Source organism: Toxotes jaculatrix, chromosome 11, assembly GCF_017976425.1.
Source record: "Toxotes jaculatrix isolate fToxJac2 chromosome 11, fToxJac2.pri, whole genome shotgun sequence".
In the NCBI taxonomy this organism is placed as follows: Eukaryota; Metazoa; Chordata; class Actinopteri; family Toxotidae; genus Toxotes; species Toxotes jaculatrix.
The window spans coordinates 21,729,259-22,017,616 of record NC_054404.1 but is presented as its reverse complement, the minus strand read 5'-3'; the positions used below and the strand labels follow the sequence as shown (position 1 = coordinate 22,017,616).

Genomic DNA, 288,358 nt, shown 5'->3' with positions numbered 1-288,358 from the left:
GCCGCAGCTCACTTCACCACCGGTCCTCCCAGTGGTGCGTACGGTAGCTGCCAGTCTGCAGCCCAGTGTGCCTCCAGGAGACGAATTAGTCCAGAAACACAAACCAAAATGACCGGCAAAGCTTCGCCTGTTGGAACAAAGAAACATATGATGTGCCAAAGTTGTAGAAAATGAAGGGAGGAGGGGGGGGTTAAAAAGCGTAGCCTCAGCAACTCCACTTTTTTTTGTCGTAGGCATTAATTTGTTCTCGAGAACAACAAACGATTCTCACATGCTCTTGTGAGAATCTTTTTTTTTTCTTTTATCAGCCTCTCAGACATTAATTATATATTTATATATAGAATATGCAAAAAGAGCTGAGGAATGTTGGGAAAGGCAAACTGATTAAAAATTAAACAATGCAGAAAATCACTCTGTTACCTAAAGGGATCCTACAGTACATCTCTCTAGTTTTTTTTTTTTTTTTTTTTTTTATCTTTATCTTTATTCCCTCTCCCTTGCCGCTTTCATTTTTTTTTTCTTCTTTTTTTTGGTTGGAGATTTCTTTAAAGCTGTCTGCTCCGCAGGCACGCATGCTTCCCAGCCCACAGACAGCGGCAGAGTGTGTGTTCTGCATATGCCTGTCCTCCCTCTGTGTGTGTGCACGCGTGTGTGTGTGTGTGTGTGTGTGTGTGTGTGTGTGTGTGTGCGTGCAGCATCCAGGCTATTTGTCATGGCGTAGGCTGTTTGCTGGGTCAGTCCAGATAAACTATTGTGTCAGTGTAACGGGGCTCTGCCGCTGACCAGAGCGCCTGCAATATGCAAAGACTTTGAATTATTTCTCTGCCCCGTGGCTCCCCCGCCGAACACCATGCAAAAAAGTAAAGGGAAGAAGATGAGGGGGGCAGGAAGGGAGGGAGGGGATGAGAGAACACGACTGGGAATAAGGAGGGACAGAAAGAAAAAAAAGAGTGAGATATTGGAGGCCAGTGAAAAAAGAGAAGAAAAGAAAAAGAGGATTTGAGAATTGTTTAGAAGGAGGGAGTTACCAGCTAGCAGAGGAGGAGGAGAAGAGCAAAAAACATTTACATGGGGTAAAAGATTAAAAAAAAAAAAAAAAAGAAAAAGAAAAATGATGGTGGGGGCCAGTTTGTGCCAGTGTTTGCCCTCAGGGAAAGCATTAGCCAGCCTTTGAAGGAAGACAGAGAGGCCTAAGACTAACACTCACAAGGTCACAGGTTCACTGGTCACACTGATTGCTCTGAACATGTGTGTATGTGTGTGTGTGATCATGGGCAAATGTGTGTGCGTACTTATTGATGATCTAAAGCACTTGGTAGAACATCAAAGTCCAGAGGCATGAAAAAAAACATGCTGGCACAAGATGCATTTGACCACTTTTGATCAGAAATGAGAATTTTTAACTTCAGAATGTTGATGAGCAAAATATTACAATCTGAAATTGACGTAAAAGAGCAGCGTATGATACATCATATGCACTGAATCATGTGCAAACCCTTCACCATCAGCTACTGATGCCTGAATATATCACTTACCAACTTTCCCAGTGTTGTTTACCATTAACTGCTCTGTTATTTATGTACACTCCTGATTCTGATGTTTCCAAATGCACTTGAAGACAGTGACTGGTTTGTCTAATGGGGTGTGGAGGCGAGTGCACGTGTTAATGTGTGCTGTTACGTAGTGTACTGGTGTTTAATGTGGGGAATCTAAACACATTTTAACTACAATAGCACTATGCATTGCAATACTGTTTGCAATAAATAAAACAGCCGATAATAAGATGACAGATGTTTTTCCCTCCACCTGTTTTTATAAGTATTCTCAATTTACATGAGTGGAAAAAACCAGACATTTTAAAAAGAAAAAAAATTAAATTAAATCCTGCATAGCTGAGGTAGAAAAGTTGGTGTGTTGATAAAAGCAAAATGCAGACTTTTCTTCTGCAAACAGACTTTCTGAATAAATCATGATGTACGTAAAGCATGTAACTTAAACATCCGCTGACGCCTCCACTGAGAAAACTAATAATAGCAGTAAATAAAAGCATCACATCTGTGAGGACCATTAAGGACCTTCCTCAAATTAATACATGAAATAAAATGATATATTACCATCACATTTTTGATCACTTTCTACAGTATCTACAGATGGCATTAGTCAGGGATTCACTCAGCTCACAAATATCAGTCAGCTCATATTTTGTTGAAGGAAATTCTGGCTGCAAGTTTTTGCAAATTTGGGTAAAATAATGGATAAAAAAAACAACGTTGACTTGATCAGTTTCATTATTCCCATGTGAAAGTCCTGTGTCCATCTATCCCAACCTCCTCCTCTGTTGCTGTATATGCTGTGTCACCTAGCTTCCTCCTTTACTCCCATCATAATTACAGCCACCTAACGACAAAATGTAATGATGGGTTGTAAAAAGATGCTTGTACAGACAACCTGTGGTCTCGTTTATGACAGGAGGACAGTCTCATTGAATGAGATGGTTGTGAAGTCCCTGCTCCTGTAATATCAGTTACCTATTAATGTTAAACTGAAAATAACATTTCTGAAACAGAACACTGTTAAAAGTTTCCATAGGGACTGTTTCTTCAGAAGATAACCTCATCTCTTTTATATAGCACACCACTTTTTTGTGTCATTTCTGCACATTTTCAGCTTTTTGAGCAACATTTAATTCCCGCTTTTTTATGTGGAGGCAGGAATCTCCAAAACAAATATTAGAAAAATAAATAAAACTAAAACTATCAGCATGGCTAAAAGAAACTAGAGGGAAAGGAGAAAATAAATTGTTTTGTAATTTGCATAAACTCACCCTTTAATCTAAGTTTTAAGAGTTTTTCTAAATGCTGTTTTAGAAAGTCATGGGGAAATAGTGACAACTTTAATTTTGTTGTCATGAGATTGTCTAAAGATGGTGAACATACTGTAACAGAATCAGCTCCAACCAAAATGTCAGTACTGGCCTTCAAAAACCCACATTAGTCATAGGAAAACTGGCAATTTACCCCAAAGTTGCTGTAACTTTGTAATCAGAATGACCTTGAAGGCACGCCTATACCCCCACCCCTCCATCAAAACACCCACAGTAACCTAAACGCACGCATACACAGCCGTACAGATGCTAGCGATCATTAAGGTCCTCTGTTTTGTCAAATCTCAGATTCGGCCTTTTTGCCTCTAGCTGACAAGTGTATGAGGGGAGATTTTTTTTCCCTTCATTTTTGGCAAAGGATCAGACAAGCTGCACAGTGGCATATTAAAATGTCAGCTTAAAATGAAAATAAACAACTTAGGGGTGGAAAAAGGTTTTTGCGATACTGTTAATATCACATCCACCCCCGGACAGACTTGGTAAGGCCCTGGGGCAGAGTGGAGATTGACAGGTGGGGAGGCTGGATCTCACAGCCGCAGGGGGGTTTCCCTGTTTGAACGGGAGGAGCTTTAGGTCTTAGTTTGAAAATCTAAGAATAAACAACGATAAGGCTCAAACTTCATTCTGGTGCACACACACACACACACACACACACACACACACACACACACACACACACACACACACACACACACACATATATATATATACACACACATACACACACACACTATGTGCTATAGCAAGAAAGTGTGTGAACAGTGTGAAAGAGAAGCAGTATTACTACAAAAAAACATGCTTTAAAATGGAGGGAAAGCCAAACAATTAAATCTTAGACTGTCCTATGAAGAAAGTGTTTGTTTGGGGGTGGAAAGCTTGTGCAGCAGCACTGGTTGTGCAGTAAAATGTCCGCTGTGACGAATTTATCATTGTACGTAACATTATTAGACGATTAATACTGATACGTTGACACTGCTTTCAGTCAGAAAGGTTCAGAGGAATTGGTTTTAACCTTTAACAATGTGTTGTGTGCTTTTTTTCTTGATGTAAAATCTTAATCTGAAAGGTAGTCAGTATCTATGCCTGCCACTGGGTCAGAAAGCAGGAAAAAAAATGCAGCACCACCATATTTCTTTTTTCAGACTTCCCTCTAACTTTCTTTTTCTTTTTTTTTTTTGGAAAAGAGTGACTAACCAGTTGGGTTTAGTTGCTACATTATTGTTCTTTATGTTAGAATGCTGTCAATGCACTTCCTGCAGCTGCTTCACAGTAAAAGCCTTGAAGCAGGAGAACTGATTGAGGTTTTTACGGTGAAGCCGCTGCAGGAATTGTTTAATTATGATTAAAGGGTGGAGCTCAGTGTTGTGGAGGTCTGCTACAGTTGGTCTGAATCCGTATGTTGAACAGTGAGGTGAAGAGCTGTAGGCAGCTTCACATTTCCAGCAAATGAATTATAATCAAGGTCAGCAAGACTTTTCTTTGCCAGCACTTCATCACATCCATTCACTGTACATCAAGCCTCAGGAGCGCCCCTTGATGTGCCTGTTTTTGGTTGTGATTTGACTAATTTGTTTAAAAATGGCCACTTTCTGCTTAATCACTGCTTTTCATCATAACAAAAATCACAAGTTCAAATATAGACTCACTTCCTGGGGCCTTGGCAGACTAAGGACTAAATGATGACTTTTATTGACAAAAGCACTTTAATCACCTCCATACATCCACGCATCTTACCAAAATACTCCCCTCTGTAACATCCCCCCCTTTCCTCATCTCCAAATTCGGCAGGCTAACCTATTAATGCACGTGGTGCCTGTTCGCTCTACCCTGCGTGTATCCTTTCTTCCTATTGTATAAAAATATGATTAACTAAAAAAAGACATCATTTGTTTGGCTTGGTGCGGTCCCTGAGCGTGTTGTTTTGGCCCCATGTACAACACGGAGAGTGTTTGTTGGCGTTAACTAGCACACGTGTCGAAAATAAACACCTCGCTCGACAACGCTCCATTAATAACACGCCTTCGCTTTGTTGCCCGCTTGTTTCTGCTGCTGCTGCGTTTTGTTACTTTGCTGTCTTACTTTCCCTGTCTTTTGTAGTGCCGGTGTGTATGTGTACAGTACCTTGTGTGTGTGTGTGTGTGTACAGTAGCTTGTGCGAGTGTGTGTGTGTGTACAGTATGCTTTGGTGTCTGTCTGTGCTGTACCTTGTTTGTAGTATGAATATAGAGAGGAAAACTGATAGGACTGCACAAAAACATGCACAATAATCAGGAGATGATCAGATTGTACGCTTGAACTGTGGAAAAGAATGACGATGTGTGTGACTTCTAGCCTTTTCCTGTCCGTACCTGAGCATCATGGACCTCCGTGCTTTCTGTACACAGGAGTCATGAATATGTATGTATGTGTGGGAAACAGAACTAGGCGGCAGCTGTGAAGTCCATCAAATCCAACAACAAGAGGCACCCAGGATAGTCCTTTCCTTGCGGGAAGTGTACGGTAAACCTGGCATCTTTGCACGTGCAAACGGTAAAATGTGTTTGTGTGACTGTGTAGGTGTGTGTTTGCGTCCATGTTAACCATAGCCAGGCTATTTTGGGTGGCTGACATTCAGGAAAAACTTCCAGAGTGTCACAAGAAACAAATAACCCTTGCAAACTCACCGCCCCCCTGTGAACAACAGAGACAAAAAAAAAAAAAGAATATGAATATGCAAATATATCACAGAGAAGTCAGGGCTTGTTTGAAGAACTGCTGCTTTTGTTTCTAGCAATTAATAGCACAAACAACTGCTCTGTGTCTCTCTCTGTCTTTCTGTCTGTCTGTCTCTTTCCTTCTGTCTGTTTGTCTTTCTCACTTGGTCTATAAATATGGTTAGCAGAGTGGATACAGCTCTCTCCTCACCCAGCTCCCTGGATGGATTGAGATTAGCAATGGAAATGGAAAATACATAATGCAATAATAATAATGCTAGTCAGATGGATGGATTTGGAATAACCAACAATTCAAAAGTAAAAGAAAAAAAATGACATGATCAGCTTCTGAATTGTTAATAACTCCTGTGCCTCCAAAGATGATCTCTTTCAAAGTTTTTGAGTAAAGAAACTTTTTCTTTTACTGTTTAGTACAAGTCAGTTAGAGCTGAGAGAGCAGACAAGTCTTCTTTCCTTCCGAATGGAGACAACATGAATACACCCTCTCTGCCCAAACGATATTCTAGTGTTAGGTCGAAACTTCACAACTTGAGCGATACATTAAAAAAAGTGTTTTGGCTCTTTAATCGCATTGATATATCGAATAAACCACTATTCCAAAAACTCTTAGATAAATAAATATAAGTAAACATGTATGACTTTACCTGAAACTATGTAGATATTTACTTGTTTTCATCTAAAAGCAGTATTTAGGGTCTATTGTTAAACTTTAAACTCCTGTGACTGTTCTGCCATGCTGCATATCACTGCTCACACTCCACACCCAAAGAATTTTCCCCCAGGAAGGACTAAGCCCCCGAGGAATATTTCTGAGTTGTACTGTAATTTTTGGCATCAGAATTGGAGTTCATGTGATGCCACTGGCATGCAAGCTAAAAAAAAAAAAAAAGCCATGAATAGTTTTTATTTATCCCTTAACTTCACACAAAGTGCAATGAACAAAAAAATCTAAATCAAAACAATATTTGGTGTGACCACGCTTTGACTTTAAAACGGCACCAGTTCTCTTTGGTACACTTTACGCACAGTTTTTCAAGATGGTTGGCAGGTAGGTAGGTCCAAGCATTTTAGAGAACTTGCCATAAGTTCTTCTGAGGATAAAGGCTGTCCCTGTCTCTGAGGATCACCAAAGTGATTACATTTCATCTTGAGGGGGACACCGATATCTGTACTGAATTTCATGGTCATCCCTCCTCTAGTTGTTGAGACAGCTCAGTCGAAACCAAAAATTTAGACCCCCAATTATTGTAATGACCAGTCATCATCAAATGTATATGAATTTACATACTGTGTTCTGTCTGAATTAACACTGTGATTTACTGCTAATGACTAAAATGTGTTCAAACTAATGACATTAATTATATTTTAGAGAGGGTACATTTGCATACTAGGTCAGTGAAACGATTCGAGCAGACATGAATAGATGCTAAATTTACTCTAGCAGCACAATTTTGGGCAAAGATGTGTCTGTGTGAATTGAAAATGTTTGAACTGGAGTTTAAAATTTCTTCATAACATTATTCCAGTAACTAGCTGCAGCTCATGTACAGTTGGCTGCTTGTGGCAAATAAACCCAAGACTGCACAAACAGTCCAGTGGTCAAATGTGCATGAGTAAAGTGAGCTAAAAGGTCTCTCTGCTCTCAGTCTAACTGTACCTTATCACCATTGTTTAATCAAAATTCAAACTTCAGCACCAGAGGGGTGTTGTTTGTGATCTTGGCCTTAAAAAAAAAAGGAAAAAAAGAAAAACTGTTTAGACACCTCAATCTTCTGTCCTCGTATTTTGATAAACAGCAGAGTGTGGTGAGGACATGCCCTGTCACATTTCATGAGAAGCTGAGTGCTGAGAGAACAGGGCATCTCTCTGCCCTGCACAGGCTACTCCTCAAATATTAATAATGATAATGAGCAAAGGGCTGACCAGGCCTGGGGCCCTCAACTAGCATCCCCTTATTAGAATAACCCCTGCAACTCTCTGTGTCTCACACACACACACACACACACACACACACACACACACAATGCACTCATGTGACTCTGGACATGAACACGGGCATATGACAGGCAATATGCACATACTGTATACGCAAACACAAAGCCAACAAAGACATATTATTCAGAAGATGGCTAATGTGAAAGCATACAAACACACACACACATACACACACAAATTGGACAGACATGCAAATGGACACCCAGTGGGACTGAGAAGAGGATTCCCCTCTGGCCAGAAAGCCCATACTCTCCATCACCCCCACACCCTCCTGACCCATGTCACACACAATCAGCCTCCCAGTCCAACACACACACACTTCAAGTCTCTCCCTGTCTGTTTCCACCACACCATATTACCCTTCTGCACACACTATCTGCATCTCTCCCACATATCCAGACACACACACACACACACTGAGACATGGCGGGTGCCCTGCCTCACCCCTGGACCCCGTCGGTCATTAGTATGGAGGCCTGTCTGTGTTTGTTTGGCTTCTAATGGACCATTTAAATGCAGAATATTCACAGCAGACAGGGCCATCCTCGGGGACAGAGCGCACAGAGGCCTGAATATGCTTCGGCTCCATTATCCTGGAGGAAGTTATCCTTATTATCATCACACAATGCCACACTGACTGGCAATGAGTTTGTGTGCTCTGGCCGTCAGCTCACTCCCTCCGCTCTTCATGTACTGCTAAGAATGGATGGTTCCAGTTATGACCATTATTATCCATAACATATGTAATGAGAGTATGTATTTTATTAAAGGATCAGTATGTAGGATTTAGGGGCATCTATTGGCAGAAATTTAATATTACGTTGATAATTATGTTTTCATGAGTGTATAATCACCTCAAAGTACAAATTGTCGTGTATTTGTTAGCTTGGAATGAGGTACAGTATTTTCTGTCAGTAAAATCTGCTTCTGTCTCAAAACAGTTTTGTTATTATTTTAAAGGACAATTACATGTGTTTTACCAGATGGGTCTTTTTTTTTGTAGATTTGAACCATCATTCTGACCACTTACACTTTATATACCTTATTAGTTGAGTTCTGGAGATTTACTCAGATTTTTTGCAGCTATAAATTGCTCCCCCATTTTCTCTCTGACAATAGTGCCCAAAGCAAACTCAGAAGATTTGATTGAGCACAAAAGCGGAGGCAATTCACAATAAAGGGAAAGTATTACGGTATGTACAATATTATCCTTCTGGGTTTTGATTGTACTGGTATATTTTGAATATAGCCTTCAAAATGGTCTTCAAATATCCATATCATTCAAATCCAAAGCCTGCATACTGCTTTTATGAGTCTGATGCAGAACATGAAGTCTGGCATGGTTATTTAACTCTGCTCTCCAATGGTGGTGTCATTTGTATTAGTATTAGTGGATGTTACGAAGTGTTACGAGGCGTCGGAGTGAGACTAGGACTTACTGTCCAGTCAACGTCTCTCATAGCAGAATCTCTGTCTTTCTCTCTGTCCTTCTTCATGGGTAATCTTATAAAATTGAGAGGGACTTTGGCAGGAGGCCGAGCAGAGTGCCATCCTCTGCCGCCGGCTGTAGATTAGCATAATATTTCAGAGTTTAACGTGTGTGCCTGTAAACTGTGTGTGTGTGTGTTTCTGTGTGATGCATGCCAGTATGTGTGCTAAGTGCAAATTTACACATAGGTATGCATGTACACGGCAGACTTTTTGATCCATGTTTTTTTAAGCTAATTTGTGTTTGTGTGTCTGTGTGTGTCTGTGTGTGTGTACTTCTATTTCTTTTTTTTGAGAGGATCTGTTTGAGTTATGGGGTAAGGGCATTTTGGTTGGTCCTAACTCACACTCACACTTTCAAAGGGCTGTTTGAGGGTTAAGGTTTGGTTTTAGAGTTCAGTATGAATTAGGGTTAGGGTGAGGGGGGTTGGGGTTTGGCATTTCATTGGGATGGTAAGGGGCTAGAGATTGCATTGTGTCAAGGAGTGTCCTCACAAAGATAGAAGTATAAGTTTGTGTGTGTGTGTAAGTGAGGTGTTGAAGTGTGCAAATATGTATGTGATTGTACATTTTCCTGTAAGTGTATGTACGTGCATGTGTGTGTGTAGTATGTATGCTCAGTGCTCTCTGGGGAGCGGTGGTGGTGGTAGAGGAGGAGGGCTGGAGGGAGGCTGCTGGCCCAGCGGGAGGCTCCAGATGTGGGGCTACTGAGCTGACAGGCTTGGGCCCCTCTGGGCGTATGTGTGCCAACCACAACCTCTCTCGCTTTGCAGCAGCCCCTTCTGCGGTCTGGTTATGGTGTGTGGAGAGAGAGAGAGAGACTTTTGGTTATGAAAAATTAGAAAAATAAAAAGGAGAAAAAACAAAGAGGGAAGGTTGTAGAGAAGGCAAGCAGAGAGAGTGAGAGAGAGAGTGGTGGTTTTAACAAACAGAGGCTTCTCTCAAGGCTGATATCTGTTGCTTTGGAACAGTGTAATGCCGACATTAGAGAATTACAGTTGGAAAGTTTACATCGCTTTACTTTCAGTAATCCAGAAGGAGTTGATGCAGATAGATTACACATTTCCATCACTCAGCATGTCTTTGTTAAAGCTGCCCCCGAACAACTCCAAAGCCTCCAAACCCAGATGTTTACATGCTCTATGTACACTGACCTGGTGCTTTGTTAGGAACACCTGTACACCTGCTAATCAATGCAAATATTCGATCAGCAAAATCATATGGCAGCAGTGCATAGAATCATGCAGGTACAGGTCAGGAGCTTCAGTTAATGTTCACATCAAACATCAGAGTCACAACAGAGTTTATACAGAATGGAGCCAATAACAAAAAGGCATCCAGTGAAGTATCAGCTCTGAGGACAGAAACAGCTTGTTGAGGAGAAAGGTCAGAGGTCGGAGGTCAGACTGGTTGAAGCTGACAGAAAGGCTACGCTAACTCAGATAACCACTCTGTACAACTGTGGTGAACAGAGAAGCTTCTCAGGATGAACAATACGTCCAACCTTGAGGAGGATGGACTACAACAGCAGAGAACAGGTCAGGTTCCAGTCCTGTCAGAGGCCTTCCCAGTCTGCAGACCAGTACAGGAGATTTGCAGCTTGAATGTGTAGCTGACAAATCTGCAGAAAGGATGTGATGAATCACAACAACATGGAGCAGAATCTCAGAGGAAGGTTTCCAACATCTTGTGGAATCAGTGAGACCAAAGGGAGGAAGTACCCAGTATTAGTGTGGTGTTTAGTGTGATAAAAAAGCTTGGCGGGAGTGTATTCAAACAAATACCTCAACATTTTTGGAAATTTGCTTTCTGTCTGCAAGTTATTTTAGAAGGTTGACATCGCCCTTATTTCTGTGTATAAAGTAGGAGCTAGTGCCAGGAGGCAATTAGGCTAACTATAGTTTAGCATAAAAGCTGGAAGCTTGGAGAAATGTGATGTAAAAACGACAATTTGTGGTTTTACGAAGAGTCACATCCTGGAACTATTTCTTGGCAAACAACCAGCCAAAAAATACAGTCAGAAGCAGTGATCTCTAAAAGTCTTGTTGTTACTGAGAGGTTAACAAGCAGCGGAAACACTAAGTGCTCTGTGGACAGTTGTACATTTCCCTTTGTGTTTTGATTTATTAAGATACAACAAATTAAAGGTATTGGTGGGCAGATTTTTTTTTTTTTTTGGAAGGCAGCCTAACCCTCCAAGTGAATATAACCCAAGTGATTCTTACTGTAAATATAGGCTCACTGGTATGTGAGTAAGACAACTGCCCAGAAGGAGTATTCCTCTTCGTTCTAGCTGCTTCCCCACACCTCAAACTCTTGCACAAAGCTAGCAGGTCCCTGACGAGTCTCTCCACTGAGAACACAGAGAACATTATGTCAGCCCTCTTACCCAGCTTCTGGTATTTGTGTTGAATGTCGAAGTAAAAGAGCATTCGTAACTGTAATTACTGAAGTAAAAAAATTTTATCCCTTACACTATTCATTACTGTAAAAAGTAATCACACACAACGCTGACCAGCACACAAGTTCAGTGACAGTGTTTGAAATGAGCTCCCTTGCACACACACTGACAGCAAATTTGTTTAGACCAATTCATTTTCCCCTTGCACAGTTTTTCGAACAGTCCAGTGTTTTTCTACAAAGAATATTTCAGTTAAAGGCTGTTTTTTCTGAATCAAGGCCAGTAATGGACTGTAATCCCAGCGTTGGCTGAGAGAATCTGAGTCAGAAAAGTTAATAAATACTGCAATCCTTAAATGGTGCCCTTGAGCAAGGTACTAAAACCCCAAACCCCTCCAAATGAACTGCGCCGTCATCACCATTAGAATCTGTGGCTTTACTGGGCAGATGTGAACTTTCAGCGCGTCCAAGAATGTGAAATATAACAAGGCAGTGTCGAAGAACATCCAGATCACAGTGCTTATTTGAATTTTCCTGGAAAAAAAAAAAAGGTTACACACATTAACAAAGTGATTCAGGGACTGAAGCCTCCATAGAAGCAGTGGTGGGCTGTCTTACTGAATCAGTAGCAGAGTGAGCTGCTGAACACAGAGCGTTTCTTTAAAACTTTTTTTTTTTTTAACAGTAATAGCCCCTCATAATCTTCTGTAGGAAAGCACGCTCACAAACCCATGTGCAAAAGATTGCTCCCAGACACACTAGTACAGATGTATACAGTTTATAGGCCTATGTGTTCACACAAACACACTGATACAACTGCTGTAAAACACACACAGTATTGTGTGCTGTGCGTTGTGTACAGTGCTGTGTCGAGCCTGCAGCAGTTCTTCCAGTGAATGTTATCTGCTTTTATCTGTATGTGTGACTGCCCTGGTAACACTGGGCCTGCTCCATATGCCTTATCACTGGGACATGCAGCAACCCCCCGGACACACACACACACAGACACACACACATACATGCACAGACATATATGCACACATACACAGGCAAAGTCAGGAGTAGAAAGCTTGCAAGCTATCAGGGAAATGATCACCTTGAGTTTACATAATCAGGAAGGTAAAGCACTGAAGATGGTGTCTTGACTGTAAAGGTTAGCAGCTCTTCACTTCTGTTGGCCACAGCTCCAGGAAGGAAAAAGGCCCATATCACACTTCTTGTTGGCAGTGGTCATGTCTGAGTGCATCTTGCAAAGAAACAAAGAGCTCCCCTGCAACACTATCAGCCATGCAGTGGGAAGTGAAAAGGTGGGTGAACTGTGCCCTCCAGGTGGTGATCATCACAAGAAAGATAACAACATAAGGAAAATCAATTATGTTTTCAGGCCATAGACTGCACACATTTGCCAAGGCTGCACAATCTTCTGAAGGTGGTATCAAAAGACAGCCATTAATAATTCTGGGTCAACATCTGTATGTAGTTCTGCATCAAAATAAATATATTGATAGGCAATTATGAGATATTTGCTTGATTTTCTTTATGGAAGATAAGTGCAGGAGTTCATTACATATTGTAATAGCAAAAAAAAAAAACATTGTGGGAAAAATTATCTGGCAAAGTCAATTCATGTGATTTATCTGTTAAAGAGTCAGTTCATGTGATTTATCTGTTAAAGAGTCAGTTCACCCAAATCACCAAACCTCCATTTTAATGGGGTGGACAATGAGAGGGAGGCAGAAATTTAAAAACTGACCCTTTAACACATTTTTTAAAAAATAACCTGAGAACAAGCAACCCAACAAATGACACAACACACAACACAAGTAGCTGCGTACTTTGTTACCCCTGGTGTGCTTGGAGGTGGGCGGGGTTGGGGGGGCAGCGCCTGGGGCCATATGGCAGAGACACAGACATTTACATAATGTCGTATTTTATTTAATTAGCCATTCTAAATGCAATCAAAAGCTGATGAGTGGCTCTGAGCTGCCTTGCTGATTGGCAACATGATAGCGCTCTGACCCCAAACACAGCCGCGCCGCATCCCAATGATGCAATATTGAAACCATCCCAGTGCACCTACAACCCAATTCACAACTCCAAGTGTGTGTGTATGTGAGAGAGAGAGAGAGACAGACAGAGAGGAGAGTGGGTGTGGGTTCACTGTTTTGTTATTGTGCATGCATGAGACAGGGAAGTAACTTCATCATTTAGTAATTGAAACGGGGTGAGAGGGAAAAGCACTTCTGGTAAAGTGAGAGAGAAAGAAAGAAAGAAAAAGAAGATGAAAATTAAGGACAGAAAGGAAGGAAGGAGGGACAGCTGTGACAGAAAGAGTGGGTCAGCCTGTGTATATCACATGGTTTGGGTTATATTTGGGGCATTTGGCTGGTGTGATGATCCAGGCGTGTGTGTGTGTGTGTGTGTTTCTGAGAAACAGGAACTAGACCGATAGACCAGTCCTTTAGGACCACCCTGCTCAGCCAAGTGTCAAACACACACCCACACACACACATTGTAACTGCCATCCCAGAGGACAGAAGCGTTGGTGGGTAAAGGGACCAGGTCCCCTTGAACAGGAAGGAAGGATGCAAGACCTAACGCCACTGTGAACACACACACACACACACACTCAAGAATGACTGCACAAGCTTGAATGCACATGCATAAACTTATCAAAGCACACACAATACAAGCAGGTGTTCATGCAGACATCCACACACATGCACTCAGTCACACGCACACATAGCAGTGCTCTCAGCAGCAAGTCAAATAAACAGTTTGAGCAGGAAGGTCAGGTACTGCATGGTTTAACAGGGCCAAAGTGTTTTAAAGAGGCTGCTGAAAGGTGCTCGATGTGGAATGGGCTTTTTTCTCTGGGAATAAATCACTCTTTGTAGTCCTCAGCTCATAGAACCACCGTGTTAAAAGCAAAGTTACTACAATATATGCTATGAGACCTGATGTAGTCATGGCTGTACATCTGCACATTGTCCACACCTGATAGAGCTGATAGTACGTTTGAGCATTTAAAGTGATTGCTTCTGTTCATTTTTGTATTTGTTTGTATTTTTTGTTTCCCCTTTCCCTCCTGTATCAGTGCAGCAGTGCTCAAACTCCCAGCTGACAGACATGGATGTTAATTTTGGACCATTCATTAGCACATTTTCTCTTTTTTGATCTCTTTTTTCCTCACTGACGTAGACAAATGAATTGTGTCTTGCTTATCTTCATGTGATAGTTGTTCAGCTGTGGCTGCAGAAACCACCCAAACACACACACACACAGTACAAGCATCTGTCTTTCATCCTCACTTCTGCGAACTGCATTATCAGTAAAACCATGTTAAACCCTAGCTGCTGTACGTTGTGTATTGATGACCAAAACACACTGACGCATATGACCTCAGGGTTAACCTCACCCTCCAGGTCTTCTGCACTGTACTGCTGCACAAGGGGAACACTGTTTAAGTACTGATTGCAATTAGGCTCACACGCAATATGTATACGCATAGAAATCCATTTTATGGTGAAATACGTAGATAACAAAATAAAATTACTAAAATGGATTCTGTGTTTCCCCCAAGATCTGCTCCTCAGATTTTGAACGTCTGTGAAAAACACTAAAACTCTGTGGAGACTCTCCAGAAACCAGACAGATGAAATAGGTTTAGGTATTTCAGCACCTTCAGTGAAGATGTTTTCACACAGTCGACATTGTAGCTATATAGTTCCTGTTTCATGCCATTCCAGTGTTTTTTTTTTTTCATGTTTGCTTTTATTGGACAAAATGGCTTAATGAAGTGTGAAAATGTCCCTGATTTAAACCAGCTCATAGGTGGAACTGGCTTGGAAAAGGTCAAACAAACAAACAGTCTTAGAAAAAGATATTGTGGACACTTGTGGCCTCAGATACTTGTTGTGATTGACCTTCATTGCAATTTAAGGGGTTTCTAGGCAGTCCCCATTTAATTGAGAAGTTATGTAATTTAACTATGTTTGAATTCATTCCCTTTGAAACACTATAACAAAGTCTCTTTGAAGTGTCATTGAATGTTTGTGTGTTTCTCCCAAGGATGTTGGCACTGTAAACTTTCATAAGCTTAAGTCCACATGTCTCTTATTCTGGCCAGCTGGGAATGTATATGCTAGCGTGTATGCATGCTAACATTTGATAATCAGCACTAAAGACAAAGTGAAGCTGGGGCTGATGCGTATCTCGTTTTGCACGTATTTGGTCATAAGCCAAAGTATCGGAGAAATTAAAGTTTTAATGTGATGATGGTGCTAGATGAAAGATAAAAGAGTTAAAGGATAACCAAAGTTATTACACCTCTTCCTGAGGGACACACAGATGTCTGTACTGAATTTAATGGCAATCCATCCTGTAGTTGTTGAGAAATTTCACTCAAAACCACAAATGTGAACCTCATGGTAGTGCAGGAGGAAGAGTGAAGGGATCACCAAAGACAGCAGGTTTCATCCCCCCAGAACCACCACCGTCTGTACACAATTTCATGGCAATCTATTCTATAATTGTTCAGATATTTCAGGCTGGACCACAATGGTGGACCATCTGACCAAATGGCAAACACTGCCCTACCCAGAGCCATGTCTCAAGCAAACTACTTACTCAGATGTTTAAGAGTTCAAGTTGTTATCTGTGACCGTTACCAATTAATTGTTCTAAAATCAAAATGACACCAGAGAAAAGGTCATAAAACTCAGAAAGGTTTAAACCCCCTCGAGCATGAATGTGGTCAGCAAATTTCCTACCAACTCTCAATTTAGATCATGTGCTTGTATTTTGACGTGAAGAATGCACCTTTGCATCCAAACTGAAAGGGTTCATCCTCTTAGGAACATTTATGCTAGCAAATTATATAGCAGCCATCCCATTTCATTTTGGTACTTCATTTATATAGGTGGAAGATTTGCCTGATGCTAGTGCTGTAGAAAAAGGTCAGAAGGTGATCAAAGACATATAGGTCATCCTCCAGGGATCGCGAGTATGCACAGCAAATTTCATGGAAGTTCAACCATCAGCTTTGAAAATATCTTGTAATGGATAAAAGTGTTGGCAAGGGGAAACTATGACCCAATGGTGATGCAAGGAAAAAGGTCAATGTGTCATGAAAAACATTAAAAGTCATCCTCTGGGAATCACGAATATCCGCATAAAACAAAAATAGGCCAGTACTTGTCCAGATAGAATACCGGCAACTATCACCTTCCTTAGACCCCACTACCAGTGGGGTGAAACTGAATTAGCGCTCCCTGTCAGAGCATAACTTAATAGATGACACATAGTACAATAACATTACACTCTACTGGTGTGTTGGGTTTAAGTGTCTCTCTAACAGACATGCTCCTTTTCACCTTTTGTTTTCTGTCACACAGAGGCTAACGCACACAAACACACAGACACAGTCTTTAAAGGTTCTGGTAGACCCTTCTATTGTTTGCAGAACCAGCAGGGCCCTTGTCATTGTGTTTGGGGAAAAGGAGGGGGGAAGGGGGGTGAGATGGGGGGGGGGGGGGGGGGGGGGGTCTGTCTGGTTAGGAATTGATTCAGTCTGGGTCTGAGACAGGGGTGGAAGGTCGTAGCCTTGACGGTGACCCTCCAGCCGAGACAGTGAATGTGTGAGTGAATCTGCGCGTGTACAGTTTTTCTAATCGTTTCAAAGGATGTGCAGATAGATGATTTCACATGCACGCTGCATAAATGCTGCTTGTGATATTTGCATTCATACACTTTTTTTTTTTCTTTTTGTATGTAGGTTTGTGTGTCCAGGTTGTGTGTGTGTGTGTTAGTCCCATGATGAGAAGTGTCTAATTAGAACCAGGAGGAAGCGCAGGAGGAGGTGCAGGGTCAGTCCAAAAGTAGAGAGGAGATCGATCAGGAAGGATACCCCCCACTGCCGCCGCCACCATGCCCGTCACCTGCTACAGATAACACACACGAACAGATACACTCTTCATCCTATACTCCCGCACCGCAAAATACACACACATCGAATTTCACACACATACTTTTAATACAGCTCGTCAAATGGACAAATTTTGCTCCTTTTATACATAGAAAGTCCACAGACACACACAGGTACACACACACACACACACACAAACCCAGTCTGTGTCACTGTTTACTGCACTATTTCTGGCAATACCTAAGGTTACTCAGGATTGACACGTGATAGACAAGCGCATTAAAAAGTAAATGAATACAAAAGAGATGTAGGCACACAGTGAAGGACAAACACTGTGCAAAATGACCTCAGCGTACACACACACATGCATGCACACACAAACACACTCCAATCTAAATTACGGGTGCAAATTGGGTGAAGGGGGAGGCGCAGAAGGGGGTTGGAGGCAACTGAAATGGAAGAGCCGGACTGATCAATACTGCTGGAGATTTTCCTCCCTCCACTCTCCTCTCAATTGTCATGCTCCCTCCAAGCAATTAAAGACTCTCTGTCTCTCCTGTTCGCTCTGCCACAGCTCTCCTTCTCTTCCTCTTTCTTTCATTCACCTCATCCCTGTATTTTGTAGCAGTGTCCAGCTTTCTCCCCCGTCACTTGTGTCTCTCACATTGCCCTCAGTTTGTCCACGCATGTCTCTGAAAATCTCTCTTGCCCTTCCCCATCCCTTCATCAGCACACAGACATATCTCTCACAAGCATTGGATTGCACTGTGAGCACGCTGGCAGTAGTTCACAAAACAACTGAAAAGTTTCACTACAGTTTTAAAGTTGATGAACTTTGTCTTCTTTACTCAAGTAATTTCCTTTCAAGTGCATTTCTCTAACAGTCGAAACTGTATGTATTGCCTGAGTTGTAACACCACATGTATCTTGTTCCTAAGTAGGTTAAAACAAGCCTTAAAAAAGAGTTTGCGGGTCCTGACCCAGTCCTGTGTGCTACTGTATTTACCCAACACCTGCACTTAACAGCACCTATAAGTTAGAAGAAAAAAATAGTGACCAGACCATGTGACCAGCCCCTGAAAAATGGCTGTTGAAAGAGAGAGCAGGAAACGTTAGGTCTGGACAAATGTGGGTTTTAGAAAATAAGAAAATTTGGCTGTGTACATGTGTGCAGTAAAGTGTGTTCATACAGTAAGTGTTGTTGTGGATGATCAAATCATGAAATTGAGGAGGCAGCACTGATGTAATGACTGAGAGCTTTAAAGGTCCAGTAGACTGTGTTGTCTTAAGGCAAACGTGTCTGTAGCTGTTCTGAACAGCAACACTCGAAGGATAGAAACCCTCTGACTGCATGATTGTACTAATGGGGTAGAGGTGCACACTTTCAGAGAGTCTCCTCTCAAAGGCATTACTGCTGTTGGACTAAGTTCTACACTAAAAAAGTCAAAGCAGTTGATGTGTGAGGGATGAAAATGGAGAGCTCCACACATCTGTACAATCACTATGTAAGATGGGTGTGACTTTTTTATGTTTTCTTGAAGTTATAAAAATTTGCAACAATGCCCGTTCTAAACTCGTGAAGGTTCAGGGAGCAGTTCACATGCTGATGTCTGACAAGCTCTTTGTTTGAAGCACGGTGAGGCCCTTGTTCTTCTTTGAAAGAACTATTTTGGCGAAGAAAATGCAAAATTTAGACTGTTGCTTACACACAAGAGCAGATAATGGAAGTTAGATGTCTGCAAACTGAGCTTTCAGAAGGTAAAGCAGTTTTAAAGTTTGCTTAATGGCACTTACTGGGACTCATGGATGCAGGATGTATAATGCAAAACAGATTTAAAAGTGTGCTTTATGTATATAGGTGTAACAGTCAGAGCTGATGGAGAAGAGACAGGCAACATAAAAAAATATGATAAATCACAACCTGTTGTGTTTACCATCGTGGTCTTGTGACCGATGGATTTGCTCCATGAACACCAACTACAGAGTTTTCACTCTTATTGTGAAGATCCCCATTTTGCTTTGAGCACCACACACCAGGCTGTAGTTGGGCTCTGATCAGCTGCTCTGCCAGTTACCCACGTATCCATTTGAGCTCAGCTAAACTGCTCCATGAATGGAGTAAATGAGAAATGTGTGGAAAGATTTGTGTGGATGTGTGTGAATGTGTGTGTGTCACAGGAGGAGACAGATTTTTGTGTTCACACACACACGTGTATGTATATCGTAAGTGTTGTGTGTGTGTGTGTGTGTGTGTATATAGGTGTGTGTGCCTCTTCCATCTGTGACCTTGCTGTGAAACAGGAGATACTGCCCATCAGGTGTGCGCGAGACACACAAACACATTTCCACGCAAACACCCACATGTCCTCAGCCTCCCACACACATGCACACACAGCAGGTGGTCACAAACAGAAGCATACAGATGCTGGGTCAGGCTGTACACAACAGGTCAGTGTTGGCTTTGTGTAACTCAGCATGGTACCGACAAAGATTAGCGCCAGTGTGTTGAGGTAACACTGTGTTGAGGTAACACTTAATTACTCATTGACCTTAAGACCTTGACCTTAATTACTCATTGACCTTAAGACCCACAGACACACACATCAAAGCCAAAGGACACACTAGATTAAGAAGGGAATAAATGTGGATGTTACTGTTTGGCTAAAATATATATATATATATTTATTTTTATTTTTTTTTCAACTGACTAATTATTTCACTTATAAATCTGTAACATCAGTGAAGCTAAACATACTTTTTCTTTAAAGTAACAGTGGTTGTACTGACAGTATCATTAGTAGTAACAGTGTTGCAGTAGTAGTGATAATAGTAACAATAGTGATGTTGTGAAATAGGTGTATTCGTAATAATACTAGTATCAGCAGTAGTGCTACATTTTTGTTGTTATGGGTGGATTGAAGTATCTTCCCATTCTTTATCCCAGCAGAAGAGTCTCTCAGCGTCACTCGGGCTCCCTTAGGTGTTCGGGGTGGGGGCGCAATGTCACTAAGAGAGAGAGAGAGAATTGCATTGTGGTACTCTGAGTGTGACGCTTTGCCTTCACAGACAAATCGATTAGAGACAGTTCAGCACCATGGATGCTTGAGGCGTTTCACATAAAGAAAGAAAGGGAGAGGGAGAGAAGGAGGGAGGGAGGAGGGGAGGGGAGAAGAGAAGGGGGGAAGATTGCGGAAGCTGGCCCCTCTCCCAGCTCATTTTAAGGGACGAGAGCACTGGAAAAACGCATGCAGACTTGCAGACTGGATGCTCGCACACTTGGACAGCAATGCGTTGTCTATTGTTTTGCCTCCAAATTAATGCTGCTTACGATGTGACATGACATGGTGACATCAGTGTTATTCACAAAGTGATGTACTGCTCACTCAATGTGAAACATCAGCTGGTGTTACTCAGGTTTCCATAGGAAGAAGCTTTGGGATTTTCAACTCTATCTGATATTTAAAGGCAGTTAGGAAATAACATTATGACAGCTACTGACTGAGTGCACATTATGGTTTTCTGCACCATGTTGCTAAATAGATATCAGGTTTCACTACAGAGTCAGATCCCTGCTCGTGTCACTTTGCATTACAGCATTTACAGCATCCTCAGCTATTATTCAAGATCAAGAGCGTTCAGTCTCAACTTTTAAGCAAAGCATGGACACGAAATTTCTAAAGATGCCTATTTTGCATCAATCACCTCACCTAAGCTGTGGATATTTATTGCATGTAAGAAAAACTCTGATAGATTTGGCTGTAAAATCTAAAGGGAGTCACGTCCCTTTACTAAAAACACTCCATATCTTGGATCTGCATTGCATTATGGTCTTCTGAGGCAGCTGCTGTTAGGTGCTGTAATCAATCACAATCTGTCACTGCAGCACCAGGTTGTAGAAATTCTACATATTTATCATTACATTTAGTTTACAATTTACCAGCATTACACAGAGATACTATGTGTTGCAATTATGTATACGTGGATGATAAAGTACAGTATTTCATTTTCAGAAAGTACGTCACAATTTGCACCGTCATGAAAATCATGCCAGCAAAAATGTTACATGAAGAATATTACAAATGGCATTTTTTTATTTATGAACTTTGTCAGCTCTCTGCTCTGCTGCTGTGGCCTAAGTTTATACACTTTGATGATCCTCTGACAAACCTGGCTGCCTGCAGAGTTTCTTCAGTCAGTGATTGGTTGATAGTACTTCCTCCAAAACAAGATGTCTCTGGACAATAAACATTCTTAGTTATGAAAAGAAAAAAAAAATTCAAAGTTATATCTCACAACATTTGCACAAAGAACCAGAGTACCTATAGGAATCAGTGGGAGCAAGGGAGTGTTTTGTAGTGAATTGACTTTCATTTTTTTTAAAGACATTTGTTTTTTTTTATATTCTGAAATTTAATGAATGAATTCATTTTTCTGTTTTCTCCATCTTGCCTGCCCACACACACACACACACACACACACACACAGATACACACCTCCCCTTTGCCCCCGTCTGGGCAGAAAGGTCAGTGTGTGTCTGGGAAATCTGTACCGGGATCCCCGATCCCCTTAACTCATTGAATGTCACTTGTATTCAGACCAGACGCACATAGAGACACATATATGTGTCACCTACACTTCTGTACACGCACTTAAAGATCTCGGACACACAGCACATTTCATCTTGTGGAATGAAAAATGGCCTTGCAGTCCCATGTGCAAATTAAAGGACAACACATTTTCAAATGAAGTCATCAACCTGCTCTATAAAAAGCCTGAATTCAGACAACTATAATGAAAGATATTAGTACATGATGTTGATATTGAAGCCAGACACTGTGAGGTTCTGATGAATGGCGGCACGCCTGTCAACTCATTTCAAATCAATATAATTGGCATGGGAGGTGAGAAACTTCTGTTGCCAAGGTGATGTACAGGATGTACAGTACAACTAAGGTAGAAGAGTAATGATAATGGCAGGTAAGTTAGTAATTAGGCTGAAACATCAGCAACAATAATAAGATAACACCTTTTCATCTCAATTAATTATAAATTCCTGCCTTTATATATAAATGTAGAGAGAGGTGGCATGAGTATCACTGTAGCTCCATGTATTACACTGCATTAATATTCACTATGCCTGCATGTAGCTCATGCAATAATGTAAAATGGTTACAAAATTAAGAACATGTAGTCATAGAAACTAAGTGTCCTCCTGCATTGTAATGTATGCACGCTCCAGTCTCCCTCCTGTAAAGAGTCCTTGATTTAGCTGATTGCAGACCAGAGGCCAGAGCTATGCTAGTTGATTATGATAATAGCGGACTGTGTTAACAAGGGGCCAGATCTAAAGTCAGAGACGGAACTGTGGTTATCCAAAAACTGACCCCAGTTTAGCACAGCTATGGAATCAAGGTCTTTTTCTTGCCAGACTTTCTCTCTTTCTGTCTGTTCGTCCTCTGCTCTTCATTTGGCTCCAGCTGTGAGTGAAACAGGAAAACAACTGAAGTCAGTAGATCCTCAGTAGATCACTGCTATTTCAGCATGTTATTTTTTTAAGGGTTATAAAAGAGTTTTCTGAAGGTACAGGAACTTTAACCTGTATGTATTGTATTTATGTATGTAATATTTGGGTGTGTCAGTGTGTGTGTGAATACATGCTGTGTGTGCTTTTACTAAACTTTCCATGAACATTAACTTTTGGACAAACTTTTAAATAAGCAGTACAGTCATTTCTGTATATTCATTTTATAAGAAATCCACCAAATATGTCCAATTTATATCCACTGTTAGCTGTCTGCACACACTAAGCACATTTCCTCAAATCACAGGGATTTTGAATAACACCAACGATAGTTCTTCCATGGTCCAAAGCTTCTTGAGTCTCAGCTTGTGTTTTTTCATCTGAGTTTTCAAAGCAGTTTCAGTCTGGCTTGATAATTAGTTTGAGAGGCCAATTTGTTTCACATTTATTCAGCCTGACATCCAGCATTTTGTTGCTTTTTGTTGGGGGGATAGTTTTTTGTTTTGTTTTGCCCAGGAGTACGTGATGTATCTGTTCTGCCGACATCACTTTAAGTTAACAGAGATGCTGCAGTGGTGGTTTATAGGATCAGTTAATATTACTACAATATATGTACTTTCAAGTGCTATCTTTTTTCTGTAAGGACTTATAACTGGTACAACAGCATCAATATCTCATCTATGGTTGTTGCTATATGCTGCACATGCACATTAATGTTTCTTCTGCTGGCCACGCCTATAGACTTAATAATGGAATGATATCACGCATAAAAAATAGCTTTCCCAGGCTGGTATAGCTTTTCAAATATAAAACCTACATAGTTTAAAAGTTCAGAATACAAAGAGTAGTAATTGTCTGCCTTGTCTGCAGTTCCCAGTGTCCTACGTTTTACAGATGTCTCTTTTGATCTATGAAAAGAGACATCACAGGCTGACCATCCTTCGATGGTCAAAACTAAGCCCCATATATAGCCACAAAAACCGATAAGCGGGTTCCAGGCACACTGACATTTGAAAGTAGATTCCTAAATAAATAAAACAATATCATCCACAGAATAGAGTTTAAAAAAGAATTTAGCTTGTGCAGTTTGGAAGTAAACTTCTTGAAGATGTCTGCCAAGTTTGGTGTCTGTAGGTCTTATGGTTTCTGAGATCCAGACAGATAATAATAATAATAATAATAATAATAATAGTAATATTGTGATACAATAGGCATGATTGTGTGTGTGCTGTGTTGTGGTTCTATCTGCTCTATAACCTACACATACTGGGCGCTCTGACAGCATCAAACATCCCAAAGCAGAGAGGTAGAGGCTCAAATGATAATCCATCTTTTACTTATTTATTTATATGTTTTACCTTAAATCACTGTCACACACATACATGAGTACTCACACAGACCATAACACTCTACTGTCTGGGGATTATTCGAATAATTATGAATAATACATGAGTGTCTCCCCTCCCCCTGGCTCCCACCACTGCCTCTTATTGGCTTTGGCACACCGCCACTCATTCACCAGTGCCTGCCGGTCTGTCTGTCTATATAGCTGAAGGACCTCGACACAAGACGCACCCCCAACAATCAGACCTCATTTTCCCTCATAAAAAGAAGATCAGCGCAGGCCCATGACCACAGCAATCACATTAGCAAAGCCCTTTCTTATGGAAACAGGCCAGGTTTAGGGAGAAGGGTGAAATGTGGGGGAGTGGTCAGTCACTGAAACAGAAAGTTTTTGTTCCTAGATTCTGGGTTGAGTTCATATGGATTTTTCAAGGCTACTATTCATAATAATATCTTTCTTTTGCAACGGATATTAGCCAGTATTCTGTGCCAGGTTGTATTTCATTTGAAACTTAGGGTCTGATTTGTGATGGGATGACACTTAGCTTAGCTTTAGAATCTCTGCTTCCCATCTGCAACCAGTCAACGTGCTTCTTCATCATCTTTTTAAATTATGACTTTGTATAGAAACAGAACACTGTCATCCATGTGCAAAGGTCCTTGATGATTATACTCTCTGTTAACCTCTCTGTTAATGCAGTTGTTTGATTGAGCAAGTTAAAAGGAAAAAAAAATCCAACAACATCCATTCAGTTGCACAGTTAAGTGAGTTTGCGATGCTTCAGTCACTGAGTCTGCTATTCAGACATGTGGAGGCAGCAAGAACCAGACTAAGCTGTTTTGTGGCTGTGTTCAATTCTATTCAGCCTCACCTCACTGGAAAGCACACCAGTGGGTTTGGTGTTGACTTCAGCCCAGTAAGCTTGACCTTGGACAGTGTAAATCACAGGACTCATAATCCTGTCACCAGGCAAAACAGAGATATTGAACAATTCACTAAAACCCCAGATTATGTCCAGTGACGCAGATTTTATTGTTCAGTGCCAACTTTTTTTTTTTTCCCCTACAATATCTGCACATGGCAACTACAGAATGGTTAAGGTTAGGAACAGATGGATATCAAATTCATGAAAGTTAGATGCACTACAATTTCACTTTCCTTTCACACCTTCCCCTTTTGCCTTGCTGTAGGACACACCTCTTTGTGTATCAACACTTAACACTGGCACTTGACATAAATCATGAGGTGCATAATTGTTCATTATGGACATAATTTATAAAACAGTGAGCCACTACAAGCTTGTCAGGGCTGCACTTCCTCTGTGGTGTGATCTTTCTGTACACTGCTAAGGTATCTTATTAACCTAAATTAAGAAAAAGTAGTTGGATGGACACTCATTTGATGTTTTGTAGTTTTGTTGTTTGTCACATTTAATGCTGTCCTCAAACATAAAAAATCAAAAAAGCATATTTCAAATTGATATTAACACCCAAAGACAGGAGTCCAAATTCTGTGAAGTTGTAGTAAACAGATATCTAGAAGCTACGTAACAAATGGGTTCCTAGCATGGTTTATTGCATGATTTCTTAATTCGAATGCCATTTTACCAAGTAAGTGTAAAGCTTTTATTTTTTTTTTCTTCAATTCAACATTTCCTCTTTGTTGTCAAAAGTGTCATATTTTGTTAAATGTACTTGAAATAAGCCCAACTATACGACCTTCGGATAGAATACCACTTTTTGATAAGCTCTCAAAAAGAAGTGTTCAAAGACGATTATTATATTTGTCAAAAAAAAAGACAGTTTGTGATCGGCGCGATTGTGTGTGTGTGTGTGTGCACGTGTGCAGGGGTGTGTATGTGTGTGTGTGATCTACTGCCCATGTTGCAAACAAGCAGGAGGGATGAGAGGTTGGAGGAAATCAATAGCTCCTCTGAGCACATTGCCTGACATAACCTTGTCAGACTCAGGCAAGGATACACTAGGACGCTACAGGAAGGAGGAGGGGTGTGCACTGTGAAATGTAAATAAAAATACAATGTATGCATTTGTATGCATCGGAAAGTGGGGAATTTATCTTTGCACCTACTGACAAAGAAAAGTCTCCCTTTCAAAAACTACATTACCCATAAACCCTGCAGGTTTGTGTTGCAAAAGGATTTATGCTTTCTTGGAAAAAATGTCCCTTTGTCTTTCCACCATCTGCCACTGCCTAAAACCCTCTGAGCTTCAGCTGTTTTCCTTCTAAAGAACATTAACTTCTTCCTGGTTCACTGTGAAGCTCGCAGACCCGTTTCCATATAAATCTGTCTTTGCTGCACTAAATGTAAAATGTGATCAAGGTGTGTGTGTGTGTGTGTGTGTTGTGTGTTGTGTGTTTTGTCTTGGTCTGTATCTGAAACTTGTTTGGTCAAAGGAACCAATAATTTCTGAACTCTAAGACCCTCTACATGATAATCTACTGGACGTCACAGTATTACCTCCCATTTACTTGTCTCACACACACACACGCACACGCATCATGCTACGCTACAGAGTGTACAGTAATATTGGTCAAGGATCTGACGTTACTCACACGCCGTTCGCTGGCTCAGACAGTTCTTCATGGGGACATCTGTGCGTGTCATGTGATCGTGTGTATGTAGGTGTGTTGGGGACAGGACAAGCTTGTATGCACTCCCTCAGAAGGTTAACTCTGAGGCTTTAGAAGGCAAATCAGGTCAGCCATGTGACCAGGGGACATGGAGCAGTCTGGTGTCTGACACCACGCACACACACACACACACACACACACACACACACACACACACACACACACACACACACACACCATCTCTTTTCTTCTTTTTTTTCCCCTCTTTCTTTCTTTATACCTACACTACCTTCTAAGAGGACATCATTATGCCGCAGGATCCATCTTTTGCGTTGACAGGACCATGCAAAATGCATGGCGCTTGTCTTGGCTTAACATATTGCTATGGAAGCAGAGGAGACCAGCCTAATGACCACACGGCTTCATTATTTCAAATATTAATGCAATTTCCCTCCTTTGTGTCTCCTTCACATTACAGAGCAGACCACCGTCATGGCTGCCCCGGTGTAAAAGAATCAGGCCATTTACTGAACATAAGGTAAGTAGACGCAGACGCATGTGGGTGAGCATATTCATACAGTACCGTAAAGAAAAAAAGAACGAACAGGCGATCGTCATGATTTAGTAACTGTCAAAATACAAAAGTAAAAATTTGTAATTACAGTTTCTGTCTGCACGTATCACAATGTGTGATTTATGTTGCAGGTCTTATAAACCTGTCACTAACTACAGAGACAGTAACTAAAAGTACTCTATTTTTTTTCCAGGACGCTCACGTACAATAGTGAACACATTAGCTAAAAAGTTAGCTAAAAGGCGGTTTCATCCCTTCTTTTTACCTCTGCCACAGCTTCTAGTCCTGCTCTCTACTTTTACACTTTCTTTCTCATCCTTCCTAAGTCTTTTCATCTCTTTGTCCTCTTCTTTGTCTTGTTGCTCTTCCACCCCTGTCCATCTCTTCCTGCTTTTTTCTTAATTACTACAACTTTTGCGCTGCCTTTTCCCTTCACCGTTCCCCCAATCCAATTCACTTTTATTCTTCTTTCACTCTCTTTCCTTCTCCTTTTCCCTCACCCTTCCTCCTCCTGGACTCTGTCGTACCTTTTAACACTTGATCTCCTTGTTTCTCTTTCTCCTTCACTCTTTTATGCCTCGACTCTTCTCTCACTCTTCTCCTCTTCTTTTCATCTGCACTGCTCCTGTTTCTCCTTCTCTTCTCCCTCCTCCTTCCACTCCCCTTCTTTCCTTCCTTTTTTCCTGCTCTTCTCACACCTCGCGACCTTCTGCCATTTTTCTTTTTCTCCTCATTTCCTCTTCCTCGCCAGAGAATCAATTTTTGCCCCAGGCACAACCGACGCCCCCTTTGCCGCCACACACACACAATCACACACACACACACAACCACACACACACACACACACACACACACATACACACCTTTTCACACTTGAACGCAAATAAGAATATGAAACACACAAACACACATAGTCATATGCGCACAAATACACACATTCTCTTGCAAACACAAGTGCACACACACACCATCCCCTCGTTGTGGTCAGGCGACTGGGGCTGACCTTTTCACTTATTCCCGTTATTAGAGAAACTGACATTCAAACCTCCCCAGCCCCCAGGACACTGAGACCACTCCTGAACCACACACACACACACACACACACACACACACACACACACACACACACACACACACACACACACACATATGCAAACACTCGCACAGACACACTCATACACACACACACAGCGCTTTCACTGCACTTTTTCTGGTCCCAGTATCCACCATTCTAACCCTCAAAATTCATCCAGGAGATTTTCAAAAATCCATCTGTAGCTGCTGGTTTGATGGTGCATTACTTAAACCAAAGTTCCTGACAGCTAAACTGATCGGCAGAGCAGGATCAGTTTACACAGCTTGTAACACAGGTCTTCAGTCATTTTGCATAAATGCTGCAAGAGATATTTTGCTACCACGTTCTGATTAGGCACCATTTGCTAAAGGGTTAATGTAATTATTGGCTTTATGAATGGTTAACACATTGTTTATTAATGCTTTAGAGATCAGCTCTGAGACATTCAGGAGTGCAGGAATAACTTTTGGGCTGCCAGCTTGTGGCAAATTTTTGGCGTTGCCGGTTTGATCCCTTGACCAAGCTCAATAGGATATGGTTGCTGGAGGAGGATTTTCCATTATCTGGCAACCCAAAAATAAATGATGTATTAACCATTAATAGATCCATTAATTACATGTTATAATCCCTTTATAAATTATGCTGTCACCCAGTGGTACAGATATTTCTCTATAAAAGAAAGCCTTTTTGAAGACTGAGCAGCAGTTTTAGTTTGGCAGAAGAAAACTCGTCGTAACAAACACATTTTCCCTCTTTTTCATTCCAGTGTGATTTTTACTAAAAAAACCATCAGTGTGAAAACAAACACTATCAAGATTTACGATCTCATATTGTTTCTGATCAGCTATTTAAGCGGGGAAACAAAGCAACACTTTGAACTCTAAATTACTGTTACTGAAATATCAGCACATGTTAACAGTGGAAAATGTGCTGGGTGCTTGACTTCGAGGCTGATTAGAGCCATGTTTGGGTTTCGAGATGGAAGCCTCGCCACACAGTTCGTCCGGCGCTGATGTATTTTTACAGCAGGATTCTGATGATTTGTTATACTCTTGAGTGTAAAAGGCAACACAAGACAAAGAAAGAGCAATTGCAATTTGTATGTAATGTACTTCTGCAGCTCTTTGTCATGTCAGAGAAAATAACCCCTGATGATGTCATCAGGGTTATCTCAGTTTAAGCTGGGAGACTACATATTTATAGCAAAAAGCTAAACAAACTGTAGGTGTAGAGTTTGAAAGATGTGGGCATTTACTGGGCAGGGAGAGGTTGGCAAAAATATTCTGTTAAGTTGTAATGTGGAAAATGAGGGATCCACCATTGTTGTGAGAATACTTGCTGCTTTGATCCTGACCATTGTTTTTGAAACTGTCTCTTGTGAGTAACTAACTGTGCAAAGTGCAGAACTAAATGAAAGGGGAATCCCTTTCATTTTCATGGACAATGAAAAGGAAAATGAAGGAGAAAAAAAACTAGTCTGACAGATGAGGGCATCTGCACGCAGAGATTGAAGGGTCAGAGTGTGTATGAAGACGAATGTCATGATGAAATGAGAATATTGTAAACACACGAGCTGGCATCTTGATTTTGAGGTGGATTTTACAACCAAAGTCTACACAGCAGACAGTTTTTAAATCAGCTCAATGTTTTGCTATGTAAAAAGTGTCAAAAAGTTACTGTGGATGTGAATGCAGCTCGTGTTTGCTTTTGGAAAAGTTTTGTTTCTATTGATGGTTGTTTTGGCCTCTGGGGACAGACCTACAGGGCACCCACCTTTATGATTTATAATTATATTAATGAATTCTGATCATCTATTTATTCTTTTGGTTTTAGTGAATGAAAACATGCAGGTGCAGTCTGCCATAACCCTCACCTCTGTGTATCTGGACAAGCAAAAAGCAAAATATATAGGGAAGGAATTAAGCTTACACTGTACGCGTGTATGTATTTATTTGTGCATGACCTAACCAGGAACAGTAATTGAGAATAACAATACACTAGCTTCGGTCCTATTTAAAATGTGCCAAACTGCTCACTGTTATTACAGTGAAATGGTGCCTAGTTTAGTGGAGCTGGCCTCAACTCATTTGAAGTACACACACATACACAGACACAGAGGAAAATAAACACAATCAACTTAGGCTGTCATCAATCTATCATTACTTTGTTACTGTGTTTTAATATGCTGAATGGGCGGATGAATGGAAAGAAGAAATGAAAGCAGAGAAAATGTTCACATCCTTTCTCTGTGTGTGTGTGTCTGTGTCTGTGTTTGCTGTGTGCGCACGTACTATATTTTGATAATCCTAACATGTGGGCCCTTAGCAGCATAATGGCTTCAGATTAAAGCCGTCAATCATCTGAAAGCTGGTGGCAACTACAATAACCTTTATACACACAAACAAGTCTTGGAATGACAATAATACACAAATGTACTCGACTGACCCTGTGTTTATGAGGCAAGTGTGTGTGCGTGCGTGTGTGTGTGTGTGTGTGTGTGTGTGTTGACTTTACAGAGAACCTCTCAGTGTCCCTGTAGTGTCACTCAACACTCCGCTCACCTGTGGGTGTGGTTGATAACAGGTGTGTGTGTGTGTGTGTGTGTATACAAAAGTGCAGATGGGCCAGTCGAACAGGTCAGTCATATGACCACTGCTTGGGGCCATGGGGTGTGTGTGTATGACTGTCTTTGTGACAGTTTCTGGGAACACAAAGCGATGAGTGGCATACAGCCAGGTTTGTGTGCGCAAGTGTGTGTGTGTGTGTGTGTGTGTGTGTGTGTGTGTGTGTGTGTGTGTGTGTGTGTGTTGTGTTTGTGTGTGTGTGTGTGTGTGTGTGTGTGTGTGTGTGTGTGTGCATGTGCATGTGGAACTAAACCAGCCGGAGGGGATAGGACAGGTAGCATACCTTACATGTACTCCTCTTTTTCTCTCTGTCTCTCACTTTCACTCTTTCTTTGCACTGCAAAAATGTCACTGTTAGCTTATGATTTTTAACATTAACATTATGTGATAGTCAATAATCTGATTACACCTTTTAACAGTGGAAAAACGTGCTTATGTTTCTCTGTTAAACTTTTGTCCCTGCTGTATTGTTGTTGTTGTTTGTTTTTTTTTCCACTGCGGCTTAAGCGTCAACACACAGCGGCAGTATCATCATACTGTGTCACCAATGACATTCGTAGTGTCACATGACTGTAAAGCCATGTCTGCACAGATCTTGTTGAGTAGCACTTTAGCAGAGCAGCAGCATCAGCAGCTTCAGCTACACATGATGCATTCAGACACAGCACTGAGTTGTGTACCTCATGTTTTGGAAGCGCTTTGAGCTCAATACATAGTTACTGTAGTTATGTGTGTAAAACGCAGGAAAATAGACTTGAAGCATAAATTGCAGACACGTATCAGTTACTTATGTTGCAGGACTCAGTTTGTCCACTTCATTTCACCTGTAAGATATGCTCGGTGGTGCCACAGTCAGTCAGTAGGAGTTGCCACGGCACTAGCAACAACAACAACAGAACGCTCACTGGCTTCCAACCAGCAAAGAAGGTCGTTTCTGTCTGTTGGAATACATAACCAAACCAGAGGTCCCACTATGAGCAATCAACCAGGAGGTTCCTGTGGAGATTGAGGATAACTTAAATTATTTCTGTCAAAAAAAAAAAAAAAAAAAAAAGAAAAATGCCGGTGTTCAAAACCATTTAGTCAAAGAACTAAAAAAAAAGGTAAAATCTGTCAGGGTTCTAATCTGTGTTAAACTGTGCTGGGGCAAGCACAGTTCTCCCATCTACCCCAGAGGGTGAACTTTATTTTACACTCTCATTTACATTTTTTTCCACTGAAAATCAAAACCACAGTTACTGGAGAAGTAATTAACTTTAATAGTTGCCCCGTTTTCATAGACTGACTGTCTTGATGGTTTTTACCCACGTCTTCTGTGAGGTAATATGATTAGATGTTGTCATGTTTTACTTATATTTTTGCTTGCACTGATTGATTGGTCAAATTGTACATTGCTCTTTTCCTCTTTTTAGCTTTTTATTCTTTCTCTCTAACTTCAGAGTACAGAATGCAGGAAACACGTCCAGATGTCCATCAGCAACTGTATTACCTGCATTTCCTGTCTCTAGGAATTGTAGATAATACAGAAACAAAACCTAAATCCCACAGCTTGTTGTGTTTGCTGTGAAGACCTTTGTATGTCAGCACGCATGTCCAGCTCAGAATGTCAAAAGGATTTAATTACCCTTTTTTACAGTGTACATCTCTCTCTCATTGTTTTTCCTCCGTGACCCAGAAAGAGAAAAAGCCACCTCATCAGGTCCACTCTCCACCTGTAAGTCAAAAATAGAGCGTGTTGAAAAGACGAATACTCACACAGCTTAAAAAAAAAAAAGAAGGAAAATAAGAACACACCACTTCAACAGCACTCTAGCCAACTAACTCAGTTAGTTAACCGACCATTGTGGCCAGTGGATTTGGAGTTTCACAACCCAGCGTGACATCATTTCTGAGCCGCATAATCAGTTTAAAGGATAGAAAATACCAGTGACGACTACTTGACTGCGTGACCTACCTGTTCATAGCCGCTGGAGCCAAAATCTAACAGGATCTGGTTGGTTGACAGGTGGTTGACATTAATGTTTACTTAACTTTAACTGTACTGTTTGTAATAAAACTCTTTAGTGAAGCCAAGGGCTGGTTCCTGAACCTTTCTGCCTCAGTGACCTTTAAAAATTAAGCAATATCTGCTTGTGACCCACCTTTACAGGTTATGTAAAGGTGGGTCACAAGTGCCAAAGTGTGCACACAGTTGGCTCACAACTTACTGATGGGTATGTTGAGCTGGTATAATGTTTACCATATTCACCAGTTCACCACCTTTAGTTAAGCCTGTCAGTGTGCTAACATTTAGTAATTAGGATTTAGACCATCATGGGAAAGTAAAACTTGGAGAGACAGACTCATGAAATTCTTGCAGGTGAGAGCAGCTCCTGGAGGCAGGGTGAGGCTGGTTTCACTGCACTTTTACCAGCAGACTCCTCCTGCAGCTGTTGTAAAAAAAAAAAAAAGTCTCAAAGTGAGTCTATTGTGTTTCACTGTGTGTGTGTGTGTTCCCATGTTTAGTGCGGTGTTGTTGGTGTCCGCTGTGACTCTGAATTAGACACAACATATTAAGTTCACCCCCACCTCAACTTATACACATACGTTTAGACTTCAGCGAGCAACAAAGGTGTTCAGTCATGTGAAACCCAACCCTCAAACCTGCAAGCTGACCTTTGATCTTTCACACACACACACACACACAACACACACACACACACACACTCACTCACTCACACCTATGGACATACCAAAGGAAAAGGAGTGGAGATTAAAAGAGAGGATGGAAGAGTAGTGTGTGTGTGTGTGTGTGTGTGTGTGTGTGTGTGTGTGTGTGTGTGTGTGTGTGTGTGTGTGTGTGTGGGTGTGTGTGTGTGTGTGGGTGGTAACAGGCTTGTAGGCATGCAGGAAGGTCACAGGAACATGTACACATTGGTTCCAGACATAACAATCTTACACACAATGTACCCTTACCCACTTATGTGGGTGTGGCCATCTCTCTTTCCCACAAAGACACACACACATTCGCACACCTTGAGTTTATGCAGTGTCTCACTCTTTCTCTGACTCACACACACACACACTTTTCCAGCAAAGGTGACCCAACCCCCTCATCTGTGTAGCTGCAATTAACCTCCATAGTCCCTGTGTGCGTGCTTGTGTGTGTGTGTGTGTGTGTGTGTGTGTGTGTTGGTGAGTGTGTATCCTGAACTTGGTTACACAAGACAGGCTTGAGTCTCCAGGGCATGACATCACACACACACACATACACACACACTCACATATCCTCACACATGCGTACTGATAATCCATGTCTTTCCTGGACATCCTTTTATCCAGCTCAGGCCCTAGGGATTTTCCATTGGCCCGGCCAGGCAAGGCCTCTTTCTAGGGTCAGAGATCAGAGAGAGGCCCTTCATGACCCTGGAGGATCCTTACAGCCGCCTGCCATCACTGCGCTGTGAGGTCAGGAGGTTAGAATGCAGTCAGGGAGGATGATATAACGTGGAACATCATCTCATAGCAGATGAGTGACCTTTTTTCAGTTTATTTAATTTTGTATTATTTCTGCCACAGTGTTAAATGGCTGTTTGTAAGGCTATATTTGGCATTTAATGACTCCGTGTTTCATCATGTTATAACAATGACACAAGACACAATAACCAGTAGATAACACTGTCCTTGAAGTAGCACTCAGAAGACACCATAAATTGTTTATAAGCACATTGCAGTTGCCTGATAATTGTTGTAATTGGGACAGAAAGTAATAGACACAATGCTTATGGGTGTTAGATCATTTATGGGACAAATGTAAAGTTAATGACATGATACTAAAATGAATTTCATTTTGTGACGTCCATCTTATGATTACATATATTTTTTTTAAGCTGGAGCATGAATGAGCTTTAAAGCTACACACACACACAGACACACACACGCACACACACACAGAGCATGCACATTTGACACATGTTGCTCTATTCCCTCGCCAACCCTCCCCCACCACCAGTCATTCATTCTTTCATTCATTCACATTCACTTTGACAATGAATTTGAACTTCAGACTGAGTTCACAGTGGAGTGAAAGAATGAAAAGAGAGGAGAAGGAAGGGGGGCAGGGACGCTTTCTTTCTTCCTCTAATCCTACTCTCTGACCTTATGACCTGCACAGAGCCAGACAGCCCTCCTCTCCCCTGGCTTCCTCAACCCTTCACACTCTGTTACAAAACCTCATATATTCTGTCTTTAAGACATATAAAGGGATAGACAGTTGGGTGGGAGACAAGCAAAAAGTACATGGATATACTGTAAATCACCATCGCTGTTTGATTTGTCTTTTCTGTTCCTTCCTGTGCTGATGATCTTTACCAGAGGACTCTGACCTCTTATGCCTCAGCTTAGCTGCGTTTGTGTGAGCATGTGTATGCTTGTCTGGATATGGAGTTGCATAACTACTACTCTTAATATTGATAGTGACAACATTATTATCAGTATGAGTAGTGATTGACCAACTGCAGAGTGGATTTCATGCAAATTTGAAAAATGTCTCAGTAGAGTGATAAATTCAGCTTTTCCAAAGCATTTTCACTTTTGCATCAGAAACACAGTCAAAGCACTGGCAGCAGGAAAACAACTTTGAGGCACGACAAAAGATTAAATAACTTCTTAACATGGAAATGTTTTGCAGTGTGTTCTTTGAATAGTCTAAACAGGTCATGTGGCTGCACCATGACATAACATGAACAAGGTCAGATAAAAAAAAATGGAGCAATAGACACACGAACTCTGACCTTTTACCTAGTGATGGGCAGAGCAGGTCCTTTTAGTGTGCTGAATCCTCTGAATCAGTTCATTGAAAAGATTTGTTCAATAGAGCCGTTGACCAGAGCTCCGACTGCATTGTGCCACTCACTGACGTGAAACATGTCTCACTAGTGAACTGATAAAAGTCGTTCACGAAGGATAAACCACTCAACTGAAACCTAAAAAACTGCTATAACAAAGTCCTACCCTATTACAGCACATATATTTTCACAAAACCTCATCATTAAGTAAAATAATTGGTACTACTTCCTTTATCCAGACTTCAAGACATGAGAGGGAGCGAGAGGGAGAAGGCTCGAGCGAGTCAGCGACTGACTATCACTCAGGGCTCTCATTCGCTGTGTGTGTTCTGTGAAAGAATCTCTGAACATGCACTGTTCCCTCGCAGTGAAAGGATTTTTCAAATTGCAGGTTTCACCACGCGTTGCAAACTACGAATGGCTCCCTCATATTTTTTTCTCTCTCTCTCTACTTGTTTCTATAAGCTTCTTGTGGCATGTTCTGTTGTGTTATACTGTACATGCAAGGCAGCTGTGGCAAAGTAATTTCCCTCTGGGATCCATAAAGTACCTGCCTACCTTGTTTGCCTGGTCTTAAGTTTACAATCACCATGGTGGTGATGCGGTCCTGTGGCAGAAAAAAAAGATCCTTTTGAGGCTCACTAATGATATAGTTCATATCGTTTACTTTTTTGTTAATTTTTGCTTGTTTAGTTTTTGTTTATTATATACACATTAGCAGGGGGTGAGCAGGGACCCACTGACTCAGTGAGCTAGTGTGTCCCTGCTAACGTATGAGTATTCACGCCAAACCCAAACTTGATGTTTTTACACCCGTAGCATGGTTTTGTTTGTCGGTCCACTTATGACAAATGGCTTTGGCACATTTCTGCACAATGTAATTTTACAGCACTATCGGTTGGTTTCACCTCAAACTGTTTTGGAAAATCTGGCTAAACATTTGGCTTGTTTACTGCCGGTCTGATTCTGCTTGTCTCTCCTGTCTCGTCAGACTTCACTTTAGCAATGTCACCATGTTCCATTACTGTGATGAGTGCAAGGTTATCATATCCAACAGAAATGACGGCCAAGAGCACAAAACATAAGAACCATGTTAACAAGAAGTATCCTTTGGGGAACACTGCTTCCAAAAAGTTTGCATAATTTTTTTGTTTTCTTTTGTGTGTGTCCTACGTGTTTGGATGGTTCATATTTTTACTAGCCTTGAAGTCTTTTTGTAGTAACATAAAGTCTATTAAATTTAAATAGAAACACCACCATGAGTTGATACCAGGTCAGAGGTACAGTCTCCAATTATTGTGCAGAGTTTCATTCTGCTGTTCTTAAGTCAGTGTCTTAAATTGTACCTCCTACATGGGGGTTATGTACATTGCGGTCATGTCCATGCATTATTCCTTTACTGGCTTTGACGGCAATTTTTTACATGCCAGACCAGCCTTGCCCATTATATGTACTAAGTAATGTTCAACGATTGTCCATTACAATAAGAGGCATTTACTTTGCAGTCAGTTCCTATAGACCACAGTGGTCAGCATGAATTAAACCGCTCGATATGTATAGAAGTAGCTACTACTCCTGTATAACAAACAGAAGCTGCCCAGGACAAAATGCGTTTCTTTGGCATAGCACAATATGTACACAGATACCAAAATACACTCAGTAGGAAGAAAGACAGACGAAACACACACACTCTCTCTCTCACACACATACATTCTTTCCCTTTATCTAGATTCCATTGGAACAGTGTTGTGCCAAGGCCACTCAGTGACAAAAGCAGTGTAAAAACATGCTTTCTAAAGTCTTTGGAGAATCTCTTATTGTTAAAACCCTGCAGGCCAAAGACAAATCCATGGGAGTTTATGGGGGACTGCAGGTCATGGTTGTATAGATTTTATAACGGTGACAAATGCATTATGCTATTCACATAAACCAGCACAGGAGAGCCCCAGTAAAGCAGAAAGGCCTGAATGCTTCATGGGTTTATAACACAATGAATTTATCATAGAAAGAGAGAGAGAGAGAGAGAGGGAGGCAGAGGGCAGAGAGAGAGAGAGAGAGAGAGAGGAAGTGAAAAAAATATGGTGCTGATTTGTTTTATTTGCCTCGGCAGTGCTGCCGGTGGCTAGTCGCATTGTTTAACAGGGAGTAAAGAGGAAACGGCTGCCACTTGTGGGTCCTGAGGTGGGAAATAAAGTCTTACAATCCTCCCATGTCCAACGCACCTGAACCTCTCACAGCACTGAATCTCCTCAAAGTCACTGGCTCTTGGGGCATCAAGATATCATTCCAGGCTAAGTCGCATTAATGAAAAATCATTACTTTGAATTTGAGTTATGCATGTTCTTTGTGACCTTTTGTAGCCTTTATTCAAGCAGGGAAATTTGAGGTCTGTGCTCTTTTTCATCATCGCCTAGCTTTACATTCAAGCAGCGCATCACATTCACACACGTGGGAGCTGCCCAGTAAACCAACGACCTCCCCTACACTGCTCTGCAGCAGCTGGGATTTGCTGCCCTGGTCGAGGGCACCTGAGCGTGGGCAGAAGAAAGTGTTAATCCACCCTGTTAGTCCAGAAACCTGCTCCCCTCTCCCAACTCTTCCCTATGTTCTCTGTCACAAAGTAAAAATTTTATTAGAAATAAGAAAACCCATTTGTTATATTTTAAGTCTGTTATATTTTAAGTTTGTTTTTTTATCTCGCTCTGAAGTTACAACAGAAATTACTTCAAAATTACTTTTTGTTTTTTACTACTGTCTCGAATGGATGGATTGCCAGATAGACCCAGGACCCATGGGACCAAAGAGTCAAGAGGTTTAACTGTTTCAAACACGGGGATGTTCCAGTCACATTTATTTTCCTGATCCTTTCACTTTGAGTATTTTCTGATACTGAGACTGATCAGATTGTGCTGTGTTCTTCACATGAACAGGTTTCCTTTGATGGTTTCCTGAATTATATGCTATATATAAATATGTGTGTGTATATAAATAAATGAGTAACCCTTTTTTTAATGATTAGCATCCTCACTGTAAACTACATCCAAATTATTGAATCTCACAGTTTGACCCTATTGCAGGTGTATTGATGCTCTGTGAGGAGACTTAAGTGTGCGTGTGTGAGCTGGACAGGAGGGCGTAGTGCTGATTGATCCTGACAGCTTTATGAGGCTTTGTGACTACTGAGCAAACAAAGGCACATAATGATATTTACTTAAGTACATTCTGTGAGAGGAGGAGTGTATATGTGTTCATATGGAGTATGTATTTATATATATAGATATATATATATGTGTGTGTGTGTGTGTTAGACTGAGGTTGAAAAGCACACAGGAAAAATTATCAGCAGCAGATACTGTGCTGTACTTTGAGGAGTGACATGTATAGTACACATAGATAACATGCAGACTAAGTGAAAATGGTGTGATGCACGAACACATATGTATGTGTACACACACACACACATACAGATACGCATGCATATATACACGCATACACATAGGCATGCACTAAAACCAGCTGACCTGACCAACTGGTGGGGTGACACTGCAAACACACAGGTGTAAGGAGTTTTTGAAGTTTACATGGACTTGCATATGCACCTGCTCAGCCCTCCCACCACTCCTGGGTAATAGAGTGTCAACACACACACACACACACACACACACACACACACACACACACACACACACACACACACAGAAAGTCATAAAGTACATATAGTACAGGGCCAAAGGCGAGGGTGTGGTTTGGGGTAGAGGGCTGAGTGCACTGGGTTCAAGCAACAGCGTGAGGCCTCATTAGAGAAGAGTATGTTAAGAAAACGTCCTGCACAAGCCACGGCAGATACACACACACACGTATACTTAGTAGTGAAGGACTTTGCTCTCTGAGCAATATGTATGTACGATGTGACAATGGTTCCATTTGAACTGATTTATGAGAAATAAACATTTTCATAAGAACCGAAAATATGAATAGAAAACGTAATAGGAGACAGGGTTCAACGTGCAGGTAAAGGATACCAAGGGGCTCTACAGTGGGCTGTAATTATACACACACATACTCATACACACACACACACACACACTTGCGATAACTTGACACACACAGTGGAGATAAGCGACATTATACTTTCATTTTTTTTTATTAATTGTTTTTCGATAAAGGGACAAAATGGGTGTGTGAACAGGATTATGCAGACATCTGCCAGAAAACACAGACAGTGGTTTTCCCAGTACAACTGAACAGAGACCCCAAACAAGTACATCAGAAATTAAAAACCTAGGTTTATCAAATGACCGTCGGGCCATCATTACAAAAGAAAAACAAAATCAAAATTATATTATAGCCAAAAATAAAAAATAAAATAAAAAGAAACCAAAAATAAGGATCCACTCCATGTCTCTGTTTTGAACAGAGCATGTAGGTAATAATAAATAGTAACTCCCATAGTAAAAGATAAAGTTCAAGTTCAAGTTACAACAAACAGCTCTCAGAACAGGAATAGAAAAGGCTGATAACAAAATATTCCGCATTGCCATTTACAAAAAAGTCTCAACTCAAGCAGGCTTCTCCACGTCCCCCAGGTCATTTTTAAATATGCTTTGCATATGAAAGTATACCCAATCTAAATATAAAGCACCATTTAGTATTTGGCAATGAAAAAAAAAACTGCAAAACATTTAATTTCTTTTTAAATGTATTTATTTTGACGCTTTTTCGTAATCCATGTACTGCATATGAAGATTTTTTTTTTCTCTTCTTGATGTTGGAATGTAGTCAGGTGGGAAGGGTGAGAGAGACAGAAGCACACAACAGAACAGGCTGACGTCAGCTTGCATTACTGCATACAAGAATGGCAGCAGGGGGGGAGGGAAGGAGGTCCGAACCAAAAACCAAAGAAGATATGTACAAACCACCTCTGTGGACAGGAAACAGAGCGGCAGCCATCTGATGGCCCGCGACACCTCCCAATGCCACATACTTTAGCTGCTTTTTTATGGTGTTTTTCCTTTTATTTCTTTAAACATACAAATAATTCGCACTATATTATCCTGCCAAATTAAAAAAATATACTGTGGCAGCCTGGGATTTTTTTTTTCCACTACCAAAAAAAGGTATGGTAAATACCTTTAGAGAGCACAAGCAACAGTTAAAAATACGAGCCTCAATATAAATACTATAGTGCCTATTCTAAGTGAACATTGAATTCAAATACAATTCTAGAAATACAGAAAAAGTAGACCATAAATGTGTTTAAGCATAGGAATTGACATGAATGTGCATTTTCCTATATTTTAAGTTCTTTATTATATATTCATATATAATCTTAATCCTTTCCCCAATGCAAATTGTATTTCAACCTGAAGAGCTGTGAAGAGCCAAGGCAAAATAAAATACAAAACCATCACAGAATTTTTTTTTGTTTGTTTGTTTGTTTGTTTTTTCATCTTTTTTTTCTTTTTTTTAATCATTTCATATATACTGTGATCGGAGTCTTGAACACCACCAAGACGCTGAGGAAAAGAGAAACGACAACAAAACTTAAATACAGTTTCCCCTAAAAGATAGTGAAGTGTTATTTGCAAAAACGTTTATTTTCATATCTATAATTAAAGGAAGATTTATACAAAAACAGATTCTTGCAGTGTAAGCAACAAGATTTGAGTGTTTGTAGTCTCGCCGTCAAGGTCTATAGATTATTCAGGTGGAGATGACAACAGCTTTACAACACAGCTCCTTAAAAATATGGATGTTTGGTGCTGCTGTGGTCGATGAGAGCTGCAACCATTTTGTGACCGTGTAGCAGCACTGGTTACTTAAGTAACTCATATCAGACCTTTTCATTTACAGACCTTGATGACAAGGTGAATTTTCAACCCAGGCTAACCTCTGGGGTTTCTAGGGGTAACAAACTGACAAATGGTCAAAGGTGAAACGGCAAGGGTACAGAGGTCAAGGGTCATGAGGCTGGAGCTGCTGACAATAGATTATGTGTCTCATCTTTTACTGCTTTTTAACAACGGGACCCTCGTCATCTGACAGCATTTCAACAACTTTTTTTTTTTTTCCTCTTCAGCATTAACTTGTAAACTGGGAAAATTTAAACAGTGCACTTCATGTCCTATAAATGACTAGCTTTTAGACCTAACCCATGTACCAACATTGCATCAGTGTGGGACAATGAAAGAGAGATGTCAGTACTTATTCTCAGGCAGAGTGACAAGTGCTTTACTATAAACAGCTTGAATGAAACTCAACAAGGAAAAAAAAATACCCTCCTTTTGGGTTAAAAAGCAACAGCAAACAAAAATGTGCCCTGCATTAGCCTATGCATACTGAATAAAATTATCGCATTTTTCACTCTTTTCAAGAGCCCTGGAGTCGATTTTTTTTTTTTTTTGCAATTCTTTCTTTCTTTTTTCTGCAATTCATAGTTAATGACCCTGTTTTGATACTAGAAATGTGAATGAAAGAGTGAAAGAAATTGCCTCTGATCCCCATAATATGTACGTAGCTTCCAGTTCTGTGTAGCTTTCTGTCTGTCCAACTTGCAGTTATTTCAAAGCTCTCAAATAAAGTTAGCCTCACTTGGAGCTCATATATTACTGTATGCATTGTTCCACACACTGACATATCAAAGCAGCGTTGTAGGTTTGTGCTAACGCAGATACATGACACTTCTCAGCCATGCGCTGTATCCCTCAAGATCAGGATTGTACAATACAGATTACCTTTATCTCAAAAGTACCTCCTTACCAGAAACAAAACTACAAATAATTCAGATATACACAATACTGCTTGTACCATGCTTGCCATGAAATCCACATATTAAAGATAGCCTATTGAACATGTAATAGGTAGCTAAATGATGATTAATGAAAACTCTCTGATCTTTCATCATGAGTTGTCACAGTCCATTTGAGCAGCCAGGTGCTTGATGCAAGGACCTTTTGTGGGTGGCATAAACCTTTTAGCTTCATCTAATGTGACCCCAAACTTATACCAGATAAGATAATGGCCAATGCAGTCTTGAGATATCAAAGGCACTCTTTCTTATTTTACCAAATGATAGTACAAATTGAATTTTTAGCACACCCTTGTCTTTTTGAAAGAAATTTGAAGGCTGTCATTACTTATGGTTTAGTCATCAAGCTAATGCATGATTTTTTTTTTTAACCCTGTGTGAACATGGTATCTTTTAGAAAGATCAGGATAAGTGCATTTCCAGGGTTGTAAGAAGAGGGTAAAGACTGTTCACTTTCCATGTTACAAAACAAAACTGTACATGATATGTGTTACAGAATGTATGCAGCATGGATGTATCTTTCTTGTCTTTTCTCTTTTTGAAGAATAAAAAGAAAAAACAGAACAAGAGAAAAACAGCAACACATTTACTCAACAATTAATCAACCAGGGACAAGTTCTTTTCTTTTTTTGATTAGCAAAAACATACTATGCATGCTGACTAATTCTTAAAAATGGAAAAGGAAAACTCAAAAAAGAAAATTGTACACAACATGTAAATTATTGCACAAGAGAAAGGCTCGAAGTTTTGCGTCAATGCAAGAGTATTGCCCCGATACAGATCATGCATTCAATGGGTAATGGAAACGGGGTGTGCTGGTGCAGAGCACATGGTCTTAAGCTTCCACCAGACTGGCGAAAGTGGAGTGTTGGGGTTGGGGCAAATCTACAAGGAGTTGGGAATAAACGGGGGACTAATGGCGGACATAGCTGTGGGGAAAAGGTCCCATAGTTCGGCCTTCTACTCAGACTTTATTTCGGTACTCAAAGGACGGTCACTGTGCCATTTTTTCATGTGTTTCTCCAAGGTGCTGTAGACACTGAAGGGCATCTGACAAATTTCACACTTGTACACGTCTTTGCCCACCTGACCATGGGTCTTCATATGGCGTGTAAGTTTGGAACTCTGGGCACAAGCGTAATTGCACAGCTCACATTTGTATGGTCTCTCTCCTGTGTGGCTGCGCCGGTGCACTGTCAGGTTACTGCAGTTCTTGAACACCTTGCCACAATACTCACAAGTATCACTCCTGCGGCCATCCTTGGAGCTGGGCCGCCCAGGACCCCCAAGGTGTGGAGTGCTGCCTCCACTACCTGTACCACTGCGGCCTGACATCCCACCATCCAGTTCCCCCGGAGGGGTCGAGAAACGCAGACTGCCATTCTCTGACGAATGCTCAGACGAAGAGGCGAACGGCGATTGTCTGGAATCCCCAAAGTTCAGAAAAGGGTCCTTGAGTTGTCGGGAGGCGGCATAGCCAGCCAGCCACTGGGAGTAGACGTTCTCTGTGTTAGGGATTGTGGGAGTGGGCAGGTCGAATTCCTTTTCCAGCTTGATGCGTTTGGAGAAAGGACTGAGTGGACTGGGGCTACCCAGAAGCAGTTTCTTAGAGATGCCGACAGAGGCAGATTCATTAGGGGAAGCTCCCCGCCCGTTCACTGTTGAGACGGAGCCCTCCTCCCCACGATCTGTTTCCAGCACAGAGTCTCCATCACACATCTCGCGATTGTGGTGGTGGTCTCGGTTGAGGTGGTGATGCAGGTGATTCTCCTGGGCCATGGCATTCCGTTTGTGTGCATTTAGGGCTTCGCTGAAGTGCTGCATGCTAGCGGCCAGACCCATCCCTTGCATCACCTCAGGCAGTGACCGAGGGATGGACCCCTCATCAGCCAAACCTCCCAGACGGCTTCCAATACCACCGTTGTTTTCATGCTGACGTCCTGCTTCAAGGTTCAAACCAAAGTGATAGCTGTTGTTGTTTCTCCTGGCTGCCCTCTCTCCGTTTTGGTCTTCTTCCTCCTCTCCCTCCTCTTCCTCCTCCTCCTCCTCTTCCTCCTCTTCTTCCTCTTCCTCTTCCTCTTCTTCATCCTCCTCCTCCTCACCGTTCTCACGTAGCATGCGGTCATTCTCACTTTTCAGCTTGGCTACCACTGACTTAAGTGCATTGCTTGCACTGCCCAAATGCTCACTGGTGCCAGGCTCTGGAGAGGAGGCTGTTGAGAGCCCGTCCTCTGACTTGCCCGTGTTTGGCGAGGAGGATTTGTGCATGTGTGTCTTCATGTGGCGCTTCAGTTTGCTAGCCTGTGTACAAGCATGATCACACAGATGACATTTGTACGGCTTCTCTCCTGTGTGGCTGCGCCGGTGCACTATTAGATTACTCTGAAACTTGAAGGCTTTGCCACAAAACTCACAACACTTTGATTTCAAGGGGGTGGTGGAGGAGGGTGTTACCCCTGCTGAAGGGAGAGGGGTTGTAGGAGTGGTCTGAGAGCCCACAGGTGACTGCATGGAGCCTGGAAGAGGGGGTGGGGTAGCAAGATATGGAGGTTTGCTGCCCCCTGCACCTCCTGTTCCTCCACTTCCTCCTCCTGTCTGGAATGGCTGGAGCAAGCGCTGCATGGGGCTGGGCCGGCTTGGGGATAGCGGGGGAGTGGACCCTGAGGTGTTGCCCGCCAGCTCCCGTAGCCGCCGTGAGAAGTCCATTGTTGGAGGGGGGTCCAGGGGCAGAGGAGGATTGAGGCGCAGCACCCTGTCAAAGGCACTCGGGTGGTGGGCTGCCAGCGCCAGCTCCTCTGGGCTCAAGTGATGGGGGTCCAAGTGGTTCCTTGGAGGGGGGCTGAACAGGGGTGGCGTGGGAGGGAAACGCTGATGATGGCCCCCGCCAGCAGCGCCAGCAGGGCCAACTCCACCTCCTGCTCCGACGCTATCCCGTCCACCTGAGCCCGAGCCAGGGATGCGGAGGAGATTGAAGGGGCTTGCATCAGGAGGCAAATGGAGGCCATGAAGGGGAGGTTGAGAAGGGCAGTCTGCGCCCCCACCCAGGGAGGAAGGTCCACCCATGCGTGGTGTGAGAGGGCTGCCATGTTCACTTTCCAGGTAGATGCGGAAGCCGTGGGTGTTCTGAGCGTGCTGCAGCAAGAACCAGGCGCTGCCGTATGACTGCTTACATGTAGTGCAGGTATAGGTTGTGGGCTCCTCCTTACCTGTTGTAACAAAAGAAAAGGAATATGGTTAGGACGAGTTGAAACTGAAAAATCCAATGAACACCTTTAACATCAGTCAGATTTTATGCGACACATTACTGCCTGAATCAGCCACTATCAGACTCTGTTTGTCCGTAAAAACTGAATCCTGAAACATTTCAGTTCGAATCACAGATTTTCAAATGCTGCATTGATATTCATTTGATAAAACTAACTACTACTGTATACAGAATGAAATCCATGAAGGACAACCCTGTTTAACTTGGCTGAACCAGTCTTTTATTTGAACCTTAGGCCTAACTCTTACAGCTTTTGGTCGGCACATGTTGTTGAGGGCTTTGCAAATACAACGGTAGCTCTTATTGAGGTCATGCCCCACATGAGTAGCATGTGAGAAGTAGTGTGTGTGTGTGTGTATGCATTTGTTCTTCTTCCAGACTGCTCTGGGACATAATTTCTCCCTTTAGACTGACTGTGAGTCCTCCATTGTCAGCAGGAGAACAAAGAAACAGGGCTGTCCCGGCGGACTACCACTTCCCACTGATCTACCAAAACAGAGGCTTGCTGACAAACACACATACACACAGGAGAGGCAACAGACAAGAATACTTTAGACATTTAAATTACTGCTTCCACAAAATACATGAAAAAATATATGATATCTCACACATGAGGAATTGGGTTTCTAATATATCTGAGAACAGGTTCAGACTGATGATTCAGTTTCAAAGTATAACCAAATAAGTAAATACACCAAATTATTTCATATTTTCACAACAAATGAATAAAAATCAAATGTATGCATGTTTATTCATGTACACTGTGTTTTGGAGTCATATCTATGTACTTTTCACACTCCTTCCAAACCTATCACCCCACAGACAAATGCACATACACACATTCATTCTCTCATTGACATACAGAGAGCAGAACACCACAGCCGCCTGAGGAGAGTAAAACAGTAGGAGTGTAAAAACATTTAGGCTCCAACTGGAGAGGAAAAATAACCCCCTCTGCCTGCCTCAAAGCGTCTTCCCTTAGTGGAGCATGCCGAGTCACTTTGAGATGGCGACGAGAGGAACATTTAAAACAATAATTGCCTTTGAATGGCCTCGGCGATGATGACCTGTGGTGGGACCCGGAATGCACGTGTAATCTCATTAGGGGACCGAACGGACAGCCATCAGCTCGTTTACAAGATTAGATGACAAACGAAGCCCTGTTGCTGCCATTCAGAGTCTCCCACTATTAAGCACAGTGCAACGTGGGTGAATGTGACAAAGTGAACAAGCAGAGATTCACATTCACACACTGACACACCAATGGATAGACGCACAATCTCACTGAAATATACTTGAAGACAGTACTCAAGGCATTTTATTTCTTTATCACCTCTCACTAATGCAACTAAACGAAGGCCAAAACTTAAGGCTGTAATATAAATAGACCATATATGAACAAAAGAAACTATAAAAGGGAAAAAAAATAAGCTCTGAAAAAATAAATGTGTTATATATATATTTTTCAAAATAAAACATTTAAAAACTTATCTTTTTAGTTCCAAATGCAAAGATACAGTTTATGTGTTCACAAAATACAGCTATTTTTTGAATAATATATCAACATCCAAAAATGTCAAAAGTTTCAATACATAATAAACTGAAACATTCTGTAATATTATTGCAAAAGCAAATAAACAGGTATCATTCTAGGGGTCATAGTACTGATGCTAATTATCTCCGATGATTTTCTGGTAAAAAGCTATTTTGCTGTAACATGTCATGAACAATAAATTACAAAATGTTCCATTAAAATGTAAACAGGTATGGTGGGTTGTAAAAATACACACAACATTGGGACATATCACCTACTAATTACTGAGAGAATGAATATGACAAATTAGCAGTGATACTAAAAGAATGTCATGGTTTACATGGAAGCTTTTATACATCGGCACTCTGCAATTTGCTTCTAATAGCCAGAAAGAGAGAGTCAAAGAGGTTGCACTGAAATAACTGCATCTAAACATATTTGCAGAGGGAACATTTGTGTCTGCACTTGTGTATATGAAAGAAGTGTAATTTTACTATGGGGCTTACGTCAAACAAACAGTAACAAAAGACACATTTTTATTCACAGAGATGAAACTGAGGTGTGAAAGAAGAGCGTGTCGACATAAACTAGGCAGGTAAATGTGTTTGTTTGTTTCTGTAGATGGAGATCCTGTCTGTCTTTTCATGTCAGTGCTTTGTGGGAGTCTTCCCCTTCCTTAATTTTCCTTCTTTTTTGGGTTTTTTTTCTGCCACTCCCTCTCTCTCCCTGTCTTTCCTACTGTACATACAAACACACTTATCCTACATGACCAACAGTTTGGAAAGCCAGCTAAATTATGGCTCATTAAAATCGGCACAAATTACCGCTAATTGTGGCCACCTGCATCAGATCTAACCTGTGAATATCATTTGCATTATCAGGACCAGGGAGGCTTTAATTATTTATTCATCTTTTTTCCTCCGGTTGATACACTCTAATCCTGAACACAGACAGCACTGACAATAAAGATGCACTTTTTCCACCTAAGTCTAAATCAGGGACTGGGTTATGTCTTTGGTACACATTATAGTTTAGATGCAAAGCATCCTTTTTTTCCAGCTTCTAACTGCTGCTGCTAACTTCTATTAAAAGTCAGGGTGATGGTCTGGAAATTGAGGCAGTCACTCCACTGTTTGAGGGAGACGGTAAAGTAATATTGGAGCCTCTCTGGAAGGTGCACATGGTTTAATCCAATAGTTTCCAAACAGTGGTTGGTACAACAAAGGAAATCTGAGGGCGTCTAAAGATTGTTAACAGGATGGGAAAGCAGATAAGCCAAAATGTTTTGAAACCACTGGATTAACTAACTCCTCCAAATGCGCAGAGAAAAATAGTTCCAGAAGAATAGTTGATGTTGTGTCAGTGCTGATACTGAACTTCAACAGAACGTCTGAGAAATCATGTCCCAAAAAAGTGTCTGAAGTAACCTGAAGAAAATCAGTTATTTGTACATGCATGAAATTGGATGTATGAAAAGAGTAAGAGGATCTACTGAGGCTGGATTTTTGTGTTGTCTATTCAACTACATCTGCTTGCTACTGTCAATTGATGAAAATAAGGCCTGTGAGATTGTGTGTAAATGTAATGATGGTGACAACAAAACAATAATACAGGGTAAAAGAAGGATTTGTGTTTTCAGCTAAAGGTGGGCCAAATATTGAGCAAAACAAGTGCAAGGCACAATAGTGTAACTCTTAAGCTAATACGCTCCTTTTTGACTCATAGCTCAGACTTGTCTGCACGCTGATTGAAACTGTAAGGTTAATGGATTTTAGAGTAGGCGACCGCTCCACTCTGTCTCTCTGTAATATACTCCCATCAGCCACTTCATTAGGCAAACTCTCCACCACTCTGAGGTAGAAAAATTAAGTGAGAAAGCAGAATGGAGAACGGAAGATGAAGATAGATAAGAGTCAGAGAAAGGGAAAGAAAGAGATAGGAGAAGTAAATTCCTCTCAGTTAGTTTAGATGGAGTTGACAAATACCTGCTGCAGCATTTAAGTTTGGATACAGCAGGTGTGTGGAAGGAGAACGAGCAAGGGGGAGGAAAGGAAGGAGGGAGGGAGCATGTGGGTAAATAACAGCATCCAGTTCTTTACCTGGGGTAAATGTCAAAGCCATACAGCCACCAGTGAGACTCCAGAGAACACACACGCACACTTTCAGAAATGTCCTAACGCTCAATACCAGCCATGCTACAGTGATGGGCAGAGGCATTAAGTCCTATTAAGCCAAGGGCATTGCCTGGACACTTATGTGGTGCTAGATGGGAGAGGGAGGCAGTACAGCAGCTTGACTCATGTTTCATGACTCCTTTGTGTGTGTGTGTGTGTGTGTGTGTGTGTGTGTGTGTGTGTGTGTGTGTGTGAGAGAGAGAGAGAGAGAGAGAGAGGGACAGAGTGTGTGGCTCTATCCATCCCTCTCAAAAGGATGTGTAGCACTCTAAACCAGAGGCTGTCCAATAAGCTGAAATAAAGCCAGTGTACCACACTACGGAGACACGTTGTGCACATAGGAAAAGGATTCAATAAGGCCAAAATGCATAGAAAGTATCATAATTCCTCATGCAAAAAAGTTTTTTTTTCTTTGTAGTCATAGTGAAAGTTCCACATACACATTGTGAAAATGTCTCTTCATGTCTGCAAACATCTGTATGTAAATCTGTACAGGATGCACTCAATCAAAATCGAAAGGTTGCCACTTTGATTTCTAGTGCACATGTTTGCAACTTGTCCACATACAGACACTAAATGTGGTATGTATACACACACACACCACAAATAGGCTTGATATACTCCAATTCAGACACAGACAGCAGATGTGTATATGGGACACTTCACAGTGTACATTTAAGACAACAGCACATGAAGCTAACAACACATTTACATTATCCACCTCAGAATGTGTCAGCCTGCAAAACTGTCTGTTCTTCAGCCAGTCATTCTGTCCTGTAAATTAGCTGGATTGCCACCATTACATCCCTCTCTGACCAGCTGGGAAACAAAAATGGATGCCAGGCCTTGGCTACCAGCTATGACAGACCTACCAGTATTTTACTGGTCTTAAATGAATTTTATGCATCTCTATTTTATCCATTTGCTCTCCTTTTATTGTCCTCCAATTCTCTTGTGATATTTTCTCTCTCTAACTTCCTCCCTCTTTACCCTTTCTCCTCGGCCCCTGCTTCCTGTCTCTTCTCCACCATCCTACTTTCTTTGTACCATATAGGACTCTCTCCTCTATAGCCCTCCCACCCCACCTCTTCCTCCATCCTCTCTGCTCTCTTTCCACCCATCGGTGGCTCTCCGGCGGTGTCCTTGGCTGAGTCCACCTCTGTGTGAGATGATAGTAATTGAGGTAATGGAACATCGCTGAAACAGGATTAGGTACGCATACTGGGAGTGAGAGACAATGTCCCTTAATACAATTTGGGATTTCTATCTGAGCCTCAGGCTTTCAGGATCTGCTGCTTATATTTACATCTGGGCATCACTGCTCACCCCGGATCACTTCCTGCTTTACCTTAAAGGGATACCTGGACATTTCACGAGAATTTCACTTTTCACTATTATTACTCTTCACCAGGTATTTGTTTTAAAATCTGGAGGAATGTGTTCTTTTATTGTCACGTTAATTAAGCACGCACTACCAGTTTCAGATTTAAGAAACTGTCCTCAAACTACCACGCTTTGCCAGTTTTTTCTCTGCAGTAACCTGACCTCTGACCTCTCTGTAGGGAAAGGAATAATAATTCCTCATAGTAGAATTATTAAGATTTATAATTTTTTTTTGGCCAAAAAGTAAGTGTGGTAAGCACTTTACCAATTATAAACAGTTTTAAGGCAGATGAGCCAAAGTGGGAGTTGAGGGAATGTCATGGGCAATCTGTGGCATATGAATATCTGTATCATATTCATATTTGACAGCTATTATAATGGGGAAACTGGTGACATAATGTGAATATAATCATTGTGTGATAATGAGTTCTGTTCATGTCTGTCTCACCCTCCTCTCCCCTGCTCTCTATTATAATCCATATATATTTTTCAGGAACATTCAGATACTCATATCTCATGACTCCCGCTATATATTTGTGCTGTAACTGATACAGCGCCCTAGGAGTGGGAGCAAACCATACCAGAGAAAATGACTTTCAAATGGTTTCTGCAGGACACGGACATTATCGACTCCACTGTCATAACCCCAGCCTTCCTCCCTACCTCCCTCCGTCCTCCCTCCATCATCACCCACTAAAGTGCAACAGTTGTGGCTTTCTGCTTCTATTCCAACAGTCTGTTATACTGCCCAAAAGCACTTAACCATATCATTGTTGTCATGTGAAAATCTTGTTGCCCTAATTATGGTTGCTTTCATGTTTTAATTTCAGAACTGCGTGTTCTTGTCAGAGCAGAGAAAATCCAACGACCCCTGGGCTTGTATATGAAACCATTTTAAAACCCTGTTGGTTAAACTCAAAAACGCATGGTGGTCAACTTCAAATCAAGGCTGTTATAAAATCCGGGACACCAAGGAAAATAAGAACATTGTTACATACTTGAGCGGCATCCTAGTAAATTGTCACAAAATTCCTGTAATTGCTATTTTGGCATCATAAACTGTCATACCAATGTACTGGGCAAAATCCTGTAAAAACTTCCAGTGTGGTCCAGAAAGAAGGATCTGCACTATCCTCCTTTCCCCCAATTATTTTCCCCTCTGTGCACAAGATTTCTTACTAACTGGACAGCAAACAATTGGAATGCAAACAGTGGCAGCTGGTGTCCTGTCTGCTCACTGAGGAGAGTGACGCAGTCAAATAACAACATGACTGCGACTGCTCAAAAAGGCAGTGTTCTGCTTGGAAGGAAATCAGCCTCTATTACTGGCAACAAGTTGGCGGCAAGATCAAAGAAACTTCCTCAAACACCACCGTTACAAGAGTATGTCAATCCCGACGCAAAGAATAGTTGAGTAATCATTAAAAAGGGGATGACAAACTGCAGAAACTACCTTACAATATGTGAATGAGGAGAAGGGATCGGTCCTGCCAAGGTCTGTCGACCTTCTCACAAGACTCTACTTCTTTTACAAAAACTGGCCTTTATTTCTGCATCCCATAAATGTTCAGTGCTGTTTGTATCTGCTAGCTGGGGAGGCCTTTGACCCTCTTCAGGAAGCCATTCTTGGTGATGTGCATTGTGAGGGAACAGTGTTGCAACATTTAGACATGACTATGCTTCAAAAAAGTGCTTGTCTGACAAGGTTAACAGCATCTGTAACCTGCTTTTGAACAGTGGACTCATGGCGAGCTGCATTTGACAATTTCTGTAACTTTATGAAACAGACAGTCCAACAGGCATGCCTGTTTTATGCAGCGACTTTGAAAGGAGACAAGGATTGAACTTTGGCTTCAAACTCTAATTCTTTACATAACTTCTTCCATCGCTTTGTGTAAAGCTGAGGGAAACACCAAGGATGCTTTCAATATTCCCAATTATATGATTCATTTCTTCAAGATTACAGAGAGACTCCAAAGGCAAAGGGTTCTTGGAGAGAGATCAGTCAGTGGAATGCAGCCAGGCTATCATGCAAGCTTTTCATCCTGCCTTCGAGTGTGGCCATTTGGAACAGGTGTAAAGATTTTTGCCATTAGACATGCTCAGACTATACTTTGATATATTCTTTGAAACATACTGAACCCTCAAGGTGCACCATGGAGTGCAAGATGTACTCTTGATTCTTTCCTACCTGTTGTAGGGTTACTACATCTACAGCACCTAGACAGGTATACGTAAATGATGTAGGAGTCTTTTCTTGTTTTGATCAGTTTTGTGATAGAAGGAACCTGGTTTTTCATCTTCTTATTTGCATGATTATCAAGATCCAACTTTGTGATCATCTCCATCTAGCATTTATTTGACTCCTTAGCATCCGAGCAACTCTTTAGCACTGTTCCATGGATGCTTCGTGCTCATGTCCTGGTTATGATCTGTGTTTTTTGGAAACAGTCCCATTGATCGCTCTCTGTCAGATCTGACTTCTTCATCATATCGTTCAACTTGAGGAAAGATAAGTCACTTTATCATCTGAATAATCACTGTTGGTGTTATACTTTCACTTTAGCTCATTGAAAGTCATTATGTGGTTTGTTATCATCCTCAGCTACTTTGTGACTTAAATCAAAGATGTTGTTTACATGCCAGACTATTTATTGCAGTATTCCAGCTAGAGCTATGGAGCTATTTTAAATTCCAGCAAGAACTTAAAATAGCTCCAAACAACTTTTCCAAATAGAAGCCTCCAGGCCTGACAATAATGGTCTGGTATTTTTATGGAAGAAAGAACTATGAACGCATTTGAATTACCAAAAACAACAATGGATTATCGAGCCTGTCTGATTACATGCTGTGTGTGCATGGATGTGTGCGAGAGCGTGCGTATCTGTGTGATCCTGCTGAACAGCCATACACTCGAGGCTGATGAGCAAAAATATCAATACCGTCTGTCCCTATGTGTGTGCGTGTCTGTGGTGTGAGTGTGTGTGTGTGTGTGTGGGGGGGGGGGGGGGGGGGGGGGGGATATATCAATACCTTCTGTCTCTGTGTGTGGAATCCCTGCTGGGCTACAGACTGTGCTATCTGCAACTCTCTCACCAGAAATCTACTCGTGTGCGTGTCTGTGTGTGTGTGTGTGTGTGTGTGTGGGTGTCCATCCAACCACCCATTATATCTGCCATGTGACAAAGTTTCCTTTTCTTTCTCTTCACCACACACACAAACACACAACCTCTCTCTCTCTCTCTCTCTCTCTCTCTCTCTCTCTCTCTCACACACACACACACACACACACACACACACACACACACACACACACACAGTAATGTATCTCATAAAGTCTGTTCTAATGACACAGCCCGGGCCCTTAAACTGTGTTTATAAATGTAATTAAATGGACTGGCCTTTGTAGAAGCATCCAAGCGCAATGTAGCAATGATCCAGTGTGTGTGCATGTGTGTGTGAGTGAGCGTGTGTGTCCATTTGGAAGAGCAGTACTCATGATGGCAGGGACAGCCTCCACTTAACCCTAAACCACCATGGTGAAATTACAGAGCATCCAAATTACAGCACTTATGTGAGCAGAGAGGGAGAGGGAGAGAGAGAGAGAGAGAGAAACTAGGGTTTGAAAGAGGAAACTTAGTCCTGACACATGCACACACACACACACACACACACACACACACACACACACACACTCAATACACAATACTCAGTGACTCAGCTTGTGGACTTCTACTTGAAACCCAGAATGCAGAAACTTTCTTTCAACTCCTTATCTGTTGCAGATTGGTGACCTTAGTCAGATTTGATGTCGTCATTTCAGGTTGTTTTTGAAGTAACTGTCATTTCAGGGCTCACACAGACACTTCACTGATTACATCCTTAATTAAACTCATAGTTTGCCTACATTATGGAAATCATTTTTTAAAATCATGTACTTTAAATGAAGATCATACTGAGTGCTCCAAGTGTTCCCTCCAATGAGCAGTTTTCAGTAACTCAGGTTACTCGAAGATACAGGAAACACTTAGCATTCTGCTGAGTAGACAAGTCACGATAAATAAGTCTTAGGCTTTGTTCAGATTAGCCCAGTTATTTACTTCACTGAGGCCACTGCATTGATGCTGCAGGGCTGCCACCACAGAGGGCTCCTCCAGCAAAAAGCTCAGCCTGGATCAGCGTTTGATGCAACCTTATCCATCACGTCACTGTGTAGGCCATTTAAATGCACAATCCTGGTAGAAAACTGTGACATGAATGGAGTAATTCTACTGCAAATATAGCTATCAACTCAGCAGAGGATAAAATACTCATCACTGTGATAACCTTTCAGAGTTACACTATTAGAAACACTGGTCAGTGTTATGGATCGGTTTCCCAAACTGACCTTCATGGATCATCACTATCAACGGTCAAACCAGTAGCTGTTGGCATTGCTGCTGTCCTTAGTGGGAACTGAAAGCATCATGGTCAGATTACCAGAGTTAACAAATGGGCCCAGAGTAATGATGAAATAACTCAGAGAGGTGGCATCCAAATTTTCACACAGCTCAAACCAGTGACAGCATCATTGTGTTGTGAACAGTGACATGATGGCTTTAATCAGCATAAAGAAAAAACATAGTCAGTTAGGAACGCTTTAATTTCACTGAGACATTTTGTCCCATGGTCTGAGTGCTACTCAGAAGACTTAAAAACAAGACAATCTCATCTCATAGAGGATAAATGAAACTGAGGAATTGTGAAGCTGCTTCTGCAACAAAAATGATCAATTTAAAAAAATAATAATAATGAAATGAATTTTCTCAGTCAGCTGTTGGTGACAGGTATGGGCAAAAGTGTGAGAAATGTACGGAATTAGAAAAGATCATTTAAAGTATTACTAAAAATACACGTTTTGATTTTCCTGGGAGCGCGCACACACACACACAGACAATGCTTGTATGTCAAATCCCTGATGACACAAGAGCACACACTGAGAGGAAGCAGATTTTCTTTAGTGTCATAAGCAAGAGGTTGTGGTCACTGAAAACACACACACACACACACACGTATAAGCCAGTCTGGTATTGAGTGATCTGCAGGGACCTGCAACAGCTGCCAAGCAGGACAATTCAGTTATCAGTGTGTGTGTGTGTGTGTGTGTGTGTGTGTGTGTGTGTGTGTGTGTGTGTGTGTGTCAGTTTGTGTGTGTGTGTCTCTCTGTGTGTGTGTGTGTGTGTGTGTGAGTGTGTGAGTGTGTATGAGTGTGTGTGAGTCTTGCAGTGACCACAGTGGGAGATCACTCTGAGCCGAGCAAACACCTCAGCTGGCCGGAGGCCCACACACAAACACACACACACACACAGCACACACACACACATACACACAGAGAGTGCTGTGCTTCCTCTCTTCATCTAATCCCTCCTCCGTTCAGCTGGTTTCATCCCTCCATCTGTCCATCAACATTGCATACAGGTGGCTGTCCTCTCTCTCTCTGTCTCCCCTTTCTCCTTCCCATCATTCACTCCTTCTTTTTCCACACCTTCCACTTCCCACACGTTCGCTGCCTCTTTTCTTCCCAAAGATTTGGCAACATAACAGAATGGAGAAGGAGAGGAGGAAACACAGAAATCAAGGAGGGGGATAGTGAAAGAAGAAAGGCCTGATGAGAGCCTCATTGACTAAAATACAGCCACACACACACACACACACCCTAACCGCCCACACGCACACACACACACACACACACACACATACATTTACGGCAATATGTGGACAAGTTGCAACTCGACCAAAGAAGCAACACTGCTGCCAATTGCTGCTGCCGTCTATTCTTTCAGTCCATTCATTCCTCCCACTTTCCCTCATTGTTTTCCTCCTTCTATTCTTCCATCCATCCCTCCCCTCTTTTAATCCTTCCATCATCCCCTCCCAGGTGGGAAGCACTCAGCGCCGTCTCTTTAATTGTATTCATCCGACAAGGCCAATCGATAGAGGACATATTTAATACAAATTTATGACTATTAGCCATCAGCGATAAAAAGCCTTTTTTTTTTCGAGATAGCTCTTGCTTGTGGTGAAAGAGAGAAAGAGGAGGAGGAGGAGGAATGAGAGGAAATACAAGCCATCCTGCTTTTAACACAAACAGCCTCCCACCGTCTCACTGTCCAACCTTGGAGAGATACAGTTTAAGCTGCAACAAAAACACGAGAATTCTTTTTTTTTCTTTCTTTCTTTCTTTTCAGACAAGGCTTCAACTTCAAGTGGGTCTCGGGTGCATTTGGGAGGTTTTTCAGGCATTTGATTTTAGTGCACAGTTCACAAGAGGATTTCAGGATTGACTCCGGAACAGCAGCAATTTTTGGCAAGGATGATAAATAATTTTATCAACCGCTTCTTTCCAAATTTTGAGCGATGAACTGCCTCTGGACTGGAGAAAATAACAGAAAGTGAGGCTGATTGTGCCATTAAGGTAGCAACATGACATATTTTACATACTGTAGATACTCAGGGCTGAATAATTTCCTTTCTAAGAGGCAAACTTCGACATCCTTCGATGCCATTTCTAGTTGTCTCCACGAATAACTTTCCTGCCAAAAGGCAAATGAGGTGAAATATGTGAGAAGGTTAATATTAAATTTCCTATCAAAGTTCCCAGATTTGGTGACTGTTCTGTTGCTTACAGAGAGAAACAGCAAAGGGAGTGTTGCGATGAGATAAAGCACGAAGACAAACTCCCCTCCAGCAGTCCTTCACAACCATTTCTACTTAACAAACACTGTAGGCTTGATTCATTAGAACTGCAGTCACTACACCCTGAGAGCCCTATCGATCCCCCAGACGTTTTCTGCATGCCGGGGAAAAAACTAAGAGCAGAGAGAAAAGACAGAGATGGAGAAACAGAGGAAGGGTAGGAAAAAAAAAAAAAGCTACAGAGACAGGCTAAATATATGGCTCTGTTAATACGAAGCGAGCAGCAGTTTACCTGCCTCTTTAAATTCATTCTAGTGTGCAAGGCAGCTGTGACGGCTCCCGGAGAGCAAAGCCCCCCCTGCTCATCGCCAAAGGAAATCTTTTGCCCTCCAAGAGAAACAAGGTGTGCATTGGCTGGAACCAAAGTCAGATGATGGAGGGATTTTTTTTTTTTTTTTTGCATGAAACCACCAGTCACATACATTGGAAAGACAGTGAGGGTTAGTATGTTGGGGGAGGGGGGTGGGGGGTTGAGTCATCCTCAGCGTGAGACAGATTTACCCAGGATAACAAGCGACTTCAGAATTTGAACAAGTGATTTTACCACCTTTGCAGCGTTTGAAACAACATGATATTAAATCATTAGAAAAAGTGTTAGAATCAACAATGTGGAAAGGAGAAGTTGTGGCAGCCACAAAGTCAAACGCTAATAGTAATGTTACCTTGTGCTGCATGAATTCTGTTTCTCTGGGGGAAAAATATTCTGCTGTACTCTTTGAAAGATTGGGGTCTTCTGCTTATGTAGCAATCAAAAACTGGATCATCCCCTTGTTGCTTCAGGGCAACAATGTGCCATATGGCTGTGAAAACAGTAAGAAAAACAGATTTCTGTGGAATAATTATTAGATAAAAAAAAACAAACAAGGAGCACATGCATCAGAAAAGTTATATTGCGTCCTTGGTTATGTTATGTACATTTTTTTTCAAATTTTTTTATGAACCTTTTTTTTTTCTGGGTCTACATTCCTTTGCTTTTGGGCCATTAAAAAAATCAACAGCATCAGAAACCAACATGGCTGCATGTTATTCTCATCTACTCCTTACTTTTCCATCCTACATTTTGAAAAATGCTGTTCATACTATCATAAATGTTAAATATGTTTTTTTTTTTTTTTGAGACACTGCTCAATCTGGTTCCTTTTGTCTCTAGACCATAAAATGTCCTTGTGTCCACTACTGCCATTGAATATTAGTACACAGCAAAAACATTGACCTCAGTCGTCATTTCACATCTAGTATTGTAGAAACCCAACTGTACAACACTGAGACAATAAATGGGCACAGTTAAGGAATATATTGAATAATAAAAACATCTATAAATCTGAAGGTGTGAGGGTTGAAAACGCAGTCGGTTTCCACAACGACACACATTACAGGACTAAATTTGCCTGAGCGTGTTTTAAGAAAGAAGAAATTACCAAAAATATACACAAACAGTATCCCAGAGTTTGAGAAGTCCAACATGGAGAGTGTCACCACACCATCTCCTCACTGTGTCTCCTCTGCAGCTGTGGAAAATGCTCTCAGGATGCTTGTGACTGGTCAACACCTGCATGAGCGTATGGTATAGACAACATTTCTGAATGATAAAAGACTTGTGACGGATGCGAAAGCCACTTTTGTTTGTGTGTGAAGTGGTATTCATTTCTGTATACACCAACACTCGCACACGCACACAGACTGACATATGCCTGGGGCCCGGCCACCAGCAGCGGACAAAAAGGCCAGTAAATAATTGAGAAGTGTGAAAAGCAACAGAGGGGAAAAGAGAGACAGAGGGAGAGAGAGACAGAGAGGTGGTGGGTGGTACCACAGTGCATACAGGTTTTTTTTCTTTTTTTTTTTTTTTTGGGTTGGGGGTTGGGGGATGGAGGGGTCTTTATGTGTGCGTGTGTGTGAGCCCAAACATGCTCCATTAGTGATTTGGAAAGTGGTGTGGGGGCCTGGCATTCCCATCAGGCCCAGTATGGCCTAAGTGCTGCACCACACACAATCCAAAACCCTAACCAACCCCACCCTCATGGGCAAAGCCTGGATGCCCCACCCCACCCTCCACCAACCCCTATCCCACCTAGGACGACCTAGTAGCGCCTCTCAGCCTGGTCCAAAACACCACACACACATAAGCACACACACACACTCATGGTCCACTAATGACCAAACCCAAACAGCTCCCAAACAACTCTGAAAAGCTATTAGGAGAGGGCATTTTGTTGGGGAAGTGATTTTTTTATATGCCATTAAAAGCCATGGATAAAATGGGCGTTCGCGTAAATACAGCCACAGGTCGGAAGGGGATAGCCAAACAAGGATAATTGAGAAACCATACTTCCCCCCCTGAGATAAAGGTAGAGTGTCCACATGTTGCTCTCTGTCAAAGTGAGCAGTATGTAGAGTAAGTAACAGAAAAGACTTTAGTTTCCACTTAGTTTTTAAATGTCTCTTTGTATTTTCTGTGTGAAAACTTTATCACATATGACAGTTGATGCTAATACACAGTGGTGTGTGTTTTGTCTTATTTTATAGTCTGTTTGGAATAGGATAAATATTACTGATGGAGTGGAGGCTCTCTACTGTCAGCTATCAAAATAAAAGCAGAAAATGACCCAGAAACACTAAAGATAAGACACCTCTGCTGGAGGATTAAATAAGGCTTACATCTATACACACCTGTACTAGACACCACGAGTCTTTGGTTGTTTTTTTGGACCTAATTCCTTTGTTTTTCAAATTTTATGGACAACAGACCTCCACATCTGCAGGCTGTTTCCTCTGGATTACACACTTTTCATTCTATCCCTTGTTTTGTGTTGTGTCATTGTAATAACTGAGATGTGAAATCCTGAATTCGCTATACACTGCACCGACATACTGTCACTTTTTAGAGAAGTGACAGTATGTTCTTTAGGTAAACCTGACACCCTCAACACTCTCCTAAAACACTTAATACTCCTAATTCAAACCCTGAGATTTGAACACAGGCATGTAGAAAATATCTCTGGTTCCAGGATAAACAGGAGCCATTCCTTTCACGAGGAGAGCGCTGGTAATCACGTCAGGTCAGGTTCAGACACGATTTAGAGCAGAATACGCACTGACACAACTTTTTCCTAGAAGGAGGTGGTAGGCTTGGCATACCTGTTTATTTCCCGCCCTCCGCCTCGTTCTCTATCTCCTCCCTGTGTTTTTTTTTTTTTTTACGATTCAGTCTTTTTTTGTCTGTCTTCTTCAGAACAGGAAAGAAAGAGAAAGACAAAACACAATCATCACTCATCATCGAGCAAACACACCTATACACACACACACACATGCACACACACGCATCGCTGGCTCAACCTCATTCAGCGTTAACAGCAAGTCATTCAGCACTTCAGCAGTATTTCTATGCCTTCATGATAATAGAAAGTGAAAGAACACAAATAAGAAAGAGGAAACATCCAGGTACCCTCAGGCTCTGACACAAGCACACTCCTCACACACAGTATCTTTAGGATATCTTTCTCCTCCTCATTAGCCCTTAATAATCCACAAGGCCATCATATTCATAGCAGCTGTCAGGCAGTCTTTAGAAAAACGCTTCCTGAGGAAGAAAAACCTGTTGGTGTTCGCTGGTCTCAGTCCTGCAGAATGTGGGAGTGGCCACACAGGGGAAAAAAAAAGATTTTATAAATGAGATGGCACGAGTCACAACAACGTGCATCTTTTCCTGCTTATTCTGGGCAACATTTTCTGTTTTGATGCTGGCTGAAGTCACCCATCGGCTCGCCTGTTCACACTACAATGCACAGAGAGAACAGATGTACTTATATCAAAGGAATCCACCGTGTTTTAAAGTGATTGTCATGTCGGTCCAGCAGAGAGTGGTGCGCCCTTCAGGCAGACAGTGAGTGTACAGGTTGGGGTGGTGGATGGTCCTGTGGTGCAGCACATCCATCATGGTGGAGACAAGAATTTGCATTCCGTCACAATCTAACAGTTCATGTTGTCTTTTATTAACCATAACCACAAGCTTTCCCTAACCTTCATCTGCCTGTACTGTAGCTGCCATACACAGTTAAGGTGGAACATTGTGGCACTGGGCGTCATAAAACCCTGTAATTGAATTTTCCAATATCAGTGTTCTTTTCTGGCCATAAAGTTGGTCAGTTTGATGATTAAGTGATTAAATTAGAAACACCAGTGTCTCCAGTGTCACTGGAGCATCAACAGGCTAACAAGGTTAGTTTTTGGGCCTGTAAGATTTATGATGAGAGGGCCAGAATGGTATCTATATAGATCATTTTTAAAGTTTTTAAATATCTATCTCTCTGTACAGTAAAGAGGAACGGAATTTGGTTTCTTGCAGCATCAATTTACAGCAACGTCCCTCTCATCATTTTTCATAGCAGCCATCTTGTTTTTACAGGTGTAACTGATAACATTAATGACAGCTCAGTTCCAGTAAGCATTTCCAGTTAGCCAGCATGTACGACAGCAGGACTCTGAAACTGGCTAATGGAATGCACTCTTTTATTAATGTGAGTGATTACACCTGTGTTGTTCCTGTTATGACATGTCAAAGTCTCTGTAGTGGAAACGTTCTCTAACGATCCGCAGACTTTGCTGTAGTCTTTGTAGTTTTACTTTTCCTGTGAGCTACTTTCTAACAAAGAGACAGTTCCTCTAACACAGATCCTGAAGAGCTGTGTATTTCTGTAATCATCTCAGAGACGAGTAACTTCAAACCTGGACACATAAAACCAAAAACTAGCTGTGTGGCTCAGTGTTAAGAGGGAAAATATGTCCTCTGTATTTTAGAACTTTTCATGTGACCCACATGCCTGTGTCAGGTACACAAATTAATATTTCCAAACCACAAACTACACTTTTCCCTACAGAGCAGCCACTCCCAGACCCTGTAAAATCCTGCACCACTTCTGTTTAAAACAGTTATTCAATCGCTATGTTTCTTCTTTTCCCAGACGTGCTACCTGTAAACTATACTCCCCCATCTCTCTCTCTCTCTCTCTGTCCCCCGCCCTCTTTCTTTTTCCCATTCCATGCAGCTAAGCCCTGTAAATCAAGTTGAAACATAGCTCTGCATATGTGTGTGTGTGTGTGTGTGTGTGTGTATATATACAGTATGTTGCCTACTAACTGCTGCCAAAAAATGTGTCCCAACCGCCCCCCTCCCCTTACCTCCCTATACGTCTGCCTATAGGAGGAGGAAGAACCAGGGTGGACTAAGGCATGCCTGTGTGTGTGTGTGGGATCAAGTCGGTGCTATCTGTCAGGGTCATATGGGTTGAAGGAACATATCCTGCACACTTATCTCAAGTGGTGCAGGGAGACAAAGTAACCACACTGTGACTCCTGTCTGTGGGTTTTTTTGTAGAAAGAAAGAAAGGAAGAAAAAAAGAGAAAGAAAGAACAACTGTATTTAACTGTTGCCCATTATGTAGTAATAATATAGAGAGAATGTGCCTGCCCTCATTAATGAACAGTGACATTACACCTATAGGACTGAGCCATAAGGCTAAAATCCTCTATCACATTATATGTGATTTTATATTGCTATATAATATATATGTATTATGAAATTTTTCATTTTCATCAAGTTAAGACAGCAACACCTGTTAATGGTGCATCCAGCAAATTAAATACCTGAATACCTTCACATCATCAATCAAATCAAAGACCAATATAACCATAAAGCAGTTTGGCTTACTGATCTCCAACCCACAGCCCACAAAGGCAGTTTTCACAGTTCTAGATCAAGTGAATTTAGACTGTTGTACAACAACTGAAATTATCAAAATAATGGGTCCATAGTCCTATGGACAAGAGGCAGATGCATTAGAGGCTCTTCCTCCATGTAGCATATTAAATAGCTTTATTATGCAGCTGCTTTACCTTAAAACTAAATACAGGACCATTGGTAAAAGATGTGGCCAGCACCCAATACTGAAGAGCTCAGAGATCAGGGAAAAAAAATAACACACACAGCACTACATGGGACTGAGCCCTCGGACAGATATTGGACCTGTGTCATTTGACAATAATCCATCCATGGTCAGAATATTTCTGTTTGCTGAAAAAAAAAAAATCATAAGGTGGAAAATATCACAGCTTGAATTAGTTTTTTATTACACTTCAATACACACCTGGCAAATGCTATGAACAAATATGATAGTTATAAATGTTCCTAAACAACATGTGCTTTGGTTGTTTGGTTGCATTGGTCACATTTTACGTCTCGTGCGGCGGTTAAAGTGTCAGGGGAGTGAGCCACAGTTTGTGTTCCTGTTTGTGTAATTCATTACAAATCTACTGTTCGGAGAAAGCACAAGACTTATGTGATGTGAGCTTGTTATTAAAGCTACTGTGCTCACAGCTTTTTATGTTAAAACATGTTCAAAACAACCACCAGACCAATTTAACCCAACATTTGTGTAACTGACTTCATGTAATCGAATATTTTTTCTTTTTTTTTTTTTGCATAAAGTGTGTGTGTGAGAAAGGGAGTGTGTGTGTGTGTGTGTGTGAGGGGAGAATGTGTCAAAAGCATGCCATATTTAGGCCAGACTGGCACACAGTGAAGACACAGGCTGACTGTTGCTTTTCACACATCGCACCGACTCGTTTTACCATCTGCCCTCCGTCTTTGTCTCAGTGTGTGTCTGCATATCGCTCTCTTTTCCTCCGTCGTTCTTTCCTAAACTGTCGCTCTCTGCCTGGCTGATACAGACTTGACTATAACCTCCCACCAACTCCTCTCTTCCTTTTCTCTCCATTAAAAGTACCTCAAGGTCTCAACAAGGCAGCGGCACGTCTCACCAAAACCCCTGACGGCCATCACAGATCTGTAAATGCAGTTACAGGCCTTAAAATGGCTCCTGTTTAAATCTTTTCCCCTCACAAATGGTGTAATATCAGAAGCGAAAGGCGGCAACAAAGTGGCAATATGTGTCAGAAGGCTGGTGAAAAAAAAAAAAAGAAAGAGAGAGAATCTTTCTCATGGTCCACTGGTATATTTAGACTAGACGACCAGAGCACAGAACACAAACCACCGTGACTCACACACACAGAGGAGATTACAGACACACACATATACACAGACACAGAAACAGTCATTCATACACAAATTATACTAAAATCAATCCCATCGCAGGCAGACATGTTTTGCCTCAACATTCATGTTTTTCACTACCTGTTTCTGTCAGGGCCGCAGCCAGATGTACAGTATGTGTGAATGTAAAAGAAGTGTGAAAGAGGAACTGACTGAAATGTGTGATGATAGTTGGCAGGTGTCAGCAGTCAGCCCCTGTCACTGGTCTTAGCTTGATGAGTTCGAGTGACTCGGGGAATATGGGAAATTCAGATTATCCAGCAATAAGCAGCTTTCATTTTGAGATTTAAAACATTTCCTCTAATTAATGTTTAAGGTAAACGATCACAGAGAAATGATACAGAATGATACTTAGCTGTGAGGGCACATATTGCTGAGTGCTGAAAGGTGGCTGGTGTACTATATACACACTGTTATATATAGTACAGGCACTGTCAACTTAACACACCACTCTGCCTACAGTACACATTCAGGCCTCAGCTTGGGTGACTTTTTTGCTGCTGACTTTTGGTCCCTAGTATGGAAGCCTGAAAAACACTTGATCACACAATTTCCATAATGCAGCACAATAGCGTCTTTCATTATACCCTCTGCCTGTGAAATCCATGCCCTCACTTTATAATACATTTTCTCTCAAATACTTGATATTGAAGTCTGAACCCCTGACATCATCAGGGTTGGTATCAGACTTTAGAAAGCTCCTCCAGAACCACAGAGGACATTATACAGCTGGTTTTTCACTCATACTGAATTTGACAAAAATCAAAGCCATTAACTCAAGCTCCTCTTATCAGCTTTATCTGGACCTTTCAATTGTAACCCATGGTCTTCATCAGTGGATGACAACTGAGAAAAGTTGTCCATGAACTGACCAAACTCTGCCAATGCAGACTGTGAAATGCTAATAAGATGTTTTGGTTTTTTTTGTTTTTTTTTTAAATATTACATTTGCCATGGCTTGGAATAACACTCCCCAAAAATATAGCAAAGTTGAGATAATAAAAATAGCTCAGTTGTATAAAAGGCAGCATATAAAACTTCATAGCTGTAATAAACATTAAATAAAGTGTGTGTGTGTGTGTGTGTGGTGTGGATAAGCTTGCATTATGAATGTTAAATCATTTTATGGTTCATACAGCATGTCACCAATTAATAATTTGTCTTTATGTACTTATATCAGTTTTCTTTTGGTCTTTGTGAACTGCAGTCACTTGTTAGTCATCACCTAACTGTACTTCAATGCTGATATTTAGTGATAAGATAAAACTGGTGAATGATAATGGCCAGTAAGTCAGCTCTAGCTAAACTTACTCTATACTGCACCTAAGGAACCTGAAAGTGTATATTAATCTCATTAGCACTAGTGCACTCCAGCTCAACACAGGTCTGACCTCAGTGGCTAAAAACATTAGCATTCTACGCGTAAACAGTTAGCACTCCTGTAACTCCAGCCTGAGACCAACACCCCTCCACTGTGGCCAGGGTTGGGTGCCGTGTTGAGCTAATTAACCCTGTTAATCTAAATGGGCGCTGGGTCAGTGTGTGTGTGTGTGTGTGTGTGTGTGTGTGTGTGTGTGTGTGGCTATAACTGGCTAACCCCAGCAGATGAGCATTCACCCCAGTCACTTCCCCCCTTTTTTTTTTTTGCTGGCAGCCTGCCGTCTGACTTGGCAGACACACAATCGCAAGGGGTCTGGTGTGCATGTGCGTGTGTTTGTGGCTGTGTGTGCACGCCTGTATGTGTGTTTGAGTCTGTGTGTGATTGCACAGGGGAGGGAGGATTATAGATGTTGAACATACACACGCAAATGAGCAGAGGGCCCAACTGGTCTGCATGGTGTGTGCGTCTGTGTTGTAATAAAGCCAGCAATGTTTTACTGGCCCGCTGACACAGTGCATAAAAAGATCAGTGGGCCAAATCCATTAGTGGTATAATTGCATTACATGGTAAATATTCCTAAAAGGTCAATATCTCCATTTGAAACATCACCATCATCACAGAGCGCTGCAATAGAAACAGGAATACTGGGATTTTATTGAAGCCGGGGCCACAAAATACCACTTTTAGGCATCTATTACAGCAAAGATTTGGCCTGAAGGACTGATTTTCCATCTCCGAATGAGCCAGCGCCAGCTTGTGGTGGTTCAACAGATGATAGCATCACATGTGGGGGTCTGAGTTTTATATTAATGCCATGAAACATGAACTTTCTTGACCTGTGTTGCCATTGGTGTCAAGTCCTGTCCTGTTGAATTCTCAAAAAAAAAAAGTAAAAAGAAAAAAACCAAGAAGGAAATTATTAATTTTGATATTTGGTTTGTGGCGTAACTACTGGCTTACAGTAAACGCTAGTCTTAAATTCCTCCTTTACATCCCGTCTAGACTCCCACAGTGGTGCAGCTTGAACAATGCAGCATTTTTGTCAATCTGAAAGGGTCAGCCTCCTTTCAACCTTGGCTGCACACTCAGAAACTCTGTCCAGACGTTACAGGCAGGCTCATTTAAAAAAAAAAAATGATATTTGTATAGAAAACAGTGAGATAAAGAGACACAGCAACACAGACAGAGAGAGGGCACTGAGTGGGCGAGCATGAGCCAGCCAGCGTGTGAGGAGAACTTTATTTGGTACTTAGGTAAAGTAATTCTGTGTAATTCTATTGTGTAGTATCGAAGCATATCGAAGTGACTTAAGTCTGCACGTACAACAATGACAAGGGATTAAAATACTTAAACACGGGCTGAGCGTGTATTCAAGTTGACATGACTCATCATCATGTCTCCTGAATGACAGTGTGAGCGAAACGCACACTCAGACCTGTACAAACACCACAATGTTTCACAGTTCTTTGAAAGTTTGGCACCTTCAAGCTGCAGCTAACTGACATTTTGCTGCAGAGTGTGTCTGGAAAAGTTCTCATCCTCTGATTGTGACACACATAGTGGAAAAATGAATACTTAAAATGCTTGATTTTTGAGTGTTGACTGTTGTCCCACAGTGCAACAAATGAAAGTATAACTTAAATGTAAACAAAGAATAAATACTAAATATTTTTATTTCTTTTTCTGTGGATTATCTAGAAGAACAGGGACGGTGTTTTCAGAAAGATGCATTACTGTTTCAATTTTAAAAATCATGTTTCAATTCTGTGAACACCACAAATAAAATTCTATCCATTTGCTTTGAGGTAGAGGCAGAAATCTCCCAGAGCAGTGGCTCAAAACATGGACACATAAAACCAAAACTATTTGTATGGTTAGCTGTAACTAAAGGGAAGTGAGAAAAATATGTTTCTTTCTATGTAATTTTGAAAACCCAACATTTAAGACCAGCTCTCGCAGACTGGCTGAGTCTATCCACATTATAAAGCCACCAGTTAAAAAGCCAATATCTGATACAGCTGCGTCACCAACTAAAGAAAAGGTGGAGGCTTGAAAGTGTGGACGGAGACGGGAAAGGAAACCAAAAAGCCAGGAACACACAAAGGCAGCAAAGAAGACAACACATACTGTACAGAATGTACACACAAACACATACACACAGCCTCCAGGCTATTGTCCTCCACATTTAGGTCAGGCCGCAACTAACAGCTTCACACACACACACACACACACACACACTCCCCAGGAGGCTCTCCTCACCTGCAAAGAGGCCAGTTTGGACATAGTGTCAAAGATTAAACCTGTGTTTTATCTCAGAGAAGGGGGCTGCTTCGGGGACAGTGTGTGTGAGCAAGTGTGTGCGTTAACTCAGTCCTTTAAACCAGAGGGCAGAGGGTCACAGGAGAATACACTTTTTTTCCTCACACACGCACACACACACACACACAGCTGCCCTTCTCTGTGTGCGCGGTCAAGTAGAAAGGTGGATCTGTGTCAGGTAGCAAGGGTATTTACTGTTACTGAGACAAGCAGGCCGAGAAAACACAAACACAGCAGAGAGCGAGGGAGGGAGACTGAAAGAAAAAAAACAAGGAGAACCTGAGACAAAAACCGAGAAGTGGAGGAGAAAAAGGACGAGTAGTGATGCTGTGAAGGCCTCAGTGGTCAACAGGACGCAGCCATGTGCAGCGTCGGACATGCAAACACACACACACACACACAGGGAAAGAGAGAGAACTGGGCGAATGGTAAAAGAGCAGAAACAAAGCTGACAAGTTAGGAGTTGGAGATGCAAAGGACACCAATGTGATACAGAAACGCTTTGTGTCCAAGCGTGTAGGAGTCCTAATTGGAATGTGACTCAAAAAAAAAGTCCTGATCTGCTCACACTCCTGACGGCAACGCGGCCCACAGACACACACTCATTTATCATTCCAAACCAGCTTCATCACATCTAAGCCTGGTAAAAAGCGGCAAAACCACATTTTCCACCGGTTTTAGCCCATAGCTGAAATAATAACTGCTCTGTCCAAGTGGAACAACAGGCTGGGGGGAAAATTCACCTTAAACCAGAATCCACATACCTCTAATCTTGGACAGTGTGATTAAAAGGGACATTTTCATTTAAATAAATGTCTGTTTTGCTGCTCCCTGGGTGAAAGACAACAATGACTCCAGCTCTAATGCACCATCTTTCCTGCTTTGAATGTTTAACCTCTAAAACAAGAGTCTCGTGGATTATAAAATTCTTGTTCCTACAGGTGATTGTCTGCGTTTTACAATCTCCATTTAACCGGTCAAACAGTAACTTGCAGGTTCAGAGGGAAATCTCTTTTATCTGCAGTCACAGAACTTCATACGCAAATTGATAAAGACAGTTAGAAGATAAAATGACTAAGTGTCCAGGAGTGTTCTTCTGTGATTAGAGCAGTAGATTAACAGGAGACAGAGGACGGAGCTGCTGCTTTTTTTCTGTTTTCAAATCAAATTGTGATTTAAAGACCAAAAAAAAAAAAAAGAAAGAAAATTAATCCGTACAGTGAAATAATAATCCTCAGATTAATTGATGGTGTAAATAATCCTTAGTTGAAGCTTTACCAAGATTACCAAGATATGGCGGAAAGGCCTTTAAAAAAAAAAAAACCTGAACTCTAAAAATTGCCACTAAAAGATGGATTCATTTTAAACGTGTTGAGTCAAGAAGGAAAAGCCCAACTCAGGTCAGAGGTGGACAATGAGGACAAAACAGTCGCCAAAAAAATGAAACTGGCAAAAAAGGGGTTAAAGAGAGGTAACATCTTAAAAAAACATCTTTCATCCTGAGCAAGCCCTGGAGACAAAAACAAAAAAGAAAAAACTCCCATCCCTAAGAGGCCTTTTTGTTTATCTCTTACTTTTCTTATTTATTTATTTTTTCTGCTCTCCTGCCACACGGCCGGGGGAGTGAGGGACCACAGGTGCTGGGGTGAATCCGATGGACATCCGCAATTTATCATTCATACGCCGGTGACGGCAGGCCAGGCCGAAATATGGCACGGTAAACACAAACCATAGATCATTCACAGACACAGATACACACAGACAGCCGCGGTACACAGATAAACACACACACACACACACATACATAAAATATATCTTTGAAGACAGATGCTTTTATGTGTACACGGAGCTGGACGTGGGTCACATCACAACATGCCTCTTTCAGCATGGTGTAGATATCTTTTTCTTTCCATCTCTTTATTCCACTTTATCTTTGTCTCTCTTTGGGATGCTTGTCTCCCTCCCTCACTTTCCTCTTCTTTTTGTGGATTTCTGGCAGACTAGACACTTAAAAGTGTAGTGATGCCACCCTCCCATTCATGAAAAAAATAGATTTGGCTTTTTTCATCCCCGTGGAGTGCGAACATTTATTTCTCCTCAACAATTACAGCTTTTTTTTTTTCTTTAAACTTTTTTTTTTTTCCAAAGTCTGAGCACATTCACATAAACCACCTGGATTCAAACCAACTTACTTCAATCTGTCTGTTTTTTTTTTTCACAGGTATAAATACACTGAAGAGATAGAGATGACAGCCCCCCCCCCCCCCCCCCCCCCCACCCCCCACCCCAAACACCCTGTGCCTCCAAACTTTTAATCCAGGCTTTAGAGGGATATATCACAGTGGGACATCACTGCTGGCCTGCATCTGCCAGAGCGAGCTGGGAGCTGATTTCTGTGTTTACATAAGATTAGAGCACAGGGAGAAAAGAAGGTAGCCGATGTGGTAGCTTCAAGCCAAGCAGCTCTCATTTTTAATGCAGCAAATACTGCCACAAACAGCCTGCAGGAGGGGGGGGCTGAGGAGAGATATAGCCAAAGGTAGGAACAGTAAGTTACACCACTTACAAGCCTTAGGGGTGTGTGTGTGTGTGTGTGTGTGTGAAAATTATGTCTGCGCTGGCCTGACTATATAGACTTAGCAGCAGCGGTCAGGGATCTTAGCCACCCATGCATACAGGGCTTATTTGTAGTATCAGTGATTTCTAATAAGCCGATACCTTGATGCAAGTACACATGAGATTTCTGTGGCAAATGAGATACCACATTTTATACGTCAGCATGTGAAAAGAGTATTTAAAGCTAAAATATGCTGACTGATCAGGCAGGATGCAAGAGGATCCAACTATTTTGATTTTTGAGCAACAGAAATCATTGAAAAATGTCAGCGTTATGGAGAGTTTTACTATATTTCATGTCCTGACACGTGTGAGGTTCTGTGACTCGGACACAGTCATGTTTTGCAAAAAAAAAAAACAATGCAACAGACAGCAAGAAATTTCAAGGACTAAAGAAAAAAAAGGCTTTGTTAACCAGCCATTTCATCTGCAGTAAAAATCCAGCATGGAGCAAGAATCTTGTAAAACTATCTTTGCAAATAATGTTTAATACTGTCAGTAAAAACTGAGATAGACAGACACATGGGGAAAAAAAGGCCAGGTTCAGCATGTTAAGACAACTAAAGCCTCTGATTAGATAAATTGAAAAGAATTCAGTTAATCTTGGCAGATAGTTAGTTAGCTGGTTAGCCTGTAGACTACAACAATGAAGATTTAGGAATATAAAACTGTACTAATCAGAATTTTTGTATTTGTTTGTGTAGTTTATTTACGCAGAAACAAAAAAAATTCTAGGAGACGGGGGTTGCTTTAAAAATGACTTAAAGGGTGGCATACATTTACACATTAGATGATGTGCTAATCAAATGTGTTGGTGATACAACATAATACTATGAGATTTGAACATGAAATAGAGCAGATACTGTAAGTGACTCAAAGGCAGAAATGAACTGCGTCCTTTCAGCTGGACACAGGAGGTAAAGTTACATAAGCCGACATTTCCATATTTGAAACGTGTGTTTCAGGCTGAACTCAAAGGTGCAGGTCGCGGTGTCCAGTTCACAGTTCGTGTTGCATGTACTGTAAGGGCCTGCACTGCAAACATAAACTCCACATACCACCCACCATATCATATGGCACTCACACACCCACACATACAGTACATACAGAATACACCCAGTGACCCACAGTAAATGACATAACCATGTGTCACCTATGCACCATGAGACAGTGACGCAAAACTACTCTGTCTGGACTCACACGTACGCACAGCTACAAAAATGCTGTAAGAACACAAATACGAATTAGACATGTTTCATGTGTATATGTGCATCTATGTGTATCTTCAAACTATGCAAAGACACACAAGCACATGGTGCAAAGTACATTTCCGTCCTCTGGAACAACACGAGATGTCCTTTGTTAAACTTTCTACACATCTACAGTGCTACACATCTATACTGTGCCTCTGACAACGTCGGATATCTGTCCAGTTTAACTACAAAAATACGAATTATCATAAGCAGTGGTGAGGGTTTTAATTCTTCTACTCTTCAAAGGAGTTCAGCAGCATTGTAAATGTAATGAATGTAAAATCATTACACAAGAACACGTCATGCACCTTTCTAGCTGTGGGAATGTGTTTGCTTACAGAAAAGTAAAGATTTTAGACAAGCACCCTGTATGCTTTCATGTGTGAGAGATCAGCAAAAGATATCAAACATAAGACACTTTAAAGATGCAAATAAAACTTTTGTGTAGGACATTTTACAATATGCCATACTGACAGACTAAGTTCTGTTTTCAAGACACTTCTTTTTCCAAATAAATCTAAACCCACATCTACATTCTGCTTAAAGATGTGAGTACATACAGTACATCTGACCTCCTGACTGGTTTAACTGTAGACTTCAGGCTTTTTTTTTTTTTACCTGAAATAACTTCTGTTATGATTTAGTGCTATATAAAAAATTGACTTGTTTCCTGTATATGTACAGTCTCACAGCTTTCACTCTCCACAGGTGACCTTTGATCCTGGTTACAAGTGAAAAGCACAGTGTGTCTTGTACAACATGATAGAGATGAAGCGCTTTATCACACGGGCGGAAAAATAATAGAACAATAATAAACACCAGCGTGTGAGGCACCGGCCCCATGGACTGAGACAAAGAATGGTGCCATGACAGCGAGAAATACAACCACCAAGTTAAAACACAACTCATAACCGCTTTCCCACCGTGCTACGACCAGCAACCACAGACTTGAAAGCGCCCTTAAGCAAGGCATCAAACCCACTGAACCTGCTCGGCAGCCGACAGTAGCAGCAGAAGCAGCTCGACGGTGTAAATTTACAGAAAGTGTGTTACCCTCCCTCCTTCCTGCTGCACCTCCTGACCCCGGCTGTTGCTGTAAATATAAATGTGCTCCTGCACTGTCAACTCGTGCTCAGTTACACAAGCAACAGCTCCACAAAGGTTAAAAATATGTATATTTTACTTCCTTCTGCTTTCTTTCTGCCTTGTCTGTCTGTCTTTCCTCATGTGCAGTTTTCCTTCTTTCTGTCTTTCTTGAAGTGGAGGGCTCGGCAGGTCTGGGGCACTAGAGGAAATCTGCTGTCGTTTTTTTTTTTTTTTTTTTAACAGTTTTCCAGTGCGTGTGTTTGAACTTTTTTGTTGTTTTTCGTTTTTCTTTCTTTTCCTTCCTTAACCCCGCGTGGCACACGTTCCATGCCAGCAAACCAGTCTGAACTAGTCCTGTTGAACTGTGTGTGTGTGTGTGTGTGTGTGTGTGTGTGTGTGTGTGTGTGTGTGTGTGTTAGAGAGGCAGAGAGAGAGGAGGTGTGTATGCAGGTAGACAAGAAAATGGGAACGAGAGCTTATGGTGAACACTAACAGTGGGTTAATATTCACAGCCAGAGCAAGGAAAGGTGCATGTAATTGGGTGTGTGTGTGTGTGTGTGTGTGTGTGTGTGTGTGTGTGTGTGTGTGTGTGTAGCCCCCACACCCACCCACCCATCCACACACACACACACACAGCCCTATGACACTCGTGTCATCAAACAGTTGGATGTCCGCCAAGTTCATCTGTTAATGGACAGTCACCACCAGGATCCAGCCTTTCTTACCTCGTTCTACCCTCTCTCTCTCTCTCTCTCTCTCTCTCTCTCTCTCTCTCTCACATCCCCTATCTCCCTAGGGCGCTCTACCCGTATGCCCTCTCCTCCTCACCCCCTGTCTCTCTCTTTCTGTCTTTATTTTCTTTTTTGTCATCCCACCCCTCCCCTCCCCGTTTCTTTCAACACCTCTCACAGCGCTGCAGATTGGGGCCTGCATTTCCCTTGTACGGCAAAGATAAACAGTGTGTACATGCACGCGTGTGTCCCTTTGTTTGTCTGTGCGTCGGTGCTTGGGGTGTGTTACATCATGCGCACACAAACACACACATATATTTGTCTTAAGAGGATACCTTTGAACTCCTCAAGCCAGGAATCAAACAAAGGCCAAAAGACAGGGTAGGTTCCATTAAATTAAGGGAGATACAAAGTATGTGTGTGTGTGTCTGTGAAAGTGTGTACGTGTGTGTGTTAACTACAGTCCAGAGCATGTTGAAACACATCTGTCTTACAACGGCAAGCTGCAGCACAGGAGAAAAATAAAAGAGAAACAGAAGGAGAAGAGGAGCTTGGCAAAGCAAGAGAAGGGGAAGACAGGTAGAAAAAGAGAAATTCATAAAGAGCAGGTGAAGGTGCAATCTTTCTTTTTTTTTGGTCTTTGCTTCAAAAACACATGCTCACACAAAAGACTTGCTTTCCTCCTTGCACAGGGCAAGAGTTCAAGGAATTACAGTCTCTTTCACGCTTCAATATTTATTTAACAAGATGGGTGATGACTTTATTTTTAAGTACATTTTGTTTTGGTTTGTGTTTAGGGGCAGGTTGAGTCGAACATTTCAGGGGAGGTGAGACAAAGTTGCCTGTGTAATTTTGTTTTAGCTTCAGTTAAATAATTGTACGGTTTCTCAGCAGGTAGGTAAAATTTGACAAACTCAAGACTCTTGAAGCTTTTTATGCTCTTTAAAAAAAACATAGCTGATTTTCTGACATCTCATTGTTGCAGCAGGAATTAAGCCATGAGGTTCAGACCTCAGCCGTAAAACAAAAAACAAAACCTGGAAAGCATTGGTTTTCTTGTTTATATCATTTAAAATACTTTTGCATTATCAATGAATTAAATTATCAATCTGAATCATAATGATTGATGACACCAATGAAAACTGGCAGTTGCGGTGAATTTACCTTCAAAAACATCCTAAAAATGTCAACATTTTGCAGAATTTGGAGTTTTTCCTCTTTGCAACAATATCAGTTACCATCTGAGACTGACCACACACACACCTGTAATACTTGTGTACCTTAGTGTACTAGTAAACGCACACACACACACACGGCTAAAAAGTACATTTTAGCGGTTCTTTATCCGTTTTGGGGGGATAAATTATCCATTAGATTTCATCATATCTTACTGGGGCAATTACATCAAGAAAATGATAGCGGGCACAGGATCAATTATGCATGCCCTTGGCCAAAGACCAAGCATCGGGCAGAAGGAGAGGGCATGTACACACACACACACATACACACACATGAAGAAGAGGAGGATCTCATAGATGTGGCCCATCAGTTCATCTTACTGCCTAAAAAGTTCATACGCTTAATAATTTAGCTGTGCTCTGGATACAGTTTCCCAGTTGAATATTAACAACTTTGAAGTGAGTAACAGCAGCCAGAGGTATATAGGGTGTGTGTGTGTGTGAGTGTGTGTGTGTGTGTGTGTGTGTGAGTATTTGTAGGGGGGCTAAAAGAGACCTCAGGAAACAGGCCCCGTGAGTCCCACCGGAGACAACCCCTCAAAACACACACACACACACTCGGCTGCGTCCATTACTCCGCCATTTGTAACATTGCTCATTTCTGGGCAATTAAGAATTCCTTTTCATCGCTATGTAGGTTCACATATCTCCCTCACAGCGCTTGTACACAAACTGGGAAGATGTGAGGAAAAAGACAAATGTGTGTGTGTGTGTGTGTGTGTGTGTGTGTGTGTTTGGGGGGGGGGGGGGGGGGTGAAAAGATGAGGGGAGAAAAAGGAAAAAAGCAACAAAGGGAAGTGAAGAAGAACACATGAAGATTGGTGCCTGTGCACCAGTTGTTCTTGTTTGTTCTCACTGCTTTTCCATCTTTGTTCTCGTTTTCTTAATTGTCCAGCCTCATTATTAGATGAAAATTAATTCATTTTATTGATTTTCTTCTTTTGTCTTCCTCTCACAAAAAAAAAAAAAAAACAGTTCTGTGTCAGAAGAGGCCTCTCTTTGACTACAAAGGAACCATAAGGTGTGTGTCCGCAAGTGAGTGTTTACGCACAGGTGCACACATTCTTGTGTGTATACACAACCGCGTGACACACACACAGAACGAGACACATTTTTCTGATGAGGACAGAACAATGGAATTCATTTTCTTCCTCTCTTTTTTTTAGGAGTTTTCATCCATGTTTACAGAGAAACTCACTTAGGAAGACGAATCACTGTCTTCAAAATGGCAGCCTTGGATAGAGTTAGGGAGGGACGAGGAAAGAGAAAAGAGAGGTATCTGACATCTGTTTGTTCAAGGAGAAACAGAAAGGAGGGGGGGTGACACTAAAAATGAATAGGCTGACAGAGAGAGAGAGATGGGCATTGAGAAATCATTTCACCATGTCAAGACCGACACGTACAGGAGTGAGCCAGATGGTTTGCATTTGGTATATTTTGTGTGTGTGTGTGTGTGTGTGTGTGTGTGTGTGTGTGTGTGTGTGTGTGTGTGTGTGTGTGTGTGTGTGTGTGCATGTGTGCATGTGTGTTTGTGAGAGACAAGCAGTGTAATGAGGGAACAGACAAGACATCATGTAAATTAAATATGTCCAATCTCTGGCTCGGCTCTCAGTCTTCACACAATTAAAAAAAAAAAATGCAACTTTCATTTATATTAACCCAAAACACACACATGCGCGCGCACACACACACACACATATATATCTCTCACCCAAGGCACAAATGAGAAAATACACACACAGGCATGAAAACACACACACACACAAACACCCCTTGACATGCCGGCTCTGACAAGCGTAGCTGATGTGCGCCACGAATGCGCATGGTAATAGGCCAATCAAAAATGCAAAACAATTGGCAATTACTGTGAGGGCCTAATGGTCATTAGAATTTACAACTAGGTAATGAACTAAAGTCTGCCCACTGCATGCATATTCATAAAGCTGTTTGAGCTTTGAAGATTAAAGTAGCGCTTAAAATTCAAATGAGCCTCCGCAAATTATCGGGAAAAGTCAGTGCTGCTGCTGCTGGTGCCGATGGGGGAGTTCCTTATACACGCTGTGTGCGTGTTTATGTGTATGATTTTTTTTTTTTTAAGAATTATTAAATAGTGTATGCCTCAGCATCTGATGACTGAACAAGTGTAATTATGGGCTCAGGTTTAACATGACAATAGCCGGTGTTTGTGACATCATGAGATGTGGTTGATTATTTTTTTATCTGGTCTTCGGCATAACAGGAAATAGCTCCTGCAAAATGGAGACATCATTGTGCATGATGGGATGTGAGAATACAAAACTCAGGATGGTGACGATGATAAAAATGAAAAATGTGGTGGTTGATACTGAAGTCAAAGCAAAGACAGTCCGTAGACCACGATTCGCCCTTTTTTGACCCCCCCCCCCCCAAAAAATAAAACAGTTTCTATCAACAGCTCCCATTACTATTTTCATGTGTGTGCATTAGTCATGAACAAAGAGTGAAATTTTTGTTTTATTTGAACCAATTTCAGAAATAAAATTATTTTTTAAACATATTTTATATTGACAGAGACAAACAGCAAAGAAGAAACAACATTATCAAACCAGATATTGGTCACACTCCACTTTATACACCAGGCCCTGACTACACACACACACACACAGAAAGAGAGAGAGAGAAAGACAATAAACACACTGTAAACTGCTTTTCAAAGACTGTTCTGTGAACACCACACATCTCAAATTACTAAATTTCACCTTTCATCAGCAAAGAGGAAAATCTTTGTTTTTCAGCGATGTACTTTAGAAAGAATCCAGATGGTTTTAAAAATAGTTTTATCCGTTTTTTTATTACCTATTAATCTGCTTATTTCCTTTGATTAACTGATGAAGTGTTTGGTATCAGAAAATGCTTTAAAGGGCCATCACATCCTCCCAAAGCCCAAGGTGACATCTTCAGATCATTTGTTTTGTCAAACTAAGAGTCCAAAACCCAGATACACCGAATTTACTATCACAGGAAACCGAGAAAACCAGCAAATATTTCACATTTGAGAAGCTGGAAATGCGATTTGGCATTTTTGTTAAATAAAACTGCATAAATGATAAAGTGATTGTCAGCTGCAGTCATCTCAGTGCAGGAGAATTTAATCCTTCCTTAATTTTTTTTAATCTGAAAAAACTGGATTTGGAGATTTAAGTGACTTGTTATATTAATTTTAAAAAAATGTAGGTCTTTGACTTTATTACTATAAATGATTGAGCTGGTTTTTGGAGAGTCACTGAATGCCGTCAGCGGCTGCAGTTGTCTTGTCTTGCGCGTTTGCAGTGAGTTGCATGTTGAAAAAAGGAATTACATATGTTATCCTGCTTTGAAGATGAATTCTACTATATTTGGCTCTAAACAGGCTTTTAATTTGCTGAGAAGAAGAACGTAAAGTGGAGAAGGTGGTGGGAGTGAGAGGAAGAGACAGACTCACACTCACAATGCCAAAATAAAAGATTTAGACCCACTCATACTCATAGAGCTGTGCATGCACCGTATGTGCTCCACTTAAAAAACACACACACACAGTCACTGCATGGCAGCATTCGTGTGTGTGTGTGTGTGTGTGTGTGTGTGTGTGTGTGTGTGTGTGTGTGTGTGTGTGTGTGTGTGTGTGTGTGTGTGTGTGTGTGTGTGCTGCTCTGCTGCAGTTGTAGTAGTAGTTCAGCCAAATGGGAAACATGAAACCAGAGCAAGGAGCCAGGCCCTTCTACACATACTGGCCACACACACACATTGCCAGCTCAGCCCTGGCACACTTAACCAGGGGATGTCCTGCATCCACACTGCCAGCTCACACACACACACACACAAGCTCTTTCATGTTCACTTATGCAACACTATAAACACACACACACACACACACACACACACACACACACACACACGTAGGCATGCTGTGTATGTAATGGCAGGTACATACAAAAAAGGACTGATGAATGTGAGATCTGAATATATGTTTGTGAGTGTGTGTGTGTGTGTGTGTGTGTGTGTGTGTGTGTGTGTGTGTGTGGGTGCAAGCGCACGTGTGTGCTTGTGTGCATGTGTGTGTAGAGCCAGTCTATAATCCAATGGCCTATATAAATAAGCTTTGTAGTGTATAAACAGTTTTATGAACAGGCCTTCAACTCCTTTCAACATAATAAGAGAGTTGAGTTACATGTGCACCCCCTGAGCAGACCAAGTGGGGTGTGTGTGTGTGTGTGTGTCTGTCTATGGGTGCGCAGGAATAAACACTCACACACAGCAAGCAGCAAGTGAGCCAAAAACAGCAGCTTTCCCTCTCACCACGAAGGAGTAAATGTAGCGTGGATGTCGAATCACTCGCATAAACACAAAGAGCCAGATCAATAAACAATCACTGAGCGTGTACAGTAGTCCGCTTGACGTCACACACATCACTGACATACTGTCACCGATGTAAATAGCGCAAACTGGGAAATAACACTGGTCTTTTTAATGTCTTATTGTTCTCTGCTGTTGTCATTGTTTCAGAATGGTTTGCCGACCACGATAATCTGGGAGTTCTTTTGTTTTCTACAGATCTGTCTCCATCTTTGGTCGTCGTCGCCGTGGTGTGTCTGCGCCGCACTTCCCAGAGACTAGCTGTCAATCATTGTGTGTGGGCAGCATGATGTCTTTCCCTTGGATTTTTTTTTTTTTATATCCTTTGATGTTGTTGTTGTCTGTTCATCCGTGGTGGAGTTGGTGGTGGTGATTGCTGCTTATGCCCTGCTCTTCTTCTATTTATTCCAAACTCACCACACATGTAAAACTCTGTGCAGTTACATGTTCCATGAGTTTGCCTGTACAGACAGGGCATCTGTCCCAGAAAGACACTGAAAATTCATTCATTCATTTTAAACCATTCTCTGCATTGATTAATGTCATTTGAGTTATTTAAAAAACTGCAAAAAACCTGCTCTTATCCTCAAATCACTAATGTAATAATGTGAGTGTTGATTACATAAGGAAAACCTGTTTCCTCTTTTCCCACTCTATACAGAGGTAGAGAGTAAATAGAGTAAAAAGAAGTACAATTACTCATGCCCTGTTTTTCTATTTATTCCAAACCCACCAAACATGTAAAATACATCACTTCCTGTGCAGCCAGACCCTTTCTCCCAGGAAGGCTCATTAGTGCAGTAAACGTATCTATTTTGTGAACCATTTTAAATAATTTGCTCAGCAATTAATCTAATTTGCACTGTAAAAAAAAAAAAAAAAAGCAGAGACCAAAACAACCGGCTTTTGTAGTGATGTTATCCTTCGACAACTAATGAAATAGTGTGGGTCTATTGACGACCACAGAAAGACTGTCCTCCCCGGAAAAACAACTCCATAGATCGTCCGTGCAAGCAGCTTATTATAAGCTATAGTTACGTTTTGTTGTTAGGCGATCTCTACCAAGTGTAGCAATTATGATGGCGTCAAAGGAGGAAGTTTGATGATGTGTTACATAGAGTGGCAATGTCCACATTTTGGAGACAGAGTGGATGGATGGGTTGACAAAACACAGCACGTTCACACAGCTGACCACTGTGCGTTTCTCTTCAACCTAACCAAGTAGTTTTTGTGCCTAAACCATAAACAGTTCCTCCACCTCAACCACAGAAGTCTGCTAACACCAGCCATCCGTACTCTCCTACGGGTTGTATTTGGTTACCATGACAACATATGTCCAGAGTACCTGCCGTAGGGACGAACAACCTACGTGGTCATTTAGGTTGGAGGGCTCCAGACTCTCTTTTCTCACTCCTGCCAGCTCCACAGAGAGGTCAGAGGTCACATTCAGAGCAATAGCCCTGACCCTGTCCATTGTTTTGCTCAAAGACACTTCAACAACTCCACTGACTCTACAATAAAATATCAGTTTACTTGGCTCTGTTACTACTAAGCCTGAGAAAAAAAAGTTGCATAGTATTTATAATATTTGTCAAGTCTATTAAAATAAAAACTGGAGCTGTAGAGTTTGAAAGATATAGGTGATCACCAGACAGGGAAGGTTTAAAAAACATACCAACTGCATTATGAGAAATACAGGATCCAGCATCTCTGGTGCTTGACCCACACTCAGGACCAAAAGTCAGGATATATCATCTTCTGCTGCTTTGATTCTGACTATTTCTTTTTTAAATCAGTCTCTCACGAGTCCCCCAAATTTATCAAAGTGCAATATTCAATTTCTGAAGGCTCCCTTTAAAATGAGGAAGCAGGACCAGAGCAGACTAGATTTAGTTCAGCAATTCAATTCTGCTGCCCTAATACTATCTTATGTAACAAAATATGGGTGTGTGTCTGAGTGTGTGTGTGTGTGTGCTGTGAGCATTACATTACCAAACAGGATAAAGGATAAAACAACAGGTTCAGCGATCTGGACTTTCCCAGAGAAAAGCAACTTTAAATTCACATGTGAGTGCTCCACATTCTATTTTGAGCAACACAAAACATTTCTTTTCCATCCTTGTTTTATTACTATGTCCAAATTTTGTCAGCAGTGAATTCCAAGTTTTCTTTTGCTCTGTCTGGATTGCAGACACACTCTGCAAACACACAGACAATAATCAACAGTTTTGCCAATAAGCAGTTTATGGAGGGGCTTTTTTTTGTGAATAACAAAACACAATACAGTCTGTTGGCCTTGGTGGCAGATTATTAGCTTTTCCAGTCATTCCAGTGGCCTGATGCGTGTGTTATCCTGCTACTGATGTTTTCTACACGAAGGATCGTGTTTACATTCGGAAAGCTCATTCAAAATGCCGACACAGTCAGATTGTCACTGCGCCGGGGGAGAAATGCAGGAGTTCAAATGCTGCACTTGAGTCCACTAAATAAAATCTTATGTTGGGAAAGAAAGACAGACAGAAAGAGACAGCAACAAAAGATTAGTAATGGCAGCCAGTGTGAGAAATCTCTTTGTAGGCTTGTCGGGATGTGCTACAGCATGAAACACACACATACCAAACATACTGTAATTGAGTCAGTATGAATTGGGTGTCCCGGATTTGCATTGACTGCTAATGTTTGAAGGGAGTGAGACAGACGCATGAGCCAAAAAGAGAAAATGAAAGGAAAAAAAAAAGAAGAAGAAGAAGAGGAGGGAGAGAATAGACATGAGACAGAGAGAGGGAGATCTGACACAGAGCCAGACGATGAATGGGTGTTAAAAATGCACTAATGTGTATTGAGGTGCATGGCATTAGCGAGTGATGATAAGCTAATTGCTAATCACTAGATCATAGACCAACAATTCTCATGTTACAAGGCTTCAAGCCAGGATGACTCTTAAGTGGGCTTACCAGAATGTAGGACTGAAAACCGGATATTTTGGGGCGGAAAAGTGTGTCTGATAAAAATGAGTCTGGAGAAATGTCTGGATTTATCATCGTGTACAAGTATTGATAACATCTCTGGTAATGAGCTAATATTGATAGGCTAATAGAGTTTATCGCAAATCAGTGGTCAATAAGATGAATAATTCTTTGCACTGGCCTCATATCAATTTCAGCTCATTAACACACATATTATCACTGATTTTCCATAGAGGACAGGATTAAATTCTTGACGCTAATTATGAGAAATCAACTGGCAAACTGGACAGCTGAAACTGTATTTACTCTGGAAGTAATCCACCGAGAATTCACTCTAAATTTCGATGTTCAAGCCAAGAATTTTTTAAATCGCAACCACTTTTCATTTAAAGGGGGAAAAAAAAGAGAGTAAGACATAGCCATTCACACAGACACACACATACACGCAGACCCCTCTCTTTTGAGACATACATTAGTGATGCTGTTTCTGAATGAGGGGCGCCTCGGGGATTATAATCAGAATTTTCATCTCAGTCAGGGATTAATAGAATAAATGGGCAAGAGAGAGAGTACTAACCATGTGTGTGCGTGTGTGTGTGTGTGTGGGGGTGTGTGTGTGTGTGTGTGGTGTGGGTGGGCGGGTATGCTGCCTTTTTGCATGACTGTTCGGCATTTTGCCTGTACAGTCACACTCACACACACGCACTCACACACATATACAGGTAATGTCTCGGCTCTCCTCAATCGGAGCTGTTTGATATGTAAATAGCAGCGTTCCGGCACAAGTCCGACGCTTTGTGTTCCTCTGAGCCTCACAGCAGCCAGAGCAGCTCTGTAGCACTCTGACCACAAATGCTGATACACAATTCACAACAAACAGCCACACGGCCATCACGTTATGCAGGCAGATGCATGTAGAAAAACAGGCTGCATCTGTAGAGATAAAGGATAAAATTTCCTGCAACATGAGATGACAAATATTCCCTGGATTTTTCAAAGAAGTCAGATTTAATAATTGTTGTTCATATTATCATTAGAATTAGATGAGTAAATCCTCCAAAATTACAAGAAGATGTTTTTACTGATTAACATCAGTACAGATTGAGCATGGACACTAAAACATAAACCAGTAGCGTTAACCTTCAAATAGAGAGATCAATCACTATTATTAGACTGGAATATCTTATGTCTTTGAACTTAAAAAAAAACAGAGGTGTGAAATGTTTTATTGAATGTAGTTTAAATTTTTGCTATACTGGAGGTGATCATGCCTTATTGCCATACTGGCTGAACAGAGGCCTTATAAACTGTAAGGAAAACCCTATGAGACACAGTGGAACAGCAAGCCAGCATTTACAAATAAGAAACACACGCATTCTTCCCTCACCTCCTTTTTTTGTCATTAGGAATGCTTTTGGACGGCTTTAATCGCAGCTGAAATTCCAGCAGATTTTTTTTTTTTTCTGTCTTTCACATATTTACTTCACCATGACAGTTTGGGGTCAATTAGGATGAAAGCTGGGGTCGGGGGAGGAAAATACTGGCTTTAATTATCAGCTATCAGAATGAATGTGTTGCGTAAATTCAGCAAGTGAGGTGGTGTTTGTGCTGGTGTGTGTCCAGTGGCTGAGAGAAGGTCCAAAAACACATCAATTAAAGAGGATAGACGTAAGTAAAATGATGAATTCCTTGTGCAGATGGACAGCTTTGCTTTTTGTGTTTTTTTTTAACTTTTCGGTCTAAATTTCCAAACAGCAAACATTTAATAATGCTCGGTCTGTCTGTTGTTCAGCTTGACGTCAACATCAGACAAGATATATAACGCTGCTGTCCTGTTTTCTTCTCTTGTCTGAGTGTACAGCTGTTCCTACCAAGACGTTCCCACACACAACGCTATTGAAGCAGCCAGACGCCTGTATTATGATGTAAATCGCTCTAATAACCCAGTTTAGCTGGTGAGTGTCTGTGAGAGTGTGTGTGTGTGTGTGTGTGTGTGTGTGTGTGTAGGAGTGGGTGTGGGTGTGTGTTGAAACGTATAGTCACTGCAGAGAGAGACAAGCAGGTTTCACTAAAAAAATATGCACACGCACATTCTCATGTTGCATGAACTCCCTCCAGCTGACATACAGTAGGCAGATTTGCCTCTAGAGACAAAGGTCAAAGGTCAAAAACATCTTTAACTGACGGCAGTTTTCTGCATCTGAACTTCCCCTAACCGTAAATTTTAATAGTGGGAACTGAAATCAGTTACAAGAAATGTTCAGCAATGCCCTCAGCTGCTTATTGTGCTTATTTCCTCACACGCACAAATACAGAAATGACAAAATGGAAAACAAACTGCAACATTTAGGATTCCTGAGCTGCATTCAACGAGCAAAGTGATAAATAGTGTATTTTGCTTGTGTGTTTCTGCTGCTCCATTTCATCTTCACCCCCTTTTTCTCTCCCTCTCTCTCTCCCTCTCTCTCTCTCTCTCTCTCCCTCTCTCTCTCTGTAACAGCTAATTTAGTACAGGCAGCCCGCCACTAAAAACTACTGCTAATTAAAATTCACTAGGAAGAAAAAAGAATGGCACTGCAACAAATAATTAGTGGTGTTAAGACGCTTTAAATAAACGACTTTCCCTCTATGAGCAAAACTAAAACTGGCTTTTCCTTCTCTCGCCTCTTATTTGATTCCTGCACTGGGAAAGGAGACGGAAGGGAAACACTGGAGGTAAATCGTGTATTTTACCTATGAAATTTGGTATGAAGATAAACTCAGACAGGGAAAAGAACGAAAGAGATGGAGAGCTGGGCTGCATTTAGTCGGGTAAGATGTGGCAGTGGAAGGGGGGAAACCACAGCGAGAGCAGGACACATCTGCTAGGGCCACATGAGAGAGAGGCACAAACACACACACACACACAAACATTTTGCAAGAACACACATTCTGTGCACCCAATCCCAGAAAGAGGCTGCAGTTACTCCCCAGACTGCAAGTAACACACAAACACACCCCTACAACTAGTTCAACCAATGATCCCCCATCTGCGCACACACACACACACATAGGAAAAACACACACTCACAGACATCTCAGAGGTGCACTAATACACTGACCAGTGGTAACACAAAGTCAAGGTCACCTGTGTCCCTCTACCTGTGGGATTTGGTCACCATGGTCAAAATGGGCAAACTGGGAAAACACACACACATACACACATTCCCTCACACACAGTCTCTGCATTGAATTCAGTGGATCAGTGGAAGGACAGCTGGTCAGACTTGGGTTGATAAGATCCGTTACATTGTCTTACACTCTCTCACACACACTCTCTTCTACACTAGTCGGTACAAACAAAAGACAATACAGAGACACACACACGCAGAGACAGAGAGAGAAAGCCATCCTAAATCAAACCAGTGTGCTTGCTTTTGTGTCGTCTGTGAAAGAGAACAGAGGCGTATTCTCGTGGGTTTCCTCCCCACCTGTGACGTCCCTCTGTTGTTGTTTGTCTGACAACGCCCACCCACCCCCCCATCAAAAAAATCTCAGCCAATCAGATTTCTTGCCAGAACCAGAACCAGCATGTGTCCCCCCCAAAAAACCTTGTGCTCGGACTACTACAGCCCCCACAAGGTTTGGAGGGATGGTGGAGCATTCAAAGGCAACATGTAGCTAGAATGCTGACTATGCTGGCTTGTCATACCACAAGACACACACAATTCATTGATGATACGAAAATAAAACCTGACATGGCAGAAAACACACACCAACAAATGTTCAGCCGTCCAGGGCACTACATACGACGACCAAAATGACAACGTGCCGATTAGAAAAGTAGAATCTGGACTCTGTGACGTTTCAGAAAATGTTTGGGCTACTCATTGTCTATTTTCTGTGTTCTGTCAGATTTTAATATGAATTTACCCCCATTCAAGCAGATCAATATCTTAGAAAGACGATCGGACAACCCTTGCTTCAGTTAAGCTGCTGCTTCTTTGTTTAAGTTCAAAGCACTGCAGCAGCTGTGGTAAATATCCAGCCAAAGGTGAGCTATGCTGGCTGGTGTGAAAGCAGTGTGATTACCTGGGAGGGGCTCCTGTTTGGGGCAAATCCCTCGGGGCGATGAGAACCTGTCATCGTCGTCATCTGCCAGTGTGGCCTGGACACCCACTTCCACGGGCCTCCGACTGCGCAGGGACCCCAGGGCAGGGGATGGGGTGAGGGCCAAGCCAGGGGAGGGCGAGGGGGGCTTGTCCAGCCCCCGGCCTACAGCCAGGCATGGTGGCCCATGGCATCTCTTCCTCTTGTGCTCAATGAAGAGCAGGATGTCCGCCAGGGGGAAGGTGGCCTGGCACTGGCCGCAGGTCAGCAGGTCCTGCTCCAGAGAGGGGTGAGAGTCGTGACCCAGCCGGGCCAGCCGGCCCACGGTCGAGCCCGGATGGTGCCCGTTGAGGCTGCCGCTCTCCTCCGAGTGCTCCGAGCAGCGCTCCGACAGCTCCTCCGATGAGACGACGGCCGTGGAGAGGGGCTCGGCTGCTGGTGAGGTGGAGGGGGGGAAGAAGCAGAGAGGATGAGGGAGAAGAAGATGGGAGGGTGGGAGGAAAGAGGGAGAGCGAGCAAAAAAGAGTAAATTAGAAGGTGACGCTTACTCTCAGCAGAAAAGCAACAACCACATGTTTATATTTTTCATTTTCTCTCCTGTAATTTAAACCTATTGATACAACTATTGGTGGGAATTGATGACAAGGAACAGTCCACAAAACCTTTCTGGTTCTGTCACATAGAGGAGTCAAAGAGGCTAAGCTAAATAAAAGCCTGCCATGTGGTACACACAATAAAGGGGTGAGAAAATGTGCCTTGTAATGATAGAAATGCATGTAATGCAGGAAAAATGATTACAATGCAAGCTGATCTGGATCACACATCATAAGAATAAATGGTGGGAAATAATATCCTGAATAGCTGCAAAGCTCAAATCAGATTCCACAAAGATAACAATTTCATACCGAATGACAGGGGAAACTTAGAAAATGATGGTTACGCGCAGCATTCACCAAAAAAAAAAAAAAAACAACTAAATATATGTATGAGTTTCACTTCCCTAACCGTGTTTGTACAGGGTTTGATCCTGTAATCAGCAGAAAGGAAAACTGTCACAAACATGTCCAACATATGTGCCGGCGAAGGGGAAGGGAAGGCAGGCGGCACAGAGAGAGTGTGTCGGGGAGAAGAAAAACTCTTCCCTCGGTCTCTGTTACATGTGCCTGACTTATAGTTCTTAGATACCAGCTGCTTGTACAGCGGGAAATCACCCCAAAATGAGCCGTTCAACCCGATTCCTCACCCCTCCGAGGCCGGATTAACTCCTGACTACTTTTTTAAGAAGCCTTTTGTCAAGCTCAGTGGAGGGAGATGAATGTGAACAGAGTGGCCTGCTGAATTAGAGAAGTGAAACGGGAGAACATAATTCACTGTCCCTCTTTTAAAGAAAATCTTCCAGTCCAAGGTGAAGAGTCTGACTCTGTGCTAGCCGCCTAATGCATGTTGACCTTCTTTACTCAGCAGCCAATTTCACATTTTAATGAACTTAAAACCACTGAGAATCAAAAAATAGATTTTAATTTTCACTGTCTGGGTGATTGGTACAGATTTTGTCTGATAAAAGGGATAGGGTTCCTGTGCATGCATGTGTAACAAAGTGTGTGTGGGAATGTACAAGTGTGTGTGTGTGTGTGTGTGTGTGTGTGTGAGAGAGAGAGAGAGGGAGAGAGAGAGAGGGAGAGGGAGAGATAGGGTCTGAATTTGGACTACATCCCCTCAAGGAAATATCATTTGAACACCGCAATCCTGCGCGACATCTGTGCACAAACTGGGACATGGAGATAACATGATAAATTCCTGGCTTGAACCAACACCACCACCACCACCGCCACTACCCCCCAAATCTCCTCCTCTCCCTCCCTACCCTTCTCCTCTTTGATTTAACTTCAGGTCAACACAGTGCCACACAAGGGGCATTAAATTCACAGGATAAAACAACAAAAAAAAGAAATTAATGAAAGCTGCATAAGCCCCTCACTTCTAAAGTTAAAGTCAAGAGTGGATATCCAGGGTTTGGGGGAAAAAAAAACATTTTGTTGGATTTAATGGAGCATGAGGTGGGAGGATAAGAGACCCAAATAAGGTTTACAAAAAAAAAAAAAAAAAAACGAAAAAATACAAAAAACAAAAACAAAACAAAAACAAAACAAAAACAACACCAACGCAAAGCAGGTCTTCATGCACAGAGTTAAATTTGAAGAAAAAAAATAGGAGCACATGTAAATCCCTCACTTCTATTTTTAAGGCAGTGCAGCTAGCTGAAAAAAGGACTGTGTGTCTTTAAAGTCAAAACATTCATAGCAATACTATCACATTTACTAAAGAGGAAAACACTAAAAATGAAGGTGTAAATGTACTCTCAATTAGAAAGTTACACCTGTCTGACCAATCTATAAAAGAAGCACAACTAGAAAACTCAGCAGTTGGACGAGTGACTCACTTCCCCAAAGAAACCATTTGAAATATATTTCCATCTTGGTAAAATATGGAAATGACTGATAATGTAATTTAAGCTGGAGGAGGAAATGTAGATTTATAACACTGAAAAACACTGTGAATTATTGTTGCATTTTTCTACTTAAATTCGTCCTGATCGTGTTGTCTAAAAGCAAACACTGGAAATGTAGTTTTTAAATAACATCATGTAAATCTAGAATAGTAAGAAATCTAGAAAATAGAAATACGGGTGCTAAAAGGAGGAGGAAATGATCAGGGCTGGATGTTTGCTTGAGAGCGAGAGGCCGAAATCTGAGCTCCACTGGTGACAAATGTGAATGTATATGCAAAATGAAAAGTGTGTGTGTGTATGTGGCGTGTGTGGTGAAAGGTTTGGGGGCGGTGGGGGGGTAAAAGGCGAGGTCTGCAGGCATATTACAGTGTAGCTGCATATGCTGATTGCAGCCCGTGTGTATGTAAAATGTGATTAACAAAAAAAAAGGAGATACTGGGAGAGAAAGTAGGTTTGAGATGATAAAGAGGAATTGTAGATTTGGCGATGAGGGCGCCCACACACACACACACCCATCCCCACCCCCACACAACCCCTCCTTCTCCATGTCTTGTGTCTTGTATACTCTCCCTTTATTCTAAAGAGATCGCCAAATAGTAGCCCGTGTAGATAGGGGTTGCGGTGAAACTGATCAGGTTCAAGTTCAGCGCTGGATTTTCTGATCGCGCTCTGCCTCCTAGCGACGGCGCATGGCCATGGTGACTGCGCTGTCACCCAGCCGTTTCCATACACTCACACACACACTCTCTCTCTCTCTCATACATATACACTCTCACTCTCTGTCCAAACCAAACACTGGCGACAGCTAGTCAACATATCGAAACACAGTCAAGCAACGATGCGTAAACATGCTCCAATATCTTCTTCTTTTATGTTTGTAGCCACTTGGAGAGTCGCTGAAACGCTCCGAGGTGGCGCTCAGTACGGCACATGGTGTGGTGATAAACGCCACTTTGGCAGTCGCCCCGCAGTTTCCAAACACACTCATCTGCTCCTGTCACATATCAGACGTGTGCGTCTAAATAAATCCAGTTTATTAAAAAACGAAAACTTCGGTGATAAATAAACGCTGTGCGTAAAGACGGATTCTCAACTAAACATTGTTGGAATCTGGTCACTTTTCCTCACACGCTGCAGCTGCAGCTCACAGATAACCTGATATTTCAGTCTTACCTTAACTGTACATGAAGCAATGGAATCTTAAGTTGGATTTTTTTTTTGTCCAAATTTGGCTGAGAAAAAAAAAAGCAAAAGCAAAAACAACAGGACTGGATGTGCTGCTGTCCTGTTGCTGTGTTTCTAGTCTCTAACTCTGCTGCTGACTGTTTCAGGAAGAAAGCATCTGGTCTAAACTAAACATCAATAAACTGCCTGTACATAAGAGGCATTGGGATTTTTAAAAAGTGTGTAAAATAAAGTGTGTTGTCTCTGCTGCTGAGCTGCTGACAGAGGGAGGCAGTTGTAAACACTCGGGCACGAGATTTTTCCCCCCTTAGATCCAAACATCCACCTCCAAGTTTTTTTTTCTGAAAATAATCCAAAAATAGCACGAGAGAGCAGATGAAACCTGCCTGCAGAGCTATCAGACAGCGATATTCCGGGGGGTGATTTCTCCACGAACCTCCGCGGAGAGGACGCGCTCTGCTCTGCTACCGGGAGCCCTGCGCGTTTCCACTGACCGGAGCGACCGTGGGGGCACCGGAGCCACAGCGAGTGCATTTAACAGCCTGTGAATGCACATCGTGGCCGTGTAACATAGAAGCAGTAACGGGTATATACCGACACACAAAACTTTTTTCTCTTTCTTTCGGGCTTTGGGGGATCTCCGAGCGGCTTTTACGCAAGAGGTTGTCGCACTTTCTCTTCACGCTATTAAGTCCAGTTGACCGCGGGTCCGAGCGATGCGTCCGGTGTCCACAGGCTCCTGTTTTGCTGCTTTTTTTGCCCCCTTTACTGAATGAATTGAAAGGGAGCCAGAAATGACATTTTTCTTTCTCTTTCATCTCTACTTACGCGAAAAATCCCGTTTGCTTAAGTGCTGGGGTTTGCCTTGCTTGCGGCGAGACATGGTGGCTGGCGGCGGCGGCTTTCAGCGCGGATCACATCGGGGAGAGCCGGGGTTAGAGAGGAGACTCCGGAGGGGCAAAAAATATCTTCATCCAACGCCTTTGACATCCACAAGAAAAAAAAATAAAATAAATTAGAAATAATACAAAGATGGCGCGGAGGCGAAGATGGATCGCGGGATCGCCGTCATGGCTTTTTTGAGAAAGGAGAGCTGAGAAAAAAGAGAGAGAGAGTGAGAGAGAGGTGGATGGAGAGAGAGAGAGAAGGGGAGAGAGATGGAAAAAATGGCAAAAGCCCCCCCCCCTCCCCCCCCACCACCCCTCCCCTCAACCCCCCCGCCCCCCCCACCCCCCCGAGCTGTGCAAGTTCAAGTGCACGGACGTGACGTTCCGGGCGAACTTGAACGTCAGGCGATGGACGGACACCCGACATACAAAAACATGGGCAGGGCCGAGGCACCCGAGTGGGAGTGGGAGTGGGAGGAGGGACGGACGGGACGCGCAATAACAACACCAATGGACGGTCATTAGAGAGAGAGAGAGAGCGATAGAGAGAGAGAAAGAGGAGGGAGGAGGAGGGGGGGCCTGGACATGAGAAATAGACACGGTGGAAGCCAATGGACACAGAGATCAGGGGGGCCGGACAAGAGGCACTTGGAGAGAGGGAGGAGTGTGTGCGTGTGTGTGTGTGTGTGTGTGTGTGTGTGTGTGTGTGTGTGTGTGTGTGTGTGTGTGTGTATGCGAGTGAGAGAGAGGCAGAGATGTCTAATGAAAGCAATATGCAGAGAGAGAGAGAGAGAGAGAGGTGGACGCAAAACAGGGCAAGGGAAGCCGCGGACAGGAGCTCACTGGAGGGGGCGGATATAATACCGCTGCATATACTACAAACCGGAGAAGTGTGTGTGAGTGAACTAAGTCTATGCATGTGGTGGCCGCTTTTTCAGTCTGAGAAAAAGCGCGCAAAGCTGACCACAAGCTTACCTGGACGCGCGCGCATTTATGTTTGCGTCCTTATAGCGCGTGCTCATAAAGGCTACGTTAAAGAGATAGTGAGTGAGAGAGAGAGAGAGTGAGAGAGAGAGAGAGAGAGAGAGAGAGAGAGAAAAGATGCACGTGTTAAATTGACAAGGCGCGCACAGGACGGACAGGTTGGACAACCAACACAAATACAGACACGGGCTATAACCTGCGTGGCTTCACTTAGGCTTTACATACACAGTGGTTTGTGCTGCTCTGCTTACAGATAATAATCACATCCCGACCCTGTAAAACAAAGACTGAATCCTATTATTATAGACAACACCTGAAAGTGAAATATTGTACATCATTAAAAAAGAAAAGCAATCCAAAATCAGGTTGCTGATATAGTATTTCTATATATTTATTGTGTTTTATTAGGTCTGATCATGATGTAGACTATGTTATAAAATACTGCATAATTATTTCTATTTATGATAACTAATCAAACAAAAAGGGTTAGAAATGTGTTCTTTTGAAGTTTCCCTTTGGCAGGAAAAAAACCCAACACATTTTCGCCATACTTCTTTAAAGAATCAATGAATTAACCCAACTTAAAGGGAATGTTTTATATATTTTCATAGTTTAAAAATGTAGAGGAATCTGTATCTGTTCTTGGCTCAGCACTATACACGAGCTTTCCTGCCATAAATTACAATTCAGCCGTTCCACTGTGAATAACGCGAACTGTCTGTACTAGTTGAGGTGTACAGTATGAGTGAGTGTCTGTGTCTTGGGGGGGGGGGGGCAGTTTCGATGAGGCACTATAGGGTTCAAAGCCCCTCTGTCTGTCTGTCTGTCTGTCTGTCTGTCCGTCTCTGTATCTGTCTGCGTGAAATCCAAAGTGCAGACCGTGGGAGTGCGAGCGGGCCCATAAGCGCCCCGTGTAATAACTTTCAGATGTGCCTCAGGTTCGAGCTGCATACAGTACAGGGGAGGGTGTGTGTTGATGGTGGTGGTGGGGGGGGGGGGGGGGGGGGGGGGGGGGGGGGTGGAGAGGAGCAGAAGGAGGAGGAAGAAGAAGAAGAAGAGGAGGAGGGGGAAGAGATTGTAAATACTCTTGTAATAAAGGGGGTTTGGTAATATAAGACGCGGGGCTTAAAACGGCAAAGGCGCAGCGCAGCCCGACGCGATCCGGGTTTTAGAACACAGATATCAAGTGAAGAGACGCGGCGCAAAATGAGAACACGAGAGCCACTGGTGCTGTGTTTGGACAAGGTTGGGGAAAGGGAAGGGATGATACAGGAGGAGAAGACGGAGAGATTCGCCCGAACAGGCACCGGCAGCGGCGGTGGCTCCAGAGTAGCAGCCCGGAGAAGGAACAGCAGCGGCATCGGCAGCGGCGACTCTGACAGTGCTTCGGAGACCTGCAGCTACTCACACTGACCGAAGAGGACGCGCACTTAATACCGAGGGGGTGGGGGTGTTGGAGGGAGGCTAGACAGAAAAAGGAGGAGGAGGAGGGGGTGGGGGAGTGGGAGAGAGACAGAGAGAAAGAGAAGGAGAGAGAGAGGGGAGTCGGAGGAGTGGAGAAGGAGGAGGTTCAACGTCAAGGAGGAAAAATGCATGACCAGTGAGTGAAATATTTTGCAGGTTGCAACTCGCTGCATGGCTTATTAGACGGACCGGTGTTATAGTGTGAGTGTGTTTTAGGTGCGCGTGTGCGTGTGAGAGCGCGTGCGTGGCGATTATGCCGCGCAGGGTGATTATCCTGTTTGTGCCCGTGTGTCAAAGTTCAGGCAGGTTTCAAAGCTTGCACAGAAGACGTGTTTGATTTAAGGACTATAAAAATATGTATATATGATCTTGTGCAAAGATCCAAACGGCAAAAGGGGCAACACTTTATCCATTCGTTGTATTTTAATCATAGAGCTAATTCAAATTGATAATGCAAATAGATCAGTGGATTATTTCACCACATCATTTTAAGTAGCCCGTGTCCGTAAAAGGGCCGGATATACAGTTTTATTATCATCGAGACATATCATTTATTGTCTTTGCGCGCACCCAGTGAAAGGCAAACTATTTGACGGGAATCCGTTTAAGGTAGGATTTAAAATTACACAGAGAGGAGTAAATGTTTTAAAACAAAATTACTGCATTATTTCGGACACCAAGCAGCGCTGCAGCATAAGTTCAAAGAATCAATTTAGAAATGTGTCATATATATTTCACTGTCAGCATCAAAAAGGTACAAACGGTGAACGTTATGTGGAAGTTCAGTGTATATTTTTGTATTTTTTTTCCTAAACGTATTTGCTTCATTTGGATTCTTTTCAGACCGCGTAAAGAGAAGGTATTATGAGAAGATAAACTGTTCTGAAGATTTACAGCTGGATGTTAAAACTAATTCCACAGACCTGCCTGAAAAACTGTGTCAGTGATGGAGACTCCACACTGCTTTAAAAAAAAAATACAAAAAAAACCCACTTCTAATCCGTGTATCTTTATAAGGGTTAAATGCGCGTTAAATATGCCCATGAACATCACCTTAACCCACAGGGTGTTAAGAGAAATACTACACCCCCTAAATGTTCATTTGGAAAAACGGGGATAATTGGGGATAAATGAGAGAATTTCAGCTTTCTTTCCCGGGCATCGGATGTCCTGAGTGGCTTGTTGCTGTCTGGATGGCAACAGGCGGCCACCGCACCCATTAAACCTGATCCAGTAACACGAAGCCTTCGCAGGCTGGGTGACACGGCGGAGGCTTCGGTGGTGCACCCGGACTAAAAACATCCAGAAGGAAGCTGAGACTTTGTCAAATTATTGGTGCCTATTTTCATGTTTTATGTCGTATGATATGTTGGCAGGTTGTAACACTGGCGTCATATGGCTCCTTTGGCGCCAAACTCCCCAAACTTATTGTCCTCAAGAGCCTTTACGCACAGAGACTGATGGTAAGTGTGTTGGAAGGTGAGAGAATATCAGCCCTGTCTTCTAGAAATCGTGTTTATATAAACTGCAGCAGCAAATAAGTTGTGTAGGAAACTTAACAGTGAGAGGATTGTGTTTTCTATTAACACAACGTGGATGTGTGTGTCAACTGACTTATTTGGAATTGATGCTGAACGCATCAGTAAAATTTTCAAAGACAACGTATCTGTTTTCTGCCAAAATATCTGATCCTGCGGCACAACATCCCCTTATAGCATCTGCAGCACTATTAAACTGATTTCTGGTTCTGTTTCAGATTCTCAGCTCTTGGTTACGGTTAGTGAAAGATCCTGGTCTGGTTTAATACAGAAAAAGTTCCCAGTGACATAACGTGTTTATTTACATTTAACCAAAACCACCATCTTTATCTAACCTTAACCGACGTGCTTTTGTTGGCCAGACCACAGACGGGACTGTGGATACAAACTCCGGTCTCCGGTGTGACAGTAGCGCGCTTTATGTTCGCCCTGAACACAATCCAGGCTGCGATTACGCTTCCCACTAAATGCACTCGCTGTTGTAGTTTAGTTGTATATAAACGGGGTTGAGAACATGAGTCCCCGTGGCTCATCTGTCAGGGAAAACTTGTACTGATTTTAAGGGAGCCCGTGCCCTCATCAATTGGTACCCACACTTAAAGGGGCCCTCGTTTTACACCCTCCGAGAGCGCTAACCTTGACCTCTCCCTACACCCCGCTCCATCTGTTAACAACAAAGAATGTTTTTCCCTTTTCTCCTCTTGCCTCTCCTTCCTCCTCCTCCTCCTATGACTTTATATACCCCCCTTCCAACATATACACACATACTCACACACACTCCAAGTCAAGACAGGACATTGATCAAAGCCCGTAGAGCTGCTCGGACTCGGGGAGCGCGCAGGGGAATCTCTATATGTAAATGGCAGCGCGTCGCCGGTTCCATCATAAATCAGTCAGGCTGCATTCTTAATGCTGCGGAGGTACAGCAGCACTCTGCATGCACGAGACAAGCAGGGCCTGGGTGCATGCTTGTGTGTGTGAGTGTGTGTGTGTATATATCTCATCCAGGCCCATATTTGATCTTTTATTTCTCAGTCTTGAAAATGAAGAGAGAGGAATTAGAAGAGACGGCCAGAAATAAATCTGGGAGCCACAGGCCGCACTCAGGTATGAGATAGCAGCGTATATTCTGCTCCATATGTAGGCCACTCTCTGCCATCTTTAACTTTATTTCTAGTATTCAGCACTTTTATTCGCTTGTTAAGGCGGCTACAACTTTCATCAGCCTATATACCCACTACTTATATGCACCGAGTGAATGGACAGCGGCGTACTTTGATAATGGTCCATAAAACGGGCAGAATTTAGGCTTTGTGAGGAGCGTGGAAAGAGCGGAGGGACTACAGGGCATCAGACCGGCGGTGGTCACATGCGCACCTTCCCTGCACGCACGACAGCTCCGGGGAAATTGAGTGACTGGCGGCGCATTTCAATATATGGAAATGACCGGGGGGCTCCTGAGATAAATCAGCTCCACACATCCACAGCCCGCACACAGTATGACCCCCCCACCCCCCTTTAGACACACATACACACACACCTCTTCCCGTGCTCATCTTTATACTTTAATTTTTCCCTCTTGCTATCCACCCGCTGCTTTGGTAAAGACGCTCAGTGTAAACTGACATTACCGGCGTTATACACAATGTCAGAATTAAAATGCTGCGTCAAATATGTTCAACCTGCGGTGGATGGGGCCTAGGAGTCCTCTTTTTCTAAATTAAAGGATCTGATCTCCAGTCTGTAATCAGCATAAGCAAAACATCCACTGACTAAAATCATCTCCAATTTTTTTATGCTCTGATATCTGGCTATGGATGGCTGGGTTTTAAAATGTCATCACTGGGTTAAATTTCAAGACACAAAAAAATGGCGTTTTAAATTGTTTTAGGTTCCTTTGCACCACAGAACCATCCTGACCAATCTTCATTTTAGTTTTTTGTGATTTTATGAACAGTAAAAGGGATTCAGCCTGGTCCCACTGTTGCAAATAAATGGATTGTTAATTATTCGGCATATAAACTCAGTTGATCTGCACCTGTTTGTTCTAGTTAAGTATCGGTGTAGAAGTACCAGATTTATGTGGTTAAAATAACAGAAAAAAAGACATTATTTGCCACTTTGAACAAATAAATCGGGCAAAACGCGACCAATGCTTTAAAAAGACATACAGCGAGTTTTCTGTGTTTTCTGTTTTTATGTGTTTATTTCCGATGGGAATTAGCTCCAAATCCTTGTTAAATCTAGACCCTGGCTTTTTGCGGAGGAATTTCTGCTTCTGCTAGACCCCCTGCATCCCCTTATATATACACACAGACACTGTACACCACCACCACTATCCTTCCATCCCAAAAGCTTTAGAATAACTGGAGCTGGCTGGATTTCACAACGTGATATTATCACATCGGGGGATGTGCGCGCACGCCGTTGCGTCGGACCGGTGGTATTAGATGAAATCAGGCGGGATTACACGGCTATAGACCAAATTATCAGCCCCCCCCCCCCCCCCCCCCCCCCACCACCACCACCACCACCACCACCCCTCTGCTCACACACAGACACACTCATTCCCCTCCACCCCCAATGCCAGCTCCTTCTTCTGTAGGATGTGACGGGTGAGTTTGAGTTTCAAGTCAGCACAGAGAGGCTGGATGACCGTTTTTGAACATGGTGTGAGAATTATTAATGTCTACATGTTTCCTTGAAATAAGGAAATTTCAACTTTAAGTGTCTGACAGAGCTGTACATTTTTATTTTTGCTGCACTGGCACTTGCGTCGGAACCCCCTCAAAGGACCCCTGGAGGGCCCCAGACCACGAACCCCTGCTGCAGACAACAGCAGGATCAGGTGTCTTTATAGAGAGTCGTGCACCGTGCAGACTCCCCTCTCTAGCCACCCACCACCACCACAACACAGTCCACATCCATCCATCCGTCTATCCATCTGCCTGTAGGTTAATGCACGGACGTGTTTATGGCCGTCGTAGTTAAGTCGTTGTTAATTTTTCACTAAACGGGTTGTTATGAAGATGAACGGCGGGAGCGGAATGGTACTCTTGGGACAGCCCAGCATTTTCCCTGTTCTCGGAGCAGCCTATAGCTATAGGGATCTATAAAGTGAGGAGATGTGTTAGTGTAGCGGTCTGATGGGGCCCATGTGTGTTAGTGAACCGCGGATTTAAGTTAGGTTCCTGATGAATTCAGGGTTTGACTTCTGGAAACGGTCCATTTCGACATCTGTGTAAATGATCCTGAATAATTGCAAGTGTCAGTGTTTTTATCAGGACTGCGATTATTTGAAACGGTTGAGAAACATAATTTACCCAAAGGCGAAAAACTCACTACTGAAAGCCAAGGAACATCTAAATGACAAGTAAGATACAAACTTGTGTGGGTGGTGGTGAACTAATTGTAGTTTTAATGATTAAAAAAAAACAGGTACTCTAAACAGTTAACACATTCACATAAGGTTCTCTGACCTTCTCTTATCTTCCTAAAGGGGATATCAGCAGGTCAGACGGAGTTCAGTTAGGGCCCAGCTGAGGGACACCTCTGTCAACTGTCCTATTTTGGAGTGAATGAATAAACTCATCTAATGGTCCTATAATCCTTGAAATAATACTTAAAAACCCCGTCCAAAAATCTGAAGCTCCCCTGAAGCTATGGTTGAGGTGACTGTCGTGGCTTCACATCTCCAAACGCGGACTCTTGCTCCCCCTAGTGTCCACACACAGTTAGTGTAAGTCAGAGCGCGGGGAACTGGAAAAATTGGGCCCCTAAAGCCTGCAGCCACTGCCGAACGGGCCCGAAGCATCAAGCACCGAGATTCAGGTTGGAAATAAAGGATTTAAGTTCGGATTTAAAACTTCGTAAGTTCGTCTAAAATATTAAAAAAATGTTCAATTTTTTAATCAACCAAATAAACATCAAGGTAGAGGAAGAAGAAGAATTCGTTCATGTATAGGATTTTTTTTGTTTATTTTCTTTTTACATGAGTAATGGATTTGAGTAGAACGGAGGGTTACAAAAAAATCGTAAAATCAAATGCCATCATTATTTGCTTCGGGTAGATTTTTGGTGTTTATGGTGCAAAATGAAATTAAAACCCTTAAGTCCTGACATCGGATCATCGGACATCCTGTCTGCCATAGTCTCTATTCTCTGTTCAGTGGGACAAATGAGACCAGTTTAAAATGTTGTTCTCAGCCTCCAGCAGAATTTTCCCTACAACTCTGACATAAGACCAAAAAATTACTGTTCACCCAAATTATATTATTATCATTATTATTATTGTTGTTGTTGTTGTTGTTGTTGTTGTTGTTGTTATATTCTTATTCTTATTCTTATTCTTATTATTATTATTATTATTATTGTCACACCATAGCAATAACGACAATATCCATGATGTCGTTGGTCTATCAGTCAGTTGTTGTATTAGTCTGTTACTCTCATATTAAATATTTTCTGACTGAGTCTGTAAGGATAATTAATCCAGAGGAATAATTCCGCGGCAGTGATCAGCGGTTCTAGATGAAGTTGGATCAAGTAAATCTTTTCTCAACTCTGTGTCAACCTACGGAAGTCTGAGCGCGCCGCACCTCCGAAAGCTTAGTGATAAATTATGTATTTTTAATGAATATCAATAGAAGAACCCCCCCCCCTACACACACACACACACACACACACACACCGACTCCCCATCCCCCTCAAAAGCCAGGGGCCCGGCTATCTAATTAGATTAAGCGGTGGTGAGGGGCGGCGCGGGCCGGACGGGGGAATTCTGCGGTAATGACTGCAGCGAGTTTCTAATGGGCTCTGAAGCGCTGCCACGCAGCCAAACCAGGGGGCCTTTCAAACCATTAACACCAAGGGGGGAACATAACAAATCTATTCTGACATGACACCCTTCTGTTTCAGTCTGCCTGTTAACCAGCGCTGTCAGTCAGGGGCGGGCTGGCCAGTGGTCGGAACGTTTTTTTTACCCTATAAAATGCAGTATCAGTGTACCGCAGCAGCGTGTCCTCGCAGCCGCAGGTGGCAGAGGCAAGAGTTGTAGGTTGCAGCAGTGAGGATCACTTCCGCGTTCGCGTTTCTCGGCTGCCGCTGGGGGCTGGCTCCAGAAGTGAGCAATTATCCATTTACCCCCATGTTAAAATAGCCAACATTACAGCCTAAAAAACATATAATTTACACGCTGTTACATTTTTGTGTTTTTGGGATCTATTGATCAGGGCTGTTTATTTTAGCAAGACCAAAAAAAGTCATATTTTATATGACCTCAAAATGTCATAAAAAACGTCATAGTATAGTAAGGCGTCAAAATATGTCAAAAAAAAGTCATACAGCCGTAAGGCGTCAAAATATGCCAAAAAAAGTCATATTTTATCACACTAAAGTATACTAAATATATATTATATAACACTAAAATGTTTGTGTATATATATATATGCATTTAGTTACTTTATTGATGCCTCCTGGGGAAATCACTCTCTGCATTTTGCCCACACCAAGTAAACACACACACACAAGCATGGGGCAGAAGCTGGGGCAGGGGGCTACCCCTGGTTGGTCATGGTCACAGAGGTAGGGGAGGTGTGTCTCCTTCACCGTATCCGTTTTTTGTGGATCAAGGGATCGAACCCACGACCCTCCGATCTCAGGCTGGTCCAAAGTCCAAAGCCGCACTCTTAACTTGCTGCGCCACGGCTGCCCTTTATTTTTGTATATATAAATATATATATGAAAAAGTTAGCTTTAATGGACATTTGTACTTTGAGCGAGTTGTGTTTATGTGACTACATGTGTAATGTGGTTACAAGATGTTGATGAAGCAGGTTAATGGAGCCTGTTGTTAAAAGTTAGACATTGTTTTTCCAAGCATTGTATAATTTGTATTTTAACCATACACATTTCATGATTAAATGTAGGGAGGTGGGATTTTAGTTGAGTGGGACTAGTTGTTTGGTTCAGTGGTGTCTTATGATTGATGAATGATGTCTTATATTTTTATTTTGACTGTGTTTCTATTGGTGATTCAGAACAGAGATATGTTGCCATCTTTTTTACCTGTTTTTCTGAACTTATATTTTTATATATACTGTGTTTTTTTTGCTGGAGCACAAATGAGCTCTGGTGCACTTTCTACATTTCTGTGTGTTTGTGTGCTCTTTACATGTCCAAATCCTTTGCTTTCTCTACTTTCTCAACAATTAAGAACTATTTCAAATCATATACAATCATGCACATCACCACTTACCCACAGACGTAATGCAAAAATGCATAACACATTATAGATTATATGTCATAAATCCATGCTTTGATTCTAAAGCATATACATTATTAAAAGTAAGGTTTTCTTTCCTACATTACAACAGCATTTCCACGAATGCCATATCTCATTCTAACTAGATATGTTGATAACAATATTTAATAAATGTTGTTGAAATATAGGTTTTGTTTTACCTTTACATCACATCAAAAAGCAAAAGGCACTGGTTATGGTACACCTAGTACACTAGGGTGGGGTTCAATTCCCTGCTGTGCCCTGCTAATAGATTGATGATGTAAGATCCACACAATATCCTAAATCTACACAGCTTGTCATGACAACTCCATGTTAACACATCTATGTAGAATGTATGTATTTCCAATATATAGCTCACATGGCACACTGGCATAAACAGAAATTTATGGCTCCAAGAAAAAGGAGCTCAACTGCACCAATACCTCCACTATCTTCTCTTCATTCCAACAGCCCTAATCTCATCTGCTCTCCATATATACAGAAAATGTCATGAAAAACGTCATAGTATAGTATGGCGTTTTTTTCGGGCGAAAAAAGTCCAAATTTTTTTTGACCTCAAAATGTCATAAAAAACGTCATAGTATAGTAAGGCGTCAAAATCGGCCAAAAAAAGTCCACATTTTTTTGACCTCAAAATGTCATAAAAAACGTCATAGTATAGTAAGGCGTCAAAATCGACCAAAAAAGTCATACTTTAGTATGACCTCAAAATGTCATAAAAAACGTCATAGTATAGTATGGCGTTTTTTTCGGGCGAAAAAAGTCCAAATTTTTTTTGACCTCAAAATGTCATAAAAAACGTCATAGTATAGTATGGCGTTTTTTACGGGCGAAAAAAGTCCGCATTTTTTTTGACCTCAAAATGTCATAAAAAACGTCATAGTATAGTATGGCGTTTTTTTCGGGCGAAAAAAGTACAAATTTTTTTTGACCTCAAAATGTCATAAAAAACGTCATAGTATAGTAAGGCGTCAAAATCGGCCAAAAAAAGTCCACATTTTTTTGACCTCAAAATGTCATAAAAAACGTCATAGTATAGTAAGGCGTCAAAATCGGCCAAAAAAAGTCATACTTTAGTATGACCTCAAAATGTCATAAAAAACGTCATAGTATAGTATGGCGTTTTTTTCGGGCGAAAAAAGTCCAAATTTTTTTTGACCTCAAAATGTCATAAAAAACGTCATAGTATAGTATGGCGTTTTTTTCGGGCGAAAAAAGTCCAAATTTTTTTTGACCTCAAAATGTCATAAAAAACGTCATAGTATAGTAAGGCGTCAAAATCGGCCGTAAAAAGTCATACTTTAGTATGACCTCAAAATGTCTTAAAAAACGTCATAGTATAGTATGGCGTTTTTTTCGGGCGAAAAAAGTCCAAATTTTTTTTGACCTCAAAATGTCATAAAAAACGTCATAGTATAGTAAGGCGTCAAAATCGGCCAAAAAAAGTCATACTTTAGTATGACCTCAAAATGTCATAAAAAACGTCATAGTATAGTATGGCGTTTTTTTCGGGCGAAAAAAGTCCAAATTTTTTTTGACCTCAAAATGTCATAAAAATCGTCATAGTATAGTATGGCGTTTTTTTCGGGCGAAAAAAGTCAAAAATTTTTTTGACCTCAAAATGTCATAAAAAACGTCATAGTATAGTATGGCGTTTTTTTCGGGCGAAAAAAGTCCACATTTTTTTTGACCTCAAAATGTCATAAAAAACGTCATAGTATAGTAAGGCGTCAAAATCGGCCAAAAAAAGTCATACTTTAGTATGACCTCAAAATGTCATAAAAAACGTCATAGTATAGTATGGCGTTTTTTTCGGGCGAAAAAAGTACACATTTTTTTTGACCTCAAAATGTCATAAAAAACGTCATAGTATAGTAAGGCGTCAAAATCGGCCAAAAAAAGTCCACATTTTTTTGACCTCAAAATGTCATAAAAAACGTCATAGTATAGTAAGGCGTCAAAATCGGCCAAAAAAAGTCATACTTTAGTATGACCTCAAAATGTCATAAAAAACGTCATAGTATAGTATGGCGTTTTTTTCGGGCGAAAAAAGTCCAAATTTTTTTTGACCTCAAAATGTCATAAAAAACGTCATAGTATAGTATGGCGTTTTTTTCGGGCGAAAAAAGTACAAATTTTTTTTGACCTCAAAATGTCATAAAAAACGTCATAGTATAGTAAGGCGTCAAAATCGGCCAAAAAAAGTCCACATTTTTTTGACCTCAAAATGTCATAAAAAACGTCATAGTATAGTAAGGCGTCAAAATCGGCCAAAAAAAGTCATACTTTAGTATGACCTCAAAATGTCATAAAAAACGTCATAGTATAGTATGGCGTTTTTTTCGGGCGAAAAAAGTCCAAATTTTTTTTGACCTCAAAATGTCATAAAAAACGTCATAGTATAGTATGGCGTTTTTTTCGGGCGAAAAAAGTCCAAATTTTTTTTGACCTCAAAATGTCATAAAAAACGTCATAGTATAGTAAGGTGTCAAAATCGGCCGTAAAAAGTCATACTTTAGTATGACCTCAAAATGTCTTAAAAAACGTCATAGTATAGTATGGCGTTTTTTTCGGGCCAAAAAAGTCCAAATTTTTTTTGACCTCAAAATGTCATAAAAAACGTCATAGTATAGTAAGGCGTCAAAATCGGCCAAAAAAAGTCATACTTTAGTATGACCTCAAAATGTCATAAAAAACGTCATAGTATAGTATGGCGTTTTTTTCGGGCGAAAAAAGTCCAAATTTTTTTTGACCTCAAAATGTCATAAAAATCGTCATAGTATAGTATGGCGTTTTTTTCGGGCGAAAAAAGTCAAAAATTTTTTTGACCTCAAAATGTCATAAAAAACGTCATAGTATAGTATGGCGTTTTTTTCGGGCGAAAAAAGTCCACATTTTTTTTTACCTCAAAATGTCATAAAAAACGTCATAGTATAGTATGGCGTTTTTTTCGGGCCAAAAAAGTCCAAATTTTTTTTGACCTCAAAATGTCATAAAAAACATCATAGTATAGTAAGGCGTCAAAATCGGCCAAAAAAAGTCATACTTTAGTATGACCTCAAAATGTCATAAAAAACGTCATAGTATAGTAAGGCGTCAAAATCGGCCAAAAAAAGTCATACTTTAGTATGACCTCAAAATGTCATAAAAAACGTCATAGTATAGTATGGCGTTTTTTTCGGGCGAAAAAAGTCCAAATTTTTTTTGACCTCAAAATGTCATAAAAATTGTCATAGTATAGTATGGCGTTTTTTTCGGGCGAAAAAAGTCAAAAATTTTTTTGACCTCAAAATGTCATAAAAAACGTCATAGTATAGTATGGCGTTTTTTTCGGGCGAAAAAAGTCCACATTTTTTTTGACCTCAAAATGTCATAAAAAACGTCATAGTATAGTATGGCGTTTTTTTCGGGCGAAAAAAGTCCAAATTTTTTTTGACCTCAAAATGTCATAAAAAACATCATAGTATAGTATGGCGTTTTTTTCGGGCGAAAAAAGTCAAAAAATTTTTTGACCTCAAAATGTCATAAAAAACGTCATAGTATAGTATGGCGTTTTTTTCGGGCCAAAAAAGTCCACATTTTTTTTTACCTCAAAATGTCATAAAAAACGTCATAGTATAGTATGGCGTTTTTTTCGGGCCAAAAAAGTCCAAATTTTTTTTGACCTCAAAATGTCATAAAAAACGTCATAGTATAGTAAGGCGTCAAAATCGGCCAAAAAAAGTCATACTTTAGTATGACCTCAAAATGTCATAAAAAACGTCATAGTATAGTATGGCGTTTTTTTCGGGCGAAAAAAGTCCAAATTTTTTTTGACCTCAAAATGTCATAAAAATCGTCATAGTATAGTATGGCGTTTTTTTCGGGCGAAAAAAGTCAAAAATTTTTTTGACCTCAAAATGTCATAAAAAACGTCATAGTATAGTATGGCGTTTTTTTCGGGCGAAAAAAGTCCACATTTTTTTTTACCTCAAAATGTCATAAAAAACGTCATAGTATAGTATGGCGTTTTTTTCGGGCCAAAAAAGTCCAAATTTTTTTTGACCTCAAAATGTCATAAAAAACATCATAGTATAGTAAGGCGTCAAAATCGGCCAAAAAAAGTCATACTTTAGTATGACCTCAAAATGTCATAAAAAACGTCATAGTATAGTAAGGCGTCAAAATCGGCCAAAAAAAGTCATACTTTAGTATGACCTCAAAATGTCATAAAAAACGTCATAGTATAGTATGGCGTTTTTTTCGGGCGAAAAAAGTCCAAATTTTTTTTGACCTCAAAATGTCATAAAAATCGTCATAGTATAGTATGGCGTTTTTTTCGGGCGAAAAAAGTCAAAAATTTTTTTGACCTCAAAATGTCATAAAAAACGTCATAGTATAGTATGGCGTTTTTTTCGGGCGAAAAAAGTCCACATTTTTTTTGACCTCAAAATGTCATAAAAAACGTCATAGTATAGTATGGCGTTTTTTTCGGGCGAAAAAAGTCCAAATTTTTTTTGACCTCAAAATGTCATAAAAAACGTCATAGTATAGTATGGCGTTTTTTTCGGGCGAAAAAAGTCAAAAAATTTTTTGACCTCAAAATGTCATAAAAAACGTCATAGTATAGTATGGCGTTTTTTTCGGGCGAAAAAAGTCCACATTTTTTTTGACCTCAAAATGTCATAAAAAACGTCATAGTATAGTATGGCGTTTTTTTCGGGCGAAAAAAGTCCAAATTTTTTTTGACCTCAAAATGTCATAAAAAACATCATAGTATAGTATGGCGTTTTTTTCGGGCGAAAAAAGTCAAAAAATTTTTTGACCTCAAAATGTCATAAAAAACGTCATAGTATAGTATGGCGTTTTTTTCGGGCGAAAAAAGTCCACATTTTTTTTTACCTCAAAATGTCATAAAAAACGTCATAGTATAGTATGGTGTTTTTTTCGGGCGAAAAAAGTCCAAATTTTTTTTGACCTCAAAATGTCATAAAAAACGTCATAGAACAATAAGGCGTCAAAATCGGCCAAAAAAAGTCATACTTTAGTATGACCTCAAAATGTCATAAAAAACGTCATAGTATAGTATGGCGTTTTTTTCGGGCGAAAAAAGTCCAAATTTTTTTTGACCTCAAAATGTCCTAAAAAACGTCATAGTATAGTAAGGCGTCAAAATCGGCCGTAAAAAGTCATACTTTAGTATGACCTCAAAATGTCATAAAAAACGTCATAGAATAGTATGGCGTTTTTTTCGGGCGAAAAAAGTCAAAAAAATTTTTGACCTCAAAATGTCATAAAAAACGTCAGAGTATAGTATGGCGTTTTTTTCGGGCGAAAAAAGTCCACATTTTTTTTGACCTCAAAATGTCATAAAAAACGTCATAGTATAGTATGGCGTTTTTTTCGGGCGAAAAAAGTCAAAAAAATTTTTGACCTCAAAATGTCATAAAAAACGTCATAGTATAGTATGGCGTTTTTTTCGGGCGAAAAAAGTCAGAATTTTTTTTGACCTCAAAATGTCATAAAAAACGTCATAGTATAGTAAGGCGTCAAAATCGGCCAAAAAAAGTCATACTTTAGTATGACCTCAAAATGTCATAAAAAACGTCATAGTATAGTATGGCGTTTTTTTCGGGCGAAAAAAGCCCAAATTTTTTTTGACCTCAAAATGTCATAAAAAACGTCATAGTATAGTAAGGCGTCAAAATCGGCCATAAAAAGTCATACTTTAGTATGACCTCAAAATGTCATAAAAAACGTCATAGTATAGTATGGCGTTTTTTTCGGGCGAAAAAAGTCCAAATTTTTTTTGACCTCAAAATGTCATAAAAAACGTCATAGTATAGTATGGCGTTTTTTTCGGGCGAAAAAAGTACAAATTTTTTTTGACCTCAAAATGTCATAAAAAACGTCATAGTATAGTAAGGCGTCAAAATCGGCCATAAAAAGTCATACTTTAGTATGACCTCAAAATGTCATAAAAAACATCATAGTATAGTATGGCGTTTTTTTCGGGTGAAAAAAGTCAAAAAAATTTTTGACCTCAAAATGTCATAAAAAACGTCATAGTATAGTATGGCGTTTTTTTCGGGCGAAAAAAGTCCAAATTTTTTTTGACCTCAAAATGTCATAAAAAACGTCATAGTATAGTATGGCGTTTTTTTCGGGCGAAAAAAGTACAAATTTTTTTTGACCTCAAAATGTCATAAAAAACGTCATAGAATAATAAGGCGTCAAAATCGGCCAAAAAAAGTCATACTTTAGTATGACCTCAAAATGTCATAAAAAACGTCATAGTATAGTATGGCGTTTTTTTCGGGCGAAAAAAGTCCAAATTTTTTTTGACCTCAAAATGTCATAAAAAACGTCATAGTATAGTATGGCGTTTTTTTCGGGCGAAAAAAGTCAAGAAATTGTTTGACCTCAAAATGTCATAAAAAACGTCATAGTATAGTATGGCGTTTTTTTCGGGCGAAAAAAGTCCAAATTTTTTTTGACCTCAAAATGTCATAAAAAACGTCATAGTATAGTATGGCGTTTTTTTCGGGCGAAAAAAGTCAAAAAATTGTTTGACCTCAAAATGTCATAAAAAACGTCATAGTATAGTATGGCGTTTTTTTCGGGCGAAAAAAGTCCACATTTTTTTTGACCTCAAAATGTCATAAAAAACGTCAATGTATAGTATGGCGTTTTTTTCGGGCCAAAAAAGTCCAAATTTTTTTTGACCTCAAAATGTCATAAAAAACATCATAGTATAGTAAGGCGTCAAAATCGGCCAAAAAAAGTCATACTTTAGTATGACCTCAAAATGTCATAAAAAACGTCATAGTATAGTAAGGCGTCAAAATCGGCCAAAAAAAGTCATACTTTAGTATGACCTCAAAATGTCATAAAAAACGTCATAGTATAGTATGGCGTTTTTTTCGGGCGAAAAAAGTCAAAAAATTTTTTGACCTCAAAATGTCATAAAAAACGTCATAGTATAGTATGGAGTTTTTTTCGGGCGAAAAAAGTTCAAATTTTTTTTGACCTCAAAATGTCATAAAAAACGTCATAGAATAATAAGGCGTCAAAATCGGCCAAAAAAAGTCATACTTTAGTATGACCTCAAAATGTCATAAAAAACGTCATAGTATAGTATGGCGTTTTTTTCGGGCGAAAAAAGTCCAAATTTTTTTTGACCTCAAAATGTCATAAAAAACGTCATAGTATAGTATGGCGTTTTTTTCGGGCGAAAAAAGTCACAATTTTTTTTGACCTCAAAATGTCATAAAAAACGTCATAGTATAGTATGGCGTTTTTTTCGGGCGAAAAAAGTCCAAATTTTTTTGACCTCAAAATGTCATAAAAAACGTCATAGTATAGTAAGGCGTCAAAATCGGCCAAAAAAAGTCATACTTTAGTATGACCTCAAAATGTCATAAAAAACGTCATAGTATAGTATGGCGTTTTTTTCGGGCGAAAAAAGTCCAAATTTTTTTTGACCTCAAAATGTCATAAAAAACGTCATAGTATAGTATGGCGTTTTTTTCGGGCGAAAAAAGTCAAAAAATTTTTTGACCTCAAAATGTCATAAAAAACGTCATAGTATAGTATGGCGTTTTTTTCGGGCGAAAAAAGTCATACTTTAGTATGACCTCAAAATGTCATAAAAAACGTCATAGTATAGTATGGCGTTTTTTTCGGGCGAAAAAAGTCCAAATTTTTTTTGACCTCAAAATGTCATAAAAAACATCATAGTATAGAGTATGGCGTTTTTTTCGGGCGAAAAAAGTCCAAATTTTTTTTGAATTCAAAATGTCATAAAAATCGTCATAGTATACTATGGCGTTTTTTTCGGGCGAAAAAAGACAAAAATTTTTTTGACCTCAAAATGTCATAAAAAACGTCATAGTATAGTATGGCGTTTTTTTCGGGCGAAAAAAGTCAAAAACTTTTTTGACCTCAAAATGTCATAAAAAACGTCATAGTATAGTATGGCGTTTTTTTCGGGCGAAAAAAGTCATACTTTAGTATGACCTCAAAATGTCATAAAAAACGTCATAGTATAGTATGGCGTTTTTTTCGGGCGAAAAAAGTCCAAATTTTTTTTGACCTCAAAATGTCATAAAAAACATCATAGTATAGAGTATGGCGTTTTTTTTCGGGCGAAAAAAGTCCAAATTTTTTTTGAATTCAAAATGTCATAAAAATCGTCATAGTATACTATGGCGTTTTTTTCGGGCGAAAAAAGACAAAAATTTTTTTGACCTCAAAATGTCATAAAAAACGTCATAGTATAGTATGGCGTTTTTTTCGGGCGAAAAAAGTCCACATTTTTTTTGACCTCAAAATGTCATAAAAAACGTCATAGTATAGTATGGCGTTTTTTTCGGGCCAAAAAAGTCCAAATTTTTTTTGACCTCAAAATGTCATAAAAAACATCATAGTATAGTAAGGCGTCAAAATCGGCCAAAAAAAGTCATACTTTAGTATGACCTCAAAATGTCATAAAAAACGTCATAGTATAGTAAGGCGTCAAAATCGGCCAAAAAAAGTCATACTTTAGTATGACCTCAAAATGTCATAAAAAACATCATAGTATAGTATGGCGTTTTCTTCGGGCGAAAAAAGTCAAAAAATTTTTTGACCTCAAAATGTCATAAAAAACGTCATAGTATAGTATGGTGTTTTTTTCGGGCGAAAAAAGTCCAAATTTTTTTTGACCTCAAAATGTCATAAAAAACGTCATAGTATAGTAAGGCGTCAAAATCGGCCAAAAAAAGTCATTCTTTAGTATGACCTCAAAATGTGCCAAAAAACGTCATAGTATAGTAAGGCGTCAAAATCGGCCAAAAAAAGTCATACTTTAGTATGACCTCAAAATGTCATAAAAAACGTCATAGTATAGTATGGCGTTTTTTTCGGGCGGAAAAAGTCCAAATTTTTTTTGACCTCAAAATGTCATAAAAAACGTCATAGTATAGTATGGCGTTTTTTTCGGGCGAAAAAAGTCACAATTTTTTTTGACCTCAAAATGTCATAAAAAACGTCATAGTATAGTAAGGCGTCAAAATTGGCCATAAAAAGTCATACTTTAGTATGACCTCAAAATGTCATAAAAAACGTCATAGTATAGTATGGCGTTTTTTTCGGGCGAAAAAAGTCAAAAAAATTTTTGACCTCAAAATGTCATAAAAAACGTCATAGTATAGTATGCCGTTTTTTTCGGGCGAAAAAAGTCACAATTTTTTTTGACCTCAAAATGTCATAAAAAACGTCATAGTATAGTAAGGTGTCAAAATCGGCCAAAAAAAGTCATACTTTAGTATGACCTCAAAATGTCATAAAAAACGTCATAGTATAGTATGGCGTTTTTTTCGGGCGAAAAAAGTCCAAATTTTTTTTGACCTCAAAATGTCATAAAAAACGTCATAGTATAGTATGGCGTTTTTTTCGGGCGAAAAAAGTCAAAAATTTTTTTGACCTCAAAATGTCATAAAAAACGTCATAGTATAGTATGGCGTTTTTTTCGGGCGAAAAAAGTCAAAAAAATTTTTGACCTCAAAATGTCATAAAAAACGTTATAGTATAGTATGGTGTTTTTTGCGGGCGAAAAAAGTCCAAATTTTTTTTGACCTCAAAATGTCATAAAAAACGTCATAGAACAATAAGGCGTCAAAATCGGCCAAAAAAAGTCATACTTTAGTATGACCTCAAAATGTCATAAAAAACGTCATAGTATAGTATGGCGTTTTTTTCGGGCGAAAAAAGTCCAAATTTTTTTTGACCTCAAAATGTCATAAAAAACGTCATAGTATAGTATGGCGTTTTTTTCGGGCGAAAAAAGTCAAAAAATTTTTTGACCTCAAAATGTCATAAAAAACGTCATAGTATAGTATGGCGTTTTTTTCGGGCCAAAAAAGTCCAAATTTTTTTTGACCTCAAAATGTCATAAAAAACGTCATAGTATAGTAAGGCGTCAAAATCGGCCAAAAAAAGTCATACTTTAGTATGACCTCAAAATGTCATAAAAAACGTCATAGTATAGTATGGCGTTTTTTTCGGGCGAAAAAAGTCCAAATTTTTTTTGACCTCAAAATGTCATAAAAAACGTCATAGTATAGTATGGCGTTTTTTTCGGGCGAAAAAAGTCAAAAATTTTTTTGACCTCAAAATGTCATAAAAAACGTCATAGTATAGTATGGCGTTTTTTTCGGGCGAAAAAAGTGAAAAAAATTTTTGACCTCAAAATGTCATAAAAAACGTCATAGTATAGTAAGGCGTCAAAATCGGCCAAAAAAAGTCATACTTTAGTATGACCTCAAAATGTCATAAAAAACGTCATAGTATAGTATGGCGTTTTTTTCGGGCGAAAAAAGTCCAAATTTTTTTTGACCTCAAAATGTCATAAAAAACGTCATAGTATAGTAAGGCGTCAAAATCGGCCAAAAAAAGTCATACTTTAGTATGACCTCAAAATGTCATAAAAAACGTCATAGTATAGTACGGCGTTTTTTTCGGGCGAAAAAAGTCCAAATTTTTTTTGACCTCAAAATGTCATAAAAAACATCATAGTATAGTATGGCGTTTTTTTCGGGCGAAAAAAGTCAAAAAAATTTTTGACCTCAAAATGTCATAAAAAACGTCATAGTATAGTATGGCGTTTTTTTCGGGCGAAAAAAGTCCACATTTTTTTTTACCTCAAAATGTCATAAAAAACGTCATAGTATAGTATGGCGTTTTTTTCGGGCCAAAAAAGTCCAAATTTTTTTTGACCTCAAAATGTCATAAAAAACATCATAGTATAGTAAGGCGTCAAAATCGGCCAAAAAAAGTCATACTTTAGTATGACCTCAAAATGTCATAAAAAACGTCATAGTATAGTACGGCGTCTTTTTCGGGCGAAAAAAGTCCAAATTTTTTTTGACCTCAAAATGTCCTAAAAAACGTCATAGTATAGTATGGCGTTTTTTTCGGGCGAAAAAAGTCAAAAATTTTTTTGACCTCAAAATGTCATAAAAAACGTCATAGTATAGTATGGCGTTTTTTTCGGGCGAAAAAAGTCCAAATTTTTTTTGACCTCAAAATGTCATAAAAAACGTCATAGTATAGTAAGGCGTCAAAATCGGCCATAAAAAGTCATACTTTAGTATGACCTCAAAATGTCATAAAAAACGTCATAGTATAGTATGGCGTTTTTTTCGGGCGAAAAAAGTCCAAATTTTTTTTGACCTCAAAATGTCATAAAAAACGTCATAGTATAGTAAGGCGTCAAAATCGGCCAAAAAAAGTCATACTTTAGTATGACCTCAAAATGTCATAAAAAACGTCATAGTATAGTATGGCGTTTTTTTCGGGCGAAAAAAGTCCACATTTTTTTTGACCTCAAAATGTCATAAAAAACGTCATAGTATAGTATGGCGTTTTTTTCGGGCGAAAAAAGTCAAAAATTTTTTTGACCTCAAAATGTCATAAAAAACGTCATAGTATAGTATGGCGTTTTTTTCGGGCGAAAAAAGTCCAAATTTTTTTTGACCTCAAAATGTCATAAAAAACGTCATAGTATAGTAAGGCGTCAAAATCGGCCATAAAAAGTCATACTTTAGTATGACCTCAAAATGTCATAAAAAACGTCATAGTATAGTATGGCGTTTTTTTCGGGCGAAAAAAGTCCAAATTTTTTTTGACCTCAAAATGTCATAAAAAACGTCATAGTATAGTAAGGCGTCAAAATCGGCCAAAAAAAGTCATACTTTAGTATGACCTCAAAATGTCATAAAAAACGTCATAGTATAGTATGGCGTTTTTTTCGGGCGAAAAAAGTCCAAATTTTTTTTGACCTCAAAATGTCATAAAAAACGTCATAGTATAGTATGGCGTTTTTTTCGGGCGAAAAAAGTCAAAAATTTTTTTGACCTCAAAATGTCATAAAAAACGTCATAGTATGGTATGCCGTTTTTTTCGGGCGAAAAAAGTCCAAATTTTTTTTGACCTCAAAATGTCATAAAAAACGTCAGAGTATAGTAAGGCGTCAAAATTGGCCATAAAAAGTCATACTTTAGTATGACCTCAAAATGTGCCAAAAAACGTCATAGTATAGTAAGGCGTCAAAATCGGCCAAAAAAAGTAATACTTTAGTATGACCTCAAAATGTCATAAAAAACGTCATAGTATAGTATGGCGTTTTTTTCGGTCGAAAAAAGTCCAAATTTTTTTTGACCTCAAAATGTCATAAAAAACGTCATAGTATAGTAAGGTGTCAAAATCGGCCAAAAAAAGTCATACTTTAGTATGACCTCAAAATGTCATAAAAAAACGTCATAGTATAGTATGGCGTTTTTTTCGGGCGAAAAAAGTCCAAATTTTTTTTGACCTCAAAATGTCATAAAAAACATCATAGTATAGTAAGGCGTCAAAATCGGCCAAAAAAAGTCATACTTTAGTATGACCTCAAAATGTCATAAAAAACGTCATAGTATAGTATGGCGTTTTTTTCGGGCGAAAAAAGTCCAAATTTTTTTTGACCTCAAAATGTCATAAAAAACGTCATAGTATAGTATGGCGTTTTTTTCGGGCGAAAAAAGTCAAAAAATTTTTTGACCTCAAAATGTCATAAAAAACGTCATAGTATAGTATGGCGTTTTTTTCGGGCGAAAAAAGTCCACATTTTTTTTGACCTCAAAATGTCATAAAAAACGTCATAGTATAGTATGGCGTTTTTTTCGGGCCAAAAAAGTCCAAATTTTTTTTGACCTCAAAATGTCATAAAAAACATCATAGTATAGTAAGGCGTCAAAATCGGCCAAAAAAAGTCATACTTTAGTATGACCTCAAAATGTCATAAAAAACGTCATAGTATAGTAAGGCGTCAAAATTGGCCAAAAAAAGTCATACTTTAGTATGACCTCAAAATGTCATAAAAAACGTCATAGTATAGTATGGCGTTTTTTTCGGGCGAAAAAAGTCCAAATTTTTTTTGACCTCAAAATGTCATAAAAAACGTCATAGTATGGTATGCCGTTTTTTTCGGGCGAAAAAAGTCCAAATTTTTTTTGACCTCAAAATGTCATAAAAAACGTCAGACTATAGTAAGGCGTCAAAATCGGCCAAAAAAAGTCATTCTTTAGTATGACCTCAAAATGTGCCAAAAAAAGTAATACTTTAGTATGACCTCAAAATGTCATAAAAAACGTCATAGAATAATAAGGCGTCAAAATCGGCCAAAAAAAGTCATACTTTAGTATGACCTCAAAATGTCATAAAAAACGTCATAGTATAGTATGGCGTTTTTTTCGGGCGAAAAAAGTCAAAAATTTTTTTGACCTCAAAATGTCATAAAAAACGTCATAGTATAGTATGGCGTTTTTTTCGGGCGAAAAAAGTCCAAATTTTTTTTGACCTCAAAATGTCATAAAAAACGTCATAGTATAGTAAGGCGTCAAAATCGGCCAAAAAAAGTCATACTTTAGTATGACCTCAAAATCGGCCAAAAAACGTCATAGTATAGTATGGCGTTTTTTTCGGGCGAAAAAAGTCCAAATTTTTTTTGACCTCAAAATGTCATAAAAAACGTCATAGTATAGTATGGCGTTTTTTTCGGGCGAAAAAAGTCCACATTTTTTTTGACCTCAAAATGTCATAAAAAACGTCATAGTATAGTATGGTGTTTTTTTCGGGCGAAAAAAGTCCAAATTTTTTTTGACCTCAAAATGTCATAAAAAACGTCATAGAATAATAAGGCGTCAAAATCGGCCAAAAAAAGTCATACTTTAGTATGACCTCAAAATGTCATAAAAAACGTCATAGTATAGTATGGCGTTTTTTTCGGGCGAAAAAAGTCCAAATTTTTTTTGACCTCAAAATGTCATAAAAAACGTCATAGTATAGTATGGCGTTTTTTTCGGGCGAAAAAAGTCAAAAATTTTTTTGACCTCAAAATGTCATAAAAAACGTCATAGTATAGTATGGCGTTTTTTTCGGGCGAAAAAAGTCCACATTTTTTTTGACCTCAAAATGTCATAAAAAACGTCATAGTATAGTATGGCGTTTTTTTCGGGCCAAAAAAGTCCAAATTTTTTTTGACCTCAAAATGTCATAAAAAACATCATAGTATAGTAAGGCGTCAAAATCGGCCAAAAAAAGTAATACTTTAGTATGACCTCAAAATGTCATAAAAAACGTCATAGTATAGTAAGGCGTCAAAATCGGCCAAAAAAAGTCATACTTTAGTATGACCTCAAAATGTCATAAAAAACGTCATAGTATAGTATGGCGTTTTTTTCGGGCGAAAAAAGTCAAAAAATTTTTTGACCTCAAAATGTCATAAAAAACGTCATAGTATAGTATGGTGTTTTTTTCGGGCGAAAAAAGTCCAAATTTTTTTTGACCTCAAAATGTCATAAAAAACGTCATAGAATAATAAGGCGTCAAAATCGGCCAAAAAAAGTCATACTTTAGTATGACCTCAAAATGTCATAAAAAACGTCATAGTATAGTATGGCGTTTTTTTCGGGCGAAAAAAGTCCAAATTTTTTTTGACCTCAAAATGTCATAAAAAACGTCATAGTATAGTATGGCGTTTTTTTCGGGCGAAAAAAGTCACAATTTTTTTTTACCTCAAAATGTCATAAAAAACGTCATAGTATAGTATGGCGTTTTTTTCGGGCGAAAAAAGTCAAAAAATTTTTTGACCTCAAAATGTCATAAAAAACGTCATAGTATAGTATGGCGTTTTTTTCGGGCCAAAAAAGTCCAAATTTTTTTTGACCTCAAAATGTCATAAAAAACGTCATAGTATAGTAAGGCGTCAAAATCGGCCAAAAAAAGTCATACTTTAGTATGACCTCAAAATGTCATAAAAAACGTCATAGTATAGTATGGCGTTTTTTTCGGGCGAAAAAAGTCCAAATTTTTTTTGACCTCAAAATGTCATAAAAAACGTCATAGTATAGTATGGCGTTTTTTTCGGGCGAAAAAAGTCAAAAAATTTTTTGACCTCAAAATGTCATAAAAAACGTCATAGTATAGTATGGCGTTTTTTTCGGGCGAAAAAAGTGAAAAAAATTTTTGACCTCAAAATGTCATAAAAAACGTCATAGTATAGTATGGCGTTTTTTTCGGGCGAAAAAAGTCCACATTTTTTTTGACCTCAAAATGTCATAAAAAACGTCATAGTATAGTATGGCGTTTTTTTCGGGCGAAAAAAGTCAAAAATTTTTTTGACCTCAAAATGTCATAAAAAACGTCATAGTATAGTATGGCGTTTTTTTCGGGCGAAAAAAGTCCAAATTTTTTTTGACCTCAAAATGTCATAAAAAACGTCATAGTATAGTAAGGCGTCAAAATCGGCCATAAAAAGTCATACTTTAGTATGACCTCAAAATGTCATAAAAAACGTCATAGTATAGTATGGCGTTTTTTTCGGGCGAAAAAAGTCCAAATTTTTTTTGACCTCAAAATGTCATAAAAAACGTCATAGTATAGTAAGGCGTCAAAATCGGCCAAAAAAAGTCATACTTTAGTATGACCTCAAAATGTCATAAAAAACGTCATAGTATAGTATGGCGTTTTTTTCGGGCGAAAAAAGTCCAAATTTTTTTTGACCTCAAAATGTCATAAAAAACGTCATAGTATAGTATGGCGTTTTTTTCGGGCGAAAAAAGTCAAAAAATTTTTTGACCTCAAAATGTCATAAAAAACGTCATAGTATGGTATGCCGTTTTTTTCGGGCGAAAAAAGTCCAAATTTTTTTTGACCTCAAAATGTCATAAAAAACGTCAGAGTATAGTAAGGCGTCAAAATCGGCCAAAAAAAGTCATTCTTTAGTATGACCTCAAAATGTGCCAAAAAACGTCATAGTATAGTAAGGCGTCAAAATCGGCCAAAAAAAGTAATACTTTAGTATGACCTCAAAATGTCATAAAAAACGTCATAGTATAGTATGGCGTTTTTTTCGGGCGGAAAAAGTCCAAATTTTTTTTGACCTCAAAATGTCATAAAAAACGTCATAGTATAGTATGGCGTTTTTTTCGGGCGAAAAAAGTCACAATTTTTTTTGACCTCAAAATGTCATAAAAAATGTCATAGTATAGTAAGGCGTCAAAATTGGCCATAAAAAGTCATACTTTAGTATGACCTCAAAATGTCATTAAAAACGTCATAGTATAGTAAGGCGTCAAAATCGGCCAAAAAAAGTCATACTTTAGTATGACCTCAAAATGTCATAAAAAACGTCATAGTATAGTATGGCGTTTTTTTCGGTCGAAAAAAGTCCAAATTTTTTTTGACCTCAAAATGTCATAAAAAACGTCATAGTATAGTAAGGTGTCAAAATCGGCCAAAAAAAGTCATACTTTAGTATGACCTCAAAATGTCATAAAAAAACGTCATAGTATAGTATGGCGTTTTTTTCGGGCGAAAAAAGTCCAAATTTTTTTTGACCTCAAAATGTCATAAAAAACATCATAGTATAGTAAGGCGTCAAAATCGGCCAAAAAAAGTCATACTTTAGTATGACCTCAAAATGTCATAAAAAACGTCATAGTATAGTATGGCGTTTTTTTCGGGCGAAAAAAGTCCAAATTTTTTTTTACCTCAAAATGTCCTAAAAAACGTCATAGTATAGTATGGCGTTTTTTTCGGGCGGAAAAAGTCCAAATTTTTTTTGACCTCAAAATGTCATAAAAAACGTCATAGTATAGTATGGCGTTTTTTTCGGGCGAAAAAAGTCACAATTTTTTTTGACCTCAAAATGTCATAAAAAATGTCATAGTATAGTAAGGCGTCAAAATTGGCCATAAAAAGTCATACTTTAGTATGACCTCAAAATGTCATTAAAAACGTCATAGTATAGTAAGGCGTCAAAATCGGCCAAAAAAAGTCATACTTTAGTATGACCTCAAAATGTCATAAAAAACGTCATAGTATAGTATGGCGTTTTTTTCGGTCGAAAAAAGTCCAAATTTTTTTTGACCTCAAAATGTCATAAAAAACGTCATAGTATAGTAAGGTGTCAAAATCGGCCAAAAAAAGTCATACTTTAGTATGACCTCAAAATGTCATAAAAAAACGTCATAGTATAGTATGGCGTTTTTTTCGGGCGAAAAAAGTCCAAATTTTTTTTGACCTCAAAATGTCATAAAAAACATCATAGTATAGTAAGGCGTCAAAATCGGCCAAAAAAAGTCATACTTTAGTATGACCTCAAAATGTCATAAAAAACGTCATAGTATAGTATGGCGTTTTTTTCGGGCGAAAAAAGTCCAAATTTTTTTTGACCTCAAAATGTCATAAAAAACGTCATAGTATAGTATGGCGTTTTTTTCGGGCGAAAAAAGTCAAAAAATTTTTTGACCTCAAAATGTCATAAAAAACGTCATAGTATAGTATGGCGTTTTTTTCGGGCGAAAAAAGTCCACATTTTTTTTGACCTCAAAATGTCATAAAAAACGTCATAGTATAGTATGGCGTTTTTTTCGGGCCAAAAAAGTCAAAATTTTTTTTGACCTCAAAATGTCATAAAAAACATCATAGTATAGTAAGGCGTCAAAATCGGCCAAAAAAAGTCATACTTTAGTATGACCTCAAAATGTCATAAAAAACGTCATAGTATAGTAAGGCGTCAAAATTGGCCAAAAAAAGTCATACTTTAGTATGACCTCAAAATGTCATAAAAAACGTCATAGTATAGTATGGCGTTTTTTTCGGGCGAAAAAAGTCAAAAAATTTTTTGACCTCAAAATGTCATAAAAAACGTCATAGTATAGTATGGTGTTTTTTTCGGGCGAAAAAAGTCCAAATTTTTTTCGACCTCAAAATGTCATAAAAAATGTCGTACAACAATAAGGCGTCAAAATCGGCCAAAAAAAGTCATACTTTAGTATGACCTCAAAATGTCATAAAAAACGTCATAGTATAGTATGGCGTTTTTTTCGGGCGAAAAAAGTCCAAATTTTTTTTGACCTCAAAATGTCATAAAAAACGTCATAGTATAGTAAGGCGTCAAAATCGGCCAAAAAAAGTCATACTTTAGTATGACCTCAAAATGTCATAAAAAACGTCATAGTATAGTATGGCGTTTTTTTCGGGCGAAAAAAGTCCAAATTTTTTTTGACCTCAAAATGTCATAAAAAACGTCATAGTATAGTATGGCGTTTTTTTCGGGCGAAAAAAGTCCAAATTTTTTTTGACCTCAAAATGTCATAAAAAACGTCATAGTATAGTAAGGCGTCAAAATCGGCCAAAAAAAGTCATACTTTAGTATGACCTCAAAATCGGCCAAAAAACGTCATAGTATAGTATGGCGTTTTTTTCGGGCGAAAAAAGTCCAAATTTTTTTTGACCTCAAAATGTCATAAAAAACGTCATAGTATAGTATGGCGTTTTTTTCGGGCGAAAAAAGTCCACATTTTTTTTGACCTCAAAATGTCATAAAAAACGTCATAGTATAGTAAGGCGTCAAAATCGGCCAAAAAAAGTCATACTTTAGTATGACCTCAAAATGTCATAAAAAACGTCATAGTATAGTATGGCGTTTTTTTCGGGCGAAAAAAGTCAAAAATTTTTTTGACCTCAAAATGTCATAAAAAACGTCATAGTATAGTATGGCGTTTTTTTCGGGCGAAAAAAGTCCAAATTTTTTTTGACCTCAAAATGTCATAAAAAACGTCATAGTATAGTAAGGCGTCAAAATCGGCCAAAAAAAGTCATACTTTAGTATGACCTCAAAATCGGCCAAAAAACGTCATAGTATAGTATGGCGTTTTTTTCGGGCGAAAAAAGTCCAAATTTTTTTTGACCTCAAAATGTCATAAAAAACGTCATAGTATAGTATGGCGTTTTTTTCGGGCGAAAAAAGTCCACATTTTTTTTGACCTCAAAATGTCATAAAAAACGTCATAGTATAGTATGGTGTTTTTTTCGGGCGAAAAAAGTCCAAATTTTTTTTGACCTCAAAATGTCATAAAAAACGTCATAGAATAATAAGGCGTCAAAATCGGCCAAAAAAAGTCATACTTTAGTATGACCTCAAAATGTCATAAAAAACGTCATAGTATAGTATGGCGTTTTTTTCGGGCGAAAAAAGTCCAAATTTTTTTTGACCTCAAAATGTCATAAAAAACGTCATAGTATAGTATGGCGTTTTTTTCGGGCGAAAAAAGTCAAAAATTTTTTTGACCTCAAAATGTCATAAAAAACGTCATAGTATAGTATGGCGTTTTTTTCGGGCGAAAAAAGTCCACATTTTTTTTGACCTCAAAATGTCATAAAAAACGTCATAGTATAGTATGGCGTTTTTTTCGGGCCAAAAAAGTCCAAATTTTTTTTGACCTCAAAATGTCATAAAAAACATCATAGTATAGTAAGGCGTCAAAATCGGCCAAAAAAAGTAATACTTTAGTATGACCTCAAAATGTCATAAAAAACGTCATAGTATAGTAAGGCGTCAAAATCGGCCAAAAAAAGTCATACTTTAGTATGACCTCAAAATGTCATAAAAAATGTCATAGTATAGTATGGCGTTTTTTTCGGGCGAAAAAAGTCAAAAAATTTTTTGACCTCAAAATGTCATAAAAAACGTCATAGTATAGTATGGTGTTTTTTTCGGGCGAAAAAAGTCCAAATTTTTTTTGACCTCAAAATGTCATAAAAAACGTCATAGAATAATAAGGCGTCAAAATCGGCCAAAAAAAGTCATACTTTAGTATGACCTCAAAATGTCATAAAAAACGTCATAGTATAGTATGGCGTTTTTTTCGGGCGAAAAAAGTCCAAATTTTTTTTGACCTCAAAATGTCATAAAAAACGTCATAGTATAGTATGGCGTTTTTTTCGGGCGAAAAAAGTCACAATTTTTTTTGACCTCAAAATGTCATAAAAAACGTCATAGTATAGTATGGCGTTTTTTTCGGGCGAAAAAAGTCAAAAAATTTTTTGACCTCAAAATGTCATAAAAAACGTCATAGTATAGTATGGCGTTTTTTTCGGGCGAAAAAAGTCACAATTTTTTTTGACCTCAAAATGTCCTAAAAAACGTCATAGTATAGTATGGCGTTTTTTTCGGGCGAAAAAAGTCAAAAATTTTTTTGACCTCAAAATGTCATAAAAAACGTCATAGTATAGTATGGCGTTTTTTTCGGGCGAAAAAAGTCCAAATTTTTTTTGACCTCAAAATGTCCTAAAAAACGTCATAGTATAGTATGGCGTTTTTTTCGGGCGAAAAAAGTCCAAATTCTTTTTTTACCTCAAAATGTCCTAAAAAACGTCATAGTATAGTATGGCGTTTTTTTCGGGCGAAAAAAGTCCACATTTTTTTTGACCTCAAAATGTCATAAAAAACGTCATAGTATAGTATGGCGTTTTTTTCGGGCCAAAAAAGTCCAAATTTTTTTTGACCTCAAAATGTCATAAAAAACATCATAGTATAGTAGAATAGAATAGAATAGAATAGAGTTTTATTTGCCATTTGCACAGATACACTGCAGTACATGTGCATAGGAATTCTTGTGCATCCCTCCCCAGATTCAAGCTTAAGGTTTAAATAATACAGTAAAATAAGAAATAAAATAAAACAACCAAGAAATAAATAATACAAAAGAGGAGCAAGATAGTGCACTTAAAATACTGGAAGATTCTTAAGAAAATTAAGAATATTAGGTGCCTAATATAGGCACACTGTCACTTCCTATAGTAAGGCGTCAAAATCGGCCAAAATAAGTCATACTTTAGTATGACCTCAAAATGTCATAAAAAACGTCATAGTATAGTAAGGCGTCAAAATCGGCCAAAAAAAGTCATACTTTAGTATGACCTCAAAATGTCATAAAAAACGTCATAGTATAGTATGGTGTTTTTTTCGGGCGAAAAAAGTCCAAATTTTTTTTGACCTCAAAATGTCATAAAAAACGTCATAGAATAATAAGGCGTCAAAATCGGCCAAAAAAAGTCATACTTTAGTATGACCTCAAAATGTCATAAAAAACATCATAGTATAGTATGGCGTTTTTTTCGGGCGAAAAAAGTCAAAAAAATTTTTGACCTCAAAATGTCATAAAAAACGTCATAGTATAGTATGGCGTTTTTTTCGGGCGAAAAAAGTCCACATTTTTTTTTACCTCAAAATGTCATAAAAAACGTCATAGTATAGTATGGCGTTTTTTTCGGGCGAAAAAAGTCCAAATTTTTTTTGACCTCAAAATGTCATAAAAAACGTCATAGTATAGTAAGGCGTCAAAATCGGCCATAAAAAGTCATACTTTAGTATGACCTCAAAATGTCATAAAAAACGTCATAGTATAGTATGGCGTTTTTTTCGGGCGAAAAAAGTCCAAATTTTTTTTGACCTCAAAATGTCATAAAAAACGTCATAGTATAGTAAGGCGTCAAAATCGGCCAAAAAAAGTCATACTTTAGTATGACCTCAAAATGTCATAAAAAACGTCATAGTATAGTATGGCGTTTTTTTCGGGCGAAAAAAGTCCAAATTTTTTTTGACCTCAAAATGTCATAAAAAACGTCATAGTATAGTATGGCGTTTTTTTCGGGCGAAAAAAGTCAAAAATTTTTTTGACCTCAAAATGTCATAAAAAACGTCATAGTATGGTATGCCGTTTTTTTCGGGCGAAAAAAGTCCAAATTTTTTTTGACCTCAAAATGTCATAAAAAACGTCAGAGTATAGTAAGGCGTCAAAATCGGCCAAAAAAAGTCATTCTTTAGTATGACCTCAAAATGTGCCAAAAAACGTCATAGTATAGTAAGGCGTCAAAATCGGCCAAAAAAAGTAATACTTTAGTATGACCTCAAAATGTCATAAAAAACGTCATAGTATAGTATGGCGTTTTTTTCGGGCGGAAAAAGTCCAAATTTTTTTTGACCTCAAAATGTCATAAAAAACGTCATAGTATAGTATGGCGTTTTTTTCGGGCGAAAAAAGTCACAATTTTTTTTGACCTCAAAATGTCATAAAAAATGTCATAGTATAGTAAGGCGTCAAAATTGGCCATAAAAAGTCATACTTTAGTATGACCTCAAAATGTCATTAAAAACGTCATAGTATAGTAAGGCGTCAAAATCGGCCAAAAAAAGTCATACTTTAGTATGACCTCAAAATGTCATAAAAAACGTCATAGTATAGTATGGCGTTTTTTTCGGTCGAAAAAAGTCCAAATTTTTTTTGACCTCAAAATGTCATAAAAAACGTCATAGTATAGTAAGGTGTCAAAATCGGCCAAAAAAAGTCATACTTTAGTATGACCTCAAAATGTCATAAAAAAACGTCATAGTATAGTATGGCGTTTTTTTCGGGCGAAAAAAGTCCAAATTTTTTTTGACCTCAAAATGTCATAAAAAACATCATAGTATAGTAAGGCGTCAAAATCGGCCAAAAAAAGTCATACTTTAGTATGACCTCAAAATGTCATAAAAAACGTCATAGTATAGTATGGCGTTTTTTTCGGGCGAAAAAAGTCCAAATTTTTTTTGACCTCAAAATGTCATAAAAAACGTCATAGTATAGTATGGCGTTTTTTTCGGGCGAAAAAAGTCAAAAAATTTTTTGACCTCAAAATGTCATAAAAAACGTCATAGTATAGTATGGCGTTTTTTTCGGGCGAAAAAAGTCCACATTTTTTTTGACCTCAAAATGTCATAAAAAACGTCATAGTATAGTATGGCGTTTTTTTCGGGCCAAAAAAGTCAAAATTTTTTTTGACCTCAAAATGTCATAAAAAACATCATAGTATAGTAAGGCGTCAAAATCGGCCAAAAAAAGTCATACTTTAGTATGACCTCAAAATGTCATAAAAAACGTCATAGTATAGTAAGGCGTCAAAATTGGCCAAAAAAAGTCATACTTTAGTATGACCTCAAAATGTCATAAAAAACGTCATAGTATAGTATGGCGTTTTTTTCGGGCGAAAAAAGTCAAAAAATTTTTTGACCTCAAAATGTCATAAAAAACGTCATAGTATAGTATGGTGTTTTTTTCGGGCGAAAAAAGTCCAAATTTTTTTTGACCTCAAAATGTCCTAAAAAACGTCATAGTATAGTATGGCGTTTTTTTCGGGCGAAAAAAGTCCAAATTCTTTTTTTACCTCAAAATGTCCTAAAAAACGTCATAGTATAGTATGGCGTTTTTTTCGGGCGAAAAAAGTCAAAAAATTTTTTGACCTCAAAATGTCATAAAAAACGTCATAGTATAGTATGGCGTTTTTTTCGGGCGAAAAAGTCCACATTTTTTTTGACCTCAAAATGTCATAAAAAACGTCATAGTATAGTATGGCGTTTTTTTCGGGCCAAAAAAGTCAAAATTTTTTTTGACCTCAAAATGTCATAAAAAACATCATAGTATAGTAAGGCGTCAAAATCGGCCAAAAAAAGTCATACTTTAGTATGACCTCAAAATGTCATAAAAAAACGTCATAGTATAGTAAGGCGTCAAAATTGGCCAAAAAAAGTCATACTTTAGTATGACCTCAAAATGTCATAAAAAACGTCATAGTATAGTATGGCGTTTTTTTCGGGCGAAAAAAGTCAAAAAATTTTTTGACCTCAAAATGTCATAAAAAACGTCATAGTATAGTATGGTGTTTTTTTCGGGCGAAAAAAGTCCAAATTTTTTTTGACCTCAAAATGTCATAAAAAACGTCGTAGAACAATAAGGCGTCAAAATCGGCCAAAAAAAGTCATACTTTAGTATGACCTCAAAATGTCATAAAAAACGTCATAGTATAGTATGGCGTTTTTTTCGGGCGAAAAAAGTCCAATTTTTTTTTGACCTCAAAATGTCATAAAAAACGTCATAGTATAGTATGGCGTTTTTTTCGGGCGAAAAAAGTCCACATTTTTTTTGACCTCAAAATGTCATAAAAAACGTCATAGTATAGTAAGGCGTCAAAATCGGCCAAAAAAAGTCATACTTTAGTATGACCTCAAAATGTCATAAAAAACGTCATAGTATAGTATGGCGTTTTTTTCGGGCGAAAAAAGTCCAAATTTTTTTTGACCTCAAAATGTCATAAAAAACATCATAGTATAGTATGGCGTTTTTTTCGGGCGAAAAAAGTCAAAAAAATTTTTGACCTCAAAATGTCATAAAAAACGTCATAGTATAGTATGGCGTTTTTTTCGGGCGAAAAAAGTCACAATTTTTTTTGACCTCAAAATGTCATAAAAAACGTCATAGTATAGTATGGCGTTTTTTTCGGGCCAAAAAAGTCCAAATTTTTTTTGACCTCAAAATGTCATAAAAAACATCATAGTATAGTAAGGCGTCAAAATCGGCCAAAAAAAGTCATACTTTAGTATGACCTCAAAATGTCATAAAAAACGTCATAGTATAGTATGGCGTTTTTTTCGGGCGAAAAAAGTCCAAATTTTTTTTGACCTCAAAATGTCCTAAAAAACGTCATAGTATAGTATGGCGTTTTTTTCGGGCGAAAAAAGTCCAAATTTTTTTGACCTCAAAATGTCATAAAAAACGTCATAGTATAGTATGGCGTTTTTTTCGGGCCAAAAAAGTCACAATTTTTTTTTACCTCAAAATGTCATAAAAAACGTCATAGTATAGTATGGCGTTTTTTTCGGGCGAAAAAAGTCAAAAAAATTTTTGACCTCAAAATGTCATAAAAAACGTCATAGTATAGTATGGCGTTTTTTTCGGGCGAAAAAAGTCCAAATTTTTTTTGACCTCAAAATGTCATAAAAAACGTCATAGTATAGTAAGGCGTCAAAATCGGCCAAAAAAAGTCATACATTAGTATGACCTCAAAATGTCATAAAAAACGTCATAGTATAGTATGGCGTTTTTTTCGGGCGAAAAAAGTCCAAATTTTTTTTGACCTCAAAATGTCATAAAAAACGTCATAGTATAGCAAGGCGTCAAAATCGGCCAAAAAAAGTCATACTTTAGTATGAACTCAAAATGTCATAAAAAACATCATAGTATAGTAAGGCGTCAAAATCGGCCAAAAAAAGTCATACTTTAGTATGAACTCAAAAAGTCATAAAAAACGTCATAGTATAGTAAGGCGTCAAAATCGACCAAAAAAGTCATACTTTAGTTTGATCTCAAAATGTCTTAAAAAACTTCACAGTATAGTATGGCGTTTTTTTTCGGGCGAAAAAAGTCCAAATTTTTTTTGACCTCAAAATGTCATAAAAAACGTCATAGTACAGTATGGCGTTTTTTTCGGGCGAAAAAAGTCCAAATTTTTTTTTACCTCAAAATGTCATAAAAAACGTCATAGTATAGTATGGCGTTTTTTTCGGGCCAAAAAAGTCCAAATTTTTTTTGACCTCAAAATGTCATAAAAAACATCATAGTATAGTAAGGCGTCAAAATCGGCCAAAAAAAGTCATACTTTAGTATGACCTCAAAATGTCATAAAAAACGTCATAGTATAGTAAGGCGTCAAAATCGGCCAAAAAAAGTCATACTTTAGTATGACCTCAAAATGTCATAAAAAACGTCATAGTATAGTATGGCGTTTTTTTTGGGCGAAAAAAGTCAAAATTTTTTTTGACCTCAAAATGTCATAAAAAACGTCATAGTATAGTATGGCGTTTTTTCGGGCGAAAAAAGTCCAAATTTTTTTTGACCTCAAAATGTCATAAAAAACGTCATAGTATAGTAAGGCGTCAAAATCGGCCAAAAAAAGTCATACTTTAGTATGACCTCAAAATGTCATAAAAAACGTCATAGTATAGTAAGGCGTCAAAATCGGCCAAAAAAAGTCATACTTTAGTATGACCTCAAAATGTCATAAAAAACGTCATAGTATAGTATGGCTTTTTTTTCGGGCGAAAAAAGTCCAAATTTTTTTTGACCTCAAAATGTCATAAAAAACGTCATAGTATAGTATGGCGTTTTTTTCGGGCGAAAAAAGTCCAAATTTTTTTTTACCTCAAAATGTCATAAAAAACGTCATAGTATAGTAAGGCGTCAAAATCGGCCAAAAAAAGTCATACTTTAGTATGACCTCAAAATGTCATAAAAAACGTCATAGTATAGTATGGCGTTTTTTCGGGCGAAAAAAGTCCAAATTTTTTTTGAACTCAAAATGTCATAAAAAACGTCATAGTATAGTAAGGCGTCAAAATCGGCCAAAAAAAGTCATACTTTAGTTTGATCTCAAAATGTCATAAAAAACGTCATAGTATAGTATGGCGTTTTTTTCGGGCGAAAAAAGTCAAAATTTTTTTTGACCTCAAAATGTCATAAAAAACGTCATAGTATAGTAAGGCGTCAAAATCGGCCAAAAAAAGTCATACTTTAGTATGACCTCAAAATGTCATAAAAAACGTCATAGTATAGTATGGCGTTTTTTTCGGGCGAAAAAATTCAAAATTTTTTTTGACCTCAAAATGTCATAAAAAACGTCATAGTATAGTAAGGCGTCAAAATCGGCCAAAAAAAGTCATTCTTTAGTATGACCTCAAAATGTGCCAAAAAACGTCATAGTATAGTAAGGCGTCAAAATCGGCCAAAAAAAGTAATACTTTAGTATGACCTCAAAATGTCATAAAAAACATCATAGTATAGTATGGCGTTTTTTTTGGGCGAAAAAAGTCCAAATTTTTTTTGACCTCAAAATGTCATAAAAAACATCATAGTATAGTAAGGCGTCAAAATCGACCAAAAAAGTCATACTTTAGTATGACCTCAAAATGTCTTAAAAAACGTCATAGTATAGTATGGCGTTTTTTTCGGGCGAAAAAAGTCCAATTTTTTTTTTACCTCAAAATATCATAAAAAACGTCATAGTATAGTAAGGCGTCAAAATCGGCCAAAAAAAGTCCACATTTTTTTGACCTCAAAATGTTATAAAAAAACGTCATAGTATAGTAAGGCGTCAAAATCGACCAAAAAAGTCATACTTTAGTATGATCTCAAAATGTCTTAAAAAACGTCATAGTATAGTATGGCGTTTTTTTTCGGGCGAAAAAAGTCAAAATTTTTTTTGACCTCAAAATGTCATAAAAAACGTCATAGTATAGTATGGCGTTTTTTCGGGCGAAAAAAGTCCAAATTTTTTTTTACCTCAAAATGTCATAAAAAACGTCATAGTATAGTAAGGCGTCAAAATCGGCCAAAAAAAGTCATACTTTAGTATGACCTCAAAATGTCATAAAAAACGTCATAGTATAGTAAGGCGTCAAAATCGGCCAAAAAAAGTCATACTTTAGTATGACCTCAAAATGTCATAAAAAACGTCATAGTATAGTATGGCTTTTTTTTCGGGCGAAAAAAGTCCAAATTTTTTTTGACCTCAAAATGTCATAAAAAACGTCATAGTATAGTATGGCGTTTTTTTCGGGCGAAAAAAGTCCAAATTTTTTTTTACCTCAAAATGTCATAAAAAACGTCATAGTATAGTAAGGCGTCAAAATCGGCCAAAAAAAGTCATACTTTAGTATGACCTCAAAATGTCATAAAAAACGTCATAGTATAGTATGGCGTTTTTTCGGGCGAAAAAAGTCCAAATTTTTTTTGAACTCAAAATGTCATAAAAAACGTCATAGTATAGTAAGGCGTCAAAATCGGCCAAAAAAAGTCATACTTTAGTTTGATCTCAAAATGTCATAAAAAACGTCATAGTATAGTATGGCGTTTTTTTCGGGCGAAAAAAGTCAAAATTTTTTTTGACCTCAAAATGTCATAAAAAACGTCATAGTATAGTAAGGCGTCAAAATCGGCCAAAAAAAGTCATACTTTAGTATGACCTCAAAATGTCATAAAAAACGTCATAGTATAGTATGGCGTTTTTTTCGGGCGAAAAAATTCAAAATTTTTTTTGACCTCAAAATGTCATAAAAAACGTCATAGTATAGTAAGGCGTCAAAATCGGCCAAAAAAAGTCATTCTTTAGTATGACCTCAAAATGTGCCAAAAAACGTCATAGTATAGTAAGGCGTCAAAATCGGCCAAAAAAAGTAATACTTTAGTATGACCTCAAAATGTCATAAAAAACATCATAGTATAGTATGGCGTTTTTTTTGGGCGAAAAAAGTCCAAATTTTTTTTGACCTCAAAATGTCATAAAAAACATCATAGTATAGTAAGGCGTCAAAATCGACCAAAAAAGTCATACTTTAGTATGACCTCAAAATGTCTTAAAAAACGTCATAGTATAGTATGGCGTTTTTTTCGGGCGAAAAAAGTCCAATTTTTTTTTGACCTCAAAATGTCATAAAAAACGTCATAGTATAGTATGGCGTTTTTTTCGGGCGAAAAAAGTCAAAAAAATTTTTGACCTCAAAATGTCATAAAAAACGTCATAGTATAGTATGGCGTTTTTTTCGGCCGAAAAAAGTCATACTTTAGTATGACCTCAAAATGTCATAAAAAACGTCATAGTATAGTAAGGCGTCAAAATCGGCCAAAAAAAGTCATACTTTAGTATGACCTCAAAATGTCATAAAAAACGTCATAGTATAGTATGGCGTCAAAATCGGCCAAAAAAAGTAATACTTTAGTATGACCTCAAAATGTCATAAAAAACATCATAGTATAGAGAGAAGTCTCTCTATGGAAGTCTCTCTATAGTATGTTTAAGAAGTCAGACTTTGCATGGACAGAGCAGCTCCGTCAGTAAGCGGCTCCTGTTGTTTGTGTTCTGCTGTAACTGTAAGTGGATAATGGATGGAGGCAGCGGCGAAATCCGGTAAATATTAAACATTTCAATATATTATTATTATTATCGTTATAGTATAATTATCGTTATTTTTATTGTTATCATTAATATGACAATAATAATAAGTTCTTGAAAAAAATATTTAACATCATTTTAGATAGTAATTTCAAATAGTTGTAATGTTAACGTTAACGTTAATTTTTAAGATGAGTTTTGGCAGATTTTTTTGGCTTTATTTCTTATGTAGTATGACCTCAATAAAAGATTAATTATTATTTCAAGTGCTGTGGTGTTATAGTTTGTCAGTGGCTGCGTGCCGCGGTCGCACAGGGTCGAGCTAGTCGGGTCGGACTCAGGGATTGTCGTGTACGCGTATAGCTGCCGCTTAGCTTGTTAGCCTAGCTGATTAGCTGATTAGCATTACGCTAGCTTGGTTGCTCCGAGCTAAGTGGGGGGGGGGGGTGGGGTTCTTGGCCGGCTGACCCATAGAGTAACCACCTCTCCGCCAAATATGGAAAGTACACTCCCACTAAAATCCAAGATGGCGCAGCTCAAATGCCCATGGTTTGGTCACAAAACCGACTCCCCGAAACCAATGGGTGACGTCACGGGTGCTACGACCGTGTTTTGTACAGTCTATGAACCTAACGTTAGACTGGGATGATTCCGCACCCCTGGACTGGGTGAAACTAATATTTTGCATTTTAAGGGGGGATACGAACGGCCCCTCCCAATTTGAGATGATCCGTGTTTCTACTGAAATGTGATAGGCTCAGCCGCTCAGTCAGTCATCAAACTGTCAAAAGAAAACAAGAAAGATGGGCCAGGTAAATTAAGAAAGAAACCACAGACACACACACACACACACACACTTAATTGCTTTTATTTGAGCAAAACCACATGCAAGCAATACACAAAGCATGTTCTTTTCCATGTTTTCATGCTACCAAATAAAGTAGAAATTGAACAGAATTTTGCCAGTCTTTTTGCCTCTGTTCTCCGCACACACACACACACACACACATGCATAGTATGTGTGAGCATATGTAGCTTACTTTAGTACACTCTACTTACTGTATATCATGTATATCATTAGATTGTTTTTATATTGCCAATAAAGTATTCATGTTAAAATCACTGTTCCACTTACATCCGTTGTGCGATTGGGTAAAAGGCCTCTTCAAACCAAGCTCCTGGGCTGAATTTCAACCCCAGCCCGCCCCTGCTGTCAGTTCACCAGGCAAGTACAGCTGAAGTCCCTGCGTCTAATGTCAGCTGACTCTTGAACTTACACGTATTTCTGGGGACAACGTGTAGCCACAGCTGAAGACTGAGGGCCGGTTATTACAAGTAATCAGTTATAATTAATATAATTAGCATCTGTCTTAGTTTTAAAATAAGGATTTAGAGAAGACTGTTCTTTATCATCTGATATAATCATTGCAGTGGATCATGAAATACCCATGAAACACCTGAGCAAAGAACAGATCCTTACCACTGATTGTGTACACCCAGGTTTGTACCTTTTCAAAATAAAGGTACACCGTTCAAAAGAAAGCAAAAAATGTTCCAAAGCTATAAAATAACAGAAACGATTCTCACAAAACCAATACTTTCAAAGTAAAAAGAGAAATACCAAGTAAAAAGAGAAATGCAGGTTCATAAAAATGATTTTTTATTTCTTTTGTTTTTTTTTTCCAAAGAAGACATGGAGGTAAGAAGACTTTCAGCAAGAAGACTGTTTCAGAATTTGGGCGCCCTGACAGTAAATGTACAGTCTCCTTTAATATTAAATCCTGATCAGGAGACTGGCAGCGGAGTTTTGTCGCAGGAGCTGAGGTTGAGTGTAGGTGCATGCTGTATGGCCACATGTGTGCTGGAGCTAGACCATGCAGTGCTGCCAGACAGGCAGTGCTTCAAAGGCTGTGAGTAAAACCTTGAAACCAAAGATTTAAAAAAAAATTCTGGAAGCCGGTGCTAGGAAGCAAAAATGGGGGTTACATTATTTGATCATTCAGTTAAAGTTGAAGGTGTAACGTGGCTTTTCCACTTAAGGCAGGTAAACAGGAACAGCGCACACTTCACTGGTGATTTGAATAAAAAGTACCATAAAGTGCAATAAGATCACTATGGCTCATCACTGAGAGTACTACAAACCCACTATAAGAACTCTTAGTGATGGGAAATCAAACAAAGACAAACACCTTCTCCACTGGCAGTTTTGGGTGATATAATCTTACTCTCTTACTTAATTAAAAGTTTTGAGAAGGACTATCAAGTGACAGGCAATGATGAAAATTTTAGCCAACGTGCCCCCATTACGCTGAGGATCACAATCATTTTGAAGCATCTCTGTGGAACATTAAATGTCCATTAAATGGTATGGAGGGATCTTCATCGTCTCAGAGGTGGGCAACACTGACTTGTTTATACCTCATGTTAATTAAAAAGCTTCTCCAACTGAAGTGAGTATGAAATCAAGAATGACGATGATTTCAGCTGCTCGTTGGGGCTTTTATGCATTTATGAAAATCATTGATCAGTTTGGAGGACATTAAAAGCCTTACCAAAATGACTTCAAATGAATGGGACTGTACAAAAGAGCCATTTAGCTTTTTGCATGTTCAGGAATCATGCTGTATGGCCACAACCATCTGCTCCTGCAACAAAACTCTGCTGCCAGTCTCCTGACCAGGATTTAAATACTCATTTGTATCACTCTCAGCTGCTTCCAAACACAGTGAAATTAAGGCAGCGTACAATCTAAAAAGTCTATGAATGATAGACTGTTCTGATAAATGTTGCTGATGATAAGCTCTGAACCCTGTCATCATGCTGGGACCAAGCTGCCTGCTGGTATTTTTTTTAATCTTTTAAATACTACCACAAATGTATTTATACAAGCATAACACATACAGTACTATATGCACAAACCATGGTTTACATACAATGATTTTTTTGCACATCTGTAATTTCATAATTTAATATTGTTTTCAGACTTTTTCCTGCTATCTTTATTATTTCTATATTGTCAATACAACAAAATACTTATAATATACAATATACTTATTATTATTCTGATAAAGTAACCTGTATCTGAGAGGGTGAAGAAGAATGCAATTTTTAATTTTCATTGGTTTTTACAAACCATTTCAGTTCACTCAGCTCACCACAAGATGGCACTGAAGAGCTTCAAATGTTTGCATCATGTTTCTCCTGATGATAATGGATGATGGAGGCTGGACTCGTAGGCTGCTTCAGGTTTTATGTTGTTCTGTCACTTGATGTATGATGATGTATTTTATGTGAGTACACATATGATGATGTATTTTATGTGAGTTTTAGTATGTGTTTTATACTGTAAGTCATACACTCTGTGTTTTACATGTTATGTTTTATGTATGTTGTGTTCCAAGTCTGTGTGTGTTCTGTGTTTCACCTGCAGGATGATAAAGGGATAGTAAAGTTGAACCATATGACTGCACCAGTAGCTGTATACAAGACAAAGTTTTAATTGTTAGATCACTTAACTAGGACTCATTTCTTCAGCCCTGATGTTTGTGCTGTTTGCAAGTCAATAAAGGATACAATGACACCTTCATTATGGATTGATTTTTTTTTTTTTTTTTTTTTTTTGCATTCATTTGCTGCCTTTTGCTCACAGAAGCCATTAGGCACTGTTTACTGCTACATTTACATGAATTTTGTATTTTGGATATGTCACTGGTTGTAGCAAAAAAGAAACTAAATGTCCATGAAGCTCTTAAAAATGTGCACTATAAATGGCTTTTTAGCTGACTAGTTCAATCAGCAGATCACAACAATGGTAGTTTAAGACTATAATTCTAAGATTTATAATTTAGGAAACACTTTAAAACACTTTAAAATCAGACATTCTTGTATTTTAAAGTAACACGTTACATTTTCCAGAGGTCTCTTTTCACTCATCATTGAAGTTTTTCTTTCTTTCTGTCTTTCATACATAGAGTTACAGACTACACAGTTTAATAAATATATTTTTTCAGCAATTGAATTTTTTTTTTTTCAAATATAACTGACTCTCTGATGCACAGACAGATGCTGCAGTCTACAGTTACCTAAACCACCCAATCTAAACAAAATACACTTGAGTCTCAGATGACATTCTGTTGTTATTAATTATTATTAATCAATCTGTTATCCTGCACTCCTGTGCTAATGTGTCAGCACATGCTTTACATGATGCAGCCTTTTGTAGACTATGAATCAATCTACATCTCACTGTACGCTGACATTAAAAAAATTTATAATAAATAATAAAATAAAAATAAAAATCTTTCTTCAAATCTTTCTTCTTTTTCAAGAACAGGTTTCTTTGTCTGAAAATTGTGCGGAGGGAAATGCATACCGCATCTGTGGTAGAGATCTTACAAAAATGTATTATCCCTAGACACAACACAAGGTGGCAGTAGAAGCTTGGGGTGCGGAAAACAAGGATCAGTCCAAAGCCAAAGAGAAGCTAAATGTGACTGAGGACTCATACAAACGTAGAGCCTGTGTAGCTGTAAATGAAAATCTGTTAAACCCGATTTGTGTGTTGTGTTGACTCTGTCCTGATGAGTGACTGCTGAGTAAGGATGAAGACCCAGAACATTTACATGCAACTTCAACAAGTGTGACTGATGAGAATATATTGCAGATCTTTTTCTATTGAAGCATCTTTCTTACCTTCAGTCATACAAAGGTATGGATGAAAAAAAGCTGGAAAATAGCAAGTTCATTTTTTGATATAATGGATAAAGGTTTTACTCTGTACCAGTAAAAAAAAAAAAAAAGTCACAATCACATTCTCCACGGCTCTGAAGTCACCTGCTCCACAATAACTCGAGACCACTCCGTTTGAAAAAGCCATGATCTTCTTCCACACAGTCTTTTATTTGTAAATAATAAAAATGAACTCTTGAATATAAAACATACACATCAGTAGAGCCACATCTGTTATACAAACAAGAACTGTTGCAGTGAATACTTCATCTTTTGTCTAGAATCGTGGTTTGGGAGTGGGGAGCCGTGGGCTGTAAACAATCAGTATCCCTGGAGTAATACTGACAAAGGAAAGGGCAGTCGGCCACACCGCCAAGGGTTTCAACAGAAACATCCGCAAAATATGTCTGCAAAACCAGATTTTTCATTGGTTTTAGAAGTCCAGTCCAAACCAATAGTAATAAACGGGGGAAAGGGGATTCAAGGAGAAGACAGAAAACTTTGTTCTAATTGGTTCTGCTTATTTTTCTTTGACTGGGACAAAAATAAAGACCTATTGGCGCCCCCCTCGTGGCTCGGTGCCGCTCAGCAGCTCGAACACACCAACGGGATGCAAACTCCCCTCAATAAGACCAGGAATGTTAGTGTGTCAGCGATGTTTTGTTTGTTCATAACTTAATTTCAAGCCGCTCATCCTGATTTGTATGTACAAGGTGTGCGTGTGTGTGTCGGTGATGGTGTACAGTCAAATACACTCTTTTTATATTCATATATCTATATCTTTATCAATTCTGTCAAACTCATAATGATACTTCATATACATTTAGCTGTTATACACACATTCTCTATCTCTGTCTCTAGCCCCGACTGTCTTAAACTACAGTTTAGACACCTACATCCTCAGATACATCAGGGGCTCGAGTATGCTCAGTACTACAGAACAGCACTGTTGTTCAAAGGGTTCAAAGAAAAACTGAAACAAAAGAATTTTTTTTCTGGAGACTTCCCAATATGGATATTTAGACCCAGAGTGGTAGGCGTGGCCTGGGTGGAGTTGACCCCCCCCCCCCCCCCACTGGTCCGCTCCTGTTAGGGGGCGGGGATGGCTTGGCTTTTCTCGGTTTGTATTCATATTCAGTACGAGCAAACTGTACAAGAACATGCAACATACAAGCTGGCCTAAAAGTATGTGGAACTAACACACATAGTCTAGTCTTTTTTTCTGTTTTTGTTTTTTGAGAATTGTTCGTTAATTTGTCTCGTCTTCAATTTTACAAAAAAGTATAGAGAACAAAACAAAAAAACGAAACGAACAGAACAAAAGAAACGTGCATGCAGCTTGGGGCCGGGGCGGGGCATCCCCGAGTCATGCTGCTCCCTCCTACAGGGGGAGTGTGAGGGTTTAGGAAGGGGGGAGAGATGGGGTGGGGGTGAGGGTTGGGTGAAGAGTGTTCGGGCGATTGCGACCTGACCTTTAACATCGGCCTCTGGCGCACCATTGCTCGAAAACCAAACATACACGTGCACAGAGGGAGTCTGCACCTTATGGTACCATTCTGAACTCTAGGCAAAACAAAGACATAGAAAATGATTCCAAATAAAAAAAAAAAAAAAAAAGTAAATAGATCATTTGGCCTCTATTTTTTATTCCTCTTTGAGGAGACAAAGAGAAAAACTTTCTAAAGGAGTCAAGCTTTTCTTGTGCTTGCTTTCATGTCTCACAACAAGGCTAAGAATGTGCACGTGCGTGTGCAGACTCCCTTCTCCTAAAAAGGTTACCAAACTGTGCCAAACCGCTGCCCCTCGCGTTCAACTGCAACGCCCACCGTTACCATGGTAACAACGGTAGAAACGACAGCCAACTTCTATGTGACAGTAAACAGCAGCATGTAGCTGTGCCTGTTTGCTACTCACTAGACTACTCTAGAGTACTCATCCATGTGACCATGCAGTAAGCTCTGCTCTGATTGACTGGGGCACTACTGGGTGGAGGACTCCACTTGGATCAAGTGCTCTGATAGGGGGAAATGACAAGAAATGACAAACAAAAGAAAGAAAGAAACAGCAGAGAGAAGCGAAGAATGTTGGACAGAAACTTCTACTGCTGCAGGTCAGAGGAAGAAACAAAGAACAGCAAAGCTCTGAAAACTAAGAGGTGTAAGGAGGAGGAAGAGGGAAGGTGTGAGACGTGATTGTCAGACTCCAGCTAAGCTTTGATTGGCTAGTTCTGTCTCTCCCTCTCTCTCTTTCTCTCTCTCATTCCCTGTCTCTCCGTCTGGCTTTTCATTGGTTGACCAAAGGGCTTCTTGTTCGTTCTTGGGGCGGGTTCTCGCCCTCTGCTCACCTGTGGTCCAGTAGCTGTGGTCCATTATTTTGTCATTTAAGGGATATTGGGGGATTTGCGGTCGCCATCCGGTCACTAGGACCGAACGCCCGGTGGCGGTCCTGAGCTGTCCAATGACGTCTGAGATGCCAGTCGCGTGAGTGGAGCTAATGTAGGGTCCACCAATGAGGATGGCGGAAACAGTTTGTACCAGCCGATCACCGTGCTTGAGAGGTCCAGCTCCTCCAATAGGATCTGTGCTACACCCATGAAACATTTGTGGTCCAATCGTCCGTAGTCGCCCCATACTATCACCTGGAGGAGGGAACAGAACAAATGGGTTAAACACAAGCCGGTCGCCCTGGTTCTTAGGTATCACAACAAGAGCACCTGGTCCTGGACCATCATGCTGTTTCTTAATTAAAAATGTGCTGCTTTCAGTGTCAGAACAGGCAAATGAACATTGTTAAAATCAACTGCAAAACAAGTCAAGTCTCAAGTATTTCAGAACAAATGTCCTGTTATTCCTGATGAGTCCAAGTCCAAGTTAGGCTAGTTAGACTTGATGGTCCGCCTTGAGAAAACCAAATCAGTTAAAATGCTGTCAGTATCATTATTTTTTTTACATAGGTGAGATAAAGTCATTTAATGCACAGGCTTAAGTATTAAATATTCAACATGTGTCCATACGAGGCCACGCTTGTCTTCAAACTGGAATGTTTTTTTTATGTAAGTCTTTAGGGAGCAAAGCCTCATTTTAGTCAGTTCTCACAGCGCTGAACTCTTTGAAGTCTAAAGTTGTCATATTGGTGACTCAAGTCTCACTCAAGCAAGTTTATAGCTCTGACACAGAGACAGTTACACACCAGTGTGGTCATTTTCTGTTAAATCATGACCTAAGAGGCTCCTCTTCTGAATGACTTTCTTATTGCACAGTGAGCAATGATTGGTCTGTTTGAGGTTAAAGTGTGACTAGTTTCACCCTCCCACACATCCACAGAAACACACACACACACACACAGAATATTACCTGAAGCACCTTGCCCTGGGGGCTCTCATCAAAGAGCAGGTGCTGCTGGTAGAGAGGCTCCAGAGTCTTTCGTGCAATCTTGGTTTTCTTTTTGGCTTTACAAGTTCCATTATCCAGCAGGTACACCTTGACATAGGGAGCTGGGAAAGGAGGAGTGGGATTAAGGCAGAGGAAAATTAAAGGATAGAGAGAAAGTGGGAGGTCGGGCAGAGATATAAAGAGAGAAGAGGAAGAAGGATGGAGGAGAGGGAGAAACTTTGTTGGGTTGTGTATGTGTTTGAGTTTGATATGTAGGTCTAAGTAAAACAAGTCAATCTCATGACTTTCCATCGTTTGGTCAAACGATTTTGACAGCTTCAGTTTTTAATGCGTGTGTCTCACCTGGGAGGGATTTGGAGCCTGGTTTGGGGGTAAGGCCTCGTGCCCTGATCACCTCCACTTCCAGCTGACCTTTCTTATCCATCAAACCAATCTGGACATCACCTGTACATACAAACAGAAAAAAACCTGATCATGCAAACATATAGACACATATGTAAAAACTATCAGAGACTACTTAAAACATCTGAACACAGCAGCACATCTACAGTACATCTGTAGATGAACAGAAGATGTTTTACTTGTATCTTCACAATCAATAAAATGTGTGGCAGACTTGATAGAGCAGCCACTCACCCATGGCAGGTGTTGCCAGTGTTTGCCGGCCCACCAGCTGACCAGGACCTAAACCATCCAGGAAGTCACTGAACTGACTGTCGGCACCCAGACGCATCCCTGAGAAGATCAGACTGACACACATACACACACACAATAATTATTCCCTTCCTTCTACACACTATACATTTGGCCATAATGGTTACAGCACAGTGTATCATCGGAAGGAAGGATCTAACAAAAAGACCCATTCGATTGCATTATGGGAAAGATAGGATTCAGTGTTTTTAAGCAACTACAAGTTAGGATATCACAGAGTCTACAGCTTTGATTTGAACTACTCTTATGAATCTGTCTTATGTAGGTTCCCCATGTAAGTGTAATAAACATGGTGGTATACTCCTTTAATCAGACTACCACTTTATAGGGAGCTTTGAGTTTTGTGACAACTCGGGAAACCTGCCTCCTATATGAATCATGCTCTGGATTCCTCAGCTGTCAACTTAAAATACCAGAACAAACAGACCTACAGTCAAACCATGTATACATCCTGTTTGAGGTATTGACTTATTCAGAGGAAAAACAATTACGTTATTAAAACGGAGTCGGTTTCATTCACTGAAGGATGGGAGATTAATTATTGTGCTACAATACAGCTACATACATTCCTCCATGTAGCTGATATTGGGGTGATCATCCTAGAGAAGACATAACATGCATTCTGTGTTCACATGTAAGTCATATGCTGTAGATTAGCTTATTTTTAGTGTGCACATACTTCCCCTCAGAGCTGTAGCTGTTCATGCTGCCATCAGTGGACTCTCTGCTGGCCTGCCGATTCATGGCTGAGCCTCCCCGTGGATACTCCACAGCCATGCCCGTCTCCACGCTCCTCTGGATGCTGCTGCTGCCGGCCTTACCCACCTTCTTACCCGCTAACACTTCTGCGGCAAACACAGAACACAGGTGTTAAGCCACTGGTCTGTGCATGTGACATCTAAACCAAGGCTGTTATCAGTTATCAGGCATCTCTTGTCATACCCACCCAAAACTTTAATTGGAAATTTAATACCAGGTCACTAAGTTTTTGGTCGACGAGTTGAGTCTTTTTCCAGTCATACATTTTGTATAAATTCACAGTAGCAACTCTGACAAGCCTGATAACTGTAGGCTGAGATTTATCACTATGCAGATCAACCCATGCAAATTAAGATCCTGTGGTGACCTCACCAACAGCTTTAAAAAGTTTGAATATGTTTTAATGAAAATACATTGCTGTACGTAACAAATACATGAACATCTTCAGCGTACCAAGATATGGCTTTGTTGAGATGATTTTTTTTTTTTTAAATAAACAGTTTTTAGGTGGAAATTCATTCTTCTAGGTGGTGAGATCACTGGAGGAAGATCTGGATAAAAATAACATATTCAATCTACTAGTACCTTGACTGTTTTGCTAGGATGTAAAGGTAAAACTCAGAGGACTGAAGAAATCATACAGTGTACATCCAACCATAAAGGAAGAGTTCAGCTCTGTAAAAGCCTTTTATCACACACACGAGGTACATTCAAATTTAGTTGAATTTTGTTACTGAAATTAATAGTAGCGATAATTAAAAGGTACATACAGTAGGTACTCCCCAACAATCAAACTACTGAGAACATGATTTTAGACACAGCCAGGCTTCTTCTAGAGCTGACCCAGCCTTTAAACATAATGGTGACAGGAGAGGGTGGAGTAAGGAAGCGTGCCAGGGACAGACCTGAGGAAGGGTTGGAGGTGCTGGGGACCTTTGTTGTCTAACAAAGCTACTCTTAAACTTTTCCTTGCACTAATTCTCTCTGTGGTTTCCTGTTTGTCTAATGAAGTGTGTTTATTAATTAACTTATTCTTTAACATTTCTCAATAAAACTAGAAAAACATCAGAAAATGTACATGTAACAGCTGCTATACAAAGTTTATAACCCTGTAAATGTTCTTCCTCATATCTAATATCATGCTGTGCTTATGATTATTATGCTGCTACAGTGAACTTATATGTCCCTATGATTATCACCTGAAATAAAGTGTTACTATTTACTTTTCGTCCTGTCTTTGTGCCTGACTACCCCTTTCAAACTGTCTGTCTGTCTGTCTAACTATTGCTTTACCTTTCTGTCTGTCCACCGCCTTACCCGCCGCTTCTGCAATAACACACACAACAACAACAAAGCCCATAAACAACAACAACATCAGAAACAAGTGCAACACTCGATACACGGGTAAACCTATATGAATGTGTTACAGAGTTAGTGACAGTGTGTGTGTGTGTTTGTGTTTTAATAAGTGGCCAGGCTTGATAAAAAAAAAAAAGATTATCAAACGTTATTGATTTTGTGAGAAAAATGTAAATTAATTATTTATATTTATTTGTTATTTCCACAGTAAATCCACAGTGATTTCTTGGTCAAAATATATAAGTGAGGTTTGAGCACACTGTGTGACATATATGCTCTATATGACAAGAGTCGATATCTGAACAGAAAACAGAGAGAAACAAGAAGACGCACACATCAAAATTCTCTGCTGTCAAAGGGCATGAGTCCAGATCACCACACCATCAGGACAAGGCAGCTTACAATGACAGCAATGCACATTAAACATGAACTGAGTTCTACATACAATAAGTAAAGTAGTACACTGAAGCCAAAGACAGTGAATAAGCTAATGAAATCGTTTGTTTTTCTCCAGATGTTAAACTTCTAACCTTGCTGCAGTGATGTGAAAGTGTACTACAGGGTGTGTCAGTACACTGTGACATCACTGCTGGCTGAGTACACATCTGACCACACCTCACCACACCAATTAGTGATGATGAGTGTGTTCAGAAGTGAAACACAGAAGAAAGTTTCAACCATAGATGACCTGGTGCCCCCTAGGGATAGTTAAAAAAAAACCTACAGTCACCAACATCCACTGCTACACCCCATGGTTGTCTTATTTCTCTGCAACCAAAAATGTCATTAGAACGATTTGAAGATGCTGTGGTAACATTTTTTGTTTTTATATAGAGACTTTAACTTTTCCACAAAACCTGCTGAGTAAGCTGAAGATTATTAGAATTTTATATTTGCCTTTTCAAGTCCTTCATCTGTCAAAGGCAAAGACTCTGGAAGGCTTACAATACAATATAAAACAGACCAGATCCTGTTGGAGGCTGCCTGTCTCCTTGGCAGCAGTTTAATTTATTTACAGTAATTACACTAATGTACTAAAATGATTATGATAGTGATCCTTAGACAAAACGATACCCATAACTTTCACCATGTAGTTTAGGCAAGGCAAGTAAGAAGGTATTTCATTTCTATGTGATAGCTTTTTTGTTCCCATGTCTTTTATTTTACAACATTCTTATATATTATTTCAGGCTGTAAAAAGGAGATGCATACTATTTTGATAGCTGTCAGTGGAGAGTGACCAGCAGATCACAGATATCAGTCAAAGTTCGAACTTTTCCCTGGATGTTTCTGTATCTAGTTGCTTATTTCTGCTTGTGTTTCTTTATTTCTAAGAGTGCGTTTGTATGATGGTTTCTCAGACTCAGTCAGTCTGTTCTCTGACCTGTTTGGCTGAGTTGCGAGGTACTCCGGCTGCGTCTGGATGGTAGGATGGCAACGACACGTTGGCTGAGGCTCGAGCGGCGCTTCTTGATCCCACTCCCCAGGCTCCCCAGCGCTGTGTCTGATTGGCTGCCATCGGCGTGCTCCATGCCATAGATCTCACCACTCACGCTGGTGCTCTTCATCATGTGGCGGCCCGTTGCACGCATGGCCCTGCTGATCATCACGATTTATAAAATTATTATAAAATTATAAACGTTTATTTCATTTGACTTAATAATACATTTACCAAAAAGGAAACATGAGCACTGAGTGTGTGTGTGTACCTGAAGCGTCCCCGGGGTCTCTCTGACTGGATGGACATGTAGCTGGTGCTACTGATGCGAGAGGCACTGCTGGTTCGAGAGATGGCTGACACGTCGCTGACATCACTGTCTGAGGACTTATGGGAAACGTTTTCACTGCTCCTCCTCTGATCCTTGTAGAGCTGCAAGAAACACACATAATACCAATCGATCAATTAATCATCAATCAATCAGGAAGTGCACTGACATCAAGAAGCTACATGTTTTAACCCTGTGAGACCTGAACTATGAAAGAATGGTCAGAAAATTCTAATTTTTCAAATATGAACTCTTTATTTGTCCCTTTGACAAAATGTAAAAAAAAAAAATTAAAAAAAAAAAATTCTAAGTATATTTTTTGTTTGTATCACACATGTCAAAACATTTAGAAAAGTGAGGAGTGTCTACCAGGAGTCAGTATACGAGCATAAGAGTTCATCTAAAAGGGTTAAATGCAAAGTTTATGCTTGATGGTGATGCAATGAGTCCCAGAAATGTGGGTATCATATATGATACGTACGGGCTCACAGGGTTAAAGCTGCACTAATCTGTATTTTAACATCAACAGCAGATGAACTGTCAGGTGAAAGGAGTTGTGTAGAGTGGTGTAGAGACAAACTCACAGGAAATGATGACCTAAGTCTGTAGTTTCCCTAATAGGAGGAAATGCATAGGTGAAACTGATAATACCTGTGCTCTGTCCAGGGCCCTGGTATTGTGCATGCTGACTCAGCAGCATGGCTCATTTAATGGAACCTGTGCTTTGCCTTCAATCCCCAGTCAAAGTATCTGATGTGAGAAAGGCCTGTGGGGTCAGGCTCTGGGTCTCTGTAAAGCGCTTTGAGACCATTTCGATTATTGAAGGCGCTATATAAATAATTAAATTAAATTAAATTGAATTGAACTGAACTCGTAAGTCTGTATACACCCACCCACAGTCATCAGAGGAGATCGAATTAGACAAATAAGTGAAAACACCTGTGTGGGTATACCAAAGGTGTGTGGGGCCTTTAATAGTTGTCACTTTATTGTGTATCCTGGTAGTCACTTTGATCAAGCCTTTATCACCTTTCATCATTTTTAATCCAGTTTTGGACGTTGTAGTCAGTTGGTGTTGATGATCTATACGCTCAGATTTCAGTCATCTCACATTCAGTCAGATGGGGGACAGTGTAATGCATCACAACGACAGCATTGCAACGACGCATACAAAAAAGTTCTGCTAATGGCATGTAGATATGTGTGAAAGTCAGGATATCACCATTAAACTGTCAGCTTCCTGTAAGTTAGGGATTGGAAAACCAGCCAGTATGGATTATACACTTCTGTACTTGAGGTGTTGGTGCACAAGAGCAGAGTGGAACCCATTCATTTTACTGAGTGGTCTTCACCATTATTGTAACAATTTATTACTTCCTTAGAGAGTGCACGCAATTTGCTGGGATGCACTTCAGCAGTATTATGGCTCATACTCTCTGGCTGGAACCCTCTACTCTCCTGATGAGTTTGTTTTAAAGTGGACTGTCAGGCTAAACGATGCCAAAAAAAAAAAAAAAAAAAAAAGTTATGGCCCACCTCCCGTTTGTTCTTGAGGGCTCTGTCCAGGTCTTGTTGGCTGGAGGTGGTGGCAGCCGACACTCGGTTGGAATGAACCCTCATCTGGAGCTGACGAACACGCTCCTCTGCTACCAGGGCTACACACACACACGCACACGCACACACACGCACACACACACGCACGCACGCACAAAATCCAACAAACACAATATACTCAGAATAAAACAGAATTTTCATCATTTCATCAGCCTGAAAATATAAATCTTTAACAGAATCTTAACACAAAATTAGGTGTAGCAGACTGAAATAGGAGCAGAGTGGCCAGTTAATGGCCAGTTTACTACATGGCCAGGTGTGATCCCTCACACAGTCATGCCTGCTAAAGTAGCCCTGAGTAAGGTAAATAAGCTTGTGCTAAGGCTTTAGATTCCCCCTGTGGCTAATGTACAAAGTATAACACTATAACACCTGTGATGTCTTTATGAAGGCCTGGTATCTTTGCCTCTGGCTTAGGAGTTCAGTGTCTTACTGGATCATCATGGTGGATGCTTGATGTATTAATTATCCCTCTCTCAGCCTTCTGTGTGATTTGGTTCTACAGACACAAACACACATGATCATAAACAAAAAACTGTACCTTGTTCTACGGTGCTGCTCTTGGGGGGAAGCTGAGGGAGCTGCCTCACTCTGCGGGCTGAGGAGGACGTCACTGAGGAGGAAAGAGACGCACCACCTTGGAGGTGGCCCCTGGCACAGAATAACATGAAAGTGGAGCAGACAAGAAGAAAAAAAAACACAACCAGAGGGAGGGAGAAATGGTGAGAAGGTTGAAGAGGAGAGAGGAATGAAGAGGAATGAACAAAAACAAGAAAAAAAAACAAGGATGAAAAGAATGGGAATAAAAAAAGGAGAGAAAATGACATTAAAGTCAATATGTCTGTGGTCCAGGCCGTGCACTGCAGCACCGTTCACTCGCTGGTCGGTTTTCTCATTTGTTGAGCTCAACCTATTCACACAATATTATTCCGACATGGTTGGACAATAGTTGGAAATCATATGAAGGTACACAAAAAAGTGAGCAGGCAAACAGCTACTAACCAGTGGAACCTGCTGTCATTTCATATTTCCTTTCTATAACACGAGATAAAGTTGCATAAAAGGTTTAAGTGACAGAAAGTGACTACAGGAAAAACATCAGTCGTGGAAATGAAAGAGCAGCAACACTTGTGGCAACAACAGATTCACAAAGTGAAGCGAAGTGAAGCTTGGTTTGTTGCGAAAAGGAGCAGCAAATGAAGATTTATACAGTGAGAAAATACAGAGAGAGGGTGAGAGCCTTTAAAGCACCAATCCAACCATTTCTGCAGACTTTCATTCACTCTCATCCATCCTCACAAAAGACCGTGGAACAAGGGGTTATTCATAAAATCATCAGTTTTTATTTCACTTGATGTCTATGTGTTTTGGCATGTTGCTCCAATCAGAGCACTCGCATCTTTCTGTATAATAACTTCTTACATAATAACTGAAAACTAAAATTAAAAAAATTACACTGATCAACGATGGCCTTTGAATGTCCACAAGTGTCCACACAACACATACACTGCACAGTAAATACACAAACACAGAATGGGAGCAGCATCAGAGGCAAAGACAGGTCATGGAAACACACTCATACATAAACTGGCAAAAGTATGTAGGAGTGACAGAGCAGCCCTGTCATGTTCCACATCATCTACTGCAAATGAAAGTGGATCTGTCTCTGTGTCTGTCAGTGAGAGGGGGCGCTTGTTCACAGGGAATCCCCTTACCAAGCGGGGCCTTTTTTCCTCTGGAGCTTCTCAATATAGAGGTGGGCTTGATTCTGGTTGCATATACACAAATGCACACCGTCACATGAGTTTCATACAAACCCAAATGTGTAAGCAGCAGCATGCAAGAGCAAGAAAGGAAAGAAAAAATGGGGTTGAAGAAAATGGAGGAGGGAAAAAAGCAACAGAAGAAAAAAATAAATAATCTAAAAAGTGTAAAATGAAAGATTAGCAGAAGATCTTTGTTGCATGTAGTTTAACTCTTAACTTTAACAGTTTTAACCATAAAATTAAAGCACAGACAGCACATAGAGTATGAAAATGCCAAACCACTGGATAATAACACATTTTTTTAGGAGAAAAGGTTGACCCATCAGTCAAGTATCAGACAGAATCATTTTTATGCTCACAAAGGCAACATGGAGCCCTTAAAAAAACAATATTGGGATGTGTGGTCCATATCATTATAATGTGACAGTGAAGTTGATCTTTGACCTTTAGGTCAATGTCATCATGTCATTAATTTATCCTATTAGACATCTGTGTGGAATTTTGTTGTAATTTTGTTGTTATGGACAAAAACATGTTTTGTGAGGTCCCAGCGACCTTTGACCACCAAATGCTAATCAGTTCGTTCTTGAATCCAAGAGGATGTTTGTGCCAAATTTGAAGAAATTCCCACAAGGTTTTCCTGAGATATCACCTTCACGAGTATGGGACAGACGGACGGACAGCCTCACAGACAGACGGACTAAGAACCTGAAAATATAATGCCTCCGGCCATGGCTGTCTCTGGCACGATTGCATAAAAACTGGAGAGTAGTTTTTAGAAGCTCCAAGTGATAGACAATTTTAAAAAAAAATGCTGTTTGTGTAATTTCAAATTCTTCCAGTCACTGAACTCATACACCACCATCTGACATGTGCTGATCCTACAGTACATGCCTTACCTGCCACTGTCAGAGAGCTTCCTGCCAAGAGTCTGACATTCAGGTGTTTCCAGGGTCCGAGGCTGTCTGGAGAATGGTGGATGGGCAAAGGAAGCAATACAGAACAGGAAAAAAAAAAGATGGATGGATGGATGAGAGGATGGAAGAGAGCATGATGGAGGATAAATCATTTAGATTTAGAAGAATCTGACTGTGTGGGGGGAACGTCATTGGCCTTACAAGTTTATGATCTGGAAAACAGGAAATAGGCATGATGATGATAGAGACTTGCTGTGATGCATGGTATGATGGTGAATGAATGAGGGGTGTCACATAATAATGCTTCATCTGTAAGTGTGCTTGTGTGTGTCTGCACAGATGTGTGTGCACATAAGTGTGTGTGTACCTCTTTTTTGTACTGAGGTGAATTAAAGTCTCTTGAGTAGGAAGTAGCATCCATATTCTCCATTCATGGACATGAAGATGACAAAGATGATACATGTATCACCACACACGCATACACAAACACACATGCACACACACGCACACACACACACAGTCACACTTCTGATATGAAATTCCAAGTCATTGCTGAGTACTGAGCCTTGAAGAAAGAGACTTATGACTGGAAGGAGAAGGTGAGCACACAGAAGCTGCAGATGCAAATTCCCTGAACAAAAAGTCACACTTGGAAAGACCGCAGGAAGCAAACTCAGCAAGGCAGGATTTCACACCATAACCAGTACAAACTACCATGAGCTTCACATGAGCACAAACCGGGCACTAAAAAACCACGAAGGAAGGAGGAAGAAAAGCAACAGGACAAAACTACAACAACAACCACAACCAAAGACTGCCAGTGAAACTCGTGGCATCAAACTATAAACCAGAACAACACCACCCACGAACTAAAAGCCATACAAGCAACCCGTTACACAATGTGAGTGACAGATTATGAAACAAAGTAGAACTTGTTCATGTCTGGGGAACTTTGTGACTGATCACGACAGGTTCTACATTGTATATTACATTCACTCTCACTGTGTCCAGCTCCTTTATTACCACAGTTTACAACAGTGGGCTAAACTGCAGAAAGTGTCACACATAGCTTATGATTCTATCTTGTATTTGTTAAAATAAAGTGAAACCCTGCAGTTGCAAATGCAACTACTATTGGTTCCAAGAAAATTATATTTTCAGTTATAAGCATGGTTAAAGCAGAAGTTGAACATTATGAGAAAGGCACAAATTTTCTTCTGTGCTAACTTTGGTGAAATTAAGTTAAATTTGACTTGTTTTTTATGATACAAGATAAAGTCACACACTATTATCACAAAAGAGAAAGTCAGCAAAGTTTAGGTTGCAAACTCACTACCGGCTATTCACAAAAATATCAGAACTCTGTAAAGAGGTTAGTGTTAGCTGCAAATACAGGGTAGAGCTTGACATCTGCCTGAAACCAATAACACCCAACTGAACCAAGAGGATTTCAGTCAGGTTTGAGAGAATGTGTTTCCTTACAGTACAGAAAACTACAACAACAACAAAAAACAAAAAAAACAAAAAAAAAACTTGGGAATTGGTGATGCAGAAAAACTCTTTCTCCTCTCATTGTAGTTCAACTAAAAACTTCAGGGTTTTACAGTAATGGCATCAGATTTTAAGGCATTAGTCAAGCTCTAAGAGGGAGCGGTTGGGGGTCCACAAAAGGGTACCTGTCATCTTCAGGGGACGCATGTTGAATAAGAATCCTGGGACTTGCCGGACGTCTCCGGGGCAGGGAACGTGATAAAGATTTTCTATGTGTACACATACAGAATATATCACCCATATGACCAAATCAGCAAGCCATTACAGAATCAGAAAGCCATGCTATTCCATTGTTAGCCATGCACATAGTGAAAAGTTGCCTGAGTCTCTTTGCGCCTGCCATTGGCTACAAGTTGTAAACACAACATTGACATATCACCTTGTAAAGTTGATGTAGCAAACTTGTCTGCACAAAGTTGTCCACATCCAGCAATCACAAAGCAACATTAGCTTTAATTTGAACATTCAATCTGCTTTCAGATCTGTTCTTGTTGTCCAGCAACTCTGGGAACCTTCCAAAGTTAAGATTTTTTTTTTAACACAAAATCACTCTTTGTTTTTTCTTCTTGAGGTAGTCACATGGTTGCATATTTGTTGCCAGAACAAAACACCAGCAGTAAACCTACATGTGACTTCCAGGATGGAGACGCCCAATGAAAGGACCACAAACTGTGGCTTCTGATGTATATCGTTTACAGTGTAGTCCCACCATGGAGGTATCACTTCACAGCCAGTATGGAAAGGATTAATAATTACAGCAACCCACAACTTCTTCGATGTACAGAATGTACAGTGGCAAGAAAAAGTATGTGAACCCTTTGGAATTACCTGGTTTTCTGCATGAATTGGTCGTAACACAATCGGCCCTTGTTTTCAGTCACAAATGTAGGCAAATTCATACATTAACGCTGGTAACTCCAAAGGACTTCATTTTTATGGCCACTGTATTGCATGTGAGTATCAAGATAAACTCAAGTAAATCCAAGCATATCCCTCAAGGTATTTCAATTACATTGTGGATAATGTTTGACAAAGAAAGCATCACTGGCAACAGAAATATCTTTGAAGTAAGACAGCTGATTTCATATCTCGGTCTCAATAAGCAGATTGCGGTGACAGTGGAAATGGTAATGTTGGAATTGCTAAGAACTGAAACTGACAAATGACAGGTTTTTCAAAATTTTGTTGTGATAAATGATGTTGGGTGATGAACTGTTTCATCTTTAGCTACATAACCTAAGCTATAGAGCTTTTCATGCACATGAGATACACTAATTCTGTTGCCAGGGAGCCAATCACACGCACACAAGCATTCATATTTTTAAAGAATCCATAAAGGTGTCTAGTCGGGGTGTGCAGGTATCAAGTTTTCATGTGATAAGGTTATTCTGGGAAAAAATATCACAGTAAACATTATTATCATGACTATCATTGTGGACTCTGCAACTGAGCTAACATCAAATGCAATAAAAACACCACAAAGTTGGTTGTTTCAAGTTGAAGAAAGTCAGTTGGAAATTGCTCTAAATGTACTTTCTGTCTCACTTAGATTCTATGCACCTAATCATGTGTTTATACCTGTTCTGATTCCTTTTAATAATTGTCAGAGAATTATACTTGTAATTATTTTATATACAATGTTCTGGTCCCTGCTGGGTGTTATACTTAAGGTAAAATGTAATAATTAAATGTTAATGTGCAAGATTTTTGATTCTTTCAAAGTAAGAGTTTTTGATCTGACATGTGTCTAACGTGTTAACTTTGAGTAAGCTGTTACTTACTGGGTGTTAAAAGGCAGAACATAATATAATTGCGATGGAGCTATAGCTACAGCTACTCAGTAGATTTACTGTCTCTGACTGTTAAAAATGTGTGGTTTATATAAATAATGTTGCTAGTTAAAAGGCAAAGCTGTGGCAATAATCCTGGTATTGGATGTATTATTACCATCAGTATATTTCACCAAGGTGTATAACATAAAAACGTATATCGGTACATCTCCAGTTTCTAAAACTTCAGTGACATATTGAGTGTGACTGAATACTCAACATGTCTTTACATTTTGCAATATTGAAAAATTGTTGCACGTTCTTATACGACTTGAGGATAGTGGCAAAGCACAGGAACTGCTAGGTGGAACAGCAGATTGGAGGAGGAGTGTACAGCAGGGGTGTGGGTAGAAGGTGGGGGGGGTTAATCATCAGCTTGTGTGGGATCATTCAGAGGGGAAAGAGAACTACAAAGACCAGGAGAGGATGAGAACGAGAAACTACAGGAGGACTACAGGAGGGGTGGTGGGTTCAGAGGCTGGTACCTTTCAGTCTCTGGTGAGGGGGCATGATTGTCTGGAGTCAGACAGTTGGCGCTAGCACTCCTAACCCTGTCCAGAGAAGGCTGAAGATCACTAGAGGCACCACAGCACAACATGCCATCCAATGGAGGAAGAGGAGGAAAGGAAGAGGAGACAGGAGGAGAGGACAGAAACAAACACAAAGAGAAAAACAATGGACAAACAGAAAACATATTTTAAAAGAAAGTTCAATCAGATTCCCAAAATCATAATGCTAGTCTGAGAACTAAACCATGACTGACTGGCTGGTGTAAGAATGGGAGAATCTATAAGTTGTTCTGGTTGCCATGGAGATGGAGTATGATAGAAAACAAGTTTTTTTGATTGTCATGGCAAAGGATGGGATGCTCTCTGCACTTTTCTCCCAGCCTGGAAGGTTCACACTCATATGTTTAATAGCTAACAATAATCTGTATGCGTGTGTGTGCACGTCTTACCTAACTGTCACCTCATCTGTGAACATTACAACACGGTGTGCGATGGAATGGCGTGTTGCCATGACTATTTGTGATCCCATGACATGGCTCATCTTTCGACATGCAGGCAGCGTGGAACTAGTCAACAAGATGAAAATTTCAACGGCATGCATTTGTAAATGAAACAAAGTAAAGAGAAGAAAGCCGAGATAGAAACTGATCTCCGAAGCCCCTCCTGCTGTGAAAATACTCACAGAAAAAGACGTCCACAGGCCTCTGAAGACTGCAAGCTTGTGTGACTCCATCCATACTATAAATGTGTACAGTTTTGTCAATATTCTAACTCTAATATTATGAAATTTAACTACGACAAAAGGAGTAAGTGCTTCTCCACTGAAAAAATCATACTGGCACCACAAAAGGTCTAAAGGCCTCAGTATGCTTCACATGAAGTGACTGTGAGATTGTCTGACAGCGTCTGAAAGGTCCTCTCCAACACTGGAAAAGGCAGCAAAGCAGTCATGGTTTGAACTTCTCCCTCAAGTGTTCTTTGCAGAAGTACTTCCATCATTTTTTTTTTGTGTATCCTTTTTTCTTCCTTTGAGGAAAACTGTTGAAAAGTGTGCACCATTGTCTGTATTTGTATGATTGTTTGTATCAAGACTACAAAGACAGAATTCTTGGAGGGAGATTAGAGAGGCAATGTGATGTGTGAGTTGGGATGATGGCAGACTTTTTGGCCTGTCTTCAAGCGTGGCCATCGAGTTTCAAAGTAGGAGGAGCTTTTTTTGGGTACGCATGGTTCCATAAGTGAAAGCCCCATTTATTTTATTTCATAAACAATTTTAGGGGACTCATAGTTGGAGTGCTGCCATGACTTGGATCGGCCTGAAGCTGTCCTGGTTGTTTTATTAATAGAAAAGATGAACAACTGTGTTTGAAAATTTCTGTTGCTTACATAAAATGCAAAAGTACATATAAACTTAAGGGTAGAAGTCCACTACCAAGGCGCACCCAACTGGTGGACCCAAAGATCCAATCACAGGGACGAAAATTATTTTACATGCGTCACTAACAGCAGGCAGAAGCTAAATATTATACTTACGAGAAAGCTTATAATACAAACTGCAGCTTAAATCAATTCACATTTACACTATAGGTCAGTTTATAGGTCCATAACATAAACCTGAGAGCCCAAGTCATGACGTCATGTCCAACGTCATGTCTGGCCTAAAACAAAGTGTGCTCTGCAGGATTCTTTTCCATATTTAAAGACAAATCACCAACAACTACAACACTGGCTAGTAGAGGCTGAAACCTTGTGATTAGAAGTGCAGCTCCCATGAAATAAAACTATAAGCGTGGTGGGGCCGGTCGTAACTTGGTTTCTTCCACACTCACAAAACTCAGAAATGTAACATGGTCATTTTTTCAACTAACTGTGATCTCTAAAGTCTAACTACTTCTACAACATTCAGTGTGTTCAGTAACACTGAGCATATTGTTTCAATAAAAATTTGAAATGGGAAAACAGAGAATACCTTTAGACACATTTTGTTCATTTGAGGCACACTGAAGCTTTGTCTGTAGACTTACCTGTTTGTGTGTTTGTGGATACCGTTGAACAAAAGTGGCATCTTAGGTGGCAGTGTGTTATCGTGCCTAGTAGATCTCCTGATGTTAGCATGCATGCGGCAAACAGAAGTAGGAAAATGGGAGGATCAGGTGGAAGAGGAGAAAAAACAAGTGTGTGGGAGCGTTTGGACAACAGAAAACGTTCTACAGGGAAAAAGAAGTGCCACTTAGCCAGAGATTTTCTATATCATGTAGTATGTTGTTTAGTTTATTTGAAGATACTGTCAGTTAAGCTTGTTCAAAGAGAACAAATTAATTTGGCCCATTAGGTGATTTAATCAATGTTTACTGTACTATCAAAGGATAGATTTCATGTTTCAGTTATTTCTTCACAGCAGTCAACATGCTGTCGTCTAACATGTTTCTAAACAGTGTGCTCCTGGCAAAAATCACTGGTTAAGCTTCTGCGTTTTTGCAGTGTAAGCGAGTAGAACTGCATCACGGCGTGACAGGTATACGAGCATCAAAGCCACCTCTTATCTCAGCTGACACGCTTAAAAATACTGTCCTCCTTCAAACACATCTGTGTGTATAGAAAGTACAAATGGAAAATGTAACTAGCTTATTAGGTTTGTAACAGAGAGGGATGGTTATATCAGGAAAACATTTATCTGCATTTAATGAAACATACAGATGTGCTCTCAAGAGTGTAACTTACCTCTCCGGCTGTGTGCTTAAATAGCAAACTAAGACCCAAGTGGAAATGACGACAGTGCATGTAATAAACAAATGTTAAGTGTGTTGATATCTCATCAGGATATGGGAACAGAGTGCAGAGACGAGACCTCTCAGACACTTTAATCAAGTGATCAAATCAAAGACAAAATTGGCAGACTGATTTTTACTCCACATCCAGAGGTCCAGAGTGAATGAATGTCCAGTTGCTGGACAAGCACTTTGCATTGCTTCTGGCTCTAACAAGCTGGACTGTTGGCCTGGTTGAAGAATAGCTGCCTCCTGAGAATCACAGCTGGATTGCAAGCGTGGTCCTGTACTGTCCTCTTGTGGATCTGAGGCAGTAGTACAACTGACATTTACATTGTTGAGAAAGTAGAAAGTTAACACTTCTGTTTGTGTTGTCACTTTCTAGAACTAATTGACTTGTTAGAATTCTTCTCTGAAGAACCAGCCTGAGCCAAAACCAAAAATAAATGCATCCTACTAACACCTATTCTGTGTGTATCCAAAGCCTGATATATCTTATTCCTCAGAGTAGTGCTTCATGTGTAATAATCCATACAGAAAAAGTATCAGTTGCTAAAAACTACAGTATCCAGCTGTTTAAAGGATTTTCATAGCTATTCTAAAAATCGAATCTACATATTCCTAAGCAGCTTTTAAAGATTCCAGTAGAAACAAATGGACTGGGGGCTGAGAGCCACAGGCAGGGTAGGGAAGTTGAAAAGTGTTGAGAAATGGGAAATGAAGACATTGTTGGTATTTTATAATGGGATCTGTTGACAAGAAGAAAAATACAGACTATCGCCAGCCAAAGTCCATAATTTTACCTCTGCTTAAGTGTGTTTTGCCTTCGCCTTGCCCTGTTTCAATGATGTTCTGTAGATACTTCAAATGACACACAATTTACTTTAACAACACTTATTTTACTTTTACACAAGCAAAAGAGCCTTGGTTTCAGTAGAATACGATATATATATATATATATATATATATATATTATAATCAACTTTCATCCCTTTCTATAAAGTATTCAGTGACGCAACTTTTTAAATAAACTTGTAAAGAGAGACAATCATAATAAAAATACTGCACACATAAAACTAGAACAGATCCAGAACCAAAACGTAAACAAAATGTCATGATGAGCTAGTTTACCTGGTGTGGAGGCACTCAGCACTTTTGCCTCGCATTGACTGGTGGATCATGATGATCTCACTGTCGTTACCATGGGGATGGATGACACATGAGGAAATTAACAACAGTCAAAAAACCAGAAGAGCAGAAGGAGAAGAGGGTGAATAGGAAAGAGAAGCTGTCGCTGATTGCTATACACACACACACACACACACACAAGCATTAAATGCCACAGATTTTGCTGAAATGCCACAGATTTTTGCAACCAAAGCCTTTTTGTCTAAACACGGTTCTCAAGTCACTTTCACATTCAATGAATAGTTTCTTCACCAAACTTGGCCCGAGGCCCAAAGAAAACAGAGTCAGGAGTTTAGGAAAGAAAGGGCTTAAAACAAAATCAGGAAATATTCTTTAAAAAACTAACGGTAAACAAAAGAAGTTAACCTGTTTGATAAAATAAAGTTTTAGTAAAGCTACTGACAAGCATTCACACTTTAAGGCAGAAACTAAATCTCTCTGCAGCAGACAAAAAATAAAAATTTACCGTCTCACTCCAACTCTGCACACAAATAAGCCTTCATTATACTACACGACAAAATCCGGTCAGAGAATAATTTTTCTGACACTGGAAACTACTCCGGTGACATTTATTCTAATTAGATACATCACAAGTGATGCTCACACAGAGACACACACCTGTCATCCAGGTACTCCTCCTCCTGGTGGCGACCTCTGGCAGCGTCGTAGTAGCGGGTCGGAGAACGAGAACGACGAGCGTGAGGAAGTTCATCATCCAAACTCCTGAAAGACAGAAAGAAAGAAAGACAGAAAGAAAGAAAGAAAGAAAGAAAGAAAGAAAGAAAGAAAGAAAGAAAGAAAGACAGGCTTATGTCAGGTTAGCGGTCGGGCAGCATTTCAGCAGACTCTTGGCAGGGCTCATTTGGCTCAGCCAGTAAAAGCAGAGCTGGCAGGACTGTGTGTTCTGCATCAGACAGACATTTCATTAGTAGATGGACTGTTCGCTGCCTTCCAACAAACTCTCTCCTTCTTCCTCCCTCTATCTGCCGTGTTGCTTTTACCTCTTACAAGTGACCAGTTTCTCCTCCCCAGGTTGCTGTTGGTCCTTTATTAGTTATCATCATCAGGCATCAGCCCATACCACCCGCCTCTAGGACTAACAGTTAGTGTATGCTCTTCCATCTCCTTCTACATAACTGTGTCACAGGTGAGCAAAAAATTCAAAGCAATGTATTAACTCACATTTTGGCAAAAATAAATGGATTAATTTCTCATCTTGTCTTCAACGTCCAACCAGCTCTTACCTCTGAGTGGGAACGTTGGGTGGCCGTGACCGGATGCGCCCCTGCTCCTCGCGGTGTGGGGAGACCGAGCGGGATCGTACATGGTGGGTGGGAGTCCTCTGCTGCTCTGGCACCTCCAGAGTAGACGTGGGCTCCCGTTGCCTCTCCCTGCCACGCCCATCTGCTGCTGTGTGAGAATAGCCATGCATGTGCACACACACACATATACATACACAGTCATAAGTAAATGGATGAGTGAACAGAAATGTTGACATCAATGGAAAAAACATAATTTACAGAAGCCCTTTGTTTAATCATGGCAAATGAAAGAGAAGAGACTTTAGCAACTGAAAAACTGTAGACTGCATCGTGACCTCTGAGTCTGAGAGGAAGATGATGGCAAATTCAAAAAAAGAGTATGAAAACAAAAACAGTACAGGTTAAGGTGGAACTGTATATGGAGCATGCAATATATCCTTAGGATCCTTATGTCTGAACTGAGGAGATTTGTGGACCTTTATGAGTGATAAAACCTTAATACTGGCTTCAGTAATATGGTCTGAAGCATCGTGGTAGATTAGAACATGGTTAATAGTCAGGAAGAGACTCTCCCTGCTGTGAAAATATATATATATTTGCAATGTTGTTTCTGTACAGTCTCTTATTACACACCACATTAAATGCCAGTGTATATATTATCTACAGTCTAGATAAATGTTCAATCCATTGTCTAATAATTCAACTTTTTAATGGTTTAAAGTTTTAAAATCATGTTAGTGCCCTCCTACCACAGAACATGCGAGCCCAGTATGCCAAAGTGTTTAATAATGTTTAAGTTGACATGCTAACTATGCTAACATGTTAGCATAGATACTGGTACCACTGAAAATACTGTACGGCAACTACAACACAACAATCTGTCTCAAGGATATAGGCTATTAAAAGACTATCCTAATAATAGAACAGCAGCAGGCTATTTTTCATTACTGTGTGCTGTATTTTTAAAATGTAGTAAAAAAGAAACTTTGGTGGTGTGGCAGAACTATCTCTGAGGATAAAAATAAAAATAGAGAGACTGATCAGCCTTGAAAGGATCTGTGCGGCTGTGTCAGGCTTTGTTGTGACTCCAAGGTCACTGGCATCATTTCCAAGAGAACAGCACCTCAAAGCTCGGAGTGGGCTGTTAGCTTCACTTCAGGAAGTGCTACCAAGGTTTTTCATTTATTCCTACCATGCATGTAAATTAAAAGCAAAAAGTTGGTGAAAGTGATGTGGTGCATTTTTTCCGTCCCTCCTGTCTCTCTGTTTAACTTGAGCCCTCATTAACAATAAATACAGATACACCACAGGGCTCGACTGATAGAGCTGATATTCGTGATTGATACTGTGAACAGATATTCAACATATCTGTGTTTGGCCAATTAAATATCATAAAATAATTCAATACATTTGGAATTTTAAAGTGTCCAAAATATCCATTATAACGCATTTAAATTCTACACTAAAATCCAATAAGATTATGCTTTTCACTTTGATGTGGAATTGTGTTAGACACACAGGTATTCGCACCACATTTTACTTGTCACAGTGAAATGGTACTTATAGCAAAGAACACTGATGCTAAACCCTCGAAATTAATAACAATTCTTCTTCTTTTTTTCTCACATAACTTCATGATATGTAATCAGAATATTAGACAATTAAATCCAGTTCATTTAGTTTATAATAAGAGCTTATCATCAGAGAAATATGTCATCTTATTCTTATAATAGCCTGGATTTGTCAACAAATCTGTACGTGCTCCAGTCCAGCTCCACATACGAAGACAGACACTCAGACACAGACTTTCACAGTATACAGCCCACAGAACAAAAAGTTTCAGCATACATTGTGGTGCTTTATCTTTTAGTTTGCAAATGATTAGAATATTAACATCTTCAAATTATATTTTAGATGAGACTCTTTTCAGAGCTCATATGAGGCAGGACAATGCCTCAGCATGGAGCCTGCATGGTTTCCACTCCATGCCAACATGTCTGCAAACACAACAGTGTTTCCCATACACACTGATCTGTTTGTGGTGACCTGTTAGCCTTGATTTCCATTTCAGTTCAAATTTGACAATATGCAGAGAATGTAAGGCTGCTTGTCATTTGTAGAACACAATTTGGCACAAAACTTACTCCATACAAAAATGAAATGTGATCCCAAACACTTGCTCCAGCAAAGCAAACCCCCAGAACAACAGCACAAATAAAAATACAAGCTTTGGGACACACTGCATGTCACACTTGAAAACAGTCCCCACCCACCTTTAGACACTACTGCTGTACCCTCATCAAATTCAGGCTCTGTTACACGCTGAGAACCTAAACAGTCATAGACACACACACATACACAGACACACATAGATGTGTATATACACCATACACATATATACGCATGCACGCATCCAGGCACAAAAGCAGTATTAGGGAAGGGTAGCAAAAACAGACGTTTACATTGACATACATGTTATACATATAAGTTAACTGATAGTAAACCATGCACAACCTTTTCTCTCTTACACAGTGATGAGTGCATGCACACTCACACAGAGGATATGAAAAAGATTGTACATATACAGTATATACAAAATTATATGCATACACAGACACACACACATAGTCTTAGACTTACGCTGCAGCTTCTTGCCAGGGGTGTCTGTGTGTCGTCGGGGCAGGTACGGGGAGGCCCGGGGCAGTGGTATGGATGAGATGTCGTGGGTTTGGAGTGGATACCAGTGAGGCTTGTCGTCCAGTAAGGCCGTCTCCAGCTCTATCAGGATCTGTTCGAGTCAAAAATCCACATAGTTAATAAATGTGCTACTGCTCAATACTGTTGATTCTACGAGCACATGAAAGTATATGAGAAAAGCTTTTACATCTGCTTCCCTTACATCCATTGTCTGGCATTTCGTGTGTGTGTGTTTGTGTGTGTGGTACCTCTCCCATAAAGGTGCTGTCTTCTTCTGGTGACCTGGGTTGGTCCCACACGGTCAGCTCCAGCATGTGGTTGCGGAAATCCCTGCGATGGACGTGAGTATAGACGAATGTCTGGTTCCACTTGGGCTCACAGGTCTTTTTCACTGCTTTTGTCCTTCGTTTGCTCTTGTCACTGTGTTAAACAAAGTACATACTCTGCCAATGAAGTACCCTTTTTAGTGGACTCCCTTTTATTACTTGTCCTATGGTTAAAAGAAATAACCAAAGCTTCCTAGACGCTAAATCACAAGCCTGCTTGTGCCTTGTTCATCCAAATTTGCTCCACTTATTTAACTTATATAAACTGGAGTGCATTTACAGGTAACATTTAGCTGAGGTTACAGTTAACATATTTGTACCAGCACCAGTTGAGGTGTTGTAACATGCAGTTCCTCAAACTTCCACTAGATGCTGCTTCTAACTAAACTTTGAAGATACAGTATCCTCTTCATGGGGAAAACCCTAAACTGTCAATCAGTGTTTTACACAACATGCCGAGGTCTCCATTGTTAAGTTAACTGAATATATACTTTATTGTTTGTAGTTTTTGTTTTGTATTTTTAAGCACTGTTTTTTTTAGTTGAAATAAGGAGGTCTCTCAGTATATCATAGCCAGCTGTGTGCTTATCCTACCTTGGCTTCATCACCTTTGCCCAAGTTTTATGGCTCCAATCAATTAAAATTTATGGCACTAAATATTAAATCCAGGCTTCAGAAACCCGAGGGTGATGGTGATAGTGCATTTGAATAGTTTTTATCGTCTGTAGACTGGAGAAATAATGAATTTACACTTTCTTTTCACTGATTATTGTGCAGCTCTGATTCATCTATAATCTTTTATGATCCTGATGTAACCACCAACATTTCATGTTCAAGCAATGTGCATAAGCAGTCTACTGTTATTCATCTATAGGAGCCCAAGTCAAGGGGTGGTTGGATTACCTGCGGTCAGGGAGGAAGTACATTTTGACGTAGGGGCTCCTGGGACGCCCATCAGGCCGAAGCGGAAGCTCTACCGCCTGCAGCACGTTGACTATTAGCTGGTGACCCACTTTGTCATACCACAGCTTCACCTGAACGAGAGACATACAAAACAAATCTGATGCTGCATGCTTTTCAACACATCAACAGCCGAACACACTCAAAGTTGCACACACTCACTGAGAGTTGCCCTGGCATTAACTGTGGAGCGTCTTGGAGCATCCCGGGACTGGAGGGAGATAGGACATTTAAGGACGGTCTCTCCATCTTCTGTGACTCAAAAGAACTGGAACCTGCTATGAAGACAAAAGAGAATGTCAGGTTTATTTCAGAGGGGACAAAAAAGTCAAGTCTTGACAAGAGTCAGAGGAAAAATTAGTGAGGTATGTAAGTAAGAGAGGAGGGATATTCTGGCCCAACCGGGGCCAACGCTAAAATGAAAAGGGTGTTCATATTTATGTAATCCAGCATTAACAGCTCCTTTACTTTGAAAGCATCACATTAAAAAAGAACAGACTATTCCACAGTTAACCTGTCAGGGTGACAAATTACCAAGCTCCTGTCCTACTTTGAGCCCAATAGCTGTTTGTTTAGAAGTACTGGGGCCACAGACACCTTATAAAAAGGTTGTGTGATCAAATATTATCTTGAGTAATGACTTATGTAGAAGCCTATTTTCTCACTTTTGACATCCACCACAGATGTAAGACATATGTTAATTTCCAGCTACTTTAAAGTATGTCAGGGTTCTGCACACAGCTTAAATTCTTCACTGATATATCTGACTGATTAAAGTTATGAAAAATTAAAGACAAAAGTCGACTTAAGAATTATAGAGGCTTAATCTGAGAGACTTTGCTATTAAATATGACACCAAAATTGCTTAAATTAAAAATATCTATAACAAACTTAACATTCTGATGCCATTTTTCTCACTATCACAGTGTTACTTATTAAGCAATGATCTGCTGGAAACTTGGGGCACAGCCTTATTTACAACACGTGAACAGTGGCTGCAAGTTGAGCTACTTGAACCAGCCTCTGATGAGTAGATCAAATCTACCTGAGTGTCATCTGAATGCTTCAGTGGAAAGGATTACAACTCAAGGAAATCTGACCTTTAGTGCAAAACAGTAAAATTGGTCAATGACCCAAATTTGCTCAAATTTGACTGCTGACTTAGAAATATTTAACAAATAATTAAGTTTCCCAAAAAGTTTATGTGAAATTCATACATCACAAATGCATACAATCAAACTTTTTCTCACTGTAAGCTGTGCATATGTTCATGTATCAAAGTGTAAATCCTCATGCACTTTTAGCCACTAGTTTCCTTGTACCGCTTAGAAGGAAACTAGTGGTATGAAACTGCACTATATGAACCTTAACATCTTCCCCAAAATGGTTCATATCAGAAAAAGTTAACAGTATGCATGAGACAGAAAATCAGCCACAGAGAAATACAGACAGATAAGATTATAGAGATATTCAAACATCCCATGATACCTACTAGATTCTAATGGAGGGTGGGACGTATCGGGGATTCTTGGGATATCACTGAAAAAGAAGCAGCAAAGACACGTGTCAGTCACTCTCTTACTAACTTCTAACTGGATTAAATAAAGTTAGCAGTGTTCTTGATGCACAGGCACACATGCATATTAATGTAGCAGCAGTTTACTGGAAGAAAGTAGCACTGTAATTAAACGTTATTTGAGACTGAAATGTTGCATGATCAAAAAACATGGAGAAGGAAAAGGAAGGGAAGGTGTGAGTAGAGCCAAGCTCTTCTCATGACTGAAGTGTTTCCCAGACTCATTCAGGTATTTTTCTCAGGCCAATCATCATCTGAAATAACAATGGATGAACACCAGCAGGCTTCTGCCCATACTGTAGCTCAATTCTGTCCACACCACAATTAAGGATCCCATGGGAAACACCAGAATCCACTGTATCAGCTTCATGTAATATAAAGAAAGCATGACAATCAATGTAACTCTTATCAGTGTACTTTGTTAATTTAAATTCAAAATTTGAAAACTGGAAAAGTTCAGTGTTTCAGTGTTGCAACTCCACCACATGATGGAGGGCTTTTGTTAGACCCCAAAAAACTGATATTCAGCAATATTTCCTTTAAAGTAATAGTTCAACATTTTATAATTTACACTTATTCACTTTCTTTCTAAGAGTTAGATACGTTAAGTACAGAGCTGGATTTGGGATGTGGTTAGCCTAGCTTAGCATAAATACTGGAAGCAGCTAGGGTAATCGCCTCCTGGGTCCTATGTAAGAAAATGAGATTGATTCCTATTTTATCATTTCACTCAGAAAGAAAGCAAAATGTTGAACTATTTCAAATTTTATATTTCCACTTTGGATTTTAAATTTAAACATTAAACTGATAAGTGTTTCATGGACACTAGGCTGCCTTGGAGCACATTCCAAAATAAAAAACTTAAAAATATGTAAATGAAATAAAATAAATATTGTTTGCTTTATAAAGCCCAATGTCCCAATTTTCAAACCAAGGGATTAAGATAAGAGTAGAAAAGAGAATTTTTATTTAACGCTGCTAGATTTTACTTTGGGATCCTCAGGAGTAAAAAAAAAGAGGAATCCCATACCAGCGTAAAAAGTTTGCAAAAGCAATACTACATTGATGGACATTTCCCATTGGCCATTTTGCATCTGGTCAAGTCAGTTTTCAGTTTAGTTTAGTTGGAAATTACAAATTTCAGCAATTTTCACAACACTAATATTTGCATCAATTGGCATCCCTGCTAAATAGGATTTAGTTCAGTTCATTCAGAGATGCAAAATGGCACCAGCAAAACCAAAACTGTTTCCATATGCGTGAGAGAAGTCCTAAAAAAAATGGGCAGATTACTTACTGATATTTTCTACACACCCTTCGCGAGTGTTTGGAGAGAAATTAATACATTCAACTTTTTTTTTCATCAAGGAGACAGTGAGGTAAAATCTTATGATAAGCTACAATATCTTGAAGTAACAGTGAGTATTTTACTGTGAAATACTGTCTGTCTAATATCAACCCATTACAATGAGCTCATCTTACTCGCAATAATTATTTGTTAAAATACTGAGGCACAACTTGTGGTACTCCATGTGGGACTGAAAACATCTTGAACAATAACATCATTTATATGAGATTATCCAATTGTACACAGAAGTATCCAGAATTTTAGGTTTGACTTGTCTTTCCAGGATAAAAGTTTAGTAACATGTGAATGTGCGCATTAGAATTCAGATTTTACATCTGATCTTGGAGCACAGCCAGTGCCAAATGTGTAAAATGAGATTAACTGCCAAATGAATTTTTAATAATTTCTTTGAACTTTTTCTGGACTGAATTATGCAATTAATTATTAATTATGGGAGACTCAATACAATGTTAAATTACGACATTTTCGATTAATACATTTCAATTAATTGCTAGCAAAACCTTTTGAAGAGCTTTCTCTAAGAGCTTCCTCTAAGAACTTCACAGTGAAGGATACTTAGTACCTAATGACATTACTCTTTCAGGGAGACTTAACAGACCTGTAAATTAATTAACTAACAATTTTTTAAAGATACATAATATTTGCTCTTGAAGTGGAGTGAGATAAGCTGAATGGGTGTCAATATTTGAGTGTACAAACAAGCCCTTATCTAACTTTCACATCACAACTCACTAAATGTATCATATATCCAAGCATGTCGATCCTGAAAATGTAGTTTGAACCTACTCACATAAACTAAATGCACATAAATAATATAATAAATAATATCAAATTTATACATATATAACCAGAGACTTCAGGGCATTCAGTAATAGCCAGAGCAGATCAAGAATAACGTAATCAGATAAAGAAAGAATCATATTTTCTGTTTGCTCAGAATGATAAATACTTCCCTCTGACAGGCTACTCCACCACTTAGTTCAAACTGTTATGTTACATCTACTTAGGGTTAAAGCAGCTTAATAAGCTAGTAGAACTACATCCATGGCATTTCAATAATCAATCAATAAATTATGGTTTTCTTTATAGACCGGAATAATTGTAGAGAACAAATTAAACAGTGTCTGGCTAAACACATTTATGAATTAAGAGTGTTCAGTCATAATCTAAAATTCTGTATTCTCTCAAATGACTCTTTCAAACAAAAGGCATCCATACTGCACTCACAAGTTCATTCTAGTTTGGCATCAAGCAAAAACATCTGATGCACTCACTTCTTGTCTTTAATGGAGTTTACAGCTGATTTTATTTGGTCCGTAATAATTCACCTTAATCCATCCCACGAATAAACACAAGTGCTTTTTTAAAGGGGACATATGAGACAAAATGGAAATTTCGTGTGCCAAAACCTGGCAGCCCCCAGCAGAAGGTAATGGGCTGGGTGTTTTTAATATTTGGAATACAGCCATACAGTTGCTGTCAAAATACAAAAAATGTCTTATCTGAGGACAGCCAACTGTGAGTCAGAACCTCAGTCGACACTGCCTGTTTAAGCACGGGTTAAATTCAATGAAACACAGACTAGTGACTGACTCATAAAACTAAAAGGTTGCATTTTTCACAAATATTAAAATATGGCACCAATAGCGTATTGGTTGCGTTTCATTCCTGACTTACCCAATAGGCCTGGATACCACCAGCTCCACTTGAGGTTCAGCTTGAGACTCTAGGATGATGTTGTAAACTTCCTTCATAGTCGCCCCTGGTAACAACTTCCCATTCCACTGCAAAACCTCATCCCCTGAAATTAGACAGGCATTTCCATGGGCAATTGTTTGTGATTATGCTTTTGCATGTGATTATGAAGGCATGTTATATTTACCAAGTTGGGCATGATGGTTGGAGATGTGTAAGGTTATCCACAGGTTTTAAAAAACAAATTAAAGCATGGCTGGAGTTTCTTATTAACGCATGTCGCAGTCTTTCTTACATCATCCAACTTCCTTATCCAGCTCAAAGCCCATTTGTCCCAAATAAAAACACATTTTCAGAAACAGGTCACAAATATATAGTCCTGTCAGCAAATATGTGAGAGGCCACCAGGGAGGTATGTTCAGACTTACAGTTGGAAGGTCTTCCACCCTGGAGAAAGGGATTATTCTTTCTTTTCTCATCCGAATCATAGCTTTTCCCAATTAGATCATTTTTTGTCTCAAGAATGGTGCTAGATAGACTGTATGAGGGTGCTATGGGCTTGTGAAGGCTCCCTAGGCTATCTCCTCATTAAAGGATGAAACTGGATGAAACCATTATGAGACCAAAATGTAATGATAATGAAAAACTTTGATCAAAAACACTATTCCTCAGAGTTAAAAAGCTTAACCTTAACCTTCTGTCACTTTCAGAGGCTGGTAAAACTGCTCTTGGACAAGACCAATAACCAGTGAGGAGATCATAAAAGCAATTAAATCCCTACAGAGTAGACCAGACCAGATGGATATGGCCCTGGGGTCTATGAAATATTCCAGGATTCATTAAAAGGCCCTCTTTGAAATACGTACCTACATTCAGTAATGAAAGGTTCTCTTCCCTGTTACATGACTTCAGCAAATATACTGTTAACTCTTAAGAAAGACAAACCCAAATGACAAATGAAGCTTCTATGATCCCATTAGTTTAACAAATGTAGACCGCAGAATTTTCTCTAAACTATTGGCAAAAAGACTTGAGGGTTACCTGCCACTCTTAATTAGGCCAGAAAAGACAAGTTTTATAAAAAAACAGAGACTCTCTCACCAACATAAGGAAATAGCTTAACATCATACAGCACACAAACTCTAATCAGATACAAGGTCTTATTATCTCACTCGATGCTGAGAAGGCCTTCGATCGTGTAGCGTAGCCTTATCTATTTACCATTGTGGAAAAGTTTGGCTTTGGGGAGGGTTTTATTCATTTCATTTAGGTAATATATTATTACCCAGGGCCAGTGTACTTGTAAATGCCTTAAAGTTGTCATAATTCATGTTGGGAAGATTCCCACTTATTTTTGCACTGGCCATTGGAGCGGTGGAGGAGGCCATTATACTTCCACATTAGATCTAGCCTATATAAGGTTGTGTTATATGCAAATGGTGTTTTGCTGTTTATCACCAACCCTGAGGAATCAAAACCAACTTTTTCCTGACTTTGTGAGGACCTGCAAATAGTGTGACTGGTGTGATGGTTTAGACTACCTGCTCGAAGATGTCCCACCACGTCAGCCAGACTGCCCTTCTTGACTTTAGTGATGAAGGCACCTAATCTCCCTGACTCTGTTACTCTGCCTCCCACCACCTAGAGAGACAGAGAGAGAGAGAGAGAGAGAGAGAGAGAGAGAGAGAGAGAGAGAGAGAGAAATTAGAGTCATATACATCATATCAGGAGTAAACAACAATAACTTGATACTGTTTGTAAAACAATGATATCACACTATATATGCGTTGTGTTGACTGTTTTTCAGCCACACTCTGACCTTTAACCCCAGCAGAGCCCCAGCTTCTTTAGGCATTGCAGCGCTCCTCTTGCTGAGGGTGATTCGTCCAATTAGATGGTCTCCCTCCTTGGATGGCTGCCAGGTTACAGGATGCTGCAACAGGAGACAACAGCAAACAGGTACAGTTGCACACACTGACACTCAGACGACATAAACACAAACATACACAACTTCCTTTGCTTGCTTTTGCATGTGTTCAAAAGGAACTACTACTGCTACTATTGGATAAGTGTTGAGTGTAGCATTTTAAAATATTTATTATTAATTAATAATATTATTAATAATGTTTATTCTGATATTTTAGACACAATAAACGTCATTAAGTCTACAGTGTATCCCATCTGCCTGAGTACTGTCTTTGACATTAATTTGATATCTGTGTTAACTGTCAGCAGCAAGTAAACGTTTCCCTTTAAAATTGTTAAAAATACATATGGATCGATAATGCACAGCATTTGTTAATATAATAGCTAAATACGTATCAGATTTCAAGAGCACATGTGTATGAGTGGCAACTTGATGCATCAAGGGTGCATTTACATCTGAATTTGATCTGAGGTTGCAATTATTAGCACAACTACACTTGGAATACATGAGCTCAAGTTTGGCTAACACGTATCTGATGCATTCTCCCCTCATTTAATTACAGTTGGATCACAGAAGATCGACAGTTTCAACAGTCTCCAGCATTAAATGACTAAATGAGCTAAAGTTTGCTTACCACTGTCACTGATTGATATAACACAACAGTCACATTCATTTTGTAAAAGCCTTTACGCTTGCTAGTGTAAACACCCAGGATCCGGTAGATATTTCCTATGAAAAGTTGTCTGGCACATAAATCACATCATGTGATTTATATTAATAGATTCTTTGGAATAAATAAAAAAGAGCAGAAAAACAAAACAAACAAAACATTAACAAAATATGCAAGAAAAGTAGAGGAGCTACTGACTGAAAAGAGATCGCTCCAGCAATTAGCACCAAAGTCATACATGCATTTACTGTACATGCACATAAACGTTGACATGACTATTATTTCCTTTCAAGCTGATTAAAAAAAAAAACATTAAATAGTGACTTACATGCCAAACAGTGGGGTCATGTGGGTAGCACTCCCAGTCACCTGCAAGAGAAAAGAGACCAGCTCAGACACTGTGGACGTAGTGCTAAAAACGATAACTTCCTTCATATCCCCACACACACACCACATACACCCACTCATACAGCAGAAACTGTATACACAGCACATACCAACCTGAGTCCTCTTATACACAGCTCGGCCAAATTTAGGGGCTCTTCAGAAGGTATTTGTTTACAGTGGAGGGGGTTACGTTTATTGAAATATTCAGGCCTGGGCTAGATTTAGAAATTTATCACCGCAGCGGCAGGACTCGGGCTCAAAGTAGTCCGCCGAGACAGCGATGATACCAAAGGACAGCTAAGCCTTTTAAAATGCTTTAAATCCCTCCAAGATATTTTACAGATTAGATGTTGTGGAATTACTCCAGGGGTAATGCAGTGATGTAAGGCTGAATAAAAAACTCAAACGATAACCACATGAAGCGTGACATTCAACAATGTAACCGAAAACCTTGATGCAGAAAAGCAACAGAATGGCGTATTTTCCTTTATTAATAATTTATAATTCTATAATATATAATTCTATAAACCTCTATAAAAATACATCATTAAATTTGTCATTTAACTATTACTATTTACTTATTCTGTCAGCTATCTCAAATGATTAATTAATGATTTCCTTTTAAAATGGATTTGCAATCTTTATTTAAATAAGTTCCTCTAATTTGGTAAAGGGCTCAGTCTCACTTCAAATCAACAGGTGCTTGTAGTGATGATAAAGCCACAGTAAACTGCATGTATGAAACAAGCTCTTAAGAACGCTCTCGACAGGAACTCACACATTTTCCTACTGGATATTTTAGAAACTTAGACAAAATCTTTTCAATGGTTCAGCCCCATCTCCAGCTTTGGTCCCAAAACACAGCCTCCTCTGTACACATGGGCCGGGGGGCGGTGTTGAAATGTGTGCAGGACTTCAACGACACTGTTATGACACAGAGTAAAACAGAGCCAAGCGTTCCTAGGAGCCAGGAGGCAATGAGGTTAATGAGTTGTGACAACTTATAGTGACATTATGTAATCTTAAAGCAAACGCTCTGACGATAGACAATCGAGTTCTCAGTTTCATAACTCAAGCGTGAACATAATTTTGTGTAGTGGGTGAGGGGTGTGTTCCTGTGTTTCTACACTTACAAGGACCTGAAAAGAAGGATCAGAGTCAGTAGGGGGCCAGGACACCATGTGGGGTCACTTGTTCTGCAGATAAGCTTGTATGGGATTCAAAAAACTGACCCGCTGATGCAGGATTGATAGGTTTTTAATTCTAACAATGAATAGTGTTAACTGTGAAATATATCCTGTTTTAAGTGTAATCCTCAGGTCTACCTGTACGTTCTTGACAATGGACCCATACAGCAACTGTCCAGTCACAGCTTAGAAAGGGTTTGTGGAGTCTAGGCCTGCTACACTTTGCCAGCAGTGATGCCACAGCTCAGGAGGAAGCACCAAAAGAAGGGCCAGCACTCCAGGAGGTATCTGGGCCAGGCTATGCTAACCCCACTAGACCTATTCTGCAGGCTCATGTATGCTCACTATATAATATGTTGGACTTTGTGTGGCTTAGATGGACTACACATCAAGAGGATAAGTACTGCTGCATGTTTCACTGAAACACAGCCACATAGCAACATTCCTGACACAGCCATCAAGCTGAACAAGCTAACTTGTCTCTATCACTGTAAAATGCATATGTGAATAATAACAGTAACTAAAAAGGACCGGCTTAGTGAAGGGACAGGTTTTTGCTTATAAGATGAAACATGAACTGGATAGTTTGTAGTGTGTGTTTGCGTGTAGGAGGATACTTGCACACGGATCATAATAGGATCTACAGTGCTGTGACTGACTGCATATTTGAGTGTGTGTGTGTGTGTGTGTTTTCCTGCACTGATCTTACAATGATTTACATGCCTGGACGCTCCTCGGCTGCCAGCAACCACATCTTGGAGCTGACCCGGTCTCAGTCTCAAGCTAAAAAAGGAAGCAGTGTCTTGCTGCCACAACGGTGTGTTTAAAACCTGGCCTGACAGGACACTCTCATACTAAACCTCCACTTGATCGATGCCACAGTGTCTGGTCTGGGGCCAGGCTGGTGCTGCATGCACCCTCTTTTCCACCGAATACACTGCACTTTAGCGATGTCAGCTTCCAGTGACAGTGAAGCCATAATGTAGCACGAGCATGGCTACAGTCAGATGCATTGTGTTTATTAAATGTGGTCAAGGTCAAAGTTTGTTGTATAGTTAGTAAATAAAGAACAGAGTAGCCCTGCACATTTTAGAATGTGTTTAAAACAGCACATTGTTCACTTTGCTTCACATATACTGATAGCAATAATAACATCATTTAGTGTGCAAAGTAATAGATGAGATACTGACTGGCTGACGATCCCATTCCTAAAGGTACCCAAAGGTTTATGCTACCAGAGTTTTTCAAAATAATGTCTCAACATCCAAGAACAACTGATTTCTGTGTCATTTTCTGTTTGATTTGAGCACATTTGTAATAACTTTCAAACCATGCTGAAAACATGCTATCACGTCATTTCAAACTGACCTTGTCCCTGACTACAGTGCCTCTTCCAGCTGACAAATTATAAATTCTGGGGGCTTGTGACAGTTTCGCTCCAAGTTATAAACTTTTACAGGCTTTTTAAGATTTAAGGGCACAAAGGGAAACCGTTCACTCGACTAACAGTCAAAAACTTCAGGAGTTGTATGAGCTTTTCATTATCACTTTGTTACCAGGAAAGGAAAAGACTATGACCTAATTCAGTGACACAGCCCAGCTCCAGCTAGCATTGTACCAAACCTACAACAGGGCTGGACCAGTGGTTATGAGATGCTACGAACTCAAGAATAAAAGAATAGTAGAATATTCTTTGACTTCAAAGCAGTGAGCCCAAGTGCTTTGGAAGTGATAACAGTAAAGTGACTTAACCCAGCTTGGACATGACATGGTTAGAGTGTAAACAGTAGTGTGTTCTCAGGCTTGGGGACATTGTTGGCTATGTAAGGCTACACAAGGTCAACACTGGGATCAGCCGGGGTCAAACTGTCCCATCACACACACTAAAAATCACACACACACACACACACACACGTAAGCACAGTGTGCGATTATCCCCCTCAGGGTCAAGCTGAAAACAATACAATATGACACAAAGGCAAACGTTCAGATACACTGAGTAGCTGCTCACTTTGTCATTCAGCCTGCCAGCTACAGCCCGCTGCATGCACTGTACACTAAAGTTAGAGCATGTGTCGGGAGGTGCAGAGTCCCTACAAACACAGCCAGATGACAAATATCAAATGCCGCATTTAGAAAGTTGATAAGATGCTAATGTTCTCAAATAGTCTGGTGTGTAATACCACACTGCAATATAGACTTTAAGAACAAGCAGGATATAAAGTTAGAACATGCACCAGGTTATATCAGAGCAGCCTTACCTGTTCTGATCACTGAACACAGAGTTAATGCAGAGAGGTGTCTCCAAATTCACAGAGTCTGAATGAAGACGGCAGACTGAGACTAAAGAGCCCTCTACACTTCTTACATTCATATCCCATGATACAGTGTGTTCAAGTGGGAGTGTTCAAATACACACACGCATGCACGTGCACACACACAAAATGCAATGCCTCATACCTCATACAGAGCAATAATTAGCATAACTCTACAAAATAAATTGTATTATATCATTATTCCCTTAAATTAAAACTATTACTACACAGAGTCCTGGCTGAAGAGGTTTGTAAATGGCTTGAGAACTGTAAATTCTATGTTAGTGGGGTGTGTTTTTTACTATCCCTCATCCTAACGACCTCATCAGGGTGATTTACACAGTATACTGTAGTTGTAGGAGACACTCTGTGGCTGGGTGCCTTGAGGATTGTAATAAAGTAAAAAAAAAAAATTAAATCAAGGCTACAGTTAACATGATGTCCCCCAGGGGTCACTCTTTGAGCCATGCATTAACCTCAGGTAATTTCAGAAAGTGCCCAATGCAGCTGTTTGACTAATTCTTTGTTTGCTTGTTTGCTGATTGCATGCATTTGCTTCAGTTCTTTTTTTACATGTCAGTATCATCACCATGTACATAAAATAATATCAAAATAATAAGGAACCTATCTACATGTTAATGGCTGCCTTCTTTGCAGTGTTATATTAATTCTGCCACCTCCCTACAAGTTATCTAAACTTGCAAGTGAGTGTACAGTGATAGTATATTATTTATACAGCCTGAGTATTTTGGCATCAAATGTAAAAAAATGTGATTTGAACATGTGATATGAGGGATGTAAGTTGTTATTAAGATTTTTAGTGCTGACTTGTAGTTAAAGTACCAGCAGTAGCAGTGTAAGAAAAGTAGCGCTGAGACAGATCATGTCCTCAGATTTTCCCCAAATCAAATTGCCTCAGATATCTCATGTGATGGATGAATAAGCCAATGAACTGACTTTCCATACTCTTACTGAAATTAAACCTTCGCTGAAATCAACAACCATTTTCTCCTGAAAGGAAAGTGATGATTGATGTTGTCTCTAACCTCTCTCGCTGACACTTTCAATCTCAGCATCCTCACAGCTGCTGTACTCAGGCGTGGTCCCTCCTTCCTCCTCTGAACTGCTGATGCTGGTTTGTCTCTTCCCTCCGGCCCCCAGCCCTCGTTTCGATTTGTAGGGCCTTGGTGGCGGCGGACGCAGAGATTCCGATTGGTCAGAGCTTAGCGAATCGTTGCGCAGCATGCTCTCAGCCTTCTCCCGTTTGGTCCGCCTCACTACAGGTCCCTGGCCGGGGGCTGAGCCAGGTCCCGAACCAGGAGGCTCTCTGAGTTCAGGGGGAGGGGCTTGCTGAGCAAGGGTGTGTTCATGCGGCCCACCAACCCCACCCACCGTTCTCTGACCAGGCCGAACACCATCCCCAAGCTCCCCTACTACGCCCATGCCACGACCCCCCTGCACGGGCACAGGGTGTCCTCGACCTCCAGGAGGGACCAGCCCTGCTTGGCAAGGGGCGGCACCGTTGTGGTCCGTGTGGCGGTAGCCCCCCTCCTCTGTCCGTCTTACTCCGCCACCTCCTCCCACAGGATCATGCTCTAGAGAGCGTCCCTTTGTCAGCCGCCGGCTTTCCCTGCGCTCCCTCGACTCCCCCCGGAGGTCCCGGTCCATGGAAACCTGGGTCTGCAGCCTGGGCTGGCCTGGCCGCCGCTCTCCCCGACCGGCTCCTCCACCTCCCCGTCCATTTCTCCTGGGGTATGATCAATATGGGGACAGAGAAGTAAAGAAAAGAATAGGTGAGAGTTGTTGAAAAACAAGGTCTTGCATTTCAGGCACATTGATCATTGGATACTGTATTTACATGCCTGGAGAATTGTTTTGTAAGAGTAAACTCCCAAAGTCCTTTTTCAGAGACCTTCAGAGAACTCTACATTAATACCATATTTACCTTTCACTGGTCATGAAAACAGACTGTGTGTATTGCAGTGTCACAGATGCTAGCTTTACTACAGCTATCACTCTGTCTTCTGAAAAATATTCTACAATATATTCTATATATTCTCAGTTACATTAACTGTATATATATATTTTATTTATTTATTTATGTATGTATGTGCAATTGTCTACTCCTGTATATATTGTATTTCTTTCCCAAGTTTATTTTTCCTTTATAGAGGAAGTGTATTTATTCCTCCTTGTGACTGCTGCTACAAATGAATTTCCCCACAGGATTAATAAAGTATCTCTTAATCTTAAACTTAATCTTAATATATATTCTTACAATGACAGTGTTAAGAAGGTACCAGGTGATGTTAACCATGATTACTACCTGAGTTTAGTGTGTAGTCTACATACTCATACTTGTGCAAGGAGGAAACTGAATGGATCCCCAGAAGGATTTAACCTCTGGGGGGAATTTCATCTCATGCCAAACAATCCAATTTAGTCTACGGTGGTCTATGAGGGTCTTCAGTGAGTAATCAATTATCAATTGTCAATCAATTGATGTGTCAGTTGACATAGCTGATTAAGCGATTACTTGTTTCAGCAAGTTATTGCCTCTGATTTTTAGAACAGCACTTGTGGCATACAGAAGTGGAAGGTAAATAATTTAGCTAATGTGGCTGAGTATATGTTATGTGAAAGACCACACTGCATGTGACTGCTTTTAGCTTCTGCTTCCCTTATAACTATTTACTTAACAAATAACACTGGTATGATTTTGCATCTGTTACCATTTCATTGTTAATATTAGTGTCCAACAATAGAAAGTCACGAGGGAAAACACATTCTACTACCCAGTGTTTTGGACCTAACTGCATTCTTCCATTACACTCAGGCCGACACAGGAAACAGCAACACAGACTGCTTTCTTAAGAGCCATCATACACCACTGTATAAAGGAAGCAAGTGATGAATGCAGGAGATAAATCTCAAATGAACAAACATTAACATATTTCACAAGCGAGAGAGGACATGGGTTAAAGGGACACTCCAACGATTTCACACATCAAGACCACTCTACTTGTGAGAACAGTTGTACATTCATGTCCTCTGTGGCTCTGGGGGAGTTTTCTAAGGTCTAATAGCCCTGACGATGTCACAGTGATGTCACTGGGGTTATATCAGATTTGGACTAATTCCATTTAATTTAATGTTATAATGTCAGCTATAATATATTCTTTCTCTTCTTCTTTAAAAGGCACTAATTGTTCTTCTTAAGTTAGCAGTGTGTTTTCAAGCTACTTTTCTAATAGGACGTGTTACAGAATACGACGGCTCTCAACCAGGTATGTAGAGAAGTTATGAGTCATTCTTTAGTTTAAAGGAAACTGTGACTACCTTTTCCTTTTCTCCAAAACTGAGATGGTCTGACAGAGAGGCCCGTGTGTGAAGCCTTTTCTCATTGTTTTTGAAAATTTTTGGACCTTTAAACCTTTTGCTTGAGTTCAGAAGATGTTTTTTCACTCCAGTATACAGAGGGTGACAATTTGAAGCTGAATCATGTACTTTTCCTTAAACAGTCACAGTCAAGTGTTAAGGACTCTTGACTGACATGAATGTGATGGCAATTTTACCTGTCGATCTCTGTGACACTTCTAAAATAGAACTTATTCAGATTGAATGCCACCTTCAGAAAATATGCAGACACCTGTGGCAACCCAAAACTGAGGTAAGGTGCATCCTGTCTGCTTCAGCTAATCTTGAGATTTGTCTAAAACTTGATCAAATTAAATACATGTCTGGTTCCGATAAGATCGCTGCTCTGTTGTGCACAGAGCAAAGCAGAAGTAACAGTGTAACAGGCTGTTAATGCTACACACCACAAAGTCGACTGTGACGGAGGTAGAGACAGGTGATTGAAGCAGAAGGCAGCACAAGGCCAGACAGCACGAGGCAGAGCAGTGCGGCTGGTTTCCGCTGGCGGCTCTGGTGTTGGCAGCACTGTCAGCGGGCCGGCAGAACAGACGCTGAGCTATGACCACAACACCAACTTTTATTTTCTTTGATTGTCCATCCTATTTGATGAACAACATGAGAGTCATGTACCAGAGAAAGGTGTGGGGCTGCCGTGCAGGGAAGTGAATAATAAACGGAATTTCTCCTTTTTGTATATGAGGTGTAATGAAGAACAGGCATCAGTAAAAATGTTGAGTGTGTATAAAAAAACAAAAAACATGAACCAATGAAACCACGAGCCTGACTAGTTAACCGAGGATGACAACACCCCACCCCCTGACTTAGGGGCAACCCTGACTTTTTTTGCAGCTATAAGCAGATTGTTAATTTCCCTTTTTCCTAATTTCCATTTTCTGCAATGCCTTGTGGGACAACAGAGTGAAGAAAGTAAAAAATCAAGCAGTTTTTAGTCTGCATACTGACTTTTTGAGTTCATTTATTGTTTTTGGGTTTTGCAGTGTGAATACACAACAGACGGTGTGGGGCAGGCATGAATTTATAGAAAGAACATGGCTATTCATACCAACGCTCTTCTTTCACATCGGACACAGAAGAGAAAGTTAAACTATAGAGAGATTTTTTTACCTCATGTGGAAGAATTCTGCATGTAACTAACTCCTGAACAGTTTCACTATACAATCACCTGCAAATCTAGGTGACTTGTAAAGAGGTGACAGTGGTGATAAAGCAGCCATTAACATGCAGGTAGGTTGCTTATTATCTATCTGTGTTATTATGTATTATTATAAAGCATCAGTTAGAAGTGCCGACTCCGAGTCAACAGCCATAGAGACTGCAGCAAAAGATAACCACAATATTGATCGGACCAGCACTCTATCCCTGTGTTTTCATTTATGCCAACTGCATGAATGATTATCCAGCAAACCTCTTCACATACAGCAAAAGAGTGAATATGAATTAAACTATAGTTCCAACTTAAAGTCTTTTCTCTGCTTATGCACAGCTGGACATTAGGCGGCACAATAAGCAATTAAAAAAAACTGACAAAACTGACAAGGGAGCAAATATCCCTCACACTCACTCATGATCATTTATTTAGGCTTCAGTTACAAAAAGCTCATCAGTGATGCTGTGAGAAATCAGAAAATACTCTTCTTCTTTTAAATTCATCCCACTCCCCATCGAGTACAACTGCACAACCATCGTAGCTCTTTGTGGAAATGCGCTGTTATGTCTGAACAGATATAATGTAACAGACACTGATCTCCCTGTGTCACTATAGTAAAACTTTTCTTTAATTTCTTTAGTTTGTTCCCATCTGTTAAATATTCTGTCTTTATTTTGTCATTTAGCACAAGTTCTACAAAGCTGCTTCATCTTACGTGTCTCGTGGTGGTTCGCTACGTGACCGTGCATCGGTGCCAGGTGTGGTCCCGGGTGCACTGGGTCGGTTGGGGTCTTGGATTGCGGTGGTGGAGCCTGGGGGTGCTTGGGAGCGGGATCGGAGCTTCTTATCCCCAGGCGTTTGGCACACAGACGGCTCACTGACAGCTGATCCCAGGCCAGCAGGTTTTCCAGACGGACCAGTGAACCACTCGCCCGGCTTGGTGAGGATCTCCTGCTGCTTCCGGCAGTTATTACACACCCAGATCACCTAAGACAGAGGCGCATAGGTAGGGATAACAATCACGGCCATACAACATGTCTAGGTTTTCAGTATTACTTTATCCACTGATAAAGCCGACAGTTTGTCATCATACTGTTTCTGTACAAACAGATCAGATAATATATGGCACATATTTACATGAGCTTGCAAAAGAGCTTAAAGCAGCTAACATACACAGTATCACAACTAGAGACCACCTTGCGATGGGATCACACCAGCTACGATACCAAAGTGGAGTGTATGGTGCAATGGATCACACACGGGGAAACAGGTGAACTACGCAAGACTTATTTAGTATGCCTATGCCATGTGGTGCCATGTGATACCGTTTTACCTAATGCAGCAGAGTGGACAGGAATGATTTAGATTGAGATACAGTGATTTGCAACTTAAAATGAACATGAGCCAGGGGTGAAAAATGGGGGGCGGGGGCTTGCTTGGACCACGCCTATCTTAAAATTCTGCCTTATCTTCAAATATTTTCAAACTCTGCCTTGTTTTGATCTCAACTACACACCTGTAAAGTTTCATGACTGTATCCTGCACAGTTTCACAGACAAAGCCTGCCAAAGTACTCAAAGCCAGGCAGTGTGGCAGTTCCCACTACAGTAGGCATCCCCAGGACCACAGTTTGCCATGATCACACACACACACACACTCACAAGGTAAAACAATACCAGCCACGCTGTTGCGGCTGGTAATAATGTGTCTGACAGGAAGAAACTAACTCTTCACCGCAGCCAGTGAAAACCATCTTGGCCAACTACTTTGCCAAGCACTAATCTGCAGCCCAGCTTCAGTCCTAGTGACTGTCAAACAGGAAATGGAACAATGCACTTCCTAAAGAGCTGCACTGCTGCCAATGAGTGGTCCAGAAAAAGGCTTTTATGGAAGCTTTTTAAGATCAACATCATGGCAGTTATACCAGTGAGCAGCTTGGCTTCCACTGTGGGCTGCTTCTGGCCTCCAAATGGAGAACACAAAGCCAAGTGAATAATGAAAGGATATTCAACTCACTGCCAAAATAATATCTCCCGTCTCCTTTCTGTTTGTCCCATCACACATATGCACACCGACTATACATTGGCTGTGTTTGCACACTACAGCTGAGCGTGTCTGCATTCTCACATGACACACTTCAGATTTTGCTCTGTCATCAGTGTGTGTGCAAAAAGATGCACGTGAATTACATAACCATCTGCAGGTGTAACATATATCTGATGTCGATACATTTTGACAGTGACAACAAATGAGATGAGAAGAAACAACAGATTTTACAATATGTCTGTGCCTCCCTGAAAGTCACACGTTTCTCTTTCCCTCTCAGAAAACTGGATTCACAGTCAGGACCTGTTATTTTAGAACATTTTTCACTTTCTTGGTACTGGTTTTAACTGCCAAAGTTACAACTTATTAAAAAAAAATATATGAATGAAATGTGTACTATACAGATAGAGCATTTGATGCTGTCAGGACTCAACAGTTGTTGATACTCCACTTTTTTTCTTTTTCTAGAGCTTTCAAACGCACCTCACCATCTTATTCTCCACCAGATGCAGTTTGCTCATTTGTCAAGAATTTATTATGTTCAATAAAAACAAACTGCACAAACAGAGCAGGACTGTGACATGCAGTTCATCCAGAAAAACTGTTAACTGGACTGGTGTTAAGATTTTCTTTTTTTTACCAGTGAAACCTGTTGGTAAGACATTTGGTCAGTAATTAATTTTTCCCTTCTATGGTTATAATTGGTTCCATTACATTGGTTTTTACTGTTTTCTGTGTTTTTGGGTGATTTGTTCATGTGGTCAGTGATACTGTCCCAAACTGCAGGGCTTTTGTGGTCAAGCAAAAGCAAAGACATTGATTTATCAAGGACATGTTGACTGAAAACACAGTATGATGGTCAGATATACTGCAAGATTGAGGCCCAGAGCAGTGTTAGCTTAACTTTAAGGTTTTTTGTTACATTAACATTTATATTAAAATGTCTAAACAAAAAAGACAAAGACATGCAACACTGAAGAGAAGCCAAAAACCCAACTACAATATCAAGTATTTACAATACTTTTTATGAAAATGTACTGTATTGGTTAAGTCAAAATTTGACAGCTTCAAAGATACAGTAACTGAAATGCAATAGAAAAAACAAATGTCCTCAGAGACTGTCCTTGTGCACGTTTCATCAACATCACCGTCAGTTCATATCAATAAAGGATGTGGGTTACATCCGAGAATAGATACGAGGATTCATCCAGAAAGACAGAGCGGAGCATGAATGCCAGCAGAGTGAGCACAGCCATAGTCATGGTCCTGTGTTGTGATCAGAGTCAGAATGAGGAAGAGGGGATGACAGAGGAAATGAGGCTGGGCAGGAAATAGAGACTGGGAGAGGATGGAGGAGGAGAGCGAGGGGAGGTTAGAGTCAGTCCCTCTCCTCCAGCCACCAGGGTTCTCATTACTCCTGAACACTCCCCAATGACTCTTTAAAGCGAGCTAAAATAAAACACTCTGGCATCGGCCATCTCTCTCCCCCTTCTCTCTTCCTCGTATCATCTCTCTCTCTCTCTCTCTCTCTCTCTCTCTCTCTCTCTCTCTCCTCTTCCTCCTCCTCTTCCTCTCTCTCACCCCCCTTTCCTTTCCATTTATCCCTCCTCCAGATTGCTTTTGATTAAAGCTACAAAAGCCGAAGAGAAAACAGCTTTACACCAACACAGCTATATTTATCCTGCCAAACACCCCAGCACCACCAGGGAGAGAGGGAGAATGTGTGCTCAAACAACACACACACAAACACACAGCAAAGAAAGCAAAACACTGCCTCATGTGGGACATTATAGCTTTGGTGAGCACATGCACCAATCTGTGATTTTCTGCAGCCAGACCAGTGAGGTGGACGTCTGCCCGATCGACACTGCAGTGCTGGTCCACTTGAACATACATGTACAGACAGGTAGTGATATATTGTCTGTCTGGAATATTGCTGTTGTACAGTGCTGCTATTATTGGAAAGTTTTGTCTCAAAATTCACCTGCTCATAACAATTTTAACAGAGAAAAAAGTTTGAGCATTTCCATGACTAAAAGTACTAAATGAGCAAGTTTGAACACTTCTGGAAAAGTGTTATAAATACTATGACATGCTCCACATTTTTCAATTCTACTGTACGACAAAAAAAGCTGATGCTGGAACATAATTAAAGATGGAAGTAATAAGTATTTTCTTTAGTGATTACTATGTCATTTTTAATTACTTAATAAATCAGTTGTGTGATCTTTAAATTACTAGTTTTGATTAACCCAAAGTATGAAGCTTAAAAATTTACCATACAGAGAAAAGCAACAAATTCTCATATTTGAAAAGCTGGAACCATCAAATGTTAGTAACTTTTTTACTTTTCTAATTTAGCTTGACTAATAACCTCAGCAAATGAATTTTCTGTCGATCAACTAATCAATTCATTGTTTCTGTTGTAACTACTCAGATTTGCTCAAGCACAACTTTACTTTACTTTACTTTACTTTGACCAGGAAAAGCACAGGTATAAATAATAAAATTAATGATCTGAATTCCATTTTGTTGCTTCAGTTTCAGGGTTCCAGGACGCATCGTTAATGTTACTGGTAACGTTATTAGTAATAATTGTGCTTTACCCTTCATGTCAGGTTAAAATGTCTGCTGTGACAAAGGGTACAGTAATTTGTAACAGCACCAGTGAGACCAGCTACAGCTTTCAATTTAATAACACATCAGTGTGTTTATAATAGCACATTGAAAGACTCCATTTTAAATAATTGCTTTTGATGAAGTTTGTTTACAAAAGCTAAATTTTATTTCTTACTCTCTACTTGAGTAAGTCTTCAGAGTACTTATTCCCACAGCTGGTGGTCAAGTATGTACATGTCAAAACCATAGGTCAAAACCCAAAGGCAGAGTTAATCTGGAACCGGTGAAACACATCAGGGAGCGCGGAAGTGCGGAAAAACACAAAGATAGGAAATAACACAACAACTTATACACAGGGAGTGCAACTTCAAAATAAAACAGGAAACACTGAACAGAAAAAAAAAAGAAACCAGCAAAGAGTCATAAAAGTTTGCATGATTTCTTCTATGTGGTTTGTTTGTTTCTTTTCATTTTTTTTTTGGCATAAATTGTCAAACCTAGACTGGATGGTTTCTCATCCAGAGCTGCTGGACTAACAGTTACTTACAGGCAGCTGGCACACATGAAAACGCATGTGTGCTGTATTTTACTGACATCCCATTATATTACAGGACTTCTGATATATATTTTTTCTTCTAATATTAATGCTCAGTTACTCTAGTCACTAGCATACCAAGCTGCCCACATGTAAAGTGGTCTAACATAAATAACCTCTAGTTATTGAGTTACATTCAATCCTTGTTTGGTTTGCGTTTGGTTAGGTTTATTAACACTGTTTTCACTGTGGGGGATAAACATGCTTTTCTTGTACACTCACTTTATACATAAAAGCTTTATAATTTATTTATTCCAAAAGTATTTATGTATATACCATGCCAAGATATTAGTCAACACTTAAATCAATTAAACACCCCACTCAAAGCTTTCATTCTCTGAAATGTGCTGTAGTATTCTGAAATTAACAAAAATCAAGTAATTTCATCTTATTTCTGTTTAATTTTACCCACACAAATATTGCAGAGGAAAAAAAGTTGCTGCCATGGAAGGCAAACTTTAAGGCCTATATGATATTTTTTAGCTTTAAAATTCACTGCTTCAAATGAACACAAACCAAACATCAACATTAAGATTCAGTTATTCTGGTTGTAGATAGGTTTGTTAAACCAATTAAATTAAATCAACTAAGAATAAATCAGTTCTGATCAAAGTATAACAAGTGAGATTTGCCAGTTGAAATACACCATGCAGGTAGACTGTCTCACTGGTCACTTTTCTTATTGCTGCACCCCTTCCTAAGCACATTTCACTCCCTGCTGGAGCAGTTATTGCGTTTCACCTTTGTGAGACGTTGTTAGAAATTGTTGATACCGCAGAACAAATGGCCAGCGTTGTGGAGATATGGAGCAGTGAGCTGTTATTTTATAAGAGACTCACTTAATCCCATAGTAATCCCTGTATTAGATCACACTCTGATGGTGAAACAAGCGCCGAAGAGGAGGAACCGTAGGCAGCCAGAGAGCAGCCTGACAGCTAGCTGACACACACACACACACACACACACACACACACACACACACACACACACACACACACACACACACACACACACACACACACAGAAATACATACACACACATAAAGGATGGACATACTGCACATACAGGCTGCCTCTGCATACTCACACAAAAGCATTTGCACAATCAAATATATGCACATGAGCAGCGGTGCACACATGTAGATACAAATGCCTGCTCTCATCCATACATACATACACATACACACACACACACACACAAACTGCAACAACAGCAGCAGTGTGTCACATGACCACAGTAAGACCCCCCCTGAGATGAGTTTGTGAGTGAAGGAGAGAGCCAGAAAGAGAGAATAGCTTCTCCACAGATGGAAACTAGGACACCAAACCCCTGTGTGTGTTTGTTTTGCGTTATACTGCATCTGTGTGTGTCCATCTGTGTGTGTGTGTGTGTGTGTCGAGGAGCAGAAGTCTGTATCCGCATGTGTGCATCATTGCTCATGTGTATATGGTGCGTGATACAGTGTAACGATGAATAATCCAGTGTTGGAATCTTGGAATTTGTGTAGTTAGGTCTTTGTTTCCTGGACAGAATGGGCCATTTGTGTATCTACACACTGTACAGTATGTGAAATGGGTGAACTCAGTGTGAGACAGAGGTTCAATTCCCAATGCACAATCTTCACTGGTGCCTACGCTCATATGTTCACCTCTACTGTTTTGGGGTTGAGACAGTTTGTGAGACATAGATCTAACAGAGGAAAACTTTGGACTGTTTGTGTGTGCGTTTTAAGTAATTTGGAGGAACTGACCCTTTAAGGAAAGAGGAAAGAGGTCCACAGTGTGCAATTCACCTCAGTGTAGCACCACCAAGCCCCAATACACAATAATACAACACTCCAAATGTTAAAGCACATCACTCGATATGCTCACAATGGAAATAATATCTTTGCATTTCCCGAATTTATGATTTAGCCTGCATTTCCTGTCTGTATGTAATGACTGGACTATCAACAACCACAGTAAATTCTGTGTGTATTTCATTTTCACAATCTGTTGCCATATTTTTTTTACTATTTACTTTAATGATTAGAAAGGATTATGCTGCAAATACTCTGAGATTTTGCATTTCAGAAACAAAACTGAAAACTCCTTGTGACAATAAGAAGTTGACATGATGGAGTAAGATCTTATGCTGCTCAAAAGGAAAGAGAGTTTGGACTTTAAATTAAAATATAAATGTCTTGACAGAGCTGATGGGTTTAAGCATCCATCCTGAGGATGGCTCCTATATTTACACAGTTAATTTTGGAATCTCTTTGTAATACCCTACCTGTAGGAAACTCCCTGTTGGGAGATTTAAGACTGTCATTATGTCTTTTTGCAAACACTTTTTATTATTTTGGCTAGGAAGTGTGGACAGCCAAAGTCAAGGATTGGGTTGCACCAGCTATTCCGTAACCCATTACATATCCATATAAGGTTTGAACATGAAGTCCGTCTTAAATTCTTACTATTCAGTTTCAACCTAGTGATTTACTAAATCAGGTTGTACCATTAAAACTTCAGAAATATCTTAGCTAGTAATGTGTAAATCAGTTGCTAGGAAACACCCAATCAGGAGAAATGAACTAAATAAGAAACACAAGCTAGCATAACTTCCAAGAATAGTAGTTTTATAGGTGCAAGAGATATATCTTTTGTAAATTATAGGTATTGCTGTGTCTGTTTTATTTATGTCTGGAGACATGCAGAAGTGTGTTTCACATAGTTAGCAGTGGTCACACAGTTTAGAATGACAGGGAAATATCTGATTATGCTAACCTTACCTGTCATTTACTCATTAAGTCAAATGTTATTAGCGTAATGTTTCATGATTTTAGGTATGTTGTAACTGGCTTTGTGAAATGAAATAAAATCTTCAAGATTGACATTATTATTAAACATCAAGATTCAGGTCAGATATGTTGACCATGCTCCTTATCTCTTTTATTCTTCACTCTAAATATGTCATATATTAGCAAGCTAACGTTTAGCTACACAACTGTTACACCTGACAGTTAGTGGGTGAAAATATTTAGTATCAGGTACATAATCATCTAACTCTCAGGGAGAAAGTGAAGAGAAACATATTTTCCAAACCTTACAGTGTGCACTAAACATACTGTTATGCAAGACCATTGACCATCAGCTTTGCTGCTATCACCACAGAACAGGCTAAAACATACCAAACACCTGTCACCTGGCAGGTGAGAAAAAAATACCACATTTAGCCCAGGAAGGGGTTGGGGCAGGAGGGAGGAGGGGCGGGACCAGGAAGTAACATCAGCCAATGACAGCTTGACGTATGGCACCAGCAGCATGCGAGGAGTGTGCCGTAACCAAGGGCGTCTATAAATCCCGTGCTAAGGATGAAAGACTGCCACAAAGGAGATTTGTGTCCACAGCAGCTAATGAGGTACTATATCAGCACAGTCCAGCACCCACAGCAAAATACACACACATACACAAGCACACATCCATATACAGTACACACGCACAGAAAGCCCATACACAAATAAGTGCATTTGCAGGCACCCAGGTGCATTGTATTTGTGCAGTAACACACAGAAGACTAGTCTTACAAGCAAGCATGGTGTTGTACATGATGGGCTACACACACTTTCTATCACCCACACATAGAGTATACGCATAAACTCAGGGGCCATATCTAGAGTTAAATAGGAGTGTGTTAATATTTCATTGTGTTTTGGAACTGACCCACCCCAATCACCAGCAAATCAGCCAATTTTACACATCCAAACACACACAAACACACACACACACACACACACACACACACACACACACACACACACACACACACACACACACACACACACACACACACACACACACACACACACACACAAACACATTCTATGAACCTAGTACCTTGTGGTAGTGCAGTTGAGGAGAGTCATGATGCTGCACTTCTCTTTTTCACCACTAAATGTCTCTAGTTAGCAAACCTAACACATAAAAGTCCGCCTGTGTGAGTGACAGCTTGAGGTGTATGAGAGTGAGAGGGAGAGAGATGTATATAAAGAGTGAAAAGTGTGTGTATGTGTGTGTTTAGTATTCACTTTTTTAAAGTGAAGGTTTAGCCAGTCTCTGTCTGCTGCACATCACAGGACTAAAACTAAGAATAATGTTTATTGTTTAAAGATATTTACAGTAACTGAGGCACAAAACTGATCTGTGTGCATTGTGTACTTTATATAACAAGGTTTAAAAGGATCAAAACATAATTCCTCAACTGAAGGTGACCTCTTCAACTCTGCCGGAGATCAAGAATACTCTGTTTAAAGTCTAAAGTCATCAGGGTTATAGTGGCTTGCATTTAGTGACAACAAATGTGTAAAAGAAAGAATGTATCACAAAGTGGGGGTGTGTAGATTTACAAGACAGGGGGTGTGGGGATCTAAACACACTATAGAGTTTCATTACAGGAAGTGTAGGATGCAACCTTTTTGCAGCTTGACCCACACAGTAACCCTAACACAATGTCTACACAGCCCACATAGTGAAGGCAGCATGTTAGCAGAGCAGCAACATCTTGAGTCCGTTCCATCAGTGTAGGTAATGAGTGTAAGTCACCCACATTTAGCAGCGCTCAGAGCCCAACACACAATCACTGTAGTTAAATGTGTAAAAATGGAAGAAAACAGCCCTGGTTACGATTACGCATTATGCACATACTGCAAGTGAAAAGTGAGCCGCCAATGTTCTATCAGATGTATATAAGACAAATGACTGAAAACACAGAGGAAACGCCTCCTGTGTAGACACACTGTAATGACTTAAAGTCAGGGTACCACAGCCGCAGCGACACTGAATTTGACCTTTTTTTAAGCTGTCTCTCCTGAGGCCCCAAACACAATGGAAGGGTAAGTCTTAATCACTGGAATATCCATTTAAATAATAATGGATTTCACAAAGTTTCCAAAGATACCAAATTCTGTCTGTCTGACTAAACTGTGTGTCCACACACAGTTTAGTCAGACAGACAAAACTGTGTGTCCACAATGATGCACAACACATACACTCATGAAGAATGTGCAAACTGCAATGGTGCAGACAATAAAAGATGGAGTCTTCAGTTTAAATATTTCCCTGAGTGTACAGTAAGTGTTTTATGGCTTTAATGCAGAACTAGCAGAGAAAGCACATATATGTACATACTGTCAATATGTTTGTGTTTTAGAAAATAATCAAAATGAGTGTGTGGTAACTCTAAAACAAAATTGTGTCTATTGATTGACATATACACACTATCTTGTGTTTTTACCCCATCCACCTACAATTAGTAACTACTTTTTAACCTTTAGTAACCCATGGTTCATTCCAGATAGACCTTCAGTTTACTGATGAAAGATGAGGGTGAATTAGTGTTTATGTGCAGAATGTATGTACGCACACAAGCATGTGAATGTGCCTTCTTTGTGACTGTGACAGCCATGCACCTGTCACCTGGCACAGGAGTGTGCGCCCTACAGTCTGTGCAGATAAACAGTGTACAGTGACTGTGTGTGTATGTGTGTCAGCTTGCTTTCATAAGGGTGTGTGCAGCAACAGCCAGGAGAGAGATGGCCCCCTTAAGACCAGTCAATGAGAGACGGACGTGGAGAGGGACGCAGCTAGCGAGACTGGCGATCAATAGTAATCATGAGGCGCTGTGGCGTTAACAGCAGATGACACATCGCTCAGGCTTTTCTACTGCGCTGCACCCGGACACAAAGCAACACAAAGCCATAATTCCTTGTAGGCTTAGATCAATACATATAGATTTGCACAAGTATCAGGCACATAGTAAGATTATTTTTTTTTAGGTATTTTTGCCTTTATTTGATTGCTCATTCCTCTCAAGGTGCAAGACTAACTTTTTAAGCCAAAAAGGCTTGCAAAGGGAGTTATGAGGGTTCCCTCAGCCAAGTTCTGTGTTACAGGTATTTAGACCCAGAGAAGAGTAAATGAGTGTAGCACCATAATGCACCAGAGAAGTAACCTTCATGAATTTCCTCCTGCTTTTAATGAAGAAAAAAACACATCTTACACTTTCTGAATTTCCAAGTTAAAAAAAAGAAACAAAGAAAAAAGAAACATGTTAAGAGACAAATTACAATTAGACAGTCTTCCAGTTGGTGCAATAGGTCCCACACTTTTTTTTGTCATTCACTCTTTGGGAAACCCAAAATATTTCAGCTCCCCCTCACTTTCCATGACATGTAATTTAATTGTATTTAAATCCACTGGCACCAAAAGGGGAGAAAACAGATGCAAAAGCTGCTGAATAAACACAGAATTTTACTGAAATACTATTATCAAGAACATGAACTGCCTGCATCTGTAAATGCAGGTTCTCAGTGGCTGTTCTGATAAGAACTGAAAGTTAAAATATCAGAAGATGTGCAAAAAATCTGAATCCTCTCAATCCACTCTTACATCTCCTGACAACATTTCAATCAGGCAATTATAAGTATCCTTTGTGTCTCATCCTATACAGGAAAGTTCGAAAATAGTGTATTTATAAAAACGACAAGTCTGGTTAACAGCATCAGTGGGCTGAAACCACCAATGGATGAATCAGAATTGGTCTAAAAATAGAAGTCTACCAGTGCTGAGTTATAGCCACATAAAAGCACAGAAGCCCCCCCCCCAACAGAAATACAGCCCTGGACATTACAATTAGAGCAAGGAGAGGTGTTAGTGAGCATGTGTGTGAGAGCGGGAGGGAAAGTAACACACAACACTCTTCTCTAGTCTCCCATGAGAGGAGGAATCAAGACTTCAAAAATGGCCCTTTCTGTGAGAAACACTTGGCGTCAGTGCAACATCACACACTCATCTCCCCACTAGAGCTCCACCATCGCTGCAGATAATGAGCCCTGAATATCATTAAATCAACCAGCCTGCATGCACCACACACCATGTATTGTTATGCCTCTTAAAACTTTATATCTCTAACCATCTCCCTTTAAAAATGTTCTTTGAAAAGCTTGACAGCACACTCATCACAATTCATCAAGTATACAATGAACACACTAGACACACAAGACTACATTAGTGAAAAAATGTAGGAGCTATTTATCTTCTTATTTTCATTTTAAGGTGTATGAAGTGGAACTGGTATTTTTGTAATGAAACCCAGTCTAAGAACATAACCTTGAGCAGTACAGCGTGTCGTGTGGTTAACTCCAAATGCCTTCATAGGCATGGTCATTTTTGGATAAACAACAATGTGGTAAAGATGACTTTAGACGAGCACATGGATGGAAAAAACTAACTGCTGTTTAACTTTGTTAAAATCACAAAGGGTTCTAATTCTAATACCCAGTGTTGCAGTAAATAATTATCTACCTTACAATATGGAAAGTAAAGTTACACCAGAAACATGTTTAATTTACTTCAGAGACCAATGAAATTTACGACATAACAGTGAGTTACAGACAGCAGACAGCTGTGTGATAATGTGATGACGTGATATCAAAAACATGTTTCTCTGTTGCAAAGTGCTGCTGTCCTTTAGGCTTTTTGAACCAAATACTGTTATAAATGCAAATTTTACAAACTAAAAAAGTGACAAACATGGTAATTAGCAAAAGCTAAAGAAACAACAATTTTGATGCACTGGGCAGCGCTGTAATTGTAGGCAACATGACTCCTCCTGGCCGAGAACTATATTTCTCAGAGAAATACACACAAAAGAATGACTCTGGTTTATTATAGTTTGAGCTATTAGGTTCAAATTGTGAACAAAAACTTAACTTAAAAAATGGGTAAGCCCAAGGAAGCCCCAAAAATGTTTTGGGCTTATTAAAATAAATGGGACCCCATGTTGGAACACATCTTAATGCATTCAATGGCTGAAGAAACAAAGACACAAAGCGCTAACTACATTCCTGGACACGCTGTGTGACAAAATGTGCTGCCAAACATTAATTTCAAGGACTCAAATAAATTTGCTTCAAATTATGGATCACTATCTGAGATGCCTATCATCTAATGGCGGTAACTTCTAGGAAGTTAAACTATACCTCTGTACACTACATATTACTGGGATGTGACTTCAAAGAAATTAGAAAATCCAGTTTTAAAAAGTACTTAATCAAAAGCAGAAAAACTGTTCGAGACAATACAACACACTGATAGACTACACATCATTTAAGCCCAGAATTACCCTTGCCAACAGTTTCATTTTAACTTTGAGTGTTTAGTTTGAGTGGAGTGGGAAAAGCAGGCAGAGTAACTTTGCACTTTTGGACCACTGTGCCAGGCAAGATTAATCAATCCTCAAGTAATTAAATGAATCCATGTCAAACAGTAATTCAAGCCCAGTCTGCTGTCCAGCTATACAGTCAGTGGTACATAAGGGTACCATTCTGCCAAAACTTTCTTCTTTGGAGCCAGTGATTGTTGTACCAAGCTTTAGCAAGGGAGTGAGACTGCTATGTACAGCACACCAAAGCACTCTTGGACAGCCGTGGCGTTCAAGCCCAGCCAAGTATCATCAAAGTGCCAGTTTGGCAGCTGCCCTGAGGGAAGGCAGCCAAGGCCAAGTAAGGTTCTAAACCTGACACAACTACATAAGCAGAGGAAGGTGTTAAAGGCATGTTCACCAGGAATGCTTCCCCAGCAGCATCATATCAGATGATTCTGCTAAACTCGTGTTTAATCAGTCTACATGACGATAAGGAAGTCTTCTTTACAGCAATGGAGCAGGCCAATACACAAACCCAAGAAACATAACTCACATAGGAGGATAACTCACATAACCCCGGTTTTGAAAAACCTGGATACGCTAGCTGGAGTGTTCCCATAGAAACCAGAATACTGTGACATGTAAACACTTCATCCAGGTTACTGATCATTCTCTGCTGGTGAAGAAATGAGGGGCTGAGATGCTGAGGAATGATCACACCTGCACACAGACACTCAGAAACCTGGATCCTGTTACGATCATGTACGAAGAATAAACAGGTTTCTTAATGTTCCATGTAAACGCCATCTAGTGCATATGCTCAAAACCAGGATATGACTCAAAACCGGAATACTTAAAGGGTGCAGTGACCTTTTAAGCTACTAAGCTATCTGCTGACAGTCAAAGATTGTAATCAAGGGTAAATGAAGACATCAGAGACTTGTCTGAATTTTAATTTTGTTCAGTTATCTTACTTGTGCTGTAGGATTTAGCTTAGCCAGTGACTATGTGTCTATGAGAAATGTTGAAGAAACTCACAGGTATGGATTAGTGTGAAGGAGGCAGATTGGCACTTTAAATGCCTTGTTGTTGGTGTTAAGTGTCATGCTCAAAGGCATTTTGATATATAGCCCACTGAAAAAAAATCTTCTACGTTAATTAAGTATCTTAAATCTTCTCAGTATAATGAGCATGTTCCTAGTCTGGGTTTGTATATATGGAGTTTACACATTCTCCTCATGTTCACATAGGCTTGCTGCCACGTCCTCCCACACGGTAGATTTTCTCTTGCAAAATCTAAAATTATTTTGGTCTGTCTACATGATCTCCCTCTGAGGTTCAGGTTGTTTCCTTGCTTGTTTTGTGAGGCTACAGAAATATCAGTAAGCATGGAAAAACCATGGATGAGCAGATTGTTTTAATCTAGTTGTGAGATAACGTGGTTTAGTATCTTGTTAAATCACAGCAGATGTCACATGACATTTTTAACCGTTAGTATCATTATGCTTCAACTCATACCACTTATAGTCATAGTAATAGACACATGGACAGACAGAAAGACTGATACATTCATGGAGCATGGTACAGGTACATTCACACATACATACATACTGTCTGAACCCATTAAGATGGATTGTCTTAAAGGTTGCAGGCAGAATTATGTAGTTCAGAAAAGAAAAAAAAAAGCACAGCACTCACCACTTTGTCTTGCTGCAGCCCAGTCAGCCATCCATGTATAATGAAAAGAAAGACAGAGAGAATTTGAGCAAAGATGATATCTGAAAGCATGGCAATGATCCAGCCTTACCAGTAACAAACACTGTAATACACAGATACTATATGTAAATATGAATATTTCAGAATCCAATAAAATTACAGTTACTGAAAAGAAAAGCATATGCAACAATTCTTTAAACATCAGATTTAAGTTGAAATGTTCCAACCAGGCAACGACACAGAAGTCAGTTCATGATTTGTTAAGGCAACTAAATGTACTTGCTTAACATTAATGGTTAAAAGAAAGCAATGTTAACAATGGGAAGAAAACAGGATGTAAATCATGGTCTCTGGTGTCAGAGTCAAATGCTTTGTCCTCTGAACCTTCCAACCCAAGACTTTCCTTTCTGGTACAGGAACAATAGTTAGGTAGACTAACAACATCACAGCGTGTCCACCTTTGCTGCTGGGACAGGACAGCCATTGTTGACACAACTTTCTTTCAAACAATTAGACGAGAGGATTGATACTAATTTCATGTCATGACATGTTCAAAGGAAGCTACTGCCAACCAAAATCTCTCATGCTCACTAATTAATGCATATTTCATTAGGTTAACAAATACACAAACAGATGTGAAAAAAAGAAGAGCTACATCAAGGGCAAATTTGCAGCTATCAGAAGCATCTACGTAATTTTAGTATTCAGAGTGGAGCTAGAACTAACCAGGTCATTGTGTGAAATACACCTATCAGCACCTCCAAAGCTCAGAAACACATACACAAACTGTTGTTTGTAAATCCATCCACCCAACGCTAGGTGTCCAGCAGCCCAGGGAAATCACTTTGCCTGGCTGTTGTTAGCCTACAAATGACAACAGCATTTTTACTGTTCTATTTTTACAATTCAGTTTGTGTACATATCAAACAGCTAACAACACCTCTCGGCTCCAGCTCCATACTTATGTATTGCATAGACGCGAGACTAGTATCAATCTTCTCATCTAACCTTGGAATAGAAAGCAAATGATCATGTTTCTGAAAGGTTAAAGTTTTCTTCTAATTGGCTGGACAAATACTCAGTGTTCATTTTTCCAAAAAAGACTATGTCACAGTCCAGACTATATTATTTTCCTTTAATAATTTTTCTCTTCAATAGTTATTGTAATTCCTTCTTTATTACTTACTTTTCTGAGTTTTCAGAAAAGTAATATTATAATATGAATATTATGAAATACTGCTACACTTAATCAATCACCAAAGTATCATTAATATGATAAGAACAGACTAAATAACAAGTCTGACAATAGTAAGTTATGTGTGAGGGTTTTGTCCAAAATATCTCCTGTGTGTGTGTGCGTGCGTGAGCAAAATCCACCTTTCAAAGATCTTCTCCCACTGAATGCAGGTGCCACCCACCTTAACACACCACACAGGACCCCCCCACCACCACCCTCCCCCCTCAGTTGAACTCTCTCCATGCCAGCCAGTAACTAATTAGGATGTACTTTTGAGTCTGTGTGTGTGTGGGTGTATGTGCATTCGTGAGGTCATTAAATGCCACACCGGTGATGTAGGGGTGGGAAAGGGGTGGGAGAGGGTACGTCACTTATTTCAGAGGGAGACTCACCTCCCAACACAAACACACACACACACACACTCACATACATCCTGCTGGGTGTGTATAGGGCACCTCCGGACCCCTGGGAGACCGAGACAGAGTGGGAGACCACCCCCTCTGTCGACAGCTCAGTCTAATGCCCAATTAACCTTTACCAGCTCCTGCCTGGGTCACACACATTCACAGGCACAGATCACATTCACACACATGGGTGGACACATAAACTCACAGTAACACACACAGATCTAATATACAGTAGATATCAACACACACCCAGAGCATACTATATAGACAGATAAACACACACATATGTGTCATGGCTCATCACCTACATATGACTTCCAACACCTGAGGCCTGATCAGACATGCATATCTACGCATGTGTGAACAGTTGCATGAACTATAAGGGTGTTTGTGTTTACTGAACCTCTGAGTGCACATTTGGCTTCCATGATGGATATGAACCCGAGCAGCCTCTAGAAATATGTTTTTGTAATGGGTGTCTGACTGCTGGAAACAGCACTCAACACATAACCTTTCCATTAAGACCAATTAATCTGTGCGTGCACACAGATTTTAACCGTGGGTTCACACCACTTGATGCAACTGTTAAAATTAGTGTAAATTCATTTATGCAGATAAAAAAATATATGTTTGTTTAATGAAACCAAAATCACTATACAAACAGAAAACAGAAGGTTTATTATGTTACAATTCAGTACAGTACAGTACAGTAGTTCTACATTTATATATTTATTTGTTTATATATGTCATGTGTCTGTATGTTAATGACGTGGGGCAGTACTGACCTCAATCTAAAGAAGGATTGGTCAGTGGAGTGTTGCTCACTAGTACAGCTGATAAAGAGATGAAGAAAACACTGATGATGTACAGCAGTTGCCTGGTTAGTGGTGTAACCCCCTGACCAATTCTGCTTTACAAGGAGGTTAGTTCCACCTTCTTAACATACAGTAAATTAATCACACCCAAAACATGAATAAATAAATGAAAGAGTAAACACATACACTGTATTTCATTTAATTATTTGTTTCTAGGGATGCACAGAAATGAAAATTCTTGACCGAAACCGAAAACCGAAAATGAGGAAACCAAGGCCAAAAACCGAAACACCAAAACACCGAAAGAAATTATTTTGCCAATTATTAGTACCATTGCATTTATGGCTATGATTGTGTACTAACCTCATTAAAAAAGGCATTGTGATTACATTTTCATTTTCATTCATACAAATTACTATGAATGTTTCAAAGAATAAATCAATTTAAACAAGATTGTAAAATTAAGTATGTTCTCTCATAAAAACACAAAGTGCATATAAGTCAAGTGCGTTTTAAATTTTTCGCTGTAGGCCTACAACATAATACTGTATCAAAACAAAGTTTGCCATAGTCCATATGTTAATCGTAGGCCTTTAACAACAACAAATGCACCAAGAGTTGCAGCGCTTTAAGTTAAGTTTTAAACTTCCTTGCCTTTAAAAAAAACGTCCGCCACAGACCGAGTGGGCGTGCTCGGAGGGATTTTCCTTTTCTGCGCTGCATTCCTCTCATATTCCGCACAGCGATCGAGATGTTTGGATTTCAGGTGTAAATTAAACCCGACGTGGAGAAATTCTTTGCAGATGCGCTCCCTCTTGAAATTTCGACAATACGTTTTGCAAATCGCTATCCGTGTGTCTTTCTCAGATTTACTGAAATCCGTCCACAGCGCGGACATGTTGGCCTTTCCAGACAAACTCGTACTGGCCGCGGTTTTCGCTTGCGTCATCACAACATCCGGTTTCGGCCATGTTGTTTCGGTGATAAAAGTCTTTCGGCCGAAAACCGAAAATGCACTTTTGGGCCATTTTCGGTGGCCGAAAATTCGGTGCATCCCTATTTGTTTCTATATCAAAATCAAATTTTCTATAGATCCCATACATTAAATTATCAAATGTGTGGATATATTATTTATTCCTTCGGAAAAATTCCAGAAACTTTGAAAACTTACAAGTAAAATTATATACAATTGTTTACACTAGAGGCCTTGATCATTTTTAGTTTAAGGCCTAAATGAGAAAAATGAGCTTGAGTTCACTCTGCATTCAGTTGCCAGTTTATTACATACACTCAAATATGTCAGCCCTATAATAAATCTTACCTTCATGAAGGTTGTAATGTTAGTAGTTTTGATTAATTGTAATTGTGGATACTGTAGTTTGAGAGGTGTTTCTAATATTTTGTGCAGCCCAATTTGGATCAGTGAGGACAGACTAAATATCAAAAGTTTAATGTGTATTAAAACGTTATTAAATTGCACTGGCAAAAACGGAAATGTGTAGTTTTAATATAAAAAATACAACCTTCAGTTATCAAAGTGGTTTTCTCAGTATATGTATTAATCAGACAAAACAGCCATAACAGAGCGCAGCCTTACCGTGTTGGATCGCAGGGATACTCGCCCCCCACAGCGGGCACAGAACTTGGTCTGGCAGTACGAGCACAGGTTCCCACATCCATCTGCAAACTTGGTCTTGTGGCAGATGCCGCAGGTTGGCGCGTCGTCCCGGTGAACGGCCGAACCCGCCGCCGCTGTGGCTTGCCGGATTACCGTCTCCCTGTAGCTGGACAATTGCTGCTGGATGCCTCTGGAAAAAAAAATAAAACAGGGTGGAGACGTGAAGACTTCTGCATCAGTGAAAGTTGATCATGTTACGAGTTAGAGTGAAGTGACAAAAATATGCAGCGTTAAAGTACACAAACTTCAACCATGGTGCTTGAACAGAACTGAATCTCCATCCCTCAACTTTCAGAGCTGAACTGCATGAAAACAGTTTTTGTAATTTTTCTGGAATCAGCACCCAAACAAGTACAAGTGTGTTGCAGTGAGGTAACAGGCTTGGTTTGAACTTTGCTCTCAAGCTCTCTTTTTTTCATTTTAATGAACTTCGTCAATTACTTTTCATGTGTAAAACCGAGAACACTGCAATGCCTGTGAGGAGAGACAAACATATTTTAACATTTAAACAATTATCCTGTCTCACCCTCTCAACCACAGCAACCAGTGTGGCTGTTCAGAACAGTCATGAACACTTTTACCTACAGTCTGCAGCCATGCTTGGATCTTTGTCAGGCTGAACTTATGGGCACAGTAGTGCTTTGAGTTAGTGCTAATATCAGTATGCTAATACTGTATGCTATGCTGAAATGAACATCTGTCTACTCTGTTGGTTGTAACCAGAAAGCAAAGGAGACCATCGTTGCATTAAGTCCAGTCAATATCACTGTTCTTCGTACTGTGTATTTTGGTGCAATCAACTTTTTTGTGTCTGCTGTTGTTTCAGGCCGCTCTGCCGACACAAGAAACTCTTCTAATCGATATGTGAAACAAAGGGGAAGAGTATTGGTTTTATCTAAGGCGTTACAGTATGTTGATTAATTGGATTTCACACTGTGGAGATTGAGGAGAGAGCAAACAGAGGGGAAACAGACCAAAGAGGGGAGGAACTGATGGGCTGAGAATCACAGGAGGAGAGGAGATATATATTTTTATCCAACCTGGTCTGGGTCGTTATTCTGACTTTCATTTGAGCAAATAACCAACCACTCCGCTCCCCGCCATCCTCAAACCAAGGCAACGAAATCAGATATCACACATAACATGTTGTGTACATGTACATATATAACAAAATAAGTTATAATGAGGACAATACAATACAGAGTAACGAAGGAGGAGGGGAGGAGGAGAGGAGGGAGAGAAAGAGTAGATAGGAAAAAAAAAGAAGTGACCCTCACTCACATCACTACCTTGCTTTAAAGAGCCAAGGGGAACATATATAAAAGAGTCCCGAAGTGATTTAATCCATTATTACAGTGAGAAGCATCAGGGCATCGAAGCGGCACAAAAAAAAAAAAAATCCAACACAAACACATTACACACCTCCTTCATTCTACTGTGTTCAGTCGTTTTATGTTAGTGTGTGTAGATTCTGAAGAATTTTTGTTTAAAGTGTTTTCTACCACCTGATCATTCATCTAACCCAAGAGAGTGGCAAATTAAATTCTTCATTTCATGTCAAAAGCTAAACTGTTCCTTTTGTTTTCTCTTACTTCAAGTCTAACAGAAAACAATATATGAAATATAAAACATTTCTCAAAAACTAAACACTAAAGAAAACAATGATCTGATTCATTAAACATTTCAAAGCTCACTGTTGCAAATCCAAATTTTTATTTCACAGGGTTTGAGGAGGTAGCAGAGCCATGCTGGACTACAAGTGTAAAATGAGCCCTGACATTCTCACAATCAGTCTCTGCTCAGTCAATCTGCTCCAAAAAGTAAAGAGCATTTAACCTGATATGATATTTATAGCACTGAACATAATTAGCTTGCTGTGGCTGCACTACAGTACTTACAGACTGGGAGTTAGCGATGAAGCCTCCTCCCCCATCAGCTCAGCCCTTAAAACTACAAATCCCAGCAGTGAAAGCCAGAGAAAAGGAAGTCCAAGATCCAGTCATTTGATGGAGATCTCAACATTGCTCCTTTGGGTGCAACAGGACAAACTGTGCCTCTAAATACACCTTGAAGAAAACCCTCCAGAGGCTCCAAGGACCCAGTGGGTGAAACACAACCTGCCCCTGGAAATGTTAACACCTGCACCACGCACGCACACACACACACCCCATCTCTACTCTTGTAATCTTTACACAAAAATATTGCATTAACGTACACACATTTGCAAAATAACACACACACACATATACAAACTGTTGATGACATTAAATACACACACACACACACACACACACTTCCTGGGAGCAACAGCCAAAGGTCACAGAGAGGTCACCTGCTGCTACAGCACCACAGGATTTACTTCCTGATCCGTGGCTCTCACTGTGTTTGCCCCAACCTCTGGCTCACAGCCTAACAGAGTCAAACCAATATACGGTACAGGATTGATATATGGAGCCAGGGTGATTGATTATATGTTTATTGTACAGTTGATCAATTTTACATTGGTTGTTCATGGGAAGCCTTTAAACTGAATTGAATCTAGTGATTTTAGAATATGAGGGGTTATGTTTAGTTTTTATTAGGATTATTGGTGTCTTATTTGTTCTTTTAGAGGCATTATTGTTGATGATCTGTGGCTTTAATCCAAAAGAGCTTCTATGGGTATTAGGCTTAATAAATCCACGTTGGCTGGATGTAACGACTCAATATTAAATGCACAGGGGGACTCAGTGTATTCCCTCCGTCCCTCCATCGTCATTTTCTTATTGGGTTCATCGAGTTCTTTGATTATTTCCCAAACTCATCCCAGTCTGACGTCCTTTGCCTCTTTATGATTTAGTTTTTTCTGGTTTATTTATCCAATTCCTATTCCCTCTGTCACTATTCTGCATTTTCCTGTGTGGCAAAAATCTGCAGCAAACAAAAGTGTAATGCAACTTTATCTGGCAACATACTGCATTGAGCAGTTACATGTGCAGGTGAACACACTCGGCATATTAGATATTAGCTTATTGTTTACTTCTCAAACATCTGTAAAAAGTTTCCAGAGTTGTTATTTTAAAAACCAGAGTGCAGCGTCTTGGTGTTTCATAAGCCTTCAAAACCCAGCAGCAACATTCCAGTAGGCCTTATTATGGACCCAACTAGAACTCAACAATGTGTCCCATATCAGGGGAGTCCTGAAGGACACAAATAGAACAATCTACACCTCAGCGTCCTCGTGATTTCCAGTCCCTGGTTTGCATGAAGACCAACCACCAGTAAAGATCAGATAAAAGACATTAAGAGGTGGTGGGATTATCTGTACTATAAAGTACATGATAAATTCAGTATCAGTGAAACTCCCTGCAGCTATTTCTGATTAAGAGCACATATCATATATCATATCAAAACAGTGAATTGTATGTGCAGGAAGTGTTTAGTTTCACTGATTGTAGATTAACACTATGAAAAAAACTTGGCATAGTCGAAGGATTTAGAGTAAATTACTGACAACAGCATGTTAACACCAGAAACGACAGTAAGAGAGTAGTGTCTATGAGATCTCATTGTGCTGTATTAATGGAATTGTTGCTGTGAAAATGTTCATTATATGGTGAATTTATCAAGACAACTGTTGAACATGGAAGAAGTTTGCATCACCAGTAAACAGCATCAAGGGCAAAGTTAAATGGGAACAGATCAGGAAACAAGGACACATCATGATAAAACATACTTTCTACAAAACAGGAGATTGTTGAAAAGGTCCTGTATCTAATATAAGCTAATTTCAGATAAAAGCCAGCAGATGAAGTAAATACATTTTATAATTTATAGTGTTCAGTCTTAAAATGCAGATTTTAAGGGTGGAAACAGCTAACAAAGTGATATCCAAACACAGTATTAGCATGGAGCTCACTATCCTTTAATGTAACGTTTTCACTCAATATAGTGAGTATGGGACTCCTGTCATTTAACAAAATATACAGTATTTGTGACAAGCTAGTCCCCTAAACACATCCTAAATCGTTAGCATATAACAACACTCATGCTAGCTTGAGCTAGCATTATGTTGAGGCAATCTCAAGGTTTCATTCAACACAGAACGTGCTAAACAGTTAGCATGTCACCCACTTCCATTCAGTTTACAAGAGTGAGTTCATCCAGTGTTTGGGTGCTCTTTATTCATGATACTTCCATGGTCTATACGACAGTCTACATAAAAAGCTTTTGAAATTAGAGGTAGAATTAGATGCACATTGACATGATGATAGCTTGAAAAATAATAATAGCTAATGATGAAGCTAGTTAGACTTTGTTACATCTAGTTTTAATTCATTTTTTAAACTTGACATCATCTACGAAATTCAAGCAATTTTTCGAGCTTGTAGCTACTTCTTCAAGCATTGACTCCGTATGCTAAGCTGAGATAAAGAGCCAACAATTGACTGGGGATGTGTGTCATTTGATGTCCTTTCCCCTCAGTCAGCAGTAACCATGTAAGAACACACAATGTAACATAAAAGTGGTGTGTTACCCTTGTGTTTTTGCATGGTTTTGTGTGTGTGTGTGTGTTTTGCAATGAATTTGGCGAAGTAGGACATCCTTGAGAAGCGAACAATGAGAACAGGAGCAGGAAATATATCAAGTGCATTTCCCCCAATCAGTCAACAACAACAAGCCATCGAATTCCCTCTTGCAGGTGAGGAAAAAAAATCTTTACCACATCAAATAACACTGTCAGGAAATGTATGGAGGGGGCTGGCAGATCATTATGAGAACAAGACAGGGAGGAGGATTGAGTGAAAGGAAGGAGAAGAGAGGCAAAAAGATGGGGAGCGAAAGAGATCAGAGAGAAATGTACAGTGTGACAGAGAAACAGATCGCGAGCTCATTAAGGAAATGCTGCAAAATATCCATATTCAAATGCAGTAAGACACAAGGTTAAACCAAAGTGAGAATAAAAGCTTCACTTTCCAATGTAAACACACACAATAAAAACACACGTCCTCCACTTTCCCATCAAAACATTCAACGCCTTTGCTCTTAAACAACAAACCCATTGTGTGTGTGTGTGTGCCTGTGTGTGTGTGTGTATCTATGTGGGTGCATATATACATATTTTAAACAAATGGTCCACAACTCACAGCAGGAAACAGCATTAATATAAAGTGTCTCATAATTAAGCTGAGCAGAACTAACAAGCTCTGCACTCTGGCTCCAGATACACACAAACACACACACACACACACACACACACACACACACACAGAGAAACCTAAGCTTTGTTCATGAGAATGTAAATTAGATTGGATTACATACACAAATGAAATATAAAAATATATTAATGAAAGTAATGAATGAGTTGATATCATCTCACTTCTTTCCAGAGTAAATAAAACTGTTTTAAGGATCTGAAAGTGACCATTGTCAATCTGTCCACTGCTGATATTTGACAGGAAAAAAAAACAAAAAGGACATTTTTTGCAGTGTAGAGGTAAACTGGAGAGAAACATTGTCATTGTGAATATGCAAATTAAATTACATTGGAGAACTGCAAAAGATCCATCAGCAAGTCAATAACTCTACTGTGAAGTCCTTAAATGTTAGGCTTCTTATAGAAAATCAGTGGAGTGAAATAACTTCATTTTTTCTTGCTGTGAACAAAGTCCAAGGACAAACCAAAAACAACATCTTACCGAAGATGTAAATCTTTAAAAAGCTGGACCCTGTAGTCTTTAGTTTTTAAGGTTACTGAAACTGGGTATTTGTTGGGATTTCAGCTGCAGATTAATACACATTTGGTGCTGTAGTGAAGATGGTGTATCCTGGATTAACTCAATATAAACTGCAATGGCTGTGTTCATGGTAATGAACTATTAAATATATATGGTTTTGTGTTTAGGACAACAGTGGAGCTCTGAGGCACAGAGGAATAAGACACAACAGGCTCTGAATACAATACAAAGGCGGTTTGAAATGCAAGGAATGAGGATGAATGAACAGCAGAGGTGTAGCAAGTGTTTCAGAAGTGTGGGGGATGGATGCCAATAAAGTTTGCTTCACATATGTTTTCATATGTTTTGACCAAACAATAAAAACGATGAATACAATGACAGAAGGGTATACAATACTCTTTTAAAAGAGTGATACTAGAAAAGTACAAAAACACAGTATAAAATAAAAAAAATCACATCTACACACATCTACAAAAAGGAAATAAAAATTGAAGTTGGAACAAACATGACTAATAAAATAAAAATTGTATCTGTGAAAATGAATGCCTAATTGAACAATTTTCTCAATTATTTCACATAGATATTAAACACAGCTTGTTGATATGATAATTAAATAATGTCTTATATTTTATTATCAATATTGACAACTTCGGGCTTCCAGATGGAAAAAAAGTCAAAACTCTGTAGTGAAAATACACAACAGTATACTTGCTAAACTGCAAACAACAACCAACTGACCAACTATTTCTCATTTAAAAGGAACCAAAAGTGCTCTTTCTGCTCTCCTTAAAGGAGACAAACTGTTCAGCAATTTTTGTTCTGTTTACCAACATTTGCATTCCCTCTTGCTCAAATCTCTCTCTAAACTGCATGTCAACCACATCCAGAACTTTGAAGAATTCAGTCCTGTAGTAGTCAGAAGGGGACGCATGTACATGTGCAGATACAGGAGCACTACCTGTGAAGCGCTGCGGTGGGATACAGACCCGAGGAGAGGCAATAGGAGTGAGATGGAGTGTCTCACACATCCTTGTTGCTTTCGAGTAAAGCGCCTCAAAACTCTCTGTGTTTCTCTTTTTACTGAAACTTTCCTTAACACAGGTGAAAGCATACCATCTAGGGTCTGTGTTCTGCTCTGGAGGGACATGTTCAAAAGTCAGGATTTCATTTTGAACTATAGCTGAAGTGTAAACATCCTTTCTACCACCTGTCAACCACTTGGTTAGAGCGGGGTCATCCTCTGATTTGTACTTCAGAACCTGTTCAAAATTTCCCTCACCACATTCATGGCCCCTAAAAGGTAAGCCCTGCCTAGCCAACATCTGCACAGCACCAATGATTTTGAGAAGACATCCCCTTGCTTCCTCTTGTTGTTTCACACTTGATAGCTGAACCTGTACTGAGCGATCTTCATAGATGTGCGTTGTCATGGCTGTCTTCAAGCTCATGGGCTTTTGGATTTTGGATCTAGTTGATTGGGCTTACTGAACAGATGGCAAGTAACAGCCATGTCTGAGTTCTCTGCTCCTCTCTCTACCATTTCATCTTCATCCTTGTCCTTTCTGACCTCTCCCTCACTCTGTGGTTCTTGTCTGTCTGCTTCTGGTCTGCCTGCTTCTGGTCTGCCTGCTTCTTGTCTGCCTTTTTCTCCCTCTTCATCTCTGTCTTCCTCACTCCTGGCCACATCCTCACATACACCCTATCCAAAACATTTTAAATGAAATTGTGAATTTGATGTAAAGACACCAGACACACGCATGCACCTGGGATGGAAATAAGTACAACCCATGACACAAACACACATATGGCCTCTCTTCCTTCATAGACCTCTTTCATAAACTGTAACATTCATTTCATTGCTCACCTGTGAACCTTCCTGTGTTCTCTCTTGACCCCATGCCTCCTCTAACTTCTCTCCTGAACAAGAGTATTGGTAAAGGAATAGGCTCAAACAGTGACAGCTGTGGCACTAGCAAAACTCAATGAATATTGAAAAGTAATATCATGAAATAAATGCAAACAATATCTAATTGAAATAGGCGAATGTTGTTTAATGTCAACATTTTTTTACTTTCAGCGTTCAGCTTCACTTACAAGATTTCTCTTGAAAAAGGTGTCAATCTTCTCCTGCCTTTCTTTTCTGCATCTTAATGATACTGTGTGACAAAAAGACAGTGGTAAGCTTGATAGTGACATGGGTCTGACAGGACTGTGACTGCTGAATTTTGTTTACTTGCACCCTGAACAGGGGATAAGGGTGTATATATATATATATATATGTGTGTGTGTGTGTGTGTGTGTGTGTGTGTGTGGTATAAATAATGTGACTATTTACTGATTTTAACATTAAAATAATAATATACACTTTTCTTTCATCTTTCTTCAACAGGTATGCAAACAATGCCACCATTTTTTCCTTCTCAACAGGTCAGGTACAATACAACACAACAGTTACTGTAAGTAGCCTATCCACAAAAGTATTGAGCTAATCAACAAACTGCTCAAAATATCAAAATCAATTGCACTGGCAATAAACCCAAAGATACACTGTTTAACAATGCCAATTTGTCCCTCCTCCTCGTCAGTTCCCTGCCTTCTTCATCACAGTTACTTTATACATTACATCCACATACATAACCGAATTTAGCTAGCTGCGGAAAAATATCCCAATAAGCATTAGTCCACAAAACAATGTAATACCCAAAACACTCAACGTGTCAACACAACAGAAACAGATCTTCCCAAACATATATCAAGCTTATTTAAAAACCTCGAAAGCATAAACACTCATTCACAGTACCAGGAAAAAGGTGCCGGTGCCGGTGTGAACTATGAACTTAGCCAGTTCCCGTCTCCTCCTCAGGACGAGCCGATCGATAAATCTAACAGCAAGAGAGGCGGGACTTAAGGCAGAACAACCAATCATCAGCCGGTCAGACTCAAAGGCGGTGTCTGAAGCCGTGTGAAGCAAGAACAGGAGAGGGAGGGGAGAGGAGGCAGCCGCAGCGAGCGTGAACACAGAGCGGCCAGAGAAACGGAGCGAAAGTTGTGAGGTGTTTATGCAAAACTGCGGAAAATCTGCAGGAAAAAAAAACTGTGGGTGTTGAACCCTTTCGCCGGGAAAGGTGTGGGTGTTAAAACACCCACACATTCCCCACGGGTGCGACGCCCCTGATGAACAGTGAAGAAGGATGGAGGAATAGAGGGAGGAGAGGAGGCAGGGACGAGCTCGAGGACTAACTTTATAGCAGTGTGACAGATGCTACGATGCACCATAACTCTACGCTGGACAGCACATGGACGTTTACCTGACAAGGACAAACAACGAGGACACACACACACTCATTCACACACATGCCTAAATATCTGTCTTGCAGGGGTATCCCTTGTTGGCATTTTACCCCTGAAGATTTTAACTTTGAATTCTGAATGTGCTGTGAGGTTAAAAGTGCCGTTCGTATTTTGCCTAATACGAATCAAATCCTCAGTGAAATGATCTTCCAGCACATAAATTCTTCTTTCTATTTCATTTCTGATCACAGTTTGATGAGGTTTGGAGAGGGTGTTTATGTAGGTCACTGACCTTTTCACCTTCTCGCTGGATGGGCTCAGTGGAACATGATGTGTGTGTATGATGTTGTAGGAGCGAAAGTTAGCCGTTTATTCAACCTGTGTGCCTCCCCCTACCCCCTTCATGCATGCTCCAAGCTCCTTAAAGGATAAGTCTGGTGACATTCTTTCTTTTTATTGACAATTTCAACAGTTAAGACCAAACCCGACACTGACTGTATCTTACTAACAAGTATTTTCTGTGACATCAAAGCCTGTTAGTGTATGTCTTACTCCTCTGTGCCACAGAGCTCCGTTGTTGTCCAAAAACCATTAAAAACACATCAGTGAGCCACATCGATGCAGTGGGTGACACGTTCCTTCATTACCATGAACACAGCCATTGTAGTTTACTGACTCTTAATTCCACACACACTGTCCTGCTGCCAGAAATACTCACTAGAGCCGGACTAGACCGCTATTGGGCCCCAGGGCAAAAGTGATCTTCCTCCCGCTCTGTGAGTACTGAGTATGAACCCTGTTGCATTTAAGTAAACACCAGGTCAGCTGGAATACTATCTGCCCCCCGGCTGCTGAGTGTCAGTTAGTTTGTGGTTTTTTGTTTCAACACAAATTCGTTTTAAGAATATGCACCAGCATTATATCAGCTGACAGAAGTAAACGTGTTATTATTTGACTTGTTTTTAAAGATGAAAGTGCAAACTGATGGTCTTGAGGCTCGATGAGACAGACAGGGCAGAGAAGTTGGTCAGTTTTGAGAGACGCGTTGATGCTTTGATGTTTTTGTTCTTTTTGTGGTATGTCTTAACATTTAGAAAAATATAGAACAGCACTAACATCGGAATAATACTGAATAATACTGTCCATTATATACAGAATATATATATATTATTTTCTTTTTTTTAAATAAAGATATTCTCAAGATTGAGCCAAAACCATTGTGTGTCCACTCATTCTCTCCTCTTGCTAATGATATCGCAGTTATTTCTGCAGGCAAAGCCTCCTTTCGATTTCCACAATTGCTTCCCAGAATGGTTTTGGACCTCTTTCTCCAAGAGTCTGGATCCTCAATCAAAGCTTAAAGTTTCAGTAAAACAACTCCAAAAAGTTAAAGACCTCCTGCTTGACATACTGCGTGTGTCCAAAAATAAGGCAGATAAAATAGCTGAGTCCTTCAGTCCTTAAGCATCATTACTCCTGCTTAGCCAATCGTTGGCACTGCCCTTTCCACTCCTGGGCTTTCATAAAGCAGGGTGGCATCAGGTCGGGATTGGGAGCCAGCTTCAACTCTTCCTGTAGTGACTCAGGCCTCTATGGCCGAGTATGAGTCACTCCTCCAGTTCCTGGATCGATATTCAAAAAGCAGGCAGACATGAATCAAATAACAATGAGTCAGTGTCAGAGAAAATCACCTCGCAGCCATTTAGAAATTAAGCCCTCCAACTCTCTCCATCTCATTCTCATTTGCTCTCCAACACTTTTTTTTAAAGTAACTTCAGTCCCTTGTTACTCAGTTCAGTTGTGAGATGTTTAAGTGAAAACCTTCAAAAGTCAAAGTTTCATTCTGTCCAACTCTTTCAGCCTCCCCCCTCCATCACCCCCACCCCCACAAACTTTCTCTCCCTCCTTTCTTTAATCTAGTCCCGCCACTCATACATATGCACACACACACACACACACACACACACACACATACACACACACACACACACATACATTCTTACTGTAGAGGAGTCATCTACAAGATTGATTGGAACTCATTTGGTATCCTGTAATAGACGAGTATTAAAAAAGTTTCCACCTCCTCATGCTATTTGCGAAATTGAATGGAAGGTAAAATGCATGCCAGGATTAGAAATGGGTTTCCGGTTTGCAGTAACTCTGTGTGTGTGTGTGTGTGTGTGTGTGTGTGTGTGTGTGTGTGTGTGTGTGTTTTTGCATGCTAAAGAGAGCCTCCTACACTCACCTTAACACTTTTTTATTTGCAGAAAATAATTTATATATAGGCTGATAGAAATCTGGAGATTATGAAACTGCTCATATGCATTGTGTTAGGTCCTGTGTGACAAACTGAGGCCTATGAGGCTTCAGTAGCCTGAGCTGGCAAAAATCATGAGAGTATCTGTTAAGTATCTAAGATATGTTCTTTTAAGTACAAATTTCCTCTGTGTGTTGTTATGTTTTGTCTTTTTCTTTCAAACTGTGTTTCTCCATGTTCTTCTCAGGGCCAGTTTAACCCAGCAGACGGCCCAGGGGCAACAAAAAATGTGCTGTGCCTTTATAAATGAAATTTAAACTTTATCATTTGTAAATTTATATGGACTTTACTTACATTCTCAGGCCTTTTCCTGAGGGAACTAAATTAAAAGCATAAAAATAAAACCACATTTTAGCTTGAACCCTTCTGCAAGACGGAGCCTGAAGATTAGAAAAGATTAGAAATTAGCACGTTGCTTCGAGGCTGCTTTAATTTCAGTTTATGCTGGGATTTCAGTGCTGCAATTTTAAGAGTATAAATTTTATTAAATTAAAGTCATCATACATGCAAAATAAAAGAAATCTAAAAAAAACTAAGAAGCCAAAATGCTTCATGAAAAACATGATCTGATATGATTTTTACCTATACCACAGTGAGCCTTCCCCTGTGCTTACCTCTCCCTTACTGCATATATGTGCCTGGCTGCTCACCATATGGCAGCAGGGACACGGAGAATCTCTCACTCTCTAGTTTTCTCTATCTGTGCCAAGCTCTGTTGTTCCTCCTCCGTCCCTTCCCCTTCCTCGCTTCCGTCAGAGAGCTCGCCATGCTGAGCTGCTCGGGTGTACTCTCACGTCCCTCTCACTCCCTCCATCCCCCCTCCCATCCTTTTCTTATAACACACTCTCTCTTAGTCGCTTCCGGTTTTGAGGCTATGTGCAACTGATTGGAGAAGAGAGACAAGTAATATTAATAATGTCTGCCATCGGGCTGCTCTAATGTGTGCCCAGCAGTATATGTTGTGGTTATAAAACAAAGAAAAAAGATTTGGTTTTTGGGAAACACCAACAAAAAAGAGATGATTCACGCCAAAACTGACACTCGTGCTTTTGTGATTTAAGACACAACAGCATGAGTGTATGTGATGCTTCTTAGCTCATGGAACCAACTCTCTCCTGTACGTTTCTCTTTTCTCCTCATTTTCTCCTCTACTCCTCTCACCTCCCCCTTCCTCCTTTTCCTCTCAGTATACTTCTCTGATGGCCTTCCCACCCACTCTCTCCTCCTCCTTTCTCTTTCTCTGCTTCTCACTCCGTCTTTCTTTCTTCTGCTCTCGTGTGCTTTCCATATTCTTTTGAAATGATGCTTATCTTCCTACCAGGAAAAGTGTCTCTTTAAATATGTTTTACTGTGATTCTCAAAAGTCACATCACCTGTTCATTTGAGCTCCTGTTCAACGCTGCTGTTCAAAGCTGATGTCAGGCTGATGAGCAAGCAAACAGCTTTTTTACAACTGTTACAAACTGGTGTCGTGATTATCTGTTCAGCATAGTGTTCTATTTTATGCTACCAAAGAGTAAAACAGGCAACAGGTTCAACACATTCAAACTGTATGTTGAACCTTTAATCAAAATGCAATGTGACCTGTGTCAGACTGAACACAAAGTGCATTTTAGAGGCGACTGCATATAAGGAGAATGCAAAGACAAGAGTGGCTGCTAATGCGACAGGAGTCGAAGTGAAAATGTTTCCACTTGTTAAACATACAGAGACGAGAGGAAAACAAACCCACGGTCAGCACACACTTTACAGTGTGCTAGCAGTTGACTTCATCTCTTGAATTTGGTTATTAAATAACTGTGACCATGTGTCTGTGAGGCGACATATCAGTCCTCTCTAGTGGACAAACTTCATAATGGCAACATTGTCCCTCAGACATAGCTTTGGGATTTCTGCACTGCCATCTCTTGCTAGCTCATAGTTTTGTAGTACTCATATCACAGTTCATATCAGACCTTCTCAATGCAAAACACTGCCTTTCCTCTCCAGTTTCCTTTGTGTGTGTCATACAGTATGAGGCTCACTGTCACCAGTTCATAGTTTACCGCAAGCTTAGTGCTTATAATCCCCTTATAATTGATCCCAGTGCATTTCAGGTAAATGTTAATGAGCACACAACGTGCTACTGCATGTATGATGCCTGTTAATCCTTGCTTCAAATGAAGGGTAATATAATTAAGAATGTCTGAAATATAATAAAAATGTATTCAGATGAAGACAGTTTAAGACTCCTCAGGACTTCTCCAGGACCTGTGCACACCTAACATGTGGGGGGAGGCTGGGGTTTCGGGTGGTAGGAGGGTAGCTCAAAACATGTACTCTGTTACCACAGGAAGTCAATAAGCTGACAACAACAGACCCCCCACAGGTCATTTCATTGATTATTGGCTCATGGCCTTTGAATAAGTGGACCCGCAACGGTCTGGGGGCCACAGGAGGGTGTTCACAAGCTCCGTGGTGTTGGTCGAGTTCTGCACCTCATCACCACTCTCTGCTGAGCGGATGCTCACTAGCTGTGGGATGACAGCGTTTAGCACAAAATAGAAATAAAGTGTGAGAAGAAGAGTGCTTGAAAAGACACTTAGCTCTGTCTCACATGCTTTATTACTTCAGTGTGCACACTAACATACAAATACACACACTTGTTGTCACGGGGAGACCCCGTGCCCTTTAGTAAGGCACATGCACTACACACTCTTTCTCACTTTATCAGAATGTCAATCCTGGTATGAAATGTTGGTGATTTGTGTAGTGTGGACATTTGGATGAGGAGGTGAAGAAGAGAAGAGGCATTGTGATTGTGTATTGTGTTCACCTGTCTCCTTTGTTGCACTTCTTCCTCTGTTAGACCAGGAACAGCCAAACCTGAGCTGGAGCATTCCAGTTGGTTAAATAGGGGGTTCACAGGGGAAGAAACCAAGTGTGGTAGACTGGGAGGGGTGTTTTGTCTTTTGTGCTGAAATAACCAGTTTAAGTATCCTGTTTAGAAAAAAATGTGTGTTTTTAACGTAAGGTAACTGAACTTCTATGTGACAATGTGTTATTTGATATCGCAATTACTGTAAGTGTGATGGAGGACATAATTGATTTTGATTAACTGAGAAGGTACAGTCCACCAGTATAAAAGTGAGGAGGCTGTGGTGGTTGGGAGGCTTGAGAGAAGAGAAGCACAGCTCCCAAACAGCTCCAGAACGTAGCTCCTGCCGTGGGCCCGAGTTTTAAGGGTATAGCCAGGAAGGCAGTTAGAGTGAATTCTTTTGTTGTGTATTACTTTGATTTTTTTGAAGTGAGTTCTTTATGGTATTATTCTTTTTTTTTTTTGCTTACTTTTCTCTTTCTGCTTGCCCAGTGTGAATTTTTACCTGGGAGTTTCTGAGCAAGATTCTCATTTTTAACAAATAAAATGGAAATGGGAACTGCTCCAGACTGCTGCAACTCATTGTTTTACACCGGGTATCTCGGCCACCCTCACATGTGGTGTCAGAAGTAACTTCAGGATGCCTCCAAAGAAGCAGCAGCAGCAGCAGACAGAGCCCATGGTGGAAGATGGTGCCACAAGGGGGATAATTGAGGAAGTTGTTCAGCCCACAGTGATTCCATGTATATCCACAGAGGCAAGTCTTTCCAGCCTAGCTCAAATGTGTGAAACATGCATGAACTTTCAGATGGAGAGAGATAAGCGGCAGGAGAAGGAGATGGCCAAGCAGAAGACGAGGTATTTTGGTTTGTGCCAGGAAATGGAGTACGTCGCCCAGAAAGGGGGAAAGTGGAGGTCATCAAACTGGTTCAGCGGCCCAGGACAAATCCCTCTCGCGAACATCACAAAGAAGACGCAACCTAACATGGTCCAGTGGACGGGGGAGTGTGAAGAGGCATTCCAAGGACTGACGGATGCATCAGGTGTGGGCACTGGAGCAGCAGTACTACAATGTCCAGTACAGGAAGGGTCATGAGGACTGTGCTGCAGATTATCTGTCCAGGGCTCCACAGGGGTCGCCTTGGAAGGGGGGGGGAATGTCACGGGGAGACCCCGTGCCCTTTAGTAAGGCACATGCACTACACACTCTTTCTCACTTTATCAGAATGTCAATCCTGGTATGAAATGTTGGTGATTTGTGTAGTGTGGACATTTGGATGAGGAGGTGAAGAAGAGAAGAGGCATTGTGATTGTGTATTGTGTTCACCTGTCTCCTTTGTTGCACTTCTTCCTCTGTTAGACCAGGAACAGCCAAACCTGAGCTGGAGCATTCCAGTTGGTTAAATAGGGGGTTCACAGGGGAAGAAACCAAGTGTGGTAGACTGGGAGGGGTGTTTTGTCTTTTGTGCTGAAATAACCAGTTTAAGTATCCTGTTTAGAAAAAAATGTGTGTTTTTAACGTAAGGTAACTGAACTTCTATGTGACAATGTGTTATTTGATATCGCAATTACTGTAAGTGTGATGGAGGACATAATTGATTTTGATTAACTGAGAAGGTACAGTCCACCAGTATAAAAGTGAGGAGGCTGTGGTGGTTGGGAGGCTTGAGAGAAGAGAAGCACAGCTCCCAAACAGCTCCAGAACGTAGCTCCTGCCGTGGGCCCGAGTTTTAAGGGTATAGCCAGGAAGGCAGTTAGAGTGAATTCTTTTGTTGTGTATTACTTTGATTTTTTTGAAGTGAGTTCTTTATGGTATTATTCTTTTTTTTTTTTTGCTTACTTTTCTCTTTCTGCTTGCCCAGTGTGAATTTTTACCTGGGAGTTTCTGAGCAAGATTCTCATTTTTAACAAATAAAATGGAAATGGGAACTGCTCCAGACTGCTGCAACTCATTGTTTTACACCGGGTATCTCGGCCACCCTCACACTTGTAATTAGACAAATACCTAAGGAGGACTATTTTTGCATTACATTGAAGTCAAGATAAAGCATGAAGAGTAGAAGACTGGAGGAGAGATGGGGGCAGACTTAGAGACGGGAAGGAAACAAAGAAGAGACCAAGCTCCAAGAAATAAAAATAAATAACTAAACAAAAGATAAAGGAGAAAAAGAGAGAGACAGAAAGAGAGAGAGGTTGGGATGAAGGGAGGGAAGAGAGAGAGAGAGAGAGAGAAAGGAGGGACAGATGGAGAGAGCACCAGAGCCAACAGCAGAGCTAAGTGGGTAGTGTGCTCCCCAGACAGCGCTCCATATGGCCTGGCAACGCCATACACAGCCAGACCGCACAAACACACATATACACAGCATGTATACACGCAGACACACAGCATGTAAACACACACACAGAGATACACAAACACTCCTCCACACAAACAATCAAATTCACACACATAGTGCATATTCACGCACTGCCGTGTACCCACACATATACAGAGCATGGTCTGAGGGTGGATGTGAGGGGATGCCATCCCCTGTTCTTAAAAAAAAAAAAAAAAATTATAAAACCATCTCATTTCACATGCTGTTCACATCCCTTTTTTTAAAAATCTCCTTTGAATTAAGTTGCCAATTTACATCATTTACATCCTGACATTTACTGTAAAAACCATGAAAATGCTGTCTTACTTTTGTCATTTGTAGTAGTACACAATTATGATGGTGTACACCAAGTTATTTGTGTGATCTGGAATGAAGACATTCCAAAGAAATGGTTCAATGTCTTTGAACCGTTGCTCCCCACGTGCATGTTTGTCCAGTACTGCGAACGTCCAAACAGTGCTCACTGGAGTAGAGAAGAGGATCACATTTGTCTGATATGTGTCTATGGATGACTTCCATTTCGTGGATGTTATGTTCAGAACTTTGGCCATTCTTGCTATAAGTTATGATAACACTGTACACAGCAAAGCTGCTCTGGGAAGGCAGCTATACTGCTGCACTGAAGTCTGATGGGGCAACATACAAAAGCTCTCAGATGGGACAAGCCAATTGCCAAGTCCTGAAATATTGGTAATAATCCCTCACTGTATAGGAATGTGTGAATGTACTGACAGAAACTGTTAGATCCAACAATTTTCACAACTTTTCAAAACAGACAATCCAACAATTGTACCCACTTTACACAGCGACTGTCCAGGTGTTAAAGTGAGGAAGGGTTTGAACCTCTCACTCAATCTGTCCCTTTTCATTCTGAACAAATCTACCTCCATCACCTCACCTTTCATATCTGCAATCATACATGCTTCTGAGGAGAGACTCGCCCAATGTGTGCCCAGTTATCCCATTTGTGTGATTCATTGTGCCAAGATAACAAAGAAACACAACAGACAGAGTATTGTTAGTGATATATCAGGGAGCAGGAGGAGATTGTGTCAGCAGGCTTTTTCCACTTTGAGTGCAGTAATTCACAACAGGTATGGACACTTATGTATTTAGGAGGCACATTGTGCAACCTAATTTTGTTTCAATCATACACCAAACTATTATGGATGTTTACAGTGGATATTTTGTAATAATTAGCTTTGATTTGTTCACATATTTTATGATCGTATGAGCGCTCGTGTTTCTCGACTCAGGTCAGCGATGGCCAGTTTCACAAAAATAAGACAATTCAAAATTTATGAAGCCCCAGTCTGCGTCTCATTGTGTAAAGATGGAACTCTCTCAAACGTACAGAAATGTAACTGAGAGTGTGTCAGTCCCCCGCCCCCCACTGGAACAGAGACTCATGGGAAGACCAGGATAACAGCCAATCCCTAAAGGAAGTAAGGAAATGACTCCTCGCCAATTGCAGGGCTCACCGAGGTTACTACGGGGCTGCTGGGCCATCGCCATGGTACCCTGCTATCAGGGGACACCTGGCCAATCACATTCAGTGATGTGAAGTGTAAACATCTTACACTGCAGTACATCCATGTTGCCTTTACAGAAGGGGGGTGGGGGTTCCATGTGCAGACATGGGTGTTTGGAGGGAATAGCAGACCTGAGCAGTCTGTTGAAGAGATGCAAAGGGGGCAAGAAAAACCGTTAAGTTTACTAACCCATTAAATATCGCAAGTTATAATTTGTGATCACAATATTTGTCAAATATAATTTGTAATGAGTCTGTTATTGATACAGTGTATTATATTTATGACAGTCCCATAACATGATTAATGATTTATTAAAAGTAAAGAGTAAAATTCATAACAGTTTGGGATCAAATGAGTCAATCTCCAAGCAAAAATGCTGCACTACTAACATAAAGACTTACCAACATAGGCTTTCAAGAGAACATGCCAAGTGTTAAATGACTAATAAACACAGGGTATTGCATGTAATGAAATATAAAGTAAATGGGAAAAAAATGCAAATTTGAAATACTTTTAGTAACACAAGGTCACTAATATTACACATTGTGAGATAGTGATATAATCATTTGAAAGCCTTGGTGATTAACTGCAGATGACGGATTACATGTTCCCTTACAGAAGAAACTTCAACATGTCCTGGGCTTATTAAAAGTTAAAAATAAATAAATAAATAACAAGACGAGATTAACTCAGAAGTACACAGTGGTCATGTTTAAAACAAGCTATTTTCTAATACAGTGCTTTCAGATTGCCAGCAGCTCAACCAGCAGCTCAACCAGAAGTCTGTTTCGCCTCTGCTGAGCCGATCAACCTGACAAACATTTGGCAGGAACTGACCATCAGCAGCCAGGTTTCCCTGCCCACTTTATTTCCTACAAACGTTACAATAATTGTGTCAATAAACATTATGTCTTGATACACAATGATACACAGCTGATGTCTGCCATCAAGGGATTCCCTGAGCTACGTGTATTTATACATTGGTGTCCAAAAGTCTGAGATCACTTTCCCATGTTTTTAGGGGAATGAGTACAGAAAAAAAGCACTGTTCTCCATTATGAGATGATTTATATATTGATACTGAGAAATGTTGATTTGGTTTATAAGGTTGCACTTTTAGATAACAATGTTAACTTTACCTGGTCAGTTGATGACCAGGTAGATGTTGCACTTAATACCAATTATAACAAGTTAAACTTCACAAACACTTCACTAGTTGCCACATAATCTTTAGTTTGAATATGCCAAAAACACAGCCAATCTGGGCACAGTCCACCTCAGCCTAATGGTGTTGAGGCTCCTCTCCTTTAAAACAGTCGGACTCTACAGTGCAGGATCCCACAGCGTAGGCCAGTGAAAATTGGTCAATATAACAAATCAAACTGGAATGAAACCAGTAATTCTGAGTTGAAAGAGTGTTTTTTATATTATGTTTGCTATGGTACTACCATGAAGTTAACCCATATGTGAATTTAGCATTACACACTAGAATATTCTCCTTGCCAGTTTAAGTAAAAGTAAATAGGATATCGGTTCTTTGTTTTTTTTTTCACTTGGTATTTATACTGTTTGTTTATGTGTGACAGACAGAGAGGGAGAATAAAAGATCCAGTGTTGTGAGGTGATGACAGTGAAAGTGTATGTTAAGGCTGAGTTCAGACAGACATTAGCACTGCGTGAGACCGTTGCGGTTGCAAAGCAGGGGTACCAACGCAGAGGGCTCTGCCAAATAACAGACGTTGGGTCGTACCTGAAGCAACAGGCCCTCACCAACACAGCCATTTACGTTTTGTCAGTCCTCCTGGTTTGGTGTGGTTTGCACTTTATAGATATAATATTATCTCAGGACCAGTTCAGTAGCCTCTGCAGAAGGAATACTGACTGTAATGTCTGGTATTGTATAATGTTATAAATGGGGGCCATATTGCAGGATTCCTCAGAGAATCAGATGTGCCCCAGCTGACTTACTCGGTAATCCCACCTCACTCTCTGATCCAACTCACACACACATATAGTGCACATGGATAGAACATAAACAAGTTTTATCCTTTGATCATTGTGTGGCAGAAAAAAAGGCATTACAGGCTACAGAAGTCACCGCGCACAGAGATGCATGGAAACTCGCATTTCAGCGTGCAAATAAGACAGCAGGATGGAGATGCTCATATGACATCAAAGAGTGAAAACGACTGTTTCAAGTAATGTTGGCAATTCAAGACTGTATTAACATCCACTGATCAAATAACCAGACTTTGCACACACACACACACAGCAGTGAAGGAAAGATGATCACTGAGCTGAGCCATTATAAAGAATCGCTGCTGACCATCCCATCAAGCATCCAATCCCCACTAATTGGAGACGAGATGGGAAGCATTACTCCAGCGAAAGCTAACCTCTAACCACCCTCATTCTCAGTATGATGCTAGTTAGCAAGCTTGCAATGGGATAAAAAGCACTTCACCATTGGCAGGTTTAGAGGAAGTCAAGATGGTGGCATCACTGAAGCTGAAAGTAATTTTCCTAATGTACATTTGCATATAAAAGTTTACTTTCACCAACAACCTCAGTGTCAGTCAAAGCAAAAAAAAAAACTCTTGTGGGAAACTCTTTGATGGCATAATAATGCTATAGCATTATCTTATGGTCAGCTGTTATATATATTTCAACTTCGTCTCTAAGAACACACACAGTGTTCATGTCAAGTAGCACTTGGGACCCAGTTCTCAGCCACTGCTATGAGGGAGATGCCTATAAGACAAGTTCTAGCAGATTCCTTCGTCGTCACAATTGGTAACAAAGCACCACATGTTAACCTCTAGAATTAGACGTCTCTTACTGCAAAGCTGCTTGGGCCTTGTAGTTTACTTCTCTATTAGAGATTAGACATTGTACACAATGCCTATGACTTATCACCAATCCTGTTTTAATATAACTAATGATTCAATTGATGCCCATCCAAATACAGATAAAAAGCTCCAACAGGTTGTCTAACGCTGTCCATTCAAAACTTAATATGTACGGTGTTCAGTTACTTTTTCAATCAGTCCATTAACAGTTTCGTCTACTAAACAATAAAACAAAAAAATCCCCCTCACAAATTCACAGAGCTGATGGTGGCCTCTTCAACCAAAATGTGGGAAAATAAAACTGGTTACTTATTTAATTTGTTGGTCTTTGTCTTTGTCACAGTGGTCATGTATTGTTCGTCTGTCTTCAAAAGCTTGTGCGAGATTCCAAATATAATCACGAAGAAGCTGAACTAAAACATGTCACACACTCATACACATGGTGGAAGTCATTCCTCCAGACGAGCAGCTTGGCAGGAGAGCTGAGCATATCATGAGACACACAGAGAATCTGAATCCAGCCTGAGCCAGCAATGCTATGGATGAGGACCACAACATCAGCTAGTCTCTAATCACTCAATAGGATCTGGACTGAACTTATCAGATTGATCATGTCCATCTCGACACCATAAGCCAGTAATGTACACTGATAGATGACTGACTTAGTGTGTGTGTTTAAACAGGAAAAGGAAAACCCTCACAAGTTAAAGAAGAGTGTGGCTTGCTAAAATATCTTTTCAGTGACACCAAATCAGACATATTTCCTAAATATAAACGAAAACTCTAAATGAGGTGTCTGTCCAATGCCATTCCACCGACAGCATCATACAAATTGCATAATAATGGCTTGAATCACACTTGCAAAGCGTAGTCACCAGAACGCAAGTTTATCTTTTATACCGTTGACTCATCCAAGGTGTAAAATAGATTTCACAACAAAATATGAATGTGAGGCAAAACAACAGACTGCCAGCTTTTGGAGGTTGTTGTGGGCCACTGGGGTGAAGTGATGCTAAAGTGACGCAAAAGTAATTATTAGCACCCATTTAAACTCATTTTAGGCCAGTTTGAAATTCCATATCGAATAGGTGATACTGAGTTGGTGGTTGAATACCAGCTGTTGCCACTCACCGGACGTCGTTTTGCTGTTGAGGTTTCTTCTGCCCAACCAGGTTCACCGTTCTTGCTTGGATAGGCTTTTCTTCTCTGAAACACATAAGTCAGAAAACTGTTGTTAGAGCAGCATCTTACTGGGTGTTCACTTTCTTGTATTTTTGCATTTGGTTTATTTATATACTTTCAAACTCCCCGTCCCGTTTACATTGGTTAGCTAAAGGAGGTCAGCTAGAGACTCCTAAATTCTGTTGGATTTTTTTGGACAGACTTTACCCGTTGTTTTATAAAACTTCATGTCTATGTGATTCCTGTAACTTTCTCAAAGTGTCTCAGGACTTGCCTGAACTCTTCATCTGTGAGTGAAAATATAAATTCCAGGACCATCAGTCCAGACTATGGTTTGCCATGTGGGTTTATTTTGTTATGCTGGGATTTAACCTCATGTTTTGAGGATTTTACCAGTTTTTACTTAGTTCAGATTATGTTCTAACTCAAAATGAATTGTAAGAGAGTCCAGTTTGAAAAGGACAGCAGCTTGAATTTTTGCAGTTTCAGTGCAGCTATTTTTTTCTCACCTGATTTCAAATTACACTGAACTCACTCAACCAAACTAAGCAAACTAAAAAAGAAAACTTATGCTTGAACTACAAACTAAGCTGACAAGAATGTTCATGTAGACTCTCATGGCAACATTCAGGATACCTTTAGGCACTGATGACAGGCCTCAGACAACAATGGCATGCTTTCAATATGTCCACTGACACATCCACACTGTGATTCAAAACCATCTCATCCATAAACATGAACAGTGGGCTCTGATCAGTCTGATCACAGAGGGAACTCAAGAGAGAAATCCCCGCCAACACCCACGCTGTCTAAAACAGAACACATCCTTTTATCGTCAATACTGTGGATACCCCTCTCATTATGAGACACTTATGGCACATTAGGAATGGTGAAATCTCTTTATTCCTCAAGGATACTAACCATCTTCTGCTGTATTGACTGTAGAAGTGATTATACAGTGGTGACTGAGGCATATTTGACATCCTCAAGTTTTAACGTAACTAAAAATCAAGTATACATGTATACTATTTTTGCAAACAGTTTTCAAATGCATGCCACCAATTCTTAGATTTCGGGATGTGTTCTAACATTTTAGATGTCCACTGGTTTCCATTAACTTCTACTGGGTGTGAAAACTAATTACCAGACTTTTCAAACTTGCTTGAGTTGTGTCAGTAAACACAGTGAGCATTATCTTTTGCATGGATTTGAAGAGTCTGCCCTGTGGTCACCTATGATAACAATGTCAAAAATGGACAAAAATAAATACAGACTTCATGGTGATGGATTACACACAAGCCAGCAGATGTCTGAAACTGCAAGAAAAATGTTTTCAGATACATAACAATTGGCAGCATGAATGGCTAGCTGTGAGGTACAGTCAACGTGATTTGTAGTTGATGTGGATCCAGCCCAGTGGATTGGTACTAGTATCAGTACAGACTTCATTAAAACAATCCACATTAACTAAAAAAAATGTGATGCTAAGCGATGTCATTATGGAAATTCAGGGTTTCCATTACCAGGTACATTCATTCATTCATGACAGGCTGCCAATTCAATATTTAGTGTTCCCTGGCCTCATGTTACCTTGCATACAAATAATCCCAATCACTTCCACACAAGGAGGAATTTACGGGAGGAGACAGCACCAGTGTTGGATTCATACTCTGTGTAGCCGGATTCCCTCCACTAAGGTACTGGAAACAGTGTGGGTAGTGAAAAACTTCAATCACTACATCAATTGTAGTTAATGGGCTAAAACATGCAACACGTTAGTATGGCCCTCGTGGTAATTTAAGGTCAGTTTGTCTTTTCCCTAACTGAGAGATTCCACCTGAATGTAAGAAAAAGCCTGACTTTAAATTTAAGTTTGGCTCAGTTTTCTGAGACATTTCACAACTCTCTGGAAACTAATACACCGTGGAGTTTTTCCACATACTGATATATCAGTGTTTCTAGATCAGATAACAGTATTGACATTATTAAATCTATGAAGCATCTAATTTTAAAGTCAAGTACATCGCTTAAATTCTCACAACACTTTGCAACCAGTCTGTGTATAGCACATCCTAGTACACCTCACATCTACAAAGCCTTTTTCATCTACACATCTACTACGCTACTTTACAGTGGATATATATGAATGTTGTACGTGTTCCCTGTGCATTTATTTTAGGGCTGAGACAAGTTCTGTGTGTGTTTCTGTCTTCAAGGTGAAGGCAGTGACATATTCTAGCTCTCAGTGAAATTAAAATAAGTCATTCAACATCATTCAGCTACTTGCAGAGAGTAAGGCTACTTTTAGCCCTCCACTATGCTTTTCATGAATATATATATGAAGCGACTGCAGTACAGTGCAAGGATTTACTTCTACCGTGTTTCTGGCTTCATCAGTTCAGAGCAGTGAGGGGGACTATCCTACTGTCTAAACTACCAATAATTTTGTTTACGTGTGCTTGACTGTATCAATAAAATGCACATACTTTGGGTATTTGTAACATGTAACATGAATGTATTTGTTACACGTCTTAACAGTGAATTTTTACGGTAATATCACAGGTAATGTGGTAATATTGCTTGTAAGGAGAAGGGCTACACTGTAACATAGGACCCTATGCTTTACTTCTCCATTTATAATGTGTAGTTGGGATTTAGGCTTTTAATGATGGTGTACAGGACTTTAGTGGAGGTTAACTGTCATGGACAGTTTATCCATCTTTCTTTCTGTAAATGAAATTCATTCCTGCCATGTAGCAGTTCACCTGGTGATAAGTACCGACAGGACGCCAATGTTTAGCTACACTTTATTTAACATTACATCATTGTTGCTATGGTTATATACCCTCAGGAAGGTGTGACCAAATAAACTGCGATCCTATACTTTAACAGCGAGGAAACTGATGGTGACTATATCTTATACTGTTCATAAGAGGAGTGAATTCTCTGCCTCTCTGCATTACAACCCACACTACCCCACTGATAGTACACTCACCATGCATGTATTAGCCAACCAGTGCAGCTTTCCAGTGCAGACCCAATCGTAAAGATACACACACACACACACACACACACACAAGCTTTTCTATGGCAATCTCCATCAAAACAGTGATGAGAGAAAACAGTGCTGAAGCCAATATAGGTTAAAACATGTATGTGCTGACAGCCTGCCTTATTTGCAGCCGCTACAGTGTGGCATGACTGAATCCACGGCTTCTAACACATTAGCCTACTGAAAATGATGCATAGCCACTTAGAGCTGGAGTTATATATTGGACATTGCCTTCTTTAGATGCAATGAATCGATCTTCCATTCCAGTGCTGGGCTATCAGTCCGCACAGAGGGCTTAAAATAGAACAGGGACGTAAAGCTCGAGGAGTGCCTTGCTTAGGTGGGTCGCTCTATCTTTCTAGCTGCCAATCTATGCACGCAGCTCCATGCAGACCAGGCAGGAAAACGTGAGAAAGGCATCGTTTCAACTTCATGCATTTCCTGGTCTTATAGAAAAGAGGGTGGATGTGGGTTGATTTCTCCACCGATCGCAGTGACAAATAAATCTGGAGGAGACTTTTCTCCATGTATGTATGGCGGTGGTATGGAGGAGGCAGGGGTGGATACACACAGTGAATATAAGTCACTCCTGATTCAAAATGACATTACACAGGCACCTTTTCCTCCTCTGTTATAGGCCGACTGGTTCTATAACAGCCTGTGTGATGTCTGTTGCAAGAGCACTGGCCTACATACAGTGCATAAGGCTGGGAAAGGCTCAACCGCACCCCTGAGCTGAGAACAGCAGCTGTTGAGATGGATGCTGCACAGATAAAAGCCAACAGGGAGGGTTTTACTTTTACTATTCTCAATGCCAGGCTTCAGTGAGCCTTCTGCAATTTCCTGCTGCATCTATCAATGAAATATTTCAGGTAAAGTCCAAATACTCTCCACTTGACTCCAGCATTGGTGTGAATGATCGTGACGGTGTTAGGAAAACAAGCGTAGATGAGAAATTGGTTCTTATTTTTCATCTGAGCGAAGTGTCATGCTGCTGATAATGGGGCATGGTGACACACCTTCATACTACCATGATCCTCTTCTTCCTCCCTCCTGAGCAAGTTAATCCTGACCCACCATGCACTCACTGAGTGTCTCTTAGAAGCAGCGAGAATCTGCAAAGTGGACGCAAACCTGGTCTAAACTGGCCCGTGCATGTTTTCTCTTGCACAGAGCTGTAGCCTTTATGGGCTTGTGAGTGAGTGAGTTGTGTGCGGAGGGGACCTGCAGGATGTACACTCACTCACACACACACGCATGGTCAGATACAGTGGAGTGGAGAAGTCCTGATGCTGAAACATTTCATCCGTAAGAGAGAACGGAGGTGGATGGACTTCAGAATGGAAATAGCCCAGGCCCAGTCTCTCTCTCACACTCATAAACACACACACACACACAGACACACACACAATCTTTCTCTTCTCTCTATCTTACTTTAACATGGCCTCCTCCTTCGCCTCCTCCTCCCGTTGCCGAGCCAGCACAGCCATGATGATCTTCCTCTCCTCCTCCGTCAGATGGCTCAGGTCCGGCTCCGGGATGGCCGGGGCGACGGGTGGGCGCGGGCCGCCCCGAGGGCCCACCGAGGCGAACATCTTCCCCACCACCACCACCACCACCTTCAGTTCCTCCCTCCCTCCTCTTCCTCCTCCTCCTCGCCTCGGTCGGGATCACGGATAGAAAACCCGCTGGCGGAGCCCACGGATCACGACATGGCCCACGGACAAAGCGGCGGTTGGAGCGACTGATGCGGAGTTCCCATGGCGGTGGCGGGGGGCACCCAGGGCGGCGGCGGCGGTGGCAGCAGCAGTGTCAGTGCTAGCTGTGGTAGTAGAAGCGGTGATGGTGGTCCCGGCTGCCGTTTTCAGCCTGTGCTTCTCGCTCTTGCTGCTCCGCTATCTTCTCCCCCCACCCCCCTCCCACCGCCCGCCCGCCCGCCTCTCCCCTCCACCACCTCCGTTTTACGGGGAGCCCATATCACCGGCGGTCGGTCGGGATGATGCCACACGGGAGAGGGATCTGGCTTCCTTTCTTCAGGCCAGGCAGGGAGAGGGGGTCCCTAAAGGTCCCCTCAGGTCTCCGCTCGGTCCGGTGGGCTTCTCCGTGTGGCTGCGGGGCGAGGCGGCGACTTCTTGTTTTCCAGCGCCGCCGCTGATGCTGATGCTGATACTGCTGTCAGGGAGACGGAACCGTCAATGGGACCGCAGCCCCTCAAGCGCGCTCACTTCTCTTGCGGCGGGAGCGCGCAGCCCTCATTTGAGAATGGGGGCTCCACTCACCGTTAAGATGCGCGCTCACGCCAGCCTATATCACACACAGGAAATAATGGATTCCTCAAGGGTGCATTGTGGGTTTTGTAGGACCATAGCCTAATAACACAGCGACGTTTGGAATCACTGTCAAACGAGGATCCCTTGTTTCGCTTTTAATTGTTAATTACCTTTGATAACTTAAATCTCCCTTAATTTTATCCATTACAACTTCAACGGGTTTTATGTCTGAATTATGGTTTTTAAGGGACACAACTATCTAATATTGACCTAGTTTATGAATGCATGAAGTGAGTTAAAATAAATAACAATATTGGCAATATATAGAAAATAATGACTGCAATTCAAAAGAACCATTTGCTAGTATTGGACAAAACCCTTTACAGTAAGAGTGTACATACTCTCCTCCTCCTCCCTCCCACCAATCATTGCGTGTTAGAATGACGCGCATCCCCCTTTTTTTGTCCTTCCTCCCACCCTCTCTCCCTCTCTCTCCCTCTATTGCTTCCTTCTGTCCTCCCTCCTCATCCATCCTTCCAGCCATTCCCAGCTCTCACCCCACACACACACACACACACACAACTTCCTAATGCTGAAAAAAAAAAACACAATCTGCAATCTGAAGGGAACCAGATGTTTACCACATAGCCATGCGCATGGATGGCTATAGGGTGACATTTACAGCATGTCAGTGTACAACATTTTCATTATAGGCTGTGTGGTCTACAGAGGGGTTACTATTCAGATACAAGAGAATGAGCCACAGTGGCAAAGTAAAAATCTCACATATAGTACTGTATAAGAGGACTCATTTATCGAGTCACAGTAGTCTACATTTGGAAACAAATCCATTTTATTAAACTATTCTTAGCCACAGACCAAGATTTGGCAAAACCCGATTTCTGAGCTGCAAAACTTATTAATTGCTGACCATTGACTTTATGTAGAAACTGACAAATTTTCATACAGCTAACTGGACTCAATAAAATTTGACTACGTTACGTCTTGTGGAAACCTCAAGTGAGCCTACAAGTCCCCAAACACAACACTGTAAACCAGCTGGATCCAGGTCAGACAGTATGACTGTGTAAGTCAGTGAAATGTAAAATCAGTGTTTCAGCACTATGGTCAGCTCACTGAGTGAACAGCAGGCCTACTACTCAGGGGAACATGTACTGAGAAGAGCAGTAACTGCAAGTGTGGAGGCAGTAGCATGTTGTTAGAATAGACATTTAGAAAAAAAAAAAAGACAACCATGGTTTAGACCATATGCTTCATCTTCATCATCAACATCATCATTGCAGCCGTGGCATTGGTTAAGAGTGCGGCTTTGGACCGGCCTGAGATCGGAGGGTCGTGGGTTCGATCCCTCGACCAAGCGCAAAAAACGCTTGGCATGTGCATGCTTGTAATCAATAAAAGTAATTTTAAAAAAATGAAATCATCATCCTCTCATAACACATCCAAATCACATCCAAACCATGCTGCCATGCAACAACCAACAAGTTCAACAGGTTTGACACAGCTTAAGGGCAGCGTCTGTTTAGAGCAGCCATATTCAGACAGAAAGCCAAATGGTTCACACACCGAACTACAACTGTCTCGTCTCACTGAGTAACTTTCCTCCAGATATCTCTCTTTTCACGTAAGTAGAGATTAATTGAACACTGCAACATCAGCAAAGGCAAATCAGATGGAAATGCCCATAACATTTGCTGACGTTTCCTGTGTTAAGTTGCTGGTTGCTTGCATGTAATGATTGATTAAATCTACCTTTGGTTATCTGTATTGGAATGGCATCGGTTCCATAAAGAGCTCCAAAATAAAAACGGACGTTAGGCACTTCCGACTTCAAAATAATTTTTTTTTTAATTAAAAAAAAAAAAGGTAAATTAATTTTTTTACTGGTACATAATTTAACAGTGCTGCGTAAATGAAGCAACACAGCATAGTACTACCACTGCTACAACTACAATTTATACTACTATGACTAATAATAACAATAACAATAATAATTATAATACTGATAAAAATAATAATAAATGATGACGATCTTGAAACTTGCTATAGCAAAACGTTTGATCTATCCCTTAAAAGGATTTTCTTATTTGCATACAAAACATGTATTATCAGTAGCAGAACAACACTAACAACACTAACTTCTCGGTCAAAGTAACTATGGTAAACGACAAATTAGACCACAACGGAAAAAATATTTAGACATTTTTATTTCTAGATAAATACCTATGTATTTTAAAAACGATGTTAATGTACTATTAAACATGCTATGCATGTGTTTTATTACATTTTAGTAGTTAGGGGACGTTGTTGGAGTCTACTGAATGTTATAAAGAGTCGTGTTGTATTTTGAAAGTGTCAAATCCCGGAAGTACTGTTGCTTTTCTGAGCTTTACGAGTCCTCGGTGATATTTTGGTAAGGTACAAACACCTCTGTTGTTTTTCCTTCATATATCTATTGTACGATTAGCATATAAATAATATTTGTGCACGTGTAGGCTTACTGTCCCGTTGCCTCGTGCTCTCGGTATCTTGATTGCCAAAAAAAAAAAAAAAATTATTTAATTTTCGCGTCCTGTTAAGCTTCACGCAAATAGGTCAGTATTCAGGTTATGAACTGAGAATTTTACTGAGCGAACGGTTCAGTAAACTGTTGTGGTTCACACGTAGCCAGGGGTCGTTTTTATTCGGGGACAGGTTGCAGAATTAGCTTACCTCTCTGTGGAAGCCCTGATACATGCAGAACGCCACTATGTCGGCTTACACTGTTTGCCGGTTGGCTATAATATGAGTTCAGGCTGGTGTCACGTGTCAACTCGCCATAGACACAGATCACCAAGCGGTTCTTGTTTAATATAATTTACAGTATGTCCTATAACATGCTTAATATAGCTAGCTTAACGTTAGGTTATTTTATTATTATTATTATTTTTTTTTTTCAATCCGTGGTGGCTATAGTCTGTGGCTCAGTTGGCTCATGTAGTTATTTTATCCACTAGGCTATATTAGAAAGGGGTTTTTTTTAATTCTTCATAAATTAGAAGTTATTTATTACACTCATTGTACACTCAATAATAGAAGAACCAAGACAAAATCCTAGAGGAGTTGTGTTACTTCTCTTCTTCGGTAGAAAGAAAGAAATGACTATTGACATGGCTAATGCAAGCAACTGGTTACACAGCACATTCAAAGTCATTAAAATAATACATAAAGACATTAAGAGGGAAATAGTAAAATATGATAACGTAAATTAAAACACAAGACATTTTAAAAGAAATTGAAAAGATAAAAACAGAAACATATTTAAAACAAGCATCTCTACCTTCAAGGTTTTAATGGTCAGTCATGTTCTCCGCTAAAAGAGTTACCAGACTTTATTTGAACATTTATTTTTGAGGAATTACAGTTAACCAAAATAGCGCAGGAATACTGCTAGAAGTGTACTGTCCAATGTAGCACATTCAAAACTAGTGTTTATATGTTGCTTTACATTGTATCTCCCCTCAGTTCCTTCTCAGGTGTTTGGCATGTTGCCAGTGGTGGTGGTCCATGGAGGAGCAGGTCATATCCCAAAGGAGCGGGCAGATAAGTCCACTTCAGGAGTGTGCTCAGCAGCCCGAGCAGCGTACACCATCCTCCAGGGAGGAGGCAGCAGCATGGATGCAGTGGTAGAGGCTGTGTCCCAACTGGAGAATAATCCCTCCTTCAATGCAGGTAATGTAAAAGCACAGCACACCAGTTTATGTAATCAACAATGGAAAGGATGATGTCCCTTTTCTCATTTCAAATGAATTCAAATGTCACCTCTATACACAAAAGTTTCTTTGTTCCCAGAAGCAAGACCTTAAGAAATTGTCTCTCAAATCATATTTCAGGGTGTGGGTCAGTGCTGAATGCCAAAGGAGAGGTGGAGATGGATGCCATTGTGATGGATGGGAAGACACTGGGAAGCGGTGCAGTGTCTGCTGTACGCAACATAGCCAACCCTGTTCAGCTAGCAAGACTGGTTATGGACAAGGTGTGTACACATACGGCATAAAGAGCATGGATAAGGCATGAAAACTGCATGCACAAAAGGTAAATATACTGTACGAGGGGTGATTGATGAGTTTGCTCGTAGTCTAAAGTAGAAAACCTAGCACATTTATTTATTTATTTATTTTTCAACATAGTCCTCTGGTTTTCAAGTGCAAATAGGTTTTGTTTATAGATGCATTTTATAGATGTTAACGTTGATCTCTGTTTCAGACTAGCCATGCGTGTCTGACAGCAGGGGGTGCCAATCAGTTTGCCATGGCCATGGATGTCCCTGAGGTCCCCCAAGAGTCCCTCATCACTGAGTACTCCCGTATGCGCTGGAAAAAGAATTTGGCACCTGATGCCAACCCTGTGGAATGCCAAATGTGAGACATAACTTTAAGCTTATTAGCATACGTTTCAATGATGATACAGTCTTTGAGAAAGTAAATAGACTGAGATGTAGGTCATTACGGTTAGAACCTGATGTACTGCCTTCTGAATTTTGTTATTCTAATCAACCTTTCAGTTCTGACTATAGTCATTGTGGATTTACGGCCGTTAGAGTTGATTCCCCTTGTGACTCAGAAGCACAGAAAAAATTGTCAAAATATATGAAGACATCCACAGACCTTTCCCAAACCACTCTTGCTGCACAATCCATTTCTCTGGAGTTGATGCACACTTAAACTACTACTATCATGTTCCAAATATTGGCGGTGCAGTGTTTAGCACTGTCGCCTTACAGCAAGTCTCTGAACCTCAAACCATCCAAAGATGCCTTTCTTTGAGGCTGTAAGGAAAAACTGACTACAGCCTCTCTTTGAGAGGCATCTGTAGATGTTTTGACAGGTTTTTTTTTTTTTGCAGTGACTCTGGGTCATCACTGGAATTCATTGTGACCGTTCTGAATCCCAGCTGTGTACAGCTGCACCCTCTGCAAAAGAGCAAGATACAAACTTTTCAGAGCCACTTCTCAAGCCTGCAGGCAGTGAGGACCTGATACTCACAGATTTTTTGGTTTTCCTTAAATAACTTTTATAACTTGGTAACCAGGATACTAAATAAAACTGCCTTTACTGTCAGTGTTCTTCAGAATAAGATTTAGTTTTTCAAATGTTTTTCATTCTCTTGTTCCCTGATGTTTTGTTGTGTAGGGGGAAGATGGGCACAGTTGGAGCTGTGGCAGTCGATAGTGAGGGCAACATAGCCTGTGCAACCTCCACTGGTGGAATGCTGAACAAGATGGAGGGGCGGGTGGGCGACACACCCTGCATAGGTCAGTCTTCACACATATAGTTTTGTTTGAGAGAAAGAAAGACCAAATAACTTAATAGTCTAACAAAAAAGTTGGAAGTCTCTTTAAGACTGACTCATTGTTCCCTGTCTTCACCAGTCTGTTGGCCTGTGACCAGTAGAAGTTTGACATGTGTAGTTAGTCAGTAAACAAAGTACACATGGTTAATAATTGACTACGAGTTTTGTGTTTTCTAAGAGTAAACTGTACTGTGTGCTGACACATACTGCACTGTGTGCAGCTTTTGATTTTTATGTAGAAAAAAATAAAATGCATGTTTCTTTTGAATCCTGTCAAAAGGATTTCCAGCTTACAACCAGTGTAATACTGACCAGTTTCTCAGTATCTCAGGGTTGTTTTATGTTCAAGTTTAGTAATTAGCAGCAAGTGGATTTTGGCCATGTCAGCGCTGTCTAATCTGTTACTATCAGTAAATGAGTGATAAGAGTGTCATGAGTCAGTGGAAGGATTACAGCCTGTCTCTCTGAAACAGACGTCTCAAACGACCAACAAAGGCTCTCTGGTAAATAGTTAGCAAAACTGGACAATAACAAGCTGAAACTTCAGTTTGAATATGGAGTTAGACATCATTTTCATATAACAGATTTCATGATGATGAATCACGTCTTTAAAATCTAATTGAAATTTACTTCCACAATAATTGTGTCAGCGGAAATTGGCAGAAATATTCAAAATTAGAATAATGTGACAACAGTGAAATACAACTGAGATCAGGGCAATACAGCGTTCATGTTTGCTTAATTTTGTTAATGTCTACTATAGAATATTTCAAGGAAATATTAGTTAAAGCATTAGTCTTCCATTATGGGAAATGGCTATATAATTGCATTCTCCTACAAGTGCTGCGCTAATCCTGTGAAGAATAAGACAGAAGCAGATGAAACAGCTGAAAATGTGGCTTTTGTAGCAACATTTTACATTTACAATCATAAGATAAATGTTGTTTTAAGAACTTAAAGCTGCACTAAGCAGTGGAATGCGTGGAATGTGAAAGGTGTCACTTGTAACAAACCCACAGAGAATTATTACCCGACTCTGCAGCTCCTCTCAGCTCTACTGAGCATTTTAATGTATTTCGGCTCTTTAGGTTTACTGTTTTGGTTAAGTTCCATTGCACTCACCAGCTTCGCCTTTCAGCGCAGCAGGCAGCTGTTTTTGGCAAAATAAAAAAACTCAGATAAACTCACTCTGCTCTGCCCGCTCAGCCAGGTATGTTCTTCAGGAGTTGGGAGTGGACACCAAACCAGATCTAAAAAGAGAGAGAGTGAATATTGGACTTCATCAGTTAGCCAGAAAACATAACTCCAAATGAATTCTAATATTGTGTGCTGTGTAAACAGGAAACTTTCTAAGGTGGTAACACTGTATGCAAGAGTTGTACTTCTAAGTACCAAACCGCTTTTAACGTCACAGTCTTTATTATTTTTTCCATATTACCCCATTTGCTGCGAGATCTTCTAATTTCTAACTTATTTGTTTTTACCACTCCATGTTTGACGCAGGCTTTATATCAAAAGTTAAACATCTGGATTTCTTCTGTAACTGTCACTCATGAAATAAAACAGTGCCTGGTTAATGTGATGTTTTGTGTGTGTGTGTTAGGGTGTGGGGGTTATGCTGACAACAAGATTGGAGCAGTATCAACTACAGGCCACGGAGAAGCTATCATGAAAGTTACTCTGGCAAGACTCATCCTGTTCCACATGGAGCAAGGTAATGCACACACACGCACAGACATTTTTTTTTACAATCACCTCTCTCCTCCTCACAGTGAAGGCAAATAATGGAGATAATGGATGCAGATATCTAGTAGACAAAGAGTGGGTGGACTAATCATAACCACTGACATGTTATTTTCAACCTTATTTCTTTTCTCTGTTCTCAGGTCAGTCAGTGGAGGCAGCCAGTGATTTGGGCTTGGCCTACATGAAGTCCAGAGTGGATGGGCTGGGTGGGGTGGTGACAGTGGACCCCCAGGGCAACTGGGCAGCTCGCTTCTCCAGCCTGCAAATGGCCTGGGCTGCAGCCCAGAAAGATACCCTGCACTATGGTCTATACACTGGGGAACACTTCACACAGAGCATCAGTGACCCACACTGAGAGGAAATACAATCCATGTGGGTTATATTTTTTTGGCTGAGATGTTAATGGACAAAGAAATCATTGAATATGAGGATATTATTAATTAAGACTTAATACTAATGCAAATAAGCTACAGTTTGCATACCTCAGGAGAGGATAAATGCAAGAAGAGTGGTGAGTTATTTTTATTGATTGTGTAATAAAACTTAGTGAAGAAACAGACAGAAAGGTGCTACTGATTAGGCCCCACCATGAAATTATCTACAGCATGATTTACCCTGATCTAGACTAGATATTGACAGGACTGTAGAGGTCACCTCTGGAAACTGAAGACACTTCCTGCTAAAGTTAGTTGTCAGGAGCCAAATGAGCCTGAGTGCAGCAGGATTTCCTGAAGAGCTCACTGAGCTGGACCTGGAGCTGTGTCACACTGTGGGGGCAGAGTATCAGGAAGTCAGGAGGTGGATGATCCAACTCCATAATCAACAAACATGTTTGACATCAGAGACAAAACTAATGTGAAATGTAGCATAAATACACTCCAGCCTTCACCAGGAGGTGTTCTTGTTGATGAATCTTATCGTATTGTAGAATTTATTTGGCTAAAAGTAGAATATTGATCATATTTCAAAATATTATTGAATGGAAACCAGATTTTTCTGGTTTTTTTTTTATTTTATTTTTTTACATTGAAAATAATTTCAAATCAAAATGAGAGTAATAGAGAATCAGTATTTTGTCAGTATTTCCCAGCTGATCTTTTTATTATTTTTTTTTAATGCACGTTTTGCTGGCGTGTTTCTAAAAATTACTACTGTGATTTTTACTGTATTATCACAGAGAATCCATGGGATTTTTCTGTAGTATTAGAGTTGTACTGTACAATGGAACACTGCCATCATCTCTTCACAGTATGAACCTGGGCCAGTGTTTGTGAAGTGCTGCTAATCAGATGATGATGGCTAATGCTGAGGCTTTGTTTTAGGAAAACACTGATGATGACAATAAATGGCTTTAATCCCTGAAAATTGTGTGTTTCATGCTTCATTTACCCATTACGTCTGTGTGTAGAGGTGCACTGATGTGTAGGGCTCTGACTGGATGAGTACCCTTTAGGGTCCACTAGATGGCGATGTTTCAATACAAATCAGCACTGAAACACCCAAAGCATAGAAGCTGCATGACCTGCTGACATGTTTAGATTTTGACTGGTTTTACCCTAGATAACACTTGTCTTTTCAATCAGGTGGGACAGGTCCAAACACAACTCAATCACCGTCATGTGTCAGCATTTGTTATTTGACATTTGTGAACCCTGCATCCAGAAACAGTGATCATATTCATGGTGCTGTCTCAGCATCACATTAAGTCTTGTTTTCCTCTATGTGAATAACATCTGCCATATTGTGATATGCAATGCTGATAACAACGTGAGCTTCGCTAAATTAGGATGTCGATTTTTAAATCAGATTTTATAGTAGAAAACACACAGTTTGACACTCAGTGTTTCCTGGCACAATTGATGGCAGCGTTCATTTCCAAAGTATGGGCCTACATGCATAGCTGGACAAGCAGGTGATGACAGTGAAAGCTTGAGAAAGGAAGAGAATTAACCACACCACAGTTGTGTACTAAAAGTGTTTTGACAGCACTCACAACCTACTACATAACCTAGCAGACTGACTTTTTATTTTTTTTATTTTTTTTATTTTATTTTTTTTTTTTATTTTGGGGATATTTTCATCAGCAGGCCACTAACCAACTGGGATATCTCTGGTATTCGTGTTTTTCTCAGGTGACTGACATGTTGCCTGTGCTGCTGGGCCATTGGGGTTCAGTCCATATCCCACAGGAGTGGATGGATATGTTGTCTTCAGGGGTGAGCTCAGCAGCCCGAGCAGGGCACACTGTCCTTCAGAGAGGGGGCAGCGCAGTGGATGCAACTCCCTTTCAATTCAGACAATGTAGAAACACACCAATCCTTTCTCTTTGTACTTTGCTATGTTGGAGACTGAGAAATTCACATGATCAGATATCCATGTTTTAATACATGTATGAATTAAATGCATTTTAGTTTAACTCTTTATTTGATGATACCCATCAGAACGAGATACACTGAATATATCCAGTTATGAATAATTTCTCCTTTTTTCACACATTTTTTTTCACATCATTTTAGTGATATTTCAAATTGGATTAAAGGGTTTAACATTTTTAAAAATATTTATGAAAGCATAACCCTGGCCTTCTTTGAAAGTTTCTTACAATTTTGCAACCAGAAGTCAGAATGAGTATGAGAGATACTGAAGCAAAGTCACAGTGGCACAAACATGGTAGAAATGTGAGCCTATTTTGGCACTTAAACACAATATGAGAAGTGCAGCAGTGTCCTTTGTGTGTAAGACAATTTGGAATCATAACCACATGTCTGTACCTGTTTCAACAGCTGTTGCAGACATGTGTGGATCCTAAAATGCTTTGCACAGATAGAATCAGGAGACATTCTGAGCTTGTCAAGGTTGTGTGAACACCGAGTCGCCTACAGAGCAAAACACAACTAAAGCAGTGTTACCAAATCCAAAGTGTCAGGTGAGATGGTGTATTTTAAAAGATTTAATAACTTCCTGTAGAAATAATGAAAGTGTACCAATCCTTAAAAATGATTTTATGAGATAAATGAGATAATAATAGTTAGAATTGGAACCAAGTTTTCAGATTTTATGATAGAAAAAACCCCCAAAACATTCCAGTTTGATAACACTCAATGTATCCAGTGCACTTATACTGAAACTATATTAAAAATGTACAGAATTTTGCCAATATTAACATTTACCACTCACTACATTACTACTATGGAGTGGACTTTGTCTTAAATGTACCACCAAAGTACAAGGTAACACATGCACCCACTTACTCAAAGCCTGGTTATGAAGAGGGTTCAGCTGAATAATTGACATCATAATCAAAGTTTCATCAAATCGAATTTTAATTTTTTGAGGTGTTTTTTTTTCCTACCTAGAGGATCCAGAAAAAAACTCTCTGGGAGCAGAAAACAACCAGTGAAACAATTCAACTCAACATGCAGTGCCCAGTGCTCAGATAACTCAATAGAAATCTGTACTTTCTCATGTGTTCTCTGCCACTTCGAACAGATCAGTGAAATTGGACCTACAGTCCCTCTCCTCGCCTTTGTCTCACCTCTGCCGTGTTTGCATTTTCATGTATACAAAACACACATTTACTTAGACATGCAGACACTTGAGTCCCACTAGTTCCTTCATTAATATATACAAATATTATTATACGTATTTTGTATATATACAATGTTTCCTTATTGTCTCTAATCAGATTAATCAATTGTTTTCACTTTCTGACTCTGCTGTCAGAGGAAAGATCTCTTTCCATTCCACTGCTGTTCAGATGGTGATTACTAATGCACAGACTTTATCTGGGAAAGGCAATAAATGCTTTTATCCCTGACCATTGTGTGTTTCATGCCTCATTTGCCCATGAAATCTGTGTGTTGAAGTGCACTAATGTGTGCACCACACAACAGACAGACAAAGTTAGCGACTAGCTGTTGAACGTAGTGGAGAATTTATCAGCTAAAGAGCCAGATATGTTCTTCTGGACTTGGTGGAGCACAAAACAGAGTAAAAAGGAGAGTGACTTATGATCAGATCAGTGATCAGAAACATGAATGGTAATGTTGCACTGCACAAAATAACAGAAACAACTGTCAGAATAACAACACACTTCAACAGCACCAAAAACAGGTGCAGCATGTGTAATTCCTAACATCAAACGACAGATTAACAGATTGAGGAGCTCCTGCCTCAGTCAGCTCCTGAACTTGATTTCCATAATCAAGTCCCATTTACCAACCTTACGATGAGCAGCATCAACCTTTCTCACTGCAGACAACGCTGATAATGGCTCTGTTCCATTTAAGTGAACCAGTGAGCGTCTCAAGAAGTGGCCCACCAGAATGAAATACAGCCAATATTAATACTGTTGGTTGCATCATAATGTCGCCATGAGAAACATCAGTCAGTCCAATCCAAATTCTGCTCTCAGGGACTCTCAAAAAAACATGGTCCTCCTCATGTGCAGGACTGGTCCACTGTAAAACAATGTGTGAAATGTTTTCATGAGTCTACAGACTTTGCCTGATTGTTTAGCTCACAATTCATCATGTTGTAATATTAAACAAGACTAAGACTTTACCACTAAACACAAAGTACAGGTGAAGCTAATGGGAATGTCAGTAGTTTTGTAGGTATTTGGTCATAAATTAAAGTCCTGGACATGTTAACATTTTCAGTGTTGACCAAGGTAGTGGACTGACTGACAGACTGACACTTCCATCCCTAAAGCCATTCCACCGGCATGACTACAAACATGGACAACATGGACAGCTGTGAGAAGTCAGAAAAAGCAGCAATGAAAGGGACTAACAGGAACATGTTAAGGCCCCATGTACATTATTTGGTGGTGAACACTGTGTGTACAGTTGCTGTTTGTCCTATGATGGTGAGATGATGATGAATTGATCCTATGTGATCCAACTGTATACTGTGTCTTACTGTAAAATGGGAGTGGAATAAACTCTGTAGGTCGCATACCCCACAGCTGCTTTCAGTGTCAACTCTCTTACCTTATCCCCACATCCTCACAGTGCTTTGACTATAAACACTTATACCCCAACATAGAGGCATTTTATCTGCCTTAAGATCCTGATACCAGTAGATTTCTGCCCTAGTTTGTACCCTAAACAGTGCAATAATGAGGGTAGTGGAAAAAGCAAATGACAAAAACATGCACTGCCTTTTCAGGTTGAATGAGATGTACTAGTGTGTTCTTTTAAGATACAGTATCTCTGAGAGAAGAGTTTTAGTTTGTGGTTCAGGTGTTAGGAGCTGCTTTGTGAAGTGGGAACATTTAGGTTGGCTCTCCCTTCTTAAAGAGGCCATTTCAGGGTTAGGATTTGGCCTGGGTTACCCAGACAGCACACGGTGCTCAGACAAAGGCATCCCAACCCTGAGGGCTGAAAGTGGCCAACAGTAACAGGACTAATTTGTGGAGTACAACATATGGCCTTGGTATCTGTGGAAAATCACCTCTGCACCAGGTTGTTTTCACACCAGCGTTATGTAACCACACTGTTGCACAGCTTTATGACTGTTCTGACTGGGTGGTCCCATCTAGAACAAAGCTATTCCCTGGACATCAAGACTCATTAGCAACATATTTGTTTTTGGTCGTTACCTTTAGACATTGATGGAATGCAAGTAAATACATTTAGTCAAGTTCTTTACTTACGAACAAATTTCTATTTTTGCGCCACTTTTTACTTCTGCTCCTACAGTTCAGAGGGAAATATTGTTCTTCATACTTCCTTACATTTATCTGACAATTTTTGTTGCTAGTTATATTCACAACATACAGTATGATGAGCTTATAAAATATGATTTAGCTTCACCAACTGTACATAAAAAATTTTTGCCCACCTCAAACAACTACAGTAAAATGCCACTTCAATTATATGAAGGCATTAGCACTAATAATCAAATATAATAGTCTGATGTTCATTGAGGCCAGTTTTCTTCTTTGACTGCTTGTACTTACTTTACTTGTATTTATAGTTGAAGTACACTATGCTGAGAATAGTTACATACCTTTACAGTCTAAAGTAGCATTTTCATTGCAACACTTTTACTTGTATTGCCATGTTTACTTAGGAAAAAGATATGGCTAAGTCTTCTATGTTCAGCCAACTTATTGGATTTTTATGTTGTGATTACATGCTACCAAGGTAATAGAATTTAAAAATGTCACTGTAATTTCATCATTACTTTTAAAGCACACTTCAGTAATAATACCACGACTGACATACTATAGTACAGTAGCATAAAACTTACACAGTGAGTAAATGAAAGCCAACTTTTAAAGCTCTTTGGGAAAAAAATATAAATGCAGTATAAATGCACTCCTTTTACCATCTTTGAAGAATTAAAAGTTTTTCCTTTCTCTTTTGTAAGTGTGCATATAAGTAATACAGTATACAGTAAGTCAAATTAGTCCCTGGCAGAGTGAAACAAGACTCTGACACCAGAGCCTGCATGAACACCACCGGCTCACCTTAAGACACAGGCCTTCTTATAAAGTTTGCAAGCAGGGTCAAAGCCACGATTTTTGGTGCAAGTTTCAGATCCAAATTGCATGAGGTGCTTGGACCTCAGTACACTTGCTTGCAGGTCTAGTATTTTAATTGAAGTTTATGTATGTTGTCTAAAATCAGTCCAGTTTAAACTTTTTTTTAAACTCTTGGCCAGCCTTCAAACCTCAGCGCGTGTAATTTATGTGTAAGCATAGAATGTAAGATTTTCATAATTTTGCTGAAACCTGGAAGGACATGACTTGTGTGTCCTTCATGCTGTGGTCCTCTTTGAGAAGAGGAAAATATACACATATATTGTTCAGTTTAAGATCAGAGTTTTGATTAAAGTAAAGTTCAGGAGTTAAATGTGGTCAATTGAGGGTTCTTGTGATTATAGCAAAACGCGTGCCCCTTTACATAACCAACACTGCAAGCTGAAGAATGTCTGCACATATAAGGAGACATGCTATTGAAACACTCTCAGCTGATCGGTGTGGAATGAAAAGGACATCAGCATACAGTTGACCTCCCAACAGTCAGCAGAGTGGAGGTCGATGCAGCCTCTGCAAGGTGAGATTAGACCCAGCTATCCTTTCCTCGCGGCTGTGCATTTATCTTTAAGTTGTGTTTTTGTATTGGTTTGTGTCCAAACAACGCAGTCATGTAGTTTTACTGTTTAGAGTCACACTGCAGGGCGTGGGATGAGATATGTTACAATAAAAATTTACTTGAATTAATAAACACGCTGCCTATGGAAAGGCTGTGTGTGTGTGAGAGAGCTTGCGCGTGCGCCACCCTCTGTGGCTGCAAGGTGATATTTGTTAGCTGTCCTTTAGCTTCCTGGCTATTGGTCAGTCTGGAAGTTCTGTCAAGTTAAACACAGATAGACAACACAACACCGGAAGTACTTTCAATAGTCCTATTCCTTTATTTTATTAGATGCTTATATTGTTATTAATTACACACACACACACACACACACACACACACACACACACACACACACACACACACACACATATATATATATATTTGATCTTTATCTGGACTTGTTTTCTATGGCCGGGAATACCAACGCATTTGGCAATTGCCAGTTGTGCAATGATAACGAAAATAACAATGACAATAAAACCTTTGACTCTATATTTTATAATTGAAGAGCGTACTAATGTCGCTTTGTATTCTGAAAGGACTTACCGGAAGCGGATTCTTGTTGTAGCCAACGACTCACTTCACACCGGTCAGTCAGCGAAAGGGGGCCGGACTCCGTCCAGTTTTCTTCCTACAAAAACCTCCAGAGTTGACAGGACAGACTCGGCTGGGACAGAACAAAGTAGGCTTCAGAGAATAAAATGGAAAACAAAAGGTATGAAAACTTACGCTTTCCTGAACTTTACAAAGTGTTTTACATCAGCAAGTTCATCCCTGCTCCGGCGGAGTCGCTGAGGACAAGTGGCAGGCATCGACAGAAGACTGACTTTATTTTCAGAGCCACAGCCGAGCTCTTTAACATCTGTCTTTGCATTTGCTGGCAAGGAATGGTCGCTCCTGTTTAAAATGATCCTGTTATACAAAGAGCAGCAAAGCTGGTCCGCTGTCTGCATCTGCTGTCTGCAGCGAAGTGCTCATGGTGAGTTAACTTACCTCCCGACTGGTTCCGTTGTCTCATGTACGGGCTCACTATTTTGCCATACTCCAATCAGAAATCAATAAATGGATCACACTTGCATCCATTGTAAAACAGTCTTCGGGGTATCTTCTACATTAAAAATTATCACTTTTAAATGCGCTATAGATCCAACATCAAAAGCACAACTAATGTGCACAAAAAATAAACAAATAACTTTGAGAATTGGTTCCTATGTTTTTTCTCTCAATTTACATCAACAGAGTACGCCAATGAGGCCGGTTAACAGCTGTGAGACCCAGGGAAAGATTTTATTGACTTAAGTGCTGTATAGTTAATTATCTATAAGCCGAATTTTCAAAAAGCCATGTAAGAATCTTTAAATGCTGATACTCTGGTTTAATCTGGTATACAACGCCGCTGACAATCCAAAACATTGTAAACTGATATATTTTTGTACGGAGTTAGTCAAAACATCTTTAACGCGATAAGTGAACGTATCCCCGTCAATCACTGCATTTCACACAGCAGTGGCGCTCAGCCAGGGAGTTTTAATGAACTGTGCTTGTTGAAAGTGTAACTAACTGCTGTAGAACAAACTGAAGCACTCACACTATTGCAGGGAAAATATTTCACATAGTATAAACCTGTAGCCCATTTGAGAGTAGGTGACATTAATACAGATCTGCATGTAACTGCATGAATCTGTTTTGAATGAATGTATATTAGCATCTCAAACTGTTCAGTGTCCAAAATAGCTTTTGTTGTACAAATATAGCCTGTAACATTGTAAATAATAGCATACAAAGTGATTTTAGCTTAAATAAAATGAAGTTACTATAGTAGCCATTCTGAGGGAAAGAGCTTCAGTAATTAAATCACATTTAGTCATTTTGAAGAAAGTAGTTAGTCTTAGTTCTGAATTGTACAGTCACTTCATTTTTGAAGTTCAAGTAGGCTACTCCAAAAATAAGGTGAAGTAATCAGGTCATACATTAATAGAATGTGTCTTTAATTTGAGAAATCAGTGGATGAAAAGAAGAATGGAATGAAGAGGAGGGTAACCCATTTAAACTTAGTGCACCAAAGGGTAGAGTCCAGGTTAGGATATTAACCGATCTGAACCAGCGGATGGGATCTTCAAAGGGTTAATAATAATAAAAAAAAAACCTTAAAAGAATACTTCTTAATGGGTTTTACCTCTTATTAGTGGTTGTTTGCCTATTGCAAATTGTCAGTTGGAGGTCATAGGTCAACTGTGTCATGGTTTACCACTATATCACTGGGTAGTCAAGTACATTTTACGTAGGTAATCAGTAATCTGTATTGGGTTGCATATAATTGTGACCCTCTCAGCCCTGCCTGTTCATCCGTCTCTTTCCTCCCATGGGATGATGGTTGGTTTGGTTCTCAGGCAGAATGAGGAAAAGCTTTAACAGAGAAAAACGTGTGTAACTATTATTCCAGCAGTACAGAACATAACTCCTAAGATTTTTAAAAATCCTAAACAAAGGGCATCTCAGTTTTTTAGGACATTAGCTTGATGGTCAACATACTTTGTAAATGTTGAGAAAATGGAAACCAGAATCCATGCTCCGCACAGCTGATTTAGACAGTTTCCAGTTGCACACCACCATAATTCCCTTTAAATGCTCCAAACAAGTATTTATTGTCTTAGATTGCAGTCTAGTAGAGAAGCATGCCTTATCCTATGTCATGTATGATCTGATAAATGTGTGAATGCACACACATTTTTATAAAATGCAAATTTAGTAAGTGTAACTTTGTGTAAAGGTTTTGCAAGTAGCAGCAGAACCAATGATCTACTCGGGACATTCGGGTGATTGTGGGATCAGTTTGTCAACCAGTAAGCTGAATAACACTCTCCCAGAAACTTGATGTAGTCCTTGATGTTGTCATAGAGATTACACAGGAAGTGCTTTACTTAGTTGAATGCAGTTTATGTCCTTGTGAGCTTGCTTGCATTTGTGTAAGTGTGTTTGTGTGTGTGTGCGTGTGTGTGCCTAGTTGTTTGTGTTGATCCAGGCCTCTGGGCTATTTGTGTTTGAGGAGGGGTCTCCGGCCTAGCGGGGCTGACCTCAGGGTTGCCATGGAGACAACAGGAGCCACTTCCTGAATTCTCAGCCCATCCCACAATACATTATAGGGCAGGGATGTGGAGTTGAACTCATGACGGGAGTGGAAAAAAGGGGAAGAAGACAAATACAATTCTATTTTGGTTGAATTATTCACTCTATAAAAATGTAGTGAATGAATACTGTAAAAAAAAAAAAAAAAAGAGCAGTACATTGCACATGTCACACAGTAGAGCTAACACAGAGCCAAGCTGAATCAAAAAGAATACAAACTTCTAAAAAATAAAAGCGCATCAATAAAACACTTGGCTCAGTTCATTTAAAACAATACTTACAGGACACAACTACTTTCCATTACTTTATCCTTTCAAGCCACATTAATATAATGAATTAGCTGTAAAGCTGTCAATATCCACAATAAAAATAAGGCATGTTCAAAGCTGAGGACAAGCTGTTTTTCTAATCCGTTTATATATATATAAGAAACATTTAAAAAGAAGTAACAGTATTTCAGAAAGGGATAGTTCAAGAAGTAGTCGAGGATTTTGGGAAAATGCTTATTTGCTTTCTTAACATAAGTATGTAAAGACTTACACTCATGATGTGGTTAACATAGCTTAGCTTTAAGGCTGGAAGTTGGGGAGTCAGCTGGCTTTGCTATACCTCCAGAGTTAGAAAATCTGTCCACACCTCTGAAACTCACTATTTAACACGATGTACGCGTTGTTTAATTTTGTACACAAACGGAATTGTAAAACTGACAATTTGTGGCTTAAAGGCTAGTTAACTAACTCTCTCTAGCAAGGCTAATCACCTCTCGACTCCAGCTCTGTTCTTAACGTATAGATATGAGAGCACTGTCAAACTGTCTTATTCCACTATGACTTCTATCACAGTAATGGGGTACATAGAAATACCTGAACTTATGGATGATGGGTGTGTAAAAGAATTAAAACCTACACAAAGAAAGTGTTAGAAGGTGTTCAACCCCTCTCACCCTTACTTTGAACTTTACATCAACTTTTCCAACATAATTGCACAACATAGTTTCCTGCAAGCCCCTGGTACTCTGCACCCGAGGGTGTCGAGGAACATTAACCCGACAATTTTGTCCTTTAAGAGTCAACAGTGTTAATAATCTGAGTTCTGGTTTCACGGACCACCAGCTCTGTTAGTATTCAGGACCCTGATCGGAATATCCGCTGGTCCGTTAAACTGCTGACAGAGACTGATACACAAGGTCAGCCTGTCAGAGAGAGGCAGAGAAGGAGAGAGGGAGCCGAACGAAGGAGGAAGGGAGGGCATTAAAGAAAGGGCAGGATTTGTGCTATCAGATAAAGAATGGAAAATTTTAGGAAAACTGCAGTTACACATAGACGCACACACGTGACACACTAATGTGAAAGTCGCGCGGTACGGTTGTAATCTAATATTGAAGTCAAGGGCACAGATTACAATTTTTTTTTAACCTGGATTCAGATATTACTAAATGGTATATCAGTCTCAGCCTGTTGATTCGAGAAGGGTGATTGTTGAAGGGAAAGTGAAAAGTGCTTGAATTGTCTGAGCAATTTTACAGATGTGTCGCTTTGACAGAGTATGTTTCGGTGTGAAATGCTTCAGCTGTTGGATGTATTCTGGTTTAAATCTGGAAAGTCATGCAATTTGACATCAGAGCCACTGCTGGAAACCTGTAAATGTAAAATCTGCTAAGCTGAGCCGTGAGTGAAGGTTCAGCCTGACACTCCAGGAATCCAGGTACAGCACTACTGCTAAGGTCTACTGCTAAGGAAATTACCAAATAAAATCAACACCTTTTTTTGCACAGTCCTGACACAATCACACGCTGTAGACAAAGCCATCTTATGCAATTTGAGAATGTGAGTGAGTATGTACGTGCACTTACACAGAGGACGCCAGTTGAGTAGGTGGTCCTTCGATGTGGCCCAGGACACATCCATGTACACACTGCTAAAAGAATGTGACCATATGTGGCCCAGACTACATCCAAATGTGGTCTGAGGTGTATTCACACCTGTACCTTACAGCTGTCCACTTGTGATCAGATCATTAAAGACACATGTTAATGCCAGATGGGAACATGGCCTCAGTTTGGTTCATGGGTCAAAAAGACCCATTAGGATAGTCCTATGTGCAAGGTTAGCATCTACTGATAGAAATAGTGTATTTATAAAGTATGTAACATTTACTGTTCTGAGTATCCAGAGTCTTTTCCCTCTTTTCTGGGAACTGCAAAGAAAGTAAAGTTTACATTGGTTTAGAATAAGCAGAAGCTTCAAGAAATGGATCATTAGCACTGAGAGAGAGGGAGCGGGAGAGAGCAAAAAGAACTCCCCAAAGTAATGAGCAAAGCTCCATCAACAGAAAATCTACAGAGATCAATGTCATACATGGAGACCGAAAAATTATGACTGTAAACCAAAAATCAGCTGTGATTTGTAGAAAAGAGAATACATTGTACTTTAAACTCTCAGGTGATGAAACATAAGGAAAGCTGCTGAACTTAAAAGGGTCACTTTGGCACCTAACACAGCTAAAGGTCATCTGAAGTGCCTGGGTCCTTGATAGAGTGTGCCTTTAATGGTGTTTAACCTGGCACACTGTGGCTCTCTCATTGTGTTGGTGTATTTGTGGTGTAAAAGAAGTGCCTCTTGAGTGGATGAAAGAACACACGGACACGGTGCTTGCCATGCTTTAAAGGTTTCCTCTGTAGCAGTTTTAAACATCGATATATCACCATTGAATCCACTGTCACCTTGGCATATTTACTGTACACAGATCAGGCCATGATAGTCTCTACCTTGCACCAGTGACGTTGGCAGTGTTCATGTTTTTTAAAATCTAGATTTTCCTTCACCCTGTTGCTTCCTATCACAAAGACAATTTCAGTCAACAGGTTTCTCTTCCTCACAACACTTACTAACCTTGAGGAGGATAAATGTTGGGGGAGAGGTTTACATTTGAAATGAATAGTTTGGGAAGGACACATATTGCCTTTCTTTCAAGAGCGGAGATGAGAAGATTTATATCAATTTTATGTCTGTGCATTAGCCTTGCTTAGCAGGAAGTAGGGGGAAACAGCTAGCCGGGCTCTGAAGGTCTCTCTTGTATAATCTGGATTAAAACAAAAATGTGAAGTCGACATTTTGTGGCTCTATAGGGAGTTGCGTGCGCCAAATATTTCTTTTTGGCGGACAATGCTATAGACGGAAATGTTGGGTGGATAAACTTGTTCATCAAGAAATAGTATCTCTCCATGTATGGATGTTGGTAAACACATTTTACAACTCTGGACACAGCCAGGCTAGGAGCTTTACTCCTGAGTCCAGTCTTTATGCTAAGCTAACCATCTCCTGGCTCCAGCTCCAGAGTTCTTAACATAAAACAATGAGAATGGCATCAAATTTCTCATCTAAGTCTGGCAAAGAAAACGTGCATCTCCCACTGTTATGTCCCTTTGCCACAGGGTCTGTATTAGTGGGAAGCAGCAAAAATGGGCACTTGAGCCTGGGGCCTCAGTGTAGTTTGCAGTTTAGAAACTTACTCATACTGAATGTCACACAAAACTCTTGAGAGATCTGGGACCAGTCATTTTGTCCACAGTTTTTCAGAAAATGAAAAAATACTTAATAACTCAAAAATAGTTTTTTAGATGGCACTCACTGGCCAGATGTTTATCAGTTAGTCAAATGCTGTTCAAATTATTTTTTGTCCAAACTAAATGCCACCTTCATTTGGCAGAGAGCAGTGTCAAAAGTTAAGATTTTATCAAAATAGGAGTTGCTGGCGTGATTGCGTGAAAGCCAAACTGAAAAAGTACATCTTAGTCATGCACTACCAGATATGTGCTTTTGCTCATAAGCTAGGTCCCATTAAAAAGCCTGATTTTTGAATGACGTTTGGCTTTGACATTCTCAGTCTACAGTAGAGAACAGCATGAATTGGTCCTGTTCTCAATTCAGACTACAAAAAATCAGTCGCATTTCTAAATAGCAGCCTTCAGTACTTTCATGTATTTAAAAATTTTTTTTTTTAAATAAAATGTCCATGCATGTCTCCCGATATTCTCCGTAACATGACAGGTTTTAAAGAGCACGCACACACATACACACACTTACACAAATTCTTGCAAATCAGTTTGCAAAAAATGATCACAACAGGGCAATGCTGCACAGCTAAAACACAATACTTTCTTTTTCTACAGTCTGTGAAGCAATAGTGTAGATTATATTCAGACCTGTAGCAAACACTGTGTGGAAAGATTTAAAGTTAGTGTGTACACCTGCTTTTATTTCTACTGCCCTCCTCCTCTTTCTTCTGTCGTCTCACTCTCTCTCTTTCTCTCTCCCTCTTCGCTCTGTGTGTCAGTCGGTTGCCAAGTACTAAGAATCTGGGGAATGCAGGATTGCAATGTTCTGATAAAGTTTGCTTTGTTCCCCAAGTGACCTGAGTGAGAGAGAGTGAAACAAAGAGAGAGAGAGTAGTAAGTACCATAAGTACACACACACACACACACACTATACATATAGTCCACAGACATACTGTACATACTTGCATGCAAGCATCTTGTTATTCTCCAAGAAGTGTGTAGACATGAACTGTAATTGAGACGTACTGTAAAGCAGACATACTGAGAATGCAGAAACAGTCATGTAATTGAAGCTAAACAACATGGACAGTTGGATAATTAGCATTCCTGAATCGTTGTCTTTGCTCTACATTGTCAAACCATCCATTGGGCTTGTTCTTTAAAGACCGCCTGGAGTTAAGAGCATTCTGACAATATGGGACCAAGAGTCAAGGGTTCTCAGGGCTCCTAAGGATTACTTAAGAGGCATTGTGGAGATTTGTAATTTTAATCTCTTCTCCTTTGAGTCACTGAGGTGAAGTAAATAATGAATCCCTTGTCGAATCTTTCATTCACATTCTCTCTTGCTTCTCTGTCACAACTACAGGCATCGGCAAAGGGAAAAAAAAACACCACTGCTGACATATTCTAACGTGTGATAACTCTGAGACACTGTTCTTAACAAAAACTGTGCCAGACTGGCTTAAACGTTCCAAAAACAAAAAGGATTTGGATTCGATAAGGGGATTTGGAACTGGGTTCAGATTTGATAAAATCCAACCCCGTCCCTAAACATGATGTCTACATTTTTAGGTTTATCTCCTTTGATGAGTGTTTTCCAAAAGCTCTGTTTTTGAGTGATGATATTTGGCTTTTAATTTCAAATAGTGCTTCAGAAAAAGATGGCCAGTCTCGGCTAGACAATGAGACCACGGTGGATTTCATTTCACCGACTGACAGTGTGTTTAGAGCAGTAGTTTGACATTAATGTAAATTTGCTTATTTAATTTTTGGGTAGATGAGAAGACTGATATCATGTCTGGTATTACATTTAAAGTTACAGCCATCAGCTGGTTAGCTTAGCACAAACTCTGTGAACAGATGGAAACAGCTAGCTTGGCTCAGTCCTAAGATTAAAAAAATTGTCCACCAGTTAGCACAGTCACATTAGCATTTTTATCAAAGCACTGCATAATTACTGTCAGAGCTGCTAGCATGGCTGTAGACTTTAGTCTTATTACTTGTTTAGAAGGGCGCTATCTTTGGTTTATATGCAAGTAAAAGACACTTATTCCTGGTGCTGACGACTTTTGTTGTTTTGGATGACCTCAACTTCTGGTGTTGACCCTGGTGTTAAGAAACAGAACTAAACAAATGCTATTATCACGCCCTGAATCATATTGAACAAACACAGATTCATTGGTCAAATATTCATTTGTTACAATGAAATTTCAAAGCAAACACAGAGAGTCTTTGGTGAGCAAGAAGCTGTTGAACTACAAGGCTTTAACTACAGCAAAAGCCATTACTGAGCAGTCTGAATGGACCTGCTCAGTAATGACATGGTCTCAACCACTTTTTACCTTTGACTTCATGGCCAGGCCTCTACCCAGGCGGCCAGCTAAAACAGAGAACAGCCGCATCCGATCCTGTACAGCAGCAAATGTCAGGAGCTTCAAGTGGGTTCGCAATTCACATTTAATTTGGTTTTAGTACGAGTTGGTTCAAAAGCGTTGCTTTCTTTACAGTAGCTTGATACTTAAGTACTTTGTTTGTGAAGCAGAGGGAGGGAGCGGGTAGAAATGGCATTCCTGTCTTTATCTCAGTACAGGACACACATGTGATTACATGCTCTCTCGCTCTTTCACTCTCCAACTCTATCACACTCATACACTCTTACTCTCTCTCTCACTCACACACACAAAGGCACATTCATGCTCATTCTCACAAAGACCTGCAAACTCTTACACATACACATACACTGCGCTGTCTTAATAAATCACACTCTCTCTCTCAGACGCTTGCACACACACATGCACACACACGAAAAAATAAGTTCCGTCAAGACGGATTTGAAGGACACATCCCATCCTTCAGGCATTTAAATGCATCCAGTCACACAGCATGGCTGTGTGCGAAGGAGAGTTTGTGTTATAAACAGAGATGGGCACTGCACTTTCTCTTTGCATGTATGTTTGTGTATTAGAAAAAGTGAATAAGAAATGGATAGACAAAGGAAGACACAGGAAGTGAGGATGGGGGGGGGGGGGGGCAGGGTCAGAAAGGGCACTTTGGGAGTCCTCCACATTCATTTGCGTGTGAAGAAGTAATTAGATTTGTTTGTGTGTGTGTGTGTGTGTGTATGCTGAGCTGTGGGAGTGTGTATGATGGCTAAACAGAAAAGCTGAGTTGTGTTTACACGGTAAATATGTGTGTGTTTGTGTGGGTTGGGAGTTAAGGTGGTGGAATGTGACATGTTGATAGAATGCTTACTGGACAACAAAGCCGGGGAAGGAAAACATAGTGGAAACCATTAACTATGCTGGTCACTGCCCAGCACTAAGTCTGTACTGTAAAACAGAGAGAAGGGACGCTGCTTTCTAACACTGCAGTGCTCTGTGTGGACAGCACTGTGTCGCAGTGAGCTATCATCAGATGGTTTCTCAAAGACTTTGCTTTTGCAATTATGCAGAGGAAGAAAAGGAACAATAATATATAATGACACTGAAGGACAAATGTAGAGTCTTACATTAAAAGGCTTAGGACAGTACTTCAGATTTGTGAAGGACAGCGCCAGCGTAGTTGTACATTCCTCATGTACTTTTATATGATGATGGATTATTCCTCTCAAGCACGGAGTGGGCGTCTGCAAGTTAGAGAATAAGAATAGACAGCAGGAAGAGTAGAAGTGACACAAACAGGCTGTAGAGCTGTAGAGGAAAGTCACCAGTGTTTTCTTCGAGTCCAAGTTGGCAGTGGGACAGAAGCTACATTTTTCCAGTAGTTTTTTTTTTTTTTTTTTTTTTTTTTTTTTTGGCCTTCTGGTGTAGACGTTGAAATGTGTGCATCTATTTCAAGTTTTTTGTTGTCTCTGTGATGATACTGGGGGGGAATGTGTGCGCTCTAAGAAATTTCCATGTTAGCATTAGATAATGTAGAGCTGTCCAAATACATTTTTTTAAAATCCAATAAAAGCTGTACTGGACTTTTTCATCCACAGTTTTTTATTATTCTTTATTTCAACTTTCACTTCTTCCCCCTATTTTAAACCAGTACAGGTGGACTTATGTCACATCACTGCTGGACATTTTCACATGCAGGCACACACAGCATGGTGTGTGTGCGTGTGTGTGTGTCTGAGTGAGTTCACAGGTACTGTATCCTTTCCAGGCCGGTTGGCAGTCAGGGCTACTGTAAACATCCTTGACTGGAAGCTGGTGTTAGATTCTGGGGCTTTCAGTCGGATGTTTGCAGCAGCCAACTGCTAGTACCATCGCTACATTTCACCTGCTGCGTGCTGACAATAAATGCGTGTGAAGTGCACTGAGGTCACTGACACCACTGTAAGTATAGCAACTGTCGATTCAGAGGATGGTAAGATATAAAAAGATAATTAGGTTAAAGGAAAACGATGGTTTAATGCAAGCTGGGTTTTATTTTTTGCTGCTCCTGCCATCAGTTATAATACCTTTGTATTCACCAACATTATTGCTAAGATCTGAGAACATGGGAGCATTGTTAAAGATAAGTCCTGTGGAACCACAAAGATTAGCACTCAGTTATATGTCATAAATAAAGTAAGATTTTGGGGATCACTACCATGTGATTTGGAGTTAAAATCAAATTTAAGCTCTTGTGATATGTTTAATTCAACATTTAACCTACTGAAGGAGGTAGAAAAAATCCCCATGGTCCTGATATAGATTATTTTTCAAGATGGTGTCAAAAAGCTTTTTTGGAATTAAATGTGACAAAGACCAAGGATATGTGTATTGATTTTAGATGCCATGACTCTAAGCCTGTCAAAAGTAAGGTCAGAAATCATAGAGTTAATTGGGGAAATTAACTGTAACACCTATACGTTGAGTAAAAAAAGCCAGCATTTCCTTTTTTTTGTCAGAGGAAGCCGGCTAAGTGTGTGACGGCTCCCTGATGACTCTGTTTTATTGATCTTTTCTTGAGTTTTTTACTTCTTCTTTTATCTGTTTGTTTGCTTCAGTCAATCTAAAACAGAAAAATGGTGACCAAGGTCGGTGGCAGTATCACAGGTAGGTCTACTCAACAGAGAAGTCTGAGTTTTAGAACAAACGGCTGTTAAAGAAAGCAGACTCCAGTCTGTCTGACAGCACCCACCCCCCAACCCCTTGCACCTATAGTGTCAGTCCTCACCTTCAGGTTCCTGCTTTGAACACTCACCAGCAAAGTTTTGTTTCAATGACGTCTTCTTTTTTTCTATCACTAAAAAAAGGCCATTGACAAATATGTTCTTTCACAGCATTTGATAACAAAATTAACTCTTGTTTTCAAAAGCAACTGAAATTGAATTTGTGGCTGTTGGTGAGTAAAACTACATCTAATCATGAAGGATGACTCAATGCATCGTAAATATAAATATGTACCAATAGGACAAATGTGAACTCACTGAAAAACTGGAGGGAGGGAAGGGAGTGTGTGTCCAGGGAGAAATGGCTGGCAGTGATAGTTGTCTCCATTCAGGCCATTCAGTTCCCAGTGGATGGGAGAGGCTTCATCCTCTCCTGAGAGACGAGGACATGGGAGGAGAAAGGAATGGAAGGAGGTGGATAAAGGGAAAGAGGAATAAATGGAAAGAATGGGAAAATAAGGGAAAAGAGGTGAGGATGTAGACAGAATGAGGCAGATGAAGAAATAGAACGGGAAACAAGAATTGTTACTCCTGAATAGTTTGGTCTGGATTTTTCCTTCCCCCCTGTCATCAGTCGCAGTTGAGCGGAAGTGGGTGTAACATACACTGCAGGGCCACAGACAGGGAAGGAAGGAAGGAAGGAAGCATTCTAATATTACTCCCCCACCCCCACATTCATCATACCATGAATGAAAACATGCTGTGCTTCTTGCCGTTTCTGTCTAAACAGCCTCTGCGTTCCTTCCTTGGTGCTGGAAAACCCAGGAAATAGTGCAGTTCACAAGAGATCCTCTACATGGAACGATACAGTCAAACCCAGGAACTTGCAGATTATGCAGCAGTATACATACTACACAAAAAAATGATGCTTACTCTTCAGACCTTTCTCCAGTAGTTGATTTTTCTAATATAAACTACTGAATCTCTTCAGTTCTATGGAATTGAACAGATAAAGCAATGGAAAAAAAAAAACTCATAGGCATGATTAGGGGTCACAAGAAAACTGTATTGTTTTAAGGGTAAAAGGTCAACCAGATCCACTACCTGCCCTACAGCACACAGGTCGCTGTTTGGATTTTAACATTACTATCCACTAACTGAAGGTATAAAGTTGCCCTGTGACCTCTGAGTTCTAGGTAGTGTAAACATCCTACACTCTCGGCATCTGCCCCCTGGTGGCCGGGGGTGGGACTGTTTGCACTGCCTGGCTCAGGAACTCAACTAGCAGCAGGGGAGGAATGAATTCACATATACCTTTTCACATAAAATATTTCACCCAGTACATGTTTTTACTGTTACTTTGAGTCCTCCAATCAAGACACATGGATAATGTATGGAACAGGTACATTTTTACTTTCTCATTAACCTAACCTAAGTCATGGTAAGTTGGTCTGCCTATTTTTTGTGAGGGGAAATCTTGGAGGATCAAACCATCTTTTTATCTTCTTGTGTTAATAATGTAGTTATCTGCTTCTTGGGGTATCAGTTTACTAGTTTTAATTAAGAAATTTTGCCATTATCTGGATGCACATACTTGGTGCAAATCATTCACAACTTCAGACCAAGCAGAAATTGAATTGATATACAAAAGTTAAACTGAGCAATGCATTTCACCGGGGGAAGCTCATCCACAGAAGAATTCAAACATCTTTCATCAAATTATGGATCCTCAGTTTTCAGCTACATATAACGTTTTGGAGCTTTAGAGAAACCAGCCTGGCCACACACAGACTTACAGCAATTCCTCTGACATCCTCGGTTGGATTGCTGGGGAATGCTTGCCATTTGGGACAGGAAGCAGGGAGCGGCACATCTCTGATTGGCTGGATTCCCTGACCCAGCGACCTCGGTCATGCCTGTCCCACTGGGGCTGGGACACACACTCACACACTTCAGAGCGTATGACAGAAAGCAGTGGTCCAGCAAAAGGAAGGAATGGAGGAAATGGGATAAGAAAAGATGGAAAATTAACATATACAGTGTAACAGTGTAATTAATAGTAATTTGGGTGATGTGTTTTAGTGGGACACTCTTACTTTGCAAATATTTATCCAGATGCATCTGTGCACAGCTCTTAATCCTTATCCTTAGGAAAAAAAATGAAATTAAAAGGATAGCACTTTGATGTATTTTCTGCAGAAATCTGAAAATGAATAATAAAGCAAAAACATTTCATATTAGTTGTCTTGTATGTGTCATTACGCTGTGTGTGTGTGTGTGTGAAATGCTTCTATTGGTTAAGTGGCAGTAGGAGGAAAGACGTACAGAGGAAGCAGAAACAGTGGGTGTTGTCTGTGTGTGTCTTCTATTCTAAGACTAAAAATATACAATCTATAATAAATACATAGGCAGTGAGGATGTGGCTGTTTAAAGGGGAAAGGCACAGGTCCCCCTGGAGTGAATTTGGTCTGTGGGTCTTCCTCCTGTGTGTGAGCAGCTGGGGGCTTTTTATGTATTTGTGGCCAGGGCTCCATTGTGTTATTATTTATCTGTGGCTGTAGGATATTTTAAGATGTCTGTTTTTCATCTTATATTTTATGTACAGTATTTTTAACTTATATTTTATATTGCATGTACAGTTTTATTTATTTATTTTACTTATTTTATGTTCTGCTATTTTTCTTCTTCAGTTATCCAGTTTACTTTCAGTTATCATTGGACTTTTTGAGATTTATTGTGTTTACTTGATGCTTGCACATACAGTATCTAAGGTACAACAAATTAGCAGCACAATTTCAATACACAATTTAAATAAATACACACTGTGTAATTACACCATTTGCAGTAAGAAATAATTATGGATAATAATGGAAATATACAAAATAAAAGCACAAATTTAAACACACAATAGTCATGTAATTTTATGAGTAGCTTGTAAGAATGATGTCCATGCAGTTACCACAAGATGGAGCCATAGTGTTATAAAAATGCCTCATCGGGTAACACATCATCACTCTTTGCTTGGCTGATTTTTGCATATCATTGTCTGGATTGTTAGTCTAAATTGCATGGCGCGCGTGTGCGTGCGTGTGTGTGTGTGTGCAAGTGTGAAAGCAAGGTGATGATGATCAGTATCTTGGGGTCTCTAAGGCTGTCAACAGCTTTCAGGGTCACTGGGCCAGTAACAACTAACGAAAAATAAAGTTCCTGTTTTCTGCAGCTCAGAAAGCAGAAGTAGACTCTGTCTTAGCTCTAGTTTCTACCACAAGTCAGAGAGCAGGGAAAGCCCCCGAAACCAAAACTAACTACAGTTTCAGCATGTCATCAAGATGGAAACAAAACACTGTCGAGGCGCCTGCGGACACAACAGTATGTCAGCGTGTCTTAGATTACACAAGCACCCACATGGAGTACAGTGTTACGGCCGCTAATGTAGTCATCCATGCTGAGTTGACTGAAATGATCACTGAGCCCACAGTGGAAAAACAATGCATGTAGACATTACTGTCAATGTCAACCATCACTGACTCCAATTTGAAGTGGGCACTTTCTAACTAGGTGTCCTTTATAGAGGGTCTAAAGGATGCAACTATTAGCTTTATTCACAGATGATACAGCTGCAGGTGTATCCACTGACAGAATTGTTTTTATTCAGAATGTATTTTATTTTATTTATGCAAAATACATAAAACTGAAAACAGAATTAAGTATTTTTAGATCTGCATTCTGTCCATCTTGACATGCACTTGTGTGAATATAATTTGATTTCAGAGCACCAGAAGGAGCAACAGTGCTGGAAGCCCTCCAGCTCTGTTCATCTTTACAGTTATTTTATATCATCAAAACCAACTGATGTTTAACTTGAACTGCAGTAACCGTTTCCAAGTTTTACAAGATACCAAAGATATTGTGTACTTTAGGATGAATTTGGTTGAAAAACAAAGGGTATAGCAGACAGAAAATGCTCAGTTAAGTTTTATAGTTTTCATTTTTCTCCAGTGGTTCAGTGCAATCTACCAGAACCAGCAGCATTCAGGCTTCAACTGTCAGCCTGAGTGTTGATGTCTGCAGACGGGCAAGAGGGAAAAAAAAATCAGTTCTTGTCAAAAACTTGAAAACAAAGTCCCGCTGTGGTGCACTCTGCTGTGTTACAGATACAGCCTTCAGACATACTGTTGTGAAAATAAGTGAGTGTTGGTGATTACCAGTCTCCAGCGGTCTCTGAACTTTCATGATCTCCCCTCCAGGATGAGAGAGGAGAATATTGTGAAATATCTTTTTAAAAGCACAGCGGCGTACTGCAGAACATGCTGAGAGGAAATGGAAGATGAGAGGACAGGAAGCACATGGAGACACCATCTGTTGTTGGGCAACAATGCAGAAACGAGTGCCAAACTGGAGACAGAACACACACATACACGCATACTGTATGACACAAAGCAAATGGCAAACACAGTGCAAGCTCAGACAGATCTAACAGTGTGAGCATATATTCAACTGAGCAGGATGCTTCAACATTTAACAACTCTGAAGTGCTACAGATAAAAAATAGGAGATGCAGCAATGTCCAAAAGAGATGATGAGACTGGAAACATCAATAATTAACTGTAGCACTGGCTCACTGGTTTAATAAAGCAATTAAACCAGTGAGTCTTGTACCAACTCCTGATACCCAAAATGTCATGAAATGCTCCTTTAAACTTAATGACTCGACAGAAATGACACAGGCTGGCGCGTTAGCATCTTATCCGTAGTTAGCATAGGAAAGTCCACAACCTTAGCTCTTTCGCTTGCTCCACATTACACAGGGCTAAACCACATTGCAAGCACGTTTACTTAGTTCATAGTGCTTTACTCTGTTTGTTCCCATTGTTTGGCCATATGTAGCTCTGAACGCTTATTTCACTCACTGTGAAGCACACAGAAAGTTACTTTCTGTATTTAGCTAGCAAACTTTTTCTGTCAGCTCCTGCCATTCTGGTTTGATGAAGCAGGGACAAATTCAGTGTCTGTGGATAAAATGGACTGCTGTTGTGTATGACCAGGGTTTTGTTTGTAGTCAGCCCACCTGTGAGAAACTTGAATATACAGCTGAGGTCAGGAGCGCTCTGTAAGGTGCAACTCTAAATACCCTGAGACACATTAACGCAGGTAACTGACAAAGTAGTTTTCTTTTCTTTTGAGTCCTTAGTTTTCACTCAGTTCAAAAAAATTAAAGTGCCTGTCTTTTTGCACACACTATGCCACACTACCATGGTAACACGTTAAACTAAAATGATCAAAAACATCTGCATTTTAGCATCATCATTGTTGGCATGGCTAGCATACTTAAGTTAGCCTCTAGCTCAGACCACTGCGGACCCTGAGGACAGCCTCACAGTGCTGCTGTCGACTCGTAGTTCTGCACACAGACTCCTGGGAAGTTTAAAGATGTATGAACCAACTTGGGGCCAGATGACACTTTGTTTTAAGACCACACAGACACAGCATTTTGCTGGTATCTTGCTTGCATAACTTAGTGTCTGGAACAGGATGTTGAGGAGGAACATAATGTGGGAAAGGAATGTTCAAATGCATTCAGGAGGATGGAAAATGTTTTGTGCATAAACATGAGCTGTCTCTCGTGTCTCTGAAATGGATACTTCCTTCCCATTAGGACTCATCGACAGAGTTTGAGTTATACGAACAGATATATATGTTTTTTAACCACCATCATATTTTACTACTTTGTCACTTCAAACCACACACTACACTAATTCATATTGTAAATTAACAGAGGATTGAATGGCTATGTGTAATATAAAAGGAACAGTACATAATAAACCCACAGAGAATTATCACCCAACTTTGCAGTTTCACTCAACTTTGCAGACTTTTAGGGTTTTTTTTTTTTTTTTTTTACACACATATGCATCATTTTTCACACACTACAAAATGAGCTGAGAAGTTATGCTACTTTTTCTGTATTTTTTCTCTACACCAGTCTCCAAACAGCCCTGCACTGCCTCACCGCACACTCTTCTTCTGCCTGAGCGCACATTATGGAAGGCCTCCTCATTCTGCCAATATGAATCAGGTGAGTGTGCACATAGGGGATACAGTACATGTACAAGCACACACTCGCTTACATAAACACTCATGTGTAATGATGAAAGTAATGGTGTGATGTTATTGCTGTTCTCAAGTGTTACTTAATCTTCCAACTTCCAAAAACCAACTCTTGATTTCTCAGGTTGCTGTGTACAGATATGGATGGTTATGTTGATTAGACTCAAAGTACCTTCAAACACAAAGTGAGTCAAGTGTTGAATGTCATTATGTAACTTTATTTACCGACAGACACCAGTGGCTAAGCCCTAAAATGAGACCACACCACAGTGGTGTGTGTCAGTGCAGTTGCAAAGCTTCCACTGATCGTATCAAATATTCGTGAGGGCTAATTTTGTTTAGAAGACGTACATTCACATTAATCAGTGTCAAATTTTAAAAGTGAACTGGCAAAGAAATGTAATCACTCAGTAACACAACCCACGGCAACACAGAGGCACCCTGCTGAGCACCAATCATTCTCTTGTTAGCATCTTGTTATAATGTTAAAGTTTTCTTCCACATGTCGTCAAACAAGGTGACATGTGCCTTGTTATAACATACCAACACATTCGTCTGCTCATTACCTGGTTTCCATAAACAAGCACATATTCTCATCATAATGAGATGGTTCTCATCCACAATTATAAGAGCATATAAAGAGAAATGAGTTATCTGCAGGTTACACGGATGAAGACATGATGACAGAACAAGCTGTTCTATGAGGGGATATTGAAACAACTTGTCACACCAAAGAGTCTCTATAGACATAACTCTAGTCACCACTGACATTGCTGCTTGGCAACAGCAAAATTTCATGTTTTTTTTTTTTTTTAACTCTAAAAGGGATCTTGTTGAGTGCTTTTAAATGCACACTGTATCAATAATATACAAAGAGATAATTATCGTTAATTATAGTTTCATCACAAGTAGATATTTATACCTCATTGTAATTAGATGTTTCTCTCATTATGTTTTGTGTGAAAACAGGATTTTTTCCCCTTAAAGACAAAAAACTAACTCAGATCTTTTCCATAAAGAAGACATTTCCATGATGTACACAGCTATGCTCCAACATTATGAATTCAGTGAACTTGTGTTTTATATTCAAACCATGTTGACCAATCTACTCTCAATATTAAATCAGTGTCATCACTTACTAGCTCTTTTTGGAGCTTTAAACTTGCTTTAAACGAGTCTCAGCTGATGGAATTCACTCAGTAATAACAATAATAGCACTAATAGCCACAATGCTCCACCTCTGTATCTCTGTCGTCCTCGTTGACAGGATCTTCTGCTCTATGAAGATGCGTCCTCACCACTGTTGTTTGTTCAACATCTTGATTTTCTGAATGCAGCCAGATCTGACAAGCTCCACAAGCCAAGCGAAATCAGGGCTTATCACAGGCCGAACAGAAAGATGTTAGAGCTAGCATTTTGCTACTGAGTTCTCTTGAAAAGCAGCATTGTTTGTCAACAGAAAAAAAAAAAACTATTTCCATTTTCACTATGTTTCTAAAAATGCATTATGTGTACATCATACCTATTATCCTAGTGAGCTTGAGAACCATGTGAAGCTCATCTCTTGACACTTCCTCTCTCCTTCCTGTCTAGTGTCTTCTCATCAACGGCAGCAACGAAAAGTGAAAGGATCAACGCCGTCACTGTTGGGAAAAGAAGAAAGGTTCAGTAGGAGTGAGATGACTTGCACTACATCAGAGCTGATGTTCTTTGAAGACTGGCCGTCACATCTTTGGGCTGAACCCCCCTCTGGATGGCACCACACTTTCTAATCGTATTCCTCTTATTAGCTTCCAACTTCTTTGTGGAGAAAACAATTGTTTCAGAGTGGTCTTCAGTCAGTTTGCTATCCACATAATGTACGGCTCCTAGTGCCTCTTCAGTGCCTCTTCTTCAGCTCTCTTCACTGAGAACTTTAATCCTGTTATTCAGCAGGCAGATCTGCTGCAACAGATGTGTCCTTTGTGCTGGAGAATCACAGCGTATTTCTTTCTCGTCTTGGCTCTGGAAGGTACAGACATCACACGACTGACTGGAAGAAGCTTCAGGACCGGCTGTGCACATAATGAACCATAGACAATACATTCACACCACATTATACACCTAAATAAAGGTTGTCAAGCTTTCTGACAAATGAAAACCATTGCAGTATAGCCCTGCTGTTATTAATTTTCCTGTCCACTTGTCAGTTGCCTGTTTGTCACAGTATAATTTAACCCTGTAAGAATGTGTACTGATGTTTTACGCCTGCCAACAGGATAATTCATCTCTTGTCTGGACACCATTGCAAACAACTCTATAATTGTCAAATGAAAACAGATGATGATAAGATAAACCAACAATGATTTATGCAAATAACATTCAGTGGTAATTAATGTAGGCTTTCAAGCAAAACTCATAACTGCTGTGATCACAAATGAGACATGAAATTATGCTACGGTTATGGATCATGATGTTGACACGTTTCAGCCAAGAGTAGCAGAAGCTGATGGCTCTGCAGCTATGGCATGCTGTGCAAAATATGGGACTGTTCACTGAAATTCCAGAAATAAACATGGCTATTGTTACCTCTGCCAAGGAGGTTATACTGAGCCTCCACCCGAGCTAAATTCCATATGTGATAGGATGGGGTCTGAATACCTTAGCAACACAAAATGTGAAAAAAGTGAAGGGGTCTGAATATGTTCTGAATGCACTGTAGTTTTCACTCCCACTAATAATAATTCGGATGTGTACGCACTGTGCTGGACTGACATCTCTCTTACTTTCTAATTAGTTCTGTTGTACCTGTTTGAGCAGGTTCCCAGTGGATTAATGCAGCAACACTGAACCACATCCCACTGCTCAGTTAATACTTATTGTTGTACAGACCTGTACAAACAAAATGTAACATCATTCAGCAGCTAGGCAATACAGATACTAGCTGTCTGCATGCCTGTGGCTGCTGTGGAGCATGTGATCCAATGCTGCTGTGAACCTTATCACTTTATTTTTGTGGTTAACTCCGTGCTGACTGTGTGTCTAACCCAAGCATCCCTGTTGAATAGCTGCAGTCGTTCTTATTATTAGGTTTTGCTGACAACATAGTTTCTGTCACGAGGGGGGTCACAACCGAGGCAACCAGGAACACGAGGGAAGAGAGGACCCAAATGCAATAATCCCCAAGACAGGCCATGAATAACTAAAAGTCTTTAAAACTAAAAGTCCAAAACCACTGGAAGAGTCCAGGGCCAGGGGACACAACTCACACAACCAAAAATCATCGACACAGGAGAAAAAGACTCAGGAGCAAAACTAAACAAAAATACAAAAGTACTTACTTGAAACAAAGGAAACCAAGGCAGAAGCACACACGGGGAACCACCGCAGGTAAAGACATGGGCAGACTCAGGTATGGACACAGACACAGACTCAGTTACAGAAACAGGGAAACAACAAGACTTAAATACACAAGGCAATGGGCAACAGGTGAAATCAATTAGGGCGGGGCAGACAATCACAAATGGAGGGAAACAAGACAAAGACAGGAAGTAGAGCAAGACAAGATACACGAGGGCTATGATTTCAAAATAAAACAGGAACTATTAACAAAACTTAACAAACTTAACAAGAGTCCGAAAAGGCTCAAAAGTCCACAAAAGAGTTCTAAACATAACAAAAGGGTTCAGAAAACAGTCCCCTTAGGGGCTAGTCATGACAGTTTCCAGCATGGCTATGAGGCTATGAGGCTATTTCAACTTGAGCAGAGGCCTGTCAGCCACAGTAACTGAAAACACACCTATGTGAGGCTTTAATAGAGTTTCTCATGTATACTACTGTACAAGAGCTATTACTATACTATAGGCTACTATACTACTATATTAAACTTACTAATGAGTAAAATCATTGATTGTAATCTCAGTTGTGCTCTGCATGTAAAGGGACCACATTCTAGCCAATATCAATGTGGAGAACGCTGAGGACCTGCGATCAGACTGTGTTTGCCTCCTCCCTTGAGGTGCAGTCTCCAGAGGTTACACTGACATTAAAGTCAAAGGACTTTTCTCAGTGGACACATAGAGGGACTTAGCCCCAGCAAAATGACATTTTTGTCAGGAGCACATTGTCTTTTCACCCTCACCTGTACCCGTTCGGTGCTTGCAGTAAAACTGACCGTGCTGAAAGTGGAAGGAAGGCTGTGGCAGCGGGTGTGTCAGAAGCAATCATGTAGGAACATGCAATTTTAATGTCAAAAATGAAAGAGTCTGGAACATGTCCTTTCTACTCACACCAGGTTTAGTTCCTGTTGTAAAGTCCTGGACAGAGAGAGAGATCCATCTGAAAACATGTTGTTGTTAACAAACTTAGAAACTGTCAGAGTCAAGGAAAGCTGAACAAGCATATTTCATGGAAGTCCGTTATTTAGTGCTTTTGTACGTTTCCATACTCGTCAGCTCTGTTGCCAGCTTCGGTATAGCTGTTCAGTCTCGAGAAACAGTGCTAGGATTTAAGAAATGATCTAGCACTATTTTTTCACCGAGCTGTTAACAGAACACCACTTACCTGCCATTCGCTTTTTTCCTGACAGTGCCGCTTTTTCCTTTGTTTAGCAGAGCGCATTATTGTATGTGGCATCAATGTGCAAATTAATACTGCATTGGTTCCAGTCAGATTAGAGCTCATGACGTCAGTCATGTTTCAGAAGTCAGGCAGATAATCTTAGTTATATTAAGTGTTTGAAAGTGAATCCCTCTGCGTGTTTAATCTTCTACTGTGAGCTTATTTAACGGTGGTGGCTGTTCAGCCTTTGAACAGCTGTTCTACCACTGAGGTTTTTTCTCTGCCAGTGAGATTATTCCTGCTTCCAGAACAGCTCTGCACCTGACAAACATGCGCTCATCAGCTGAAATCTACATGGAATGAACACTGCTTTCCATTTGACAAAATTCTTAGTCCACATCCCCAGTTTTATTTAAGTGTGGCAAACTTCACATTTTAGGGCAAAAATCCAGGTATTGTGGCCTATGCTGAAAAACACTGAGAAACACACAGGTGTGTTCGTCAAGCATAGTGAATAGTCATCTATGGAACAATCACATTTTAATCAATAAGTCAGATACAAACAATTCAAGTATATATTATCAACTTGTCTTCTATACCAATTCTTATTAGATTTATTCCTGCTGTTACTGTACATTAATACTACTGATACTGTATTGTATATGACTAGAATGAAAACAATAATGTAAATATCAAAATGCTGTACAAGAAACAGGATGTACAGGAAATTATCTGGGAAAGACACTCCTTACAACATACAGTTAAACCTAAAAAATACGAAAGAGGCACTTAAGAATATCTGATATACACTCGCACACATATATGTACATACAATATACTAAAAATTCGGATACTTGAGCCCATGTTATCGCACAATTCACCTGAAAAGTTATTTTTACAATTATATCAGATACACTTGGCTGGGAAGCGATGTAGAGACCTTGTCAGATAATGAAAAGCAGGCCTTATCCTACAGGAAGAACAGCGTAAAAATCCCGATCGTATGCACCATTGCTGCCTCACACTTCACATGGCTTTTAATTTCACAGATATCTATTGCAACCAGGAACCCAGTTGCCTGTGTTTGAAATGATACCTAGGATTCAACAAAATTGCTTTAACTTCAGGCAAATATTGGCCTTTAATCAAAAACTAAAGAGTAGCAAGGCGATGCTGTCAGCTCATGATATGAGGAGGGTGATGATATGATGGTTACACAGCTTTTCATAAATGAGCGTAAAATCTGCTGTAAAATCGCCTTCACTATGCCTTGGGAACCTGACGATCTTAATTAAAACAGAATAAAAGCCTGGCTGTTAGTGGAAAGTTCAGTTAGAATAACAGTCTACATGCTAGTGGCTCCTGCACTCTGATTGGAGTACAGATGTAGGGGAAATAGTATAATTGTGGAGCATGTAAATGTACAAATTGTAAGATACTGACTAGCAAAAATATCAGCAGCTACACTTCTACAAACTTACACCTAGAAGCTTTTATCTGTCGTATTCAGAGGACAAAGTCAGCAGCATCACCACATAATACTGTACTTGTAACCTTTTTGAAAACTACATAGGCTATGTATAACCTGGAACATGGATGTTCAATTTTACATATCAATCAGCCAAATTATTGCAAGGTAAGAACAATGAATCGTGTTTGTGATGAAGCAAGTTCCTGACCATTTGTAGATTATATATGTAGATCAACGATTTGGATAAACCTACAGCGCTTTCAACCGGAAGACACAGATTGTCAAAAAAGTGCAACACACATCACACATCACCTTAAGTTCATTCACAAGCCACATCCAATCACATTGTTCAGTTAAGTATAGAAGACTTTTAGGTGGCACAATAAACCCTTTGGCAGCCATGTTGGAGATGCTCTGATGACAAATTATCATGGATGATTTTGTCAATAATGTCAGCCATAAAACCACAGCAGGGCTGTCAATTTTTTGATTTGAAATTTAAAATTTGATTTTCAATTGGGAAAAAATAAATATTTGTTCTGAAATTATTATTATTTTTTATTTATGTATATATTTATAATAGTGTCTACAATTACATTGCAATACAATTTACAGTTAGGCTGTGTATAATTACTTCAAATTAGTGAGTGAAAAAAGTGATAGTTCTTATTTATTAAAAACCTTTTTTTTTTTAACCAGTGATTTGCTAATCACTGCTACACTGGCTAGCTAACGTAGCTCCATTAGCACTAGCAAATGTGTCTTCCTGAAACGACCCCCACCAGTGGACTCTAAATTAGTTTGCTAGCTAGTTATTTATCTTAAAGTCAAATAGGATCACTTTTGAGTAGAGACTAGAGTTAAAAAAGAGAGAGAGAGTTTACTGTGTCACACTAACCTACATTTTGAAACAGACAAAGCACTACCCCCTTTCCCTTGAGGCAGCAGCAGCCATCTTCCACCCTGATAAAACTAATGCTGTCTAATACAACAATTCTGTCATAAATCTTCTCTTCATGAAGGGTGTTATGTTAAGTCTTTGTTAAAACTGTGTTAAGATGTGCTGATTCAACTGTATGATCATTTTGGAGGCTGCAATTTGCTGCAATCTGTGGTGCCACAAGTGCCACAAGGGCCTGTAAACGCCTCTATCCTTAACTGTTTCCAATATTTTTCCAATCACCAACAATCAAGTCTTTTATTTATTTATTTTTTTTGCTCTATAGTTCTGTTTTTCAGAAGGAGCAACTACCTTCAGCTTGTAGACAGTAAAATTGCAGAGCAGATAAATACTGAGTTGTGCCTGCTATTACTATTACAAGGATTTCAAGTCAGTCTCAAAAAAATATGGTTTGCAGGTATTGCTATGACAAACTAGCCCGCCCTTGCCCTTTTCAGCCAGTCCTCCTCTCGTGTCTGCCCCTAATATCAAAAAAAAAAAAGAAGAAATAGTCATCTCCCTGATCTCTCCCTTCACATTATAAGTTTTACTTTACAGTGCCTGTACAAAGTGAGCTCAGTCCAGCGTGCTGCTTGGTAAAGCTCCAGCTACAGTGTTTGATGAGTAGGCAGGACTGTTTCCCAAAACCATCATGTGACCAACATGCCAATCAGCAGGTACCTTTTGTTCTACAATGTTCTCGAACCAGTAACCACATTTCACACCTGCTACAGTTCTAAAACAGAACACTAAATAAGGCAGTCTTCTTTATGAGGGGTTTCCTGCTCACGGTCCTAATAACAACAAGCCTTTGAACACACGTTTTTGGGTCTCTCTTGGTTTAGATGGTTTTGGGATTTGGTCCAAGGCAAGATTGTTTAGCTTGGCTCAGGATATGACCTCCCACCTCCCCAAACACCCCAGTCCCACATCATAACCCCTAAGAGTTAAACTGAATAATCTGTAATGAAGTACTATCATAGTTGATGGTAAGCCCTTAACCTGAATTGATTCTAATCACATGTTTAGCAGATTCCAAGCTATAACTATTAATATGTTTTACTGTCCTGACCCTGGGTTTCAGAGTCATATGGGTTCTGTTAAGAATAAAGTTCTTCTTTGTTCTTTACAATTGAATTGGTTAATTTTAAAAACACCTGTTTAAAAACCTGATTACAATCAAACCCCATTTTTATTACCTACAAAGGGACAACTTCATTGTACTCATTCCTCCCTCCTCTAGCTCCTGCTAACATCAGCGCTTCCTCCAGTCCGGCCATATTTGACCCAGATCCTGTGCAGCCCTTCAGTCCTCCTCCAGCCAGGTCCTGGCACATCACGGCATCATGGGAAGACACAATAATCCTGCTTCTTGTAGAGGTGGAGGTAGTGCTCTCCTCCTCTCTCCTCTGTTGCTCTGGTGTTGGAGCAGGTGCTCTGATCCCACTACTTCCAGCACCCACACTACCTGCAGTACCAACACCTCCACCTCGCCTTTTAGGTGGTGGACCCCAGAGGAAGGCATGGGAAGGCCTGTAGTGCTGGCGAGCATAGCGAAGCAGGCGTCTGCGGGTGGCCGGGAGGCGAATGGTGTAGACATAGTACTCCAGGACGCTGTGCTGCATGTTTGGAATGGTGTTGTGACACAGCGATTCCTCCAAGAAGAGGCGAACCAGTGGAGCCTTGAAGGCCTCATAGCCCAGTTCGCCCAGGGACTTCAGGATACGAGTGATTCGCAGGTAGTTGTGCTGGGACCTTCAAAGAACAAAAGAGGAGAAGCAAGTGAAGAGGTATGTAGGAGCTGAACGATGGTGCAAACTCTGTAGATCATCATAAAATGCACCATGGAAAAATCACATACAGTGGTACAAAAAAAAACTATGATGAATTATATGAACTTTTTTACTTGAAAAAAAAAACAAGATTTATATTAAGATCAGCTAATGTAATGTTATCAAGGGCAGTAGGTTTGATGTAATGAGGTCTGCTAACCTCAGAATGCTTAAAAGATTAAAACACTTTTAAGAAAAATTGAAGTTGCATAATAAAAATGACTCTAAAATTTTTACTTTTTCAAAACAAACTAGACCAAATTGTCTTTAGTCTTTGTTGACTATGCAGCTATTAAGAATGGTTTGTCTCTGATAGTTGTTTGGCCTGAGAGAAATCTAGAGACCACAGTGTGTCAGATGCAAACATCTTGCTGAATATTTGATGGGATGTTAAAAGCAAGAGAAAGGAATAAAAGTGTATTGAGCAGCTGTTTTATGGGGGAGTGCTCGTTGTTCTTCATGTGGTTCGGAGAATGGCAACAATTAGAATCAGATGCTAAGGTTTAAGGATGTTGTTTGTGACTTGAGGGGGTATGGTAATAGCCTGAGACCTTGCTCGGTGGAAGGGGAAAAACATAGTACACACCACCTGAATGTAACATTCTTTCAGAATGCACTGACACCTCTCAGGCCAGGAAACCATAGAAATAGGATGTGAAAGAAAAAATCACCCTTTAAATTACCATTTAACCATCTGTTTGTTGACTTAAAACATGCTGTTTCACATTTGGCCGCTGATAAAGGAACGATTAAGTTGCATGGGATTTAGAATAATTGCCTTGCTAAAGGACACAAAAGCAGCAATTTGGCAACCGAGTGACAAGTTCACAAATTCTGGCTACGATTTTATCCCCCTAAGCTGCTGCACAGTGTGTTTATGGGTGTATGCCTACTCATTAAGGTGCTGGAAGCGCTCCTGCCAGTTTGGAGCCCGAGCAACATTTCCGCTCTTATCCAGCAGTTTGATGCCATAGAAGTCCAACATCAGGGAGTAGGCCGCCACGAATCTCCGCTTAGCTTCACGAGTGCTTTGGAATTCCTGACAGGATTCAGTACAGTACATCAGAAACCAGCAGACAGGTACAGCATCATCTTTCTGCTTGGCAAGCATTTTGGGTGAACAGATGATAATCATGTGGAGCCTAAGCGCATAAAATATGCGTAAATGCACTCTTGTTTCACTCAAAGCATGTCAGCATTTGCTCAGAGACACATTTATACTTGTTAACTACGAAGTGTAAATTCATTTAAAAACATATTCACATAACCAAAGAAAAATTAAGAGTCAAAACACAAAGAGTTTTACTCAGAATCTTTCTTAGAGGAAGCTGGTTTTGTCCCTTTTGAGGGGCCTGGGTAACTTTGTTTTATACAAGAAACACACCAACTTTCTTGAACACAACATTTTTTTTTTTTTTTTACATTTTTTGGTGGAATGGAAACTATAGTCACCCAAGCATGGTAGTCACATATGCAATGAGGAAGTGCAAACAAATCAGACGGGCAGAAAGCTGCTCAGAGAGTAACACTGACACTGTATGTGGAGTCTACAGGTAAATACGTCTGCTTGTATGCGTCTTACTTTGATCTCGTCCTGAGTCAGTTCATGTGCGTAGAAGTTGAGCCCTTGTTCTCTTAATGGGAACAGCCTGCCAACCAAAGAAGATATGTTTAAAATAATGTTTAAATATACATGCAGGATGTACAGCTGATAAAATCCTCACTTTATTTCTAGTTACTCTTGCTTGACAACTAGGTGGAAAAAAGGAGTTTTGACGTGTCAGTCACTGCGGGTTCTACCGTGCAATTAACGATCCAGTCAATTACACAAAGTTGATGCAATCACACGCAAGGTATATGAACATCAACGCAGGCGGCTGAAACGTCTCACCACTGAATGTAGGTGTGATTGTGCTCCAGTTTGTCGTAGTCGCCTCTCCACTTAGACAGAATCTCCTCTATATAAATACCTGAGAAGAGACGGAGCTAATTAGCTGTCACGCACATTTTACTGTGTATGTGTGTGTGTGTGTGTGTGTGTGTGTGTGTGTGTGAGAGAGAGACAGAGAGAGAGAGAGAGAGAGAGAGAGAGAGAGAGAGAGAGAGAGAGAGAGAGAGAGAGAGCATGTTAAAACACTGGATCAGTCCACTAATTTGCTGGTCTTTCCCAGTCAAACATGACCTTTAGCCAAACAAGCCTGACTAAACCCAAAGCCAACATCTCCTCTCTCCACAGTGGCAGGAGGTCTGCATGCAGAAAGTGTTTGTGTGAGGTGTGTGTGTGTGTGTGTGTCTGTATGAGCTCACCATCAGGTACTAGAGGGATCTTGTTCAGGTAGAAGCGCAGGTTACGGTACTCGTTGGGTTGACGGGACCTTTTGTAGTTCTACACACAAGCGCACACAGAGATCAAAGGGATCACACATGGTGTCTACATTGTGTATGTGTTTGAGAAAGCAAGTGTGCGCACTGTAGTTCCTTCCACATCTTGGGTATTAATGGCATGGCAATGACATAATTTTTTGTTTCTGTGTGTGTGTGTGTGTGTGTGTGTGTGTGTGTACCGGGTAGCTGTGACGGTATTTGTAGAGGTCCCTGGCAGCATAGAAACTCCTCTTCATCTTTGGAACAGACTCTGGGGAGTCAATCAGCTGAGAGAAAGACAGAAGAAAATTAAAAAGAAAGAAGTCAAAAAAAAAAAAGTCTTGGTGCGATGCACGCCTGAAATAAAAACAACTTGTGTTTGAACAGATGCGGTGTAGAGCTCATCTGCCTCTCAACTGAATTAAAAGCACTGACTTTGCTTTTGAGGTTGAGGGCTGCTGTCACCATCCATTTCTTTCTGACAAAGGAGGACAATTCACATCAGTGCTGCCGTGCAATCATTACAAAAGGATGCTAGAAACTAGAATTGATTCTCAAATAAAATCTGGGTCATGCTAACTTCAGCTGGTCTGAAAGGCTTGCAGCATTACACTAAGCCTAATCCTGTTATATTGAACTACATTTAACTGTATTTGAACTACACTAAAAACCCATTTTCGGTATCTTAATATTTAGCATCTTACAGCCATGTTTGTGGCTTTTGTGATGTAATGTAATTTCTGATTGTAGTCATGATAAAAAATTGTGACAAGTCTGCTTTAACCAATTTGAAATAACTTAAAGAGTGATCCTGAACTTCTAATATGATTTGGTGTTATATAAAATTAGAGTCTTTCAAACAGGCCTATTATAACCTGCTGGTTTTAATATTCTGACACAGTGTGCAGTAAACTAATAACAACCTTTCAGCCAACTGTTCTGATAACTCAGGGCACAGGGATCATAATCTTGAGTCTGTCATAAATGGAGTATTTTCATTCCTTCATTTGGAAAAGCCATTTAGGGAATAACCAGCTGTCTTTACTAATTACTCACTCATCACATACAGCACAAGTGTAAAATAGTTTTTAAATACTTTTTATAATGTTAGTATATTTATATAATACACTAAGAAGCTATTTATGTAAATTCATCTCAGATGTTATTTAACAGCTGGCTGTCAGCTGCCTCTTCACTGAGGTGCTGCTTGCTGGATTAAATGCCACAATGAGGAGTGTATGTCAGAGACTGAGGGAAGTTGACACCGAGGGTGCGTATCTTTGCCTTTAACCAAGGTTACATAAAATTGACATATTTTTGAATGAAGTTTGGCGGAAGCTGAACGATCTCCACAACAAGGCAGGAACGTGTATTGGGGCTACGCGGTTGCCCTTTCTGTGTCCTGGCCTTGTCAATATAGTGCGCTGCCCCCCCATCCATCCCGACCACATGCATCTAACATAACCCCCCCCCCACACACCCCCACCCCCACACACCCCACCGTACCTGCGGGGATGTGTCTCCGATCCGGTCGCTCTCCGTCGGGCTGACGGAGTCGGAGATGCCGCTGTCATCTTCAGCCGCCGGCTCGTCGCTCTCTGAGTCCGACCCCCACGTCGAGTCGCATTCCTCAACGGTGCTCGGCTCCCTGAAACGCCAGCTGCCCAACAGATTTCCCATTTAAAAAACATGCAACACCTGCTCTGCTTTACTGTCCTCTTCTTTGCACAAAACACTACATAATTTTGCTCACAACCTCGTGTTTTGGTTTGCAGGGCGCTGGGCTCACAGTGCTCTCAGAGCGGAGCTTTTAAATGGCAGGAAAGGGGAATTTCCAGATCAGCAGCGATGATGCGTGTTTCTGTATGAGGAGGGATTAGTGCCAAAGAGAAGCAGGACGTAGCATTTAAAGCTACAAACCTGTGTTTTGACCTGAGGGATCATTCATAGTCTTGATGATTGTTAGAAAAATCATCAAATGAACTGGTAAATGGCAGATTGTAAATGTAACCAGTAAGATAAAGGACTAAAAAAAAAAAAAAGAGAGAGAAAAGTGGGTGCTGCATTACTAAACATGGCCAAAAAGCCAGTCTTATTCTACTGAATCTATTTAAAGCAGTTGCAGCAGGTATTTTTTTGTCACTTGTATTTACACTATGTTGGTGTTTAGCACAATTTTCAGTTGTCAGTCAGTAAGTCAACTGATGTGTGGCATTAATCAACCCTCATACAAAGTCCCGGTGACAGCAGCATCAGGACCGGAGCTGCGTCACGTGACTCAGGGACAGGAGTAGACACCCCCCCCACACACACACACACCAATGAACAAAGGGGAGCTGTGAAGGAATTTCATGTGTTTCATGTTCACTTCACTAAAACTGGTGAGGCCCTGTGTGATACACAGTATCCTCAAAATCAACTTTCTGCCAGCAGAAGCCAAATGTACTTAATTACTTAACCGAGACTCTGACCCCGTGCTATAGCAGTGTGTACTAGCTCCTGAGGAAATTACACATTTCAGAGTTTCAGTTCTCACATTATATGACAAAAATAAAATGTACAATAAATTTGTCATGTGAACTGCTATAGAGAATGGGGTAAAGCTGGGGTCGGGTTTCACACTTGCACCTGTAATTTTAGCAAGAACCACTGTTCAGAAACTTTTTAAAAAATGATTATCCTGACTCATTTACCCTCTGTATGTCATTCCTAATTCCTTCATTAGATAAAAATAATGATATAATATCATTTATTACATTCACAACAAAATATTTCTAAATGGTCTGTGGTCCAGTCACTGTCTGCTGTCACTGATATGGTAGCTGTGATGTTTGATTACATATGTGATATGAAATTAAACAATACCATGATAGTTGTCTTTTGAAAATCCTTAACCTAAAGTGATTTAAGTTCTGATTCAGTTCCTGTAGTGATGCACAGATATTTTCAATCTGTCATTAAACTGGTGTTAGTTTTTTATTTTAGTATTTGCCAGTGGTGGAAAGTATCAAAGTAAATCCAAGGACAGAAACCCAAGTACTGTACTTAAATACTGAGGTACTTCCTTTGTACTTGAGTATTTGCATATATGTGCATAAATGTATATGAATGAAACTATATACATTTGATTTGCATCCAGCCCTCCAGTTGGGGCCAGAATGGGTGAAACAAGTTTAAAAGTCAGTTACAGAGCTCGGGGAAAAGTCATTTTTTCTAGTTAGAAGAAAAACAACAAATGTTGAAATAAAGTGAAACTGCGATATGAGATCATTGAGACTCGATACTGCAGTATTGACAGTAAAGTCACTGTTGTGTCAGCAAGTACAGGAACAGAAGTGGTAGCGTGGTAGCGCCTGTCACACTGTATGTTATTTGATATTAATATCTAAATTATAAGCAACTTGAAAGAGTGTAATCCTTCTTCACGAAAAGTCGAAAAAAGCTGCTGCCACTGCTCACACTTTATTTTGACTTTAATTTTTCTATTAAAAAAATGGAAGGGAAAACAATGTTTAGAAGCCAATTTGGATATCACACTTGACAGACTTCCGAGCACCATGTGACGACAGCATCATTTTTATAATCATAGATCATTTATCGGCAATGGCGGAAATCCCAGAATCAGATGACAACTGTGATTAAATCAACTTCATTGCAGAGAAATACAGAGAAATGTTTTTGCATCTGTTTTAGACAGCGTGTTAAAATTTGCAGCTTTCAACTTTGTCAGCAGATGCAGGCAGAACCAAAGATCAGCTTTTTCTCATATATATGAATTGAGGAACAAACTGTGAAGATCTCAGCATTCCATCTAAATATGATCCATATGAGCCATATACCACAGCACAAAATAACTAGAGAGACTTCACTGCTACATGTTTTTGTTTACATGTGTTTATATATCTTATACCTTATACACCTTTATTGCTTCAATATTGTGTCAGTCACAAAAGAGTTTTCTGCCAGTGATCATTTTATTGCATTCAGTCCCACCTGCTGTCTCTAATGTGCTCTAGCTACAACATACCAGAGCCTGTGTTTTGGGAAATAATGACACTCATGCTGTGTGGTGATAGTATTAATGTAGTAGGCATCAATGTAGTAGGGCTGCAACTAATGATTATCATTATTAACTGCTGATTAATCTTTGTTAATCATCTTAATTAATCTCTGTTATTCTCTCAGTTTCAGTTAGTTACTTAATTGTTTGGTTTATAAAATGTTGGAAGTGAAAAAATGTTTCTCACAGTCAAATTCAGTTTCCTGAAGCCAAACAATGTGTTTACAGTTTCTACATGCTGTACAAGTCACACACATCGTCACATATCAATACGCTAATTAATGACAATTCTATCATAGCATAGCATAGCAGCACATTAATTCATTATGATGAATAGGTTTTTTTTCATCCTATATATACATATGTACATATATATATTATTATTATTTTTGCTAAGTCTTTGGCACATTTACATCACATAGATATTAAATAAGTAAATAAAATGCACTTGCACTACTGAATAATCAATATTTTTATATGTGAAAGAGGTCACTCGTAGTGAGTCCAGCGAAAACGACAAGCTTATTAGTGACCAGCGGGTGGAGCGTCTGGCAGCTACAGAGCCAGATGTTTTTCTCAAAATGGAGCAAAGAGGAGAAAGAATATTGGACTTAAATTCATCAGGTGGCTACAGACATGGAAGCTAAGTGTCTGCTGGATGTGGGAAATAGGGAACTGTTTGCTAACATGTTTACCATATGAAATTTTATAAAGCCATAAAACATCACATTTGTGTTTGTGATGTGAAGCATGTTCAGGAATTCTGCCTCTAAACAGCCAGAAAACCAAACAAAAAAAAAAGAAAAATGACGAATGCAGCTTTAATGTAACAAAAAAACAAAACAAGGGGGACTTCCACATGATACAGAGATTTTCATATATTTTTAATAAAATTAATGATAAACAAATAATGTCATGTAGTCATCAGTGACAATGACTTTGCTCGGAAATGGTTGGCTGAATGGTACACAGAGGGGTGTACCTGTCACCTCCTGATCTGCACGTAAGGTTTTTATAAAAGATTAGTTAAAAGCATAACTACAATTACAACTCCACAGATAAATGCAGAGGAACAGATTTTTAGGAAAAGATGTGATTGGCTTCTTTTTCTCTTTTCTCCTGTACTTTCAGCATATTTCCCACCAGGGGACAGTGTTTTCAACATAATGCTGTCAGCTCAGTCTCATCACCTGCCCCTCCCCATTATGTGTGTGTGGTAGTGTGTGTTTGTGCATATATGTATTTATTTGTGCCTTGGGTAGATAATCACAAGACGTGGAGGAGGATGCAGAGGAGGAGGTGTATAGTCAGTGTATAGAGACACCCTCATGAACATGCATACAGACGTATACACATTAGGCTCCAGCTGTAGCTGCCAGCACACTTCTAAGACAAGGACTCTAAGTGAAATGGGCAGCTCAATATTCTCTGCCTACTGAACAGTGTGTGTGTGTGTGTGTGTGTGTGTGTGTGTGTGTGTGTGTGTGTGTGTGTGTGTGTGTGTGTGTGTGTGTGTGTGTGTGTGTGTGTGTGTGTGTGTGTGTGTGTGCATTAAAAGCTGTTATATTTCTCCAGGGATTAACTTGGGTGTGTCGCTGCCATTAAAAGCATGTTAGCTACCTAAGCTGACGCTGAAAAACCAACCATCAACCGTGACGATCATACAGCACCTCTGTGAGTGTGTGCTCCTCTGTATGTGACTGTAAGCCAGCGTGGAGTGTTACTCATCGCAGGGCTCACGAGCCTCCTGTGGCTTGCCAAGCTTTAATTGGCGACTCACATGGCAGCAAATAATTATATGATAATGCAGCCAATACACATAATTCCTATAATACTCAAAGCAGCTACACTGTTCATACACAAAGTAACAATACAGGCAGCAAACGCAGGACACACCCTAACTCAGTGTGGTGTCTCCAGTTTCGGTGACCCACTGTAGCACCACTATGGTGAAAGTGCTGATGGACGGGTAAACTGTCCTAGTGTAAGATTATTTCAGGTAATAAAAAAATAAAAAACAAATATATATATATACAGGACACTCATTATATGGGGTTTTCCTAAATTACTATTACTATTACTACTATAAAGTTAAAGGGAAGGAAAGTGTGACCAATTTGGCAACACTGTTCACGTGTGTAGCAGCATTTTCAGTTTCACTATTACAGGGTCTCATGCTAACTATGTTGTAGTGGATGGGCAGTATAAAAATCTTCTAATCTAAGAGAGTCACAAGTCAGATAGAGAGAAACAAGGCAGTGGGGCAAATGAGGAAGATGAAGAGTCAGAGTGCGCAGTGTCTGAAAATCAAAACAAAGGCACCACAGTGGGAACTAGCAGGTGGTCAGAGTGAAAAAAAGAACGCGACATACATGATGAGCATAGGAAATGTCAAGAAGAAAGGATAGACTTTTTTTTTTTATTATTAATCTCCCAACACATCAAACCCTTTTGTGTTTAATATGCAACCAAACCTTCTCTGGTTTCCAGAGTCCTGCTAGTGAGGCACCCATGAAGAACTAGTGAAGAGCCCTGTTATAAGCTATAAGCAGCTGTCTCTTTGTGATGGTAAAATGGAGCGATAGATGGCAAACATGGCAAGGTTTGGGAATAGATTCAAGGAAAGACTGTTTTCTCTTCTGTCAAGTTAAAGTGCATCTGAGATGAGAACAGAGCAGGTACAGTTTATGCTCTAATCTCTGAGGTTTTTTTTTCTTAAGTGTCATGACCTCATTGCAAGGCCTTGCCAGAGAAGCTATAACTGCACATGCTATGTGTTCTGCTTATGTATTTGTGTGCATGTGTGTGTGTGTGTATGTGATGTATGTTGCACAAACTCAAATGCACAACCCACAAGAATCTGTCTTAAATTGTCTTGCTGCATTCAGCTAACAGTATCCTATTTGTCTTAATAGTAAATCTACAAAGCACTCTGTCAGTATAATCTGCAGTGTTTGGTCCATAACCCACTCTATTAATTTTAAAAGTGAGCATTAATCATGAATAAACCTCTTTAGAGCAAGTTTGAAGTGTAACAGAACACTCTTCCCTCTAAAAGCTGCAAATTAAACATAAAGTGTGGTCCACTGATGATGTGAAAATGTAATCCACATTCTTAGAGAATTAAACATGATAAAAGAAAAGAAAACGTTTTTTATAGATTTGCATTTCAAACACTTTTCTAGGGGGTCAAAAACCTGATACGCAGGAAGTGGTGTTTTAAGCGATTCTTCTTGTTGTGGAATAAAAAGAAGAAGAACAGCGTCGATGCTGTGTTTTAGTATCTGAATGGTAAAGAAACAGCCAAAACATCACTGTAACTTACTGTTCTTTTAACTGTTTAGTTTAATTATGGCCTTAGATGTTTTCTAGTGGCTCAAACTGAAAGATGGAGCAGGTTTATCATGGCGCTGACGTCGCAGAGACAAATGTGTCTCTGGCCAGCCTCTCACAGGAATTCAATCGCTTAGCTAATTCAGGAGTGCCCTTTTGACTTCAGCTGGTGCTGCACTGCTGCTGTTTGTCTTGCTGGCAGAGATAAAACCTAGGGATTCACCCAGAGAGGAGACTAAGTCCTCACTAGCGCAAGGGACTCCTGTGACATTGCTGCCTGCTGTGTGCAGCTCCCTCTGACAGAGCTGCTCTTATCTACGGAGGAAGTTCAGAGAGGGGTTGAGGCTGTAACGTCAACCTCAATATAGAGAGCTAGCATCTGAAAGTGGTGTTAAGGTGACATCATCCTAACTGCCTTATTTTATTTATTTATTTATTTATTTATTTATTTATTTTTACATTATTCCTAGCAAACTGCAAATCTAAAATGCATCATGTCCTGTGTGCCAGAGTACTTGGCCTACCAGACATCAGACAGGTGTTTAGAAAATCATATTAGTTCTGGGTGAAAGAGATCAAACAGCACACTCATTCTCCAGACTGTTCATACTGTTTGAAATAAATCAACCTCCCACTCTGGGTGGACAGCAGCTCTTCTGCTGCCCGGCTAGTTGCCTTGTTCGTCCGCCCACTCATTCACAAGCGAAACACATGTAAGCTTATGCAGCTTGAAAAATGGCCTCTGTAATGTGCTGAACCTTTTTTTTTTTTTTTTTTTACATCAAACCTCATGTCCCACATTATCCCCACGTCAAGGTTTACACTTTACACAGGATGTTGGATAGAGACACAGGTCAGGCAGCGTGTCAGCTTCTGTAAATGCATCATTGCCTGCAGGCACACCCTGTGACACACGCATCATTTATTTCAAGAGATACTGTAAATTTCATTCTATCTCTTAATCAGAAATCACACACAAATTAAATTAAATGTCCCCTTGAGAGTGTCTCAGCAACAAGGACAAATGCACTGAAAGTGGTAATTTAAGGATCTTAATTATGGATCCCCAAAGTGTTCATTATTGACTAAATGAACACATCATTAAATAAATAAATATATGAATAAATTGTGTAAAATAAATGAATCTAATAACAATTTGTGAAATAAATGAAGAAGTTATTTAAACTCAAGTCATTATAATGAAATGTTACTTCATTTTCTTATTACTATAGTTTTATTGGCCATTGAATGTAATTGAATATCATTTTTATTACATTATACAAATTATAGGGCCGCAGTAGTCGACTTGGTTTGGTTCAGTGTAAACAAGCAAAGCCGGCATAATGAGAAGTCTTCTTAACAGCAATACAGTGGGATCTCTGTTTAAAGGAGGCTTAAGAGAGGTGTGTCAAGTTATTTAGGATCAGCACATTTAAAAAAATGTCTTTTGATAAATGGGAGATTTAGCTGATCTCAAGTCAGCTGCGTGTGTGAAGCACTGCTAAAAAAACAAACTGTATTTCTCCCAATAAATAATAATTAGAAATTCTGTCAAACTCCAGTCCAGATTCACTTCTAACTGTTCAATGTTGCACCCAAACACATTTTGTCGAATTTCACCTCCATTTTCTGTTCCCCAGGAGCTTTTAAGTAGCAGTGTGTGAGCAGCTAATCTCTCAGGCTGACAGTCTGGCTCATGGCTAATGACTGTGTCTGTGTAACAGATGAGGCTGCTGTCTACACTGACCTGTTTACATACACTAAAGGCTACAGGCGTGAATGCTGCCCGTGATAAATCATTTATCCACAATGGCTAGAAAATGAACTGGTGGCAAAGGAACAAAAGCTACCAGCCCAAAATGATGCTAAATCAATACATCAGCCAAAGAACCGATCAAGTAAATCCCATCAATCAGTGTTTGGTTAACTAGAAAAGTTTGTTTTCCTTTTAAATGTATATTTTTGGGGCATTTTTAAGCCATTATTTTTATAGAAGCAGGGAATACAGATAGAGGATGTGGGAAAGTGTGTGTGTGTGGGGGGGGGGGGGTCTGGCTAGCTAAAGGTCTGGCCAGGTGGGAGACAAAGTGGGGACTCACTGCACATTTACTTCACATACACCTACAAATACATAGACTGAGGGTGTCAGTTTAAAAATAACAAACTTTCCTTCATGTAAGAGTAAAAAGAGCAGCAGTGTTTAATAAGTAGCTGGGTGGTGAAACCCATCAATTAATTTTTGGTTTTCCCATGCCACTCATTTCATACTGTGCAGCTGAAATAGAAGATATCCATGGTGCTTGAGGCATTTTTCAATTTTTTTTTTTTCAAAAACCCCAAGCTTTTGGTTTCATATTTGGATTGGAATATTAATCTGATTAGATGAACTCCCTGAGCAAACGGAGCTTTAAGTTTTTCAGCTCAGACAAAATGTCAGGTGTCAGAGTGAAGATGGATGGAAGCTGTCAGGGCTCTGCTAGACAGTGAGACACGCAGACAGCGGGTCGGTGATGTATGGGACGACAGTTTAGACGAAGTGGTGTGCACTGACTTTTTCATGAAAACCAAAAAAAGAATGAATCAGATGAACGTCTGGAGCAATTCCACTTCCTCTCTAATATCTTCTTGGTAAAACACGGAGACAGCATCTGATGTTTCAGCAAATGCCCAGAAATGATAAAGTTCTTTAGCAGCTGTAGTAATTCTGACTGTTGGGAGCAAAGGAAGAAGTAGTGTGATAGAGTTACTATAGAGTGACAAAGTCTGCATTGGGAGGAGGTCAGCATGGATGAATGGGTCAACAAAACACTTGACTTTACTGCTGTTTGTTTACTGTTCAGATCATGACAGTTACCACGGCGATGAAGGTCCCCTAATCCTAACAAAGTAGTAATTGTAATTTTAACCCGAACCATGATCTGTCCCTAAAACTGTTGTTGTTGTCATAATGGTTGCAGCTTTTCTCGAGTCAAAGTGAATTTTCTTCGTCCAAATCTAGTCATACCCTATGACTTGGACTCGAGTCAGACTTGACTTGGCAAAATCCAAACAGACTTGAAACTCATAGTACAGTGTCAGTTCTATTATTTATAACTAGTGAACTACACATGGACCCACACACACTGCTTTTCTGTCACATATCCAAAAAAAAAAAAAAAAAACACAGCCAAAGTGTCCCTAAAGGAACATTTAAAAATAGTCCTGTGCAACTTGTAGCACTTAACACTCACTCACAATTCCTACATGCAATTAACACCGCATGCACGCAAAGCGCACAAAGTATACATTGACGCTGTGTTTCTAAAGGGAAGGTCTCCTCTGTTATGCTAATGGGAGCTAGATATTGCCAGTAATTCAAGGTTAGTCAAACAGCAGTTTGTTTGGTTGCCGGGCACGCTCGAGAGACTTTCCTGTCCTGGCTCGACAACACGCTGGCAGAGCTACAGCCATCAATGTCACTGCGCAGACAGCGCGAGGTAGAGCATTTGTTTCCAAGTCCAGTCCTGTGTTGTACACAAAGAGAAAGCCAGGCACAGAACCAGCAGAGAGTGTAGTCACAGAGAAGAGTCTGGGGTGTATAGCTGTGTGGTGTGTGTGAGATACAAATCGTGAAAGGGTGAGGGTGGTTTTGTCACTTTCATATGCATTACTCCAGGCCTGGGTACACTTTAAATTCTCCTGATGGACACTCTGTCAATGTCAGTCACGTAAACTGATGTCCTCACAGCTGATGATGGACTCCTTTAGGATGGATCTTAACTAACTGCGAGAGTCTGTTTTCCAAACCTCTGCACTGCACTGTCTCTTCAAGCTGCAGTGTTTTCCTCAAACAAATCAGCTTAGATTGCTCTCAGAGAGCGAGAAGGAGAAAGAGAGATTAATACCAAATGAAATAAGAAAAGAGTAGGAGTGAGATGGAACTGGGCGGGGGGGGGGCAAGTCCAAAAAGGCACAAGGAGGAGGAGGAGGAAAAAAAGAGACAAAGAGAGAGACACTGAGAAACTAGAAAGACAGCGAGAGAAAACCTTCATTGCATTTTCATCCAGTCGGTCTGACTGGATGGAGGCACAAAAACACAGTTATTCTTTGGAGATTTGATTTTAGAAGCAGAGAATAAATTCAGTACACTGCCAGGTTCTGCCATTCTACAAAAGAGGCACTTTTACCCTTTGTGGCCTTTCTCACAGTCTAATACTATTCAGTTTTCAACCAAATGGTCAAAGGTATTATTATAACCAGAAACTATATGTCAAAGCCATAAACGGATTTTGTTGATGGACAATGGTCAAATCTGCAGTGATTCACTCTGATGAAATCCCATAAAAGGAACTGAGAAACTGTTCTGAATTTCTTTGATCTGATTCAACATTATAACATAATTGAATTGCACTGTTAGAAACTGCTCTGGTTTGATTTTCATCTGTAGAACTGTGCTTGATTTTTTTGTGAGAATGTCTTGAACATTAGGCAGACTTGCTTTACTTCACTGAGAATCATATTTCCACCCAGCATTGTCCTGAGTCTCAGGGAAGCTTTGATATCTATAGTTGATATCTTTATGCCTCATGTTAACAGGCCAACATCTACTGGTCACAATGTAAAATGGGAAAATACAAACATTTGTATATTACAAATGCATCAGTTCTCTCTGAGGACTTTATTCTCAGTCAAATGCCACACAATAATTCAAACCACCACACGTCAGACGATACACTCTTCGCTGGAACAGCTCAGCTATACTCAACACACACAGTTCAAAGCCTCGGCCTCTCGTATAATATCACTAACTGAACTGGCCTACAAAGCACAGGCCCAGGGCCCACAAAGGGACACAACATGACCACAGAGAGACACAAATGACTACAAAGAGACACAAAATGAGTATAAATAGGTGCAAAATGACAACAAAGATATGTAAAACAATCACAAAGACACACAAAGTGAACACAAAGAGCACGAACAGATGTAAAGTCACCATAATGAGAAGAGACCACAGAGATATGTAAAAAGAACACAAAGAAACACAAAAAAACACGGAGACACAAAGTCACAAACAACTTGAAAGTGACTCAAAACAGTTATAGAGAAAAAGTGATTACAAAGACACACACACACACACACACACACACACAATAAAGCACTTTAATACAGAAGCAGGTGTAGGTTACTGTCCATGAAGCAGTGTCACAGCTAACATATTTACCGTACTTTGTCAAAGATTCAGTGGTTGTCTGTGGTTCACCTTGACCTGAATTCAAATGAATCTGGTAGCATGACGTGTTGTCTGAACACGTCTAATGACACAAGTGTTTACACTTGTTCTGAGTGGCCACACTTCAAGGTGGCCAAAAAAATGATAGCCTCCTCCTGGCTGCATCATCCCGCCTCCCCAGCCTAGACTCCTAGAGCTCTGTCTTTTGTGTCTCACTGGGGTGCATCATACAAATGGAGATAAAAGTGCACACTTCGGTCCGTCTCTCGTCAAAAAGGCGTTCGTGTTGTGCAATTTAGTCTAACACGCTAAGCAATTTCTACCAATTTCTATCAAGTGCATTTATTAAACAAACACGTTATTATTTTGCGATGTAGTTTATGAGGCTACAAAACAAAGTTATTAGTCTGGAAAATGAGTGACACCTTCACTACATTACATTTGTTCTCTCTTACTGGTTCTTTTCCCTGCACAGATTTGGCATCTCAAGGTGAAGTTAGGGCAGCAGAACAAAATTTCAGTCAATTTTAGTCATTTTTAAACTTCAACAGAAAATAAGATGTAGTGATGTAGTATTTGGGTACAGCTGCTTATCGAGGCTTCCAACCAGAAATGCTGTGTGATTTTGAAAATAGCTTTTGCGTTGCTGCATGTGGTGCCTGCGTTCCAACACTGATAATGGTGGTGTTATTGCCGCACAGCTTACTGCAATTATTGGCTTGGCAAAAAAAAAAAAAAAAAAGAAAAGAAAAAGAAAAAAGAAAATGTTAAAAGTGTTGCAGTCCCACACACATTACAGAGGCACACCTCACACATCATGGGCTGGAGCTGTTGCCCTTTTTGTAATACATATGAGAATTGGATTTGGCAGTAAGAAGGATCACAGTAAATAGCTGTTAAATTAACATACCTGGCAATGACTAAAATCAAATGGCTGCCACATGAACTCCAAACCTAAGAATCTTCATTCTGAATTACTTGAGTGTAAAAAAATATAAACTCTCCTACACTATAATGCAATCCAACAAATCTAACTTTCTGATACTCTGAGTTTTTAGTTTTCCATGAGATTGTGTCAGAGAACTGAACTGATTAAACTCTGTGGTAACTATTACAGTTGAAGGTATCAGGCTGCCATATAGTATAATACAGTCCAATATAACAACATTATGAATTAAGCACAGTGACAGTGTCAACAAGAACTGGATTTCATCACATTCACAGAACAATGACATATTATAGGGTTGTGGTATTGAATTGGTGTACACAGTGTACACAAGTTTCTACTTTTCTGGTATCTAGAAAAGTGGATGGCTATTACTGTGCAGATATTTGCAGTTAGACTTTGGGGAAAAGCAGCGAGAAGTACCTTCTTCAACCAGTCAACCTCTTCAGCTTCTAACTCTGCAAAGTTTCTTCTGCCTTTACATCTGAAACGCTCTTGTAGTTTCAAGTGTCCTTTTGTTTGAGATTGGATTCTGATTTTCTAGTTGTCACAAAGAAAAATTAGAAAACAGTCCAATTTTCATCATCAAGCAGCAAAGCCGGAGTGAGGTGGCTGAGCTTCTCCGTGCAAATCTGAAAACTGAAATGAAAGTCAATGATGGTTAAAGTATGTTATTAATGAGACAAGTGTGTCATTATCATGAGTGTTTTTCGTCCAGACAGCCATCACTGTTAGTGTGTGAGACCCTGTTCTCATTATAATTACTGATAAAGTCTCATGATAAAACCTTTGCACTGTCATGAAAGACGTAACACTGTCTTCTTTCTTTGTTGTTGTTTAGCTTTCCCTGGCACTTTCTTCACATTGCACAACATTTTATTCAATAAAAAGTTAGAAAAAGAGGTAACTAAAGCTCTCTGAGCTAACAAGCTTGCCAACTGTCACTTAGCAAACTCGTTATTTCATTAGCTTAGCTGGGTCACAAATGGAACAGCAAATTCATACAGATTATACACAAGGGTATTTGTGCCATTGACTCTGGTCTCATAACTGTCTTTGCTGCAGAAGATTTTTACACCATCAGATGATGCTAAATAAAAATAAGTGGTGCAAAACAGCTCATAAGCTACAATAGTGACCCCATTTTGAACTCTCTGGCTCTCCATCCCCTCACAGGCCACATTTTGCTCTTAAGAAATGCTGCAAATTCACATGTTAAAGATCACCAAAGCTGGACTTTGAGCAGATTCATTTTGCCTTCTGCAGCAGATCCTCTGAACCCAGCAGTTCTACTGGAACAAACTTTTAAAGTCCTGATGTGTTCAGGTCTTTAAAGGAAAACTGGTGTACTTTTCATTTATTCTGTGCTAACCACCAGAACTGACCATGAAATAAAGTGAGCACTGAGGTTTCAGAAAGTAGACACATTGACAGACATAGGTCCAACAAACATGAGCTGTCAGATAATCCTTGTTAACAAGCTGAGAGTTTAGCTGGATTTGTTGTCACAGGAAGTAAAACTGTGAGAATACCCACATTGCTGCTAATAATTCCTAAGACTTCTGTTAGGTCTTGGAAAGGTCCTCTGCATATTTCTGTAAACTCTGGTAAGTGTTTGAAACAACAATTTAGGTAATAATTTTACCATTAGCCTTCATTTTCTCTCCCAGATTAGATCAGGCCTGTGGGTTTGTCTACAACCTGTCTGACAGTCTGTGTTTATTTGCCCAGTCAGACTTTTCTGGAAGCAATGTTGCCATATTCCCAGATGTCAGCCGTTTGATAGTGAATACAATTTTATCATAATCGACAGACTTATTTTATTAGAATGTTATTGCTGAGGCTGAAACACAGCAGCAATAACATTTTGTAATTTTGTTCTACAGCCCTTTGTTGCTGTGATGGTGGCACCACTTTTTCCTGCTTTTTATTGTTGAGGATTGAGGTTTGTTTTGAGGTTCAGTGTTGAATGGGAACAGTTTTCTAAAATGTTATGTTTAAAAATGCAAATGTGGCATTATCTAGTTAAACATACCATGATTTGCTTAAAGAATCTGAACACTGGATGAAGCCAGGTTTAAAATTCTATCAGAGTATATGATACTAGAGTTAGAAAGTTTTCTACTGAGTGGATTTTTAACATCTTTTTTATCTCTCCATAAATCAGAAAATACTTTCAACAGCCATAAAAAAATCCATCTTAGCCATGTTTTTAGGAATAAAATGTTATATGAATCAGGCTATGAAAAATATATGAGCAAACTCCTCTGTGAAAACCTTCAGAATATAGAAAGGAATAACACTGGAAGGTTTGGTGTACGCAAGTACTACTGAAGTGGAGATTTCTGGCTCAGAGTTGAAAAAAAAATCAAAACAGCTTTTAAAGATATGTGCTGTAAACTTCCATACATTTTACTGGTAATCACTAACTACAATATTTTGGACAATACAAAGGAAATTACCATGTTTGATAATATTGTGCAGGAGAGACGGAGCTTTACAGCAATACCTGTGATGACATGGTACAGTCCTGCATGTTATGTTAGAATGAGAACCTTTGGTCAATTTAGGAGACATCTACAGATGCAAATAGACAAAATGTAGTAATTTAATACCTAAATGTGTATTTGGAACATTTTCTTTCCACTGGTCTGAAAGAAGACATGTTATGGAAGCAAAATATCCCAAAGTCTCAAAACTGACCAGTGTATGAAGAAGTCGCCATAGCCTTATGTGAAAATTCTTGTTTATTGTTCCCAAATTACGTATCTATATGTATTTCGTGTAATCGCCTGATTTCTTTCTGTTGTCCACACTTCTCCTGCAAAAAATGTTTTTAGGCCTTTTAAGGTTGTTCAGCCCCATAGTTTGACAACCACTGACTTTAGTTATAACTGAGTTAGTTATAGCATTTGGCAGTTCTCTGTAGATGTGGAGTCTTTGAATGATGCCAAGGAGCAAACACGTACAGTGGGAAAGAGAGTAGGATGCTCTATATTTCTACATTATTTTTTTATGAAATGCAGTAAACACAAGACCTATGTTTCTTCTACTGCACAGGGTTAAATGGAAAGACACAAAATATCAGAGTCATCATTAGTTATTTATACTTTTATAAATATAAATATAAATAAAGACATTTAAAAGTGACTTTGAGCCAAACCATTACTCTGTCAGTATTGGGACAAAAATATATTTTCTAGGTCTAGGTCTATTGTTTTCTTTCATGTTTAAGAGAACATCAGGAGTCAGGAGGCTGACCAGTTCAACACCTAACAGAGTTTTACACTTTTTTTGTGCTGATGCCATCAAATGTCAAGCGGCGCCCCTGAATGACTTTTCATCCCGGTGCAGGATGTATCAAGTCACCCACCAATCTGCGGAAGTGCTGGACAGAAACCTATTTCCATGCTAATGGTGTTGACAAATGTGTTGTGATCAGGGTGCCATTTTTGAACGGATCTGAATTGCCAACCCTGAATTGAATTGTCCTGTGAATTATCATATAATTGCATTTTCAGCCATGATTTATATGCGAGTCGGGCCGGCGTACTCCAGTTAGCTGGTCATGGCATTTCTGTTGCAGGTCGTAGAGTCCAAATGCTGCAGGATGTTTCTCCAGTAGCAAACATCAGTCTTGGCCCCTGCCCCCTCTCCTCCTCCTCCCTCTTTCTGCTTTATTTGTTTTTCATTCATTTGTTCTTTCTTCATCTTCCTGTCGTACTTGTTTTCATTCATTCACTCTTTGCTTTTTTCTCCAGTATCCCTGCTGGCAATACTTTCACTCGCTCCTTTGTCCTTTCCGTCTTCCATCATCTGTCTCAGCTGTATTTGAAAGGATGACAGTGAGGTACCCTCAGGGTTATACAGTATTTCTGCCTCCTTCATAGCGCGCGCACACACACACATACATATATACACATGTGAACACTCATATCTTCTCTGTCATTGTGGTTTTTTTTTTCAAGGCTCTTGGCATTGCCACATTCTCTCTCTCTGTCTCTTTGTCTATATGCTTCAGTGTATCACCGAGCCTGCTTTCAGTATTCAGTATTGATACTGCACTGTGTGTTAGCCTATATCTACATGTGTGAATTTTACTTTTTTTCATTTACCAAACAGGTTAAAATAATTCAGTGTTATCCAAACTTATATAAAAACTTAATAAGGTTAGAAAAAAAAAAATATTCCAGTAAGACATAACATTGTCCTTCCAATGACAGACATAGCTCAGCTGTATGTGGACTAGTTCAGGCTGAGGTTTGTCCCAAAGACAATGTAATATTGACTAGTTGTACAATAAATATGATAAATTCCATTAAATACAGATGTGAGAGGTGGAGGTCACTGTGGTTGTACACTCCCTCAGTGTGTCCTAGCCTGATAGTGGTGGGGATTCTTCTCTGTACACCTAGTAGTCACTGTGTGTTACCACACTGCACGTCCCTGGCTGTCCTCAATCACAGACTCCTGACATTTGACATGATGTCCCATAATAGCCAAACCTTCGGGGGTCAAATCAGCAGCATCTCCAAATCCAACCTTACACTGGTGACAGGCAGCTGACTAAAGTTTGTGTCAAAGGTAATTATCCTGGGAAACACAACATGCAGGTTGACTTTACTGGGACCAGCTTGTTTACTGGGGATGCTTTTAAAAAGCCACAAAGCTTAGAGCTGGACCAGGACTTGTGTGTGTCTTGAAAGGGTGAAAGAATAGTGGACTGGATTACCTGACAATAAACTCTGTGTGTATGTCTGTTTTTTTTTTAACTGCATCTGCTCCTATCACACTTTGATAAAGTGCTCAGGTAATGCTGAGCAGATTGGAGTTTTAGCTGTACAAACATTTCTCAGAGCTGCTCTGGAGGAAGAAAATGAAAAACACTGGCTGATGTAAACCTCCACAGCTTTCTCAGAGCGCAGGGCAGAGGCACGGGTTTGCAAACTGGCAGACATAAACGCCAAATGAACTCAATGCTTACAGCAAGCTCAGACTAATCAATAATTTCAGTGTAAGGGTCTTAGGATGGAGCATGTTGTACCTTGCACAGATTGTAAAGCCCTTTGAGACTGTATTATAATTTGGACACAGTGGAGCCTTTCAAAGCTACAGAGCTAGATACACTTAAACATACATTGTTTATTTACTTATTTGTTCTATAAGTTAGTTGTTTTATTTGTGTTCTTGTGCTGTGAAGATTCAAAGATAATATTCCACCCTGGTGGACAATGAATTTGAATTGAATTCTGTATTTTTCTCAGAAGTGGATGGACACAAGCACACAGCTACAAGGTGAGCATTGTTTTGAACACTGGATATGCAAATAAATAAACATCTGTTTGCTAATACATTAGCTGTAACACAATTATAAGGTAATAATAATAATAATAATAATAATAATAATAATAATAATAATAATAATAATAATAATAATAATATAAAACAATGAATGCATCTTAACAAACATACAACCAAAAGCATGATATAATTGATCTTGGATGGTCAGCTAGCTGGCACATTACCAGCTATCAGCTTGTTAGCACAGCCAAAATCTGGAGGCTAACCAGCTAAAAGAAAACTAGTATGACTAGGCTTCATTTCATTGTTTGAGTTTGTAGTAAAAAAGTGCGTCCTCATTAAATCAGCTCACTCTTTTATCCTTGGACTCATGTCTAATTTTACACACAGTTTTCTGCCCATTGAGATTTAATTCTGTCTCCGGAGCAGTTCAGCCACTGAAAAATCTGCAGACATCATCTAACAAAGCTTTTGTTATTGCAAATTATAATTTAATTTAGAAGAGCATTCCTTAGCTGTGAGAATTAACAACATGCTGTGGTAATTTGTTTGAAAGCCGTTGTTCTGTGGCTGACGCTTCACATCGCAAGGCGGTCAGAACATACAGCATCTGCACCAGGATTGGTTGTGTGACAGAAAATTACAGTTGTGTGTACTTAAACATGTCTATTTTTAGCCTTACAGTCTTTTCAGTTGTCCATCATTTACATACACACAGCCTAGCACGCTCACTGCTTATGAATTAAACAGCAATTATAATGGGGGAGACAAGTGACTGACAACTGACGTGAAGTGACGGACAGGTATGACAGCTCGACAGAAGGAGGAGATGGGAAAAGATTTTTACAAAGATTGATGGATCAGGAAAGGAGTCACGACTCCACTGACATGATAAATGCAAAATTTGACAGCAGGATTTAAAGGAGCAGTACATATGATTTTTATGGTGCCAGTAAAATGGCAGGATTTTATAGAGCTGTTGATCGATCCTAATGACTCAAACATTACATGGCTGGGATTTCTTACTCTCAACCTGCTCCGTCTGGGCAAATTTAAAAGAGACACACATCTTGTTGCAATGCTGGTCACTGACAAGATAATCCAACATTTACATTTCCCTTTCTTAGAACAAACAGCTTCAAATGAATCGTCTTGTTTTCCAGGTTCTGCATAAAATAAAAATAAAAAAAACTTCCTCTGTGTAAGTTACTAATAATATCTAAGGCTATTTTAGTCAAAATGATCTCATTTAAAATTACATTTTTTTCTCGATGCTTCATCTTAATTTTCAAATCACTCATTGTGTATGAACAGATGGTAGAACATGCAATCAAGGCTGATAAAGCATGACAATTTAATATTGGAACAGAGCCTTTTAAACCATTTTCTGTCATCACATCAGTCTCTTAAAAGTGATTTATCATTGAGTTAAGCCCATTACTTGGTTTTCACCCAAATCACTGAGCATGAGATTGATTAAGCCCCCAAAAGTCCTTTTGTTTGAGGACAATGTAATACCCTATGACTCTCTAAGTGCCAAACACAGCGCTAAAAAGTACCACCGGTTTCTCCCATCCTCCCTCTGCACCAGCATTCCCAGGCCGCTTCCTAATCTAAGCAATCAAAGGTGCTTTCATCCTGTGAAATTATGAGCTTGTTTGCCTGCTATTAGTTTGGTGTGAACCAACTCTATTAGCGTGGATCAGTGATTTCTCTTCTCTTTCCTCCCGACAGATCTCTTGATCCATGTTGTGTGCATAATTAACCATCATTGATTAGCTTCTCAGCTCAAGTGGAGAACACCAGTAAGCCAGGAAGTTCCTGCACTTATCTGTTTCAAGGGCCCTTAAATGGATCCGCAAGAAACCAATAACCCCTGTTTGATGATCCAATTCTGTTCAGATGAACCCCCGGTCTGAGAAGTCGGCTGTGGTTAGATATGACCTTGGTTAGTCAGGGTGATAAGACAGGAGAGAGTAAATCATCAACAGCTGCTCTCCACATGATGCTTCTGTCTTTCAAGATGGCCACTGCGTCAGATTAATTGATCACACGGTCATAAAGTCTTCCCATGAGCAGGGTAAGAAGAAGACAACATGTTGGATCCTGACCAATCAGAGCCTGCCATCTTTTGTGACTTACATAACACACACATAGGTGATCAGAGAGAAAGTGCCAGAGATCGACATCCCTGTTCCGCCTCAAAGCACCAACAACACCATTTCCCTTTTGCTTTCCCATGTTTACAGTTGTGCAGTCATTGCTCAACCTCATGGAACATGAGACAAGAGATGGTGAAACAATTCAGATACACTAGTCAAGATGTTGGGTGACATCCCCGATGCTGTTTTTTTAACAATGACATGCTACATAAAACAAATCAACTGCTGTTCACGATGTTACTGGGCTGACATCACGTCGTCTGATCGTAGGATTATGCAATTTCTCAACTTCCTGTGGGTTCAAGCTACATGGAAACATAATCCAGATTATACATTTTGACCCTGTGGAACTCTTTCGTTGTCCTACAGGTCAACAGGTCCTAGTTTAAGAACCACAACCCTGAGCTGCTCACGCTTTAATTAAAGGAATCACGTTTATTTGTTTACTTGAAATTTGATTAATTTTCTGTCAATTGAATAACTGAGTGAGTGGATTTATTTTTAGGCTTTTCATATTTAATTATCTGGCAAACATTAAAAATTTCTGGTCGTTTAATTTTCTTCAAAATAAGTGTTTGTCACACACACACACACACACACGCACTCACACTCACACACACTTTGTAACTTGTGAAGTCTTCACTTTTAGTTTGGAATAACCTGCACAGTATAAGGAAAGATAACAGTGGTGAGAGTGAAAAGCCTGTTTGCAATAGGTCTCTTTCTTAAATTAAAAATGTACCATCATAGGAGACCCTTGGAACTCCATCAAGGAACCCTTGAGGTATCATGTCAAGACAATAATTTATTCTTGACAAACACAACATGGGCAGCATGCTCTCTCTCTCTGTTTGTGTCTCTATGCGTCTCTATCAGCTGGGTTTATTCTCAGCGGACACTGATGCGCACAACACAAACAGGTCTTTCTCCCTTCTCCCCTTCTCTCTCTCTCTCTCTCTCTCTCACACACACACACACACACACGCTCCCTCTCCCTCCTCTCGCTCTCTCTCCCCCTCTCTCTTC

General features: G+C 39.9%; 4 protein-coding genes and 1 long non-coding RNA gene across 13 annotated transcripts; 1 reads left to right on the top strand and 4 right to left on the bottom strand.

The window, feature by feature from the left end:
- Positions 1–41,974: 41,974 nt before the first annotated feature.
- On the bottom strand, positions 41,975–91,861 carry LOC121189574 (B-cell lymphoma/leukemia 11A-like). Of its 4 annotated transcripts, none has more exons than XM_041049851.1 (4): positions 91,544–91,861; positions 87,004–87,456; positions 58,526–58,663; positions 41,975–45,978 (listed from the first exon to the last, which is right to left on the bottom strand). In XM_041049851.1, the coding sequence occupies exons 1-4, from the start codon at positions 91,596–91,598 to the stop codon at positions 43,733–43,735; spliced, it is 2,892 nt and encodes a 963-aa protein (XP_040905785.1). In that variant the 5' UTR covers positions 91,599–91,861; the 3' UTR covers positions 41,975–43,732. The 4 variants fall into 4 exon arrangements, with proteins under 4 accessions (XP_040905785.1, XP_040905786.1, XP_040905787.1 ...); XM_041049852.1 differs by having other exon boundaries at positions 87,004–87,453; XM_041049853.1 differs by lacking the exon at positions 58,526–58,663.
- A 45,767-nt stretch (positions 91,862–137,628) lies between these two features.
- Positions 137,629–222,378, bottom strand: LOC121189265 (regulating synaptic membrane exocytosis protein 1-like). 4 transcript variants are annotated; one of them, XM_041049218.1, is made up of 35 exons: positions 222,218–222,378; positions 217,681–217,755; positions 195,528–195,738; positions 191,454–191,465; positions 177,032–177,303; positions 172,778–173,478; positions 168,171–168,211; positions 167,065–167,178; positions 166,787–166,886; positions 165,228–165,351; positions 163,479–163,496; positions 162,098–162,144; positions 160,768–160,883; positions 160,549–160,679; positions 159,568–159,739; positions 159,263–159,410; positions 158,896–158,952; positions 156,605–156,770; positions 155,979–156,083; positions 155,304–155,363; positions 153,429–153,506; positions 151,381–151,470; positions 149,192–149,275; positions 147,883–147,939; positions 147,498–147,563; positions 145,374–145,483; positions 144,755–144,873; positions 143,162–143,322; positions 142,837–143,051; positions 141,387–141,419; positions 140,014–140,179; positions 139,257–139,369; positions 138,963–139,064; positions 138,582–138,721; positions 137,629–137,866 (listed from the first exon to the last, which is right to left on the bottom strand). In XM_041049218.1, exons 1-35 carry the CDS (start codon positions 222,376–222,378, stop codon positions 137,648–137,650), a joined length of 4,584 nt encoding a protein of 1,527 aa, XP_040905152.1. In that variant the 3' UTR covers positions 137,629–137,647. The 4 variants fall into 4 exon arrangements, with proteins under 4 accessions (XP_040905152.1, XP_040905150.1, XP_040905151.1 ...); XM_041049216.1 differs by lacking the exon at positions 147,883–147,939 and adding an exon at positions 151,854–151,970 and having other exon boundaries at positions 140,014–140,176; positions 156,605–156,767; XM_041049217.1 differs by lacking the exons at positions 147,883–147,939; positions 158,896–158,952 and adding an exon at positions 151,854–151,970.
- Positions 222,379–225,447: 3,069 nt separating this feature from the next.
- On the top strand, positions 225,448–230,813 carry asrgl1 (asparaginase and isoaspartyl peptidase 1). The gene is made up of 7 exons (XM_041049459.1): positions 225,448–225,487; positions 226,579–226,785; positions 226,947–227,089; positions 227,320–227,474; positions 228,246–228,367; positions 230,009–230,119; positions 230,292–230,813. The coding sequence occupies exons 2-7, from the start codon at positions 226,599–226,601 to the stop codon at positions 230,504–230,506; spliced, it is 933 nt and encodes a 310-aa protein (XP_040905393.1). The 5' UTR covers positions 225,448–225,487; positions 226,579–226,598; the 3' UTR covers positions 230,507–230,813.
- On the bottom strand, positions 226,298–234,595 carry LOC121189383. 3 transcript variants are annotated; one of them, XR_005894874.1, is made up of 3 exons: positions 234,374–234,595; positions 229,594–229,655; positions 226,298–227,458 (listed from the first exon to the last, which is right to left on the bottom strand). It is a non-coding gene; the product is annotated as an uncharacterized LOC121189383 (long non-coding RNA). The 3 variants fall into 3 exon arrangements; XR_005894875.1 differs by having other exon boundaries at positions 226,298–226,774; XR_005894873.1 differs by lacking the exon at positions 234,374–234,595 and adding an exon at positions 230,806–230,911.
- Positions 234,596–260,103: 25,508 nt separating this feature from the next.
- Positions 260,104–268,113, bottom strand: ogfrl1 (opioid growth factor receptor-like 1). The gene is made up of 8 exons (XM_041050491.1): positions 267,825–268,113; positions 266,519–266,605; positions 266,262–266,340; positions 265,846–265,924; positions 265,537–265,603; positions 264,848–264,993; positions 263,326–263,877; positions 260,104–262,604 (listed from the first exon to the last, which is right to left on the bottom strand). The coding sequence occupies exons 1-8, from the start codon at positions 267,996–267,998 to the stop codon at positions 262,577–262,579; spliced, it is 1,212 nt and encodes a 403-aa protein (XP_040906425.1). The 5' UTR covers positions 267,999–268,113; the 3' UTR covers positions 260,104–262,576.
- Positions 268,114–288,358: the final 20,245 nt, after the last annotated feature.

Coding starts and splice junctions, on each gene's coding strand:
- LOC121189265 (XM_041049216.1), bottom strand. CDS start 222,378: ATGTTCGCCTCGGTGGGCCCTCGGGGCGGCCCGCGCCCACCCGTCGCC. Junction 167,179..168,170: donor ATGACCCCACTGTTTGGCAT/GTAAGTCACTAT, acceptor CTCCTGTTGCAG/CATCCTGTAACCTGGCAGCC. Junction 155,364..155,978: donor GAGGAGTACCTGGATGACAG/GTGTGTGTCTCT, acceptor TGGTAACGACAG/TGAGATCATCATGATCCACC.
- LOC121189574 (XM_041049851.1), bottom strand. CDS start 91,598: ATGTCTCGCCGCAAGCAAGGCAAACCCCAGCACTTAAGCAAACGGGAT. Junction 87,457..91,543: donor AAGCAAACGGGATTTTTCGC/GTAAGTAGAGAT, acceptor CCACCTCACCAG/CAGCCGAGCCCCTCTCCACG. Junction 45,979..58,525: donor CAGAATTCATGCAGCACAAG/GTAACATTACTA, acceptor TTGTTACAACAG/GTAAGGAGGAGCCCACAACC.
- ogfrl1 (XM_041050491.1), bottom strand. CDS start 267,998: ATGGGAAATCTGTTGGGCAGCTGGCGTTTCAGGGAGCCGAGCACCGTT. Junction 265,925..266,261: donor GATCCCTCTAGTACCTGATG/GTGAGCTCATAC, acceptor GTCTCTTCTCAG/GTATTTATATAGAGGAGATT. Junction 262,605..263,325: donor TACAATGAAGTTGTCCCTTT/GTAGGTAATAAA, acceptor TTTTGATATTAG/GGGCAGACACGAGAGGAGGA.
- asrgl1 (XM_041049459.1), top strand. CDS start 226,599: ATGTTGCCAGTGGTGGTGGTCCATGGAGGAGCAGGTCATATCCCAAAG. Junction 227,475..228,245: donor AACCCTGTGGAATGCCAAAT/GTGAGACATAAC, acceptor TTTGTTGTGTAG/GGGGAAGATGGGCACAGTTG. Junction 228,368..230,008: donor GGGCGACACACCCTGCATAG/GTCAGTCTTCAC, acceptor TGTGTGTGTTAG/GGTGTGGGGGTTATGCTGAC.